We start from the raw sequence: 221,783 nt of genomic DNA on the forward strand, positions 1-221,783 counted from the left end.
TTTGTGGTCCCTTTAGTCTGGTCTCTGTCTCCAGACTTTTTGGCTTCTGTAGGTTGAGACATGAGATTTGCTCGGCCCCGCCAAGAATTTATCCATTACTGTTTACAATCATACTGGAATTCCATTAGAGAGGCCTGACTGGTTTTTCCTAGAGTAAAAATATAAAAAGAATGAAAAAACATGTCAGTCAAATGACAATGAGTGCGTCTCGTTAGGGATAATAGTCCAACCTTGCCGTCAAAGGGGCCCCATAAAATCTTCACCTCGCCTGCCTCAGTATAACTGTTAATGGTGGGGGCCAATCCAAGATCAAGACCAAAAAAAAATCAATTCAGCCTCATCAGGAGGTATGAGGCACCCGACTTAAACTGAATATATACCCCTTTGATCCTATGACGGTGGGGTTTAGTTCAAGATAAAAAGATAAAAAGGTTGTCTCAATAGGTTTAGTATGTAGAATTGACTAATGGGGTAGAGTTGCGCCTAGGTCTACAGCCGACCATAAAATGTAATTCTCCATCAACATCACCACATAACAACTCTAGTTATACTACATGTTCAAAGTTTGTGCACCCATGAGCATCATATCAAAAGCTGCTCGTCAAAAATCTCATTTCAACACCATAGCCTGAGTTGGTTCCTCCTTCCACTAGGTTGTAGAGCATGGTTGTAGGAAGTCCATTTACCCATAAAGGTAGGGGTGAGGTTGGCCAGTTATTTGATGATAAGGTTGGGATCACAGATCATTTTCCAGTTCCTCCCAATGGTCTTGGATGGGGTTGAGGTCATGGATCTGTCCAGTTCTTCAAGTTATGGACCTTGTCTTGTTCATAACTGAGACCAAAACAAACCTTCCTTGAGCTGTTCACAGTTCTCCATAGAGGTTCAAGCTAAGAAAAATAGCCCCAAGCATGGTCCCTCTTCCACCAGACTTGACTATAAATCTCCAGAGAACCTGCTTCAAGTGGTCTAGAAGTGGTAGATCTGATGGCTACAAGCCTTGGCAGCCATGCTCAAACACTACAAGGTTCTCTGTTTTGTGTATTCTCTGGCTTTGTGGCTAAGCTGTTGCTGGTCCAGAATGTCACCAAAGCTGCAACTCTTGCAGGCGACCAACCCACCTCTATTTGGGTAGACATCTGACTGCAGGCCCTGTTGGAGAGGAGGCCAATGACAGTACCATGAAGACAGTCAGTGAACTGTATGACACACTTGTCCTACTCTACCGCTAAAATCTGTTCATAGAGATCACAGGGCTGTAGACCGGATGCCAGCATTGGGTGCGGTGGAGATGACCAAACCCACTATTTAGAAGGGGGTGCACATACTTTTGTCCAGATAATGTACACAAAATTACCAGATGCCATTCAGGACATAGAACCACAGGGAGTTTATCTTTTTTTAGACTTATGTTTATTGTTTATTTATCCTATTATTATATGGACTATCCCTTAAAACTCAGTAAGGGGAGATTACCGATCCAAGCTTCCACAATTATTGGGAAGGAGAACGGTTTCAATGGTAGGTGGAAAACCTTTGTGAAAACTGAGTGACTCACGCGTTTCACAGACGAATAACCCTACAGCTTATCCAGGGAGAAGAGGCAAAATAATACAAACAGCTTATCTGCAGCATTAGAATGAAAGCCTCCTCAAGTCCATACATCTCCTATAAATACAAGACTGGACTAGTGGTTAAGTGCGCTGACCAGAGCTGTACCCTGCTTACCTTCATAACACAGGAATATCCATATGTTATCATTATTTTTTTTTTTACCTGTTATAGTTATCTTACCCACTGAGTCAAAAGTTCAAAAAGATCTATAATTTTACTCCTCAATAACTGAGCACAAGAAATCCTGGTGGAAGCTTCTTAGAGCTGCTCCTCTTTTATTTTGGGGCCCCCAGAAGCCATGGCCACATCTCTGGGCCACAAGCATGGAGAATCTATTTAAAGAGGCATGAAAAGTTGTCTCATCATAGGCAGTCTGGAAGGTATATGTGTTAGACAGTTGCACCCCATCCTGTCTAGTGTCCTAGACATCTTCCCCAGACTGAAGAACCTACATCTCCACTGTTGCCCTCTACCCACTCATTTCAGGATGTGGAGGTAGAATCCACCCAGGATGTAAATTAGCAGCTCCTCATCCTCATCTCTTCCTTTATGATAGCATTTTAGTAATTCTCCCCCTCTAAGCAGCACCGTCAGCTGTTCGTGAGGTGTTCACGTCTCATCGCCCAGCACATTTTGCTGGAAAGTTTCCCAACTTAAGAAACTACTTCCAACGAAATTGCGAAAAAAAGCCATATGTCCTCCTGCAGTAAATGTTCTGAAAACCCATAAAGAATTATGAGAAAGCCTGTACCGTCCTGATTCCTCCGTCACTGCTCAAGTGTCATCCTGTTACCTTATCAGACAGCTCTGTGAAATGCGTTGGCACATTAGAAATACAATGACAGCCTGTAACCGCAGCCAGGAGAGGGAGTGATGCGCGTTGGGCACAAGCTGTGAAGTTCTTCCTTTCTCCGAAATCTAATGAAGGGAAAAATGGGAAATAAACAAAAAAATCAATATTTATGAGCAGTTGGAGCTAACGCGGCGCGACCTGGGATGTGTACTTATACATATAGTATGCATATAAACTCAGGGGAGGGGCTAGGGTCATTAGAAGGGCTTAAAGGGATTGTGCAATTGGATCAACCCTCTACAGTATGTTCTAACAGTCTCTGTTAGTCAGGGTGGAGAGCCAATCTCGTGCTGGTGCACCCAAATAATACAAAAGACTTCAACAGGTTCCATGTTCTACTTTTCTGGGTGACCACAGATGACTGCTAGGAGTCAAAGCAGGAGGACTGCTGGACATGGGTGGTCCAGTGTAGGCAACCTCTTTAAGCTGGTCAGTTTATAGGATGTCCCTATCTGTTGCTCAGACATCTGGCTATCCTTGGGGCCCAAGTGGGATCAGAATTCCCCTTCTTCAAAGATATATATTGACAATTCCTTTAATGGACACCTTGGTAAACTAGCCAAAAGAGTCCCAAATTTATTTGTAGTCCAAGGCAAGCTAGCCTGAAATGTAGGGACTTCTTTTGGACAGCCTCCAAGGTTCAGCTCATTGCTACTTCTGTTACCCCTCCCCATGATGTCCAGGCCCTGCTTATCTTTTCTGTCAATATTAGCTTCTGGTCACCTTCCAAAACAGTCCAGGACTTAATTGTAGTTCAGAGTCAAAGTGGTCCTGAAATTATGGACTTCAGTTTGGACAGTCTCCAAGGTTCAACAATAAGCTAGGTGCTCAATGCTGCTTCTGTTGCCTCTCCCTCTGAATTCCCAGCCCACTTATCTTCTCTTCAGTCAATATCAGCTTTTGATGATCATGGTCATATATATTGCCAAAACAGTCCCAAACTTAATTGAAGAGTCAAGATGGTCCGGAATTATGGACTTATGGACAGTCCCAAACTTAAATGTTTAGAGTCAAGCTGGTCCCAAAATTTTAGACTTCTGTTTGGATGGCCTCCAAAGTTTAGCAAAATCTAGGAGCTCAGTCCTACTTCTGTTGTCCCTCATCCTGAAGTCTCCACCACCCACTTATCAGGCAACATTAGCTCTTGGTCACCATCGCTGGCAAGGCTAGAAGCTCTGTATTAGTCAACCCCAACTGTTGAGGGTCCCATCTTGGCCTATGGGGCCCCCCATTAATTTGTATTGCAAAGCCCTGGAAGGAGCATCTCCTTATGTTTCCCAGCATCACCTCAGCCTGTGATTAATGTATTTGTCCCCGGAGTAGTACTGTGTACTACGGGTGACATACTGCCGACGATCTACACGGTGACATCACCTCCCATATCTTACAGACGGGTTACATCATCACTGGGTGATATTTCATCAGCCGGGTGGCGTTTAGGGGCCGCATTCATTTCCCAGCCAACACGTCGGAGCAGCGTTGCGGACAATCAGGATGAAATATTAGCGCTCTTGATTGATAACCATGGACATGCTCAAATTAACACAAAATGAATCAACTTTATGCCAAAACACATATTTGTGGAAGTTTGATACATGGCTCGCAGACGCTGCATCCCAGCCGTGCCCATAAATATTCCCGCTGCTGCTCGCTGGGCGGAAAATGAAACCTCAGATATATTTAATACCAGGAATACAATAGGTGTAATACCCCCTCCCTCCACACGAAGCGCTGTCACAGAAATGTGTCCTGTAGAAAGGTCAGTGGGCGGGGATAAGAGTTGGCTACAACTGTATCCAGTGTGAACAGTGCTCTGTGAGAACTGTAACCCTGTCCTCACCAACAGCATCCCACAAGTGGCCAGGTCAATACCCCTCACGCTTCTGAAATACTCTGTGCTGCTGGGGGGATTCCTGCCCTTTCCACTCCTCGCCCCCTCCTCCCATTATAGCACTGCCCTTGTCACTGGCCCGGACCTCAAATGAGAGGATGGGCCATTACCTCTCAATAGCTTAGCGCACTCCTCTCCTGAAATACTCTGTGCTGCTGGAAGGCCCTGCTCGCAGTCCGTGGCCTCTTTTCTGCTTACATCCTTATATTATCAGTAAAGGTAGATTGGGGAGACACACACATAAGAGGCATAGATACATTATCACATATGATAGGATTAGATACACAGCTCAGCAGACAGTATCACACGTGACAGGCTTAGATACACAAGACCCTTGAGATCATGCTATCATCCTGGCGCACCTCTCAGATTGGTTGCCTCTTAATTTATACATTGGCTTCTCACCTAACTTTGGCCAGTGATTCAGCCGTATGGGAGCCTTGGAGGGATCGCCCTATGATTTGTCAGATTAACCATGATTTGCTGTTCAGGGGTCTGGGAAAGCGGGGTGACATCTTGACGGGCTTGAATGAGAAGATCTCAGCTCTGCAGTGCATCAGTACACCACCGCTGAGAGCATGTGGGGGTAGAAGAACAGACGGGGACAATCTGAACATCTCCATCCCGAACAGATTCCTGGGCAGCTGCTGGTGACAGACGTCAGCTGCCTCCCGCAGTTGTCAGGAGATGAACAGTCCTGCTTTGTGTGTGATGAGCTCTGGCACTGAGATAGTTAATCTATGAGATGAGGAGAGTTCACAGAGTCTGGGGGGTCTGAGCTACCTGTGCCAAATGTGCATCCCCACCCCAAACATCACTGTGACATCCAAACGTGGTGCAACAAGGGCAGGTGAGCAACCAGAACCTGGGGATGTAGTCCAAAGCTCACCATGTGGACTGAGTAGCGGGCACTGAGACCCTGGAGGGTCAGGTCATCCAGTGCCAACATTGCACCATTCCACCCCAAGCAGTTGAACCTGGATCAGATGCTTGACCTCCTCCACTGACACTCAACTAGTAAATCAGAGGAGCATCCCACTAAAGTGGTGTCATCAATAAGGGATCAGTGATGTTATAAGTTCCAGTCTGGAGATACAAGTTGTCTGGGACCTCCCATATGGTCGACACTGCACCCTTCCAACCCCAGGCATTTGAACCTGGATCCATACTAGATCAGGCTATCTCCTCTGCTGACACTCAACTGGTAAATCAGAGGAGCATCCCACCTGATCATTCAGGGATCAGTGAAGTCATAAGTTCCAGTCTCAAGCCTATAGGTGTCTGGGTCCTCCCATACGACCACCACCAGTTAGGGTCTATGGCATCGAATCCTTAAAGAACATTTCTTAGATCCTAAAGCTGTCATCTGAGGTCCACCATACTCAAGGCATAGATTGTTAAGGATCCCATATAAATTAGCAGGGTCATCCACATGTCTTATAGCAATGTGTGGGCAGCTACAGGGGGCATCACAGTGGATGAGCTTTGCAACCACCCTTAGGCCTGACCATCACACCAGACCGATGGGCTTCTGTATAGACATACCACATGGGTCTTCTGAGCTCAGATGGTTGCTCTTAGGGTCATCTCTTTTTCTTTTACCTACAATTCCTGGCCATAAGGCATAGGTACCAAAGCTACAAAGAGATAAACTGATAACATTAGGTTCCTCAGAAGTTCAGTGGTCCAGCAGATAAGGAGTTCTCGTCACATGTCCACGAAGAGGACATCAGATGCTCAGTTAGATACTAGGAATTATAAATGAGTGACACTGGAGACCACAAAGACTGGCCTTACAAATCAGAAACCTATCGGTTAAATGTCCATTTGGGTCACAGTTACCTGTTCAAACTCCTTAATACACATGCACACTTGGCTCGGCCCCTTGGCAGGAGTTTATCTCCCCTAATAAGTGATCGGTCTCCAGACCATCTTTTGTTTAACGATGGATCTACTTTTCTCTAATGTGTATGGCCACCAAGACGAGTATGATGATTCCACATGTCCTCACCTCAAAATTTTTCATGTCGAAGACTAGAGGTGGCCATAAACGTAAGACTCCGGTGAACATTCAGTCAACAGACCCCATCTCTGCTTTGATTATCCCCACTGGGCAAGATATTTCTATGAGTGCGGGGACAAGAATCTAGGTGAGACCTTGTCCAATCCCTCTTTACCCCACCAGAAGATGTTGAAGGACAGTCGAGTTGTTGACAGGTATGTCTGATTGACAATGGGTTGAACGTAGCAGAACGTACAGTACCTACACACATACTGCTATGGCCACCTTGAAGCTTTGGTGATTTTGTATGAACGATGGAGGATGTAAGTAGCCACCTCTGATGCCGCTTATCTGTTTGTGGTCCAAGGATTTTCCAAGACTATAAAACATTGATTGGGCCACTCAAAATCATTGGGATCCACCAATAAGAATGTGATGTCTATGCCAACATTGACCGTTATAGAGACTTCTATGTTCAGGTTCCCCGTGTTCTCAGTAGCAGTACCTGACCATCGAATTGGACTCAGGTGGTGAATACCAGAAGTGTTGATGTTGCTCCCTGATTTCCACCATCTTTTCTCTAAGATTGGGGATGCTCAGGTCTCAGGAGATATTTCTGTGGACTCTTCTTGTTGCTCTGGAGTGGTGGAGGAACATTCATGTAGATGATTTCTCTGGTGTCTTCATGAAGATGTGTGTTCTCCTGGAGAAGTATCCAGAAAGACTTTCCATTCCCACAAACCTGTCATTGCTGGGGTTCGGTTAGAGGCGCGGATGTCTCTTCACAGATGATTTCTCAGTGAAACATTAGAGATTGGAAACAAGAGAGAGAAGAGACGTCCGACATGAGCAGATGAACGCTCGTCACGAGAACGACAGGCCGCAAACTCAAACTGACAGAGCAGACCTAATCATATCAGGCGGCCATTACAGATATTTATCAGACCCACCGCCTGGATGAGTCTGGTGTGATACAGTCTACTGAGCAGTGTATCTAATCCTACCCTGTGTGATACAATCTACTGAGCTGTGTATCTAATCCTACCCTGTGTGATACTGACTGCTGAGCTGTGTATCTAATCCTATCATGTGTGATACTGACTGCTGAGCTGTGTATCTAATCCTACCCTGTGTGATACAGTCTACTGAGCAGTGTATCTAATCCTACCCTGTGTGATACTGACTGCTGAGCTGTGTATCTAATCCTATCCTGTGTGATACTGTCTGCTGAGCTGTGTATCTAATCCTATCCTGTGTGATACAGTCTGCTGAGCTGTGTATCTAATCCTATCCTGTGTGATACTGTCTGCTGAGCTGTGTATCTAATCCTATCCTGTGTGATACTGTCTGCTGAGCTTTGTATCTAATCCTATCATGTGTGATACTGACTGCTGAGCTGTGTATCTAATCCTATCCTGTGTGATACTGTCTGCTGAGCTGTGTATCTAATCCTATCATGTGTGATACTGACTGCTGAGCTGTGTATCTAATCCTATCCTGTGTGATACTGACTGCTGAGCTGTGTATCTAATCCTGTCATGTGTGATACTGTCTGCTGAAATGTGTATCTAATCCTATCCTGTGTGATACTGTCTGCTGAGCAGTGTATCTAATCCGATCCTGTGTGATATTGTCTGCTGAGATGTGTATCTAATCCTATCATGTGTGATACTGACTGCTGAGCTGTGTATCTAATCCTATCATGTGTGATACTGTCTGCTGAGCTGTGTATCTAATCCTATCCTGTGTGATACTGTCTGCTGAGATGTGTATCTAATCCTATCATGTGTGATACTGACTGCTGAGCTGTGTATCTAATCCTATCATGTGTGATACTGTCTGCTGAGCTGTGTATCTAATCCTATCATGTGTGATACTGTCTGCTGAGCTGTGTATCTAATCCTATCCTGTGTGATACTGACTGCTGAGCTGTGTATCTAATCCTATACTGTGTGATACAGTCTGCTGAGCTGTGTATCTAATCCTATCCTGTGTGATACTGTCTGCTGAGCTGTGTATCTAATCCTATCCTGTGTGATACTGTCTGCTGAGCTGTGTATCTAATCCTATACTGTGTGATACAGTCTGCTGAGCTGTGTATCTAATCCTATCATGTGTGATACTGTCTGCTGAGCTGTGTATCTAATCCTATCCTGTGTGATACTGACTGCTGAGCTGTGTATCTAATCCTATACTGTGTGATACAGTCTGCTGAGCTGTGTATCTAATCCTATCCTGTGTGATACTGTCTGCTGAGCTGTGTATCTAATCCTATCATGTGTGATACTGTCTGCTGAGCTGTGTATCTAATCCTATCCTGTGTGATACTGACTGCTGAGCTGTGTATCTAATCCTATACTGTGTGATACAGTCTGCTGAGCTGTGTATCTAATCCTATCCTGTGTGATACTGTCTGCTGAGCTGTGTATCTAATCCTATCCTGTGTGATACTGTCTGCTGAGCTGTGTATCTAATCCTATACTGTGTGATACTGTCTGCTGAGCTGTGTATCTAATCCTATCCTGTGTGATACTGACTGCTGAGCTGTGTATCTAATCCTATCCTGTGTGATACTGACTGCTGAGCTGTGTATCTAATCCTATCCTGTGTGATACTGACTGCTGAGCTGTGTATCTAATCCTATCCTGTGTGATACTGTCTGCTGAGCCGTGTATCTAATCCTATCCTGTGTGATACTGTCTGTTGAGCTGTGTATCTAATCCTATCCTGTGTGATACTGTCTGCTGAGCTGTGTATCTAATCCTGTCCTGTGTGATACTGTCTGCTGAGCTGTGTATCTAATCCTATCCTGTGTGATACAGTCTGCTGAGCGGTGTATCTAATCCTATCCTGTGTGATACTGTCTGCTGAGCTGTGTATCTAATCCTATCCTATGTGATACTGTCTGCTGAGCTGTGTATCTAATCCTATCCTGTGTGATAGTCTGCTGAGCTGTGTATCTAATCCTACCATGTGTGATAGTCTGCTGAGCTGTGTATCTAATCCTATCCTGTGTGATACCGTCTGCTGAGCTGTGTATCTAATCCTATCCTGTGTGATACTGTCTGCTGAGCTGTGTATCTAATCCTATCCTGTGTGATACTGCCTGCTGAGCTGTGTGTCTAATCCTGTCCTGTGTGATACTGACTGCTGAGCTGTGTATCTAATCCTATCCTGTGTGATACTGTCTGCTGAGCTGTGTATCTAATCCTATCCTGTGTGATACTGTCTGCTGAGCTGTGTATCTAATCCTATCCTGTGTGATACTGTCTGCTGAGCTGTGTATCTAATCCTGTCCTGTGTGATACTGTCTGCTGAGCTGTGTATCTAATCCTATCCTGTGTGATACAGTCTGCTGAGCTGTGTATCTAATCCTATACTGTGTGATACTGTCTGCTGAGCTGTGTATCTAATCCTATCCTGTGTGATACTGTCTGCTGAGCTGTGTATCTAATCCTATCATATGTGATACTGTCTGCTGAGCTGTGTATCTAATCCTATCCTGTGTGATACTGCCTGCTGAGCTGTGTGTCTAATCCTGTCCTGTGTGATACTGACTGCTGAGCTGTGTATCTAATCCTATCCTGTGTGATACTGTCTGCTGAGCTGTGTATCTAATCCTATCCTGTGTGATACTGACTGCTGAGCTGTGTACCTAATCCTATCCTGTCTGATACTGTCTGCTGAGCTGTGTATCTAATCCTATCCTGTGTGATACTGTCTGCTGAGCTGTGTATCTAATCCTATCCTGTGTGATACTGTCTGCTGAGCTGTGTATCTAATCCTATCATATGTGATACTGTCTGCTGAGCTGTGTATCTAATCCTATCCTGTGTGATACTGACTGCTGAGCTGTGTATCTAATCCTGTGATGTGTGATACAGACTGATGAGAGGAGGTATCTCAGCCTGTGATGTGCGATACAGACGGATGAGAGGATGTATCTCAGCCTGTGATGTGTGATACAGACTGATGAGAGGATGTATCTCAGCCTGTGATGTGTGATACAGACTGATGAGAGGAGGTATCTCAGCCTGTGATGTGTGATACAGACTGATGAGAGGAGGTATCTCAGCCTGTGATGTGTGATACAGACTGATGAGAGGATGTATCTCAGCCTGTGATGTGTGATACAGACTGATGAGAGGATGTATCTCAGCCTGTGATGTGTGATACAGACTGATGAGAGGAGGTATCTCAGCCTGTGATGTGTGATACAGACTGATGAGAGGAGGTATCTCAGCCTGTGATGTGTGATACAGACTGATGAGAGGAGGTATCTCAGCCTGTGATGTGTGATACAGACTGATGAGGAGGTATCTCAGCCTGTGATGTGTGATACAGACTGATGAGAGGAGGTATCTCAGCCTGTGATGTGTGATACAGACTGATGAGCGGAGGTATCTCAGCCTGTGATGTGTGATACAGACTGATGAGAGGAGGTATCTCAGCCTGTGATGTGTGATACAGACTGATGAGCGGAGGTATCTCAGCCTGTGATGTGTGATACAGACTGATGAGAGGAGGTATCTCAGCCTGTGATGTGTGATACAGACTGATGAGCGGAGGTATCTCAGCCTGTGATGTGTGATACAGACTGATGAGAGGAGGTATCTCAGCCTGTGATGTGTGATAGACTGATGAGAGGATGTATCTCAGCCTGTGATGTGTGATACAGACTGATGAGAGGAGGTATCTCTGCCTGTGATGTGTGATACAGACTGATGAGAGGAGGTATCTCAGCCTGTGATGTGTGATAGACTGATGAGAGGATGTATCTCAGCCTGTGATGTGTGATACAGACTGATGAGAGGAGGTATCTCAGCCTGTGATGTGTGATACAGACTGATGAGAGGATGTATCTCAGCCTGTGATGTGTGATACAGACTGATGAGAGGATGTATCTCAGCCTGTGATGTGTGATACAGACTGATGAGCGGAGGTATCTCAGCCTGTGATGTGTGATACAGACTGATGAGGAGGTATCTCAGCCTGTGATGTGTGATACAGACTGATGAGAGGATGTATCTCAGCCTGTGATGTGTGATACAGACTGATGAGAGGAGGTATCTCAGCCTGTGATGTGTGATACAGACTGATGAGAGGATGTATCTCAGCCTGTGATGTGTGATACAGACTGATGAGGAGGTATCTCAGCCTGTGATGTGTGATACAGACTGATGAGAGGAGGTATCTCAGCCTGTGATGTGTGATACAGACTGATGAGAGGAGGTATCTCAGCCTGTGATGTGCGATACAGACGGATGAGAGGATGTATCTCAGCCTGTGATGTGTGATACAGACTGATGAGAGGAGGTATCTCAGCCTGTGATACATGATCAGGATGCTGCCTTCCGTGTGTCGCCGCTGCTGCTTAACCCTTCATGGCCCTCATGAGCCACCGCTGTTCTGCAGAACCTTTTTCGTACTGGCCCTTTAAATCGGATAAATCAAGTAAATGAAGGGGAAGAATAGTTTAAAGGGACAGTAACCGGAAAAGATCTATGAAGGCTGTAAGCCTCTGTGGCCCGTGCGCTCCCCTCCCTCATGGCATCTTTTGGGGCAGCAGACGCATGGTTTTGGATGGAGGATTATTCTGCAGATTTCAGAGGTGACACGTCCGGCTCTGCTCAACCTGTTCTGGCAGCCAGAGGCACGTGCCGCCTCGCACCTCCATAGGATGACGGAGATGACTTGGACCGCCGATGACAAACCTGGAGGAAATCCAGATCTCTCTTCGCCTCTGCCCCAGGAGAGTCCACCACATCGATGAGGCGTGAGGCACCATCTACCTCAGAGGGTGATATAATGTAGTGACATCTGTGAGGTACGAGACGCGACAGCCTCATCTTATCTTCCACTTGAGACACAGCAATTTGTGAGGTAGGAGGCACCATGAACCTCGTACCTCCATCATTTCACACCTGGAACACCGTAGGGTCCTTGAGGCACAGTGCCAGGACCTGACCATTGGGTCTGTGAGGTAGGAGGCACCATGAACCTCATACCTCCAACACCGTAGGGTCCTTGAGGCACAGTGCCAGGACCTGACCATTGGGTCTGTGAGGTAGGAGGCATGAGGAGCCTCGTACCTCCATCACCGTAGGGTCCTTGAGGCACAGTGCTAGGACCTGGCCATTGGGTCTGTGAGGTAGGAGGCATGAGGAGCCTCGTACCTCCATCACCGTAGGGTCCTTGAGGCACAGTGCCAGGACCTGACCATTGGGTCTGTGAGGTAGGAGGCATGAGGAGCCTCGCGCCTCAGGTGTAGATGCAGTGACAGATGACAGCTCTGGAGGCAGTGGGCGAGGCAGTGGCCGCCATTGGTCGCCGGCAGTGGGGGCGGCTCCAGATCCTGGCATGCAGTAGTTTTGTTTTTCTCTGCCTTCAGTTTGGAGCAGACTCGATCCCAGCAGGACTTATACCCCCGGCCCAGGACTCGGGGCATGTGCCACCCCTTCGCCCCCACTGCTGACCCCCCCTAACCCCCTGACAACCTACCGTCCGCCGAAGCCCCCCTCCAGAGAGGGCAGTAAGCTGCTCCTGGTCCTCCGCCGTCTACAAGGTAAGAGCCGCCTTTGTCTCCGTCCTCTCGGGATGTTGTCACCCTGTAGATTGCCAGCTCTGCGGTCCAGCTGCCGGCTCCGGCTCTTTTTGGAAGTTTGATGGAGACGGGTGAGGTGGCGGGCGGCTGCCGGGGGCACTGCCAGGAGGAGAGTTGGGGGGTCCGAATCCTGGCTGGAGGGCAATGCTAGTCTCAGGAATCGGCTCCGTCCTGCTGTGTGCATATATAGACACACGTATGTACTCCGCATATACAGACACACGTATGTACTCCGCATATACAGACACACGTATGTACTCTGCATGTACAGACACACGTAATACTCTGCATGTACAGACACACGTAATACTCTGCGTGTAGAGACACACGTATTGCTCCACATGTACAGATACACGTATGTACTTTGCATGTGCAGATACACGTATGTCCTACACATGTAGTGACATGTATTACTCTGCATGTGCAGACACCCATATGTATTCCACATGTACAGACACACATAATACTCTTCATGTACAGACACACGTATGTTCTCCGCATGAATTCTGCTGATAGGTTAGTGCCAAAGGAATAAAAGTTATTGTGCAAACACATACAATCACACATGTACAGATATATACACACGTGGACAGATATATACACACGTGGACAGATACACACACACGTGGACAGATATATACACACACACATGTACAGATATATACACACATGGACAGATATATACACACACGTGTACAGATATATATACACACACATGTACAGATATATACACACGTGTACAGATATATACACACATGTACAGATATATACACACGTGAACAGATATATACACACACATGTACAGATATATACACACATGTACAGATATATACACACACATGTACAGATATATACACACATGTACAGATATATACACACACATGTACAGATATATACACTCACATATGTACAGATATATACACTCACACATGTACAGATATATACACACGTGGACAGATATATACGCACACATGTACAGATATATACACACACATGTACAGATATATACACTCACATATGTACAGATATATACACATATGTACAGATATATACACACATGAACAGATATATACACACATGTACAGATATATACACACGTGTACAGATATATACACACGTGGACAGATATATACGCACACATGTACAGATATATACACACATGTACAGATATATACACACGTGGACAGATATATACACACGTGGACAGATAGATACGCACACATGTACAGATATATACACACGTGAACAGATATACACACACATGTACAGATATATACACACATGTACAGATATATACACACATGTACAGATATATACACACACATGTACAGATATATACACACATGTACAGATATATACACACACACATGTACAGATATATACACACATGTACAGATATATACACACACATGTACAGATATATACACACATGTACAGATATATACACACATGTACAGATATATACACACACATGTACAGATATATACACTCACATATGTACAGATATATACACTCACACATGTACAGATATATACACACGTGGACAGATATATACGCACACATGTACAGATATATACACACATGTACAGATATATACACACGTGGACAGATATATACACACGTGGACAGATAGATACGCACACATGTACAGATATATACACACGTGAACAGATATACACACACATGTACAGATATATACACACATGTACAGATATATACACACATGTACAGATATATACACACATGTACAGATATATACACACACATGTACAGATATATACACACACATGTACAGATATATACACACATGTACAGATATATACACACACATGTACAGATATATACACTCACATATGTACAGATATATACACTCACACATGTACAGATATATACACACGTGGACAGATATATACGCACACATGAACAGATATATACACACACATGTACAGATATATACACTCACATATGTACAGATATATACACACATGTACAGATATATACACACATGTACAGATATATACACACGTGTACAGATATATACACACGTGGACAGATATATACACACGTGGACAGATAGATACGCACACATGTACAGATATATACACACGTGGACAGATATATACGCACACATGTACAGATATATACACACGTGTACAGATATATACACACGTGTACAGATATATACACACGTGTACAGATATATACACTCAGACATACAATACAGCTGCCTTCATACATACACATATATACTACCCACAGAAACACACACAACCCTCCCAGCATACATACACGCACATACAGATACACACACACATAACTCCCCCTTCCCTCCCGTGTTGGGCTTCTGACCCACTCTCCGCCCTCCCTGTGGCACATGAGGGGTTAAGCAGGCCTCACATTCAGGATCTCTACTGGAAACCAGGAATCATTAACCCTTCAGCTGCCCCAGCCATCTACAACACCGTCCTGTGTGCGGAGCATCCAGAGATCCAACTACTGCTTAGATCTGTATCTGTAGTGCAGAGCATTATGTGTATGATACAGAGCGGTATATAACACGCAGAGCATTATGTGTATGATACAGAGCGGTATATAACACGCAGAGCATTATGTGTATGATACAGAGCGGTATATAACACGCAGAGCATTATGTGTATGATACAGTGTGGTATATAACACGCAGAGCATTATGTGTATGATACAGTGTGGTATATAACATGCAGAGCATTATGTGTATGATACAGAGCGGTATATAACATGCAGAGCATCATGTGTATGATACAGAGCGGTATATAACATGCAGAGCATCATGTGTATGATATAGAGCGGTATATAACATGCAGAGCATTATGTGTATGATACAGAGCGGTATATAACATGCAGAGCATTATGTGTATGATACAGAGCGGTATATAACATGCAGAGCATCATGTGTATGATATAGAGCGGTATATAACATGCAGAGCATTATGTGTATGATACAGAGCGGTATATAACATGCAGAGCATTATGTTTATGATACAGAGCGGAATATAACATGCAGAGCATCATGTGTATGATACAGAGCGGTATATAACACGCAGAGTATCATGTGTATGATACAGAGCGGTATATAACACGCAGAGCATTATGTGTATGATACAGAGCCGTATATAACATGCAGAGCATTATGTGTATGATACAGAGCGGTATATAACACGCAGAGCATCATGTGTATGATACAGAGCGGTATATAACACGCAGAGCATCATGTGTATGATACAGAGCGGTATATAACACGCAGAGCATCATGTGTATGATACAGAGCGGTATATAACATGCAGAGCATTATGTGTATGATACAGAGCGGTATATAACACGCAGAGCATCATGTGTATGATACAGAGCGGTATATAACACGCAGAGCATTATGTGTATGATACAGAGCGGTATATAACACGCAGAGCATCATGTGTATGATACAGAGCGGTATATAACACGCAGAGCATCATGTGTATGATACAGAGCGGTATATAACATGCAGAGCATTATGTGTATGATACAGAGCGGTATATAACATGCAGAGCATCATGTGTATGATACAGAGCGGTATATAACATGCAGAGCATTATGTGTATGATACAGAGCGGAATATAACACGCAGAGCATTATGTGTATGATACAGAGCGGTATATAACATGCAGAGCATTATGTGTATGATACAGAGCGGTATATAACACGCAGAGCATTATGTGTATGATACAGAGCGGTATATAACATGCAGAGCATTATGTGTATGATACAGAGCGGTATATAACACGCAGAGCATTATGTGTATGATACAGAGCGGTATATAACACGCAGAGCATCATGTGTATGATACAGAGCGGTATATAACATGCAGAGCATTATGTGTATGATACAGAGCGGAATATAACACGCAGAGCATCATGTGTATGATACAGAGCGGTATATAACACGCAGAGTATCATGTGTATGATACAGAGCGGTATATAACACGCAGAGTATCATGTGTATGATACAGAGAGGTATATAACATGCAGAGCATTATGTGTATGATACAGAGCGGTATATAACATGCAGAGCATCATGTGTATGATACAGAGCGGTATATAACATGCAGAGCATCATGTGTATGATACAGAGCGGTATATAACACGCAGAGTATCATGTTTTTGATACAGAGCGGTATATAACATGCAGAGCATTATGTGTATGATACAGAGCGGTATATAACACGCAGAGCATCATGTGTATGATACAGAGCGGTATATAACACGCAGAGTATCATGTTTTTGATACAGAGCGGTATATAACATGCAGAGCATTATGTGTATGATACAGAGCGGTATATAACACGCAGAGTATCATGTTTATGATACAGAGCGGTATATAACATGCAGAGCATTATGTGTATGATACAGAGCGGTATATAACACGCAGAGCATTATGTGTATGATACAGAGCGGTATATAACATGAAGAGCATTATGTGTATGATACAGAGCGGTATATAACATGCAGAGCATTATGTGTATGATACAGAGCGGTATATAACATGCAGAGCATTATGTGTATGATACAGAGCGGTATATAACACGCAGAGCATTATGTGTATGATACAGAGCGGTATATAACATGCAGAGCATTATGTGTATGATACAGAGCGGAATATAACATGCAGAGCATTATGTGTATGATACAGAGCGGTATATAACACGCAGAGCATTATGTGTATGATACAGAGCGGAATATAACATGCAGAGCATTATGTGTATGATACAGAGCGGTATATAACACGCAGAGCATTATGTGTATGATACAGAGCCGTATATAACATGCAGAGCATTATGTGTATGATACAGAGCGGAATATAACATGCAGAGTATCATGTGTATGATACAGAGCGGAATATAACATGCAGAGCATTATGTGTATGATACAGAGCGGTATATAACATGCAGAGCATCATGTGTATGATACAGAGCGGTATATAACATGCAGAGCATTATGTGTATGAGAGAGTGGCCCTCTATACTCCAGGCACAGGCTTTGTTGTAGCTGTCAGTGCGGAGGGGCCCATATCGGGGGTCTCTCAGCGTAGACCAGTGGACCCCTCCTTTGGGTCTTAGAGTTGAGTTGCATGCTCTCAGGGGTTAACCCCTTCCTTGCCGTCAGACTACCAGGAGGTGTAACAAAGGCTCTGGTGCACAGTGCAGTCCCAGGGGTCTCCTTTATAGAGAGCGGGGCAGTGTTTGGACGCCCCTCCTCCCCTCTCGCAGCGCTGTCCCTTTACCTGCAGCCAGAGGGGTAGGAAGACGGGCGATACTCACATTGTAGATAGAGGGGCGCTGAGGCCGGAGGAGGAGGTCCCCTATTATACCCCCTGCCCCAAGAGCTGACGATCAGTGTAGTGAGCTGACAGGGTGAACAACAATCACTCAATGCTGGAGGATGACTCTCATCATTTCATAGTTTATGTTGGTTTAACCCCATCTGTGCTGCACTTCCTCTACCTAAACCCATTACAACAATCTAAATTTTGCCAGCGGTGTCGAGACTAGAGAGAGGGAGAGATGAATAATAAGTGACCGTACAGTGAGCCGGGGAGACAGCAAAGCCGCAATCTCCGTGCACTAAGTACAAACCGCTCCGCGGTGAGCAGCCAGAGGAAGCGGATGGGACCACTCTGCAACCTGCAGGCAGCGTACTGACACTGCTACATGAAAGACGAAGAGTAATATAATACTGTACGGGCGGTATTATAGTAGTTATACCCTTGTACATAGGAACAGTATTATAGTAGTTATATTCTTGTACATAGGAGCAGTATTATAGTAGTTATATTCTTGTACATAGGAGCAGTATTATAGTAGTTATATTCTTGTACATAGGAGCAGTATTACAGTAGTTATATTCTTGTACACAGGAGCAGTATTATAGTAGTTATATTCTTGTACATAGGAGACAGTATTATAGTAGTTATATTCTTGTACATAGGAGGCAGTATTATAGTAGTTATATTCCTGTACATAGGAGCAGTATTATAGTAGTTATATTCTTGTACATAGGAGCAGTATTATAGTAGTTATATTCTTGTACATAGGAGGTAGTATTATAGTAGTTATATTCTTGTACATAGGAGCAGTATTATAGTAGTTATATTCTTGTACATAGGAGCAGTATTATAGTAGTTATATTCTTGTACATAAGAGCAGTATTATAGTAGTTATATTCCTGTACATAGGAGCAGTATTATAGTAGTTATATTCTTGTACATAGGAGCAGTATTATAGTAGTTATATTCTTGTACATAGGAGTGGTATTATAGTAGTTATATTCTTGTACATAGGAGCAGTATTATAGTAGTTATATTCTTGTACATAGGAGGCAGTATTATAGTAGTTATATTCTTGTACATAGGAGCAGTATTATAGTAGTTATATTCTTGTACATAGGAGTGGTATTATAGTAGTTATATTCTTGTACATAGGAGCAGTATTATAGTAGTTATATTCTTGTACATAGGAGGCAGTATTATAGTAGTTATATTCTTGTACATAGGAGCAGTATTATAGTAGTTATATTCTTGTACATAGGAGGCAGTATTATAGTAGTTATATTCTTGTACATAGGAGCAGTATTATAGTAGTTATATTCTTGTACATAGGAGGCAGTATTATAGTAGTTATATTCTTGTACATAGGAGCAGTATTATAGTAGATATATTCTTGTACATAGGAGGCAGTATTATAGTAGTTATATTCTTGTACATAGGAGGCAGTATTATAGTAGTTATATTCTTGTACATAGGAGGCAGTATTATAGTAGTTATATTCTTGTACATAGGAGCAGTATTATAGTAGTTATATTCTTGTACATAGGAGGCAGTATTATAGTAGTTATATTCTTGTACATAGGAGCAGTATTATAGTAGTTATATACTTGTACATAGGAGGCAGTATTATAGTAGTTATATTCTTCTACGTAGGAGCAGTATTATAGTAGTTATATTCTTGTACATAGGAGCAGTATTATAGTAGTTATATTCTTGTACATAGGAGCAGTATTATAGTAGTTATATTCTTGTACATAGGAGCAGTATTATAGTAGTTATATTCTTGTACATAGGAGCAGTATTATAGGTTATATACTTGTACATCGGAGGCAGTATTATAGTAGTTATATTCTTGTACATAGGAGCAGTATTATAGTAGTTATATTCTTGTACATAGGAGGCAGTATTATAGTAGTTATATTCTTGTACATAGGAGGCAGTATTATAGTAGTTATATTCTTGTACATAGGAGCAGTATTATAGTAGTTATATACTTGTACATAGGAGGCAGTATTATAGTAGTTATATTCTTGTACATAGGAGGCAGTATTATAGTAGTTATATTCTTGTACATAGGAGCAGTATTATAGTAGTTATATACTTGTACATAGGAGGCAGTATTATAGTAGTTATATTCTTATACATAGGAGCAGTATTATAGTAGTTATATTCTTGTACATAGGAGCAGTATTATAGTAGTTATATTCTTGTACATAGGAGCAGTATTATAGTAGTTATATACTTGTACATAGGAGGCAGTATTATAGTAGTTATATTCTTCTACGTAGGAGCAGTATTATAGGTTATATACTTGTACATCGGAGGCAATTTTCTATTAGTAAAAACAAGCAAAAATACATTTCTGTATCAGAACGAACAAACAATTATTTAGCTGAAATCATACTTATCTTCTAAAGAATACATTTATAATAACTTTAACTTAAGAGTCCATCACAAATAAATGGGAAAAAGGATTACTAAATAAACATAATTTCAGGATACTGGAGCCAAATTTACTCCAAATTTACATTCCTCCATAGTTTTTCATTCTTGCCCTTCCTCCTAACCTCTGTAGATCTGATACACCTTAGTTCTGACAGGATGAGGTTTACGGCTTCCCTATGATTGAAGGGCTCACTGTGGAGGACACTCTCGTTCTTGTATGCCAGTGGTAGTATTTGATGGTGGTAATAATCAGATGCATGGTCCTCCGGTCAATGTCAGCTACCTGTGATGCTACACCGTCTACAATGTCTAGGTAGGTTAGAGACTGCAGCCTTGGGATTTTTAGTTTGCTGGTTATCTGCTGCCATATCTGTCACCCTCCCCAGCACTCGGTTATAAAATGTTCCATAGTCTACTCCTGCTGACAGCCCAAGGGGCACATGCGATCTGAGACACTCAGAAATTTTAAATTGCCTCTGACAAAAAGCTTCCCATGCAACGACAGCCAGGCGATGTCAAAAAGCTTAGCAGGAAGCCTCGGTCCATGGAGGAACTGTAGACTTTCCTGCAAGGTGGCCGTTGTGCAGTCTCTCAGTGCTGGCTGCAAGTTATAGAAGGTCCTACAGATCCTAATATAGAGATCCTTCCTGGTCTTAGTCTCCAGATACACCTTATCTATTCCCCATTTCTTCAGGCACCTAAGACCATATTCCAGGTACTGGGCGAGGTAGTCACTCGTCCATCTCCCCCTCTTGAGACTGCCGCCTCGCACCCAAGACTCTGCAAAAGGCAATATCCAGTCCCTGACACTATTCACCCATTGGGGATTGTTGTTTGAGTCCAGGCTACCAAAATTAACTTTTAGAAACATGGAGTCAAAGAACACCCTTGGATTTATCATATCCAGCCCACCCTCTCTCCTCTGTAGGTAGGTGATCCATCTTTTTACTGGGTTCAACCTGTTTCCCCACAAAAGTTGGAAGAACAGGCTAAAGAGCCTAGCCGAGAAAGATGCTGGCAAAGGAAAGACGACAGAGACATATAAGAAGACAGGAACAGGTGAGGCTTCAACATATTAACCCTTTCTCTATAGGTCAGCCTCCAGTTCTTCCATCGCTGAACCTTTGCATTTCCGGATTCCAACTTTTCTTCCCAATTTAGTTTGGCGTTATCTTCCCTCCCAAATTTGACCCCAAAGATTTTAATATGGATGGAGGTCTTTGAAAATGGTGGCAGATCAAAGTCAGGATCAGAACTTAAAGTCCAGAGAGCGTGACTCTTCTCAAGGTTGAATAGAGACCCTGAGGCCTCCGAGTAGCTTCTGATGGCTGCTGACAACATCTGCCCCCTCACGAGGCTCAGATATCACCACAGTCACATCATCTGCATAGGCAACTACTTTCAAAGGCAAGCAGTGGGGGACCGGCACCCCTTGAAAATCACACTCCTGCAGTGATCTCAGGAACGGGTCTAAGGCAAATACATCCAGCACAGGACTCAACGGGCAACCCTGTCTCACCCCTGCCTCTACTTCAAAAGTGTCCCCTTGACAACCATTTATCAGAGGAAAGCTCTTCGCCTCACAATATAAAGTTTTCAGCCAATCAATAAATTGCCCCGGAATACCATACTTTGACAAAATGGACCATAGATACTCATGGTCTACTCTGTCGAGGGCTTTAGCCTGGTCAAGACCTACAACAGATCTCCCACACTTCAGAGCTTTACATCTCTCAAACATCTCCCTTATCGAGATGACTGCTCCAGAGTCACTGTGCCGAACTGACAGCCTGCCAACAGTGCCCGGGGCAAACAGACTTATCTAGAGAAAAGGATTTTTGCCAGAATCTTTCTGTCAACATTGAACAGGGCAATTGGCCTCCAGTTCTTGATGTCACTAGGCTCCTTACCTTTAGACAGAAGAATTAACTAGGACACCCTCATGGATGGAGGAATCAGGTGATTTTCTAGACAGGTTTTGTACACATCCATGAGAATTGGAGCCAAGATGTCCCTAAATTTCTTATAAAATTCTGCGGTAATACCATCTGGACCTGGTGCCTTCTTCAGATGTAACTGATCAATGGCCTCTTTAACCTCCTCCACTCTTAATTCTCCTGTCAAAGGAGAAAAGTCCACATCATTACTATCAGGGCCTGGAGTTGCCTCCAAGATTTGAGCCATTTTTTCTTTATCCAAAACCTTCTTCTGAAAAAAGTCAGCATAGTAAGATCTCACCACCCCCAAGATACCCTCCCGAGAATCCTGTAAAATGCCCTGGGAGTCAGTGAGACCTGCGACTGATTTATTAGCCACACATTCCCTGCAATTCTCAAAGGGATCAGGAGCCCCCAAGGACCCATAATCCCGTTCAAGAACCAGGGTGGTGTACCTGCTGTACTGATACTGCCTTATCTCAGATTTCAGTCGGTCGATCTTTTGTTTGTCATCCCCACCCACCTAATAGAGTGACTCCAGTTCTTTCCGTAGCCTGAGATACTGGCTATACTTACTCTTCCCTCTTTTAACAGACAGTCTCCGTAAGAGGGATCTGATCTCTTCCTTGACGTCCTCCCGCCAGTCCGCCATGTTGTCATAGAAATCAACTCTCTGTAGCTGAACCTGAAAAAGGGCATGGACACAATCCTGGACATAGACGTCCTCCAATATGCTGGAATTAAGCCTCCATAGCCCCCTACCAATATCAGAGCGTCTAGTGGCTCCCAAGCAAAAAAACAAAGCCAGGTGGTCAGAGTAGGGAACGACCTTCTCACTCATTCCGCTAACAGTCTCTGTAGGATTCACAAATGCCATGTCTATTCTACTGCTCCTGTCAGCACAATAATATGAGAAGTTTGGCTTTCTACCATCTTGGCTTTCTACCATCCTGTGCAAAGACATCACTTAGGCCAGCTTGCAATATCATGTTATGTAAGACTCTGGAGTCTCTGGCCACCGCTCTGCCCGAGGACCTGTCACCTGATGACAAAGTAACATTAAAGTCCCCCGCCATCACCACAGGTATAGAGGTAAAAAGATACTGCTTCATATCATTAAATAGCTGGATTCTCTCAGCCACTGTCTGTGGGCCGTAGATGTTAATGAAGCTGAGCCGTCGAACATGGATGGTCACTTCCAGCACCAGGCACCTTCCCATAGCTACCTCTGTTAACCTGTGCACAGTGACATCATTGGTATTAAACAATATGGCCACCCCAGCATAAGGCTCCACAGACAGTGACCAGTAAGAAGGACCAGACCGCCATTCACTCTCAGCCTCATGTAGATGCCCTAAGGTGGTCAAACGCGTCTCCTATAGAAAGAGGACATCTGCATCTAGATATCTGAGGTGGTTGTATACCGCGTGTCTGGTCCTTCTTACTTTGATGCTGTTCACATTGCTTGAAGCAATTTTTGGAGAAAACCCAGCCATCATAAGACTACAGAGAAAGAGCAGATAAGTGACTCCCATCATCACAGGTCAGAATCAGAGCCTCCATGGCTACCACCAGTCTCCATATCTGACTCTATCGGAGCTTCTACAGGAGGGGGCTTCTTCTTTGGTGGGGGGTCCCCTGTGTCTGCTTCACATTCGTTATCTATTCTCTGCAGCTCTTGCTCATAATCACCATCTGACTCTGATAAAGCCTCATATCTGTTTGACAGGACCATGACTCCTGCACCATTACTGACTTTTTTCCTGATGTTTTGGCCCATGTTATGTTCCTCCTCAGACTTACGGGAAGACTTATCTTTTTTCTTCCTTTTGTTCCTCTTGGCCTCTTCATATACAGAAGGTGATACAGAGGTGGCTGCCTGAGACTGGTCCTGAGTGACCACCTCCATAATGCCCTGAGTGTTCTCTGAAGTCTGAGGTTCTGGTGTTGTCTCACCTGACCCCTGTTGCATCTCTTGCCTTGTCAGTATGGTTCCTGACATCATAGTCTCCTCCTCTATGGCGTCTGCGACCTCCACTTATTCCTCATCTGGAAGCTCCCTGCATACGTTATGCCAGGCATCTGGGCAATCCTTATGTGAGTGGCCTATCTCTCCGCAGAGATTTCATCTAACATTCTTGCATGTTGCACTTAGATGGCCAGGCTCACCGCACAGGTTGCACTTGACCACCGTGCACACATTTGCCACATGACCGACCTTGCCACATTTGAAGAACTTCCTAGGTTGCCCAGGATAGAAGCAGACACCTTTCTCTCTACCAATAAAGGAGGAGTTAGGGAGATGTAAGGTGATGTTATTGTGCTGGCGCAGCTTCACCAGCACCTTCCACCCTCCAGTCCAGACACCATCATCATCCCTGTTCTTGGTGAGGTCAGACATGAGGTCACAGTGCCTCCGGAGCCACACCACAATGTCCTGGGGAGGAACAGATTCATTCCAGAAAATGACATTGACAATAACTGTGTTTGGCTTGGTAATTAAAAATTTATTCCAGCCCTCGGTGTCCCTAAACCTGGCAAAGTTTGCCCAGAACCTATCCAGACTAGACATGAGCTTAAAGCTGACATCATAGCCCTGTCTGTCTGGTAGGTTTATCACTGCCAGGATGTCCGTTAGAGCAAACCCCATCTGGTGGCACAGGAGTTCCTTCACCACAAACCTCCTATCTGGGAGGTCTTCTTTGGTGCTTTGGTGTTAAAACCTCACCACGTTCCTCCTCTTAAACGCCTGGCCTGAGTATTGGGGTGCATGTCTGCACTAGAGGGGACCGTCTCATCCGGTGTAGATTTTGTTAAGGGGGGAAATTACAGACATCATTCTGTACACTTTCCTGCCCCCGTCCACCTCAATCTCCTCCTCAGATGGCTGCATATCCCACAGAGACTGTACGTTATCAACAGCCCCCGACCCCTCAGGTACATTATCACTGTCCCCGGTCTGTGCCCCAGTAACAGAGCTCTCCTGCGTCTCCGCATCACCCTGACCCATGGATGAATGTCCACTGTCCTGCTGTTGAACTGTCTCTGCTGGGACACGGACCCTGATTGTACTCTAGAGGAACGGGATCCAGAGTCACTGTTCTGTCTCTGCTGTGAGAAACGTTCCCGGTTTCTGTAGGACTCGGCCACGGGCCCCATCCTGTCTAGGACACAGTCCATCTCCTTCACCACCTCCACCAGCTCTATGCTCAGTGAGTGCAGCTTGGTATCGTATAAGGTGTTACTATCGGGGTGCGCAGTTTTGAGGTTGTACACACAGTCTATCAGTTGTTTGTGGTGCTTTAACTCCCCCATTCTCCTTACCAGTGCCGGGATCTCCTCCGCTATCTGCAGCTCAGGTGCTCGTATGGTGTCCTTCACCTGCTGTCCTGGTCGGGGGTTCCAGGCTGTGTGGATTCACTGGTCTCCTGCTGCATTCTCTTTCCAAGATTGATGCTTGGACCTGCAGTTGCATCTGCTGAGGCTTGTTCACACTTTGCAGACATGGGATGTTTGGGAACTCTTTAGGACATTGCTGCAGATCTTGTGCGGCCTTGGCAGGTCATGCTGGAAACCACAACTTGTTGTTTTAGGTTCTCTTGTAAGGTTTGTCTCTCCAGAGATATCTGTCTCTGTCTATGTGCAGGAGAGGGGAGCTGCTCACCTGCTGCATGGCCTGTGCTCATCATCACCTCTGCACCTTGCTGGCTGGGCCTGGAAACTGCTGCAATCTTCACTGCACTCACCTTCTTGTGTTCTTCTTTCTTCATAACAACAATGTTACTTCTATTCTATTTCTTCTGATGCTGACTGGAAACTTTGGGATTACTATCCACTTTAGAAATGGTTTGGGAGTTTTCTCCCAGTGTAGGCCTGGAAGCCTGGGCCTTGCTGAGGGACGTTCACCACCCAGGGTGTCCCCTCCCTGGGCTTTCTCCAGACATCAGGAGAGCGCTAACACAAGTCCTCACAGCTAGGAGCAGTATTATAGTAGTTATATTCTTGTACATAGGAGCAGTAATATAGTAGTTATATTCTTGTACATAGGAGCAGTATTATAGTAGTTATATTCTTGTACATAGGAGGCAGTATTATAGTAGTTATATTCTTGTACATAGGAGCAGTATTATAGTAGTTATATTCTTGTACATAGGAGCAGTATTATAGTAGTTATATTCTTGTACATAGGAGCATTATTATAGTAGTTATATTCTTGTACATAGGAGCATTATTATAGTAGTTATATTCTTGTACATAGGAGCAGTATTATAGTAGTTATATTCTTGTACATAGGGGGCAGTATTATAGTAGTTATATTCTTGTACATAGGAGCAGTATTATAGTAGTTATATTCTTGTACATAGGAGCAGTATTATAGTAGTTATATTCTTGTACAGAGGAGGCAGTATTATAGTAGTTATATTATTGTACATAGGAGCAGTATTATAGTAGTTATATTATTGTACATAGGAGCAGTATTATAGTAGTTATATTCTTGTACATAGGAGCAGTATTATAGTAGTAATATTCTTGTACATAGGAGGCAGTATTATAGTAGTTATATTCTTGTACATAGGGGGCAGTATTATAGTAGTTATATTCTTGTACATAGGAGCAGTATTATAGTACTTATATTCTTGTACATAGGAGGCAGTATTATAGTAGTTATATTCCTGTACATAGGAGCAGTATTATAGCAGTTATATTCTTGTACATAGGAGCAGTATTATAGCAGTTATATTCTTGTACATAGGAGCAGTATTATAGTAGTTATAGTCTTGTACATAGGAGCAGTATTATAGTAGTTGTATTCTTGTACATAGGAGCAGTATTATAGTAGTTATATTCCTGTACATAGGAGCAGTATTATAGTAGTTATATTCTTGTACATAGGAGCAGTATTATAGTAGTTATATTCTTGTACATAGGAGCAGTATTATAGTAGTTATATTCTTGTACATAGGAGCAGTATTATAGTAGTTATATTCTTGTACATAGGATCAGTATTATAGTAGTTATATTCTTGTTCATAGGAGGCAGTATTATAGTAGTTATATTCTTGTACATAGGAGGCAGTATTATAGTAGTTATATTCTTGTACATAGGAGCAGTATTATAGTAGTTATATTCTTGTACATAGGAGCAGTATTATAGTAGTTATATTCTTATACACAGGAGCAGTATTATAGTAGTTATATTCTTGTACATAGGAGCAGTATTATAGTAGTTATATTCTTGTGCATAGGAGGCAGTAATATAGTAGTTATATTCTTGTGCATAGGAGGCAGTATTATAGTAGTTATATTCTTGTACATAGGAGGCAGTATTATAGTAGTTATATCCTTGTACATAGGAGGCAGTATTATAGTAGTTATATCCTTGTACATAGGAGCAGTATTATAGTAGTTATATTCTTGTACATAGGAGGCAGTATTATAGTAGTTATATTCTTGTACATAGGAGGCAGTATTATAGTAGTTATATTCTTGTACATAGGAGGCAGTATTATAGTAGTTATATTCTTATACACAGGAGCAGTATTATAGTAGTTATATTCTTGTACATAGGAGCAGTATTATAGTAGTTATATTCCTGTACATAGCAGGCAGTATTATAGTAGTTATATTCTTGTACATAGGAGCAGTATTATAGTAGTTATATTCATGTACATAGGAGGCAGTAATATAGTAGTTATATTCTTGTACATAGGAGCAGTATTATAGTAGTTATATTCTTGTGCATAGGAGGCAGTAATATAGTAGTTATATTCTTGTACATAGGAGCAGTATTATAGTAGTTATATTCTTGTATATAGGAGGCAGTATTATAGTAGTTATATTCATGTACACAGGAGGCAGTATTATAGTAGTTATATTCTTGAACATAGGAGCAGTATTATAGTAGTTATATTCTTGTACATAGGAGCAGTATTATAGTAGTTATATTCCTGTACATAGGAGGCAGTATTATAGTAGTTATATTCTTGTACAGAGGAGCAGTATTATAGTAGTTATATTCTTGTACATAGGAGGCAGTATTATAGTAGTTATATTCTTGTACATAGGAGGCAGTATTATAGTAGTTATATCCTTGTACATAGGGGGCAGTATTATAGTAGTTATATTCTTGTACATAGGAGCAGTATTATAGTAGTTATATTCTTGTACATAGGGGCAGTATTATAGTAGTTATATTCTTGTACATAGGAGCAGTATTATAGTAGTTATATTCTTGTACATAGGAGCAGTATTATAGTAGTTATATTCTTGTACATAGGAGGCAGTATTATAGTAGTTATATTCTTGTACATAGGAGCAGTATTATAGTAGTATTATTCTTGTATATAGGAGCAGTATTATAGTAGTTATATTCTTGTACATAGGAGCAGTATTATAGTAGTTATATTCTTGTACATAGGAGGCAGTATTATAGTAGTTATATTCTTGTACATAGGAGCAGTATTATAGTAGTTATATTCTTGTACATAGGAGCAGTATTATAGTAGTTATATTCTTGTACATAGGAGCAGTATTATAGTAGTTATATTCTTGTACATAGGAGCAGTATTATAGTAGTTATATTCTTGTACATAGGTGCAGTATTATAGTAGTTATATTCTTGTACATAGGAGCAGTATTATAGTAGTTATATTCCTGTACATAGGAGCAGTATTATAGTAGTTATATTCTTGTACATGTAATTTAATTTGTGTCTCTTGGGCAGTGCTGTAATATAGGAATGTTTTCAGTCTTGTTGTCTATTACTGTGTCTTAGAATCTTGTTTTTGGAACATTAGCTGATGTCACTGACATGGTTGTTTTTTTACCGGGTCATTTTTTCCAGACGGGTCTTTATTTACCCTCTGGTTCCTTTACATTGACTGTAGAGGGGATGAGACTATACAGTATTATATGCTCAGATAAATCATTATGGCACGGTTATTCTACGCTCCATACTGGATATTCCAGGGTGACACATCTGCAGGAGAGGAGGGGGGGGGGGGCAGGAACTGGTTATGTGTATTGTTCTTCAGCACATTCCTGTATATGAGACTTTTTTGGTTGGTAATGCTGGTAGTTTTTTCCCTCGCCTGCCCCAGCACTGTATAATTGTCTGTTAATCTATTCCCCGTTACATAGGGAAAAGTAAACAATCGTACAATTTACCTGGGAAAGGGGCCACATGCTTCTAACTGCATAATGACAGGAAATAGGAAACCGCCATCTCCACTCAATCTTTGTACCGTCAGAGTATTCCCGTACTGAGTTCCAGAATGTGAAATTACTAATACGGCCATTGGACCAGATGGAACAAGGGAAATATTTTGTCGATGGGATATTTTGTCACTTTGGACTGGTACATGTGGTGATGTCACTACTTGCTTTTTTTTTCTAGGGAGGGGGGGAGCCAGCCCACAAAATGTCTGCCTACATCACAAGTCTTACAAATCTGCCTAGCAACCAGGATTTTGGGGCTATAGATGGATGGGGTGGCACAAGGGTCCGGAGATGTAGGAGGGCAGATATTGGGAGTGCTGCTTCCTGATTCCCTGGTGCCCTCGGAGTGGAGACGCGACTAGTCTGACACCCGAGGGAGATGAGGGAAAGGTTAGACATAGACTGCACACATGGAGACGAGACAGCCTCATGTGACACACTCATCTGACATGAAGTTCTGTATATCTTCTCCACCATCAGACAACATGGCGACCAGAATCAATACCGCCCTGTCTTGTCTGAAGAGCTTACAGTTATATGACACCTGCCATGTGCAGAGAGGCCAGGAGGAGCATGTCTTACAAATGTGTAATCTACCATCTGTCTATTATCTTTCTATCTATCTATCTATCTATCTATCTATCTATCTATCTATCTATTATCTATCTATCTATCTATCTATCTATCCATCTAGGTCCATCTCACTATGACATTAGACAGGGCTCTTGTATTTTCCGCACTTTACATTTCTTGAGCATTGGGTGTGTTTGGAGGAGAACATCTCCATGTATGATCATGAGAAGACTCCAGCTTTAGACAGACTGGAGGAGAAGACATCCTGGGGTCTGACACCTTGTCACCGGAGGTGGGGGATGACCAATGGGATGTCAGCTATGGATCTCTCACGCCCCATTGTATAATAGTGTAGTATGAAGGCGATCTGCCATCCAGGGGTCTGGGAAAGCTGGGTGACCTCCCTGTGGGAGCTCTGATGGTCACCACATTGGTAGGCAGCGAGCCACAGCCTGAGGAAACTGAATCCAGATGGGCTGTGTGGCTGGTAAGCTGCCAGGGACCCAGGTGTGGGGGCCACTCCAGACAGAACAGTTTGGGAGCAGATGTCACAGGTTTATTAGCGGGCGGCGCTCCGGCTCTCACATGTTACGGCTTTGGGTTTTTTCCAAAGCATTTTTTTTATCCGTGAGGAACATTGTTAAGAAATGAGCGTGTCCTCACTGAGAAACCAACAGAGACCCGGGGTCAGCATGGGGGCGATACACTGAACCTCTGCACTGCCAGGGGGAGCGCCACCGAGAAACCCAGTGCTCGATCTCATATCTATGTAGAACTAGAAGTAGCAGCACTTCTGCTACTTCTAGTTCTACATATATAATTGCCATGGTAGCTTGCACCTGCTATCCACCTGGAGGTGCTGGTTCAATCTTTGATTCTTCTCATATCTATCTATCTATCTATCTATCTATCTATCTATCTATCTATCTATCTATCTATCTATCTCATATCTATCTATCTGTCTATCTATCTATTTATCTCCTATCTATTTATCTATCTATCTCATATTTATCTCATATCTATCTACCTATCTATCATCTACCTCTAATCAGCCAGGGAACATAAGAACCCATGTAAACTGTGCCATGTCAGGGACACCTAGGCTCGGTTCCAGGACAGTTGCGGGATGCTGCTCTTAAATAAACTTTGCGTCCCCTGGTAGAAAGTATGTGCCCCCTCCTGGCGGCTCGGGGCTGGCGTGCTCTCCTGCTGTAGTTTGTCTTGTCATTTGGTGATTACGGAACAGTTGGGCATGTCACCCTGTCGTAGCCCCGGGTCCCACGCCATACTGTTGTGGAAATAATACAGTTACACCATCTGTTACCGGTCATTTTGCCACCACGCTAGATCTAGTAATACGCCGATGTCATTGCAAGCTCATATGTTAAAGGGACCAGTATATATGCCATACAGCTGCAACTCCCAGCATTCCGTGCCTAATAGGTGTTGTAGTTTTTACTATCAGAGCCAATATAATTTTGAATTGAGCCGGAAAAGACACTAAAGCTCTTCGTTCTTCGCCGTCAGAGGCTTCTCAAAGGAAGTGCCTTGTTTCTAAGAAAGTGGCCTCCCCGAGTGGTAGCTTTGTGGTCATTGTATAAATGTTCTTAAAGGACCCTGTACAAAAATATAATCATTACTGTATACAGAGATTGCATTCTACAGCATGTAGTCATTAGAGCAGACCCTAGAATGATTGGGGGACGTCAGACTATAGTGTAAGAAGGTGGACTGACTGAAGCATTGCATCTAGAAGCTGAGAACATCCGATAAGTATCCTCAAAATTCAGTAGTAATTACTCACCAAGAGGTCCCATTTTAAAAATTGGGCTAAATTTGTAACATCTCCCCCACTTGGTTGACTATAAGTGTGGAAACCAGAAACTGAAGAATGAGACTTGACGAGATTAGAGTCTATACAGGTAAACATGGTGGACAAATCTCCCATAAGTCTGATCAGTCATGGTATGAGAAGTTGCACATTTCCTTTCACCAAGACAATATAGAGAACAGATGGCATACCAGTCATCTCTGTGGTCATATGTCTTGTGGAGAAACAACGAACGTTGACCAGGAAAATCCAAAATGAAGACAAGACACCTGAGAATATCGAAAGTAACTGGTTCGGAATAGGTCTTGAAAGATGCCTGGAGAATTCCTTGAGCTCTCTCCATAACATCATCTCTTCCTTGGTTCTTCTTATTTGGAGGAAGAATCATTGACACTTTTAGGTCCTGTTTGTATATTTCTCAGGAAAATTATTCATTCCACATTAGTATTATTCCCAGGCCACCAGTTTACAGTATGTCATCTCTGAGATCCTTCATCTTCTACTGGTCTGATAAGGGTTGACAAAGTGGAAGATGCCATAGGAGAAGCTGAGGAGACCCTTGAATTGGGCTTAGCCATGGTTGGTCCCATCCCTGTTGATGTTTAGGATACTGGAGAATTTTCCCAAAGACCATAGAGAAAACAATGACTAGACCCTTCCTTCCTGGGTGGCAAAATTTGGTGCTATAAAGGTGGTCCCATTTGGAGCTGTTGGGTTACATCACCCAGAACAAAAACTTTTATGATGTTGAAAATTTCAAGAACTTTTCTGGGGTGTGGGTTGACTGACGTACGTTAGAGGGGTCATTCATTGACTTCTACTGACAGTGCCAAGAAGGTGGGATCCACTCTGGATTTATTGGCACCTTTTTGGGTAGAGATAGCTTGAGTGTATTACCCAGAAATAAAAACCTCCTCCGCCAGTTATGACCGGGTACATCCATGAATGCATAATCCAGATTTGTATTCACAGAGACTCCCCGCGGGCTCCGGCAGTGCCCATCACACCCTTTATCATAAGACATGACATAGACCCCGCAGGGAAACACACTCGTGAGGATGTCTCAGCTAAATGATATGTCAGCTCTCCTCCCTGTGACAATCTTGTTTTGACAGCCACTCAAATAACAGACAATTTGTGTGCGTTGTTCTGCGAGGCTGCTCGTCTTCCCTGCGCTCGGCGGTGAAGGCTCGGAAAATTCATATCCTTGCCTCCACACACGCTTAGGATGAGGAACTGGAAAGGCGAGGGGGGGGGGCTCATATTTATTAGAAATGACTATGACATTACAAAAATGATCTACAAAAAGTGATGGACTAGGATGCACAACTGTAACCTGTCCCACAAAACACCAGTCTTGAGTGGCAAATTTTGGCTCCATAATTGTGCCTTTTTTAGGTTATGGCCTTAAACCAGACCTGCATCTCTCGTAGATGTTGAAAGTGAACTTTTTTTAGGCATGAGTTGACTGGTGGCCTTAACTTGGTGAACATCAGAGGGGTTATTGACCTTCAAAAACCATTTCTGACTGATACATTTTCTGTTACAGGATGCTTTTTGTGAACAGGATCATTTGTGGCACAACATTCCTTTTCCAAACACAACATTCTCATAAATTATCTACAAAAGTAAATTGTGTGGTAAACTAGGACACCCAAATTGCAATCTGTGCTACAAAGCACCAGACCTTTCAGCTCAGGTGGCAAAATTTGGCTCCAAAATTGTTCCTTTTTGACCTACGGTCCCTCATCTTCCAGACCTCTCATGGATGACTAAAGTGAACTTTTTGTGGGCGAGGATTGACTGGTGGCCTTAACTTAGTGAACATCAGATGGGTCATTAACCCTCAAAAACCATTTCACTCATGCACTGTGAACAAAATTCTCAAAAAGAATTTGCAAAAAGAAATCCTTTGCCACAAAATGATCAAAAGGACACAAAAATCACCATCTTTACCACAAAAATTGTAATTTGAGTCTCGAAAATAAAAATTTTGCCCCACAGTTTTATCACATATCATAGTATGTGGTGAGATCGGGGTCTCAGTTTATTACTTTATTGCGTTTTGTGCTGACAAAATAGATTTTGTGCTCCAGAACCTAGAGTTTGTGCTCTACAGATGGCAGAGTGGCCACAGACGACATGAAATGTTCTTCTGTAAGTCCTCGTCTTCCTCTTGGCTGTTTACAATTTACAGAACAAAGGCAGGATACGGCTGCGAGGCTCGGAGGCACATTGTGGGTACCTCACACGACTTACAATGAGAAAATCAACAATGGGCTGGAGGGGAAGCAGATTTCAAAGACAGAGGTCACGCTCCAAATGGGGGGCGTAGCATCAATGGCAAGATTTTTAGAGTTTTTGAAAAACAAAAATCCAAAATGGCTGTTAATTACCGCTCCTTGGTCGGGCATTACTTCTGTCTCCCATGCTCCGATAATTACGCAGTTCAGACCTCAAATGCGGCCTGGTTGTGAATATTTAGCAGCCAGGTGGTCACCTAAGGATGGCCTCAATTTTTGACCCCCGACGGATACCTCTGCATCATCCATTCCCTACAGGTTAATCCATTATCCCTTTGCTCTGACATCACTGTGTGCATTATACCGCCATGTGACATCACTTTATAGGGTTATGCTGTCATGTCAGTGTGTACACTGCAACTTTTTTTGTGTTATTAATATGCTGTGATTATCATGGTTTGTATCACCCCTGTGCTGTGAAATTACCATGAGCATTACCTGTGTACTGTGACATCACTGTGTGCATTGTCCTTGTACTGTGAGATCACTGTGTTTATTATCTGTGTACTATGACATCACTGTGTACATTATCTCCGTACTGTGACATCACTATGTACATTATCCCTGTACTGTGACATCACTGTGTACATTATCTGTGTACTGTGACATCACTGTGTGCATTATCCCTGTACTGTGACATCACTGTGTGCATTATCCCTGTACTGTGACATCACTGTGTGTATTATCTCTGTACTGTGACATCACTGTGTACATTATCCCTGTACTGTGACATCACTGTGTATATTATCCCTGTACTGTGACATCACTGTGTACATTATCTGTGTACTGTGACATCACTGTGTGCATTGTCCTTGTACTGTGAGATCACTGTGTTTATTATCTCTGTACTGTGACATCACTATGTACATTATCCCTGTACTGTGACATCACTATGTACATTATCCCTGTACTGTGACATCACTGTGTACATTATCCCTGTACTGTGACATCACTGTGTACATTATCCCTGTACTGTGACATTACTGTGTACATTATCTGTGTACTGTGACATCACTGTGTGCATTATCTGTGTAGTGTGACATCACTGTGTACATTCTCCCTGTACTGTGACATCACTGTGTACATTATCCCTGTACTGTGACATCACTGTGTACATTATCCCTGTACTGTGACATCACTGTGTACATTATCTGTGTACTGTGACATCACTGTGTATATTATCTCTGTACTGTGACATCACTATGTACATTCTCCCTGTACTGTGACATCACTGTCTACATTATCTCTGTACTGTGACATCACTGTGTACATTATCCCTGTACTGTGACATCACTGTGTTTATTATCTCTGTACTGTGACATCACTGTGTACATTATCTCTGTACTGTGACATCACTGTGTACATTATCCCTGTACTGTGACATCACTGTGTTTAATATCCCTGTACTGTGACATCACTGTGTACATTATCTGTGTACTGTGACATCACTGTGTGCATTGTCCTTGTACTGTGAGATCACTGTGTTTATTATCTCTGTACTGTGACATCACTGTGTGTATTATCTCTGTACTGTGACATCACTATGTACATTATCCCTGTACTGTGACATCACTATGTACATTATCTCTGTACTGTGACATCACTGTGTACATTATCCCTGTACTGTGACATCACTGTGTACATTATCTGTGTACTGTGACATCACTGTGTGCATTATCTGTGTAGTGTGACATCACTGTGTACATTATCCCTGTACTGTGACATCACTGTGTGCATTATCTGTGTACTGTGACATCACTGTGTGCATTATCTGTGTAGTGTGACATCACTGTGTACATTATCTGTGTACTGTGACATCACTGTGTACATTATCCCTGTACTGTGACATCACTGTGTACATTCTCCCTGTACTGTGACATCACTGTGTACATTCTCCCTGTACTGTGACATCACTGTGTACATTATCCCTGTACTGTGACATCACTGTGTACATTCTCCCTATACTGTGACATCACTGTGTACATTCTCCCTGTACTGTGACATCACTGTGTACATTATCCCTGTACTGTGACATCACTGTGTACATTCTCCCTGTACTGTGACATCACTGTGTACATTATCCCTGTACTGTGACATCACTGTGTACATTATCCCTGTACTGTGACATCACTGTGTACATTATCTGTGTACTGTGACATCACTGTGTACATTCTCCCTGTACTGTGACATCACTGTGTACATTCTCCCTGTACTGTGACATCACTGTGTACATTATCCGTGTACTGTGACATCACTATGTACATTATCCCTGTACTGTGACATCACTGTGTACATTATCCCTGTACTGTGACATCACTATGTACATTCTCCCTGTACTGTGACATCACTATGTACATTCTCCCTGTACTGTGACATCACTATGTACATTATCCCTGTACTGTGACATCACTATGTACATTATCCCTGTACTGTGACATCACTATGTACATTCTCCCTGTACTGTGACATCACTATGTACATTCTCCCTGTACTGTGACATCACTATGTACATTCTCCCTGTACTGTGACATCACTATGTACATTCTCCCTGTACTGTGACATCACTATGTACATTATCCCTGTACTGTGACATCACTATGTGCATTATCTGTGTATTGTGCCTTATCCCTGTGCATCATGGAAACCTATTAATACACGATTCATGTTCTGCACTTGCCGCTGAAGGTAGTCGTGGTGAAGTGGGGCCCCGCGGCCAATGGATATGCCAGTTGAGGTTCACCGTTCCTTTAAGCTGCTGACGGCCATCTTGGACATTTCCTGAGACATTGTGATTCGTCCCCGCTCCTTTGCCGAGGTCCCAGCAGGACGGCCAAGTCCTTGATTACATTGTCTTTCTGACAAAACCATTAGTTAGTTGCAGAGAGAGGATTTGCCAATTCTTACCTCATGCTCGCTAAGTGCTCGCTGTAATGATGTGAGAGCCGCCAGCGAGCCGTTCTCCGACCTCCTGTGGCCTCGCCGAGCGCAGAGACCAAGATGAAGGCTTCACTTTTAACCATAGCAGGACCTGTCTTAAAGGGATATCACCCAGAGCATAACCCTTCTTCTTAAAGGGCATCTCCACTCAAACTATATGAGCATGCACCCACCACCCTTCTATAATGTGAGCACCGTGCCTTGTGCTCTACATGATTTCTTATGCTCCAGTCACATCCAAAGCTTTCATTCACCATACCGTTACATTTCCAGAACCAGAGCCATGTGCATTACTGGAGTTTACACATTCTGAGCTAGGCCACAACAGTGTCGTATATAGAATTGTGAATGCAGCTTTGGAGGTGACTGGAGTAGAGGACAGGAAATCACTCCAATCGGTGAGAGATGAAAGGAAAGTTTTGGGGAGCAGTGCACCTAACCGAGGAGTAGATGTTGGGAGTTGCACTTCTGTCAATATTAAGTGTATTTGGCTTCCGTGCAGAGAGCGCCCCCCGGAGTCCTGACAACCACCACCCGCTCTCCGGGCTCGGACTATCTGCCTATACTCACAGTATAAATCAGCATCTGCTGCGCCTCTCAGGATGGTGACAGCTCCTGCCCAGAGGGCACCGCATCCCATGGGAAGAACCCCCCCCACCATCATCACCACCGCCTGATGAGCATCCTTGTCACGCACGCTACCCCGAGCACAATACAGGGAAGGGGGGGGACCTGCAGTCAGCTGCATCTCCTGTATCTAAACCGGTCATGTGTGATACTGTTTGCTGAGCTGTGTATCTAATCCTATGAAGTGTGATACAGTCTGGTGCTCACCTGTCGGTTCATGGATTGATCAGCGGCATGGTCTGGTTCTCCACTGCTCCCCTGTGATGTGGCCGACGCTGTACCTTCCTCCCCGGACATATTGATTGGAGACTCTGACAAATTAGAAATTATTTCTGAACAAACCGATCAATCCAGGATTATTCACAGCCAGACGGGCGCTGGAGCGGGGAGGGGGTCGCTGGAGCGGGGAGGGAGGGGGTCGCTGGAGCAGGGAGGGGGTTGCTGGAGCAGGGAGGGGGTTTCTGGAGCAGGGAGGGGGTCGCTGGAGCAGGGAGGGGGTTGCTGGAGCAGGGAGGGGGTTGCTTGAGCAGGGAGGGGGTTGCTGGAGCAGGGAGGAGGGTGCCGGAGCAGGGAGGGTGGTGTTGAAGCAGGGAGGGGGGAATCGAAGCAGGGAGGGGGGAATCGGAGCAGGGAGGGGGTTGCTGGAGCAGGGAGGGGGTCGCTGGAGCAGGGAGGGGGTTGCTTGAGCAGGGAGGGGGTTGCTGGAGCAGGGAGGAGGGTTTTGGAACAGGGAGGGTGGTGTTGAAGCAGGGAGGGGGGAATCGAAGCAGGGAGGGGGGAATCGGAGCAGGGAGGGGAGATGCTGGAGCAGAGAGGGGGGGTGCTAGAGCAGAGAGGGGGGGTGCTGGAGTAGAGAGGGGGGGTGCTGGAGTAGAGAGGGGGGGTGCTGGAGAGCGGGGAGGGGGGATGCTGGAGCAGGGAGGGGAGATGCCGGAGCGGGGGAGTTCTGGGCGGGGGGGAGTTCTGGGCGGGGGGGTGCTGGAGGAGGGAGGGGGAGATGCTGGAGCAGGGAGGGGGGATGCTGGAGAAGGGAGAGGGATGCTGGAGCAGGGAGGGGGGATGCTGAAGGCGGGGGGTGCTTGAGCAGGGAGGGGGAGCACCGAAACAGGGAGGGGGGATGGTGGAGCAGGGAGGGGGGTGCTGCACTTCATAGAAAGATATTTAGGATTTACTCCAGACAGATCATCTATAATACCATATTACAGGACCGGCTCCCCTCCCCCACTACACATGTCTGTAGTAGTGCTCAACTGAGATAGGTAGATATATATGAGGTAGGTACCGCTGTCTCAGTGAAGACATACGTGTCTTTCTGATCTCTATGACTATTTTCATGGTGTGACTGTCCCTTTATGACGGTGTGGGTATGTCTGGGAGAGCGCCCACTAATACCGTACTATGGTTCCCTCACTTCCTTCCACAAGTAAACTAATCTGAGAGGTGTGAAGCCATAAATGATAGGTTACGTTGCGGATATATTCTCTGTGCGTGAGTCATCTCTGGCGCTACGTCTCGGATCTCAGGGGGCGGACACACCGGCCAGGGACGAGGGAGAGCTCTGCTTGTCTGTTTGTAAAAAGAAAATGTTACTAATAAAGTTATTAAAAAAAGTATATGATGAAATTGATGACTGCCTAAAAGAAAACTCCACAACAACCAATCACAGAGCAGCTTTCATGTTTCAAGGGCAGTCTATGAAATACAAGCTGCGCTGTGATTGGTTGCTACGGGCAACAAAAGGGGTGAGGCATGCCGGAGGGTAAAGGTTTGCGTAAGTGGGGTTTGTTCAAAGCCCGGCCCACAATTTTCAGTCCCACGATGCTTTGCGGTAGATGCAAACCGTCTCTCCTAAAAGGATCACCAGGTCTTAGAAGAAAGGTCCAGAGGGTGTCACCCTCATGGGGGTGTGGTCTTTTCTATTCACCAGGCTCCTCCCTCATGATTTTCTTTTTTTTAAAATCATAACTTTATTTAAAATTCCCGAACAAGCGCTCCCTCTGGGCCTGATCTCGTTCCGTTGACTCCGGGAACTGTACCACGTCGGACGCGCAGATATTACCGTTAATCCCGCTGGATAAAGCGCGCCAGACGGCAGCGCTCACTGAATTAAGAGCCAATCACAGGCTGAGTCTGAAGGTTACAGATCAGTAACTGGAAAGTGTAGCGATGTAGCTGAGCCAGCGCCGTATCCACCGCTATTCCGGTCACGTTGTGACGATCTCCATAACTGCAGATGAGGGCCGTGGAGCGGGCCTATCCTCATTACCCAGAAGCCTCTTTGCGGGGTCAAGGGTTAGGACAGCAGTTTGTGTAGGCGGAGGATGGAGCGGTGATTTATGGCGATGCTAAGTGCCTCCATCTGGTACATTAAGAGGAAGATGCATCGTCATCGAAGCCTCGCGGGCCAAGATGGCGGGGTGTGAGCGGAGGAGGCGAACGTGACGCCCTCCGCGCGTAGCTTCTATATATAATACGTATGATAGAGCAGCATGTTCATCCTGGTCTTCCTGAATACAATGCTAAAACGTCAGTTGAGACTGACACACAGAAGAGTGGGGGGGGGGGAATAAAATGAATGAATCACAAGAGGGGGGGGGGAAGGTTTTGGCCTCCCTGTTATCATTGTAAGGCATAATATAAGGTAGATCCTGAATCTTGTTACGGAATACAATGCTAAATTGTCAGTGAAGACTGACGTAGAGAAAAGTAAGATGTATTACAAATGAGGGAGGGGGTGAAGAAGGCAGGTGCTGAGAAGAGAAGAAGGCAAATCAATGCACATCCTGATCTTCCTGGTTCATGAATACAATGCAAAAATGAGATGAGAGGGAGATTTATAAGGAATGCATCAAAAGAGGGGATGAGAGTGGCAAATTTTGGCACGGTTATGGCGTCCATGTAGTCATCCTGATGCATGAGATGGAACAACGTAGAGCCTGATCTTGATGCTTCCTGAATACAATGCTAAAATGTCAGTGAAGACTGACACAGATAAAACTGGAGGATTGATAATGAATGAGAAGAGGATGGAGGATGCTAGAAAAGCGGTGTCCTCCATGTTGCCCTGAAATATAATGCAGGAAGGTAAATGAATGTACATCCTGGTCCTCCTGGTACCTGAATACGATGCTAAAATGTCATATGAACGTTCTTTGTTCATATAGAATGTACTAAACTAAGGAAATCTAGAACAGTTTTATATAATGGTTTCTGAATAGAATGCTAGAACTGCAGTGAAGACTGACACAGGGAATCTGGAAAGCTGGGTTGCAGCTGTGTCCTTCCGCTTCATGCTGATCTGGAGGAACTTTGTATGTCTTGCCAAAATGAAATTTCTACAATTCTGGATCCGGTTTGTGGAAAGCTCCCGATTTCAGGGGTTGTCTTCTCCAGGAGAGGTGGTACAATGCTCGTCTCCTCTACCACCATTATCTCTGCACCTAAATGGGGACATTACTGAGGGACATCAGCTCCCTCCTCTGCTCCCACGCTCACTTCATGAGCGGTTATTTACTCACCGTCGTTGCCGCTACATCCTATTATGTATTTGGAAGCAAATTTACCTCTCCTGAACCATCCCACGCTTCTTCCACATTCACATCTCTGAACCTCCCCAGAATCCTAACCCCTGGTCTCCTGGGATTCAGATGTGGAAGAACTACAAGTGCCAGGAGGCACTCCTAGTAAGACATGGCCTAAACCTTGCCGTCCCAACTCTAGTCAAGGATGAGATCATGGACCTATACCTCCAAAGATGGACCTGCCCTCAGTCCTCCAATAGTTCCAAACATCTCTTCCTGACTTGGTCCAAATCTTAGCTAAGTTGGACCATATGTGGCCACTGGCAGAGCCACCAATATCGCTGGCTGGACTGGAAGTTCCTCTGGGTTCTTCTATAAAGGACTCAACGTCGGACTCCTCCCAGCCTGCCATTGACCTTCTATAGTGGTTGGATGTACCAATCTAAGGTTCAACCAAGACCATCTATCCCAAAGAGTCCAATTCTTGGCCAAGTTGGGCAATATATGGCCACCGGCAGAGCCACCAATATCGCTGACTAGACTGAAAGCTAATTTGGGTTCTTCTATAAAGGACTCAATGTCGGACTCCTCCCAGACTACCATTGACCTTCTATAGTGGTTGGATGTACCAATCTAAGGTTCAAGCAAGACCATATATCTCAAAGAGTCCAACTTTTAGCCAGGTTGGACAATACATGGCCACCGGCAGAGCCACCAATATTGATGGCTAGACTGGAAACTCCTCTGCGTTCTTCTATAAAGGACTCATGGTCGGACTCCTTCCAGTCTACTATTGACCTTCTACAGTGGTTAGACGTACTAATCTAAGGTTCAACCAAGACCATCTATCCCAAAAGTGGGGCCATGCTTTTAAATATGGGTTGACTTTCTTCCATGTTTGGCTGGCTCAAAAATTCAAGCTGAATGAGTAGAATTTATTTCTAAGCCAACAGGTGCTGATGGACATGGGTATCTAAGGTGGTGAGAAGTAGTCACACCCCAAGGTTGGAATTGTCCCGGTCCACCAGTACCCTTTCATAGGGGTTTTCGGTACCAATCTAAAGCTTGTGCCATACTTGATCATGGGAAGGGGTTCAACCAAGACCAGCTATCCCAAAAAGTGGGACCCAACTTTCAATTATGGGTTCACTTTCCTCTATGTTTGGCTGCCTAAAAAATTAAAACTGAATAAATAGAATCTATGTTTCGAGCCAACAGATGGTGGTGGATATGGGCATCAAAGGGAGTGAGACGTAGCAGTCACAGCCCACAGTTGGACTCCTCCCAGTCTACCACAGAACTTCCATAGTGGTACCAATCTAAGTTCAACTAAGACTTTCTATCCCAAAAGTGGGGCCAAACTGAGAATTATCGGTTCACTTTCCTCCATGCTTGGCTGTCTCAAAAATTGAAGCTGAATGAGTAGAATCAATTTCTAAGTTAACAGATGTTGAAGAACACAGGCATCAAAGGTGGTGAGAGGTAGTAGTCACACCCCACGGTAGGACTCCTCCTGGTCTACTATTGACCTTCCATAGGGGGTTCTTGATAATAGGAATTGCTTCAACCAAGATCTTGTACCTCAAAAGTAGGGACAAACTTTGAAGTATGGGTTCACTCATGTTTGGTTCAAAAATACAAGCTGAATGAGTAGAATCCATTTTTTGAGCCAACAGGTGGTGATCGACATCAAATGGGGTAAGAGGTAGTAGTCACACCTTAATCCTGGTTCATGAGGGGCCAAATTCCAGTCTAAAAAATAGGACAACATCAATATTATTAAAGTCCCATGGTAGGTTCAGCTGGAGCCTGGTGGACGTAAAGAGGAGCTGGGGACATATGAGAATTTCCATTATGCACCATTCTCCAGTAATGGCCATCAAGGCCCCATCTACTGGGGGACCAGTATGGATTTGTTGTTCATGCAGAGGGGATTAGAGGGTCGGTTGCCATGGTATCCCGGTCAGTTATAGACGTTCCGATCAATCACGTTAGGATTTTCATGGGGAGAAGTCAGTGAGATAAGTGGCTGCGGTGGTGCCCTGGAGCTCCAACTAATAGGATTATAATGTAATTGGTGTGAGGGGCGGGGGAGCTTACATTTGGAGGACCCCCGACATGGGGAAGTGGAGCCCAAGGCAGCAAGGATAATGTGATCGACTGGCTCTGGCTGGCGGCCATCATTTATAGACCATTAATGGAGCACAGGTCCACCGCAACGTAATGGCTTTCTAATGACCCTGGAGTGCTATAATGGTGTCACAGAGCTCAGTAATAATGGCGTGATGAATATCTATATCATATCTATCTATCTATCTAATATCTATCTCATATCTATCTATCTATCTATCTATCTGCCTCGGTATAACCCGTGGTGGGAGCTGGGCTTCTTGTCCTGAGGTGTGTGAGACTGGCAGGAAGTCGGGCAGGGATATGGCGGTCTGTGAGCGGAAGCCGGGAACAATAATTCATAGTCTGTGAGGAAACATGGAGATGACATTGCTGATGAGCGGAGAAAGTTTCTGAGAAGAGGCGGAGGCGAGATCAGAACCTGCATCGTTCAGAATGACCCTCTCCCCGTTTACTACAACGCCTAAACTATTGGAGCGCGTAACCCTTCCCTGCCTTAGACCGCCAGAGATGTTACCATTTACTCCTTCACTATGTATTTAGATTGTATGGCAGTATTATAAACACATTGTATGGCAGTATTAATTAAACATTGTATGATGTATTATTAACCAATTGGATAGCGGTATCATTAATACATGGTATGGCAGTATTATAAACACATTGTACGACCGGATGTTAAACACATTGTATGGTTGTATACACTGTACGGGGGTATTATTCAAACATAGTAAGGCAGTATTATTTACATAGTGTATGAAGGTTATATTTAGACATTGACGGTATTAATAAAACATGATATGGCTGTATTATGAAGGCATCGTATGACAGTATTATTAGCATATTCTATGACTATTATTAAGACACTGTATGCTGGTATTATTTAGACATTGACGGTATTCTTAACACATGTACGGCAGTATTATTCAGACATTATATGGCAGCATTAGTTAGACATAGTATGGCAGTATCATTTACATATTATATTTTGAAGGCATTATTTAAACATTGTATGGCAGTGTAGTGTGGGGAGTGTATGGCAGTGCTTTCTCAGCACTATTACAGTAGTAATAGTTGGGTACTGTATGGTGGAATTATTTAGGAACCCACCGTCCAGATTCTGTGCAGGACCGGGCACCACATTAGAGCCACAGCCATGTTTGGTGAGAGGACTACAGATCCTAGCGTAGCCCCAGCACAGTATAGTTCCGGAGTACCCCTTTAATGTTTATTGCAGTAATTCCCTCTTTAAAGCCAGACATGATTCTTTTCCCTCCTGTCTTCACATCTCTCCTCCTCGGCTCCTCTTTCTACCACACGTTCGTCCTCATTTCTTCTTTCTGACATTATAAAGTGAGGTCCTGCTCTGCAGGCATTAAATAATACCCAGCACGTACATCTGACGCCGGGCGCGCAGTAGCCGTAACTCCGAGGAAGACGTCTCCGAACAGATTGATCTTTATTTCTCTCGTTACTGGGCGCCAGGCGCGCTCGCCCCCTAATTGTCACATTCCCAGTTGTTGATCTTAAGTAAGCAATTTTGTTGCAGCGATTATCACTTTTGGCGTGGCGGGATGAGGGAGGGGGGGGGGCTTTCGGCGGGAACGTGGCGGTGGATTCTCTGCGATGAGATGTGACCCCTTTTAAGATGTAATTTCAGTACTGTGTCGTATTTGTTGTCAGCGCTTCTCCCTATGCAGAAAATCGAACGGTCGCGCGTTACATATTGATGGCGCCATTCGGATGAAAATTAAAGGTTGACTCCAATTACGGTGGAAAAATTGAAATGTGACTGCTGTTAACCCCAAAAGTCCATTTCCAACATTTCGCAATCACACGCGTCTGAGAAGCTGAGATACGAGGAGTTGTTTGTCGGCTCGTCACGCCATTACTCACTATCATACGGAGAAAACAAGGTAGTCACCGAGGATTTTCAGGGCATTCTGGGTAAATATCAGTCCTGAGAGGTAAAGGAAAGGAATTTTGACTCCTAGGCCGCTAGGGACAGTAAATAACCGGTGCCCACCTTGTACCCCCCCCCCTAAAGACGTGGAAAAATGAAGTAGTCACTCAGTTTTCAATTAAAGGGAATGCATAAATCCTTCTATAATCTGGCAGTTAGGAGTCTGGGACAGGGAAGTGACGGCCATATTGTTTTGTAAAGTGGACCTTGATGCCTCACAGGAACAGAGCAGAACTGAGCTGCAGTGACCTTGAAGGAAGCGAGCGGACAGCAGTTTACCCCCCTCCGCCCATTTCAATATTATTTTACCTTAATTAATACTATAAATAGTGGGGATTAAAGGAGAACTCCGCACGGCCAGCAGCACACTTGTCTGGAAGCCTTTGAAGTGACTAAAGTCCCTGTAATGTTAGACGATCGGAACGGAGAGCCACTCGAAAAACAGCTGTTATAATGATATTACAAGACCCTCCGAGCTGTGAAACCGGAGAGCAGGTGAGAGGCCCCCCACAGTACCCCCAGCCTCTGACTATGTAAACTGCCAACGGCTCCGGCTGATATATCTATCATATGTCACACAGTAGGCTGGCGGAGGGAAACATACGCCTGGAGACGTGCGCCAAAGTCATGTACTTACAATGAGAGACATGCTGCTATAACCTGGGCATCTCCTGTATATAGTGATATGGAGCATGCTGCTATAACCTGGGCATCTCCTGTATATAGTGATATGGACCATGCTGGTATAACCTGGGCCTCTCCTGTATATAATTATATATGTACAGCTGGTATAAGTTATACATCTTCTTGTATATAGTGATATGGACCATGCTGGTATAACCTGGGCCTCTCCTGTATATAATTATATATGTACAGCTGGTATAAGTTATACATCTTCTTGTATATAGTGATATGGAGCATGCTGGTATAACCTGGGCATCTCCTGTATATAACTATATATGTACAGCTGGTATAAGTTATACATCTTCTTGTATATAGTATATGGAGCATGCTGGTATAACCTGGGCCTCTCCTGTATATAATTATATATGTACAGCTGGTATAAGTTATACATCTTCTTGTATATAGTGATATGGACCATGCTGGTATAACCTGGGTATCTCCTGTATATAATTATATATGTACAGCTGGTATAAGTTATACATCTTCTTGTATATAGTGATATGGAGCATGCTGGTATAACCTGGGCATCTCCTGTATATAATTATATATGTACAGCTGGTATAAGTTATACATCTTCTTGTATATAGTGATATGGAGCATGCTGGTATAACCTGGGCATCTCCTGTATATAACTATATATGTACAGCTGGTATAAGTTATACATCCTCTTGTATATAGTGATATGGACCATGCTGGTATAACCTGGGTATCTCCTGTATATAATTATATATGTACAGCTGGTATAAGGTATACATCTTCTTGTATATAGTGATATGGACCATGCTGGTATAACCTGGGTATCCCCTGTATATAATTATATATGTACAGCTGGTATAAGTTATACATCTTCTTGTATATAGTGATATGTACCATGCTGGTATAACCTGGGTATCTCCTGTATATAATTATATATGTACAGCTGGTATAAGTTATACATCTTCTTGTATATAGTGATATGGAGCATGCTGGTATAACCTGAGTATCTCCTGCATATAATTATATACGTACAGCTGGTATAAGTTATACATCTTCTTGTATATAGGGATATGGAGCATGCTGGTATAACCTGGGTATCTCCTGTATATAATTATATATGTACAGCTGGTATAAGTTATACATCCTCTTGTATATAGTGATATGGACCATGCTGGTATAACCTGGGCATCTCCTGTATATAATTATATATGTACAGCTGGTATAAGTTATACATCTTCTTGTATACAGTGATATGGAGCATGCTGGTATAACCTGGGTATCTCCTGTATATAATTACAGATGTACAGCTGGTATAAGTTATACATCTTCTTGTATATCGTGATATGGACCATGCTGGTATAACCTGGGCATCTCCTGTATATAATTATATATGTACAGCTGGTATAAGTTATACATCTTCTTGTATATAGTGATATGGAGCATGCTGGTATAACCTGGGCATCTCCTGTATATTATTATATATGTACAGCTGGTATAAGTTATACATCTTCTTGTATATAGTGATATGGAGCATGCTGGTATAACCTGGGCATCTCCTGTATATATTATATATGTACAGCTGGTATAAGTTATACATCTTCTTGTATATAGTGATATGGACCATGCTGGTATAACCTGGGTATCCCCTGTATATATTTATATATGTACAGCTGGTATAAGTTATACATCTTCTTGTATATAGTGATATGGAGCATGCTGGTATAACCTGGGTATCTCCTGTATATAATTATATATGTACAGCTGGTATTAGTTATACATCTTCTTGTATATAGTGATATGGAGCATGCTGGTATAACCTGGGCATCTCCTGTATATTATTATATATGTACAGCTGGTATAAGTTATACATCTTCTTGTATATAGTGATATGGAGCATGCTGGTATAACCTGGGCATCTCCTGTATATATTATATATGTACAGCTGGTATAAGTTATACATCTTCTTGTATATAGTGATATGGACCATGCTGGTATAACCTGGGTATCCCCTGTATATATTTATATATGTACAGCTGGTATAAGTTATACATCTTCTTGTATATAGTGATATGGAGCATGCTGGTATAACCTGGGTATCTCCTGTATATAATTATATATGTACAGCTGGTATTAGTTATACATCTTCTTGTATATAGTGATATGGAGCATGCTGGTATAACCTGGGCATCTCCTGTATATAATTATATATGTACAGCTGGTATAAGTTATACATCTTCTTGTATACAGTGATATGGAGCATGCTGGTATAACCTGGGCATCTCCTGTATATAATTATATATGTACAGCTGGTATAAGTTATACATCTTCTGTATATAGTGATATGGACCATGCTGGTATAACCTGGGTATCCCCTGTATATATTTATATATGTACAGCTGGTATAAGTTATACATCTTCTTGTATATAGTGATATGGAGCATGCTGGTATAACCTGGGCATCTCCTGTATATAATTATATAAGTACAGCTGGTATAGGTTATACATCTTCTTGTATATAGTGATATGGAGCATGCTGGTATAACCTGGGTATCTCCTGTATATAATTATACATGTACAGCTGGTATAAGTTATACATCTTCTTGTATATAGTGATATGGACCATGCTGGTATAACCTGGGCATCTCCTGTATATAATTATATATGTACAGCTGGTATAAGTTATACATCTTCTTGTATATAGTGATATGGAGCATGCTGGTATAACCTGGGCATCTCCTGTATATAATTATATATGTACAGCTGGTATAAGTTATACATCTTCTTGTATACAGTGATATGGACCTTGCTGGTATAACCTGGATATCTCCTGTATATAATTATACATGTACAGCTGGTATAAGTTATACATCTTCTTGTATATCGTGATATGGAGCATGCTGGTATAACCTGGGTATCTCCTGTATATAATTATATATGTACAGCTGGTATAAGTTATACATCTTCTTGTATATAGTGATATGGACCATGCTGGTATAACCTGGGTATCTCCTGTATATAATTATATATGTACAGCTGGTATAAGTTATACATCTTCTTGTATATAGTGATATGGAGCATGCTGGTATAACCTGGGTATCTCCTGTATATAATTATATATGTACAGCTGGTATAACCTGGGCATCTCCTGTATATAATTATATATGTACAGCTGGTCTAACCTGGGTATCTCCTGTATATAATTATATAAGTACAGCTGGTATAAGTTATACATCTTCTTGTATATAGTGATATGGACCATGCTGGTATAACCTGGGCATCTCCTGTATATAATTATATATGTACAGCTGGTATAAGTTATACATCTTCTTGTATACAGTGATATGGACCATGCTGGTATAACCTGGGTATCTCCTGTATATAATTATATATGTACAGCTGGTATAAGTTATACATCTTCTTGTATATAGTGATATGTACCATGCTGGTATAACCTGGGTATCTCCTGTATATAATTATATATGTACAGCAGGTATAAGTTATACATCTTCTTGTATATAGTGATATGGAGCATGCTGGTATAACCTGGGCATCTCCTGTATATAATTATATATGTACAGCTGGTATAAGTTATACATCTTCTTGTATATAGTATATGGAGCATGCTGGTATAACCTGGGCATCTCCTGTATATAATTATATATGTACAGCTGGTATATCCTGGGTATCTCCTGTATATAATTATATATGTACAGCTGGTACAAGTTATACATCTTCTTGTATATAGTATATGGAGCATGCTGGTATAACCTGGGCATCTCCTGTATATAATTATATATGTACAGCTGGTATATCCTGGGTATCTCCTGTATATAATTATATATGTACAGCTGGTATAAGTTATACATATTCTTGTATATAGTGATATGGAGCATGCTGGTATAACCTGGGCATCTCCTGTATATAATTATATATGTACAGCTGGTATATCCTGGGTATCTCCTGTATATAATTATATATGTACAGCTGGTATAAGTTATACATCTTCTTGTATACAGTGATATGGAGCATGCTGGTATAACCTGGGTATCCCCTGTATATATTTATATATGTACAGCTAGTATAAGTTATACATCCTCTTGTATATAGTGATATGGACCATGCTGGTATAACCTGGGCATCTCCTGTATATAATTATATATGTACAGCTGGTATAAGTTATACATCTTCTTGTATACAGTGATATGGAGCATGCTGGTATAACCTGGGTATCTCCTGTATATAATTACAGATGTACAGCTGGTATAAGTTATACATCTTCTTGTATATCGTGATATGGACCATGCTGGTATAACCTGGGCATCTCCTGTATATAATTATATATGTACAGCTGGTATAAGTTATACATCTTCTTGTATATAGTGATATGGAGCATGCTGGTATAACCTGGGCATCTCCTGTATATTATTATATATGTACAGCTGGTATAAGTTATACATCTTCTTGTATATAGTGATATGGAGCATGCTGGTATAACCTGGGCATCTCCTGTATATATTATATATGTACAGCTGGTATAAGTTATACATCTTCTTGTATATAGTGATATGGACCATGCTGGTATAACCTGGGTATCCCCTGTATATATTTATATATGTACAGCTGGTATAAGTTATACATCTTCTTGTATATAGTGATATGGAGCATGCTGGTATAACCTGGGTATCTCCTGTATATAATTATATATGTACAGCTGGTATTAGTTATACATCTTCTTGTATATAGTGATATGGAGCATGCTGGTATAACCTGGGCATCTCCTGTATATAATTATATATGTACAGCTGGTATAAGTTATACATCTTCTTGTATACAGTGATATGGAGCATGCTGGTATAACCTGGGCATCTCCTGTATATAATTATATATGTACAGCTGGTATAAGTTATACATCTTCTGTATATAGTGATATGGACCATGCTGGTATAACCTGGGTATCCCCTGTATATATTTATATATGTACAGCTGGTATAAGTTATACATCTTCTTGTATATAGTGATATGGAGCATGCTGGTATAACCTGGGCATCTCCTGTATATAATTATATAAGTACAGCTGGTATAGGTTATACATCTTCTTGTATATAGTGATATGGAGCATGCTGGTATAACCTGGGTATCTCCTGTATATAATTATACATGTACAGCTGGTATAAGTTATACATCTTCTTGTATATAGTGATATGGACCATGCTGGTATAACCTGGGCATCTCCTGTATATAATTATATATGTACAGCTGGTATAAGTTATACATCTTCTTGTATATAGTGATATGGAGCATGCTGGTATAACCTGGGCATCTCCTGTATATAATTATATATGTACAGCTGGTATAAGTTATACATCTTCTTGTATACAGTGATATGGACCTTGCTGGTATAACCTGGATATCTCCTGTATATAATTATACATGTACAGCTGGTATAAGTTATACATCTTCTTGTATATCGTGATATGGAGCATGCTGGTATAACCTGGGTATCTCCTGTATATAATTATATATGTACAGCTGGTATAAGTTATACATCTTCTTGTATATAGTGATATGGACCATGCTGGTATAACCTGGGTATCTCCTGTATATAATTATATATGTACAGCTGGTATAAGTTATACATCTTCTTGTATATAGTGATATGGAGCATGCTGGTATAACCTGGGTATCTCCTGTATATAATTATATATGTACAGCTGGTATAACCTGGGCATCTCCTGTATATAATTATATATGTACAGCTGGTCTAACCTGGGTATCTCCTGTATATAATTATATAAGTACAGCTGGTATAAGTTATACATCTTCTTGTATATAGTGATATGGAGCATGCTGGTATAACCTGGGCATCTCCTGTATATAATTATATATGTACAGCTGGTATAAGTTATACATCTTCTTGTATACAGTGATATGGACCTTGCTGGTATAACCTGGATATCTCCTGTATATAATTATACATGTACAGCTGGTATAAGTTATACATCTTCTTGTATATCGTGATATGGAGCATGCTGGTATAACCTGGGTATCTCCTGTATATAATTATATATGTACAGCTGGTATAAGTTATACATCTTCTTGTATACAGTGATATGGACCATGCTGGTATAACCTGGGTATCTCCTGTATATAATTATATATGTACAGCTGGTATAAGTTATACATCTTCTTGTATATAGTGATATGTACCATGCTGGTATAACCTGGGTATCTCCTGTATATAATTATATATGTACAGCAGGTATAAGTTATACATCTTCTTGTATATAGTGATATGGAGCATGCTGGTATAACCTGGGCATCTCCTGTATATAATTATATATGTACAGCTGGTATAAGTTATACATCTTCTTGTATACACTGCGTGCAGAATTATTAGGCAAATGAGTATTTTGACCACATCATCCTCTTTATGCATGTTGTCTTACTCCAAGCTGTATAGGCTCGAAAGCCTACTACCAATTAAGCATATTAGGTGATGTGCATCTCTGTAATGAGAAGGGGTGTTGTCTAATGACATCAACACCCTATATTAGGTGTGCATAATTATTAGGCAACTTCCTTTCCTTTGGCAAAATGGGTCAAAAGAAGGACTTGACAGTCTCAGAAAAGTCAAAAATAGTGAGATATCTTGCAGAGGGATGCAGCACTCTTAAAATTGCAAAGCTTCTGAAGCGTGATCATCGAACAATCAAGCGTTTAATTCAAAATAGTCAACAGGGTTGCAAGAAGCGTGTGGAAAAACCAAGGCGCAAAATAACTGCCCATGAACTGAGAAAAGTCAAGCGTGCAGCTGCCAAGATGCCACTTGCCACCAGTTTGGCCATATTTCAGAGCTGCAACATCACTGGAGTGCCCAAAAGCACAAGGTGTGCAATACTCAGAGACATGGCCAAGGTAAGAAAGGCTGAAAGACGACCACCACTGAACAAGACACACAAGCTGAAACGTCAAGACTGGGCCAAGAAATATCTCAAGACTGATTTTTCTAAGGTTTTATGGACTGATGAAATGAGAGTGAGTCTTGATGGGCCAGATGGATGGGCCCGTGGCTAGATTGGTAAAGGGCAGAGAGCTCCAGTCCGACTCAGATGCCAGCAAGGTGGAGGTGGAGTACTGGTTTGGGCTGGTATCATCAAAGATGAGCTTGTGGGGCCTTTTCGGGTTGAGGATGGAGTCAAGCTCAACTCCCAGTCCTACTGCCAGTTTCTGGAAGACACCTTCTTCAAGCAGTGGTACAGGAAGAAGTCTGCATCCTTCAAGAAAAACATGATTTTCATGCAGGACAATGCTCCATCACACGCGTCCAAGTACTCCACAGCGTGGCTGGCAAGAAAGGGTATAAAAGAAGAAAATCTAATGACATGGCCTCCTTGTTCACCTGATCTGAACCCCATTGAGAACCTGTGGTCCATCATCAAATGTGAGATTTACAAGGAGGGAAAACAGTACACCTCTCTGAACAGTGTCTGGGAGGCTGTGGTTGCTGCTGCACGCAATGTTGATGGTGAACAGATCAAAACACTGACAGAATCCATGGATGGCAGGCTTTTGAGTGTCCTTGCAAAGAAAGGTGGCTATATTGGTCACTGATTTGTTTTTGTTTTGTTTTTGAATGTCAGAAATGTATATTTGTGAATGTTGAGATGTTATATTGGTTTCACTGGTAAAAATAAATAATTGAAATGGGTATATATTTGTTTTTTGTTAAGTTGCCTAACAATTATGCACAGTAATAGTCACCTGCACACACAGATATCCCCCTAAAATAGCTAAAACTAAAAACAAACTAAAAACTACTTCCAAAAATATTCAGCTTTGATATTAATGAGTTTTTTGGGTTCATTGAGAACATGGTTGTTGTTCAATAATAAAATTAATCCTCAAAAATACAACTTGCCTAATAATTCTGCACTCCCTGTATAGTATATGGAGCATGCTGGTATAACCTGGGCATCTCCTGTATATAATTATATATGTACAGCTGGTATATCCTGGGTATCTCCTGTATATAATTATATATGTACAGCTGGTACAAGTTATACATCTTCTTGTATATAGTATATGGAGCATGCTGGTATAACCTGGGCATCTCCTGTATATAATTATATATGTACAGCTGGTATAAGTTATACATCTTCTTGTATATAGTGATATGGACCATGCTGGTATAACCTGGGCATCTCCTGTATATAATTATATATGTACAGCTGGTATAAGTTATACATATTCTTGTATATAGTGATATGGAGCATGCTGGTATAACCTGGGCATCTCCTGTATATAATTATATATGTACAGCTGGTATATCCTGGGTATCTCCTGTATATAATTATATATGTACAGCTGGTATAAGTTATACATCTTCTTGTATACAGTGATATGGAGCATGCTGGTATAACCTGGGTATCCCCTGTATATATTTATATATGTACAGCTAGTATAAGTTATACATCTTCTTGTATATAGTGATATGGACCATGCTGGTATAACCTGGGCATCTCCTGTATATAATTATATATGTACAGCTGGTATAAGTTATACATCTTCTTGTATACAGTGATATGGAGCATGCTGGTATAACCTGGGTATCCCCTGTATATATTTATATATGTACAGCTGGTATAAGTTATACATATTCTTGTATATAGTGATATGGAGCATGCTGGTATAACCTGGGTATCTCCTGTATATAATTATATAAGTACAGCTGGTATAACCTGGGCATCTCCTGTATATAATTATATATGTACAGCTGGTATAAGTTATACATCTTCTTGTATATAGTGATATCGAGCATGCTGGTATAACCTGGGCATCTCCTGTATATAATTATATATGTACAGCTGGTATAAGTTATACATCTTCTTGTATATAGTGATATGGAGCATGCTGGTATAACCTGGGCCTCTCCTGTATATAATTATATATGTACAGCTGGTATAAGTTATACATCTTCTTGTATATAGTGATATGTACCATGCTGGTATAACCTGGGTATCTCCTGTATATAATTATATATGTACAGCTGGTATTAGTTATACATTTTCTTGTATATAGTGATATGGACCATGCTGGTATAACCTGGGTATCTCCTGTATATAATTATATATGTACAGCTGGTATAAGTTATACATCTCCTGTATATAGTGATATGGACCATGCTGGTATAACCTGGGCATCTCCTGTATATAGTTATATATGTACAGCTGGTATAGGTTATACATCTTCTTGTATATAGTGATATGGAGCATGCTGGTATAACCTGGGTATCTCCTGTATATAATTATATATGTACAGCTGGTATAAGTTATACATCTTCTTGTATATAGTGATATGTACCATGCTGGTATAACCTGGGTATCTCCTGTATATAATTATATATGTACAGCAGGTATAAGTTATACATCTTCTTGTATATAGTATATGGAGCATGCTGGTATAACCTGGGCATCTCCTGTATATAATTATATATGTACAGCTGGTATAAGTTATACATCTTCTTGTATATAGTGATATGTACCATGCTGGTATAACCTGGGTATCTCCTGTATATAATTATATATGTACAGCTGGTATAACCTGGGTATCTCCTGTATATAATTATATATGTACAGCAGGTATAAGTTATACATCTTCTTGTATATAGTATATGGAGCATGCTGGTATAACCTGGGCATCTCCTGTATATAATTATATATGTACAGCTGGTATAAGTTATACATCTTCTTGTATATAGTGATATGGAGAATGCTGGTATAACCTGGGCCTCTCCTGTATATAATTATACATGTAGAGCTGGTATAAGTTATACATCTTCTTGTATATAGTGATATGGAGCATGCTGGTATAACCTGGGCATCTCCTGTATATAATTATATACTGGCGTTCTATCAGATTATAATTGCCGCTTTGATGGGACAGTGCTGTATTATAACGAGATAGCGGCTCAATAAATCTATGTTCTACGCAACATTTAAATTTTTTAGTTCATGTTGGGAGTTCATAAACAGCCCATTAAAGCCGTAACGCTATCAGCTGAGCTCCTATAAACCCTCGCCTCATATTAGAAGGAATCCATCACAGGGAAATAGGATTACTTTCACTAGCTAAATACCTACTACTATTAACATTAACTTCTATGGAAAGGATCCAGATATAGGAAAATCTTTGATTAAAAAGAGTTCTTGCCAATAATAAAAGTGGCTGTATTCATTCATGGGAATAAGAAGTATTTCCGGAATCTGCTAATCTGATATTAAAGCCTAAATTTCAGCATTAAATAGAAACGTGAAATTCCTTATGTATAAGACTATCATGATTATAATACTGCCTCCTATGTACAAGAATATAACTACTATAATACTGCCTCCTATGTACAAGAATATAACTACTATAATACTGCTCCTATGTACAAGAATATAACTACTATAATACTGCCTCCTATGTACAAGAATATAACTACTATAATACTGCTCCTATGTACAAGAATATAACTACTATAATACTGCTCCTATGTACAAGAATATAACTACTATAATACTGCTCCTATGTACAAGAATATAACTACTATAATACTGCTCCTATGTACAAGAATATAACTACTATAATACTGCCTCCTATGTACAGGAATATAACTACTATAATACTGCTCCTATGTACAAGAATATAACTACTATAATACTGCTCCTGTGTACAAGAATATAACTACTATAATACTGCTCCTATGTACAAGAATATAACTACTATAATACTGCTCCTATGTACAGGAATATAACTACTATAATACTGCCTCCTATGTACAAGAATATAACTACTATAATACTGCTCCTATGTACAAGAATATAACTACTATAATACTGCTCCTATGTACAGGAATATAACTACTATAATACTGCTCCTATGTACAAGAATATAACTACTATAATACTGCCTCCTATGTACAGGAATATAACTACTATAATACTGCCTCCTATGTACAAGAATATAACTACTATAATACTGCCTCCTGTGTACAAGAATATAACTACTATAATACTGCTCCTATGTACAAGAATATAACTACTATAATACTGCCTCCTATGTACAAGAATATAACTACTATAATACTGCTCCTGTGTACAGGAATATAACTACTATAATACTGCTCCTATGTACAAGAATATAACTACTATAATACTGCTCCTATGTACAAGAATATAACTACTATAATACTGCCTCCTATGTACAAGAATATAACTACTATAATACTGCCTCCTATGTACAAAAATATAACTACTATAATACTGCTCCTATGTACAAGAATATAACTACTATAATACTGCTCCTATGTACAAGAATATAACTACTATAATACTGCTCCTATGTACAGGAATATAACTACTATAATACTGCTTCTATGTACAAGAATATAACTACTATAATACTGCTTCCTATGTACAAGAATATAACTACTATAATACTGCTCCTATGTACAGGAATATGACTACTATAATACTGCTCCTATGTACAAGAATATAACTACTATAATACTGCTCCTATGTACAAGAATATAACTACTATAATACCGCTCCTATGTACAAGAATATGACTACTATAATACTGCTCCTATGTACAAGAATATAACTACTATAATACTGCTCCTATGTACAAGAATATAACTACTATAATACCGCTCCTATGTACAAGAACATAACTACTATAATACTGCTCCTATGTACAAGAATATAACTACTATAATACTGCTCCTGTGTACAAGAATATAACTACTATAATACTGCTCCTATGTACAAGAATATAACTACTATAATACTGCTTCTATGTACAAGAATATAACTACTATAATACTGCTCCTATGTACAAGAATATAACTACTATAATACTGCTCCTATGTACAGGAATATAACTACTATAATACTACCTCCTATGTACAAGAATATAACTACTATAATACTGCCTCCTATGTATAAGAATATAACTACTATAATACTGCTCCTATGTACAAGAATATAACTACTATAATACTGCTCCTATGTACAAGAATATAACTACTATAATACTGCTCCTATGTACAAGAGTATAACTACTATAATACTGCTCCTATGTACAAGAATATAACTACTATAATACTGCTCCTATGTACAGGAATATAACTACTATAATACTGCCTCATATGTACAAGAATATAACTACTATAATACTGCTCCTATGTACAAGAATATAACTACTATAATACTGCTCCTATGTACAGGAATATAACTACTATAATACTGCTCCTATGTACAAGAATATAACTACTATAATACTGCCTCCTATGTACAAGAATATAACTACTATAATACTGCCTCCTATGTACAAGAATATAACTACTATAATACTGCCTCCTGTGTACAAGAATATAACTACTATAATACTGCTCCTATGTACAAGAATATAACTACTATAATACTGCCTCCTATGTACAAGAATATAACTACTATAATACTGCTCCTGTGTACAGGAATATAACTACTATAATACTGCTCCTATGTACAAGAATATAACTACTATAATACTGCTCCTATGTACAAGAATATAACTACTATAATACTGCCTCCTATGTACAAGAATATAACTACTATAATACTGCCTCCTATGTACAAAAATATAACTACTATAATACTGCTCCTATGTACAAGAATATAACTACTATAATACTGCTCCTATGTACAAGAATATAACTACTATAATACTGCTCCTATGTACAGGAATATAACTACTATAATACTGCTTCTATGTACAAGAATATAACTACTATAATACTGCTTCCTATGTACAAGAATATAACTACTATAATACTGCTCCTATGTACAGGAATATGACTACTATAATACTGCTCCTATGTACAAGAATATAACTACTATAATACTGCTCCTATGTACAAGAATATAACTACTATAATACCGCTCCTATGTACAAGAATATGACTACTATAATACTGCTCCTATGTACAAGAATATAACTACTATAATACTGCTCCTATGTACAAGAATATAACTACTATAATACCGCTCCTATGTACAAGAACATAACTACTATAATACTGCTCCTATGTACAAGAATATAACTACTATAATACTGCTCCTGTGTACAAGAATATAACTACTATAATACTGCTCCTATGTACAAGAATATAACTACTATAATACTGCTTCTATGTACAAGAATATAACTACTATAATACTGCTCCTATGTACAAGAATATAACTACTATAATACTGCTCCTATGTACAGGAATATAACTACTATAATACTACCTCCTATGTACAAGAATATAACTACTATAATACTGCCTCCTATGTATAAGAATATAACTACTATAATACTGCTCCTATGTACAAGAATATAACTACTATAATACTGCTCCTATGTACAAGAATATAACTACTATAATACTGCTCCTATGTACAAGAGTATAACTACTATAATACTGCTCCTATGTACAAGAATATAACTACTATAATACTGCTCCTATGTACAAGAGTATAACTACTATAATACTGCTCCTATGTACAAGAATATAACTACTATAATACTGCTCCTATGTACAAGAATATAACTACTATAATACTGCTCCTATGTACAAGAATATAACTACTATAATACTGCTCCTATGTACAAGAATATAACTACTATAATACTGCTCCTATGTACAAGAATATAACTACTATAATACTGCTCCTATGTACAAGAATATAACTACTATAATACTGCTCCTATATACAAGAATATAACTACTATAATACTGCCTCCTATGTACAAGAATATAACTACTATAATACTGCCTCCAATGTACAAGAATATAACTACTATAATACTGCTCCTATGTACAAGAATATAACTACTATAATACTGCTCCTATATACAAGAATATAACTACTATAATACTGCCTCCTATGTACAAGAATATAACTACTATAATACTGCCTCCAATGTACAAGAATATAACTACTATAATACTGCTCCTATGTACAAGAATATAACTACTATAATACTGCTCCTATGTACAAGAATATAACTACTATAATACTGCCTCCTATGTACAAGAATATAACTACTATAATACTGCCTCCTATGTACAAGAATATAACTACTATAATACTGCTCCTATGTACAAGAATATAACTACTATAATACTGCTCCTATGTACAAGAATAGAACTACTATAATACTGCTCCTATGTCCAAGAATAGAACTACTATAATACTGCCTCCTATGTACAGGAATATAACTACTATAATACTGCCTCCTATGTACAAGAATATAACTACTATAATACTGCTCCTATGTACAAGAATATAACTACTATAATACTGCTCCTATGTACAAGAATATAACTACTATAATACTGCCCCTATGTACAAGAATATAACTACTATAATACTGCCTCTATTTTTGCAGGATTTGGGGTGTTCAGGGGTTATCGGGGTGTATTTCTGCGCCGCCCTTAGCTGGCAATATGTGGGATTACGGTCGTTCTTACCATCATTTCTCTTATATTGCAGATTTACGCTCTTCGTTGAAGGTGAAGGACTCTTCTGCGGTCACTGAGCAGCAGTACGGTAAGGCTCTATCTGTGTCTCGTCTCCATCGTGCGGCTTTCCTCTCAGTTGCTTAATTTATAGGGCCATCATAGTATCATCCTGTGGAGCTGTTGCGGTATGACAGCCACTTACTCGGCAGATGTCACCACCAGGGCTCTTTATAGTCAATTTATTGTGCAGTTTGAGTTTTTCAAAAAACATAAAAATAACCACCCTTAAAGGGACATATCACTAATGTAATTCGGAACTAGATGTAATACCAAGCACGGCCACAACATTGTGTATGGCGCTGTGAGCTCCGATTCATAGAAGTCTACCCCCCATCGATCAGCTATTGATGGCTGAAACATGTGGAGCCTCCAGCCCGTCCGCTGAGGGAAGTTCTCCCTGATAGAGGGAGACAAATGAGGCGGTATAATGCGGTGTGATGTGCCGGCCACAAAGGTCAGCCGCCGGCGTTTGGGTTACTCGGCTTCGCTAATAATGCACAAAACACAGCTTTTTCCAATAAAACAGGAGGCGCGCGGCCTTGATATAATTCATTCATTTATATTCATGGCGCCCACGTAAAAGAGCAAACAAATCTGAACGAGGGAAGGTGCTGCATACCAAATAATCGCTCCGATCGCTCACCGCGAACCCACGACACCTACTGAGCCTGGCGGCAGAGCGAACGGGGGACCAACATGGCCCAGAACTTTCAATAGCAACTCCAGAATCACCCTAATATTATATGGTGCCATGTGCAGTAGCCCCTGTAAAGTGTTATACCGCCATACTGTGTACCATACCGTACCGTACAACACTTCCCTGCAGTAACATCAACAAGTCAAATCTATTGGCGTGAACAGGAACATATCGCAATATAACCAGGCAGAGTCTGGGTGAAAACCAATATGGCCTCCAAATATGTAAGTCCCTCTCATTTCACCCAGGAAGGCCCCCCAAAATCACGTATAAACAATTATCCCCGCCCCACCTCCGATCCCTTCACAAGACAGTTGTAGGTAGGCCGCCATTAAGGCTTCCCCCAACTTCCTTGAACTCAATAACTGAATATACATAGTCACCGTTTTGGAACACAAGAAGCGGGGTTCATACAGACTCCGCCGAATGCGTTCGTCCTTTAAGGGCAAGACTTCAATTTACCAATTTTAACTTGGTAGGTTACGATGTTGGTAGGTGTGATCCCCCCATTGTGCCAGTGTGTGCGTCTCAACGACGACAGGCTTCTCTCCATTTCAAGCCGTGAGATAGAGTGCCGCTATATTGTTCTTACTGGTGAGAATGGAGGAGGACAAAATAAAACACATGCATTCTTGGCAGGCATTGCTAGTCAAAGCTACAACCCTGACCATTAGACCTCCTCAGCTGATTCTATAATCCTGGAGAACCCCTTTAAGGCCTCCAACATGACACCCAGGAGCCATGTCAGCTGCGACACTCCGCCAGTCTGAGGGATTCTGCGGCGGAGTACAGTTACTCCTAATGCATAATGTATGAACCTCATTGTCTCCAGGTCCCTTTTACACGAGGCGAGGAGGCCACGTCAGAGCCCTCCACACACACGTCTCTGCAGCAGCTCTACATTGACTACGAGAGATCTGAGAGTGACAGATCCCAGGCAGAATGTTTCTAAAATTACGTTGTCACAGCTCCGCCCCTTTTATTGGCATTAACCCTCCAATATCCTCCTCTCAGGGGTCCATATGAGAAGCAGTTCTGTGAGGTTCTCACCCTAGTTAGTTAAAGGGACCACTCCCTTTTTCATAGGAGGCCTGGCAATCTGCCAACGTCCATGAGTCTGGCTTTGAACACTGCCTGAAGCAGGAGCAGCAGTCGTTCATTTCTAATGACCATATAGATGGACTAGGTGCCCCAAAACGAGAGACACTCTGGTCCACAATGGTGGGGGGAGTCCTAAGAATGGTGGGGTCTCCATGATGTCCAAATGACCTTAAAGGACCTACACAAAGATTGTCCTATCAAGATAACCCTTTAACCTGCTTCTGGGCTTACCTCTGGCACGGACGGATTAGGCGGTCACCGAAGATTTCCATTCCCTGGTAGTATGGAGGCTCTACAGGGTCAAAAATAGGGAAAGAAAATCATCGGTGACCACCTCATTGCTTCCATGAGGTAAAAATGAAGGGACGCTGGACCTTTCACAACCGGTTGTTTCGCAATTTTCAGTTTATTTGTAGACAATGCGTTTCGGGGTACTACTGACCCCTTTGTCAAGTCTTCCACAGTGCAGCCGCTCTTGAGATCTGGCTTCTGGCCACGTGGTCCAGTTGGCCAGGAGCCAGATCTCAAGAACGGCTGCACTGTCCAGCCTCCTGCTGTCCATACGTTCGACTGAAAAGGTTTAGCGTCCCTTCATTTCTACTGTCTTACCCGAGTGGTTGGGTGGCTCCCGCCCAAGGTGATCGGATAAATCCAGGCTGCATCAACTGTGAACCATCTCCACTTGGCCCTCATTGTGGTTGCGCCCAAACCATTTTAAGTTTTTAGATATCCCACTTATCGGACATACTCACCCTATAAGCGCCTTTCTCTATTCTTTGGCCACTATTTGTTGTTCCATGAGGTAAAGCAGCTTTAGAGTGTGAGCACCTCACCAAACAGCTCCTTATATCTCAGCTTCCTGGATGCTGAGACCCTTATCTGTGTATATATATCGAAGGCCCACCAGTCGAGGGCGAGTAGGCCTGAACTTCAGGGAGAAGAATGGTGGGCCCACTAAACGGGTTTATGTCGCTTAGGCAACCAGACCGCTGGCTCTCCTTGGCAACGCCTTCTGTAAGAACGTTACCTGCGGCTAATTTAAGAGCTTAATCTGGGATGAGCCTTGGTGGGTCAGAACATAGGACCTTAGAACCTCTCCCTGTATCCGACCAAGACGAGAGGGGTCACGAGGGATTATTGCGGGTGGCGATGCATGTGATGTCTTAATCTGGTTAATCCTGTTTAGGTGAGGGCAATGACTGGGCAGAGGGTGATAAGCAGTTTCCCAGCACTGGGATCTGTTCTTCAGATAATCTGGAGATGTTAACTGCAAGAACATTGCCGGGATCAGGAGCGTGACCCTTCCTCATTACAGTAACTAATGTGCGCAGTGTAATTGTAACGAACAATACTGCCCCAAGTTGTATTATACATGGCAGGCATAGCTTAATATAGTGACAGCACATGCCAAAGAAAGCCTCCCCCCTATGGAGCACACAGATGAACACCATAGTGCAGTATAAATAACGAGCAAGTGACCACAAGTAATACAAAACTGTGTAATCTGTAAGATTTACTATCACTTGCTCCTCACCAGCACCACAATCACAACGCTGTGTATTCTCTGTTACTGTTATGTGCTCCTTACTTATGATAATAAGTACCAGGTGTATGCTATGCCTATTGCTGCCACTTGCTCCTTATCTGTGATAATCAGTGTATTCTGTTTGTTATTGTCACTTACTCCTTACCTATGATAAACTAAGAGTACCAGGTGTATTATATGCCTATTGCAGTCACTTGCTCCTTACCTATGATAATCTAAGAGTACCATTATTGTGTATTCGATGACCATTGTATGTATATTCTGTCCACGTTACTGTCACCTGCTCTTTACCTGTGATATTTATATATCATCAGGGTAACAATACCATGTATTCATTGTCTATTATTACTTGCTCCTTACCTATTAAAATTATCAAGCAGCGGGGCTACATTACTGTCTATCGGAGTTCGCTAGGGCTAACATATTGTGTGTTCTGTGCCATTACTGTCCCTTCCTCTGTGTCAGGGAGATAATACGGTGTTTTCTACGCACATTACTGTCACTTACCTACAATAATCAGGGGGCACCAGGTCTACAATACTGTTACTGTCACTAGCTCCTTACCTATGATTATCAAAGAGCACTAAGGCTACAATGCTTTGTATTCTGTGCAATTTACTGTCACTTGCCCCTTGCCTATGATAATCAGAGGGCACCAGGGTTACAATACTGTGCATTCTGTGTGTGTCTATTAATGTCACTTGCTCCTTACCTATGGTATTCAGAGAGCTTCATGGCAACAATACTGTGTATTCTCTGACCCATACTGCTAATTGCTCCCTAAAATTATCAGAGAGGACCAGGACTTTGCATATTCTATGTACATTACTGTCACTTGCTCATTACCTATGATAATCAGAGAGGACCAGGACTTTGTGTATACTGTGTACATTGCTGTCACTTTCTTCTTACCTATGATATTTAGAGAGGACCAGGACTTTGCGTATTATGTGTACATTAACTTCACTTGCTCATTACCTATGATATTCAGATAGGACCAGGACTTTGTGTATTCTGTGTACATTACTGTCACTTGCTCCTTACCTATGATGATCACAGAGGACCAGGACATTGATTATTCTGTACACATTACTGTCACTTGCTTACTACCTCAGATAATCAGAGAGGACCGGGACTTGGATTATTCTGTGTACATTACTGTCACTTGCTCCTTACCTATGATAATCAGAGATGACCAGGACTTTGCGTATTCTGTGTACATTACCTTCACTTGTTCATTACCTATGATATTCAGGTAGAACCAGGACTTTGTGTATTCTGTGTACATTACTGTCACTTGCTTACTACCTAAGATATTCAGATAGAACCAGGACTTGGAGTATTCTGTGTACATTACTGTCACTTGCTCCTTACCTATGATAATCAGAGATGACCAGGACTTTGCGTATTCTGTGTACATTACCTTCACTTGTTCATTACCTATGATATTCAGGTAGAACCAGGACTTTGTGTATTCTGTGTACATTACTTTCACTTGCTTACTACCTAAGATATTCAGATAGAACCAGGACTTGGAGTATTCTGTGTACATTATTGTCCCTTACTCCATACTTATGATAATCAGAGAGGACCAAGACTTGGAGTATTCTGTGTACATTACTGTCACTTGCTCCTTATCTATGATAATCAGAGAGGACCAGGACTTGTATTCTGTGAACATTACTGTCACTTGCTCCTTATCTATGATATTTAGACAACATTTCTTAACAAAAAGAATGTGTTCTCTTCTCCACCCCATGAGATAATGTGACTAAATCACTTGCGGCTGGCATTGCCTTTAAGATGGAGGACAGAGGGCACCACCTATACATTACATGATATCATTGCCAGGCTTCCGTTTTACTAGAGAGCAGAGCCTATCAGGTCAATGCATGACAGAACACACACTGTGACATCACAGAATCCCTGGTATCATCTCCTCCATGTACAAACATCCAGAGCCAAGGAGATGGGCGGGAGGTGATAAGAGGCTGGAGCAGACACTGTCTAATTCTGTCCCTGCCACAACCTCACAAGTGCCAGATGGAAAGCAAGCAAGGTATCCCTGATAAGACAGGGATGAGGGGACTGGCAATTGTTAGGTTCCCACGATCCTCTGTGCCCCCTGGTACTGCTCCCCCCCCCCCTTACATAAACAGTGTGCATGCCAACCCCCAAATCACCAGCTACAGGACCCATCATGAGTCTACACATAAGTGCCCCACCACCGCATGATGTACATTCACATACCAGTATACACACCCCCCACCCAGTTCTGGGCCCCAGATAACCCTTTAGCTGCCACAATGATGACATCATGACTTCCTGGCTTAAAAGCATTATTAACCCAATGCCGATTTATCTTCCTGTCACAAACATAAAGGATTAAAGTATCCGAGCTAGGGTACAACTTAAGATACGGCACAATCTGTACATTACTGAGTCCCTCAGAGCGGAGCCATGACTAACCGAAGGAAGACTGAAAAGATAAGGATATGATGTAATACATACCGAAATATCACATAGATTACATATAACGTCACATAACACATTTCATCAGAACAGATGGAGATATAAATATCTACATAGGAGGCAGTATTATAGTAGTTATATTCTTGTACATAGGAGCAGTATTATAGTAGTTATATTCTTGTACATAGGAGGCAGTATTATAGTAGTTATATTCTTGTACATAGGAGCAGTATTATAGTAGTTATATTCTTGTACATAGGAGCAGTATTATAGTAGTTATATTCTTGTACATAGGAGCAGTATTATAGTAGTTATATTCTTGTACATAGGAGGCAGTATTATAGTAGTTATATACTTGTACATAGGAGCAGTATTATAGTAGTTATATTCTTGTACATAGGAGCAGTATTATAGTAGTTATATTCTTGTACATAGGAGGCAGTATTATAGTAGTTATATTCTTGTACATAGGAGCAGTATTATAGTAGTTATATTCTTGTACATAGGAGCAGTATTATAGTAGTAATATTCTTGTACATAGGAGCAGTATTATAGTAGTTATATTCTTGTACATAGGAGCAGTATTATAGTAGTTATATTCTTGTACATAGGAGCAGTATTATAGTAGTTATATTCTTGTACATAGGAGCAGTATTATAGTAGTTATATTCTTGTACATAGGAGGCAGTATTATAGTAGTTATATTCTTGTACATAGGAGCAGTATTATAGTAGTTATATTCTTGTACATAGGAGCAGTATTATAGTAGTTATATTCTTGTACATAGGAGCAGTATTATAGTAGTTATATTCTTGTACATAGGAGCAGTATTATAGTAGTTATATTCTTGTACATAGGAGCAGTATTATAGTAGTTATATTCTTGTACATAGGGAGCAGTATTATAGTAGTTATATTCTTGTACATAGGAGCAGTATTATAGTAGATATATTCTTGTACATAGGGGCAGTATTATAGTAGTTATATTCTTGTACATAGGAGCAGTATTATAGTAGTTATATTCTTGTACATAAGAGCAGTATTATAGTAGTTATATTCTTGTACATAGGAGCAGTATTATAGTAGTTATATTATTGTACATAGGAGGCAGTATTATAGTAGTTATATTCATATAAATAGGAGGCAGTATTATAGTAGTTATATTCTTGTACATAGGAGCAGTATTATAGTAGATATATTCTTGTACATAGGGGCAGTATTATAGTAGTTATATTCTTGTACATAGGAGCAGTATTATAGTAGTTATATTCTTGTACATAGGAGCAGTATTATAGTAGTTATATTCTTGTACATAGGAGCAGTATTATAGTAGTTATATTCTTATACATAGGAGCAGTATTATAGTAGTTATATTCCTGTACACAGGAGCATTATTATAGTAGTTATATTCTTGTACATAGGAGCAGTATTATAGTAGTTATATTCTTGTACATAGGAGCAGTATTATAGTAGTTATATTCTTGTACATAGGAGGCAGTATTATAGTAGTTATATTCTTGTACACAGGAGCAGTATTATAGTAGTTATATTCTTGTACATAGGAGCAGTATTATAGTAGTTATATTCTTGTACATAGGAGCAGTATTATAGTAGTTATATTCTTGTACATAGGAGCAGTATTATAGTAGTTATATTCTTGTACATAGGAGCAGTAGTATAGTAGTTATATTCTTGTACATAGGAGCAGTATTATAGTAGATATATTCTTGTACATAGGGGCAGTATTATAGTAGTTATATTCTTGTACATAGGAGCAGTATTATAGTAGTTATATTCTTGTACATAAGAGCAGTATTATAGTAGTTATATTCTTGTACATAGGAGCAGTATTATAGTAGTTATATTATTGTACATAGGAGGCAGTATTATAGTAGTTATATTCATATACATAGGAGGCAGTATTATAGTAGTTATATTCTTGTACATAGGAGCAGTATTATAGTAGATATATTCTTGTACATAGGGGCAGTATTATAGTAGTTATATTCTTGTACATAGGAGCAGTATTATAGTAGTTATATTCTTGTACATAGGAGCAGTATTATAGTAGTTATATTCTTGTACATAGGAGCAGTATTATAGTAGTTATATTCTTATACATAGGAGCAGTATTATAGTAGTTATATTCCTGTACACAGGAGCATTATTATAGTAGTTATATTCTTGTACATAGGAGCAGTATTATAGTAGTAATATTCTTGTACATAGGAGCAGTATTATAGTAGTTATATTCTTGTACATAGGAGCAGTATTATAGTAGTTATATTCATATACATAGGAGCAGTATTATAGTAGTTATATTCTTGTACATAGGAGCAGTATTATAGTAGTTATATTCTTGTACATAGGAGACAGTATTATAGTAGTTATATTCTTGTACATAGGAGGCAGTATTATAGTAGTTATATTCTTGTACATAGGAGCAGTATTATAGTAGTTATATTCTTGTACATAGGAGCAGTATTATAGTAGTTATATTCTTGTACATAGGAGCAGTATTATAGTAGATATATTCTTGTACATAGGGGCAGTATTATAGTAGTTATATTCTTGTACATAGGAGCAGTATTATAGTAGTTATATTCTTGTACATAAGAGCAGTATTATAGTAGTTCTATTCTTGTACATAGGAGCAGTATTATAGTAGTTATATTCATATACATAGGAGCAGTATTATAGTAGTTATATTCTTGTACATAGGAGCAGTATTATAGTAGTTATATTCTTGTACATAGGAGCAGTATTATAGTAGTTATATTCTTGTACATAGGAGCAGTATTATAGTAGTTATATTCTTATACATAGGAGCAGTATTATAGTAGTTATATTCCTGTACACAGGAGCATTATTATAGTAGTTATATTCTTGTACATAGGAGCAGTATTATAGTAGTAATATTCTTGTACATAGGAGCAGTATTATAGTAGTTATATTCTTGTACATAGGAGCAGTATTATAGTAGTTATATTCATATACATAGGAGCAGTATTATAGTAGTTATATTCTTGTACATAGGAGCAGTATTATAGTAGTTATATTCTTGTACATAGGAGACAGTATTATAGTAGTTATATTCTTGTACATAGGAGGCAGTATTATAGTAGTTATATTCTTGTACATAGGAGCAGTATTATAGTAGTTATATTCTTGTACATAGGAGCAGTATTATAGTAGTTATATTCTTGTACATAGGAGCAGTATTATAGTAGTTATATTCTTGTACATAGGAGGCAGTATTATAGTAGTTATATTCTTGTACATAGGAGCAGTATTATAGTAGTTATATTCTTGTACATAGGAGCAGTATTATAGTAGTTATATTCTTGTACATAGGAGCAGTATTATAGTAGTTATATTCTTATACATAGGAGCAGTATTATAGTAGTTATATTCTTGTACATAGGAGGCAGTATTATAGTAGTTATATTCTTGTACATAGGAGCAGTATTATAGTAGTTATAGTCTTGTACATAGGAGCAGTATTATAGTAGTTATAGTCTTGTACATAGGAGCAGTATTATAGTAGTTATATTCTTGTACATAGGGGCAGTATTATAGTAGTTATATTCTTGTACATAGGAGCAGTATTATAGTAGTTATATTCTTGTACATAGGAGCAGTATTATAGTAGTTATATTCTTGTACATAGGAGCAGTATTATAGTAGTTATATTCTTGTACATAGGAGCAGTATTATAGTAGTTATATTCTTGCACATAGGAGCAGTATTATAGTAGTTATATACTTGTACATAGGAGCAGTATTATAGTAGTTATATTCTTGTACATAGGAGCAGTATTATAGTAGTTATATTCTTGTACATAGGAGCAGTATTATAGTAGTTATATTCTTGTACATAGGAGCAGTATTATAGTAGTTATATTCCTGTACATAGGGGCAGTATTATAGTAGTTATATACTTGTACATAGGAGCAGTATTATAGTAGTTATATTCTTGTACATAGGAGCAGTATTATAGTAGTTATATTCCTGTACATAGGAGCAGTATTATAGTAGTTATATACTTATACATAGAGGCAGTATTATAGTAGTTATATTCTTGTACATAGGAGCAGTATTATAGTAGTTATATTCTTGTACATAGGAGCAGTATTATAGTAGTTATATTCTTGTACATAGGAGCAGTATTATAGTAGTTATATTCCTGTACATAGGAGCAGTATTATAGTAGTTATATACTTGTACATAGGAGCAGTATTATAGTAGTTATATTCTTGTACATAGGAGGCAGTATTATACTAGTTATATTCCTGTACATAGGAGCAGTATTATAGTAGTTATATACTTGTACATAGGAGCAGTATTATAGTAGTTATATTCTTGTACATAGGAGCAGTATTATAGTAGTTATATTCTTGTACATAGGAGGCATTATTATAGTAGTTATATTCTTGTACATAGGAGCAGTATTATAGTAGTTATATTCTTGTACATAGGGGGCAGTATTATAGTAGTTATATTCTTGTACATAGGAGGCAGTATTATAGTAGTTATATTCCTGTACATAGGAGCAGTATTATAGTAGTTATATTCTTGTACATAGGAGGCAGTATTATAGTAGTTATATTCTTGTATATAGGAGGCAGTATTATAGTAGATATATTCTTGTACATAGGAGCAGTATTATAGTAGTTATATTCTTGTACATAGGAGCAGTATTATAGTAGTTATATTCTTGTACATAGGAGCAGTATTATAGTAGTTATATTCTTGTACATAGGAGGCAGTATTATAGTAGTTATATTATTGTACATAGGAGCAGTATTATAGTAGTTATATTCTTGTACATAGGAGGCAGTATTATAGTAGTTATATTCTTGTACATAGGAGCAGTATTATAGTAGTTATATTCTTGTACATAGGAGCAGTATTATAGTAGTTATATTCTTGTACATAGGAGTAGTATTATAGTAGTTATATTCTTGTACATAGGAGCAGTATTATAGTAGTTATATTCTTGTACATAGGAGTAGTATTATAGTAGTTATATTTTTGTACATGTCTGGGAGGCTCATTAGGCCGCCATCTTTGTGCCCCATCAGTTGTGTGCTCTATATGTGGAGGGTGCTGGACCTCTGTATGTGGCGGCGATACGGTACACAGAGATGATCGGGGAGGATGACAGGAGTGTAGGTGCTCTGCGGAGCCGTGCTGAGAAGGATAAACTGTCAGGCGGGAATTAAACAAGGATAAGAAAAGAAGTCTGAGGAGATGCAGAGAATTGGATAAAAGCACAAGTCACATTTAATGAGGGCTTTTTATGGTGTAGAGAAGGAGAAGACTGAGGCGGTGGCAGGAGGTCCTGTATTAAGTGTGTGCGGCACTCAATGTGGAGCTCCACACGGCACGTCTGCTTCATAGTAAAGCCGCCATCGTCTGTGCAAATAAAATGACAGGAGCAGGTTGATAGCTCAGGCAAAAGGGGCAATTGACCCAGGACCTCTACCATTTAGGTACAGTATAATGGTATCATGTAGGCATTGTGTTAAAGTATAATATAAACAGTGTATGGTAATATTGTGAAAGCATAGCATGAAATCGACACTATATGGCGGTATTATGTTTGGAAATATTATATAAGCATTGTATGGAACTATTATGAAGACACTGTATGGCGGTGTTGTGAGGTCATTGTATGATAATGCAGGCACTCTATGGCTGTATTATATAGTAGCAGCACTGTATGTCAGTACTAGCTGGGTACCATTTGGCAGTGCTATATGGTCTATGGATGTATTGTGATATTTAGCGAGGTGACCATTAGATGTCTCTCCGTTAGCTCCTCATACCGCAGGACGCCTCTGGACGTGGTGACCGTACAGCCGCTTTCTCCAGGCCATTCCATGTTTACATCTCGCCACAAGAAAGTGATGGGAAGTGTCAAGGCTTTGATTAAATCTACAGATAGAAATTCTCATCCTGTGAGAGGAGAGGCCGTGTCTTCCTGGGTTATTACGGCCGCCTCAATCCAGACAGCCGGACAATGAGAAACATCAGCCCTATAACAAAACAAGCTATAAAATAGGAGGGGGGGGGGTGAGGGGGGGTGAGGAAGGGGCGAGGGAGGGGGCGAGGGAGGGGGCGAGGGAGGGGGCGAGGAGGGGGCGAGGAGGGGGCGAGGAGGGGGTGAGGAGGGGGGCGAGGAGGGGGGCGAGGAGGGGGTGAGGAGGGGGCGAGGGGGGGGGATGAGGCTGGGTCACCTCCAACACAACAACAACAGCAACTACGTTACAGAAGTCCTAGCTCCCCATGTAGACGTGTAATGTTTCCTCACTCGGAGAGGCCATGCGTTTTAGTCCTAATGCTATCCCCTTAAAGAAAGGAGGAATAACCAACAGTCCTAGGCACGGCTGTGACCACCAGAGGGGCTAGTATAGCAGCAGCTGAGGAGAGGCAACTACAGGGGCCCATATTCACATAGAAGTAATGTAGTTCCATTACTGCGACATCACTGTGTGCATTATCTGTATACTGAGATATCACTGTGTGCATTATCTGTATACTGAGATATCACTGTGTGCATTCTCCCTGTACTGTGACATCACTGTGTACATTATCCATATACTGCTACATCACTGTGTGCATTATCTATATACTGTGATATCACTGTGTGCATTATCCCTGTACTGTGATATCACTGTGTGCATTATCCATATACTGCTACATCACTGTGTGCATTATCCATATACTATGACATCACTGTGTGCATTATCCCTGTACTGTGACATCACTGTGTGCATTATCCATATACTGCTACATCACTGTGTGCATTATCCATATACTATGACATCACTGTGTGCATTATCCCTGTACTGTGATATCACTGTGTGCATTATCCATATACTGCAGCTTCACTGTGTGCATTATCCCTGTACTGTGACATCACTGTGTACATTATCCATATACTGCTACATCACTGTGTGCATTATCCATATACTGCTACATCACTGTGTGCATTATCCATATACTATGACATCACTGTGTGCATTATCCCTGTACTGTGATATCACTGTGTGCATTATCCATATACTGCAGCTTCACTGTGTGCATTATCCCTGTACTGTGACATCACTGTGTACATTCTCCCTGTACTGTGACATCACTGTGTACATTCTCCCTGTACCGTGACATCACTGTGTACATTATCCCTGTACTGTGACATCACTGTGTACATTATCCCTGTACTGTGACATCACTGTGTACATTCTCCCTGTACTGTGACATCACTGTGTACATTCTCCCTGTACTGTGACATCACTGTGTACATTCTCCCTGTACTGTGACATCACTGTGTACATTCTCCCTGTACTGTGACATCACTGTGTGCATTATCCCTGTACTGTGACATCACTGTGTACATTCTCCCTGTACTGTGACATCACTGTGTACATTATCCCTGTACTGTGACATCACTGTGTACATTATCCCTGTACTGTGACATCACTGTGTACATTATCCCTGTACTGTGACATCACTGTGTGCATTATCCATATACTGCTACATCACTGTGTGTATTATCCCTGTACTGTGACATCACTGTGTACATTCTCCCTGTACTGTGACATCACTGTGTACATTCTCCCTGTACTGTGACATCACTGTGTGCATTCTCCCTGTATCTTATCACAGTAGAGCAGGGCTTTTCTCCAGGGCCCTGTGGTTCCACGTTATACTTATGGTGCCCCATGTGAGCGGTGACATATGACCCAGTAATCACCGGTAATGACCCCGCCAGTTACCGGATGATGGAGCAGTACTGGTAGCGCTGGCCCATCACTGTGCACCTCTGGCGGTACGTGCCATTAATCACCGCCTTTATTTACTACTGCGCCAGGAAAAACATATGTAGAGAAACCTCCCTTTAGCGCCGCGCCCTGCGGGACAAATCTGGGGCTCTCATGGAGGCCCCCGGGAGAGGCCGCCATCTGTGCCCTCCTCAGATGTAGCATCACATGGCCGTACGGGGGTCCGGCTGAGCCAGCTGAATCCATAGCATTATCCGCGTACTCCCGGAGTCCGTCCCCGGGGGCCACAAGTAGAGTAATTGTCTGCATCCACTTTCCGGCCATTTAGGAGCATCGCAGGGATCCAGAAGGCTAGGACCCCCCCATCCCCCCCCCCCTCCAATTATCACCCCTCCCCCGCCTGCCCATCACATTCACTACTGCTGTCATCAGGGACACTCACTAATCTGACGCTTGCCCTTTAAAAAACAATAAGCGCCAGTCATCCCCCGTCCCTGCACCGCCGGAGCTTACAGTCAGAGAATATGGGAACAGCTCATGTCAGTCTTCACTGCAGTTCTTGCATTCAGTTCAGGAGGAGGAGGCCCCAGTCACATTTCTTTCCTCCGTCCGTCTCACGGCGGCTGGAAACGTGTTTATCACAAATTAATTTTCTTGCCGTGGAAATCAGAAGTGAGGGGAAGGGGGTCATGTACGAGAGAGAGAGGAGATACTAAGATTACAGCTCCGGGGGAAAAGCACTGCCTCTTACTGAGATACACCAGGAAGTATCACACATGAGAGGCTTAGATACACCAGGAAGTATCACACATGATAAGATTAGATACTTGAGACTGTATCGCACATGATAGGATTAGATACACCAGACAGTATCACAAACAAGAGGCTTAGATACACCAGACAGTATCACACACGAGAGGATTAGATACTTGAGACTGTATTGCACATGATAAGATTAGATACTTGAGACTGTATCGCACATGATAAGATTAGATACTTTAGACTGTATCGCACATGATAAGATTAGATACTTGAGACTGTATCACACATGATAAGATTAGATACTTTAGACTGTATCGCACATGATAAGATTAGATACTTGAGACTGTATCACACATGATAAGATTAGATACTTGAGACTGTATCGCACATGATAAGATTAGATACTTGAGACTGTATCGCACATGATAAGATTAGATACTTGAGACTGTATCGCACATGATAAGATTAGATACTTGAGACTGTATCGCACATGATAAGATTAGATACTTGAGACTGTATCGCACATGATAAGATTAGATACTTTAGACTGTATCGCACATGATAAGATTAGATACTTGAGACTGTATCACACATGATAAGATTAGATACTTGAGACTGTATCGCACATGATAAGATTAGATACTTGAGACTGTATCACACATGAGAGATTAGATACTTGAGACTGTATCGCACATGATAAGATTAGATACTTGAGACTGTATCGCACATGATAAGATTAGATACTTTAGACTGTATCGCACATGATAAGATTAGATACTTGAGACTGTATCGCACATGATAAGATTAGATACTTGAGACTGTATCGCACATGATAAGATTAGATACTTGAGACTGTATCGCACATGATAAGATTAGATACTTTAGACTGTATCGCACATGATAAGATTAGATACTTGAGACTGTATCGCACATGATAAGATTAGATACTTTAGACTGTATCGCACATGATAAGATTAGATACTTGAGACTGTATCACACATGATAAGATTAGATACTTGAGACTGTATCGCACATGATAAGATTAGATACTTTAGACTGTATCGCACATGATAAGATTAGATACTTGAGACTGTATCGCACATGATAAGATTAGATACTTGAGACTGTATCACACATGATAAGATTAGATACTTTAGACTGTATCGCACATGATAAGATTAGATACTTGAGACTGTATCGCACATGATAAGATTAGATACTTGAGACTGTATCACACATGATAAGATTAGATACTTGAGACTGTATCGCACATGCTCGGATTAGATACTTGAGACTGTATCGCACATGATAAGATTAGATACTTGAGACTGTATTGCACATGCTCGGATTAGATACCCTGTAGATTCCCTTCACACTGGTGTACAGTACAAGTTACACTGGCGTGGCGTTGAGTTGGCGGTGTTATATTCGGAAGGGCGCTGCGTTCATTTTTCGCTCCGTTACCCGGCAGCCAATGAGGTGGAAGCGTCTGCTCAATGAGCCTCGTCTGAGGGACCTGCGGTGCCCACCGCTGCCCTCTACAGATCACCCACTGGGGTCCTCAGAGGAGAGGAGCAGCACCTTTCATGGTGGACCTAGGAGGAGATGTGATGGTGTATCTAAGTGGACGTATCCCACCCTGGATCCGATCCTTCAGCCTACGCAGAGATCAGCTATAATGGGAAGCTCTGGCCTCATGGCATTCACCGACACACTGTCACGCACCTTCTGTTTCTCCATCTCCTTAGTTGTAACAGTGACACCTGCAGGATGAGCTCAGGTAGTGCACCATGACATAGAGGACCACACCAGTAGTGTCTCTGGTGCTGAAGGATTGGGGAGCGCCTCCCGCTGACTGTATGGGACTTCTCCTGAGAACGCCCCCACTTTCTGTTAGTGTCAATGAATGATTCAGTAAGCCATTTTTCGGCGGTCTGCTGTCCGTGCGCTGAGGATGGCTCCGGTAATGGCCCTCCTGGGAGGCGAGGCTCATTTTACTTGCATCACATACAGCCCGAGGGTTAAAGTCGATGCTTTTTCATCATATTTGCGCTCGGCTCATCAGCGCACCCTCGCTCTTACGCCAGAAATTTCCACCAATGACACAAAGCTCAGGATTTCTCCTGCTTCAGTCTTCACAGAAGTGACCTTTTTATATTTCTTACTGGTCGCTTAGTGATTTTCATAGCAGGCATCAGCAGAGAACATACATGATGTATCTAAGCCTTTCATGTCTGCTACCACTTCTGAGAGCCCCCTCCTAACGGGCCGGCGACACAGCTTCCCAAAGTGCCAGTCAGGGGCTGGAAAGCTAATAGTTACTGTGGACCATGTCCTTTACCATTCAGCGGGGACAAGAGGTATCATCTGTCACCACAGCTCTGCAGCCCTGACACTACCATGTCTCTACAGCTCTGCAACCCTGATCCTGACATGTCTCTACAGCTCTGCAACCCTGATCCTGACATGTCTCTACAGCTCTGCAGCCCTGACACTACCATGTCTCTACAGCTCCGCAACCCTGATATGTCTCTACAACTCTGCAACCCTGACATGTCTCTACAGGTCTGCAACCCTGATCCGGACATGTCTCTACAGCTCTGCAACCCTGACATGTCTCTACAGCTCTGCAACCCTGACATGTCTCTACAGCTCTGCAGCCCTGACACTACCATGTCTCTACAGCTCTGCAACCCTGATCCTGACATGTCTCTACAGGTCTGCAACCCTGACATGTCTCTACAGCTCTGCAACCCTGACATGTCTCTACAGCTATGCAGCCCTGACACTACCATGTCTCTACAGCTCTGCAGCCCTGACACTACCATGTCTCTACAGCTCCGCAACCCTGATATGTCTCTACAACTCTGCAACCCTGACATGTCTCTACAGGTCTGCAACCCTGATCCGGACATGTCTCTACAGCTCTGCAGCCCTGATATGTCTCTACAACTCTGCAACCCTGACATGTCTCTACAGGTCTGCAACCCTGATCCGGACATGTCTCTACAGCTCTGCAACCGTGACATGTCTCTACAGCTCTGCAGCCCTGACACTACCATGTCTCTACAGCTCCGCAACCCTGATATGTCTCTACAGCTCTGCAACCCTGACATATCTCTACAGCTCTGCAGCCCTGACACTACCATGTCTCTACAGCTCTGCAGCCCTGATCCTGACATGTCTCCAGCACTGCAACCCTGACGTCTCCAGCACTGCAACCCTAACATGTCTCCACAGCTCTGCAGCCCTGACACTACCATGTCTCTACAGCTCTTCAACTCTGACATGTCTCTACAGCTCTAGAGCCCTGATCCTGACATGTCTCTATAGCTCCACAACCCTGACATGTCTCTACTCTCTACTGCTCTGCAGCCCTGACCTTAACATGTATCTATAGTTCTGCAACCCTGATCCTGACATGTCTCCAGCACTGCAATCCTGATGTCTCCAGCTCTGCAACCCTGACATGTCTCTACAGCTCTGCAGCCCTGATCCTGACATGTCTCTATAGCTCCACAACCCTGACATGTCTCTACAGCTCTGCAGCCCTGATCCTGACATGTCTCCATTACTGCAACCCTCACGTCTCCAGCACTGCAACCCTAACATGTCTCCACAGCTCTGCAGCCCTGACCCTACCATGTCTCTACAGCTCTGCAACTCTGACATGTCTCTACAGCTCTGCAGCCCTTATCCTGACATGTCTCTATAGCTCCACAACCCTGACATGTCTCTACAGCTCTGAAGCCCTGACCTTAACATGTATCTATAGCTCTGCAACCCTGATCCTGACATGTCTCCAGCACTGCAACCCTGACGTCTCCAGCTCTGCAACCCTGACATGTCTCTACAGCTCTGCAGCCCTGATCCTGACATGTCTCTATAGCTCTACAACCCTGACATGTCTCTACGGCTCTGTAGCCATGATCCTGACATGTTTCTATAGCTCCACAACCCTGACATGCCTCTAAAGCTCTTTAACCCTGACCTTAACATGTATCTATAGCTCTGCAACCCTGATCCTGACATGTCTCCAGCACTGCAACCCTGACATGTCTCCACAGCTCTGCAACCCTGACATGTCTCCACAGCTCTGCAACCCTTACATGTCTCTACAGCTCTGCAACCCTGACATGTCTCCACAGCTCTGCAACCCTGACATGTCTCCACAGCTCTGCAACCCTGACATGTCTCCACAGCTCTGCAACCCTGACATGTCTCCACAGCTCTGCAACCCTTACATGTCTCTACAGCTCTGCAACCCTGACATGTCTCCACAGCTCTGCAACCCTGACATGTCTCCACAGCTCTGCAACCCTGACATGTCTCCACAGCTCTGCAACCCTGACATGTCTCCACAGCTCTGCAACCCTTACATGTCTCTACAGCTCTGCAACCCTGACATGTCTCTACAGCTCTGCAACCCTAACATAACCAACATAGTTTAAAATGGCTATCAGTGTTTCAGGGAAGAAACTCAACATCCTGCTCTTAAATCCCAACACCTAGCACTCACGTGCTGAGAGAAATATTACTCTGCAATTAAGAAGCCATTTTGTGGTCCAGTGGCCAGTAATATTCCAGTCTAGTGCAGCTATTCATCATTCTCCCATGTGCTGGTTTTTGATGGTGTTCTGGTGATTTTATGTGAAAAATGAATGAAAGATAAATGTGGACATCTCATGTGTGACACCAGGCGTGGGGCCCCATCTATAAAACGGCTAATAAAAAATGGCCATTAAGTAGCGACGGTCCCTTAGTGGCGGTGCTGGAAGCCCCTGACCGTCCCTCTGGGGGGAAGAAGCTTTTATTACATTCCCTAGAGCTCTGTTGGATTTTTGTCTCTAAGAAGAAATAATTTGATTTCTAGAGAGCTGCCCCGAGGCGGAAGCCATTGTTTCTTATTTGATTTTCATTTAATTGAAGTCTTTCCTCTCCCTCCCCCTCTCCTTTGGGTCTTTATAGTAAGTTGCTTGACAGAAAATAAAATTTATAACGTGAAAAATTTGTGTGTGAGAAGATTAGAATCTACGGCAGGCTGACTGTTGCATATATTACGGCTTGGGTGACCTCTACCAGTGGGAGATTAGGAGGTACTACTACTCCCAAGAAGTTCTAGTAGACAGTATGGTGACATATTGAGCTAGAACTTATTGAATTGTTTTAGTCAAACTAAGCCATAAAAGACCCCATAGCCATGAAACTCCTCACACACCTTCAACAAGTATGGTAGACATCTTCGTAGCTCCATGGCCAGCTCCAAACCACCCAAAGGTAGAACCAACGGCACAACCCTTGGGTTATTTTCCCCCTTCACTGCTTAAGTTATCGTGATGCCACCATTGATTTAGAAAGATGGTAGACTCTCTCTAAGTTGAGTCAATTGATCCAATAGGACCCTTGGTCAAGACAAAGGTTTCCACCATGGTATGAAACCTAGCGGGGACATGGTGGATCTCAAAGCCTAATTTAGCTTTGTAGCTCTGATATGATTGGGTCTTAATCAAGAGACCTGCATCTACAGCATGTCCTCCATCTGTTCAAATAAAGAACATATAAAGGCGTTATGTAAAGTAGACATACCCTTTAAGTCTAGCCAATTTTAGTCATCTTGACACAAAGACAGGACAAGGTGGAAATATCAGAGATCAGAAGTGGTGGACCCTCAAAACTTTCCGACATTGAAAAATGTGATACCTTGGGAAGGGTGAAGTCCTGTAAGCACAAATGGTACATAGGGATTCAAGGATGAGCAGACATATCTCCAGCCACCCTTGATGATTAAAGTTTCATTCTATGGCCACCTAAATGAGATCTACATGTAGACAATAGTGAGGACAGACAAGGTCTCTATCTCCAGGGTGTGTTTACATCACTTCTCTCTATGTTCACTAAAAGCCTTCTCTGTATCGGTTCCTCTCCTGAGTGGCGTCTCATGTGAGGTATCACTGAATGGCCGCCTCATGTACTGTGCAAATTATGCTCAACTGCTGATACAATACCTATTATTAGAGCCGGAAACAGCAGGATGGCAGGTTATCATTTCTCGCCATGATGTGTCCATGAGCTGAGAAAAGCGCTTTCTGTTGTTGTAAATATTACATCTGTATGCTGGAGGCACAACCAGGACTGGCAGCCGCATGTCTGCAATATGGGAGACAAAAAATACGACAGAAAGAGCTGCTATACTCAGGGACAAAGAATATAACCGCTATAACTATGTACAAGAATATAAATATTATTATACCGCTGTAAATATGTCCAAGAAAATAACTACTATAATACTCCTTATGTACAAGAATATAACTACTATAATACTGCTCCTATGTACAGGAATATAACTACTATAATACTGCTCCTATGTACAAGAATATAACTAATATAATACTGCTCCTATGTACAAGAATATAACTACTATAATACTGCTCCTATGTACAGGAATATAACTACTATAATACTGCTCCTATGTACAAGAATATAACTACTATAATACTGCTCCTATGTACAAGAATATAACTACTATAATACTGCCTCCTATGTACAAGAATATAACTACTATAATACTGCTCCTATGTACAGGAATATAACTACTATAATACTGCTCCTATGTACAAGAATATAACTACTATAATACTGCTCCTATGTACAAGAATATAACTACTATAATACTGCCTCCTATGTACAATAATATAACTACTATAATACTGCTCCTATGTACAAGAATATAACTACTATAATACTGCTCCTATGTACAGGGATATAACTACTATAATACTGCTCCTATGTACAAGAATATAACTACTATAATACTGCCTTCTATGTACAAGAATATAACTACTATAATACTGCCTCCTATGTGCAAGAATATAACTACTATAATACTGCTCCTATGTACAAGAATATAACTGCTATAATACTGCCTCCTATGTACAAGAATATAACTACTATAATACTGCTCCTATGTACAAGAATATAACTACTATAATACTGCCTCCTATGTACAAGAATATATCTACTATAATACTGCTCCTATGTACAAGAATATAACTACTATAATACTGCTCCTATGTACAAGAATATAACTACTATAATACTGCCTTCTATGTACAAGAATATAACTACTATAATACTGCTCCTATGTGCAAGAATATAACTACTATAATACTGCTCCTATGTACAAGAATATAACTGCTATAATACTGCCTCCTATGTACAAGAATATAACTACTATAATACTGCTCCTATGTACAAGAATATAACTACTATAATACTGCCTCCTATGTACAAGAATATAACTACTATAATACTGCTCCTATATACAAGAATATAACTCTATAATACTGCCCCTATGTACAAGAATATAACTACTATAATACTGCCTCCTATGTACAAGAATATAACTACTATAATACTGCTCCTATATACAAGAATATAACTACTATAATACTGCCTCCTATGTACAAGAATATATCTACTATAATACTGCCTCCTATGTACAAGAATATAACTACTATAATACTGCCTCCTATGTAAAAGAATATAACTACTATAATACTGCTCCTATATACAAGAATATAACTGCTATAATACTGCCTCCTATGTACAAGAATAAAACTACTATAATACTGCCTCCTATGTACAAGAATATAACTACTATAATACTGCTCCTATGTACAAGAATATAACTACTATAATACTGCCTCCTATGTAAAAGAATATAACTACTATAATACTGCTCCTATATACAAGAATATAACTGCTATAATACTGCCTCCTATGTACAAGACTATAACTACTATAATACTGCTCCTATGTACAAGAATATAACTACTATAATACTGCTCCTATGTACAAGAATATAACTACTATAATACTGCCTCCTATGTACAAGAATATAACTACTATAATACTGCTCCTATATACAAGAGTATAACTACTATAATACTGCCTCCTATGTACAAGAATATAACTACTATAATACTGCTCCTATATACAAGAATATAACTACTATAATACTGCCCCTATGTACAAGAATATAACTACTATAATACTGCTCCTATGTACAAGAATATAACTACTATAATACTGCCTCCTATGTACAAGAATATAACTACTATAATACTGCCTCCTATGTACAAGAATATAACTACTATAATACTGCTCCTATATACAAGAATATAACTACTATAATACTGCCACCTATGTACAAGAATATAACTACTATAATACTGCTCCTATGTACAAGAATATACCTACTATAATACTCCTCCTATGTACAAGAATATAACTACTATAATACTGCTCCTATGTACAGAATATAACTACTATAATACTGCTCCTATGTACAAGAATATAACTACTATAATACTGCTCCTATGTACAAGAATATAACTACTATAATACTGCTCCTATGTACAAGAATATAACTATTATAATACTGCCCCTATGTACAAGAATATAACTACTATAATACTGTCTACTATGTACAAGAATATAAACTACTATAATACTGCCTCCTATGTACAAGAATATAACTACTATAATACTGCTCCTATGTACAAGAATATAAACTACTATAATACTGCCTCCTATGTACAAGAATATAACTACTATAATACTGCCCCTATGTACAAGAATATAACTACTATATACTGCCTATGTACAAGAATATAACTACTATAATACTGCCTCCTATGTACAAGAATATAACTACTATAATACTGCTCCTATGTACAAGAATATAACTACTATAATACTGCCTCCTATGTACAAGAATATATCTACTGTAATACTGCCTCCTATGTACAAGAATTTAACTACTATAATACTGCTCCTATGTACAAGAATATAACTACTATAATACTGCTCCTATGTACAAGAATATAATTACTATAATACTGCCTCCTATGTACCAAAGAATATAACTACTATAATACTGCCTCCTATGTACAAGAATATAACTACTATAATACTGCTCCTATGTACAAGAATATAACTACTATAATACTGCTCCTATGTACAAGAATATAACTACTATAATACTGCTCCTATGTACAAGAATATAACTACTATAATACTGATCCTATGTACAAGGAATATAACTACTATAATACTGCTCCTATATACAAGAATATAACTACTATAATACTGCCTCCTATGTACAAGAATATAACTACTATAATACTGCCTCCTATGTACAAGAATATAACTCCTATAAACATGTATAAGTAATAGATGATTCCATCATCCACAATATTCTTTAATCCCATTTATGTTTATTTTGTAGGCGTCTATAGGGCGGTGACTCCGTCGTTATGTTGCCCCTCCCCCATCCTGTAGTCACTTGACATAATTACAGAACCTTGCACATATCCGTTTTCAGTGATGAATGTCGCACCTAGACGTGATATTGTCCATTAACAGCTGACGCCTGTCTGTCTGCCTTCATCATGAGCGTTAAAGTGCACAGTGTGGCGCAAATTGCCGCGTACCGTCACAAGATCACTACTTGATATTAATTTAATATGAAGTACCTACAAACACTTCTTACAGCAACATAAGTGTCAACCAGTTGACGAAATTAAGACAAATGAAATCTGCGCCACGGCGTGTAAATGTCTATGTAGAAGAGGCTCCGATAAGAATAGCGGTCTGAGGAGCGGAGACTCTTCCAAGAAGGCGGGGGAGGGGGGATTTGAGTTGATGAATTTATTTTCATTATTTGATTTCAATTTCTCATTAAGTCAGAGATGAGAAAGGTTAATTCATCTTACCCCCCCCTCCTGTCACTTACTGGTTCCCCCCCACTAGGCTGAGAACGAATGAGTCGGTGGGAGGGGGTATGCGGAATACTGGCTGCTTATATTCATTCATTATTATGCCTGCAGGCCCTATCATGCCCTAATGGTTGTAGCCTGCAAGAAAAGAGACCTACGGAGCCTGGTTGCCATGGTAAACGTAGTGCGTACAGATGTTGGGGTGTGGTAGGCTAATGCTTCGTTGGCCGTAATGGTATAATCCGATGAGATAATTACGTTCCGCAATTCCCCTTTCCGCTGCGATTTGGACTTGACAAATGACTGTAAATCTAGTGATCTAATAAGGCGGATGCGCAGGAAGACGGAGGCTCTGGACATATTATGACAAGTGATCGTGAAGAAAGAAGGAGAAGATAAGACAATTGCCTATCTCTACGGCGCCGTCCTGCAACTTAATTTTCAAGATATTCCAATCTCGTTAACGTGAGAGGTGAATTATGGGTGGAAGGTTATCTTCTCCATGTCAGCTCCATGTCCTTGTCACCCTTGGGCTGTAACTCTACTGATCTAATAAGGTGGCCTGCCTCGTCCATGGCGCGGGAAGACGAGGGCTTAGAAGATATTATGGCAAACGAGCTTCATAAAATATCTATAGCGCCGTCCTACAACGTAATCTTTTTTCATGTGTTTTTATGGAACAATCAAGACAATCCAATCTAGCTAACGCGTCAGGCGTCTTATTAGGCCGGTGAAAGGTTATCTTCTCCATGTCCATGTCAGCTCTATGGCCATGCTCCCTGTGGGATTTTTCTTCTACCGGATAGAACCGATTGTCAAATGACTAACTCTACTGATCTAATAAGGCGGCCTTGTCCAAGGCGTGAGAAGATGAGGGCTTAGAAGACACGCAATCGTGAAGGAAGAGGATACAAAGCAAAAAACAGAAGATTCACCTACATCTATGGCACCGTCCTACAACTTTATCTTTTTTCATCTGTTTTTATGGAACAATTGAGACAAGTAACATGTCACGCGTATTATGGTGGCGGTCAAAGGTTATTTTCTCCATGTCTACGTCAGCTCCGTGTCCATGCCACCTGTGGGCTTTTACTTCTACCAGATAGAGCCGATCGTCAAATGACTAACTCTACCGATCTAATAAGTCGGCCTCGTCCAAGGTGCGGGAAGATCAGGGCTTAGAAGATATTATGACACACAATCGTGAAGGAAGAGGATACTAAGCAGAAGATAGATCACCTATATCTATGGCACCGTCCTACAACTTTATCTTTTTTAATGTGTTTTTATGGAACAATAAAGATAATCTGATCTAGCTAGCGTGTCAGGCGTATTATGGGGGCGGTGAAAGGTTATCTTCTTCATGTCCATGTCAGCTCCATGTCCAATGTCACCTGTGGGCTTTTTCTTCTACTGTGTAGACCCGATCTTCAAATGACTGTAACTTTACCGATCTAATAAGGCGGCCTCGTCCAAGGCGTGGGAAGACAGGGGCTTGGAATATATTATGACAAACGATCGTTAAGAAAGAGGCCGCAACTGAGAGAAAGATCGCCTACATCTATGGCGCCGTCCGACAAATTTTATATTTTTTCATGTGTTTTAAAGAAACATTGAAGATAATATGATCTCTTTAACGGAACGTACGAATTACGAGGAATGGTAAAAGGTTATCAGCTCCATGTCACCTGTGGGCTTTTTCTTCTCACGGATAAACACGAGCGGCCAGAGTTAATGGGTTTCGTCAGAATAATGAAGGTAAAAGTGCCCTAAAAAAGCTGCAGACAAGAGAGTCGCATGAAGAGACGGGTCTAATTCGTTGCTTCCTTAGAAATCAGACTCATATGACACTCACAGGAACAATGGCCCGGCTCTCCCATTACCGACTCCCATTGTCCTTCGGACATCCATTATGTTTTAGTACAATGTGCGGCTCCTTCACGCCTAAGTCCATCACATGATGCATGCCATCAGTCACCACCAGAGACTATGAAATAGGGTCTGGCATACAGAGAGCGGTGATATCACTGAATATATGTATAGTGATCAGTACTACACCCAGATCACCAGGACACAGAGCGGTGATATTACTGTATATACATCACTGGGGGGCATGGCGACTAGAGTATAGTGATCAGTACTACACCCGGATCACCAGGACACAGAGCGGTGATATCACTGGTGAGAGGTGACTAGAGTATAGTGATCAGTACTACACCCGGATCACCAGGTCACAGAGCGGTGAAATCACTGGTGAGAGGGGACTAGAGTATAGTGATCAGTACTATACACTGAGTGACACATACGGTTAATCTCAAGGAATTGTCATTCGTTGGGGACGTCATTCATTTAGGCACAGCACGGAGGAGACATCGTTACAGACTACTGACTAGCTTTGCCTTAATGACAACATTACTCCCGCAGCCTCCATACGCAGAGCTGAATTGCCGCTCTAATGCTAATGATATTATTATGGCTTCCGTTGAATACAATACCTGGCGTCAGCGGAACATTTATTTCCTATAGATTATCTGTTTGTTCCAGCGTTCTCTCCCCCGCTATGTATTTGTTATGCGGCCAAAGGCAAGTGCTCAGCGACGACAGCATGTGAGAGTTGAGCGCTCAGCTACTCCCCGGCATCCCTCACCTGCCGCGTTTCAGGACTAATAAGCCATTAGTCAGTTATCGCTGGATTGATTTTAGTAGCCTTTTATTTCTTTATTTACTTGTTATAGGCCGAGGGATCGTGGGTAAAAATTAAATTTTTCGAAAAGACCATTGGGAGTTCAGGGGAAAAAAGTAAAAGGGAGGGGGTGACATTGGAAATTCAGCCTGGGCGCCTCTAGCTGTCGAAATGTCTCTCCATAATGTAAATTCTGGTACAGCGATGGGCACCACAACAACGCCAAGGACCCAAAATGAGGCATTGGGATAGGAATTAGCCGAGCGTGATGTCGCATACGTCTCGACATCTCTCCCTCTCGAATTCAGAATTCTAATTCCAAGCTGATGAAGTCGTCAAGTAACACAAAGCAGTCCCAGCATATAAATGACGCTCCCTTCCTGCACCGCCGCTCCGTGCACACCAAGACTTAACCCAATCAGGAAGCCCAGTCACCTCACCGCAGTAACCCAGCTTCCCGACCTCATCGAAACAGGAAAAGAGTGCAAGCTCTTACACTTAACAAGCTGATAAACAATCAATGGCTCCTGTTTTTGTTCAATGAAGGGTCTTAATTACTGAGAGGAAGTCCTCCACCCCAGGCGTGATTTTTTATGTAACAGGACTGGAGGTCAAGACTATTAGGTTGTCCTCCACTACTAGCCTGGTAAGTCAGATAGTTCTCTATGACCACCTAACTGAAATGTCCTACTTACAAGAATTTTTTCGAAGCAACTTCTGTACATGCATTATTTCATGAGCTGTTTTATCAGTGTACCCTCCTGCACATGCCCTCTTTTATCAGCCCAAGAAGTTTAGCAACTTTGCCCAGGATCAGGGCGTAGCCAGCAGGTCAGGAAGCCGCAGGTCCAGATAAGTTTCCCATGGGACCACAGGGGATTGTAGTATCAGAGAAGAGAGGGGAAGGAAGCTGAGGAAGAGACAGTTACTGAGGGGGAAAGCGAGTCTGGTGCTGACATTTCACCTACATCCACTATCCTGATAAACGGCAAGACCCAGAGCTAGTATCACACCTCAACAGCTCAGCAGGCAGTATCACACAGGATAGGATTAGATACACATCTCAGCAGACAGTATCACACAGGATAGGATTAGATATACAGCTCAGCAGACAGTATCACACAGGAGAGGATTAGATACACAGCTCAGCAGACAGTATCACACAGGAGAGGATTAGATACACAGCTCAGCAGTCAGTATCACACATGATAGGATTAGATACACAGCTCAGCAGTCAGTATCACACAGGATAGGATTAGATACACAGCTCAGGAGACAGTATCACACAGGATAGGATTAGATACACAGCTCAGCAGACAGTATCACACAGGATAGGATTAGATACACAGCTCAGGAGACAGTATCACACAGGATAGGATTAGATACACAGCTCAGCAGGCAGTATCACACAGGATAGGATTAGATACACAGCTCAGCAGACAGTATCACACAGGATAGGATTAGATACACAGCTCAGCAGACAGTATCACACATCCTAGGATTAGATACACAGCTCTGCAGACAGTATCACACATGATAGGATTAGATACACAGCTCAGCAGGCAGTATCACACAGGATAGGATTAGATACACAGCTCAGCAGACAGTATCACACAGGATAGGATTAGATACACAGCTCAGCACACAGTATCACACAGGATAGGATTAGATACACAGCTCAGCACACAGTATCACACAGGATAGGATTAGATACACAGCTCAGCAGACAGTATCACACAGGATAGGATTAGATAAACAGCTCAGCAGACAGTATCACACATCCTAGGATTAGATACACAGCTCAGCAGACAGTATCACACAGGATAGGATTAGATACACAGCTCAGCAGACAGTATCACACAGGATAGGATTAGATACACGGCTCAGCAGACAGTATCACACAGGATAGGATTAGATACACGGCTCAGCAGCACAATTTCTTATGATTGTCAGGTCACTGTTCACACTTGACTTTGGTCGCAGTCACCCCACCCCCCCCACCTTGATTGAGAACACAGGTCGCATTAACCCCCCGGCTCCCTTCAGATCCCCCCATTAGCAGGCGGGGAGCAGATGTCAGCCAGGGGCTTGTCAACTTTAACAAGTAAATGGTGGAATTAATGTGCAGCTGAGCTTAATTACACAAATTAACCAATTAGTAACAGGTGTGTGTGGGAAGTGGCTGCCAGAAATAGACGGCAGTGTTACCGCCGACACCTGCCCTGCCTCCCGTTGCCTGGTACACCGCATCCCACATCAATGTGGATCATCGCTGCCTCCCTCCCAGTTACCATTTCCCAATCTCCCATAGGATCCAGTATAAAGCAGTTGGATATTTTGTGTTTTAAAACCGGTCAGTGGCTGCTTCTTTTTAAAGGCGGACAATTTACTGCAGGTGGCGCTGTTGTGCAGCTGCTACAAGGCTGAACTGGAGCGTATAGATAATCGATTCTGATTATCCAGGAGCCTAGGGGTTAATACAATATCCAAAAACTTTCACTGCCTTCTGGAATGGTATCAGGTGTTTAAAGGATTTTATATACAGACCTATGTTTATTGTGTAGACCGAGCAGCTCTCTCTTCCCCTCTCCCAGCGGGAAGATACAGCACCGCCAAACTACCATAAAAACTTCTGTTGACAGGTATTTAAAGCGTTTGTATTTGGAATGTCAGAGGCGGAACTATCAATAGTCTATGAAAAAAAAATGTATTTTAAGGATAAGTTATGGGAGGGGTTCTTTCAGTTTTCTTTTTGCATACTGTACTCCTGGGGTTCACCATGGAGAACGATGGGCTCCAGGAGTCTTAGACGCCTTTTGATTATACACATCTTCTGCAGCACATAATCCCCCCTCCCCAGTTTATCCCCAGTGACCGGTGTGGCTTGCATTACAAGCATCATGACCTTTAAACTTCCAGCAGATCTGATGTATGTGGATATTGGTCTCTATCTGTAAGCTGCGCACGCCGCCCTGATGGATCTACGCGCGGCTTCGCGTCTAGACCGTGAGACTATCATTTAAGCATTTTTTCATTCTGTTGTCAGGATGTGATCTGCGGCCATGATCTGCCATCTCATACCCACTATAAATCTGAATACAGAGACAACGTGGAGTTCAACGCAGATGTATGATGCAATGAGACATCCTGACCTCTAGGTGGTGCTGCTGGAATCAATCCTGACTAATTATCTTATAGCCCTGACTTATTATCTCAAAACCCTGACTTAATATATTTCAAACCCGGCGTAATATTTTAGGGACTGATCATTTTTATGCTGTGGTAAAATCCCTTTAGGTCAAGGCTCTGAAATACTTAGTCAGATCCAGAAGTATTAAACCAGGTCTATGAGATAATAAGCCAGGTCCTCCTGAGATATCAAGTAAAGAACAGGAGATAATAAGGAATTAAACAAGGATTCTGAGCTAAGTCAGACAAGATACAGTATATCAAATCGGAGCTATGAGATATTAAGTCAGATCAAGAGGAAAGAAACCAGGACTATGAGATGATAAGTCAGGGCTATGAGATAAGTCAGATCAAGAGGAAAGAAACCAGGACTATGAGATGATAAGTCAGATCTAGAGGAAGTAAACCAGGACTATGAGATGATAAGTCAGGGCTATGAGATAAGTCAGATCAAGAGGAAAGAAACCAGGACTATGAGATGATAAGTCAGATCTAGAGGAAGTAAACCAGGACTATGAGATGATAAGTCAGATCTAGAGGAAGTAAACCAGGACTATGAGATGATAAGTCAGGGCTATGAGATAAGTCAGATCAAGAGGAAAGAAACCAGGACTAGGAGATGATAAGTCAGATCTAGAGGAAGTAAACCAGGACTATGAGATGATAAGTCAGATCTAGAGGAAGTAAACCAGGACTATGAGATGATAAGTCAGGGCTATGAGATAAGTCAGATCAAGAGGAAAGAAACCAGGACTATGAGATGATAAGTCAGATCTAGAGGAAGTAAACCAGGACTATGAGATGATAAGTCAGATCTAGATTAAGTAAACCAGGACTATGAGATGATAAGTCAGATCTAGAGGAAGTAAACCAGGACTATGAGATGATAAGTCAGATCAAGAGGAAAGAAACCAAGACTATGAGATGATAAGTCAGGGCTATGAGATAAGTCAGATCTAGAGGAAGTAAACCAGGATTGTGAGATAAGTTAGGCAAAATATATGAAACCAAGGCTATGAGATAATAAGTCAGATCCTAAGATATAAAATCAGAACTAGTCTGTGAGATGTCAGACCTATTACTATTGGCCGTTGCATTATCTCATAGCCCACTCTGGCTCTGAGTTATGATCTCATAGCCTCTTGGTCTGACTTATTATCTCAGAACTTCTCTGGTCCTGTCTTACTGTGTTATAGGCTTTGAGATAATTCGTCAGAGATTTGTTCATGTCTCAGCGCTCTTAGATATTATCTCACCTTTCATGCGAACACTCTCTAGATATGGTTGGCATCGGTAAGATGCGCTGATCGATCATTAGGCCAGATGGACCAGAAACAAGGGTGTACGTGGGCCTGTAGTCCCGCCTTGGCCGATAATCCAGATCAGGATAGTTCACGCCGGGCCTGGTTTGACTAGTGTTTACTCAGCCGGGAAAACAATAACAGAATAGCATAAAACTCATATAAAATGCCACATATAAAACCAGATACTAAAATTGTAAATAACACAGGCATTAAAAGCTTAAAATATCTCTTTGCACATCTTGCCCTTAACCAAGACGATTGTGATGTGCGACACTGGCATAATTACAAGGCTTTACAGGCAGACAGCACAATCCACGAGGGTGTTGATAAGCCCGGGCACCGGTACAAATCAGCATATTCTGTAATCACCCGCCAGAATGTGACCTGATTACCTCCGTCATTTCTGTACAGAAAATTGGGGGGGAAAATGTTTTCTGCACAGAAAAATAACAACCTTCCCAGAGAGGCAGGAAAAAAACAGCGTCCTCCACAAGAATCTCCGTCAGGATGGTGGAGTTGACTTCATAATTGGTGGATGAGCGTTCCCTTGAGGGAAAGGGGGGTGTCTACAGAGAGATTGCTCAGGTGGTTATCATTTTTCCCGGTGGATGAGGGAGTATTAGTCGGTAATAGCCTTAAGCTAGACCCATTAGAAGCTGTTAGATAATATACCTGGCCCGGAGCAAGTTTTCCTGTATGTCTAAATCTCTCAGCCTGCACGTATTATTGCCAAGGACATGCTGGTATTAACGGCCCTGATGGACCGCCACCTCTAAATCCATTTAGTTGTTTGGAATTAGAGGCTTGAAAAAATTGCATTAAGCCGCTTTGTAGATGTCGATCGTCGTATCCAGGTATGACAAGGAGCAGCTCCTCCAGACTTGAAGACTTCAGTAAGAGGATCAGAATATTTCATGTATGAAGGGCTAGGGCTGGACTGAGTTGCTAGGAACCGGCATGGCCAAAGGGGCCAGCAGACCACCCCTTCTTACAATGTCAGGCACATTATATGACAGCACCATGACTAAGTGCTTATTAGGTCACTAGATTCATCTCAGGGGCCAACTGGGCCCCAACTTATCCATTGGTCTATAAGTAGATGAAAGGAATTTGAAGAATGGATAGACCGATAGATATATGATCTGCAGCTCCATCGTATTCAGAAATACTGCAAATCACTAGGACAACACCTTGGGCTGCATATCTCTACTGCTAGAAGTCTCTAGGGAACTTACCTCTATTAAAATTCACTAGGATAACTTATTGCTTACCTACCTCTACTATTAGAAGTATCTAGGATAAAACTATAGACCTCTATCTTTATGAAAAAACCCACTAGGATAAATTGTTGGTCTAGGATAAACCTATGGCCACCTTATTCTACTGCAAGCCATTAGGATAACCCAGTGGTTACCTACCTCTACTACTAGAGGTTTCTAGGATAAACCTATGGCTACCTTATTCTACTGCAAGCCATTAGGATAACCCAGTGGTTACCTACCTCTACTACTAGAGGTTTCTAGGATAAACCTATGGCCACCTTATTCTACTGCAAGCCATTAGGATAACCCAGTGGTTACCTACCTCTACTACTAGAAGTTTCTAGGATAAACCTGTGGCCACCTAACTCTACTACAAGCCATTAGCATTACCCATTTGCTACCTACCTACACTACAAGTCAACATATTTCCTATACCTCTACTACACATCACTAGGATAACCCATTGGTTATCTACCTCCTCTACAAGTCATTATGACAACCCATTGATTTACCTACCTCTACTACAAGTCAGAACATTTGTTATCTACCTCTATTACACCTCGCTAGGATACCTTGTTGGTGACCTCTCATATGAAGCATAAGCTCTACTAGAACTAGTGCACTTTCATGACAGTAACACAAAAGTCCATTCAGAAGTTCCTCGCACATTTTCTTCACCATCAGTACTGTCCTCCACTCCAACAGGCAGGCAGGACGAGCGAGACACAATGAACGTCACAAGGTGACACTCCGGTACAAAAGCCACTAATGGGATCGAGCATTCTGCCAAGAAGACAAAACCAGTGGCCGCCATGCCCTTTTGTATCTACATAGAGACACGAGACAGCTGCCCGAGACCTGATTGACAGCCGAGAGCAGTCAATAGAAGTCCTGTCCAACGCATCGCCTTTATCTGGACATATTGTCTCCTTCACAGAGAGAGAAGCTCTCTGCTTATACATCATCATCTCTGTACCATGAGTGACCCCTCCATAGGGTTGCGTCCTTCACCTCTTCTCGGCCACCTCATTTATTTCCCCCATTAGCTGTAGTAGGCCAGTGACTGATCTACGCCCCAGAATTACTCTAAAAACGGATGGTTTAATGCTTTGTGTACTTTACCGTCGGAGCCTATCTCTGCCACTTTCACCAACCATAAATAACCCTTGCTTGCCTAGAGGGGATTAATTAGAAATTCTCGTACTGTGTACGGCGGCGTTAGTTGTGTTGTGTTTGAGCCGTACATTACATCTTGTAATCTGGCGATAAATTATACGTGAACAAGAGTCTTGATGATATGGAATATCCCCTCTGTGGCAGCGGGAACCAATACGGCCTCTCTTTCTGCTCTCCATCGAACCTACAGTCCCAGCAATCTGGAATTTTGTCCTTATGGGAGAAGATACTGATTGACTTCCTGGGGGTTTAGGTTATAAGTATGGGCACTGGGTCGAGGACACAATTTGAGAGGAAATTTGTGCATTGGTCAACATTTGTGATCCTCAGGAGTGGGTCTTCTATTCTTACCTTATGGCTTTTTTGATAGTGCAAAGGACTCCATAATGTTCTGCTTGATGAGGGTCCATAGAACAACAGGTCCCTGTAGCCAAAAATAAACTAGACCTCATTTCTTGTGGTGGTTCACCACCTTGCTTGTTTACCCTTACCCACTTTCTACTAAAGAAACCCTGTACAGTAATTCAAAAGGGGATAGGCTGGGCCCTCTATCTCAAGGGGCCCTATAGCAGTCACATGGGCTGTGAAATAGGTGGTGTGACATGTGCTCACCAAACCGACCATGCTCAAATGGAAGATCGGTACATCCTTATAGGCAATAAATGATTGAAATGCGTTGTGTGCTACCTTTAATCCCTGGCTCTGGAAGAAGCGCCATTATCTGGCATCCTGTTGGCACCGTAAATACCAGATTATTGTTTTTGTAGATAGAAAACCATGGTTTAGGAAATCTCCTCAATACGATTACCTCCCCTACCCGTCATCCAGCTGACTGAAATGCGCCGACATGCAGGAAGACATTATAATATATGCCAAGCATACATCAAGATGCCTGCAGGCGAGATATGTTCGCTAAAGGCGCAGGCTGCTCTCGGAGTCTCACATGTTCTGCAGTCAGCAGAAAGAGGTGGCATATTTAGCACGTTGTTATTTTTTAAGATTGATGCTCTGCAGAGTCCCAGCACGGGGCCCCTGGACCAGTCTCTAGTCTCAATGTCACCTCGTCCAGACACCAGCGTCCAACAGGCATCGTGGGAGCGCAGTTCAGAGCTGTTCACCGGGATGCCATTAACACCGCCTGAGCTGAAAGACATTCCCATAAAGCCCTGACTACATGGTGCCTGCTGCTGTGTAATGGCCAAGAAACCCACGCATTTCAGGTCACACAAAAGAAGGTTGAAATTTGCACCAACCTACGGTGCATTAGTTGTTTCTCAATCCTTTTGCGTCACTCAGTGCAATCCTACCCTCTTCCTACTACCAGTAATGCTTGTTACCTGCCCCCTACAGGCCATATATGTTGCCTGGTTGGAGTGGCTAATCTAGCTCACTTGATGGTGTTCTACAGTCCTGTGCAAAAGTTTAGGCGCCCCTTAAAAAATCACGTGAATTTTCTGAGCGGAAAGTAGTTACTTTATTGATTCACAGACTTTTGCACTTGCTGGGTGCGCTTTAACTGGGGCATGTAAACTTCCTCAAAGCTGTCATCTCACTACGTTTTGAATGGCTGCACCAGAACATCTGGCATGAAGGTGGAAACTCGGCAGACGAAGCCTCGCAGCACCTGGGAGGCGAGATACAAGGACACGTTGAGAGAGGGGGGGGGGGGCGGGATATTTTTATCAAGGCGCTGCGTACACAGAGATGATGGGAATCTACATGTTTATGCCTTAAGGTTTTAGTCACCACCAGAAAACAATGCCGCAGCCGTGTGCCCGCATCCTCCGCCATTTTTGTATATTTTTACGTAGTTCGTCTGAGGATCAAGTAGAAATGAAATGATCTGCCGACAACCTTCCCTCCAATATCCTATTAATGAAAGAAGAATTAAGTCGGATAATGAGACTCCAGTTATTTCACTTTCGCAGGCTGTCAGCGGCGCGTTTCAGGCGCAAGGGACTGAATTATTATTTTTGCCAGCTCTGGAAGGACAGCGTGTACTATAGGTGGAAGTCTCAGCGGGATCATTAGTGATAAGTAATCAGGAGCAGCCAGGCCTCTCTTCTATCTATAATGAGGTTCCTAGACTCCGATAATAAGACAAGATGTCCACTTATAGAGATTTTCCCTTACATTTGCGGGTGATGAGGTCATTATAAAATATTTACTTCATTTTTTTTTTAAACACGATATAGCTGGGGGCGTGTAAACTTTTGCACTGCCATCATTTCCTCTCATTCTTAAGGAATTCGCGTGCGCTGCTGGAGGCAGCCATTTTGGAGGTCAAAACGGATGTCCTTGAGCGTAGGGTGGAGTTATATCATTTGTCTAGATGGAAAACTGATGGATGGCATCTGGCCTTAGGCTTAGACAATAGGGCGCATTTAGCTGCCAATGAGCTGTGGATGATTCCACCACTGGTTGCACCAGAAAGGGCTATCGATTACCTCAAAACACATAGGCCCATCTATACATCTGTAATACCTCAGAACTGTATTGGTTGCCCATAGCAACCAATCAGAGAGCAGCTTTCATTTTTCCAGATTACAGTAAGAAATGAAAGCTGAGCGGTGACTGGTTGCCATGGGCAACAAAGACGACTTGCTGTCAGTTTTAATACCCAATTCTTGCTTCTTTTTCTCACGAAATCTCTTTTGACCTAGAATTATTGATATTTTCTTCTGTCTTCGATCTGTTCTATACATAATCCGGGCTGCCATATTGATTCCTCCATTCTCTTTGGAATACATAAAGGGGATTATGTTGAACACGCTGGGCCGACAGATAATAAAGGGTTGGGGGATGGGGGGGGGGGTGAAATCTTTGTAAATTGAGCGGATAATCTTAAATCTGTTTCAACGCTATCCCTCGATGCTAGACGAGCGTCATCTTCCCTCTAGCCATTTTCCTGGCCAATTACAGGGGAAGATGTATAATCTCCGTCAATGGAAGGGCTCTGAAGATGCCGCGCCAGCCTCAGGGGCTAATTAATCGCCATCCAATTGTCTCCAGCCAGAAAACGTAATAAAAAGAAGCCTATCTAGCCACGGCTCGATAGAAAATGAGCAGGGATTTCAGGTCAGGAAAGGCAACGGGTTTCAGCCTCTTACAAGACATAAATTGGGTTGAGAAGAAGCAAACATGTATTTAAGGGGATGGCCTTTTCAGAAATAAATGCCCCCCCCCAACCCTGAGAAGTGCAAACGTCCGGTGAATAATGTAAAAAAAAATGGCTGCCTACACTTCAAGTGATGTGAAGTGAAATGTGCCTCGTCTATGTCTGACTGACTTAAAATGGCCGCCTCCATTGATGTGGCACAAAACTGATGCCACTCAACCACCATGTCTTATTATTATGTGGCAAAGAGGCCTTTGGGCCTCTCAGGTACCAGGGCCTGGACGCATCTTCTGGGCCACTGCATCTACCTGACAAAATGGCTGCTAATACTGTATATCAATGATGACCGTACAAAATGGCCACCTTCACTATCTATGAAAGATGATGTCATACAAAATGGCTGCCTGCACCGGGTATGAATGATGATATACAAAATTGCCGCTAATACTTTATCTGATGTCATAAAAATGACTAGGTATAAATGATGATGTCATACAAAATGGCTGCTAATACTCTATATAAACGATGATGTCATATGAAATGGGCAGATGATGTCACTGGGTAGGACTGATAAAGTCCTACAAAATACTCACACAAGCACATAAAGTACCGCAGCCACCATAGCTCAATATAGGAGTCTATTGATACGCAGTAAGGACCAGAGAGGCACCAGGAGCCTCATGCCTCGCAGCATCTCTGGGGGTCATTTAATAGCGCACACCTCACTGCTATCCAAAAGGCGACATTATACGGAAAAGCGGTACTCGTTTGCGTCCGCTGACTGTAATTATTCAGACGCTTCCTCCAGTTTTGAAACATTTCCTGAAAATATTTTGAGCAGTGGCGTCTGTGAGGATTCTTCAGAGCCCGGAGCCGCGTATACTGAGGCCCCACTGCTCAGACCGAAAAAGGCCACTTAGATATAAAGTGCCTCTTTACCGCCCTACTATTAGGGATGGTTCTCACTATAATCCCGCATTTGCTTTCCCATATCTGTCGTCTACATTAACAATTACCCCCCCCACGTCACTGTGCCGACACCGCCGCTCTATGACGTGCCCTCAGTTGTTTCTGAGAAAGTAATGGAAATGCGTGACCTACGCGTTTCAGGCCGTGAGAATGAATGAACTAGTTCAGTATATTAGTCGGCTGCAACGGTCGACCTGAAGCCCCCTGGGCCACAACCCCAGTGAGGAAAGCTGTGGGAACAGTCGCCTATGGGGTACGGAACATTCCCAGGGTCCTGTAAAAGAAATAATGACATAGGAATGCTCAGAGCTGGGCTGCGTCCCAATGTATCGCCCATCGTCTGAGGAAACATAGTCAGATACGTCTCACTGGGAGGAGGAGCATGCGGGGTCATGTGACCAGGTTAAATAATGGCCACAGCCGGAGGAGAATCTAATCCTGTCATGTGGGATACTGTCTGCTGTATCTAATCCTATCCTGTGTGATACTGTCTGCTGTATCTAATCCTATCCTGTGTGATACTGTCTGCTGTATCTAATCCAACCCTGTGTGATACTGTCTGCTGTATCTAATCTTATCCTGTGTGATACTGTCTGCTGTATCTAATCCCACCCTGTGTGATACTGTCTGCTGTATCTAATCCAACCCTGTGTGATACTGTCTGCTGTATCTAATCCAACGCTGTGTGATACTGTCTGCTGTATCTAATCCAACCCTGTGTGATACTGTCTGCTGTATCTAATCCTATCCTGTGTGATACTGTCTGCTGTATCTAATCCAACCCTGTGTGATACTGTCTGCTGTATCTAATCCAACCCTGTGTGATACTGTCTGCTGTATCTAATCCTATCCTGTGTGATACTGTCTGCTGTATCTAATCCAACCCTGTGTGATACTGTATGCTGTATCTAATCCTATCCTGTTCGATACTGTCTGCTGTATCTAATCCTATCCTGTGTGATACTGTTTGCTGAGCTGTGTATCTAATCCTATCCTGTGTGATACAGTCTGCTGAGCTGTGTATCTAATCCTATCCTGTGTGATACAGTCTGCTGAGCTGTGTATCTAATCCTATCCTGTGTGATACAGTCTGCTGAGCCGTGTATCTAATCCTATCCTGTGTGATACAGTCTGCTGAGCCGTGTATCTAATCCTATCCTATGTGATACTGTCTGCGGAGCTGTGTATCTAATACTATCCTGAGTGATACTGTCTGCTGAGCTGTGTATCTAATCCCATCCTGTGTGATACAGTCTGCTGAGCTGTATCTAATCCTATCCTGTGTGATACTGTCTGCTGAGCTGTGTATCTAATCCTATCCTGTGTGGTACTGTCTGCTGAGCCGTGTATCTAATCCTATCCTGTGTGATACTGTCTGCTGAGCTGTGTATCTAATCCTATCCTGTGTGATACAGTCTGCTGAGCTGTGTATCTAATCCTATCCTGTGTGATACTGTCTGCTGAGCTGTGTATCTAATCCTATCCTGTGCGATACTGTCTGCTGAGCTGGGTATCTAATCCTGTCCTGTGTGATACTGTCTGCTGACCTGTGTATCTAATCCTATCCTGTGTGATACAGTCTGCTGAGCTGTGTATCTAATCCTATCCTGTGTGATACTGTCTGCTGAGCTGTGTATCTAATCCTGTCCTGTGTGATACTGTCTGCTGAGCTGTGTATCTAATCCTGTCCTGTGTGATACTGTCTGCTGAGCTGTGTATCTAATCCTGTCCTGTGTGATACTGTCTGCTGAGCTGTGTATCTAATCCTATCCTGTGTGATACAGTCTGCTGAGCTGTGTATCTAATCATGTCCTGTGTGATACTGTCTGCTGAGCTGGGTATCTAATCCTGTCCTGTGTGATACTGTCTGCTGAGCTGTGTATCTAATCCTATCCTGTGTGATACTGTCTGCTGAGCTGTGTATCTAATCCTATCCTGTGTGATACTGTCTGCTGAGCTGTGTATCTAATCCTGTCCTGTGTGATACTGTCTGCTGAGCTGTGTATCTAATCCTATCCTGTGTGATACTGTCTGCTGAGCTGTGTATCTAATCCTATCCTGTGTGATACTGTCTGCTGAGCTGTGTATCTAATCCTATCCTGTGTGATACTGTCTGCTGAGCTGTGTATCTAATCCTATCCTGTGTGATACTGACTGCTGAGCTGTGTATCTAATCCTGTCCTGTGTGATACAGTCTGCTGAGCTGTGTATCTAATCCTATCCTGTGTGATACTGTCTGCTGAGCTGTGTATCTAATCCTATCCTGTGTGATACTGTCTGCTGAGCTGTGTATCTAATCCTATCCTGTGTGATACTGTCTGCTGAGCTGTGTATCTAATCATGTCCTGTGTGATACTGCCTGCTGAGCTGTGTATCTAATCCTATCCTGTGTGATACTGTCTGCTGAGCTGGGTATCTAATCCTGTCCTGTGTGATACTGTCTGCTGAGCTGTGTATCTAATCCTATCCTGTGTGATACCGTCTGCTGAGCTGTGTATCTAATCCTGTCCTGTGTGATACCGTCTGCTGAGCTGTGTATCTAATCCTGTCCTGTGTGATACAGTCTGCTGAGCTGTGTATCTAATCCTATCCTGTGTGATACAGTCCCACTTTGCTCATAGCCAGCAGTAATGCCTGGGTTGATTGTCTCAGTACTCATTTGCATGTCATTACCCAGCATCCCCCTCACCGGCGGTCAGACCGCAGCAGGCAGTCATTAGGCCGGTATGAGGAGCTGCCAAGAACTTCTGAGAGCGCTAATAATCACGGTTAGCGGTGGGGCTGAGGGGAGCGGCGCGGGGATCACTCCGCCTTCACTCTCCACATGTCACTTCAGCAGCAGAAAGGATGAAATGTCACCGAGTGCAGAAAGCGGAATAGTGTGTGACACGCGCCAGAGATACCGGCCGGGTAATGAAATCCTCCGAGCCAGCCAGGCAGAACATGCTACAGCTCCGCAACGTAATGGGAGGTTTATTCCAGCAAGACGACCGCCACACTTCCTTCATCAACCCTGTACACGCCAAACACTCACACATACTCCGATACACGACCCCCAGCACATACTGATTACTGACACCTCTGCCTGCAGCCTGATAGCAAACCATAGGGAGCAGTATTATAGTATATCCTTGTACATAGGAGGCAGTATTATAGTAGTTATATTCTTGTATATAGGAGGCAGTATTATAGTAGTTATATTCTTGTACATAGGAGCAGTATTATAGTAGTTATATTCTTGTACATAGGAGCAGTATTATAGTAGTTATATTCTTGTACATAGGAGCAGTATTATAGTAGTTATATTCCTGTACATAGGAGCAGTATTATAGTAGTTATATTCTTGTACATAGGAGCAGTATTATAGTAGTTATATTCCTGTACATAGGAGCAGTATTATAGTAGTTATATTCTTGTACATAGGAGGCAGTATTATAGTAGTTATATTCCTGTACATAGGAGTAGTATTATAGTAGTTATATTCTTGTACATAGGAGCAGTATTATAGTAGTTATATTCTTGTACATAGGAGCAGTATTATAGTAGTTATATTCTTGTACATAGGAGCAGTATTATAGTAGTTATATTCTTGTACATAGGAGGCAGTATTATAGTAGTTATATTCTTGTACATAGGAGCAGTATTATAGTAGTTATATTCTTGTACATAGGAGGCAGTATTATAGTAGTTATATTCTTGTACATAGGAGCAGTATTATAGTAGTTATATTTTTGTACATAGGAGCAGTATTATAGTAGTTATATTCTTGTACATAGGAGCAGTATTATAGTAGTTATATTCTTGTACATAGGAGCAGTATTATAGTAGTTATATTCCTGTACATAGGAGCAGTATTATAGTAGTTATATTCTTGTACATAGGAGCAGTATTATAGTAGTTATATTCTTGTACATAGGAGCAGTATTATAGTAGTTATATTCTTGTTCATAGGAGCAGTATTATAGTAGTTATATTCTTGTACATAGGAGCAGTATTATAGTAGTTATATTCTTGTACATAGGAGGTAGTATTATAGTAGTTATATTCTTGTACATAGGAGCAGTATTATAGTAGTTATATTCTTGTACATAGGAGGCAGTATTATAGTAGTTATATTCTTGTACATAGGAGGCAGTATTATAGTAGTTATATTCTTGTACATAGGAGCAGTATTATAGTAGTTATATTCTTGTACATAGGAGGTAGTATTATAGTAGTTATATTCTTGTACATAGGAGCAGTATTATAGTAGTTATATTCTTGTACACTGGGGGCAGTATTATAGTAGTTATATTCTTGTACATAGGAGCAGTATTATAGTAGTTATATTCTTGTACATAGGAGGCAGTATTATAGTAGTTATATTCTTGTACATAGGAGCAGTATTATAGTAGTTATATTCTTGTACATAGGAGGTAGTATTATAGTAGTTATATTCTTGTACATAGGAGCAGTATTATAGTAGTTATATTCTTGTACACTGGGGGCAGTATTATACTAGTTCTATTCTTGTACATAGTAGCAGTATTATAGTAGTTATATTCTTGTACATAGGAGCAGTATTATAGTAGTTATATTCTTGTACAGAGGAGGCACCTATTATAGTAGTTATATTCTTGTACATAGGAGCAGTATTATAGTAGTTATATTCTTGTACATAGGAGGCAGTATTATAGTAGTTATATTCTTGTACACAGGAGCGGTATTATAGTAGTTATATTCTTGTACATATGAGCCAGTATTATAGTAGTTATATTCTTGTACATAGGAGCAGTATTATAGTAGTTATATACTTGTACATAGGAGCAGTATTATAGTAATTGTATTCTTGTACATAGGAGGCAGTATTATAGTTGTTATATTCCTGTACATATGAGCAGTATTATAGTAGTTATATTCTTGTACATAGGAGCAGTATTATAGTAGTTATATTCTTGTACATAGGAGGCAGTATTATTGTAGTTATATTCTTTTACATAGGAGCAGTATTATTGTAGTTATATTCTTGTACATAGGAGTAGTATTATAGTAGTTATATTCTTGTACATATGAGCCAGTATTATAGTAGTTATATTCTTGTATATAGGAGCAGTATTATAGTAGTTATATACTTGTACATAGGAGCAGTATTATAGTAGTTATATTCTTGTACATAGGAGCAGTATTATAGTAGTTATATTCTTGTACATAGGAGCAGTATTATAGTAGTTGTATTCTTGTACATAGGAGGCAGTATTATAGTTGTTATATTTCTGTACATATGAGCAGTATTATAGTAGTTATATTCTTGTACATAGGAGCAGTATTATAGTAGTTATATTCTTGTACATAGGAGGCAGTATTATTGTAGTTATATTCTTTTACATAGGAGCAGTATTATTGTAGTTATATTCTTGTACATAGGAGTAGTATTATAGTAGTTATATTCTTGTACATAGGAGGCAGTATTATACTAGTTCTATTCTTGTACATAGGAGCAGTATTATAGTAGTTATATTCTTGTACATAGGAGCAGTATTATAGTAGTTATATTCTTGTACACTGGGGGCAGTATTATAGTAGTTATATTCTTGTACATAGGAGCAGTATTATACTAGTTCTATTCTTGTACATAGTAGCAGTATTATAGTAGTTATATTCTTGTACATAGGAGCAGTATTATAGTAGTTATATTCTTGTACATAGGAGGCAGTATTATAGTAGTTATATTCTTGTACAGAGGAGGCACCTATTATAGTAGTTATATTCTTGTACATAGGAGCAGTATTATAGTAGTTATATTCTTGTACATAGGAGGCAGTATTATACTAGTTCTATTCTTGTACATAGGAGCAGTATTATAGTAGTTATATTCTTGTACACTGGGGGCAGTATTATAGTAGTTATATTCTTGTACATAGGAGCAGTATTATACTAGTTCTATTCTTGTACATAGGAGCAGTATTATAGTAGTTATATTCTTGTACATAGGAGCAGTATTATAGTAGTTATATTCTTGTACATAGGAGGCAGTATTATAGTAGTTATATTCTTGTACAGAGGAGGCACCTATTATAGTAGTTATATTCTTGTACATAGGAGCAGTATTATAGTAGTTATATTCTTGTACATAGGAGGCAGTATTATACTAGTTCTATTCTTGTACATAGGAGCAGTATTATAGTAGTTATATTCTTGTACATAGGAGCAGTATTATAGTATTTATATTCTTGTACACAGGAGCAGTATTATAGTAGTTATATTCTTGGACATAGGAGCAGTATTATAGTAGTTATATTCTTGGACATAGGAGCAGTATTATAGTAGTTATATTCTTGTACAGAGGAGGCACCTATTATAGTAGTTATATTCTTGTACATAGGAGCAGTATTATAGTAGTTATATTCTTGTACATAGGAGCAGTATTATAGTAGTTATATTCTTGTACATAGGAGCAGTATTATAGTAGTTATATTCTTGTACACAGGAGCAGTATTATAGTAGTTATATTCTTGTACATAGGAGCAGTATTATAGTAGTTATATTCTTGTACATAGGAGCAGTATTATAGTAGTTATATTCCTGTACATAGGAGCAGTATTATAGTAGTTATACTCCTGTACATAGAAGCAGTATTATAGTAGTTATATTCTTGTACATAGGGAGCAGTATTATAGTAGTTATATTCTTGTACATAGGAGCAGTATTATAGTAGTTATATTCTTGTACATAGGAGCAGTATTATAGTAGTTATATTCTTGTACATAGGAGCAGTATTATAGTAGTTATATTCCTGTACATAGGAGCAGTATTATAGTAGTTATATTCTTGTACATAGGAGGCAGTATTATAGTAGTTATATTCTTGTACATAGGAGCAGTATTATAGTAGTTATATTCTTGTACATTGGATCAGTATTATAGTAGTTATATTCTTGTACATAGGAGCAGTATTATAGTAGTTATATTCTTGTACATAGGAGCAGTATTATAGTAGTTATATTCTTGTACATAGGAGGCAGTATTATAGTAGTTATATTCTTGTACATAGGAGAAGTATTATAGTAGTTATATTCTTGTACATAGGAGCAGTATTATAGTAGTTATATTCTTGTACATAGGAGCAGTATTATAGTAGTTATATTCCTGTACATAGGAGGCAGTATTATAGTAGTTATATTCTTGTACATAGGAGCAGTATTATAGTAGTTATATTCTTGTACATAGGAGCAGTATTATAGTAGTTATATTCTTGTACATAGGAGCAGTATTATAGTAGTTATATTCTTGTACATAGGAGCAGTATTATAGTAGTTATATTCTTGTACATAGAAGCAGTATTATAGTAGTTATATTCTTGTACATAGGAGGCAGTATTATAGTAGTTATATTCTTGTACATAGGAGCAGTATTATAGTAGTTATATTCTTGTACATAGGAGGCAGTATTATAGTAGTTATATTCTTGTACATAGGAGGCAGTATTATAGTAATTATATTCTTGTACATAGGAGCAGTATTATAGTATTTATATTCTTGTACATAGGAGGCAGTATTATAGTAGTTATATTCTTGTACATAGGAGCAGTATTATAGTAGTTATATTCCTGTACATAGGAGCAGTATTATAGTAGTTATATTCTTGTATATAGAAGGCAGTATTATAGTAGTTATATTCTTGTACATAGGAGCAGTATTATAGTAGTTATATTCTTGTACATAGGAGGCAGTATTATAGTAGTTATATTCTTGTACATAGGAGCAGTATTATAGTAGTTATATTCTTGTACATAGGAGCAGTATTATAGTAGTTATATTCTTGTACATAGGAGTAGTATTATAGTAGTTATATTCTTGTACATAGGAGGCAGTATTATAGTAGTTATATTCTTGTACATAGGAGCAGTATTATAGTAGTTATATTCTTGTACATAGGAGGCAGTATTATAGTAGTTATATTCTTGTACATAGGAGGCAGTATTATAGTAGATGTATTCTTGTACATAGGAGCAGTATTATAGTAGTTATATTCTTGTACATAGGAGCAGTATTATAGTAGTTATATTCTTGTACATAGGAGCAGTATTATAGTAGTTATATTCTTGTACATAGGAGGCAGTATTATAGTAGTTATATTCTTGTACATAGGAGCAGTATTATAGTAGTTATATTCTTGTACATAGGAGCAGTATTATAGTAGTTATATTCTTGTACACAGGAGCAGTATTATAGTAGTTATATTCTTGTACATAGGAGCAGTATTATAGTAGTTATATTCTTGTACATAGGAGCAGTATTATAGTAGTTATATTCTTGTACATAGGAGCAGTATTATAGTAGTTATATTCTTGTACATAGGAGCAGTATTATAGTAGTTATATTCTTGTACATAGGAGCAGTATTATAGTAGTTATATTCTTATACATAGGAGGCAGTATTATAGTAGTTATATTCTTGTACATAGGAGCAGTATTATAGTAGTTATATTCTTGTACATAGGAGGCAGTATTATAGTAGTTATATTCTTGTACATAGGAGCAGTATTATAGTAGTTATATTCTTATACATAGGAGGCAGTATTATAGTAGTTATATTCTTATACATAGGAGGCAGTATTATAGTAGTTATATTCTTGTACATAGGAGGCAGTATTATAGTAGTTATATTCTTGTACATAGGAGCAGTATTATAGTAGTTATATTCTTATACATAGGAGGCAGTATTATAGTAGTTATATTCTTATACATAGGAGGCAGTATTATAGTAGTTATATTCTTGTACATAGGAGCAGTATTATAGTAGTTATATTCTTGTACATAGGAGCAGTATTATAGTAGTTATATTCTTGTACATAGGAGGCAGTATTATAGTAGTTATATTCTTATACATAGGAGGCAGTATTATAGTAGTTATATTCTTGTACATAGGAGGCAGTATTATAGTAGTTATATTCTTGTACATAGGAGCAGTATTATAGTAGTTATATTCTTGTACATAGGAGGCAGTATTATAGTAGTTATATTCTTGTACATAGGAGGCAGTATTATAGTAGTTATATTCTTATACATAGGAGGCAGTATTATAGTAGTTATATTCTTGTACATAGGAGGCAGTATTATAGTAGTTATATTCTTGTACATAGGAGCAGTATTATAGTAGTTATATTCTTGTACATAGGAGCAGTATTATAGTAGTTATATTCTTGTACATAGGAGGCAGTATTATAGTAGTTATATTCTTGTACATAGGAGCAGTATTATAGTAGTTATATTCTTGTACATAGGAGCAGTATTATAGTAGTTATATTCTTGTACACAGGAGCAGTATTATAGTAGTTATATTCTTATACATAGGAGGCAGTATTATAGTAGTTATATTCTTGTACATAGGAGCAGTATTATAGTAGTTATATTCTTGTACATAGGAGCAGTATTATAGTAGTTATATTCTTGTACATAGGAGCAGTATTATAGTAGTTATATTCTTGTACACAGGAGCGGTATTATAGTAGTTATATTCTTATACATAGGAGGCAGTATTATAGTAGTTATATTCTTGTACATAGGAGCAGTATTATAGTAGTTATATTCCTGTACATAGGAGGCAGTATTATAGTAGTTATATTCTTGTACATAGGAGGCAGTATTATAGTAGTTATATTCTTGTACATAGGAGCAGTATTATAGTAGTTATATTCTTGTACATAGGAGGCAGTATTATAGTAGTTATATTCTTGTACATAGGAGCAGTATTATAGTAGTTATATTCTTGTACATAGGAGCAGTATTATAGTAGTTATATTCTTGTACATAGGAGGCAGTATTATAGTAGTTATATTCTTGTACACAGGAGCAGTATTATAGTAATTATATTCTTGTACATAGGAGGCAGTATTATAGTAGTTATATTCTTGTACACAGGAGGCAGTATTATAGTAGTTATATTCTTGTACATAGGAGGCAGTATTATAGTAGTTATATTCTTGTACACAGGAGGCAGTATTATAGTAGTTATATTCTTGTACACAGGAGCGGTATTTCAGAATAAATCTGTGACGTCATCAGCCCACCATTGGTTCTGCTCTCAGGGTGATCTAAATGTGACTCCAAAATAGACCTGTTTACATGTGAATGAAGCAGATTTGAGAATCTAATAATTGTCGGATGCAGAATTAATTTCTCAGCTGATTATGGGAGGAGATGAATGTAGCATTTGGTAATTTCATTAATTAATTAAGGGAATGGGGTAATTTCTCGGTTAATTAGAGTATTTCTATTTGCTGCTGTGATGTCTCTGATGTCACACTGTGGTCCAGTAACATGATGGAGTGTGTAACGCACTTCTGTCAATGTGACTCCCAAATACGTTTACGAGATGGTGGGGTAAAGCGGAGTCCCCACGACACATGAAACCCCGGAGTGCCTCCCAGTCCTTTTTATGGTGTAACTGGACTCTTCGCAGCAGCTGTTTATGGAGAAGGTCAGATATTCACAGCACGTGTCCCCATACTCCCATAAAGGATCCTAGAGGTGAAAATTAGCAGGGGCCCCTGTGCCAGTACACTCTGCAGGGCCCTTGCTGCCCATACAGAAACAGTGTAGTGACACCATCAGTAGATGAACCAAGAACACATCATATTACAAATTTAGCTCTGCTACACATCGTATGACATACCTCGTTCTACTATAAACCAAATTGCAAACTCACCTCTGTTCGATCTGTACAAGATCCAAGAACACATCATTAAACAGACTCAGCAGCTCTGCTACATCTATAGAGGAGCAAACAACATGAATCACTTATGGAGCACTGCTACATCTGCAGACGAACAAGCAATTCATCCTATCACAGACTCAGCTCTACTACATTGGTAGATGAGCCGAGAACATACATCATAATCTCAGCACTTGGCATCACACATCCACCACTGATGCATCTGTAGATAAAATCAAGAACACATCACATCACAGTCTCAGCTCTGCTACATCTATAAATGTCATATTGCAGACTCTGCACTGCTACATCTGTAGATACTGACAAAAACACCATGTTGTTTTATTCCAAAGCTGAGTTTGTCTTCAGGCACCTATACTCCGCAGCTGTAGTCTCAGCTCTGCTACATATATGACACGTCATATTGCAGACTCAGCACTCGTACATCGGTAGATGTTTTTTCATTGCAGAGCCGAGTTTGTCTGCAGGCTTCTATGCTCTGCAGCTGTTTTCCAGGGCTTACGCCCCCTGCAGAGACTATCCAATTAACTTTCTGCTTCTTTCCCGAACCACACGTCCCCGCTCCGCCATCGTCTGTGATTTTGGGAGACCAATTTTACTTCAATTTGGGCCTTGGAAATGGCCTGAAATTAGTGGCGGTGATGGGGGTGGGGGAGGGGCGCACGCTTTTAGGGTTAATTTCCTCTCCATTTGCTTCCATCTGCGGGGTAATAATTGGGAGCTATTTTCTACACTTCTCCGCTCCTCACCGTCTCCACGTGCCGCGCTCATTACACAGCCGCGCCATCCCCGGCGTCCCCTGCTAGCGCACTCAATGGCTGCCGGTCCGACCTGGCACCTGTAAGATCCGCTGATGTGCATCATCATTACCAAAAGGCCCAAAAATGGATGTACACTGCATTATTTAGAGAGGCGTGACGCACTGCGGCTCCAGGTGAACGCACGCCTGCAGAGCATCGCTCTTTACATGGTCTGTGCAATGATATATTCTGGAGATCTGCAGACAAGTCATGTCCTGTACTGGATGAGTGCGAGTTGTCAGGCGACTATTCCTTGTGCTTGTGCTGAATGATGAAGCAGAGGCGGCCGGTTAAAGTGGGAATAAATACATTTTACATGAAGACATGGCATCAGGTCGGATCAGCGTTCCGATTAATCAAGCCTCCCGCTTCCTAGGTCCAGGGGTTCAGGAGGTCCAGCGTATTAACCATCTATGGAGACAAAATGATGTTGTGCAAAATTAAAAGCGACACACGTAGATTAATGATGCCGCTATCTACTAGCTGTGCCGGGGCTCAGGGCATGCTGCCAATGCTATGTATAGATTCAACCCTCCCCGACAGCCACCAACAAGGGCAACCAAAGAGCAAGTGGGTGACTATCAAAAACTAGCTACCATCATAAAAAATGGGTACCGCCACCCACTTCCCCTAGCCCAAAAATTAGATTAAACCACATTGACCCATACCAAGATCTTCTGCAGTTCCCCATTACAACCCCCATGGTGCCCCCCCTGCCCCCATGTGTAGTGAACAATATGTCATCTCCACCCTAACCAAGACTTGTATTGTGTTCTCATTGCAGAGCGTCTTGGATCATAATGAATATCCCCTAATACCCGGACACCGCCCTCTCATTTCTGCTACTTTCGGAAGAGGATAAGAATGTCCCACCTGCTTCTCGGTTTGGTTCTTCTCCTTGTCAGATGTCTACCGTCCTCCTCACTCCTGTTCCCAAAAGACCTGAGTCCTCTTAGAACCATCGATAGTGGAAGTAAGTTCCATGTTCTCTGAAGTGACCATGGGTATCCTTCAGATGGTCTTCTAGGTACTTGAAAGAGATCTCCAACCTCGGATTTAATGACCATATCTGCTTCTCTATCCTAAAGGTACAAAGGCCTACCCATGGTTCCGAGGGTTGACCACCGATCATGACTCTGCCCACCTTGGCTTGGACTTTCAGAAGATGCTCAAGCTCAACCAGACATTGTTGGTTGCGGCAAGGTGAGTGTTGACCTATACTATGATCTAACTAAAGAGATCTTCTGTACAGGATTCCAGGAAAGTGTCAATTAACTGAAAATCTTCAGATCTTTGAGATCCTAGGAGTCTTAGAATTGGTTCTCCTCCATCTTCTGCTTCTGACTTTCCAGGTTATTTGGCAGTCCAGCCCCAGAACACGTGATGAATCTTTTTAATTTATTTTTATTTTAGTCAAGTTTCAGAAGAAATTAGATTACTCGTACACACACCATAATGCCATCAAACAGGACACTAGGTTGATTACCCTGGTCTACAAAATACATGAATGATGGTCAGGTGTTCAGGTCTAGGGTGATAAATGGATGACTTCCAAGAGTAACCTGGTAAGCTGCCAGGCCTGGTTGTCACACAGGATGTTGAAGCCATTTCTAACACATAATTCATACATTTCCGTAACTAGATGATTCATCAGTGTGGTGGTGTGTATAATTTTCCACCTGAGGAGATAATGATGGGTATACCTTTAAATAAATGTCAGTCTTCATATTCGGGAAATAGCTTTTTTTATAGGAAAAACTCTAGAAATAGATCAATTTGTAGGAACAATTTACATAGGAATATCACGGCCATCTCTATCCTACGAGGGGGCTGTCCCATTTATGAAACAGTAGCTGATCCTTAAACAAAATGGCTGCCATCTCTGGTACTGTGGGCTAAAGGCCTTTCTCAATACTCTGGCCTTGTTGACCACAGCAACCAATCTGAATCTGATGAAGCCCAGTAATATCTATGGTGTGATAATGTGTGACCTTCTGCCATTTTAGGGACCATGTGTACGCAATAGATCTACGGAAAGCCAAAGACTCCATAACACCAGACAAGGTAAGATCTGTGTATTGGGCTCCGCCGCCCTCCAACGGTATTGAAATGGAGATCTGTATGTGTCACCCATAGGCCCCAATCTGTGTCGCTATGCAACAGCCTGGGACAAATCTTTAGTCACTAGAGGACCTGAAGGACGTTTCATTGGAGTTCTCCTTTTATCTATCCGTGTCATAGCGACATCAGAAGATAGCATCTTTTGGGGTTCATGGGTGTTTGAGCTAAAAACCAATGGAGGGTCACCTTAAATATCACATCTCTTGTTTTTTTCAGTATATAACATGGAAGACAAAGGACATGGACAACTGCGCTATGAGGGGCAAACCGGTAAGTGACATTCATCATGTGAAGACCCACCTTGCTCATCATGATATTGTGACAAGCAGTTACTAGCCCCCACTGCCCAGACACTTCATGGTGGCTGGTCGCAATGATCTCCATTAGAGATGGACATGAGATAGGGTAGACTGCCACAGAAGCGGAAGTGGAGTGTATCAGCATGCAGCTCCTCGTCTTTATCACAGATGAATGAGGAACATTTCCATCTCCAGACGACAAAAGGGCAAATTAGAAACGTACCAAACATAATAGCTGGCGGCAAACAATTTTTTTTCTTTTTACGAGTCTCGAAAATGAGCGGAAGGACTCCCAATCACAATCCCCCCGATCTCGCTGCCGATTCAAGGCCTTTGTTACCCGTCTGCTAAATGAAAATTTCCTAAATGAGAACGCTCCGACTGCTGGCCCAGGGAAAATAACATTATCCCGGCACTAATTAGAATTCGCCTTTAATTAAGAAGAGCATGCTGCTGAGGCTGAGCAGCAGATGACCCCGCTCCCCTGTACACTCAGCGTCTCTGTTATGTTGCACAGCGGCAGATTTTCTCTTGCTGAGCTAAGCACCAACGTCTGTGAGCTTCCCTTTGTCAATGTCTGACACTCCAGCACCTCCCACGCTGGCGCAATGTTCTCTCTACGACGGACGCCTTGATTAGATTTCTGATCCCAAACAAGATGGCACACCTGCAAGTCCACCCCCACCCACACATCTCTGGAAGGCTGGTGGAGAACCTTACCAAACAAGTCAGTGAAAGACGATGAGAAGACAAGAGCTTCCAGACAGAATGGGGTAGGAGATGGAGACATCTAGAAGAGGTTTGGGATGAACACAGATCTCCGGAATTATTCGTTTCTCAACCATTTGATAAAAAGTTCTGCAACACTCTACAGAAGGAGAATTTCTCCAGTGAGCCTCACAATCTGATTTCTCAAGATAGTATGGTCAATGCCAGTCTGTTGTTACTAAAGCTTTTTTTTTTTTTTTTTATCTTCTACCCAAAGCAATATATGCATAACCTACACTCAACCTTATAGAAATTGTAACACCACCCAGGGCCCAAATTATAATAGGGAATCCCAGCTATTATAGCTGAACCCCAAGTTCTCCAGCTGTGACAATGAAGTAAACATCTGAAAAGGACCATCCACATTACAAATTGATGAACTCCTACTCAGTCCTCACCTCTTCCTCCTGAAGCTCACCCTAACCTTAAATCCTTAACAGGCCTCCAGGCTTTTGTGGAGCCTGTTGGGTTATGGGGTCTAGATCAGGCTGAGGTGGACCTATGGGAGGTTCCTCTCTTCACGGCCACACAACTATTTTGGAAAACAAAGTAGGGGGAGTTAGCTCAAGGATTACACCACCTTTCTCTTCTACAAGGTATGGTGAAAAATAAAGGCACAATTAGCCTAAACCCAAACGATTCCTGCCATAGCCTCCTCCTACTTTTCTAATAGTATTTGGTCCATCCAAATTTTCATTAAACTCAAACATTTTAAGCCCCTTGCTTCCTTCCAGGATACCTTTTAATCCCAAAACTATGATTGTAAACCAGGTTTTTACTCATTGTTTTCATTGCAATGATCTTCTAATTGTTCTGTGTCCAGACACTGGATAAAGCAGCTCTTTCTCCTTCTCTCACAGCACAATCTGTAGCACCAGTCAGCATGTTTTTCTCTTCTTGGGCAACCCACTCCTTTCATTGATGATGCCAGGGTCCAGAAGTGACAACAGTAGACTATAGTTTTAAGTTGTGAAGTAAACTTTTCTTGTTTTTAGTGCCTTTATATATAAGCTGAGTCTTTTACATTAATGCCACTAGTTTTTTCTTAAATTTTTCTACATGAAAGGGTTGCGAGGACTGGGCAGCCGGAATGCATACATAACAGCGAATAGTATACCCCCGCCGCTATGTTCCAGACCCATTTCAGGTATTTTTTTCACAACAAGAAAGCTTTATTACTCTTCACAACTCTGCAGGACAACACTTTTCACAGAACCATATATGATTACAGAGTTAAAAGTGTAGGTTCCCTGCTGAGTTGTCGGAAGACAAGCTGTGACACCTTGGATGCCAATGCGAAAAGCATAGAGAGTGGATTTTTGCCTATCGGAGAAGCCATTTTAGTCAAGGCTCAATTGCCGGTGAAGGTGTTACATTTACACAAAGGCATCAGAGCGATGGGGACGGCAGCGCGGGTTTAATGGAGTGTCTATTTGACTGCCCAGATTGCGTATGAATGGTTTTATTATAGAAAACTGGAGTCCGGAATAACAGGAGGTTGATTTGACCTGCTGGTTGTAAATTCCAGGACAAAATAAAATTGGGCGAAATCACAGAATATTCACAAATAAAAAGGAGGCTATGTTGTGAAACTGAAAAAATCATCATGACCGATTATAATAAATCTTTGTCGCACTCTGTGTTTCAGCTGTAAGTAGGGTTCCAACCCCGTTATCAATAATGAATACAACTACAGCTCGTAGGTTAAATCTTGATAGTAGAATTTTCTATTCTGCGACATACGGCAATGTTCGTGTGTGACGTTTCGGCTCGCAGGCCTTCCTCAGCCATATTGGATCCGCATTACTTACCTATGCCGCAGTTATGGAGAAGGAGCAGTAAGCAGGCATACGCGGTGTTTGGCAAGTCATGTGTAACACAGGTATGTGGGAAGAGCGTCTGCAGAGAGTGGAACGAAGGTGGATGAATATTGCTGTATGTTGCATAATAAAAAAAAATCTACTATCAAGATTAAACCTACAAGCTGTAGTTGTATTCATTATTTACAGCCAAGCAGTTTGAAAAGCCGCTCATATACACAATGATTCCAATGTACAGAGGCCTGTGCCGGCCTTTTGGAGCTCATAAATATAAAACCGTGATTGTAGCTTCCATTGTCTTTTTATGTTCCAGCCTTTCTAGATCTCATCAGGATAAGGCATGGATTGTAGCTTCCATTGTCTATTTCTGTTCCGGCCTTTCTAGATCTCATCAGGATAAGGAATGGATTGTAGCTTCCATTGTCTATTTCTGTTCCGGCCTTTCTAGATCTCATCCGTATCAGGCACGATGAATTATGACATCTAATGTTCATTTCTGTTCTGGCCTTTCTAGTTATCATCAGGATAAGGCATGGATTGTAGCTTCCATTGTCTATTTCCGTTCCGGCCTTTCTAGATCTCATCAGGATAAGGAATGGATTGTAGCTTCCATTGTCTATTTCTGTTCCTGCCTTTCTAGATCTCATCCGTATCAGGCACGATGAATTATGACATCTAATGTTCATTTCTGTTCTGCTTTTCTAGATCTTGTCAGTATAAGGCATAGATTGTGGCCTCTTATGTGTTTTTACTGTGTCAGCCTTTTTAGATCTCATCAGGATGAGGAGTGATGATTTATGACATCTAATGTTCATTTCTGTTCTGGCCTTTCTAGATATCATCAGGATAAGACATGGATTGTAGCTTCCATTGTCTATTTCCGTTCCGGCCTTTCTAGATCTCATCAGGATAAGGCATGGATTGTAGCTTCCATTGTCTATTTCTGTTCCGGCCTTTCTAGATCCCATCAGGATAAGGAATGGATTGTAGCTTCCATTGTCTATTTCTGTTCCGGCCTTTCTAGATCTCATCCGTATCAGGCACGATGAATTATGACATCTAATGTTCATTTCTGTTCTGGCCTTTCTAGATCTCATCAGGATAAGACATGGATTGTAGCTTCCATTGTCTATTTCCGTTCCGGCCTTTCTAGATCTCATCAGGATAAGGCATGGATTGTAGCTTCCATTGTCTATTTCTGTTCCGGCCTTTCTAGATCTCATCCGTATCAGGCACGATGAATTATGACATCTAATGTTCATTTCTGTTCTGGCCTTTCTAGTTATCATCAGGATAAGGAATGGATGGTAGCTTCCATTGTCTATTTCTGCTCCTGCCTTTCTAGATCTCATCAGGATAAGGAATGGATTGTAGCTTCCATTGTCTATTTCTGTTCCGGCCTTTCTAGATCTCATCCGTATCAGGCACGATGAATTATGACATCTAATGTTCATTTCTGTTCTGCTTTTCTAGATCTTGTCAGTATAAGGCATAGATTGTGGCCTCTTATGTGTTTTTACTGTGTCAGCCTTTTTAGATCTCATCAGGATGAGGAGTGATGATTTATGACATCTAATGTTCATTTCTGTTCTGGCCTTTCTAGATCTCATCAGGATAAGACATGGATTGTAGCTTCCATTGTCTATTTCCGTTCCGGCCTTTCTAGATCTCATCAGGATAAGGCATGGATTGTAGCTTCCATTGTCTATTTCTGTTCCGGCCTTTCTAGATCTCATCCGTATCAGGCACGATGAATTATGACATCTAATGTTCATTTCTGTTCTGGCCTTTCTAGATATCATCAGGTAGCTTCCATTGTCTATTTCCATTGTCTATCATCAGGTAGCTTCCATTGTCTATTTCTGCTCCTGCCTTTCTAGATCTCATCAGGATAAGGCATGGATTGTAGCTTCCATTGTCTATTTCTGCTCCGGCCTTTCTAGATATCATCAGGATAAGACATGGATTGTAGCTTCCATTGTCTATTTCTGCTCCTGCCTTTCTAGATATCATCAGGATAAGGCATGGATTGTAGCTTCCATTGTCTATTTCTGCTCCGGCCTTTCTAGATATCATCAGGATAAGACATGGATTGTAGCTTCCATTGTCTATTTCTGCTCCTGCCTTTCTAGATCTCATCAGGATAAGGAATGGATTGTAGCTTCCATTGTCTATTTCTGTTCCGGCCTTTCTAGATCTCATCCGTATCAGGCACGATGAATTATGACATCTAATGTTCATTTCTGTTCTGCTTTTCTAGATCTTGTCAGTATAAGGCATAGATTGTGGCCTCTTATGTGTTTTTACTGTGTCAGCCTTTTTAGATCTCATCAGGATGAGGAGTGATGATTTAGGACATCTAATGTTCATTTCTGTTCCGGCCTTTCTAGATTCCATCAGGATAGGGCATGGATTGTGACTTCTTATGTGTTTTTACTATGCCAGCCTTTTTAGATGTCATTAGGATAAGCACTGGAGTTGGGCTTCTTATGTGTTTTTATTATGGCAACCTTTTCTAGACCTCAAAATAAGGCATGAATTGTGGCCTCTGCTGTTTATTTAGTGTCTTTTAAGATCTCATGCATGGCTTCTGCAGTCTTCTTCTGTCCCAAGCTTTTAGATGCCATTAGTGGAGTATGCATAGAGATATATATGAAATATTGATTGTGGCACTTAATGTTTAGGCATGCTAATCTTTTAGGGGCATCAAGATTCTGGCTGCTTTTCTTTTTTGTGCCAAACTTTTAGATCTCATCAATGTAAAGCAAAAATGATGGCCTCTGTTTATTTGTAAAGCATGATTTGCTTTCTTTTTATTGCACCACACATTTTAGATCAGTTGAATATAAGGCAATGAATATTCTCTGTGCCATCCTTGTACTGTGCCACCTTTTCTAGATCTCATTAGTACAGGACAGTGATTATGACCTGCCTAGATTTTCTAGTTCTTATTAGCATAAGGCAGTGACTATGGCCAGTGCTCTCCTTGTACTATGACTTCTTATTACTAGAAGATAGCTTGTAGACTGAAGATTGTGCTGTGCCACTTTCTAGCTCTCATTAGGACAAGACAATTAAGTTGACCTTTACTTTGTAACGTGCCAGACTTGTTAAATCTCATCAGTATAGGGTGATGGTTATGACCTGCACTCTCTTTGTACTGTGACAGCCTTTCTAGATCTCTTCAGTACAAGGTGATGCTCATGGCCAGCACTCTATTTGTAGTGTGCCAGCCTTTCTAGACCTCATCAGTATAAGACAGATGGATATCATCTTGTACTATGCCATACTTTCTAAATGTCATCAGTACAAGCCAGGCAATGATCATGGTCTACACTATCTTTGTCCTGTGCTATCATTTCCATATCTCATCAGTATAAAACAGAAAGAACTCATCTTGTACTGTGCTATACTTTCTAGATCTCATCTAGTACTGTGCCAGACTTTCCAGATCTCATCAGTACAAGACAGATAGATATCATCTTGTACTATGGCAGACTTTCCAGATCTCATCAGTACAAGGCAGATAAATCTCACCTTGTTCTATGACTGACTTTCTAAATCTCATCAGTATAAGCCAGGCAATGATCATGGTCTACACTATCTTTGTCCTGTGCTATCATTTCCATATCTCATCAGTATAAAACAGAAAGAACTCATCTTGTACTGTGCTATACTTTCTAGATCTCATCTAGTACTGTGCCAGACTTTCCAGATCTCATCAGTACAAGACAGATAGATATCATCTTGTACTATGGCAGACTTTCCAGATCTCATCAGTACAAGGCAGATAAATCTCACCTTGTTCTATGACTGACTTTCTAAATCTCATCAGTATAAGCCAGGCAATGATCATGGTCTACACTATCTTTGTCCTGTGCTGTAATTTCCAGATCTCATGAGTACAAGGCAGAGAGATCTCATCTTTTACTGTGCTAGACTTTCTAGATTTCATCAGTACAAGACAGAAAGATCTCATCTAGTACTGTGCAAGACTTTCCAGATCTCATCAGTACAAGACAGATAGATCTTATCTTGTCTTCTGGCAGACTTTCTAGATCTCATCAGTATAAGACAGATAAATCTCACCTTGTTCTATGACTGACTTTCTAAATCTCATCAGTATAAGCCAGGCAATGATCATGGTCTACACTATCTTTGTCCTGTGCTGTAATTTCCAGATCTCATGAGTACAAGGCAGAGAGATCTCATCTTTTACTGTGCTAGACTTTCTAGATTTCATCAGTACAAGACAGAAAGATCTCATCTAGTACTGTGCAAGACTTTCCAGATCTCATCAGTACAAGACAGAAAGATCTCATCTAGTACTGTGCAAGACTTTCCAGATCTCATCAGTACAAGACAGATAGATCTTATCTTGTCTTCTGGCAGACTTTCTAGATCTCATCAGTATAAGACAGATAAATCTCACCTTGTACTATGTCGGACTTTCTAAATCTCATCAGTGCAAGCCAGGCAATGATCATGATCTACACTATCTTTGTCCTGTGCTCTCATTTCCATATCTCATCAGTATAAAACAGAAATAACTCATCTTGTACTGTGCTATACTTTCTAGATCTCATCAGTACAAGGCAGAGAGATCTCATGTAGTACTGTGCCAGCCTTTCTAGATCTCATCAGTACAAGACAGATGGATCTCATCTTGTACTATGCCATACTTTCTAGCTCTCATCAGTACAAGGCAGATAAATCTCACCTTGTTCTATGACTTACTTTCTAAATCTCATCAGTATAAGCCAGGCAATGATCATGGTCTACACTATCTTTGTCCTGTGCTGTAATTTCCAGATCTTATGAGTACAAGGCAGAGAGATCTCATCTTTTATTGTGCTAGACTTTCTAGATCTCATCAGTACAAGGCAGAGAGATCTCATCTAGTACTGTGCCAGACTTTCTAGATCTCATCAGTACAAGACAGATAGATCTTATCTTGTCTTCTGGCAGACTTTTTAGATCTCATCAGTATAAGACAGATAAATCTCACCTTGTACTATGATGGACTTTCTAAATCTCATCAGTATAAGCCAGGCAATGATCATGGTCTACACTATCTTTGTCCTGTGCTGTCATTTCCAGATCTCATCAGTATAAAACAGAAATAACTCCTCTTGTACTGTGCTAGACTTTCTAGATCTCATCAGTACAAGACAGAAAGATCTCATCTAGTACTGTGCCAGACTTTCTAGATTTCATCAGTACAAGGCAGAAAGATCTCATCTAGTACTGTGCCAGACTTTCTAGATTTCATCAGTACAAGGCAGAAAGATCTCATCTAGTACTGTGCCAGACTTTCTAGATTTCATTAGTACAAGGCAGAAAGATCTCATCTAGTACTGTGCCAGACTTTCTAGATCTCATTAGTACAAGGCAGAAAGATCTCATCTAGTTCTCAGCCAGATTTTATATCTGATCGGTACAAGGCAGAAAGAGCTCATCTTGTACTGTTACAGATTTTCTAGATCTTATCAGTACAATACAAATGGATCTCATTTTCTACCATGCCAAGATTTCTAAATTTCATCATTACAAGGCAGATAGAGCTCATCTTGTACTGTGACCGACTTTCTAGATCTCATCAGTACAAACCAGGCAATAATCATGGTCTACACTCTCTCTGTACTGTGCCAGACTTTCTAGATCTCATCAGGTCTTCTTCTATAGCAAATATGAATATAATTCTAGATATATATTCACGTGTCAGGCGCTGAAGTAAATTTTATTTTTGGATGGGGAGGTGTTTTAGAAACAATCAGCCCTGTCAGGATGTGATTGGCTTACATCGATTGCAGGAGCTTTACATTCATTTTCATTATCTATCGAGTTGCTCGAACTTGATAGGATTTATCGATTTTTTTTTTTTCCTCAAGGTGTTCAACAAGGATAAATCAAAATTATGGGTGGCGGGACGATGTGACATAAATACTGACAGATTAGGTGGCCGCCGTCGCTTCGAGATGCCTTTGAAAAATAAAAAAGTTTGGGCTATATCAATTGCCACCCAACTTTCCCAGGATCAGATACAACGGCCAAACCAGATAGGAGTAGACTATTGTATTTTTACATTTCGGAGATCACACCAGTCCACGAAGGACCAGGCGACAATCACGGAGAATGTATCAATTACCTAAAACGTTCCGGGGGGGAAAAGCTTTCAAGACTTCAGAAGTGATGGAAGACCCCCCGTGAGCACCGCCACCGCCTGGAGGACCGACGCCTGAAAAAGGCCCTATTATGTGGAGTGAATGGCATCTCACTTAAGTGCTGGCTCCCACATTCATCACGGCGGTCTCTATGGAAATGTCATAGGCCAGTCCGGGTGTGGCGCCACCTAGGGGAAATTGACGGTCCTGCATTTTTTTTATTATTATTATTATTTTATATATTCTGGAATATGAATATAGAAACGAGATCATCATGAAGATAATTGAGATCCGGTCTCTCGCTGAGCCGCTGTCACGTCTCTTCATTGGTATGATCGGGACACGAGTCTCGGTTGCTGAGTAACGATGGGTTTTAAGATAAAAGCAAGATTTCCCATTCTTAAGGCTCCCGGTATCTTTCCTGCATTCAGGACAAAGGAGAATAAAATGCGGACTGAGGGCGGTGAGAAGACGATGCAGGCGGTAGCCTTTACGCAGGCTGTCAAACATCCGAAAACCGCACAGTAAAAAAAACGCGTTTTATCCGTATCAGGGAAAGCTGGGCAGGCTCTCAGTTATAAATATATGGCTGCATCCCTTGCCATTCAGGATTGGGGAAAGCTGGGTGGGAGCTGACACGCAATGTGAATGATTTCTGACAACTGTTTTCCGTCACAGGATGAATGCTACAATTACATTAAAGTTCTGGTCCCCAAGAACGACCAAACCCTCATCGCCTGCGGCACCAACTCGTTCAACCCCACGTGCCGGAACTACAAGGTGAGCAAGGGGCAGACGTTGGGGTAATGCTTATACTGTTTAACTCCTCCTGGCAGTATGTAAAAGCCCCTTTTCTGCATGTTAAGGCAGTGAAAACCTTTCGCTTCTATCTTATTCCAGCGCAGAGATATCATCGATTGAATATCCGGACCGAACACTGTTCTAATGTCCCTATGTCAATACTTCCTGTCATGTCGTTTAGGAATTAGCACATTGGGTGTATTCCAGCACCAGATATATACATGTCTGCATGATATCAGTCAGTAAGAAGGCTGGTTTGGGCTCAGCACCGTTCCAGGCGGAGCTGACAGGAAGTGTTGTCATGTGGATTCAGGTGATTCACTTCAATCAATGATATCTCCGCACAGGAACGAGATAGAGAAAAATGGTTTTCACCAATTTAATGCCCAGAAAAGGGGCTTTTTTTCTAGTGCCTTCAGTTATGCAGAGCTGGGGGTCCATATATATATATAATTATAGAGGGTAAAGGTCACCCTACATATATTATACGTATGACCATATGTAATACTCCAGATCAAGACCCTGGAGCAAGAAGGCGAGGAGTTCAATGGTCAAGCGCGATGTCCATTTGATGCCAAGCAAGCCAACATTGCCCTCTTTGCAGGTAAGGACTGGACCCGATGAGCTCTCTGACCGGCAGGACATGTGATCGCCCCCTACGCTACAGGATGGGATTAGATACACAGCTCAACAGACAGTATCACACAGGGTGGGCTTATATACACAGATCAGCAGACAGTATCACACAGGATGGGCTTAGATACACAGCTCAACAGACAGTATCACACAGGACTGGATTAGATACACAGCTCAGCAGACAGTATCACACAGGATAGGATTAGATACACAGCTCAGCAGTCAGTATCACACAGGAGAGGATTAGATACACAGCTCAGCAGACAGTATCACACAGGATGGGCTTAGATACACAGCTCAGCAGACTGTATCACACAGGATGGGCTTAGATACACAGCTCAGCAGACAGTATCACACAGGATAGGATTAGATACACAGCTCAGCAGACAGTAACACAGGATGGGATTAGATACACAGCACAGTAGACAGTATCACAGGATAGGATTAGATACACAGCTCAGCAGACAGTATCACACAGGATGGGCTTAGATACACAGCTCAGCAGACTGTATCACACAGGATGGGCTTAGATACACAGCTCAGCAGACAGTATCACACAGGATAGGATTAGATACACAGCTCAGCAGACAGTAACACAGGATGGGATTAGATACACAGCACAGTAGACAGTATCACAGGATAGGATTAGATACACAGCTCAGCAGACAGTATCACACAGGATAGGATTAGATACACAGCTCAGCAGACAGTATCACACAGGATAGGATTAGATACACAGCTCAGCAGACAGTATCACACAGGATAGGATTAGATACACAGCTCAGCAGACAGTATCACACAGGATAGGATTAGATACACAGCTCAGCAGTCAGTATCACACAGGATAGGATTAGATACACAGCTCAGCAGACAGTATCACACAGGATAGGATTAGATACACAGCTCAGCAGACAGTATCACACAGGATAGGATTAGATACACAGCTCAGCAGACAGTATCACACATGATAAGATTAGATACACAGCTCAGCAGACAGTATCACACAGGATAGGATTAGATACACAGCTCAGCAGACAGTATCACACAGGATATGATTAGATACACAGCTCAGCAGTCAGTATCACACAGGATAGGATTAGATACACAGCTCAGCAGTCAGTATCACACAGGATATGATTAGATACACACCTCAGCAGTCAGTATCACACAGGATAGGATTAGATACACAGCTCAGCAGACAGTATCACACAGGATATGATTAGATACACACCTCAGCAGACAGTATCACACATGATAGGATTAGATACACAGCTCAGCAGTCAGTATCACACAGGATAGGATTAGATACACAGCTCAGCAGACAGTATCACACAGGATAGGATTAGATACACAGCTCAGCAGACAGTATCACACAGGATAGGATTAGATACACAGCTCAGCAGTCAGTATCACACAGGATAGGATTAGATACACAGCTCAGCAGACAGTATCACACAGGATAGGATTAGATACACAGCTCAGCAGGCAGTATCACACAGGATAGGATTAGATACACAGCTCAGCAGACAGTATCACACATGATAGGATTAGATACACAGCTCAGCAGTCAGTATCACACAGGATAGGATTAGATACACAGCTCAGCAGACAGTATCACACATGATAGTCTTAGATACACAGCTTAGAAGACTGTATCACACAGGATAGGATTAGATACACAGCTCAGCAGACAGTATCACACAGGATAGGATTAGATACACAGCTCAGCAGTCAGTATCACACAGGATAGGATTAGATACACAGCTCAGCAGACAGTATCACACATGATAGTCTTAGATACACAGCTTAGCAGACTGTATCACACAGGATAGGATTAGATACACAGCTCAGCAGACAGTATCACACAGGATAGGATTAGATACACAGCTCAGCAGTCAGTATCACACAGGATAGGATTAGATACACAGCTCAGCAGACAGTATCACACATGATAGTCTTAGATACACAGCTTAGCAGACTATCACACATAACAGGCTTAGATACACAGCCATTTAGTAGTCTGGAAAAGTTGGGTGACAATCGTGTTGCAGCCATATTGGCGGCCATGTTGGTTGTCGCACATCACGGTATATTGGGTGCCACGTTCCGTGTTTCCTCTCCGATTACAGTGGAATCAGATGACAATCCTCCATTAATAGAAAGCGGCGCGGTGCGTGCTAATAACACGGGACGGCTGTTAGCGGCAGCCCGCGCTCGAACAGACAGCCGCCGCGCTCAGCGAGGCTGTAACTAATTGACTTAGCGGTACAAGCGGGAGCCTCCACTGCGTAGATTACACGCCTTGCGCCCCTCCCCCACACTGTTCTCTCTTCTCTCCGTGTAGATGGAAATCTGTATTCTGCGACCATGGCCGATTTCCAAGCCAGCGACGCCGTCATCTACCGCAGCCTGGGCGAGAAGAGCCCCGTCCTCCGCACCATCAAGTACGACTCCAAATGGCTGAGAGGTGAGAATGGAAGCTTCGCCCATCACATGCCCGTCAGTATCTCTGCTTGCTGTCAGTGAACGGGAACATTCATCTGGTGAGACCTGATACTTCTCACAGATGATGGTTTGTTACAGTTGTATCCAGTACAGGCAATGCTCTGTGAGCTACAAACATTTACTGCACTGATACACTGTAACGAACGATCAGCAACGCAAGAGATTTGTGATTAGCTCACAGGGACCTGTCTAAAACCCTCAGCTGTAGGTCTGTACAGGTTTTCAGCCTCCGGAGGTAAACAAGAAGGTTCCCATTCGCTGACAGCAAGCAGAGATTTGGGGAAACCCAGGAGATGGAATCAGAAAGTGTATGTAAAAGCTGCAGAACTTTCAGATACATTGGTAACCTGGAGCCGTTCTCAATAATTTTATAGAAATGTGATCACCAGGTGGCGCTGCAGTTAATTCTGAAGAATTTAAAGACAATATGGCCACTAGAGGGCGCTGTAAGTCATCCTGAGCGATGTGATTACTAGGGGGGTCAGAATAATGGGAGAGATGTGTAACCACAAGGGGGCGCAGCTCTGAGTAATAGGGGTCGCTGTGCTGAGCCATGATAAATAATCTGATGACCACGTCACACCCTACGGAGCACTATAGACTTTCACACTGATCTGGCCACTAGGGGGCGCTGTATATATACATTTATTAATGTTCTGATAATGTGACCACTAGGGGGCGCTGTATATATACATTTATTAATGTTCTGATAATGTGGCCACTAGGGGGCGCTGTATATATACATTTATTAATGTGCTGATAATGTGACCACTAGGGGGCGCTGTATATATACATTTATTAATGTTCTGGTAATGTGACCACTAGGGGGCGCTGTATATATTCATTTATTAATGTTCTGGTAATGTGACCACTAGGGGGCGCTGTATATATACATTTATTAATGTTCTGGTAATGTGACCACTAGGGGGCGCTGTATATATTCATTTATTAATGTTCTGGTAATGTGACCACTAGGGGGCGCTGTGTATATACATTTATTAATGTTCTGGTAATGTGACCACTAGGGGGCGCTGTGTATATACATTTATTAATGTTCTGATAATGTGACCACTAGGGGGCGCTGTATATATACATTTATGAATGTTCTGGTAATGTGACCACTAGGGGGCGCTGTATATATACATTTATGAATGTTCTGGTAATGTGACCACTAGGGGGCGTTGTGCATATATACATTTATTAATGTTCTAGTAATGTGACCACTAGGGGGCGTTGTGTATATATACATTTATGAATGTTCTGGTAATGTGACCACTAGGGGGCGTTGTGCGTATATACATTTATTTATTAATGTTCTAGTCTAGACTTTCACACTGATCTGGCCACTAGGGGGCGCTGTATATATACATTTATTAATGTTCTGATAATGTGACCACTAGGGGGCGCTGTATATATACATTTATGAATGCTCTGGTAATGTGACCTCTAGGGGGTGCTGTATATATATATATATATATATATATATATATTTATTTATTTATTTATTAATGTTGGAAACAAGTTTTAATGATAATGTGACCTCTAGGGGGCAGTGTCCTGGTGAATGTATTCACTGTTTCCCGTTTCATCTTTGCAGAGCCCCATTTTATCCACGCAGTTGAATATGGCAGTTTCGTCTACTTCTTTTACCGGGAGATCTCCATGGAGTACACCACCCTCGGGAAGGTAGGTGGACGGGGCACTCTGGTGATGCTACATGATGTCCATGTAATTGGCATCTATTAAGCTCTGCGGCCATCGAGGTCCTGAGGTTAATGAATAATTATCTTGTGCAGTCATCTGGTGACTGAGCTGTCAGAGGAGGGGGACATGGGCGCTGACGTCGCTCTGCCATCCGCGGCTGGCCAGACAGGCAGCTCTTATCTCCGCCGCACTCCCTCTGCAAGCAAATTACCAATCCCCATCTGAGCCGCTGCCACCAGAAACTACTCATCCCATCATCTCCTGCGACATATGCCCTGGTCACAAACAACGCAGATTACCTGCCCTAAAGGGGGCATCAGACTGTATCACACATGGCAGGCTTAGATACAGCAGACAGTATCAAACATGACAGGCTTAGATACAGCAGACAGTATCACATATGGCAGCAAGCCATGTTCCAGTCGCTCGTCCTGTGCTCCTGCCTGGTCAGAGGTCTTCTCCAGCGGGTACAGGAGGCAGCGGTGTTGCGCCATGTGCCTCACCTGTGTAACGTCTCCATTCATCCCGGGTAATGTGGCTCATTCAGCGGCCGCCTCGCTCATCTCCTCCTGACCTGGGTTCTTTTCTTCTCCCGTTTAGATCCCATTTACTCTCTCATTCTCATCCATTTCTTCCATTTGCCGCCTGCTCACCGGCGCCGGCCTGTCTCTTTGTATTTGGCGCAGTCATTGTTCGGGCCGCGCACTTACTTACATGAGCTGTCTGACTTTCTTGCTCAGGCCGCCTCACCATTTAAAAAGCTTTTTAGTATTTGGGGAAGATTTAAAGGGGAACACTCATTTTATTTCACCTGGTATAGAATCCCTGCTGATTGTCCTGTCTGATGGATCCTCGACTCTTTTGGGTAGAGTTCTCCTTTCTTTATACTAACCCATCTATAATGTCTTTCAGGTGACTTTTTCTCGAGTGGCCAGGGTCTGCAAGAACGACATGGGAGGTTCTCCTCGGGTTCTGGAGAAGTACTGGACCTCCTTCCTGAAAGCTCGTCTGAACTGCTCAGTCCCCGGTGACTCCTTCTTCTACTTTGACGTCCTCCAGTCCATGAGTGACATCCTGACCATCAATAACCGGCCTGCCATCATCGGGGTATTCGGCACCCAAGCCAATAGGTGAGATAAGGCTAGAGATTTGTAGGATAAGAGCCCACTCAGGGTGCACTATGGGTAATCCATCCTTGGCTTTGGATGTAACTAGAGAAGAAAATGTAAAAAATCGCAAATTTGGAAGACGGCAGAGAAAAGTATCGGCAGAGTTATTAGACACGTAAGGATTTGATAATGATAGCTATTAAGAGGTCATGACGCGATCGGACCTTCTCTTCCTCCGTGCTTATTATATATTAATGGATCCTCCCCAAAGGGCTATAAAAGCCACATGAGTGCATAAAAAGCCGCCAGTAATGGCCGCCCACAATACGACCGCGTCCATGAAAAGTGAAGCACTCTACAGGCCCTATTAGTGGAATAGGCAAGCAAAACAGAGCTGTACGGCGATGCCCGGTAGAGCCGTGAAACAGAACTGAAACGGCTGTGGAAGTTCAGAGGAAGATTTAAAGCCGTCTCTGCAGCCGCTAGACAAAACGCAATAAAGACGGGGCGATAAATTACGGGATATAAAAAAGGAAACCACAGGTAATGGAGGGCAATACATCAGAGCAAGGTGCCAGAGCAGGAGGCCTCCAGGCCGCAGATTTCATCCCAGAGGCTGCTGGGAGATGCAGGGAATAAATCCATTTATATCAATGGCAGCGAATGTATCTTCTCATGAATTGAATTCATCCTCAGGGACATGTTATTATTGGACGGGAGGCCCATTAGCGTCTACGCGGCGTCACGCATATGGGCATCGAGGGAAAGCAGCCATTAAAATGAGAGATTAATACCGCCACTCTGTAATTCTGATTACAAAATATTTCTGCATAGAAGGAAGGAGGTTTTCTGTAAGATACCTCCATAAACCATGAGCGGACATGTTCTGGAGGGTCACGGTGAATCGGCGGGACTCCATTTCTTTTACGCAGAGTCATTGAAAAAATACAGAGAAAACTGTAGAGAATTGGAAGATATTGTAGGGTCAGTTTTAATTAAGGTGGGACTTTAATTGGAGAAGTATCACATATTCAATTTTTCTTCTAGCATCACCGGTTCTGGCGTGTGTGCTTTCTACATGGATGACATTGAAAAAGTTTTTAATGGGAAATTCAAAGAGCAAAAGACCACAGAATCTGCTTGGACCCCAATTCCAGAAGATAAAGTCCCGATGCCCAGGTAAACGCAGCCGGGAAGATCCATAGCTTGAGGCTTTAAGGAGAGTCATACTTTGAGCCTTTGAGAAGATCCATAGATAGAGACTTCTAGGAGATCCACAGCATGAGGGTAAGGGCTGATTCATACGAACATCTCCCGGATGGGCAAAAACGGCTAGTGTGTCGGTCGCATGTCCCGGTCCGATGGTGTGTCATGTGGCACAAACTCACTGCATCATAGTGATTTATGATGCAGCAAGTTTTAGACCGGGTATGCGACCAACATACAAGACGTTTTTCCCAGCCGGATGACATTCATGTGAATCAGCCCTAATGCTGTAAGAAGATCCATAGCTGAGGCTTTGAGGAGATCCACAGCTTGGAGTTTTAAAGAGATCCACAGCATGAGGCTTGTAAGAGGTTCATAGCCTGAAGCTTTCAGGGGATCCATAGTTTGAGTCTCGGGGAGATCCATAACTTGAGCTTTCAAAGAGATCCTTAACTTGGGGTTTTTAGCAGATCCATAACTTGAGCCTTTCATGTGATCTGTAGCTTGAAGCTTTTTGGGGATTCATGACTTGAGGTTTCAAGGAGTTCCATAGCTTGAGGCTTCAAAGAGATACACAGCTTGAAGGTTCACAAGCATCCATAGCTTGAGGGTTCAATGAAATTCACAGGTTAAGGCGTCAAAGACATTCGTAGCATGAGACTTTAAAGTTATCTAGAGCTGGGGGCTTTGAGCAAATCCATAGATTAAATCTTCTGGAGTTTTGTGGCTTAAAGCTGGACCTTTTTTTCTTCTAGGCCCGGTTGTTGTGCAGGTTATGGCAGTGCCACTGCCTACAAGGCATCCAATGAGTTTCCAGATGAGACCCTTTCCTTCATCAAATCTTTCCCCCTCTTAGATGAGGCTGTGCCTTCCATTACTGAGACGCCTTTGTTTACAAAAACAACCAGCAGGTATGGAGAAACCATAAATTAATGACTGCCTTCTTGCCATCTGGCAATAGAAAACAACTTGTCCAAGAAAATTTCTGACAGAACAGATAAAGATGAATTCCTTTTATGCCCTCGCTCAAAAAATGAAAAATTGTGCAAGAGAAGACTACTTTGAGTCTAGAACAACATTGACTTATCTTGATATAGATCCATTCCTTCCATTTTATCCTTCCCCATTCTTATTTTCCAGGTATAAACTGACGCAGATAGCTGCAGACACCACTGCTGGTCCTTACGGAAATTACACAGTCTTATTCTTGGGATCTGAAGATGGAAAAATTTTTAAGGTTCTCACTGGAACTACAGAAAACTCCACAGTGGAAACTGTCCTCCTGGAAGAGATCAATGTCTACAACCAAGACAGGTATGGGCTAGGCCTTCACTTCTCTTTTTGGTGCTGGATTACACAACCAATATATAATAAAACATTCTATAACATAGGTGTGGTGGGAAGATGGATGATGCGAGGATCCTAGGACTGCAGTTGGATCGAGGCAATCACGCCCTATATGTCGCTTTTTCAAGCTGCATCATCCGTGTTCCTCTCAGTCGATGCGAATTGTATGGGACTTGTAGGAGGTATGTAACACTTGAAATGCCTTGAGGGCATCTCCAAGAGTTGTGGTTGGCAGAGGGTCTTTTTATTTCTATATCACCTATGAATGCGCATATTTGAGCCAAAACACAGAGGCCTGGTCCCTATTACCTCAGATTCTACAATTAAAAAAATTTCCACCAGTTCTGCTGCCGGATTGGTACACGTTGCACGCAATAAGGGCTTCGTCAATCAAAGGAATGGTACATAACGGAGAGAAGAAAAGAGAACAGCGGCTTGCGCTGTATAAGTGGGCTGTATTCATTACAACAATCGCTTCACATCTATTGTTCCCACCAGTTGTGGAAGCCGTTGAAAAAAAATTCCCTTCTGTTCGAAGTAAAATTAACCAGCTCAGTAATAATCTCATTAATAAAGTCACATCACATGTGTGCATCTGAAGAACAAAGCAGCTTACAATTCACGGCTTGTCATTCATTCTCCGCATGCCCCTCAACGAGAAATCTCTTCCCCTCCCCCCACCAGCGGGCAAATATGCCAGACTGAATAACCCTACCACAAAGTCATCAGCATTAGAGCCGAGCAATAATGTTTGAAGGGGTCCCAGGGTGCCCGCTGCTGCTGCTCCGGTGGCAGAAGGGGAAAAAGCTTTCATTTGCAGGCTCCTTATTGCGATGGGAGCCAAGAGAGAATTGAAGACTAAGAAAAAGCTTGCTTGCCAAATGCATCCCACTCAAGCCTCAGATCTTTGGAAGGCTGCCAGCCTAGCGTGGTGCCTACAGGGGGCCCCGATGTAAACGTGTCTGTTGATGTCGATGGTTCTTCGATAAGAATGGTTAACGTTCAGGGCTAATCTCAAGGCTTTCTTGTACAGGCTGCATACTATTTGCTTCTACATAACATGACTGGTCTTGAGAGTGGGTGGTATAAAGTCCAAATATGTCATGGACCCAGAACTAAAAAGTAAATTTTTTTTCATGCCCACAGAAGCTGCCTGGCATCAAGAGACCCTTACTGTGTGTGGTTAAAATCGGGGAACTGCGCCAATTACCGAGGTGATATAAGGTAATATATACCATGAAATATTCGTAACATAACGGCACTTATTGTAGACAAAGACCGTCCCCTAAGATCTAATTAAATGCATCTAAAATATGAAGAATCCATTCAAATATATATAATGGGATCTACGTCTTTTGTTCCAGGCCTTTATATTACGGTTAAGATGTTCCACTGGCAGGGGGATGAAATGAGAGCAATTAAAATTAACTTGGCGTGTTGACAGTTAATTGTAGATACACCATCATTATCACAACCCAGTAGAGTTTTCTGGCTTCGTTTATGTTGGATCCACCCCCAAAATGGTTGCCATCATTGTAGAGGGAACCACTCATGTCATGATGTTTTTGTCTTTTGAGAATATGAGGAGTTTTGTTCTGACTTCTCTTTGGTCTTCATGGTCGTCTTGTCCCCATCTTGTTGCTCGTGGTCCTCTTCAATTTTCCCAGTTTATATGAAAGTCCGTCAAACCTTCTTCTTTCGGTGCAACCGGCCTACCATCTTATGCATATGAGGGTGTGTACCGGCTTTTCTTTGATGGGAGATGGTGGGGGAAGGAAGGAATCCAGGTTTGATTTCAGTAGGCTAGATTCTTTCTTCTAATGGGAGAAGGCCCAATGCCAGAAGAGTCTGTTATTGACTTGTTCTTCTCTTACCATTGAGAACACATGCTCAGCATGCATGTGTATGGGGGAAGGGATCAGGAGGAATAGCTGTTTTCTGAACTCAGCAGTCACCTGACTGAGCTCTAAGGGCCACCATTACATTGGCAGACAATCTGGCCAATTATTGGGGAAGGAACGTTCGTAGGAAAACTCGTTCTCAAAAACTTGCCCGTGTAAATGTGGTGGCAATCAGCCGACCAATGAGCAGATAGTGTATGTGAGTTTGAAAATGGCACATTTACGAAATAGAGGATGTGAAAGAATGATCGTAGTAACAATTGTTGCCCCCCCCCCCCCCATACACTTTTCATAGCCTTCTAATGGCCTTTCAAAAAAGTGCAAATCAACTAGTTTTATTATCGACTGGTGCTCGAATCAGGCCATGTAAAAAGACCCTAAGGGGGAATGTCAAGATTTATAAGGTCTTCTAAAATTTCCAAAACCATAAAAGTTCAGTCTACTCAGTTTGTGGAAGGCTGGACATGATATGGTCAAGGATCCTGCCACCCACAATCTTCTTAAAAGTCTTCACCCAAGTGTACTCCAAGATGGTTGCGATGTTCAGATTATCTTATATTGATGGGATTTTTTTTCTTCAATTACTTCTAGGGTTGCATTTGAACAAGATATTGAGCAACCAAAGCATCGAGGAAACTGTCAAGGTGAGCAGAACACGTTCTAAAAAGATTCCACTATAGGTGATCCGTGGACTATGGGACACTTAAATATTGAAACACGTTAGCCTGGTTGACCCTATCCAATGAAATTAAGTACATTTATTGAAAAGGTTGTCACATATGGTTGGAATTGGTTTCAGATATGATTTAATATGTCATTTGTAATGAGAAGAACTCATGGGGATTGTAGCAAACGTAACAGGAGATTACTTTCAGGACATTAATGTCTGAGCAGATCTGACCATGGTAAAATGTGTGTCCTACAGATAGTTCTGTCTCGGCAGGAGGCCTCTGTGCCTGGGCTTTCAGGCCGAGGCCAATGGGATGAAGCTGCCTGTATATTAACTTACGGATTTTACTCTCTCAAGTCTGATCTCCTATCTCATATTTCACGACGTTCAAAGCCTTCTGGGCGCATTACATAACTCTGTTTTAATAAAGTCAATCTATACAGCCAAACCATGCTGGAACGTAAAGATCTCATTATGGGTTCTGACATTTACAAGACAAATAGCGACTGGTAGCTATTGTTCTCTGGTCTAATGCTGCTGTTATTTATTATCCATCCAAAAGGCCGCATTAATTTTTTACTTTGAGCTACGGAGTTTTATCTGCTTTCTAGTATCAGCTATCTTTATTATGGTCTGTTCCATAGACAGGAATGGAGCCGAATGTAAGATCTGATTGTTCTTCAAGGGAAATTGCACATGAAAAAAATATCTTGGTGGATTTGTATTTTTGCCATTCCTAATGGTTGACGAGAATTTTTGTGCATTGGACATAACTGTATCTACAGAATAAGTAGGACCATCGAGCACCGGATAATGACAATGAATTAAAATGGCTGCCAGTATGATGCCAAAAATAGTGTGTATGATGTCATCTACAACGCAGCCCTCAATGTAGATGTGAACATAGCGTAAGGCATGTGGAACCTGATTGACCTGAATGTACCCAATCTTGGATTTGAAATGGGGTGTGGCCATGCCACACCATGCCTTCAGCGGACTAGGAAAAGACAAGGCCTTAAAAGGAGATGTTTTAATGGCCCCAACATATTTCAAACAAAATTTTTGTAGGAATCACAGACATTAAAGAGGTTGTTCAGGTGTTCATTATTGATGACCTATCCTTAGGATAGGATAGGTCATCAGTATTAAACACTCAGACAACCCCTTTAAGCCTTTATGTAAATTACATCACTAATGTGATGCCGATCCAGGTGCTATTTGATACATACCTGACCAAAGGCACCTCTAGATGTATATGCCTGGTTTCAGGGTAACGACAATAAGGTAGTGTCTTACGGAAACCAAGATATGACTCGAGACGTACACAGAAACTTTACACCCCTGAGGCCTTGATCCTGTTTATTGAAAGATTAGCGGGTGATGAAATGTTCTAAAAAGACTCTTTATCTCCCAAAACTCTAAAGAGCGTAAAGGACATATTGTAGTCTTGAAGACAAGATTGTGATGTGTTCTGTAACCTCACAGAGTGGATTATGAGTTCACTACAGTAGAGGATTGTTCACGACTGGCTCCTGACTCACACTGAGCTTATTGACTTAAGCAAATCTGCAAAACGCGTCGTTCTTAAGATCGGCAAACGCTGTGATACTGTTTATTACTGTGTATCGGGGTGGAGGCATGAACCACGAGGCTCTCCGTCTGAGTCCATGGGAGTCTTGTGATTTTATTTTTATATCTATAACCTTTTTACCTCAAAATTATATGAGTTCTTCATTATTTCTTCACCATGTATTTATTCATGTAGTTTGGAAATCATTGTATATGCAATACAACAATGTAAAATACTTCTTTGATTTGAAATTTGGTGTTTTTAAATTTTACGTTTTTAAAACATTTCTTAAAGGGGTCTTCCAGAAGCAAGGTATTGATGACCTTTACTAGACCATCAACATCAGATTGATAGGGTTCACCTCCTGGCACCCTCTTTAATCAGTTGTTTGAAGGAGAGTATAGGAGCAAGAGCTGTAACCTCTTCATTGTTGGGGTCCTCTACTTTCACATTAGCTTTAAAGCAAGCCGGCAGGCTGTTCAGCAAAGGATCGGAGTTCTCCAGCCATACACCGCCAGAGGCCATTGACTACAACGGACCCAGTGGGGATCCAGCTGCTCCCCAGGATAATTGCTGGGATTTGGTCAGAAAAAAGTGTTGCACGCAGCGATTTCTGTCCGTCCAAATCCCAGCAACTATGCTAGGGCTTGGCCATCTTCTCTTTGGATATAGTCTATGGGGTCCAGCAGGCATGTGGCACTATCCGGCTATGCCAGATCTGGAGAACACCGGCAGGGTGTTCCTCTGCCGGAACAGCCTTCCAGATGTGAAACTAGCCTTAGAAGCAGTGGGGCCAGGTAATTGTGCTTCGTCCTATTCAAATAAATTGGAGAGGTAGACCTCCACCAATCTGCTATTGACAGGCCATGAGTATCTTCATCCTGGAAAACCCTTTTAACATTGACTATAGCCTCTCCCATTTTTAATGGATTGTTTCTCGGTCTCTAAATTGATCTTTTCTTTTTTTGTTTCCATTCCAGATATTGTCACCGCCTCAGGAAGCACAGACATAGAAGGTGACTCTTCTTATGGTAACTTTCTTGTCCTTTTCTTTTCCTACCTTCTGTCACCCTTCCCTGCCCATATCCTGTCCTTTCCAATGCTGTTTGCTTCACATCCATCACATGGTCTTTCACAAGAATTCTTATTACCCAGAATTTCCACAGTTCCTTGGGTAAGCATGAAACCATTGAAACCAAAATGCACGTGGCCAAACTGATCATGGATCAAGGCTGAAGGCCACATGTGAACCAAAAAAAATGATTTCCAAAGGCAGTAGAAACAGAATGGTGGCAGTCAATGACAATGTGGAATTTTATGGGGTTTCCACTCAAAATCAATAGACAATAACTTTTGCCATTTTTTTTTACCAGCGAGGCACCAGTAATCCCATCAACTCTTAAAGCAGTGTAAGGTTGTTGGTTGAACGCTCAATCAGGTTGTCTTCCATGAGAACAAAGGATTGGCCATGAAATTCAACATTTCCAGTCTTCTTCCCCTCGACATCATCTGTTGGGGATACACTCCTATAGACATAAGACAGTTGGTGGGTTCAGCCGGATTTGCTCTTGGGCAGCTTTGGGCCTCCCGAGCACACCCATATTACATATTCACTATGTTGATCCACACAAGGACGTCCATAGATATATAGGTGGCCCATACTGTACCTCTGATTATGTAATCCACGAGAAAAAGTTTTTACCATGTTTCTTGGGGTGTATGCTTTCAGGGTAGATCACAGCACCATACGTAGGTCTAAGGGTCCATTCACACGTCCGTTTTTTCTTTCCTGATCTGTTCCGTTTTTTCAGGAACAGATCTGGACCCATTCATTTTCAATGGGTCCTGGAAAAAATCAGACATTGAGCTGTCCGTTTTTTTCCAGGACCCATTGAAAATGAATGGGTCCAGATCTGGTCCAGATCTGTTCCTGAAAAAACGGAACAGATCAGGAAAGAAAAAACGGACGTGTGAATAGACCCTAAAGGGCATCCTAGCCTCCATGAATAGAAGTCAGGGCTCATGAATATTGCCCAGGGCTTTATGATTATTGGACTGCATTCTCTGAATTGTAATTTTTACAAAAATTTGTCAATTATTTCACATACGACAGAAAAGTATTATTTTATGTGGTTCTTCTAAAATTTTAAAAAGGCCATTGACAAAAAACGAGAAGGAAAAATTTGTATCATTATTATTAGGATGAGAAGCCTGATTAGTTTGACGTTTTTTTATTTTTTTACATTTTCATTTTCGGAGAGCGTTCCATTTTCGTCATTCTCAGAAACTCCTAATGAGGAGCCCGTTAGCCCGCTGCTTGGGTGACATTCTCCTTGTCTTCATTACCGCCACTAACATTTTTAGCATTATCGTCCTATTACTGCCTGTCCACTTAAATTAATACTCAAGAGAAATGAACAGACAGTGCGGGGCCAAAAAAAAAAGAAGAGAAAATGAAATTTTAATTAGGTCGTTGACAAAAATGACGAAGAACGAATTTGAACCGACACACTTAACTAACACGGGGATGGTTTTGGCGGTTAGAGCAGGCGGGGTCGGAGTATTACCGCGATGAGGATTAGAGGAGACAGCATATCGTTCATTCAGCAGGGCCCATCTTGGATCTTTAAGACGTCTCGCTTTAAGCTCAGATTTGTCAAGAGAAAGGTGTTTGTCAGATGGAAAGATTTACTGAAGTGTGCGATACAATGCGAGGGAGATGAAGCCTCAGTCAGATGATTGGAAACTTACCAAACTGGAAAAGGGGGCAGGGGATTCCTTAAAGGGGCTGTCCAAGATCAGTATGAAACACCCAGAAAACCCCTTTAAATTGACTAATACTGCTGATCTCAAAAGACAATACAGATTTACATTTTTTTATATATTTTTTTATTATATTTTTATATAAAATATATGATAAAAATTTACTATTTAAAGGACAGTAATTCTAGCCATCAAAATATTCTTTTTTTTTTTTTTTTAGCTAATTATGTGATGAAAAAAATTAAACAGGAACAAAACTGACCAAGTAAATGATATTATATGATGGCCATATGTTCCCCTACTGTGGCATTCGGAAATCAAAGCATCTCTGCCACCTTGTGTTAGAGCACGGTTACTGCAGCTCAGAGGTGTTGCTTTTTTTCTCCATTACTCTTCCCGCACAGCTATATTTTGAGTTTCGATAATAAAATCCTAACATTTTTTACGAAAGTATTTAACAAAAATATAAATGAAACTATTATTTGTGGTTCTGCTCCTTTAAGAACCCACAGTAGCGCATAGGCTTGAGTTCTGCTACCAATATTTTTTGCTAGATTTTTAAAAATATATCTATATAAGATACATGTATGGATGATACAGTATATATCTGGAGGCCGTTGTATAGTGGGGTCTGCATTAATTTCAGATTCCCGCATTGTCCATATGTTTGCATGCACAAGTCGAAAGCTTTACTTCATCACCTGGTGCAAATGCCAATGTAATCGGCCTTTTAGGAAAAGGGGCGTGGCTTGTGGATGAGGTCGCATGGCTTTCTGATCCATTTCTCCGATTTACAGCGATCGCAGCCATAATGAAGTGTAATATCTGAATCCCTAGTATTAATTACAGCACATTTAGCCTTTTTGCACCATATTATGGAGTAATCCTTTAAATGTGCTCAATAACCCGGATGCCCTTTCAGTAGGGAATTGATGAAAAAGCTGTCTCCTCTTACACTGGGTTACTACGCGGTTTCCATATTGAGCTTCATTGAATGGTGTTCTGTAATTGTCACATTAACCAGACCCCACCACCCCCACACCCTTTCCCCGCTCCCCGATAATCTGCACCTTATTCACCGCTATTGATGATGTTGCCTTTTGCCTATGTTTTATTATGTTTTATTTCTTGCTGGTAATGCAGGGAAAGTCCCGCCCAGCAGTGACATCACCATTGCCAGTGTTGACTCCCTTGGGGAAATGACTCACCCAGGCGGGCCTCACTACGTCCCGCCAGGTGTGACATCAGACGGTTACTACCAACGTTCTGCCTGGCACAATCTAAAAACCCAGGGTAAGAGGGGTATTCATTCTTTACAGCCCTAGGCTCTTGGTAGTTGAATTAACTCAGACGTGTCGATGCTGCCGGTCAGCCCTGGCTTGTACCCAATGAGGTGCCGCATCCTCCCCACCTTCCGTTCATGTCCCCTCCACCCATCCTTGATGCAAGGCCTAACATCTGCTTTGTCCATCATGTGCTGGTTAGATGTCCCCTGGCTGTGAGCAGCTTATGGCAGGCAGTGCATGAACCGTGCATGAGACTCCAGCACTCTCATTAGATGTGATAATTGTATTTGCGTTATAACTTGTTTGTCTTCATCTTGTTTTTTTTCCCTGGAAGACATCACGCAGCGACATTACACAGTAATGAGTCATAAAGACGCATATGTGCAGGGGGCTCCAATAGTTTTTATGTATTTTTTTGCATAAAGAAACTGAACTCTTAACTCCATTTCATGCTTGAGAGAAATTGACTATTGTGTTCCTCATCAGAATGACAAAAAATTCCCCTCCCATGATCTCTCACCCTTCTCCAGCCTTGACCCATGCACCAGAAATTCTCTCTCCTATTGCCTCCTTCTTCTGGGTCTAGACAAAGTCTGGTGTGAGCATGTCTCAGAACCATCTGAGAATGCATTTTCAGTGACTTCTGTTGGCAAGATGCTACTTAGAGTTCTATGAGCTAGTCAATCTCCCCTTCCTAAAGAAACCCAAGACAGATGATTGTAAGGAGTAGGAAATGCCTGAAACTCCAACCAAAGCTAGGCCTTCCAATTTTAGATAAACGCCTTCTGTTTTGACCAGTAGAGAGAGGTGTGCAGGTCTAACAACCATCTGAGAACCCAGATGGTTGCCAAGAAGCTACTGAGAGCTCCAGGAGCCAGTAGACCTCCAATTCCTAAGGTACCCAAGGCGGTTAATTGTGAGAAGTAGAAGACAGCTTAATTGCCAACCAAAGTCAAGCCTTCAGGTTCTGGGTAGACTTCTTCTTTAAGTGTGGTTCTCTCCAGTATAGGGCTAATGAATAATTAGGAATGTCCTTAAACTTACATTCTTAAGCTGACCATATACATTAGTTGTATGTTGGTCAAACCCTCCAATTTCTGCCGGGTTGGAAGACCATCTAATGTGTGTCTGAGTCTCCCAAAACTGCCCCAATGGGGAGCTATCATGGGAAAGGTTGGGCATGCTGCATTTCAACACTCCTGATACAAATGGCTTTCTCCCCTCTCCCATTCACAATCTGAGCAAGCATGTGTATGGGGGTGGTGGAGTTGTAAGATGAATGAGAGTTCCTCTGACAGTTATTTCATGTGTATGGCCAGCTTTAGTTTTGGTCTCATCTGGACACTTGAAAATACATTCTCTTGCATTAGGAATGTTGACAATTTTGAAATTTTTTACAGAATTGGCAAAAAAAATTCCCATCTTCCTTGAATAAATGTCATCCACCTTCCCTGCTGACAGTAAAGTAAACATAGACCAAGTTTACATGCACCTGTTCCAGAGATAACGGCAGCCAACTCGAAAACGCATCACTCTCCGGGGAAAAAAGGGGGAAAGAATTATAAAAATGCAACTCGTATATCTTGGACTTGAGAAATAATTAACTGCCTTCTCTTCGTCCCCGAAAGGCTTGTCACCTTAGTATGAGTTGGGTTAAAATAATTGATTTGAGAATAGGATACTGAGAAAATGCAATTTCATGACCCTTTCCCGTTGAGGAAATGATTCCAAGAATGTCAAAGCTTTAAGTAAAAAAAATTAAAAAAATCCTGAGTGGGGAAAGGATTAGAAAGAGCCTGCTGCTGTCCATGGACGAGTTGGCAGGTAATTATTAGAGTGGTATATTAGTTTATGTGATTGCCCTACCTGCTGTCGTGGCTTTGAAGGAGAGAGCTCATTACTTCTCGGCAGCTGAGCGCTCTCTGGTTTGATTGGCTCCTGCATGAACAGCACTCTGCTTTCGCCGGTTTGAATGAAGCTGTCTCGGGGCCTCGGGCTCGGCTCATGCCAGGCAGTCTTTAGGGATGAAGGCTGGAAACATTAGCTAACGCAACAATGACTGAGACTCAGGCTTTTTTCATGGTTTGAATGGCGCCGTGCATAGATTTTCCAAACTTCTTGATGTCTGACGCGACTCCGCAGATTCTTCCGCTGGAACATCTCTTTGGTCTCTTTGCGACGTGAGTCAGACACGAGAGATAGCGAAAAGATTTGCAAAGGCAAGCAGTGTCACTGTGCGCTACAAATAAAATAAAAAAACACAGCTTCTTAGAGGAGATCTTCAAAGGAACCTCAGGTCACCGAGAAGAATGGGCTCAGATTATTAGCTTGCTTGACTCAATAAAAGTAGTCACTAAAGGATATTTAGTCAGACCGATCCTGGCTATACAACGGAATCAATGGAGGAGCATAGTAATTAGGGGCATCAGGACTGCAGTTGCACTCAGGCTCCTATGCCTGAAGGCCCCATGCCATATAAGAAATCAATGAAGAGTAATATGTAGAGTATTTTTGTATATTTCCCTCACCTGACACTACTTAGTGTTAAAAGGTTGGCCCATATGGGACATTGATGGCATATCGCTAGGGTACGCCTTCAGTTTCAGACTGGCGCAGGTCCCACCTCTGGGAACCACTCCAATGTCCAGAACAGGGTCCCTGAAGTGAAGGAGATCTCACTTATATGAGAGTTCCTGAAAATAGCCACACGTCGGGTCGCCTACTTCCAGCGGTCCCATAGCGATGAAAGAAAAGAGATGCACTCTCCGTTCACCGCTATGGGAGCCTTCGTTATCAGTGAAGCACCCTATCAATGTAGTATGACATTACTCTTGACATCACACCACTCGACAATATCATACAGTGAAGGCCAGTTAATATTGGTTTAGCCAACCAAATGCCTGCCTTGATACTGTTCATTTATGAGGTACTTCTATATCCATTGTCCCTTTGACTTTGCCATGAACCCACATGGGTTCCATCCTCAAGCTATCCACCCCAGTTATGCAGTGTGGTGGCTTAGACTAATCACTAGTAATCCTGAAGCTTTCAAACACACGTAAAGAAAATCTTAAAGCAAATTGTGGCCTACTTAGAGTTGAAGTAGACGTTTTGTGACCAAGCAAATATCTGATGGGGGGATTATTTGGGGCATTAGTTAAGCGTAGAACAAAATTTATAAGTCTCACATGACCAGTAGATATGAACACTTTGCCCGGTTTCCACCCCGAGACAAATCACCAAATTCCACCAAACATTTTAACATTTTTAGTTGCCCAGTCAGCCACTAATCCTGTTCATCATCTTTGGCTTCGAACGTTGCGCTGCATTGAAACCCTACGCTGAGACTCTACAGATAATTGAACTCTTGGCTGCTCCATTACTTTTTGTTGTATTTCCTTCCTGCAGAGATCTCCAGGGAGCAGACAAGGTTTTAGAGAGTTGTTTTTTTTTTTTGTTTCGCTTCCTTTCTTTACCTGAACAGAATTGTAAACTTGATTTTTGCTTCCTCGATAAACAACCTTTGGTTTTTCTGACTGGAAGCTTGGAGCAAAAAAAAAGTACCTAAACACAAAAAGTATATAAAGCAACAGCAACTTCAGACTGTAGAAGAGTTAAATAGTATTAGAAAATATGAAAGGACAATTGTTATTAGGATTCAGGTGCACAGCTGTGGCGGTGGGTGGGTCATGTGCTTGAGATGATGGCAATAAATCTCTCAGGACAGGTCTGGCCTTGTGTTGGATGATACCCTGTGCAAAACAGTCCATCTCCCTATCACATACAGAGCCCAAATAACATTGTTAAACAGTTGCCTAAATCGCAATGTGTAAGTACCGTAAATATCACTATACAGTGCTCAAATATCAACGATGTCACACACCCCTAAGACCAGCTCTGACTCAGGGTATTTACTGGGCTAGGGTAGAAGACTTGGGTGAAGCAAATGCTATTAAGGTATTTTTGGATCATACCTAAACCTAAAGGTTTATGAAATTATAAAGGTTCCGAAATAGGACTTTCTAGGGCCTAGAGTGTCACCACCTTATACATTCATAATTCACATCCACAGTTGTTGACATTCAGCTGCTCAATCAGCTGAGAACACAATAAATGATGTCACAGCTTGGCAATGAATATGTCATCAATCCCAACCGGGAACCATGTAGTCATTGATTTCTTTCTCTTGTCTCTTAAAGGAAAACATCAAGAGGTCATGGGAAAGGATTCCACCAAGACAGTCCACTTCACCTTCCTTATTGGATGCGTCTTCGTAGCCTTTGTGGTTGGAGCGATCTTCTCTGGTCTATTTGTGTCTTGCTACTGCAACCATATGTTTCAGAAAAACAAACACAATACGAAAGACCCAGAATCCAATCTTCAACGGCCTCTGTCCCTCAGGAGTCTGGCAAAGGAGGCCACTTCAATAAAACTCTATACCACTCTTCTTCAAGGTGACAAAGAGCAGCCGGCAGAGACAACCAAAGCTGGAGGCAAGGAACATCCAGAGCTCCAGGGTCTTCCCACTCCAGAATCCACACCAGAACTGCCAATGAAGAACCTAAAAGCCTTCAAGAACCAATGGGAAAGAAACCAAAACTGTAATAATGCTAAAGAAATCCAAAGCAAGAGTCCCGTGTTTCATTTCCCCATCTCAAACTCCCAGGTATTCCAGTTTCCTAGCACTGTGGTCCTGCCAAGCAGCATGCACGGATATGATCAACCACTTTCCAGCTATGCAGATGATAAGAAGATACCCAACTCTGAAAGGGCTTTAATTCGTCATTCACAGTGTTATCTTCCGAAAGGCAATGAGCTGACCACTCTTGATGAACTTCTAAAACACCTTCCAGAAGATGGTGGATCACCAAGAAAAATGTCAGGAATGATGGCTTTAAGCCCACAAGCAGTCAGTCCTCATTCACCTGTATCATTCATGAACAGAGTACAGCCCCAAATTCCTGACACTGAAAGTGCTCCATACTATAGCTCTTCAACGCTTCCAAGAGACAGTCTGCCCAGGAGACTGGACATCCCACCAGATGTTACTCCTCAGTCATGCTTGGAAAAACAGTCCAGACACCCATCTCAGAGACATTCTCTATCCTCTGGACATAAACACATGAGCATAGGTCCAGGAGGGCAATTGGTTTCAAGGCAGCATAGCCTAGGGCAAGGCAGCAGACAACATCCACCTCCTCTCCTAACAAGGATGCATTCAACAGGCACCCCGGTACCTATGGATAGCCACAGTGTTTTTCTGTCTCGGCAGCACAGTTACACAGAGCAAACCCCAATGCAGAGGAGTATGGTGAAAAGGACCGTGTCCTTGAGACCAGAGATGTCCTCAACGCCTATGTTCCTACCATCTTCCCCAGTAAAGGATGGGAACCAGTTTAAGTATTAATAATGATCACTTCTGGAAGTTATACCAAACAGATAGCACTTCTAAACTTTTGAAATGTGAAAACAGATGCTATGAAATTTGCCTTGGTGTTCCAAAACTCTAAAAGAGTGCTTCAAAAACATCTAATATCATCTCCAGCAAACAAGAATGTAGTGTGAAAGGACTGGAGAGTGGTGGGAAGAGAAGATGGACTAAGCCACCAAATCCCCCCCTCAAACGACCTTACTTAAGGTCATGGTGGGACTCTATGGGGTGGTAGACATCTGCTGTTCATTTTTAAGTATTCTACCTAGCTACGCTGTTTTCCTCTACATGGAGAGCATGATCTGTTGACCCCTGTTGATGTCCAGTGACCTTTTCTTGGTCCATGGTTAAGGAGACCATTAGTTAACAGTATTGGGAGGGCAGTAACATCACAGATCATAGCAAGCAATGGATCGATTCAATGGACTTTACCTGTGTCCCTGAGCCGTCTAATACCACTAATGAGGAACGTGGAACGATCCGTCAGAAATGTCCCGGATGCAGTTGGATACATGGAGAGGATACCTCAAGAGAAATAGATCAAATGTAAATTAATTTATATATACATCCATGTGTATATATATAAAGCTATATATATATATATATATTTCACAACCTAACTCCATATAAAAGGAGGTTTAATACCCTACCGTGTAGGGGCGAGAAACTCACTTCTATATTAATATTACTGAAAAATGCATAGATTGAATTTAAAATATTGGAGAATAGATGTTGGTGCGTGAGCCAGGTTATAATATGATCCATCCATTTATTAAGATTAAGTTACAATGGTGGCCCACCGCATTAGGATTATCTCACCGTATCGCAAGTCAAGTCTCGTCTCAGCTGTCCTTAAATCCCCATTGACTTACTGTACATGACTATAAATCTTCAGGATCAGGGTGATGTATGCCAGCCAAAATATAAGCACTATGTGCTCACATTGAAGGGGGCTCCAACCGATGCCTCTTATGACGAGCGTCCGGACAGAGTTGGCCAAGACGTCAAGTTCCTTGAGAAGAGAGATGGTTTTTTGGCCTTCCGACTCTGTCGTTGTTTGAATCCAGTTAGCTCAATGGATAGTCTGTGTACATGTGTGCCTTATTTCAATCTAGTATTATGAACAGTGCGATTGTAGCAACACGAGTCTGTATTTATTTTGTCACGGAGTGGTTATCATTTTTATTTCTAAGGGTGCTTTTTGAGGTGTCACAAATCTCCACTTGACGCTGTCGGGAAAAATCTTTCTACAGACAAGTTCAGGACTTTGGGTGCTGTGGTTTCTGATTAGATTCCAGATTCCATTAGTTCTTTATTTTCTTGGGTCTTGTCCAAGAGAAACTAATTCTCCATCAGTTGTTCCTCAATGGCCTTCAACAGTTGCCACCATAGGTCAATAGGCCATAAACATAACTTACTGGAAAGATCTCAAGGTGTTTTGGTGTACAATTGGGGCAATTATGGGGCTGAACCCAATTCCCCTACCTCAGTGATGTGAACCTATTCACGGTTTCCCTTCTCTACAAGAACTATAATGTAAGCAAAAAATTAGGGGGGGGGGGGGCACATCTACAAGGCATGGGGATACATCCAACAAGTACACTGAACTCTTGTCCATATTGATTTTACCAATCAAGCCCTATCTCCTACTTTTCAAAAATTATACACAGAAGTCACAGGATCTTATGAAGAACGCACATGAGATATCATAAATACAGAACAATTCTAATAAAATTATATCAAAACCTGCTAGTCACTTTTTGGCCGGGTGCAATATGGTTGCAATTTTCAACCTTAATAGACAGGTATTTACCACACCAAAATGGGATCTTGGGAAGTCCATCAAAAATTCTGTCAATTATTAAACCAACCCCCAATGAATTGTCTTGTACCGTCTTCCAGAAACAGAGCCCCATCTGTCCACAGGTTGTGTCTGGTAGTGCAACTCAGCACCATTAAACTTAATCAGAGACCAGCTGCCACAGCAAAAACAGCCTGTGCCCAGATGTGGGGCTGTTTTTGAAAAACAGGTACTAAGAATCCGTAATAAAAAAAAAAGACTGTGAATGAAAGTAGGGAGAAAAAATAAAAAATTGGCGTGTATCCAGACAGAGATTGGCCGCTTTTCTTGTGCTAATTGATTTTTACATAAACTCGTGAGTTCTGGATTAATTATAAAACGGGTGACAAACTCTGAAGATTGCAGACATGAGCGCTGATATTTTCCTTCATTTCCAATTAAATCACAGCATAAGTCGTAAACATATACAACACTTGTAAAATGCAATTTACTGTGCAAAAAAATACTGCCAATTTTTGTATCTACTGTTTTTTTAAGTTGTCATCATATCTTTCTTTGGTCAATATACCTCCCGGTTGTGGAAACAACTCCAGATCATACAGTCGGAGAAATGCAGTATTACGTGGAATGAACGGCCAAGCAATAATTGGACGGGCCCGGCCATACCCCTCTGGAAAGACCTTGGGATTCATGGAAAGGGGTTGTCTTCAGGAGACAACCCTTTTAAGGGGCAGCTTTGCCCATCATGATGACATTTCTACCAATAATGAATTAATCAAAAGAATTGTAAAATAACAAAAAGTAATATTACTTTAAAAACAAGTAAGTATATCTTAAGTAAAAAGTAAAATAAAAAAAATTCAAATCCATTTAAAAATGAAGAGGTAGACAGTTGTCCTCTGACGAATGTCATTAGATATTGAAAAACGCTTCCTGTGACTTCTCTTCAAAATCTAGCAGGTGCCGACACACAGTGGAAGAAGCCATTTTGTAAGGTAAACCAGCAGAGGGCGCCATTTTGTGGGTGATTGCAACTGAACACTTTATTAATGGGTAATCATCACTTTTTTTGAGCATGTGGACAAAGATGGCAACACACAAGGTGTCCACCGTCCAAAAAATAAGATTAAGGTAACGGAGGTCACGAAGGTTCATGTCAATGGCAGGTTGCTGACTTTTTCACCCTTGCACCACTTATTATAAACGTATAATAGTCCGACTGAGCTAAATTACCTGTTGTCCCTCTGTACTGACTGACGTCATCTGCATTTTTATAAAGACAGTGAATGTAAAATTTGTAAAAAAAAAAACATGAAATAAAAAAGTAAGAAAAAAGATAAATGGTGTCATCTGTTAATCGAGTGGATCTAAAGGGGCTGTACACTAACAAACTGTATAACCTAAGACATAACACTTCTAAGTTCATTGTCTTGCTCAAGCCATTTACTGCCGCCAAGTGAGTTAGCCTGGACAACCCCTTTAAGGAAGAGGTGAAGCCATAAAAGCATCATCTTTATTTTTAAAAAAGACAATAGTTGTCACCAATAAGAAAAGAGAAAATCATGATTACTGTCATGTTCAATGCAGACCTACAGGTATACTGGGCAAGTAATAAGGAAATTATGTTTTGTCCCCTATGCACAAAAGTAATGCTACTATAATACTGCTCCTATGTACAAGAATATAACTACTATAATACTACTCCTATGTACAAGAATATAACTACTATAATACTGCCTCCTATGTACAAGAATATAACTACTATAATACTGCCTACTATGTACAAGAATATAACTACTATAATACTGCCTCCTATGTACAAGAATATAACTACTATAATACTGCTCCTATGTATAAGAATATAACTACTATAATACTGCCTCCTATGTACAAGAATATAACTACTATAATACTGCTCCTATGTACAGGAATATAACTACTATAATACTGCCTCCTATGTACAAGAATATAAATACTATAATACTGCCTCCTATGTACAAGAATATAACTACTATAATACTGCCTCCTATGTACAAGAATATAACTACTATAATACTGCCTCCTATGTACAAGAATATAACTACTATAATACTGCTCCTATATACAAGAATATAACTAGTATAATACTGCTCCCTATGTACAAGAATATAACTACTATAATACTGCTCCTATGTACAAGAATATAACTACTATAATACTGCTCCTATGTGCAAGAATATAACTACTATAATAATACTGCCTCTTATGTACAATAATATAACTACTATAGTACTGCTCCTATGTACAAGAATATAACTACTATAATACTGCTCCTATGTACAGGAATATAACTACTATAATACTGCTCCTATGTACAAGAATATAACTACTATAATACTGCGCCTATGTACAAGAATATAACTACTATAATACTGCTCCTATGTACAAGAATATAACTACTATAATACTGCCTCCTATGTACAAGAATATACCTACTATAATACTGCTCCTATGTACAAGAATATAACTACTATAATACTGACTCCTATGTACAAGAATATAACTACTATAATACTGCCTCCTATGTACAAGACTATAACTGCTATAATACTGCCTCCTATGTACAGGGATATAACTACTATAATACTGCTCCTATGTACAGGAATATAACTACTATAAAACTGCTCCTATGTACAAGAATATAACTACTATAATACTGACTCCTATGTACAAGAATATAACTACTATAATACTGCTCCTATGTACAAGAATATAACTACTATAATACTGCTCCTATGTACAAGAATATAACTACTATAATACTGCCTCCTATGTACAAGAATATAACTACTATAATACTGCTCCTATGTACAAGAATATAACTACTATAATACTGCTCCTATGTACAGGAATATAACTACTATAATACTGCTCCTATGTACAAGAATATAACTACTATAATACCGCTCCTATGTACAAGAATATAACTACTATAATACTGCTCCTATGTACAAGAATATAACTACTATAATACTGCTCCTATGTACAAGAATATAACTACTATAATACTGCTCCTATGTACAAGAATATAACTACTATAATACTGCTCCTATGTACAAGAATATAACTACTATAATACAGCTCCTATGTACAAGAATATAACTAGTATAATACTGCTCCTGTGTACAAGAATATAACTACTATAATATTGCTTCTATGTACAAGAATATAACTACTATAATACTGCTCCTATGTACAAGAATATAATTACTATAATACTGCCTCCTATGTACAAGAATATAACTACTATAATACTGCTCCTATGTATAAGAATATAACTACTATAATACTGCCTCCTATGTACAAGAATATAACTAGTATAATACTGCTCCTATGTACAAGAATATAACTACTATAATATTGCTTCTATGTACAAGAATATAATTACTATAATACTGCCTCCTATGTACAAGAATATAACTACTATAATACTGCTCCTATGTATAAGAATATAACTACTATAATACTGCCTCCTATGTACAAGAATATAACTACTATAATACTGCTCCTATGTACAAAAATAGAACTACTATAATACTGCTCCTATGTACAAGAATATAACTACTATAATACTGCCTCCTATGTACAAAAATAGAACTACTATAATACTGCCTCCTATGTACAAGAATATAACTACTATAATACTGCTCCTATGTACAAGAATATAACTACTATAATACTGCTCCTATGCACAAGAATATAACTACTATAATACTGCCTCCTATGTACAAGAATGTCACTACTATAATACTGCCCCCTATGTACAAGAATATAACTACTATAATACTGCTCCTATGTACAAGAATATAACTACTATAATACTGCTCCTATGTACAAGAATATAACTACTATAATACTGCTCCTGTGTACAAGAATATAACTACTATAATACTGCCTCCTATGTACAAGAATATAACTACTATAATACTGCTCCTATGTACAAGAATATAACTACTATAATACTGCTCCTATGTACAAGAATATAACTACTATAATACTGCTCCTATGTACAAGAATATAACTACTATAATACTGCCCCCTATGTACAAGAATATAACTACTATAATACTGCTCCTATGTACAAGAATATAACTACTATAATACTGCTCCTATGTACAAGAATATAACTACTATAATACTGCTCCTATGTATAAGAATATAACTACTATAATACTGCCTCCTATGTACAAGAATATAACTACTATAATACTGCCTCCTATGTACAAGAACATAACTACTATAATACTGCCTCCTATGTACAAGAATATAACTACTATAATACTGCTCCTATGTACAAGAATATAACTAGTATAATACTGCTCCTATGTACAAGAATATAACTACTATAATACTGCTCCTATGTATAAGAATATAACTACTATAATACTGCTCCTATGTACAAGAATATAACCACTATAATACTGCTCCTATGTACAAGAATATAACTACTATAATACTGCTCCTATGTACAAGAATATAACTACTATAATACTGCCCCCTATGTACAAGAATATAACTACTATAATACTGCTCCTATGTACAAGAATATAACTACTATAATACTGCTCCTATGTACAAGAATATAACTACTATAATACTGCTCCTATGTATAAGAATATAACTACTATAATACTGCTCCTATGTACAAGAATATAACTACTATAATACTGCTCCTATGTACAAGACTATAACTACTATAATACTGCTCCTATGTACAAGAATATAACTACTATAATACTGCTCCTATGTACAAGAATATAACTACTATAATACTGCTCCTATGTACAGGAATATAACTGCTATAATACTGCTCCTATGTACAAGAATATAACTACTATAATACTGCTCCTATGTACAAGAATATAAGTACTATAATACTGTTCCTATGTACAAGAATATAACTACTATAATACTGCTCCTATGTACAAGAATATAACTACTATAATACTGCTCCTATGTACAAGAATATAACTACTATAATACTGCCTCCTATGTACAAGAACATAACTACTATAATACTGCCTCCTATGTACAAGAATATAACTACTATAATACTGTTCCTATGTACAAGAATATAACTACTATAATACTGCTCCTATGTACAAGAATATAACTACTATAATACTGCTCCTATGTACAAGAATATAACTACTATAATACTGCCTCCTATGTACAAGAACATAACTACTATAATACTGCCTCCTATGTACAAGAATATAACTACTATAATACTGCCTCCTATGTACAAGAATATAACTACTATAATACTGTTCCTATGTACAAGAATATAACTATAATACTGCTCCTATGTACAAGAATATAACTACTATAATACTGCTCCTATATACAAGAATATAACTACTATAATACTGCTCCTATGTACAAGAATATAACTACTATAATACTGCTCCTATGTTCAAGAATATAACTGCTATAATACTGCTCCTATGTACAAGAATATAACTACTATAATACTGCTCCTATGTACAAGAATATAACTACTATAATATTGCTCCTATGTACAAGAATATAACTACTATAATACTGCCTCCTATGTACAAGAATATAACTACTATAATACTGCTCCTATGTACAAGAATATAACTACTATAATACTGCTCCTATGTACAAGAATATAACTACTATAATACTGCTCCTATGTACAAGAATATAACTACTATAATACTGCTCCTATGTACAAGAATATAACTATTATAATACTGCCTCCTGTATACAAGAATATAACTACTATAATACTGCCTCCTATGTACAAGAATATAATTACTATAATACTCTGTATGGTGAAGTCTCAGTTGTGAGACGGGATGACGATAGAATAGTTTATGTTCTATTAATTTTCTCCGATAGTTTCATATTTAACAATTCCGGACTCTTGACATATCTAGATCTCATTATGTAATCATTCTTCCTCTGGTAATTACTCCACCTATAAACACTATTTCTCACGGGTATTACGCCATTAATTATGTTTTTATATGCACACACTCCTGATTACTCTGATTATGTATTCTGCATACAATTAATTGATTTTGTCACCCGATGCGATGGTTGAAGGGCCGAATTCCAATGAGGTGTCACTTTCTGCATAGTAAGCAGTATATTAACCTAGAAGGTTCTCCACCCAACAGGTTGTTGTTCAGTAAAGGTTGGTTGTTGTTCAGTAAAGTAGACCTCCTGCAGTATTCCATCTTATTACCAGCACATTCTAAAAAATGAGTGCCCCCAGCAACCTGTGACTACACTGCTCAAAAAAATAAAGGGAACACTTAAACAACACAATGTAACTCCAAGTCAATCACACTTCTGTGAAATCAAACTGTCCACTTAGGAAGCAACACTGAGTGACAATCAATTTCACATGCTGTTGTGCAAATGGGATAGACAACAGGTGGAAATTATAGGCAATTAGCAAGACACCCCCAATAAAGGAGTGGTTCTGCAGGTGGTGACTACAGACACTTCTCAGTTCCTATGCTTCCTGGCTGATGTTTTGGTCACTTTTGAATGCTGGCGGTGCTTTCACTCTAGTGGTAGCATGAGACGGAGTCTACAACCCACACAAGTGGCTCAGGTAGTGCAGCTTATCCAGGATGGCACATCAATGCGAGCTGTGGCAAGAAGGTTTGCTGTGTCTGTCAGCGTAGTGTCCAGAGCATGGAGGCGCTACCAGGAGACAGGCCAGTACATCAGGAGACATGGAGGAGGCCGTAGGAGGGCAACAACCCAGCAGCAGGACCGCTACTTCTGCCTTTGTGCAAGGAGGAACAGGAGGAGCACTGCCAGAGCCCTGCAAAATGACCTCCAGCAGGCCACAAATGTGCATGTGTCTGCTCAAACGGTCAGAAACAGACTCCATGAGGGTGATATGAGGGCCCAACGTCCACAGGTGGGGGTTGTGCTTACAGCCCAACACCGTGCCGGACGTTTGGCATTTGCCAGAGAACACCAAGATTGGCAAATTCATGACTGGCAACCTGTGCTCTTCACAGATGAAAGCAGGTTCACACTGAGCACATGTGACAGAAGTGACAGAGTCTGGAGACGCCGTGGAGAACGTTCTGCTGCCTGCAACATCCTCCAGCATGACCGGTTTGGCATTGGGTCAGTAATGGTGTGGGGTGGCATTTCTTTAGAGGGCTGCACAGCCCTCCATGTGCTCGCCAGAGGTAGCCTGACTGCCATTAGGTACCGAGATGAGATCCTCAGACCCCTTGTGAGACCATATGCTGGTGCGGTTGGCCTGGGTTCCTCCTAATGCAAGACAATGCTAGACCTCATGTGGCTGGAGTGTGTCAGCAGTACCTGGAAGACGAAGGCATTGATGCTATGGACTGGCCCGCCCGTTCACCAGACCTGAATCCAATTGAGCACATCTGGGACATCATGTCTCGCTCTATCCACCAACGTCACGTTGCACCACAGACTGTCCAGGAGTTGGCAGATGCTTTAGTCCAGGTCTGGGAGGAGATCCCTCAGGAGACCGTCCGCCACCTCATCAGGAGCATGCACATGCGTTGTAGGGAGGTCATACAGGCACGTGGAGGCCACACACACTACTGAGCCTCATTTTGACTTGTTTTAAGGACATTACATCAAAGTTGGATCAGCCTGTAGTGTGTTTTTCCACTTTAATTTTGAGTGTGACTCCAAATCCAGACCTCCATGGGTTGAAAAATTTGATTTCCATTTTTAATCTTTGTGTGATTTTGTTGTCAGCACATTCAACTATGTAAAGAACAAAGTATTTCAGAAGAATATTTAATTAACTCAGATCTAGGATGTGTTATTTTTGTGTTCCCTTTATTTTTTTGAGCAGTGTATTATCTCCATGACACCTGCCAGTGGCCAGGCTGTAGAAGATGGCAGTGTCCATGTGATCAAGTTGCTTGAGATAGTATTGTATTGAGAATAATTAGCCAATTTCACCTTAGAAGTCCAATTTTAGGTAGAACATAAGCTGATACAGAAGGTTCCTATGGTGGCCCATGGCAATCATGGAAGTGAGTCAAGAGGACTGGCAATTGTCCAACCGTCAACTGTTCATCTTGTGGTTTGCAAACGTGATAGCAGGACCAGTGGGTTACCCCTTTTTTTGGCTAGGAACTTATGTCTAGACTCTTTGAAGAACATCTGTACACACGTGTGCATGTGTAGGGCTTTCCAATGGACAGTAGGTAGTTGAGACTCATCCTCAATAATTTAAGGACCTTGTGTAATCTGAAAAGCTCGTTTCGGGGCATTTCATAGACATTAGCATCTTCTGCCTGGTTAAGTTACACAGGATTACATGGATTCACCAGACGGTTGTTGAGTGATTTTGGATGTCGCCTGGAGAAGATCGACGGTAATAGAAAAACCAATGAATGAGGAAATTGACTTATGTTGCACATATACAGTAAAATCAGCAATTATTACCAGACTTAATGCTGGAGAAACCTTAATAAATCCATGCGCACTCCTGAAGCTTGAAGGAGCTCATTTGCTAAACACCCGGCTTACCGGGGAACGGCGCCTCCACCCTCATATCACTTTGCTGTATGAATATGGAGGGAAAGGCTTTTATGATATTAAGTTTTGGATGGTTTGTCAATCCCATTAAAACATAAAAGACAAAAACTGCAGAAAACACTTAAATGTGGGCAAGGTGAACTCCATTCTGACCATTGAGATTCAAAGGAAACTTCAGTTAACCCCCAACATGCCTCTTCCGTCTGGCCAGCAGTCCAGGAAGCTAAGATATAGAGACTTATTAGTTGGGTCCTCACCCTATGGGCCTGTCTCTCTACCTCTGCCAAGAAACAATTGGTGGTCATCGGAGTTACTTTTTCAATATATCAGCACCCAAACATAGATGTTAAGTAGACATGCCTGATCGGATTGTTGGGTGAACTTATTTGGTTGTCAAGTTGTCTTGATGTTCTAGTAAGCCTGAAGAAGTAAATGATCAGTAGTACACCCCCATCCATCCCAGACCCTAAACTGTGTGGGACCAATGTAAATATGCTCAAAAGTAGACATTCCTGAGACCCTTTTTGGCCGTTTCTGTCTTTATCGGGACAGGACATAATAATGTCCCATGAATGAGAGTTCAAATGTTGATAAGTATGAAGTAGAGTTAAAGGGGTTGTCCTATTAGGGCATATGGACAACATATAGAGGGAGAGTCTTGTGCTCAGTGTCCTTCTCCATGAGCAAGAAAGGAGAGCTAATGACAAGCAGTACATCTTGCTCTGGCAGAGTCCAGCAAACCACATATTACATGGTTGGTCATACCCCAAATGTCTCTCTGGTCACCACTCAGCTGCCTGCCAGGGATGTCAGGAGCAAGATTCATGGTCCTCAGATTAAAGAAGTTTCCTGTGGTAATACAACCCCTTTAAGCTGGCCAAAGACATTAAATTCTTGTTGAAGGATCTCCTTCACTTAGTCAGAACTTAATGACCACCTCATGTCAACGTTTATTGCTCTATTGACATCCACAACATATGCTTTTGGGATAAAGGAGGATAAAATATTTAGGTTTTCTAATCTACCGAATCTAAATTTGTACCCCGGAGATAAGTGGTAGTCTGGATGTCGCTTTGCCCCCATCAGTATTGAAATGTACATGAATACATTGAAGGCATTTGCACATTATAAGCTTTGCTGTTTATGTCTCATGATCAAGGAAACAAGTCGAGGATCTCTTAATATGTAAATTAAGAAGCAAAACTAAGACTAAAGAATCAAGAGGAACAATGGGATTCTGAGAGGAACCACTTTATAGGTCAAATATCCATAGTCCATGCAAAAAATAATCAACTTTGATATCCCCCCGGCCTCAGTGTCCTGCCTCCATCTCCTACAATCTAATTCTCTTCTATTTTTCAATCATCATTCCCATCAAGCAGCATGAATACGGAACAGTTGTTTCTGTGGAGGTGTGAATATATTCATGAAAGGAAAGCAAATGAGAAAGATATTGGCAAGTTCAAGAATTGGCTTCTTCTCCAGGAGCCGTCTCTCCTCCGTTAGCTGGACATCAATGAAAGGAAACTCAAGTAGTACTTTAATGCCAGTCTGCTGCAGGCAAATCACCCGAAATGAGATTGATTTTAGAGGCAAGGTTTAAAGATTACATTATTTTCAATAAACATAAAGGCCAATGAGATGTAGAAAATAAGGGCAATAATTGTATTAAGATCGGAAAATCGTTATGAAGAAAGTAGATGGTAAATCTCTTTATGGTCATTACTAGGGTTTTGTAGTCTGTCTATAAACACGACTTTGTTTACCACGCTGATATCACTATTTACCCTTACGACCTACCACCTGTTCCTCATCTAAATAGGCATGATAGACCTGCAAAAAGTTCTATCTTAGTTACTTCTACATCTATGAGATGAACTTGAGTCCTACAAAGTATGATTATTAAAGGCAGGGAGAAAATTAGTTGACTACTTTTGGCTTGGTTCAAGAAGTTAGTGTCAGTTGCCCTTCGACGGGAAAATGATTGTCTGTTCCAACCTATTATACTTGAAAGTTGGAGTATTTGGCCAATTATACATATATCAAACCTAGGAAATTAGTTGGCCACTGGTAGATTGGTAAGAGAAGTTATTTTCCAGTTGGCCTTCAGCCTTCAAGCTGATTCAACTTACAATAGGAAAGTTGAGGAATTTGGCTACTTACATATAGCAAATACACTGCGTGCAGAATTATTAGGCAAATGAGTATTTTGACCACATCATCCTCTTTATGCATGTTGTCTTACTCCAAGCTGTATAGGCTCGAAAGCCTACTACCAATTAAGCATATTAGGTGATGTGCATCTCTGTAATGAGAAGGGGTGTGGTCTAATGACATCAACACCCTATATTAGGTGTGCATAATTATTAGGCAACTTCCTTTCCTTTGGCAAAATTGGTCAAAAGAAGGACTTGGCAGGCTCAGAAAAGTCTAAAATAGTGAGATATCTTGCAGAGGGATGCAGCACTCTTAAAATTGCAAAGCTTCTGAAGCGTGATCATCGAACAATCAAGCGTTTCATTCAAAATAGTCAACAGGGTCGCAAGAAGCGTGCGGAAAAACCAAGGGACAAAATAACTGCCCATGAACTGAGAAAAGTCAAGCGTGCAGCTGCCAAGATGCCACTTGCCACCAGTTTGGCCATATTTCAGAGCTGCAACATCACTGGAGTGCCCAAAAGCACAAGGTGTGCAATACTCAGAGACATGGCCAAGGTAAGAAAGGCTGAAAGACGACCACCACTGAACAAGACACACAAGCTGAAACGTCAAGACTGGGCCAAGAAATATCTCAAGACTGATTTTTCTAAGGTTTTATGGACTGATGAAATGAGAGTGAGTCTTGATGGGCCAGATGGATGGGCCCGTGGCTGGATTGGTAAAGGGCAGAGAGCTCCAGTCCGACTCAGATGCCAGCAAGGTGGAGGTGGAGTACTGGTTTGGACTGGTATCATCAAAGATGAGCTTGTGGGGCCTTTTCGGGTTGAGGATGGAGTCAAGCTCAACTCCCAGTCCTACTGCCAGTTTCTGGAAGACACCTTCTTCAAGCAGTGGTACAGGAAGAAGTCTGCATCCTTCAAGAAAAACATGATTTTCATGCAGGACAATGCTCCATCCAACGCGTCCAAGTACTCCACAGCGTGGCTGGCAAGAAAGGGTATAAAAGAAGAAAATCTAATGACATGGCCTCCTTGTTCACCTGATCTGAACCCCATTGAGAACCTGTGGTCCATCATCAAATGTGAGATTTACAAGGAGGGAAAACAGTACACCTCTCTGAACAGTGTCTGGGAGGCTGTGGTTGCTGCTGCACGCAATGTTGATGGTGAACAGATCAAAACACTGACAGAATCCATGGATGGCAGGCTTTTGAGTGTCCTTGCAAAGAAAGGTGGCTATATTGGTCACTGATTTGTTTTTGTTTTGTTTTTGAATGTCAGAAATGTATATTTGTGAATGTTGAGATGTTATATTGGTTTCACTGGTAAAAATAAATAATTGAAATGGGTATATATTTGTTTTTTGTTAAGTTGCCTAATAATTATGCACAGTAATAGTCACCTGCACACACAGATATCCTCCTAAAATAGCTAAAACTAAAAACAAACTAAAAACTACTTCCAAAAATATTCAGCTTTGATATTAATGAGTTTTTTGGGTTCATTGAGAACATGGTTGTTGTTCAATAATAAAATTAATCCTCAAAAATACAACTTGCCTAATAATTCTGCACTCCCTGTATGAGTAAATTAGTTGACCACTGTTGGCTTAGTCAAAAAAGTTAGTGTCCAATTGTCCTTCCTAGATGATAATGAAAATCAAAATGCCTGCCTGTTCCTCACCTATACAGACATAATCTACCTTAGTCCTTAATCTACATCTATAAGATGAACTTGAGTTCTAAAAAATGATTATCATCAGCACAGAGGAAATGAGTTGACCACTAATGGCTTGGTTGAATAAGTTATTTTCCAGTTGCTGTTTAGATGTAAGATATGAAATATGCTGGAAATTATATGAGGAAATAAGTTGACCACTGTTGAGTTGGTTAAAGAAGTTATGGAGTAATTTATTAAGACCAGCATTTTAGATGCCGATCTTAATTCCTCTTGCGTTGGCGCATAATGTGCCTAAGTTATGTAGAGGAGCCGGCCTCTACATAACTTAGACGCATCCACCGCCGGCTTTAATCTATGTCATCTCCCTTGTTGGTGTAGATTTAGATCATTTTGTATGTATAAAACAGGTGTAGAAAAAGATGAATGAGACGGGCAGCCCAGCCTCTTTATTAGACCTGCCATGAGCGGGGAAAAGATTGCGACCGAACCTGCAACAGATATATGTCAAAAATTGGCATATATCTAATTACAAATGACCTCCATAGTGTCCAATTGCCCTTCCAGAGAATAATGAAGGTCAAAATGAATGCTTCAACCTATGGAGTATTTAGCCCCTTGCACATACCAAAAATCTGATAATTGTGTTACATGACCATGACTCAAGGGTTGACCCCTGTACATTCAAGATATCACCAAGGCCATAACATCTATGGGTCTATCAAAGAGCATGAGGCATAATTGAGGTCAAAAATTGATGAACAGGACCTTAGCCCACCCCAATACTCCAAAACAAGCTACATACTCATAAGAGCCAACACAATTTAGCTCTACACACATAACAATCCTCACATCTTTAGCCATTGCAAAAAATTATTCTTTGCATACAAATGTTTTGGGACTTCAAGATTTCTTGAGAGTACTGGAATACCCTCTGAACAAGCTGCAGTAAACATATTTTGCATCTCACATAAAACTGGCAAGAATAGAAAAGTCAATGTGACATACAGTAGGTCAGGTTCTGTCTGCTTTGTAGATCGCTTACATGAGGACCTTGAGAACCATCAGTAGCTGATAGTCTGAAAGAAGCTTTTGAGTGGTTTCTCATCTGGAACTTTTAGCTGGAGAGCCAACGGCCATTTCTGTGGCTAAAATAATGTTCCTGAGAACGTGGTTGACGCATTCGGCAAAAACTTGAGACAACGCTATAGTCCAAGGGGGCTATTTCATGTGTTCACCGACAGTCATGTGATTGTGGTTGTTTTTTCCATTTTAGATACTTCAAAAAACAGTGTCACTCTTGTCCTCGAGTCTCAGTAGCAGTTCCTTACGATAAGCTTACAAAATGTCTGCCCAAGTGCTTAATAGCTGCCTCTACTTGAATAATACATACCCAACTAATCAGATATTAGATATCTTAGGTTCTGTTCATATCTGCTTCATAGTTTCCATTTATAACAGGATCCACAATGCAGAGCTGAACCTGTGTAATGAGGCACACACCGATGGTGCCCAATGGACCCTAATGACTTGTAATGGGGTTTATCATGGTTCTTCAAGGTATCTATCATTTTGTTTGAAAAATAGTGCCTTTTCTCTGACAAATATGATACAATCTCCAATGGATTCCCCTGGCGTAGCCTCCAACACAAATGTAAAATCTAATTTCTCAAGAAGCAAGGACAGGTAGACAGCAGCTGACATACAATATGGCTGCCTAGGGTCAAGGGATCCACTTTAAAGTTGTGGTGCTGTAAGGCTAACTTTATACTGTGAGCCGACACAAGCCGGTATGAGCCGGTTAATCATGCCAACGCAACAGGTGCGAGTGCCAACCATGGACGTAAACAAGCGTAATATGTAGAGTATCACATGGCAGGAGTCTAATCTCAGCAACAAGTGTCGAGCTGATGTCACCCGTCACCAATGTTGCACATCTTGATAGGACATCAGCTCAACTGGAAGCTGCCTGGTGACAAGGGGGAGGGGGTGACCATGATCTATACTAACAAAGCATAATCAATTTTTGCCAAGTTACCTACGAGACTGCCCGTCGATCTACGAGAAGTAGCCATTTTCTCATCCGATCTTATGTTTACTTTGTACCTTTGAGATGGTGCCGTGAAAACGATTACATTTTGAGGTACAAAAGTTCCATGTTGTGGTACAAAGTATTATTTTCTGACATCAGATGCCACCACATCATCGATTTTGTGTCCTTTTTAATCCGTTTTTTGTGAACACCAAATGAATGTTTTGTCCTAAACAAAGCACAACACGAGGGAGCTACTCTGAGAGAAGTCTCACATGGTACAGCTGTGTTATACCCGCGGACAAACCGCAATTATTCGCACAGAAATTGCTCTTAAGACTGACTGTAAACACAGACATCTGTATCTGAATGCCTCCTTCTGTCTCCTAATACGATATCTGACCATACTGCCAAACATGTGTCTCCCGCTATCTCCCTAGAACACCATTTGTGCTTCAAATCTCCGCACCCTGGCACCGTTATATCTTCTAATGAATGGCTCGGCCTCACCATAGGGGGAAAGTAATGAGATATTTTACCTTCTATGAATACTGATATACAGTATGCCCCTTCAAGGGAGTAATCTGCCCTGACGTGGCTTTGAGGACATGCTGGCCGAAGACTATATGGAATTCATTTCATGTGACGGCAACCGTGTAAAAAATCCAAACACTTATTTCCTCTTGGGAGTAATGGACGTTGTATATAACCAGCATGTAAATCAGTGGAGTGTGAAATTCTATTACATTGTATGAGGGAATCTGAATTCTTATTATCTCCTGGAGTCGGCAAAAAGGAAAACACAAGGGCGAAAAAAGCCAAGAATATGAATCTTAGCCAGGTCTAGGAACCAACTCCATTTTTTAGGAACCACAGAACAGACCCTCAGTCAACCCAATTCCCAGTACCCCCATAATTCCACAGTAATCACAGTGTCCCCTACTTTCCAAATGGTGACAGTATCAACAGCAACCCCCAAGTTTCCCGGTAGTCACAGCAGCCCTACCCTCTAGAGAAGTCACAGTTGTCACAGTATCCCCTAACTTCCCTACTAGTCACAGCAGTCACATACTACACAGTTAGGTACAGTTCCAGTAGTAAGACTAGTCCCCTTACTTCTCCAGTAGTCACAGAAGCCACCTACTACACAGTTAGGTACAGTTATCTCCTCTACTTTACCAGTAGTCACAGCATCCCTATCCTGAACAGTAGTACCCTACTTCGCCAGTAGTCACAGTACCACCTACCCACAGTAGTCCCACTTCCATAGTAGTCACAGTAGAACTTCAACCAGCCCACACTAACCTACCCTCAGAGCAGTTTTGTCAGTTGTGAATTAGGTGATTATCTCACATGACATCTATGGATGTTTTTAAACCACAGAGAGAGGTGATATGTACAGGGTAATGATGAATAGGGCATATTGGAAACATTTCAATACCACACAAACATTTGTCTGCCTCTGTACCAACTTGTGCCAGATTCCTGACTCTGACTCTCGCTGCCTGACCTGTGCCTGATTCCTGACTCTGACTCTCGCTGCCTGACCTGACCTGTGCCTGATTATGGTATGGATCCTTTGCTGCCTGTCCTGACTTTGGACCTGTTTCATGAATTCACACATACTCTGCCTGTTCCTGACCACGAGTTTTGCCTGATCCCTCGGTTCTCGAAAATGTTGTCTCTGTTCCCCATGGGTCAGCTGTCAACACACACCGGGACTACTCCAAGAGGTATCGGCCTGGTGGCTCCCCTGCAGTAAAGTCCAGATTCCTGTATACAGGTTAAAGGGTGAATACCAGAGGATTGCCAGGATAACGCCCTTAGAATGATCCTAAAGTCAAACCTGTTGGTTGACCCAGTGGTTCCACACCCACCGCCATAACAAGATGTATATTCAGCTGATGAGAATAAAGTGCTAACTAGGCCAAACACGGTATTATTAAATAGGTACAAAAACATCCCCATCGGAGTGAGGACTTGAATTTCTTTGCCAAATCAGGATTATTTTCTGTAATAACACTTTAGAATGGAAATCCTCTTTAGCATCCACCTAAGTCTTCTATACTTTCTATTTCCCACCTTACTTATAAACTCTCATCTTTTCTAAATGACCACACCAAGGACCGAGGGGGGGGGGGGGGGGGGGGGGGGATTTCGAAGCTGCACATTGATCAAGATGCAAATAACAGAAGGGAATTACCATTCTCAAGCTCGGCATGATTTATCCCCAGGGATTAATAAATATTAAATACCTCTTTACGAAGCTGCATGAATTACAGGCACGATGGCTGGGCAGGATCCATACATCATTTATTATTGGTAATGCTCCTGTCCAATGTCCTGCCTGCTTAGAACAGCTTGTATCATTTACGTGGAGCCTATCCATCCATAAGAGCCGTGAAACAAAAGATGAGCAATAGCCAGAGTTGGCGAGCCAGCCAGGATTCTGCAAGGCAAGGATAAAACCAAGCGTCCTGTGCGGAATGTAATCTTTCTCTCCTCACTAATAGCGTATTGTGATATAGAAGATGTACAGGATATTATCACACAGGGATACAACTAGGCGACACAACTGTCAGTGATGATTACAGAGGTCACTGATGAGCTACGAGGCGGCTTCTAATGTCTCTACTTATTTTCCATTATTTGTATGTAATGTATTCTGCAGCTCAGTCCCTGGTACCAAAGGGCTTCAAATCCACAAACACAGACGAGAATGAGCAAGGAAGGAAACAAAGGGGAAGATGCACAGTCCATGGAGATGTGGGCCCTGGGTGGAGCAGTCCCCCGGTCTGCACCGCTGCATCAATTATAATCAGCAGCTTTACCTCATGGACTTCAGACCTAAGATAATGTTTCTTTTCAGAATGAAATATCAATTTGCTGGATGAAAGGTCAAGGCAATAAATACAGTGGGAGCTGAGGTCACCGAGTACATGAGGAGATATGTGACAGGAGAGATGATGGTGGGATGAGGGAAGGCGTCACCGTGAGACAGACGAGAGACTGAGGGAAGGCGTCACCGTGAGAGAGACGAGAGAGTGAGGGAAGGCGTCACCGTGAGACAGACGAGAGAGTGAGGGAAGGCGTCACCGTGAGAGAGACGAGAGAGTGAGGGAAGGCGTCACCGTGAGACAGACGAGAGAGTGAGGGAAGGCGTCACCGTGAGACAGACGAGAGAGTGAGGGAAGGCGTCACCGTGAGAGAGACGAGAGGCTGCACGGCCTCCACATCGGTATCCTCACCCAGTGTGGGCTCCATTATTATCAGGATACAGGACACCTAGGCCCCAAACAAATTATGGGCTTAGATACACCGGCTCAGCAGACAGTATCACACAGGATAGGATGAGATACAGAGCTCAGCAGTCAGTATCACACAGGACAGGATTAGATACACAGCTCAGCAGTCAGTATCACACAGGACAGGATTAGATACACAGCTCAGCAGTCAGTATCACACAGGATAGGATTAGATACACAACTCAGCAGACAGTATCACACAGGATAGGATTAGATACACGGCTCAGCAGACAGTATCACACAGGATAGGATGAGATACAGAGCTCAGCAGTCAGTATTACACAGGATAGGATTAGATACACAGCTCAGCAGACAGTATCACACAGGATAGGATTAGATACACAACTCAGCAGACAGTATCACACAGGATAGGATTAGATACACAGCTCAGCAGACAGTATCACACATGATAGGATTAGATACACAGCTCAGCAGACAGTATCACACAGGACAGGATTAGATACACAGCTCAGCAGACTGTATCACACAGGATACATGTATATTACAACCTATTTGTGCTGATATATATTACACTGCGTGCAGAATTATTAGGCAAATGAGTATTTTGACCACATCATCCTCTTTATGCATGTTGTCTTACTCCAAGCTGTATAGGCTCGAAAGCCTACCACCAATTAAGCATATTAGGTGATGTGCATCTCTGTAATGAGAAGGGGTGTGGTCTAATGACATCAACACCCTATATCAGGTGTGCATAATTATTAGGCAACTTCCTTTCCTTTGGCAAAATGGGTCAAAAGAAGGACTTGACAGGCTCAGAAAAGTCAAAAATAGTGAGATATCTTGCAGAGGGATGCAGCACTCTTAAAATTGCAAAGCTTCTGAAGCGTGATCATCGGACAATCAAGCGTTTCATTCAAAATAGTCAACAGGGTCGCAAGAAGCATGTGGAAAAACCAAGGCGCAAAATAACTGCCCATGAACTGAGAAAAGTCAAGCGTGCAGCTGCCAAGATGCCACTTGCCACCAGTTTGGCCATATTTCAGAGCTGCAACATCACTGGAGTGCCCAAAAGCACAAGGTGTGCAATACTCAGAGACATGGCCAAGGTAAGAAAGGCTGAAAGACGACCACCACTGAACAAGACACACAAGCTGAAACGTCAAGACTGGGCCAAGAAATATCTCAAGACTGATTTTTCTAAGGTTTTATGGACTGATGAAATGAGAGTGAGTCTTGATGGGCCAGATGGATGGGTCCGTGGCTGGATTGGTAAAGTGCAGAGAGCCCCAGTCCGACTCAGACGCCAGCAAGGTGGAGGTGGAGTACTGGTTTGGGCTGGTATCATCAAAGATGAGCTTGTGGGGCCTTTTCGGGTTGAGGATGGAGTCAAGCTAAACTCCCAGTCCTACTGCCAGTTTCTGGAAGACACCTTCTTCAAGCAGTGGTACAGGAAGAAGTCTGCATCCTTCAAGAAAAACATGATTTTCATGCAGGACAATGCTCCATCACACGCGTCCAAGTACTCCACAGCGTGGCTGGCAAGAAAGGGTATAGAAGAAGAAAATCTAATGACATGGCCTCCTTGTTCACCTGATCTGAACCCCATTGAGAACCTGTGGTCCATCATCAAATGTGAGATTTACAAGGAGGGAAAACAGTACACCTCTCTGAACAGTGTCTGGGAGGCTGTGGTTGCTGCTGCACGCAATGTTGATGGTGAACAGATCAAAACACTGACAGAATCCATGGATGGCAGGCTTTTGAGTGTCCTTGCAAAGAAAGGTGGCTATATTGGTCACTGATTTGTTTTTGTTTTGTTTTTGAATGTCAGAAATGTATATTTGTGAATGTTGAGATGTTATATTGGTTTCACTGGTAAAAATAAATAATTGAAATGGGTATATATTTGTTTTTTGTTAAGTTGCCTAATAATTATGCACAGTAATAGTCACCTGCACACACAGATATCCCCCTCAAATAGCTAAAACTAAAAACAAACTAAAAACTACTTCCAAAAATATTCAGCTTTGATATTAATGAGTTTTTTGGGTTCATTGAGAACATGGTTGTTGTTCAATAATAAAATTAATCCTCAAAAATACAACTTGCCTAATAATTCTGCACTCCCTGTATATATTTATTGGGCACCCGTCAGATTTTCTGTTATCAAAAAAACATATATTCGGAAAAATATGTGACTTGGGGGCACTGGACCCTGCTCACGATTGTTCTGGGAGGATGGCAGTGCTGTGCCGCACATCGCCACCCCCAGCACATTTATTATAATCTACGCCAAGAAAGGTTTATACGTGCAATGTGCCCCAGCCGCCATGCTGGCATAGATCTACGTAAATGTAAATGTCCCCCATTGCGCAGATTCTATGTGGCGCTGACAGGCGCAGCGTTTTCTCGGGATGCTGCAGGGACTATAGTCAGAAAATATTGGGGCAGATTGAGGACTCTGGGAGGACGAGGCTGCGGCTGGAGCGCAATCTCTAAATAACCTTCTGTTCGGTGACTACACTTGAGGTATATTTAACCGAACTGAACGTTCCTGTAAGGGGAGAGCGCGCCAATCTTATTAGTGTGGATCTGCTCCAGAAACAAGACGGTAATCCTATCCCCTTGCTCTTCCACACAGCTGACCTTCTCAGGAGATCCTGGAGCCATGCCTGAACTCACACTGACATCTAGTGGCCACCGGGAAGAACTGCCTGTCAAAATACAACAGATCTGACACACTGAGGTAGTGGAGCTGAGTTTGTCATGTGGCAGTACATCATCAGTGATTCTACGGATGTCCATAACGAGAACTAGTTTAACTCCTTAGTGACCAGCCTGCGTTTGGCCTTACTGATCAAGCTCTTTTTTTCATCATCCGCTTCCAAGAGCCATAACTTTTTTATTTTTCTGTTTTTTGCAGGACAAGTTGCAGTTTTTAATGAGGCCATTTTGGGGTGCACAAAACTTTGATGAACTTTTATTAGGGAGATGGGAAAAAACAGCAATACCGCCACTGAGTTTTTACATTATAGATTTTACGGCTTTCATTTTTCAGTATAAATAACATAATATCTTTATTCTCTGGGTCACTACGATTACAGTGATACCAAATAGATATAGTTTTATTTAGGTTTTACTACTTTTGTGCAATAAAAAGAAAAAAAAAAAGAAAAATCTTTCGGCATCGCCGCTTCCCAAGACCCATAACTTTTCTATTTGACTTTCTATGGAGCTCTGTGAGGGCTTGATTTTTGCGGGATGATGGTATCATTTTGGGGTAAATAACACTTTTTTATCGCTTGTTATTAGGTTTTGTCAGTGGCAACTAAGGATAACTTGGCAATTCTGGGATTTTTTAGTTTTTACAGCGTTCACCATAGGCGATGGATATTTGTGTAGTGCAGGTCACTATGGACGCAGCGATGCCAAACATCTGGGGGAGATTTTATTTTTGCAATTATTTTCAATGGAGAAAAAGCATTTTTTTTTAATTGGTCAGGCGGCGAAGGGGAATCTGGGAAAACAGGCAGAAGTCAGTACAGGGCAAACAAATGTAAACAGAATTCCTTTGCAGGACACTAGCAGACTAGAACCTAATGCTCAGGCACCTTCCCATAAGTACCCAAAGGTGACCAGCCAGTGGCTGGTGTGAATTAGGGTGCACACTGGCCCTTCAAGAGTCAAGGGAGCACAGGCGCCCCCTACGGACAGAGGAGGAAAGGCCTTGATGGCAAGAGCAGCCGGGCCCACAGGAAGGAGAGCCCAGGGACGCACCGGAGCGGCAGTGGCCACGAGCAGCCACTGTACAGTATCCAAGGTATATAAGGTCTCTGTAGTAAAGTATACATGGGGTCATAGAGGTGAATCGTCATATGTGACTATTACTAATACAGCGCCCCCATCAGGTTACAATACTTCCAGCATACTGCAACATTGCCGCAGACAATCCAGATCGTTGGTATAAGCGATGGTTGGAACGTCCAGCAAATATCAACGTGGGCATTTCAATAGTGAAACCCCCTTAAGGACCCGAACTGTTTTCGTTTTTGCCTCTCCATGAGCCATAACTCTAAGTGTTCCATTCACATAGCCGTACGAGAGGATATTTTTTGCCGAACAAGCTGTATTTTTTATATGGCACCATTTAATTTACCATATCATGTATTGGAAAATGCTAAGAAAAGTCTTTGTGGGGTAAAAAATAATAATAATAATACCACCATAGGGTTTTTGGAGTTTTGTTTTTACAGCGTTTACTGTGTGCTAAAAACGACCCGATGACCTTATGCTGTGTGAGGGTACGAGGTACGTGATTTATATACAAAGTCCCATTATTCTGACTACTTCCTACTTTTGATGTCGACAGCTCATAAAGGAAGTCCTGTGTGCTGAGCTGACTCGGTGGGTATATAAGGGGTGGTGAGCTGGCTCGGTGGGTATATAAGGTGTGCTGAGCTGGCTCGGTGAGTATATAAGGTGTGCTGAGCTGACTCGGTGGGTATATAAGGGGTGGTGAGCTGGCTCGGTGAGTATATAAGGTGTGCTGAGCTGGCTTGGTGGGTATATAAGGTGTGCTGAGCTGGCTCTGTGGGTATATAAGGGGTGGTGAGCTGGCTCGGTGGGTATATAAGGTGTGCTGAGCTGGCTCGGTGAGTATATAAGGTGTGCTGAGCTGGCTCGGTGAGTATATAAGGTGTGCTGAGCTGGCTTGGTGGGTATATAAGGTGTGCTGAGCTGGCTCTGTGGGTATATAAGGGGTGGTGAGCTGGCTCGGTGGGTATATAAGGTGTGCTGAGCAGGCTTGGTGGGTATATAAGGTGTGCTGAGCTGGCTCGGTGGGTATATAAGGGGTGGTGAGCTGGCTCGGTGGGTATATAAGGTGTGCTGAGCTGGCTCGTTGGGTATATAAGGTGTGCTGAGCTGGCTCGTTGGGTATATAAGGTGTGCTGAGCTGGCTCGTTGGGTATATAAGGTGTGCTGAGCTGGTTTTGTGGGTATATAAGGGGTGGTGAGCTGGCTCGGTGGGTATATAGGGTGTGCTGAGCTGGCTCGTTGGGTATATAAGGTGTGCTGAGCTGGCTCGGTGGGTATATAAGGGGTGGTGAGCAGGCTTGGTGGGTATATAAGGTGTGCTGAGCTGGCTCGGTGGGTATATAAGGTCTGCTGAGCTGGCTCGGTGGGTATATAAGGTGTGCTGAGCTGGCTCGGTGGGTATATAAGGTGTGCTGAGCTGGCTCGGTGGGTATATAAGGGGTGGTGAGCTGGCTCGGTGGGTATATAAGGTGTGCTGAGCTGGCTCTGTGGGTATATAAGGGGTGGTGAGCTGGCTTGGTGGGTATATAAGGTGTGCTGAGCTGGCTCGTTGGGCTTATGAGGTGTGTGATTGGCTGTCTTCACACTTATCTCTCGTTACTGTCATGGGTAAAAGGGGCATTTTATCAGAGTTGTAGTAAGGGATGATTATTGGCTTTCAGGCCCCGGGTGGCTGTATTTCTGACACTGCACTGTGTGAACTGTTCTTGTGCTGTTGTGGTGAAAGTGTATTGTGAGTGAACACCATTGTGAGCAAGAGATGTGGAAACTAGAGCACCACGTACCACTGATGTGAGGTGAACGTCGGCTACGAAGGTTCTTGGGGGTGGACTGACCCTCTACAGTGGAGCAGCTCAGCATCAAAATGACCCAGGGACCGACCAGACGTGTGTCTAACATAACAGTTCAGAGAACCCTACTGTCTATGGGGCTCTGGAGCAGACGGATGTCACTGCTCCTCTGATAACCAAGTTGCATCAGCAGAAAAGGCTAAAATTTGGGCGGCAGTGTCGAAATTGGACCTCTGCTGATTGGTAACGGGTTGTCTTCTCAGATGAGTCACATTTTCTGCTTCATGTAACGGATGGACGTTGGTGGGTCAGGAGAGAAACATCAGAGAACTAAAACCCTGCAGCCATTTCTGGAAGAACACAAGCTGGTGGTGGCAGCATTATGGTCTGGGGGATGTTTTTGTGACATTCTCTAGGCCACTCATCCATGTGGAAGGCACTCAACCAATTCGGGTATGATTCCATCCTTGCAGATCACTATCCTTTTATCCTTTTATAAAAAATAAAAAAAACATTTTAGTATCTCCATAGTCTGAGTCATTTTTTTTTTTAGTTTTTAGCCGATTATCTTAGGTAGGGGCTCATTTTTTGAGGGATGAGAGGATGGTTTTATTGGCACTATTTTGGGGGGGCATATGACTTTTTGATCGCTTGCTATTACACTATTTGTGATGTAAGGTGACAAAAAAAATACCTTTTTTTGCACCTTTTTATTTTTTTAATAGTGTTCATCTGAGGGGTTAGGTCATGCGGTATTTTTATAGAGCAGATTCTTACGGACGTGGCGATACCTAATATGTCTACTTTTTTTATTTATTTTAGTTTCACAAAAAAAAAAATTGGAAATTTATTTTGTTGTTGTTTTAGTGTCTCAAATCTGAGAACCATTTTTTTTCCGATTGTCAGTGGCTAAATGGAATTAAAATTGGGGAAGGGGATTATAAATTTAGTACTCCATGGAAGTGTGGTACTCCCTGAAGCAACCGTCAATGCAGAGGCCCGGATGATCGGGGCACGTGTCACACTGAGTGGTAGTGTCCTTCCGTATCCCCCTCCTGTGACACACTCTGCACCTTTTTTGGGTCCGTCCCTTCTTTCAAGTATGGGGGACCACACCTGGAAAGTGTTGGCCAGGGACGATCCAGGTGCCTCCAGTTCCCGAGGTACTCCGGCCTGCTCTTTCCCGGTCCGAAAAGATCAGGGCCTTGAGGACTGCCTCATAGAACTGAAGGAATGTCCCTGTGTTGCCAGCGCTCCGGGACAGCACAAAAGAGTTGTACAAGGCAACATGGACCGCAACTTTTTTGCACCATGCCCGGGTTTTGCGCATGGCGTTATATGGCTTGAGGACTTGATCAGAGAGATCAACTCTTCCCATAAACCGATTGTAGTCGACGATACAATTGGGCTTGAGGACCGTTGCCGCGGTACCTCGCACAGGGACAGGGGTGATGTCGTTACTGTGAATTGTGGACAGTACAAGGACATCCCTCTTGTCCTTATATCTGACTAGCAACAGGTTTCCAGTGGTATGGGCACGGGTCTCACCCCTGGGGCACCCTTATTTAGCAGTGGGTGCATAAGGTCCCACACAAGTTTCCCGCTAACATCCAGAGTGGGGGACATTCTGGGGGTTTAATACGGGAATCTCGCCCCTCGTACACACAAAACTTGTAAGTGTAACCTGAGGTACTCTCACAAAGTTTGTACAGCTTCACGCCATACCTCGCCCGCTTAGAGGGAACATACTGGCGGAAAATGAGTCTCCCCTTGAAAGCAATGAGAGACTCATCAACCGCGACCTCCCTTCCAGGTACATAGGCCTCCAAAAATTTGGCCCCAAGGTGATCGATGACCGGCCTGATTTTGTACAGGCGGTCATAGGCAGGATCACCTTGGGGGGGACATGCTGCATTATCTGCATAATGCAGGCATTTCCGGATGGCCTCAAACCGGGAGCGTGTCATGGCCGTACTGTAAAGTGGGGTCTGGTAGAGGACGTCCCCACTCCAGTAATGCCTGACACTGGGTTTTTTGACTAGGCCCATGTGCAGCACGAGGCCCCAAAACGTCCTCATCTCGGCTGCACTGACCGGAGTCCAGCCACCGGCCCTAGCGAAAAATGAGCCCGGGTGTTGAGCAATGAACTGTTGGGCGTACAGGTTCGTTTGCTCCACCATCAGGTTCACAAAGTGGTCACTGAAAAAAAGACTAAAATAGTCATATTCAGTGAAGCCCACTGTGAAAATCTGGATTTCTGATTGGCCAACAAAATCAGGAATCGCAGGCTCAAAATGCTCTGTGGTACACCATGCAAGTTCACCGGTAGGGGGCTCCGGTGGACTTAACTGGTGGGCCGGAAAACTAGTACGAGCCCCAGAGCTTCTCGTACTAGTGTGGGCCATAGGGTCCCTAGCATGGCGGTCCCCTTGCTCCGCCGCCTTGGGGGCTCGTCATCATAGCTAGATGATGAGGAGGACGCGGATGACAAAAAGAAAGTGGGGTCATCCTCGTCCTCACTGGGGCTCTCAGACTCGGAGGCAAGCTGGGCGTATGCCTCCTCGGCCGAGAAAATCCGGCGGGCCATAGGGGAGTGTGTGTTTGCGTGCGTGGAAATCTTTATTTAGTGTGCGTGTGTGTGGGGGCACGGGTGTTGGCGGACTTTGCCCTAAAACTAACAGAAAAAATAAATAAAAAACTAAATGAAAAAAAGGCAAAAAAATGTGAAAAATAAAATAAAGATTCAAACTCGCTGATCAGCGGTGGGGTGTGGACCCCAGACACCCGATTAGGGTATTGCAACAGTTAAAAACTCTTTTTTTCCCCCCACTAAACTTTCCCTGATTATCCCTGCCTAACCTAACCTGTCCCTAACCTTTCCCTAAATACCTTTCAGTGCCAGATGGCACTGTGGAGGGTCAGAAGGGGGTGCTGGCTCTGGAGATCCGATGCAGAGCTCTTCTCTCCCGGACACAGAAAGGAGGAGGAGAGGAGCGCTGCAATAATCAGAGCCGATAATGAGAGGTGATGATCGAGGGATGATGATTGGTGGTGTATTATCACACCACCGATCACCATCCTGTTCCGGGTTATCGGGTCACCAGAGACCCGAATAACCTGGAAACACAGCAAACCGCAGGTCTGAATTGACCTGCGCTTTGCTGCGTTCGCCTACACGTTCACCTACACTGGGTGCCTACACAATGCACGGCGGTGATCGGAACTACACATGACGTACCGGTACGTCATGTGTCCCCAAGAGGTTAATGTGTCCATTTTCTGAGAGCTATAGTTTTTTTTTTTATGCAATTTTCTTATATAGGGGCTAATTTTTTGCGGGATGAGGTGACGGTTTTATTGGTACCATTTTGTGGGACATACGCCTTTTTGATCACTTGGTGTTGCACTTTTTGTGATGTAAGGTGACAAAAATTGCTTTTTTTGACACTAGTTATATATATTTTTTTTATGGTGTTTATCGGACTGGGTGGATCATGTAATATATTTATAGAGCTGACCGTCACGGACGCGGCAATATCAAAAATGTCTATTTTATAGATTTTTTTCTTTTTTTTTTACATTGTTTTTAAATTCCTTACTTGGGAATTATAATTTTTTTTACATGTGAAACCTTTTTTTTATTTTAACACTTTATTTTTTTATTTTTTATTTTACACTTTGCGTCCCCCAGAGGATCATACAAGACCTCTGGGGGACATTCAACTTCACTATTTTTTTCCACTATTGATTTCTCCTGTAACAGAGCTGTGTCGGGGCTCATTTTCTGTGGGGCGAGCTGTAGTTTTTATTACTTAGGACTTTTTCGTCACTTTTTGTTACATTTTTTTTTTTTTTTTTTGTGGGAGACAAAGCAGTGTACACCTCACTCAATAAATCTTTTTATATTTTATTGGTTTGGATATTTTTGGATGCAGCGATACAAAAAATTTTTTTTTTTTTACCACTTACTCTTATATGTAAAGTTGGGGCATTTTTATATTTTTCACAGTATTTTTTGAATATACAATCTTCTGATCGGTATATTGTGATGTACATCGGGGGAACCAGTCGCTTTCTGGTCCTACGGGGACCTGAAGAAGCCGGAAACCAAGCATCAGCAGGACCACAGACACAGAGTCTTCCATATTTTATGTTCAGGTCCGGACCATGGATCTGATCTCACGGCGCTGTTCACACCTTCCTGTCTACATGAGGTTGTTCCACTGCGGAGCTTTTACCATCGTCCTGATCATCACAAATGATCACACGGTGCGGATTGTAAGGCCTATCGCACACGACCGTATGGCTTTATCAGTGTTTTGCGGTCCGTTTTTCACGGATCCGTTGTTCCGTTTTTTGTTTCCGTTTTTTCCCTATGGCATATACAGTATACAGTAATTGCCTAGAAAAAATTGGGCTGGGCATAAAATTTTTAATAGATGGTTCCGCAAAAACGGAACGGATACGGAAGACATACGGATGCATTTCCGTATGTGTTGCGTTTATTTTGCGGACCCATTGACTTGAATGGAGACACGGAACGTGATTTGTGGGGAACAATAGGACATGTTCTATCTTTCGACGGAACGGAAAAACGGAAATACGGAAACGGAATGCTTACGGAGTACATTCGTTTTTTTTTTATGAATGGTTCCGTATACGGACCGAATACGGAACACAAAAAACGGCCCGTAAACGGGAAAAAAAAAACGGTCGTGTGCATGAGGGCTAAGAGTTTTTCTACGTATGGATTTTTGTGCAGAAAATCTGCTGTACACGGTGCGAAATACCTATGCGCGGAAACGGACCCGTCGCAGAGATTTTAAAACCCACAGACGCTGAGGTGATGTGGTTTGTTCAAATACACGGAAAATCTGCACCAGAATTTGCATGAAAACCACACAAAATCTGAATAAAACCCCAAAATCTCCATAACATACCACATAAAATCTGCATAAAACCATAACAAACCGCACAAAGTCTGTGGTAAATAGTGATGTGAGGTGCAGTATTTATGCTCCTGTCATTCGTATATGTTTTCTGCATACAAATCTGCCCCATGTGCCGGTAGCCTTAGGGCCAGTTCACACAGAGTTTTTCCTGATGCAGCATCGCGCGCGGTTTTCCACACGTTCATTTCTTATGTGGTTTTTCCTCCTGCCCATTTCAATGGGAACTGTACAGACCGATCCTGTCGGCATCTAGAGTCCCCAGAATACGTGACAAATTCAGTATCGAATATCGTATACACACCATGGATCAATCAGTCCACACACGGAAAGCTCACGTGGCTGTGGTAACACATAGCAACCAATCAGAGTCCACCTTTCATTTTCAAAAGGAGCTGTAAAAAATGAAAGGAGGACTCTGATTGGTTGCTATGGACGACTAATCCAGCCCACCAGTTTGATACATCTCCCCCGTGTAGTACATGCAGGGCAGCAGTCTGAATGTGCACAGTAATCCCTGCAGGACCCTGACGTGGCTTCTTGTGTCTATCAGAGACATGGCCGACACGTCCTCTCACATCAGAGGCTGAGCTCACACTGGTGTCTGTGCTTCACAGCTAGCAGAGAGCCTGATAGACCGGCCAGTATCCTGCCTCCTGATTGGCTGTCAGTCTGACTGCAAAGCCCCGCCCAGGGTCATGTGATCCTCTGTGTTCATCCTCCTCCTCCTCCCTGCCCTGTTTTCCCTCACCAGTGAATTTGAAATGTAAAATGCCAGGCGCCATTTTGCCCGATTTGTCTAAAAACTTCAGCCTTAGGCCTCATGCACACGACCGTTGTGTGCATCCGCGGCCGTTGTTCCGTTTTCCGTTTTTTTTTCGCGGACACATTGACTTTCAATGGGTCCGTGGAAAAATCGGAAAATGCACCGTTTGGCTTCCGTGTCCGTGATCCGTTTTTCCAGTCCGTGAAAAAAAGAAACGGTTCACGGACCAATTCAAGTCAATGGGTCCGTGAAAAATCACGGCTGCACACAAGATAGTCATCCGCGTCCGTGATCCGTGTCCGTTTTTCCTATCATTTTCAATGCAAACTTGACTTAGTTATTTTTTTCACTTTTCATGTCCGTGGATCCTCCAAAAATCAAGGAAGACCCACGGTAGAAAAAACGGTCACGGAACAACGGAAATCCGTTTTGCGGACCGCAAAAAATAACGGTCATGTGCATGAGGCCTTATTTGGAAGAAAAATTTGGGGGGGATTTAAAAAAGATTCTGATTTGTTTCGAATCGATTCACTTGTCTCTGCCGGTCGCTCCTCCTGGACGGGCTGACAACAGGGAGCAATAGATTGTGTTCACCTGCACAGAAAACAGGGAGAAGACGGAAAGATCTGGAAGATCTGTCCATGGAGAGAGGAGAGACTAGAAACTGTCCTCAACTGCAAACCCTGCTGAAGGGAAACTGATCATGTGAATGATCCCGGGGCACACACAGAGCTGTACCAGTAATGTGTGTCCACTAGAGGGCAGCAGTCACATGTACGCACATATCAGACCAGACTGTGCGCAGTACAGAGAGGAAGTCAATCTGACCCCCGACTCTGACTGTAATACTACACTGTACCCCAAGTGTCAGTATCATTATCCTGTACCCCGAGTGTCAGTGTCATTATCCTGTACCCCAAGTGTCAGTGTCATTATCCTGTACCCCGAGTGTCATCATCCTGTACCCCAAGTTTCATTATCCTGTACCTCAAGTGTCAGCGTCATTATCCTGTACCCCGAGTGTCAGTGTCATTATCCTGTACCCCGAGTGTCAGTGTCATTATCCTGTACCCCGAGTGTCAGTGTCATTATCCTGTACCCCCAGTGTCATTATCCTGTACCCCAAGTGTCAGTGTCATTATCCTGTACCCCAAGTGTCAGTGTCATTATCCTGTACCCCGAGTGTCAGTGTCATTATCCTGTACCCCGAGTGTCATTATCCTGTACCCCCAGTGTCATTATCCTGTACCCCAAGTGTCAGTGTCATTATCCCGTACCCCGAGTATCAGTGTCATTATCCCGCACCCCAAATGTCAGTGTCATTATCCTGTACCCCAAGTGTCAGTGTCATTATCCTTTACCCCGAGTATCAGTGTCATTATCCTGTACCCCAAATGTCTGTGTCATTATCCTGTACACCCAGTGTCATTATCCTGTACCCTAAGTGTCAGTGTCATTATCCTGTACCCCAAGTGTCAGTGTCATTATCCTGTACCCCAAATGTCAGTGTCATTATCCTGCACCCCAAGTGTCAGTGTCATTATCCTGTACCCCCAGTGTCAGTGTCATTATCCCGCACCCCAAATGTCAGTGTCATTATCCTGTACCCCAAGTGTCAGTGTCATTATCCTTTACCCCGAGTATCAGTGTCATTATCCTGTACCCCAAATGTCTGTGTCATTATCCTGTACACCCAGTGTCATTATCCTGTACCCTAAGTGTCAGTGTCATTATCCTGTACCCCAAGTGTCAGTGTCATTATCCTGTACCCCAAATGTCAGTGTCATTATCCTGCACCCCAAGTGTCAGTGTCATTATCCTGTACCCCGAGTGTCAGTGTCATTATCCTGTACCCCAAGTGTCAGTGTCATTATCCTGTACCCCGAGTGTCAGTGTCATTATCCTGTACCCCGAGTGTCAGTGTCATTATCCCGTACCACGAGTATCAGTGTCATTATCCCGTACCCCGAATATCAGTGTCATTATCCTGTACCCCAAATGTCAGTGTCATTATCCTGTACCCCGAGTGTCATTATCCTGTATACCCAGTGTCATTATCCTGCACCCCAAGTGTCAGCATCATTATCCTGTACCCCGAGTGTCAGTGTCATTATCCTGTACCCCGAGTGTCAGTGTCCATGTCCTGTACCCCAAGTGTCAGTGTCATTATCCCGTACCCCGAGTATCAGTGTCATTATCCCGTACCCTGAGTATCAGTGTCATTATCCTGCACCCCGAGTATCAGTGTCATTATCCTGTACCCCAAATGTCAGTGTCATTATCCTGTACCCCAAGTGTCATTATCCTGTACCCCAAGTGTCAGCGTCATTATCCTGTACCCCAAGTGTCAGTGTCATTATCCTTTACCCCGAGTATCAGTGTCATTATCCTGTACCCCAAATGTCTGTGTCATTATCCTGTACACCCAGTGTCATTATCCTGTACCCTAAGTGTCAGTGTCATTATCCTGTACCCCAAGTGTCAGTGTCATTATCCTGTACCCCAAATGTCAGTGTCATTATCCTGCACCCCAAGTGTCAGTGTCATTATCCTGTACCCCGAGTGTCAGTGTCATTATCCTGTACCCCAAGTGTCAGTGTCATTATCCTGTACCCCGAGTGTCAGTGTCATTATCCTGTACCCCGAGTGTCAGTGTCATTATCCCGTACCACGAGTATCAGTGTCATTATCCCGTACCCCGAATATCAGTGTCATTATCCTGTACCCCAAATGTCAGTGTCATTATCCTGTACCCCGAGTGTCATTATCCTGTATACCCAGTGTCATTATCCTGCACCCCAAGTGTCAGCATCATTATCCTGTACCCCGAGTGTCAGTGTCATTATCCTGTACCCCGAGTGTCAGTGTCCATGTCCTGTACCCCAAGTGTCAGTGTCATTATCCCGTACCCCGAGTATCAGTGTCATTATCCCGTACCCTGAGTATCAGTGTCATTATCCTGCACCCCGAGTATCAGTGTCATTATCCTGTACCCCAAATGTCAGTGTCATTATCCTGTACCCCAAGTGTCATTATCCTGTACCCCAAGTGTCAGCGTCATTATCCTGTACCCCAAATGTCAGCGTCATTATCCTGTACCCCAAGTGTCAGTGTCATTATCCTGTACCCCAAATGTCAGCATCATTATCCTGTACCCCAAGTGTCAGTGTCATTATCCTGTACCCCGAGTGTCAGCGTCATTATCCTGTACCCCAAGTGTCAGTGTCATTATCCTGTACCCCAAGTGTCAGTGTCATTATCCTGTACCCCAAGTGTCAGTGTCATTATCCCGTACCCCGAGTATCAGTGTCATTATCCCGTACCCTGAGTATCAGTGTCATTATCCTGCACCCCGAGTATCAGTGTCATTATCCTGTACCCCAAATGTCAGTGTCATTATCCTGTACCCCAAGTGTCATTATCCTGTACCCCAAGTGTCAGCGTCATTATCCTGTACCCCAAATGTCAGCGTCATTATCCTGTACCCCAAGTGTCAGTGTCATTATCCTGTACCCCGAGTGTCAGTGTCATTGTCCTGTACCCCAAGTGTCAGTGTCATTATCCTGTACCCCGAGTGTCAGTGTCATTGTCCTGTACCCCAAATGTCAGCATCATTATCCTGTACCCTAAGTGTCATTATCCTGTACCCCGAGTGTCAGTGTCATTGTCCTGTACCCCAAGTGTCAGTGTCATTATCCTGTACCCCAAGTGTCAGTGTCATTATCCTGTACCCCAAGTGTCAGTGTCATTATCCTGTACCCCGAGTGTCAGTGTCATTATCCTGTACCCCAAGTGTCAGTGTCATTATCCTGTACCCTGAGTGTCATTATCCTGTACCCCAAGTGTCATTATCCTGTACCCCGAGTATCAGCGTCATTATCCTGTACCCCAAGTGTCAGTGTCATTATCCTGTACCCCGAGTATCAGTGTCATTATCCTGTACCCCAAGTGTCATTATCCTGTACCCCAAGTGTCATTATCCTGTACCCCGAGTGTCAGTGTCATTATCCCGTACCCCGAGTGTCAGTGTCATCATCCTGTACCCTGAGTGTCAGTGTCATCATCCTGTACCCCAAGTGTCAGTGTCATTATCCTGTACCCCAAGTGTCAGCGTCATTATCCTGTACCCCCAGTGTCAGCGTCATTATCCTGTACCCCAAGTGTCAGTGTCATTATCCTGTACCCCAAGTGTCAGTGTCATTATCCTGTACCCCCAGTGTCAGTGTCATTATCCTGTACCCCAAGTGTCAGCGTCATTATCCTGTACCCCAAGTGTCATTATCCTGTACCCCGAGTGTCAGTGTCATTATCCTGTACCCCGAGTGTCAGTGTCATCATCCTGTACCCTGTAATCTGGGGTGTACACGTAGTGGTTCGCTGTGTGATATGTGACGCCCCCTCATGTATTACGTCCACCAGTTGCTCTGTAGTTTCTTTGCAGGGTCTCCTCCGGCATATGCAGGGTTAACCGCCTGCGCTCCAGACCAGAGGAGGGGGCTTATTCCGTCTCCCCTCCTCAGCAGCCAATGGCAGCTCCAGGGCTCGGACTATAGGTGGTCCGGGAGGCTGAGGCAGTGACACCTCTTCCGAGCGTCACCATTCGCTGCTTCTTGCCAGTGATTTGCAGATGCTGAGCCCGGAGGTTGCTGTAGGTACCAGTTGCTAGTAGCGACCAAAGCTCCGGCGGCATCTCCCCCCCCCCACCTCCCCCCATCCCAGAAGTGCAGGAGAACGGCACGCTGGCAGCTGAAAAGCACAAGCGGGGGGGACACGCTCAGTGCTGGATGTGAAGCCCCCGGAGATCGGACCAGAGGCAGCGCACAGGGATGGGCATACTCAAGTTCCTCATCAACAGGTAAGAAGGCGACGAGCAGCGGCGGGCAGGAGCTGGCACTGCCCAATGTCTGCAGCGGTCACATATGACAGACGGCTGGTATTATCTCCACCCAGCAGTGAAGGGGTTAACCTGCGGGCGCCCACCCCTCCACTGCCCGGGCAGGTGAATTTTACCGCACTTTAACCCTTTCCCGCAACAGGTCAGTCGAAAAAAATTCCTTATTTTTATTTAATTGGACTCATTTAAAGGGTGAGCTGGGGCTGGAAGATCCGTTTTACGTGACGTGTTCGCCAATGTATCGCGCCATTTTCCTCAAACATAGTGGCTATAGGGTGTGGCTGTGCCGTTCAATCGTACAGTGGGGGAGTTGTACGCCTCGGGACCCCCAAAATGTGGCGCAGGCTGACTACTTTACGAAGTGACGCACAAGGGCTTCGGAAACAACACGACTTAGGACTGCCGCTGTCGGACGCACAATGGCAGGTTGACAACCCGACCACAACGATACTACTGCTACACATGAGGTCCACTACAACTCCCATTATCCTACAGAAGAAAAACCCCTTCCTGATGCACAGAATGTCAATGTAGTCATCACCATGTGGCCGACACTTGAAATCTACTAATGTATTACCACATAGCTGACTTATTATCTCAGATCCTGACTTATTACCTCAGATCCTGACTTATGACCACATAGCTCTGACTTATTACCTCAGATCCTGACTTATTACCTCAGATCCTGACTTATTACCACATAGCTCTGACTTATTACCTCAGATCCTGACTTATGACCACATAGCTCTGACTTATTATCTCAGATCCTGACTTATTACCACATAGCTCTGACTTATTACCACATAAATCTGACTTATTACCTCAGATCCTGACTTATTATCTCAGATCCTGACTTATTACCACATAGCTCTGACTTATTATCTCAGATCCTGACTTATGACCACATAGCTCTGACTTATTATCTCAGATCCTGACTTATTACCACATAGCTCTGACTTATTATCTCAGATCCTGACTTATTACCACATAGCTCTGACTTATTATCTCAGATCCGGACTTATTATCTCAGATCCTGACTTATGACCACATAGCTCTGACTTATTATCTCAGATCCTGACTTATGACCACATAGCTCTGACTTATTATCTCAGATCCGGACTTATTACCACATAGCTCTGACTTATTATCTCAGATCCTGACTTATTACCACATAGCTCTGACTTATTATCTCAGATCCTGACTTATTACCACATAGCTCTGACTTATTACCTCAGATCCTGACTTATGACCACATAGCTCTGACTTATTATCTCAGATCCTGACTTATGACCACATAGCTCTGACTTATTATCTCAGATCCTGACTTATTACCACATAGCTCTGACTTATTACCTCAGATCCTGACTTATGACCACATAGCTCTGACTTATTATCTCAGATCCTGACTTATTACCACATAGCTCTGACTTATTACCTCAGATCCTGACTTATTACCACATAAATCTGACTTATTACCTCAGATCCTGACTTATGACCACATAGCTCTGACTTATTACCTCAGATCCTGACTTATGACCACATAGCTCTGACTTATTACCTCAGATCCTGACTTATAACCACATAGCTCTGACTTATTACCTCAGATCCTGACTTATGACCACATAGCTCTGACTTATTACCTCAGATCCTGACTTATGACCACATAGCTCTGACTTATTATCTCAAATCCCTTACTTATTACCACATAGCTCTGACATATTATCTCAGATCCTGACTTATTACCACATAGCTCTGACTTATTATCTCAGATCCTGACTTATGACCACATAGCTTTGACTTACTATCTCAGATCTATGACTTATCCCATAAAGCTCTGACTTATTACCACATAGCTCAGACTTATTATCTCAGATCACTGACTTATTACTAAACAGCCCTGACGTTTTATTTCAGTTCCTGGCTTATTAATACATAGCCACATAGCTCTGACTTACTATTTCAGATTCTGGCTTATTACCACATAGCTCTGACCTATTATCTCAGATCCTGACTTATTATCTCAGATCACTGGCTTATTACCACATAGCTCTGATTTACTATCTCAGATTCTGGCTTATTACCACATAGCTCTGACTTATTATCTCAGATCACTGACTTATTACTACATAGCCCTGACATATTATCTCAGATCCTGACTTATTATCTCAGATCACTGGCTTATTACCACATAGCTCTGACCTATTCTTTTAGATCACTGGCTTATTACCACATAGCTCTGATTTACTATCTCAGATTCTGGCTGATTACCACATAGCTCTTTATTATCTCAGATCCTGACTTATTACCACATAGCTCTGACTTATTATCTCAGATCCTGACTTATGACCACATAGCTCTGACTTATTATCTCAGATCCTGACTTATGACCACATAGCTCTGACTTATTATCTCAGATCCTGACTTATGACCACATAGCTCTGACTTATTACCTCAGATCCTGACTTATGACCACATAGCTCTGACTTATTACCTCAGATCCTGACTTATGACCACATAGCTCTGACTTACTATCTCAGATCTATGACTTATCCCATAAAGCTCTGACTTATTACCTCAGATCCGGACTTATTACCACATAGCTCTGACTTATTATCTCAGATCCTGACTTATTACCACATAGCTCTGACATATTATCTCAGATCCTGACTTATTATCTCAGATCACTGGCTTATTACCACATAGCTCTGACCTATTCTTTTAGATCACTGACTTATGACCACATAGCTCTGATTTACTATCTCAGATTCTGGCTTATTATCACATAGCTCTTTATTACCTCAGATCCTGACTTATGACCACATAGCTCTGACTTATTATCTCAGATCCTGACTTATTACCACATAGCTCTGACTTATTATCTCAGATCCTGACTAATTACCACATAGCTCTGACTTATTACCTCAGATCCTGACTTATTACCACATAGCTCTGACTTATTACCTATAATATTTAATATCTATAGCTGGTCATACACGTTAGATAAATGCTATCCCTCCCGATCCCCACTTGCACACACAGCTTGGCTAAGCATGCATGTGGTCGGAAAGGGGAGAGAGGAGTAAACTACTGCCAGAAGCCTTTTTGGCGGCAGCTTATCTTCCTTGAGAACCAAAGAATCGGGCATGTTGAAATCCAACAGCTTGATCCTTATCTCACCCGGCATGTTCTCATGGCAATGGATGACCTGTGCCCGTCTGATTCCAGCCCACTTTCTTGGCATCTTCTGCCTATCCCCACACCTACTAATGGAGACTAAGTCAGCGACTCGGGGATCCCCTGTAGGACAGTCCTTACCTCGAGCCCTTAGGCTCTGCTCCCCGGTTACACCGCGTCACTCTCCATATTGACTACATAATCCATAGCAGCTGAATGGACATGCCCCCCTCATGTAATCTATGTAAGGTCACCCAGGAAGCCTCAATTACTGACGCTGATTGACAATAGAGCGGCCGGACAATCGCTAAATCAAACCTTAAGACAAGTATTGACCTCGTCAGTGGCGTTCCCACAATGCATCATCAATCGAAGGTCACACTTGTGTTCTACCACAAGTGACTACTTATTGACCGCCATTAGGCATATTTTATATAGCTCAGCATCTAGTGCGCATTTATAATTTACTGGGAGTGTTAGAATTATACGGTGTCCGGCCCTGAAGAGTCCAGCGCCTCGCCATAAATTATCGGAAACAAGCCCTGGAGGCATTCATATGAAAGCCGTATTCCCATCTCAACACTATACAGAAGTACCACTAAACAGTAAGTAAATAATACCGTCAACTGAATGCATAAGCACTGCCAAACAGTGCATGAATAATACCACCATACAGCACATAAATAACACTGCAATACATTCATAATACCTCTAAACAATAAGTAATAACACCGCCATAAAATGCACACACCGTCAAACAGTGCACCACAATATAGTCCATAAATATCAGCGCCACACAGTTCAAAATACCACAGGCCGTGTCTGGACAACGCGGCGCCCCGTCTCGCAGCCGCTGGAGTGGTGGCGGCACAGGATCTATCCATTAACTTCTGTGACGGCTCCAGAAATAGTCAAGTGATCATTTCCGGAATTCCCACAGAAGTAAATGGACGGAGCTGCGCACGCGCGACCACCTCACCATTCACTGCACCCTCTGCTCTCGTGACCTGGGAAAGACACGTGGAATACCCCTTTTAGGCCCCATTTCACACGATCCGCATTTTTTGCAGGTCGGATGCCGACCCATTCATTTCAACGGGGCAGCAAAAAATGTGGACACCGCCTACTGTCCGCATCCGTACAAGAATAGGCATTGTTACAGTGGGTTCTCAAAAACAATCGGATGCAACACCGACGTCACCTGCATTTTTTGCGGATCCACGTTTTGTGGACCGCAAAATACACATGGGCGTGTGAATGTACCCTTAACTGGTGTGAAAACCGCCAAGGAGCCACTTGGCATCCATTCAGTCCTATGGGGTATCCTGATTGGGGACCACCCCCCTATTTTTATTGTATGGAGGACACCCCTTCAATCATAGGCTTCTCTCCTGAAGAGCTTACAATCTAAATGCTGGCGTTCTTTATAGGCACTCGCCGCCTCCCAGTGCATCACCCACCCAGTCTGGCACTTGGCAGCTGCCGGCAGCAGACTTGGACGCTGTTGTCTTCACATAAGCAGATAATTAATATGTATTTACTGCCGGAAAAGCCAAAGTGGTGTAATCACAGGCTGCAGCGTGCACTCCGATCTGCCGCACCCGCATTATCGGCCAAAGATCACGTTCCGGCAGACAGCTTTATATTCTCCTAAATTACACAAATGTCCGCTGCAAATCATGTCTACGCCTCGGCGATACATTCCTCACTATAAGTAAACTCCAGATGGCTTTTTATATTGGACAAATGACATTTTACAGATGAAATCCCGAAAAAAGTTTTATAGGAAGATGTGAAAAGATGGCGAAAAAATTGGCAGCGCAAATTTTGACCTGCAGGTTGGATTTTATGCTGTGGATATGCATAGTGCTAAAACCACAGCGGAACTTCTCTTATGTATCTGAAGATGGTCAGGATGAAGTCTGTGCAGACACTGAACCAGCAGGGAGATGTGAGCTTCTGCTACCCATGGATGTGACTAGAGACATGGTGTAATGTAAGGTTGTACTGCCATAACCTACAGATTATGGCCTCTTTCACACAACCGTTTTTTTCCCCCCGTTTACGGGCCGTTTTTTGCGTTCCGTATATGGAACCATTGATTTCAATGGTTCCGCAAAAAAAACGGAATGTACTCCGTATGCATTCCGTTTCCGTTTTTCCGTTCCGTTAAAAGATAGAACATGTCCTATTATTGCCCGCAAATCACGTTCTGTGGCTCCATTCAAGTCAATGGGTCCACAAAAAAAACGGAACACATACGGAAATGCATCCGTATGTCTTCCGTATCCGTTCCGTTTTTCGCTGAACCATCTATTGAAAATGTTATGCCCAGCCCAATTTTTTCTATGAAATTACTGTATACTGTATATGCCATACGGAAAAACGGAACGGAAACACAACGGAAACAAAAAACGGAACAAGGGATCTGTTTAAAACGGACCGCAAAACACTGAAAAAGCCATACGGTCGTGTGAAAGAGGCCTATGGGATATGATGCAACCTAGTCAACATGTCAGAATCCGTTCCAGCCCAGGAGCATGTCTTAATCGATTAAGGCTACTTTCACACTTGCGTTCAGAGCGGGTCCGTCTGATGTCTGCTCAGACGGATCCGCTCCTATAATGCAGACGTTTGTATCCATTCAGAACGGATCCGTCTGCATTATAGTTTGAAAAAAAAACTAAGTGTGAAAGTAGCCTGAACGGATCCGTCCAGACTTTACATTGAAAGTCAATGGGGGACGGATCTATTTGAAGATTGAGCCATATTGTGTCATCTTCAAGCGGATCCGTCCCCATTGACTTCCATTGTAAGTCTGGACGGATCCGCTCGCCTCCGCACGACCAGGCGGACACCCGAACGCTGCAAGCTGCGTTCAGGTGTCCGCTTGCTGAGCAGAGGCTGAACGCTGCCAGACTGATGCATTCTGAGCGGATCCGCCTCCACTCAGAATGCATTAGGGCTGGACGGATGTGTTCGGGGCCACTTGTGAGAGCCTTCAAACGGAACTCACAAGCGGAGCCCCGAACGCTAGTGTGAAAGTAGCCTAAGATCCAGGAGCACATCTGACTCCGTTCCGGTCCTGGAGCACGTCTGAATCCATTCTGGTCCAGGAGCATATCTGACTCCGTTCCGGTCCTGGAGCACGTCTGAATCCATTCTGGTCCAGGAGCATATCTGACTCCGTTCCGGTCCTGGAGCATGTCTGAATCTGTTCCGGTCCAGGAGAAAATCTGACTCTGTTCTGGTCCAGGAGCATGTGTGAATCTGTTCTGGTCCAGTAGCACATTTAAATCTGTTACAGTCCAGTAATACGTCTGAATCCGTTATGGTCCAGGAGGACATCTGAATCCATTCCCGTCTAGGAGCACATCTGAAGCCATTCCTGTCCAGAAGCACGTCTGAATCCGTTCCAGTCCAGGAGCACATCTTAGTCCGTTCTGGTCCAGTAGCATGTCTGAATCCATTCCGGTCCAGAAGCACATTTAAATCCGTTACAGTCCAGTAGTATGTCAAAATACATTATGGTCCAGGAGAACATCTGAATCTGTTCCCATCCAAGAGTAAGTCTGAATCCATTCCTGTCCAGGAGCACATCTGAATCCGTTCTGATCCATGAGCAAATCTGACTCTGTTCTGGTCCTGGAGCACGTCTGAATCTGTTCCGGACCAGGAGCACATCTGACTCCGTTCCAGTCCTGAAGCACATCTCACTCTGTTCCACTCCAGGACCATGTCCGAATACGTTCCAGTCCATGAGAACATCTGACTCCGTTCTGGTCCAGTAGCACATCTGACCCCGTTCCGGTCCTGGAGTACTTCTCAATCCGTTCTGTTCCTGGAGCACGTCTCAATCCGTTCTGTTCCTGGAGCACGTCTCAATCCGTTCTGGTCCAGTAGCACATCTGACTCCGTTCCGGTCCTGGACCACGTCTCAATCCATTTCCGAACCAGGAGCATGTCCGTTTTGGTCCAGCAGCACATATTTCCCAGGAGATAAGTGCTCCAACATTGCAGCTGATCACAGAATTTGTTGCAGCTGCTTTTCTTTCCTGCTGTGTAGACAAGGCCGCGCTCCCCGAGTCCAGGCAGAACATCAGCCCCATTTGTCTTTGTTTAAGTGAATGCCAATCGTGACATTAGCGAGCCGAAACTCCTGCACGCCACCTCTATACTTCTGGGAGGTGAGCTCGAAAATGATCTAAAACGGTTAAGAAAAAGACTGATCCAGCAAAAGATCTGATGACTGAACCAGTACAAAGATTAGCCTGGTAAATTCCAGCAGAAGCAAATATCTAATACCGCATGTAAGCACAACTATAACACGGTGCAGAGTAATCCACGTGGGCTTCAATAACCATCATATAGTTCTCAAATTATATCGTACAGTACTGCCACACAGTGAATACATCACCATACACCATAAAGTATATAAAACTGCTAAACAGTAAGTAAATAACTCCAACGTAGAATGGAGAAACACTGCCAAACCGCGCGCAAATACGACCACCGTACAGCACATAAATAATACCGTCATCATTTCATATTACCACTAAACAGTAAATAAATAACACCAACATGAAATGCACAAACACTGCCAAACAGTGCATAAATACTACCACCATACAGCACATAAATAATACCGTCATAATCTCATATTACCACTAAACTGACAGCGCACTTATCATACCACCACACAGAACATAAATAACACTGCAGTACATTTCATAATGCCTTTAACTCCTAGAGGACCTGCGCCATACATGTACGACGGGTTGATCATGCGGGTGCAGGAGTTGCGCCCGCCTGATCAGCGGCACGGACCCGACAGTCGGGCCCCTGCTGCATACGCAGACATCGGTGAAAACACCAATGCTGGCGTATTAACTCCTTGTATTGCCACGGTCAAAGCTAACCGCAGCATGAAAAGGGTTCGCGGAGGGTATGGGTTCCCTCCGCATCTCCATCGGGATCCCACGCTGCAGTGACGGGGACCCGATGGCAGAGGATGCAAGCCCAATGCCTTCTACGGAAGCCTGTGAGATCCAGCCCTTAGGCTGACAGCCAATGCATTACAATACAGGTTTTATTTTAATGAATTGCAGAAGGGATCAGACCCCAGAAGTTGAAGTCTCAGAACGGGAAAAAAATAAAAAGTAAAAAATAAAGTAAAAAGTGTTTTTCATAATCAAATAAAATATAATTTCAAGTAAAAAAAAAGCCCCTTTCCCAAAATAAAACACATACAATTGAAAAAAAAAAGAAAAAAGAAAAACAGACATATTGGATATTGCCGCGTCCGTAACGACCAGCTGTATAAAAGTATCACGTGATCCATCGCCTCACCTGAATGGCGTAGAAAAAAAATAAACTGTGCTAAAACAAACTTTTTTGTCACCTTACAAAAAATGAGCCCCTACGTAAAACAATCAGGCAAAACATAAAAAAAAACTATGGCTCTCAGAATATGGAGACAATAAAACATGATTTTTTTTTGTTTCAAAAATGCTTTTATCGTGAAAAACTTACCGTATTTTTCACTTTATTAGATGCACCACAGATTTTAGAGTAGGAAAATAAGAAAAATATATTTTTCATCAGACCTCATATCAGCCCACTCAGAACCTTATAAAACCTCAGATTAGCCCATCAGACCCTTATCAGGCCTCAGATTAGCACATCAGACCTCAGATTAGCCCATCAGACACCAGATTAGCCCATCAATACCCCCAATCAAACTTCAGATTAGCCCATCAGTACCCCCAGACCTCATATTAGCCCATAAGTACTCCCAGACCTCATATTAGCCCATAAGTACCCCCAGACCTCAGATTAGCCCATCAGTACCCCCAGACCTCAGATTAGCCCATCAGTACCCCCCAGACCTCAGATTAGCCCATCAGTACCCCCAGACCTCAGATTAGCCCATCAGTACCCCCAGACCTCAGATTAGCCCATCAGTACCCCCCAGACCTCAGATTAGCCCATCAGTACCCCCCAGACCTCAGATTAGCCCAGTCAGTACCCCCAGACCTCAGATTAGCCCATCAGTACCCCCAGACCTCAGAATAGCCCATCAGTACCCACAGACCTCAGATCAGACTAAAATAAAAAATCATCTTACCTGTCCTGTCCTCCTCTTCAGCTGTCGCGCTCCCATCTTCGTGCAGCGTCAGGTCATAGTGCGCGCACTACATCCTGACGCTGTACGGGGTCAGAACAGTGCAGCGCAGGTCGGGAAGATGGGAGCGCGACAGCTGAAGAGGAGCCGCGGCGCAGACCAGGGAGGGTAAGTATTACCTGTGCTTGCGGCGCTTCGCTCCCCGCTCCTAAAATATACTAGTGAGCGCTTCCTAGACGCATGGACATTTTCCCCCCACTTTTTTTGGGGGGGAGATAGTCTTATAAAGCTAAAAAATACGGTAAATAAATAAAAAAAAAATAGACATATTAGGTATTGCCATGTCCATAACAACCAGGTCTATTAAAATATCACATGACCTAACCCCTCAGGTGAACACCGTAAAAAAATAAAAACTGTGTCAAAAAAGTAATTTTTTGTTACCTTACATCACAAAAAGTGTAATGCCAAGCGATCAAAAAGTCATATGCACCCAAAATGGTACCAATCAAACCGTCATCTCATCCCTCAAAAAATGAGCCATTACATAAGACAGTCACCCAAAAAATAAAAAACTATGGCTCTCGGAATATTGAGACACTAGAAAAATCTTTTTTTTCAAAATGCTTTATGTAAAACTGAAACAAACAACCAAAAAAAAGTCATATTTGGTATTGTCGCATCCGTAACAACCTGCTCTATAAAAATACCACATGATTTAACCTGTCAGATGAACATTGTAAATAACAAAAAATAAAAACGGTGCCAAAACAGCTATTTTTAGTTACCTTGCCTCACACAAAGTGCAATTTAAAGCAACCAAAAATCATATGTACCCTAAAATAATACCAATAAAACTGTCACCTTATCCCATAGTTTCCAAAATGGGGTAACTTTTTTGGAGTTTCTACTCTAGGGGTGCATCAGGGGGTCTTAAAATGTGACATGGCAACTTAAAATTATCCCAGTGAAATCTGCCCTCCAAAAACCACATGGCGCTCCTTTCCTTCTGCGCCCTGCCGTGTGCCCATACAGCAGTTTACGACCACAAATGGGGTGTTTCTGTAAACTGCAGAATCAGGGTAATAAATATTGAGCTTTGTTTGGCTGTTAACCCTTGCTTTGTTAGCGGGGAAAAAATGGATTAAAATGGAAAATCTGCCCAAAAAGTGAAATTCTGAAATGTTATCTACATTTTCCTTTAATTCTTGTGGAACACCTAAAGGGTTAACAAAGTTTGTAAAAATCAGTTTTGAATACCTTGAGGGGTGAATACCTTGAGAGGTGTAGTTTCTACAATGTGGTCATTTATGGGTGGTTTCTACTATGTAGGCCTCACAAAGTGACTTAAGACCTGAACTGGTCCTTATAAAAGTGGGTTTTGGAAATTTTAAAAGAAAAATTAAGATTTACTTCTAAGTCTTATAACGTCCCCAAAAAATAAAATAGCATTCACAGAATGATCCAAACATAAGGTAGACATATGTGAAATGTAAAGTAATAACTCATATATGAGTTAGCACTATCTGTTTTAAAAGAAGAGAAATTGAAATTTGGAAAGTTGCAAATTTTTCTAATTTTTTGGTAAATTTGGGATTTAAAAAAAAAATAAAAATGAAAAATATTGACTGAAATTTACCACTGTCGTGAAGCACAATGTGTCACGGGAAAACAATCTCAGAATGGCTTGGAAAGGTAAAAGCGTTCCAAAGATAAATTAGCACATAAAGTGACTGGTGTCAGATTTCCAAAAAACAGCTTGGTCCTTAAGGTGAAATATGGCAGGGTCCTGAAAGGGTTAAACAGTAGGAAACCTTTAACGAACAGTACACCAATGATACCAGAATACAGCCCATAAATAGCACCGTCATACAGTTAATCATACCGCTAAACAGTAAGTAAATAATAACTTCGTAGAATGCATACACTCTACTAAACAGTGCACAAATGATACCGAAATACAGTCCATAAATACCACCGTCTAACCACCAAATAGTGAATAAATAATACAGTCATAGAATGTATAAAATACTACCATACAGTAGACAACGCTGTCATACATTTCATAATACTAATAAACAGGATGTATGAAATACTGCCATACAATACATGCATAACCTATAATACCGCAGTACATATTAAATAGTCATAGCCTCGCAAATATCATGCAGTTTATGACAAATTGGGCAAGTGATGACACAAGTGGTCGTGGTCTCCAAAGGACACAAGTTAGCGCAATTTCTATGATGTGGAAAAGGAGAATCTTAAACAAGTCTGCACAAATAGCCTCTGGTCCAACTGAGCAGCCATGGGCAGGAGGTGCTGGTACAGGACCGATGTGATGTAGTAGTGCTTGGGATGCAGATGAAGGAGAGTTGTAATAGTGTGCGACTGTGGTAGCAGAATTGGGTGCAGCAAAGCTGAGTTGCTATAGCAGGGTTGGAAGTAGCAGAGTTGACCTGGTATAGAAGAATAAGTCCTAGTAGAGCTGAATTGATGTAGCAGGGTTGGATGTAGCAGAGCAGAACTGTGGTAGTGAAGCTGAATGTTGCAGAGCTAAATGTATGTAGCAGAGCTGCACTGCTGTAGTAAAGATAAATGTAGCAGGTCTGAACTGATGTAGAAGAGTTGACTGGAGTAGCAGAGCTGGGTGGTGACCAGGTAAATGGTAGCAAAGACAGACACTGACAGCGATAGCAGGAATGCCAAGACTCCTGAATAATAAGGCGGCATCCTGCCACTAGAGCTGGAGAGGTGTCAGGGCCGTCAGAGAAGTAACTAAGTGCAATGTTGATACCACCATACATAGAACTGTTATACTGTGCAAAAATAATACCGCCACACAGAATATAAATACTATCGCATGGGGCATTACTAATATATTAAACACCCAGGTGAATAGAAAAGATAGATAGGGGTGACTACTAGAAATAACCTGGACCTCTTACCCTTACTATCACTTCTTAGGCTGTCATAGGGCAGTACAATGTTCTTACTCCGCATCCAATGGTTCATATATCTTCTGAATACAGTGGGGAAAATAAGTATTTGATACACGGCCGATTTTGCTAGTTTTCCAACTTACAAAGAATGGAGAGGCCTGTCATTTTTATCGTAGGGACACTTCAACTGTGAGAGACAGAATCTAAAAAAATCCAGAAAATCGCATTTTATGATTTTTAAATAATTAGCATTTTATTGCATGAAATAAGTATTCGATGCAATAGAGAAACATAACTTAATATTTGGTACAGAAACCTTTGTTTGCAGTTACAGAGGTCAGATGTTTCCTGCAGTTCTTGACCAGGTTTGCACACACTGCAGCAGGGATTTTGGCCCACTCCTCCATACAGATCTTCTCCAGATCTTTCCGGTTTTGGGGCTGTCGCTGAGCAACACGGAGTTTCAGCTCCCTCTAAAGATTTTAGATTGGGTTCAGGTCTGGAAACTGGCTAGGCCACTTTAGGACCTTGAAATGCTTCTTACAGAGCCACTCCTTAGTTATCCTGGCTGTGTGTCTCGGGTCATTGTCCTGCTGGAAGACCCAGCCACGACCCATCGTCGATGCTCTCACTGAGGGAAGGAGGTTGTTGGCCAAAATCTCTTGATACATGGCCCCATGCATTCTCTTCAATACGATGCAGACGTCCTGTCCCTTTTGCAGAAAAGCACCCCCAAAGTATGATATTTCCATCCCCATGCTTCTGTCATGGTCTTACCTTCTTGCTGTTCTCCTTCGTTTGACATGTGCTGGCGGCCATCTTGGTTTCTGGGTTTCTTGTAGCCTCCCACCCTGCGGCTCCTCCATCCCACTGGGAGGAGCTGGATGCCTAGCTCATATATATAGGAGGTCTGTGGCTTCAGTTCCTTGCTTGGTCCTCCTGTGTTCACATGCTTCTAGACTGCTGCTGCTTCTGGTTCCTGATCCTGGTTTCGTCCGACTACCCTGCTGGTTCCTGATCCTGGTTTCGTCCGACTACCCTGCTGGTTCCTGATCCTGGTTTCGTCCGACTACCCTGCTGGTTCCTGATCCTGGCTTCGTCTGACTACCCTGCTGGTTCCTGATCCTGGCTTCGTCTGACTACCCTTCTGGTTCCTGACCTCTGGCTTCGCAAAGACTCTGCTTCGGTTTCGCCATCCGTTTGGACTTTTGCTTTACAGCTTTATTTTCAATAAAGCCTTCTTATTTTCACTTATCCCTTGTTGTACGTCTGGTTCATGGTTCCGTGACATTAGGACCAAGCCATGAATTCTGACGGTACAGGGCCATCCTCGCTACCCACGCTGGTTGCCAGACTTGATCAGCAGGATCACCTGTTGGGTCGGTTCGCTGTGGCGTTGCAAACCCTGCTTGAACGCACGGCTCATTTCGCTCCCGTTGCCGATGGGTCGGTTGTCGCTCCTGGGCCCGCTCCTACTGCCGCTCCGGTTGTTGCGCCAGAGTCTACCCCGACACCTGTTGTTGCACCTGCGGTGTTTCGGGGTATGACCGGTTCTGCCCCTCTTCCACAGCGCTTTGGGGGAGAGCCAACTCAGTGCCGAGGTTTCCTTAACCAGGTGGGCATTTATTTCGAGTTGCTGCCACATGCCTTTCCCACTGAGAGATCAAAGGTGGGCTTCTTGATCTCGCTGCTCTCGGACAAGGCCTTGGCCTGGGCCAGCCCTTTATGGGAGAACAACAATCCGGTGGTTGCCGAGTTTTCCGGTTTTGTTGCTTCTCTTCGGAAGGTATTCGATGTGCCGGCTCGTGCTGCCTCTGCTGCGAGGCTCCTTATGTCCATCAGACAGGGTTCACGATCCGTAGCTGAATACGCCATTGAGTTTCGTACCCTGGCAGCAGAGGTGGGCTGGAATAATGAGGCTCTGGTCGCTGCTTTCTCTCATGGTCTCTCGGATGCCTTGAAGGATGAGGTTGCAGCTAAGGACCTACCAGTGGAGCTCGAGTCTCTTATTTCTTTCCTGATTTTGATTGACACCAGACTCAGGGAGAGACCTTCCTTTAAGGAGAGCCTGCGGAGGTTTTCTAACAGATTGGCGCCTACGTTTGCTGTCCCACCCGTGCCTCCCTCTCCTCCCACGCCTCCTGGGGATGACTTGTCTGGGGGTGAACCCATGCAGCTGGGGTTTGCTCGCCTGTCCGAGGGGGAGAGGGTACTCCGGAGACGCGAGGGCCGATGCATGTACTGTGGTCTCGGTGGGCATTTTCGGTTGGCATGTCCGAACCGTCCGGGAAACGCTCGCACCTGAGATCCTGTCGGGGGCAGATCTTGGGTGGAGTCTCCTCGTCCCCGGTTTCCCGTGTTGACAAACCACTGATCACTGTTGTCCTCTCCTGGGTCGGGGGCTCGGTGTCGACCCAGGCGTTGGTGGACTCTGGTGCTGGTGGTTTGTTCATTGATAATGTGTTCGCTGCCACCAATTCCATTCCTCTGCAGGCTCGAGGTTCCCCACTGGCTCTTGAGGCGATAGACGGCAGACCCCTTCTGCCGCCACACGTGACTCATGAGACCCTTCCAGTGGGGATAGCCATTGGTGCCGTTCACAGAGAGTCGGTCTGCCTCCAGGTTATTTCATCTCCACACTACTCGGTGGTCTTGGGGTACCCCTGGCTCCGGAAGCATAATCCGACTTTCGATTGGAGATCGGCCGAGATTCTCTCGTGGTCACCGCAGTGTGGGGCTAGTTGCATCCATGGGTCTGTCAAGTTGCTGTGTACTTCCTCGGACTCTCTGTTGCCTCCTGAATACGAGGAGTACCGGGATGTATTCGATAAGGTGCGCGCGGTTGCCCTACCTCCGCACCGCCCATACGATTGTGCCATAGAGTTACAATCTGGTGCCGTTCCTCCTCGTGGCAAAGTCTATCCACTGTCGGTAGCGGAGAATGAGGCCATGGAGGAGTACGTGAGGGAGGCGCTTTCACGTGGACACATTCGCAAATCCTCGTCCCCGGCAGGGGCTGGATTTTTCTTTGTGAAAAAGAAGGGCGGTGAGTTGAGGCCTTGCATCGATTACAGGGGTCTCAATCGCATCACGATCAAGAACGCTTACCCGATACCCTTGATTTCCGAGCTGTTCGATCGCCTTAAAGGGGCCACGGTCTTTACCAAACTCGACCTGAGGGCGGCATATAACCTGGTAAGCATCAAGGCGGGCGATGAGTGGAAGACCGCGTTTAACACCAGGACCGGTCATTATGAATCCTTGGTTATGCCCTTTGGGTTGTGCAATGCGCCCGCAGTCTTTCAGGAATTCATCAACGATGTTTTCCGTGACCTGTTGCAGCAGTGTGTGGTGGTCTATTTGGATGACATCTTGGTATATTCTGAATCCATGGAGGCCCACATTCTGGATGTCAGACGAGTGTTGCAACGGTTACGAGAGAACAAGCTGTTCGGTAAGCTTGAGAAATGCGAATTTCACTGATCCCAGGTAACCTTCTTAGGTTACATCATTTCCGCTGAGGGGTTCTCCATGGATCCTGAGAAGGTTTCGGCTGTCTTACAGTGGCCCCAGCCCAGTGGTCTTTGTTCCCTGCAGCGCTTTTTGGGCTTCGCCAATTATTATCGGAAGTTCATCAGGGACTTTTCCATGCTAGCCAAGCCTCTCACGGATCTGACCAGGAAGGGCAGTAATTCCCAGGTCTGGCCGCTCGAGGCCATCCGAGCTTTTGAGGCTCTAAAGTCCGCCTTTGTGTCGGTTCCGATTCTGTCGCATCCCAACCCTGGGTTGCCCTTTGTCCTCGAGGTGGACGCGTCTGAGACGGGAGTAGGCGCCCTTCTGTCTCAGCGTAGAACACCAGAGGGTCCTCTGCTTCCTTGTGGGTTTTACTCCCGGAAACTGTCTTCCGCGGAGTGCAACTATCAGATTGGTGACAGGGAGTTATTGGCCATCGTGCAAGCCCTTAAAGAATGGAGGCACTTGCTCGAGGGTTCGGTGGTTCCGGTCCTCATCCTGACGGACCACAAGAATCTGACCTACCTTTCTGAGGCCAAGAGATTGACACCACGTCAGGCCAGATGGGCTCTGTTCTTGTCACGTTTTAATTACGTGGTCTCCTACCTACCCGGTTCCAAGAACATCAGGGCGGATGCCTTATCACGGCAGTACTCCGAGCTGTCCAGGGAGGAGTCGATTCCGACTTCGGTCATACCTCCGAATCAGATCTTGGCCGCCATTCGCACCAGCCTGACCTCTCACCTGGGTGAGCAGATTTTGGCGGCTCAATCTGGTGCTCCCTCTGGGAGACCCAACGGCAGATGTTTTGTGCCTGAGGAGTTGCGCACTCGGTTGTTGCGAACCTACCATAACTCCAAGACCGCGGGGCATCCTGGAAAGAATCAGCTGTCCTGGGCTGTTTCACGTCTGTTCTGGTGGCCTTCCCTACGTTCCGACATCGCCGCATATGTAGCGGCATGCTCCGTTTGTGCCCAGAGTAAGTCCCCTCGGCACCTTCCGTTGGGCCTTCTGCAACCCATAGCCACCGGGGAGCGCCCATGGTCACACCTGGGGATGGATTTCATTGTGGACCTCCCTGCATCCCGAGGCCATACGGTCATTCTCATGGTTGTGGATCGGTTTTCCAAAATGTGCCACTGTGTTCCTCTCAAGAAGTTACCATCTGCACAAGAGTTGGCCACGATTTTTGCCAGGGAGGTCTTCCGGTTGCACGGTTTGCCCAAGGAGATTGTGTCGGATCGGGGGAGTCAGTTTGTGTCCAGGTTCTGGCGCGCCTTTTGCTCCCAGTTGGGGATTCATCTCTCCTTCTCCTCGGCCTACCACCCTCAGTCCAATGGGGCCGCAGAACAATCCAATCAGGCCTTGGAGCAATTCCTTCGTTGCTATGTCTCCGATCACCAAGACAATTGGGTTGACCTCCTGCCTTGGGCTGAGTTTGCCAGGAACACGGCGGTGAACTCTTCCTCTGGGACGTCTCCCTTCATGGCCAATTATGGGTTCCAACCTGCCGTGTTACCGGAGGTATTCTCTCCCCAGGATATTCCGGCTGTGGAGGATCACCTTTCCGTCCTACGTGCTTCTTGGGTACTGATCCAGAAGTCCCTTCAGGTCTCTGCGCAGCGCCAGAGACTCCAGGCTGATCGCAGACGAGCGCCTGCTCCTTCCTACCAGGTCGGAGACCGTGTATGGTTGTCCACTCGCAACCTCAACCTTCGAGTGCCCACTCCCAAGCTGGCGCCTCGCTTTGTTGGTCCCTTCCGAGTGCTTCGCAGGGTAAACCCGGTAGCCTATGCCCTTGCGCTTCCTCCTGGCATGCGGATCTCCAACGTGTTTCATGTCTCCCTGTTGAAGTCACTGGTGTGTAATCGTTTCACTTCCTCGGTTCCTCGGCCTCGTCCGGTCCAAGTGGGTAATCGTGAGGAGTATGAGGTGAGCAATATCCTGGACTCACGCCTGGTCCGCGGTCGGGTGCAGTTTTTGGTCCATTGGCGTGGTTATGGTCCAGAGGAGCGTTCCTGGGTTCCCTCCGCAGATGTCCATGCTCCTGCCTTGCTCCGAGCCTTCCACGCACGCTTCCCTCAGAAACCGTTCTTTACTCCGCGGAGGAGGGGCCCTTGAGGGGGAGGTACTGTCATGGTCTTACCTTCTTGCTGTTCTCCTTCGTTTGACATGTGCTGGCGGCCATCTTGGTTTCTGGGTTTCTTGTAGCCTCCCACCCTGCGGCTCCTCCTTCCCACTGGGAGGAGCTGGATGCCTAGCTCATATATATAGGAGGTCTGTGGCTTCAGTTCCTTGCTTGGTCCTCCTGTGTTCACATGCTTCTAGACTGCTGCTGCTTCTGGTTCCTGATCCTGGTTTCGTCCGACTACCCTGCTGGTTCCTGATCCTGGTTTCGTCCGACTACCCTGCTGGTTCCTGATCCTGGTTTCGTCCGACTACCCTGCTGGTTCCTGATCCTGGCTTCGTCTGACTACCCTGCTGGTTCCTGATCCTGGCTTCGTCTGACTACCCTTCTGGTTCCTGACCTCTGGCTTCGCAAAGACTCTGCTTCGGTTTCGCCATCCGTTTGGACTTTTGCTTTACAGCTTTATTTTCAATAAAGCCTTCTTATTTTCACTTATCCCTTGTTGTACGTCTGGTTCATGGTTCCGTGACAGCTTCACGGTTGGGACGATGTTCTTAGGGTTGTACTCATCCTTCTTCTTCCTTCAAACACGGCGAGTGGAGTTGATACCAAAAAGTTCTATTTTGGTCTCATCTGAACGGGCCTGGACATGTGCTGTTGTGAGCAGGAGGAACTTGCGTGCCCTGCAGAATTTTAATCCATGACGGCGTAGTGTGTTACTAACGGTAATCTTTGGGACGGTGGTCCCAGCTCTCTTCAGGTCCCCCCATGTAGTTTTGGGCTGATTCCTGATCTTTCTCAGAATCAAACTCACGAGGCGAGGCCTTGCATGGAGCCCCAGACCGAGGAAGATTGTGTTTCTTCCATTTTCAAATAATTGAGTCAACAGTTGTTGACTTCTCACCAAGTTGCTTGCCTATTGTCCTGTAGCCCATCCCAACGTTGTGCAGGTCTACAATGTTGTCCCTGGTGTCCTTAGACAGTTCTTTGGTCTTGGCCATGGTGTAGTTGGAGTGTGATTGATTGTGTGTGTAGACAGGTGTCTTTTATACAGGTAATGAAATCAAATAGGTGCAATTAATACAGGTAATGAGTGCAGAGTAGGAGGCCCTCTGTGAGAGCCAGAATTCTTGATGGTTTGGTAGGTGATCAAATACTTATTTCATGCAATAAAATGCAAATTATTTTAAAGTCATATAATGTGATTTTCTGGCTTTCTTTCTAGATTCTGTCTCCGAGAGTTGAAGTGTACCTACGATAAAAATGACAGACATCTCCATTCTCTGTAGGTGGGAAAACTTACAAAATTGCCAGTGTATCAAACACTTATTTCCCCCACTGTATATTGACTATGTGCGCAGTCCTAGTATCTGCAGTCACTGACGTCTTCTATATCGTAAAACACATGGGATGCGGAATTATAAATTAAGGATTGTGAAGAGCTTGCTAATGAATAATTAAAATACTTACATGTCCCTAATTCACAGACAGTCAAAAACATCAAAAAAGTAACGGCACCCCCCCCCCCCTCCCCCCCCTGTCATCAATAATAAATTATAGGCAGCAGGCCAACTTGAGAAGTCTCTGAAAACGTATTCGATCTCATAACTCTCAAAATGTTAAATTCTCAAGGACGAAGATTCCCAAAAGATAAAGAAGCAATTCCGTGTTTTTAGCTATTCCTGGTTACCAATACAAAATTAATGGACGGGAAACATGAAATCCAAATAGCTGCCAGCGACAGAACGGACATTACATTTGTCTCGGTTGCTGAGCTTGTGCTTCATTTAGTGATAAAAGTCACACAGTGTCAGGTACATTGTGTACAGAGAGCCTGCAGGATAACAAGTGTATATAGAGGGTTACCCTCTTCACACCATATCTAAATGTGCAACAGAATGTATCCCTCTACACAAGAACATAACTACTATAATACTGCTCCTATGTACAAGAACATAACTACTATAATACTGCCTCCTATGTACAGGAATATAACTACTATAATACTGCCTCCTATGTACAAGAATATAACTACTATAATACTGTTCCTATGTACAGGAATATAACTACTATAATACTGTTCCTATGTACAAGACTATAACTACTATAATACTGCTCCTATGTACAAGAATATAACTACTATAATACTGCTCCTATGTACAAGAACATAACTACTATAATACTGCTCCTATGTACAAGAATATAACTCCTATAATACTGCTCCTATGTACAAGAATATAACTACTATAATACTGCCTCCTATGTACAAGAATATAACTACTATAATACTGCTTCCTATGTACAAGAATATAACTACTATAATACTGCTCCTATGTACAAGACTATAACTACTATAATACTGCTCCTATGTACAAGAATATAACTACTATAATACTGCTCCTATGTACAAGAACATAACTACTATAATACTGCTCCTATGTACAAGTATATAACTACTATAATACTGCTCCTATGTACAAGAATATAACTACTATAATACTGCTCCTATGTACAAGAGTATAACTACTATAATACTGCTCCTATGTACAAGAATATAACTACTATAATACTGCTCCTATGTACAGGAATATAACTACTATAATACTGCTCCTATGTACAAGAATATAACTACTATAATACTGCTCCTATGTACAGGAATATAACTACTATAATACTGCTCCTATGTACAAGAATATAACTACTATAATACTGCTCCTATGTACAAGAATATAACTACTATAATACTGCTCCTATGTACAAGAATATAACTACTATAATACTGCTCCTATGTACAAGAATATAACTACTATAATACTGCTCCTATGTACAAGAATATAACTACTATAATACTGCCTCCTATGTACAAGAATATAACTACTATAATACTGCCTCCTATGTACAAGAATATAACTACTATAATACTGCTCCTATGTACAAGAATATAACTACTATAATACTGCCTCCTATGTACAAGAATATAACTACTATAATACTGCTCCTATGTACAAGAATATAACTACTATAATACTGCTCCTATGTACAAGAATATAACTACTATAATACTGCCTCCTATGTACAAGAATATAACTACTATAATACTGCCTCCTATGTACAAGAATATAACTACTATAATACTGCTCCTATGTACAAGAATATAACTACTATGGTCGCCCTGGAAGACATATAGAAAGTTCCCCTGACGGAGTTGGGGAAAACTCCCCTACCCCCCCCCCTCCCCTTTCCTTTCCCTCTCTTTTCCTCTTATTTGTGTTATATTTGATTTTTATTGTCTGTCACATTTGATGTATCATTTTGTACAACATGTGTTGCACTGACATGCATTTGTGGTCACTTCCATGACCGATTTGTGACTTTGCCTTACCAGTGATGCTACGATGGTTTGTGATCGATTGATATGCCTTACTTACTTTGAATAAAAATACATTTGGTTAAGAATATAACTACTATAATACTGCTCCTATGTACAAGAATATAACTACTATAATACTGCTCCTATGTACAAGAATATAACTACTATAATACTGCCTCCTATGTACAAGAATATAACTACTATAATACTGCTCCTATGTACAAGAATATAACTACTATAATACTGCTCCTATGTACAGGAATATAACTACTATAATACTGCTCCTATGTACAGGAATATAACTACTATAATACTGCTCCTATGTACAAGAATATAACTACTATAATACTGCCTCCTATGTACAAGAATATAACTACTATAATACTGCTCCTATGTACAAGAATATAACTACTATAATACTGCTCCTATGTACAAGAATATAACTACTATAATACTGCCTCCTATGTACAAGAATATAACTACTATAATACTGCCTCCTATGTACAAGAATATAACTACTATAATACTGCTCCTATGTACAAGAATATAACTACTATAATACTGCTTCTATTTAACTACCATACAAAGCTCCACTACAAGCAGTCCTGAGGAGATAAGGCTGATGAATATTTGGTAATAATCCAGAAAAATACATAAAATCTTTTATAAAAGTAATAGTTTGAAATAATGCACGTTTCAGAATTTACCCACAGTTTACACTTTATTATTTCAGGTTTGGTGACGGAGGACACTGGATGTCACAATGCTACTAACAATGGACGGTGAGATTCTGAGCACCACAATGTCAACGTCAGGAGCCGCCCTCCCGGTGTCTTCTCTGACCTTAGAACAAAAAGCTGCCTTCGTGCTCGTGTTCCTGCTGTTCATCTTCCTGGGGCTCCTCATCATACGTTGCTTTAGGATCCTCCTTGATCCTTACCGCAGCATGCCCTCGTCCACATGGACAGATTACATGGAAAAGGACACCTTTGACTACCGCTGGGCCTGAGGGGGGTCTTCTTGACCCAGTCATGGGATGGAAAGAACACCTTCAACTACTGATGGGCCTGACATGGGCCTTCTTGTACCAGTCATGGGATGGGGAAAAATTTTTGATGGTGTCACAACATTCACTGGTGGCCTTTGGGAAATCAGCTTAGGGGTGGGGTGGGACGTGGGGTTTGTGTTATTTTTTTTATTCTTCAAGCCGAATTGTGTGGGATGTTTACATCGACTGTGAAGCTTTGTGACCGATGCTAAGCTCTGACCAAGGTGCCACAAAGCTGACATAGATTTTCCAATACAAAAAAATAAAAATTTCAAGCCTCATTACCGCACACTATGTGCAAGCCTACGCCGGAACGTTTCGTGACCGTTGCGCTATCTTCTGTGTTTTTTGTGTCGATATTGTAGGTGAGCGTTGGAATGTCAAAAACAGAAAAACTTTACCCATTTTTATTTCTTGACGTAAGGCTAGAAATGTTCTGTACTTTGCTGTGACTCCTCGATTGTACGGTTTTGAAACCTCACAATACCTCAGCCAATAATGTCAGTTTTTCTAAAATTTGGGGAAAGAAGAACAAAGAAATCACCCAACAATTTCGGAAATTTTAGAGAGAAGACGTTGGACAAGAAACCTGTCAAGAAGTCCTTCTTTTTAATGTTTACAATGCTCGGAGCCTGTGAATCTGCTGCAGGATTTTTTATTTTATTTTTTTGTGAAGCCGCTTTACTACAAGGTGCGTTGTAACGCTTAACCAAAACGTCACCGCATCTCGGGACCACCCAAAAGCCTGGACACCGCATGGAGAAAGCTTTGCCAAAACATTCCAAAGGGGTCGCTTTTGGACCTTCCGTAAAACCTGGCGCCTTTTACAAAACAAAGCACACGTTTTTGAAATCCAAGTTTGCCTCATTTTGGGTAGCTGGATATTTTTTCCACATTTGTTTTTTAAATTTTTTGGTTCCTAAAAAGGGGAGAATTGTATCTTTCGATGGTTCCGTAGACAGTGTATATGTTAAGATGACCTTTCAGCTCTTCTGACAGGTCTCTTTTAGAACCTTCTCGTAATATAACAATTTTGTAGAAACTTTCCTTTGGAACATTATGCCGTGCTGTTCCTCTCTTACTCCTCCAGGAAATATATGAAGAATTGACAAAAGAGGTGCAAAAAGAGACACATTAAGCAAGCCGACACTTAGAAATCTATAAGTTGGACCAGTCACTGCCAGGAATGATCTCCTCTCTTTTCATGCCAAAGACGCAGGTTTGTTCAAGTGGAGGGGGAAAAAAAAATCTGCGGTTTCCATGGAAACTGGGCATCCCGATTCGTTAGTGTTCTACCTTGCTAAAATAGATGAAGACAAGTCCTTGGGGGGCGGCGGGCTGCAGGTTAGGATGTATTACTATAGTTGTCGAGGTATAAAAATACCTGCTCCCAAATTGTTCATGTGCTCCAGCATTTTTGGTGTGCGCAATGTGGAAACAATAAAAATGGAGATGTTTACTCAGTGTCCGGCTTGTGGAGAATTTAGTTTGCAAAAATCATGGCACTAAATGGTGCCCACTGTCTGTTTTGGGTCTTCATTTTGACACAGATGCCTAGTTTTCAATCATTACTACGTGGAAACTGTCAAAAAGCAGCTGTTCTGACACATTTACGGAGCGTTCACAGGCCGATGTCCTAGTCTTACGTTGATCCGAGGAGTTAGATGTAACAAATCATCTGCTATCCATGTGTAAAGGAAAGTGGCTGACCTAACATTCACAGTATTAAAAAACAGTCCTACCGAGATCCGTCAACAGCAGCCAAGCCTGCTTGTTGATAGTTTCCATTTATTTTTACTTAACAGTAAAAATTTGCTTAAAAAAATAAATAAAAATCGGATGAATATAGATTACATTTTCTAAATTTCACTTTTAGCAATGTGGATTTTCCCTTTACATAGATGACAGAACATCACCCGATATAGCAGGATGCTGGAGTCTCGTTCAGACAATTTATATAGTCTCCATGGCAACGGCTGCTGTAAACGCATCTCGACAAAAATGAGAAATCCGCAGCCTCTGTAGATCATTAAGACTTTGCTCACCCCAAATCCTGCATCTTATTATTAACACGGACTGGACATACATGTGTGAGGATGATGTCACGGGATGATGCCCTTTACCCTATAGGTGCTCATATACCTGTCACTCTGCCACAAGCTATCGCTTTCGACTTCACCATATGCAGACACACTAGGCTCATTGTTCCATTTATGCAAATGAGTTCCCCGGGGCACTCAGGGTGGGCGTGAGTCACTCGGTGCACCATAGCACCGCCCTTCCTCTTGATTTGAGTCCCCCACATCAGGAAGCCTGGCCTTGTCAAGAGAGGGCAGTGCTGGGAGGGGAGAAGGGCTAGGTTATGGTGCACTTAGGGCCTCAGATCCACCCTCAGTGCACTTTGAGAGCTAATTTGCCAATGGATTAAAAGACGATCTTAAAATCGATCTTAGGATCGGATCTGGCAGCTAAAGGCAGGGTTGTAATATGAGGAGGCAGCCCTAGCAGGCATTGTGCGCCCACTTTAAAAATTATTTTGGGGCTGATCCATAGAGTGAACACGACCATCGATTTGGTCCCACAGATGATCAATTGGGTTCAAGTCTGGGGAATTTGAGGTCAGGGTAGTATTTGGAAGTCTTGGTCATGTTCTTCCAACCAGTCTCAGACATTTCTAGCCATGTTACATGTCACATGGTCTTGCTGGAAGATCTCCTCCGCCCAAGGGAAGACAGTCAGCATGTATGGGTGTAAGTGATCTGCAAGGATGGAATCATACCCAAATTGGTTGAGAAAAAAAAAACATCCCCCAGACCATAATGCTGCCACCACCAGCTTGTGTTCTTCCAGCAATGGCTGCAGAGTGTTAGTTCTCTGATGTTCCTCTCCTGACCCACCAACGTCCATCCGTTACATGAAGCAGAAAATGTGACTCATCCGATAAGACAACCAGTAGAGGTCCAATTTCAAAGCCTTTTTTGCCGATGCAACTTGGTTTTCAGAGGAGCAGTGACGTCCATCTGCTCCAGAGCCCCATAGACAGTAGGGTTCTCTGAACTGTTATGTTAGGCACCAGTCTGGTCGGTCCCTGGGTCATTTTGATGGTGAGCTGCTCCACTGTAGAGGGTCAGTCCACCCTCGAGAACCTTCGTAGCCTACTTTCACCTCACATCAGTGGTACGTGGTGCTCCAGGTTTCACATCTCTTATTCACAATGGTGCCATTTGCTTTCATCACACACGTAAATTCATGACCTGTGCTCTTCTGATGTTTAGAGTAGGAAGTGACCATAATAATGCGACCATTGTGTATCTATTACTATATAATACACACTAATCAGTCATAACATAAACCACCTGCCTGATAAAAGCTTCTGTAGAACAAATTACTGAAAAAGTTCCTACTGACTATGACAGAAAGGCACCAGGACATCTTAGCTTGAAGAGTACGAGACCGTGTAGCCTCAGACCGGTCCAAATGCCCATGCAGACCCCTGCTGAAAGTGCCCACAATGGGTTCACGAGTATCATAACTGAACCATGAAGCAATGGAAGAAGGTGGCCTGGACTGAATTAAGATACATCATGTTGCCGGTGGGATGTGTGCACACCACTTACCTTGGGAAGAGGTGGCACCAGATGCATTATGGGAAACCAACAACCTGGTCTGATGAATCACAGTACATTGCGTGGCTGTAGGTCACTTACCTGGGGAAGAGATGCTGACCTATGGGAATACAAGCCAGTAGAGGAAGCATGATGATCAGGGCAATGTTCTTCTTTGGGTCGTAGCATCACATGGATGTGACACGTTCCACCTACCTATCATTGGGCAGACAAGTACCACCTTAATGGCAGTGGTCTCCCTAATAGCAATGCCAAAGCCACACTGCCAAAGAACATGCTAAAGAGATCAAGATGACTTGTGACGTCTCCAAATTCCCAAATCTCAATCTGATTGTGATATGTGCTGGAGAAACAAGTCGGATCCGTGGAGGCGGCACCTCGTAACTTACAGCGAATGTCTTGGGGACTTCAGAGGTCGCACAGGCATAAATTAACCTTCTAGTTCCTACAACGTTGCTGTTGAATCCAAGGACTTCTCCTGGTCGTTTCGGAACAATGTCCAATCTGGAGCACATCAACCCACTGAAGGACTGCATTAAGAGTCTATCACGGATATGGAATAAACAGGCTCCACCCCTCTGACTCCTTAGAAACAAAATGGGAGGAGCACATGTGGAAAACCTCTACGCGGCCATGACAATCCTTCTGTGCTAAACTTAGCGACCTCATGGTTCCTTAAAGATTCTAAATGTCAGCACTTTGAGACAGAAGAAAAATCCCGAAACGGTTTAGTTGAAAATATAAAAAAAAAAAAAAAAAAAAGTTTTTTTTATTGAAATATAAAACTCTTTACAAATTAGTAGAAAACGTATAGAATACATGATGGACACTGAACATTTTATTAACAAAAGTGGTGAACGTCGAGCATCGTCCTCCTAACAACGCTCTACATAAAGCTTCGAAACCTCCAGTATGTTTCAGGTGACAATAACACGACCTGGACCCTGGTGGACAGGAAGGGGCGGAGCCATTGACAGCAATCACATCTGATCAGTCTACGTTCCAAATCTTTTTTATTCACTGCCCAACAAAGTTTAATTTGGTATGTTTTCCCATTTTTAAAAAGGACACGCCCCAATTTTTTTTAAAAAATTCTAAGCAGAGGGAAAGGCCGTAAAGAGGACCTTTCACTAGCATAAAACATCTAAACTAACTATACAGACATCTACAGCGGCGCCCAGGGATCTCCCTGCACTTACTATTATCCCCGGGCGCCGCTCCATTCTCCCGGTATAGCCTCCGGTATCTTCATATGTTCGGCTCCACCCAGGGGAACCTGCCGGGGTCTCATTCTCCCATGCTGTAGCGCTGGCCAATTGCAGCGCTCAGCTCATAGCCTGAGAGAAAAAAAAAGCCTCTCAGGCTATGAGCTGAGCGCTGCGATTGGCCAGCGCTACAGCATGGGAGAATGAGACGGCGTCAGGATCCACTGGGTGGAGCCTAACTATGAAGATACCGGAGGCTATACCGGGAGAACGGAGCGGCGCCCGGGGATAACAGTAAGTGCAGGGAGATCCCTGGGCGCCGCTCTACATGTCTGTATAGTTAGTTTAGATGTTTTATTCTAGTGAAAGGTCCTCTTTAACAACTCTTTCTGCCCGTTTCTTAATACTATCAATTTCTAGAAAAGCGGGAAGCCAATCAATATGGCAGTACAATGCGTTTCATAGCAGCAGCTGAAAAAAACTTTTTCTCTAGCAAAATTACTGTACAGCCTCTAGGTGAAGAAGCCTTTGGCTGTGGGGAAGGGACAGAAACATTTTGGGGTAAAATGGGACTGACGCTGCTGTAGTATTAGGCAAAAAACTGTTCCGATGAGATAAGTAATAAAAAAAAAAAAAAAGAAAAAAGAGATTTAGTTTTAATCATCCAAAAAAAAAAAAATGATACCAGCACATTTTTATTAATTTTTTTGACAAAAAAAATTAAAAATAACAAACTGGAACATACAGATGTGAGTGAACTGGCGCATCCTCTTTCTTTCATGGACTGCATGTGTTGTGTTTTATGCATTTTTGGCATCGGCTACCGTGGGGTTAATGAAGAAGAATGTGGATGCGAGTGGTAAATTCGAGCGTCGCAGCTTTTAATGAATATTAAGCGAGCTTACAGTGGCTGCCATGGTAACAGCCTGCCGCCTGGAGAAGCATAGTCAGAGCCACGTAGCCTCCGCCTGTGTATACTGCCACGCTCTGCAGTAATACCGCTCAGCACTGACATGTCAATCCCTCGTCTCCAAGCCAGCAGGGCCTGGGAGTCCCAAGTGTGACCACGTACCGATCCCGCCCATGTAGGACCTGGCACCTGCCTTCACTGCCAAGCAGAACAATTTGATCAGAGGACAAAAAATAAAAAAGTAAAAAGGTATAAATAAATAAAAAAATCCAGGGAAATTATGGAAATAAAAAATTATAACATAGCCCAAGTTAAACCGCATCACTATAGTCACATTCTCTCCCCCCCTCCCCCGAGGTGGCATTCTCAGTGATGTCACCGCTGATCTCTAGTGATGGATAGGCTGCATTCTCAGTGATGTCGCCGCTGATCTCTAGTGAATAGGCAGACTGAGTGATGTCACCGCTGATCTCTAGTCAGGTATTGGGGCTGAAGCCACATCTGGTGGAGGAGCACATTATACAGGGAATGTAGAGGAGAAGCGGCGCTCCAGGGAGATATAAATATGAAGGAGTATATAGATATGTACATTTACATGTCTGCCTGTGGAGGCCAACGAATCCCTGAAGCAGAACCATGCCGACCCTCCGGCCACGTGATGCAGGGCTGGATTATAGGGTGCAGTCAGGGGACTATCCTCCTGAGGACCGCAGCAGCACAGTCACCCACCTCTCTTGAATTAAGCTGAAGGACGTCAGCGGCTGGGTCACATGACCACACTTTCCATAGGAATGTCGCAGTGATGCTCCACTGTCTCTATCTCCGTCATTTCTGTGCCCTGTAACTCCTCGGTGGAGATTATGATGGTGTCACCGTCCTCCACCACTGTGAAGCTGTCCCCATTGATGTGTTGTCGGGCCAGGTTCTCCAGCCTGACCCTGTACTCCTCCGCCTCCTGCTCCTTCTCCATGAGCTGCTGCCGGTACTCCTGGGCCCGCACGTTGGCTTCATGGAGCTGCTGCTGTAATAGTCTCCGGGTGTCCTCTTCACGATTGTCCTGAGGAGGAAATACGCACTCGTGAGCCCGACATAAAAGGAACCAACCCCACTGCTGCTCTCCGGACAGCCACATCAGGCAGACGAACCCCCCCATCATAGCTGCCCCAGACAGCCGAACCACCCCCCGGCCCAGGCAGACGACCTCTGCCACAGCTGTGCTAGACAGCCGAACCTCCACCACGACCCGGCCTAGCCACACCAGGCGTACGACCTCTGCCACAGCTGTGCGTGACAGCCGAACCTCCACCACGACCCGGCCTAGCCACACCAGGCAGACGACCTCTGCCACAGCTGTGCTAGACAGCCGAACCTCCACCACCACCCAGCCTAGCCACACCAGGCAGATGACCTCTGCCACAGCTGTGCGTGACAGCCGAACCTCCACCACGACCCGGCCTAGCCACACCAGGCGTACGACCTCTGCCACAGCTGTGCGTGACAGCCGAACCTCCACCACGACCCGGCCTAGCCACACCAGGCAGACGACCTCTGCCACAGCTGTGCGTGACAGCCGAACCTACAACCACCACCTGGCCCTGCCAAACCAGGCAGACGACCCCTGCCACAGCTGTGCTAGACAGCCGAACCTCCACCACGACCCGGCCTAGCCACACCAGGCAGACGACCTCTGCCACAGCTGTGCTAGACAGCCGAACCTCCACCACGACCCAGCCTAGCCACACCAGGCAGATGACCTCTGCCACAGCTGTGCTAGACAGCCGAACCTCCACCACGACCCGGCCTAGCCACACCAGGCAGACGACCTCTGCCACAGCTGTGCTAGACAGCCGAACCTCCACCACGACCCGGCCTAGCCACACCAGGCAGACGACCTCTGCCACAGCTGTGCGTGACAGCCGGACCTCCACCACGACCCGGCCTAGCCACACCAGGCATACGACCTCTGCCACAGCTGTGCTAGACAGCCGAACCTCCACCACCACCACCCAGCCACACCAGGCAGACGACCCCTGCCACAGCTGTGCTAGACAGCCGAACCTCCACCACGACCCGGCCTAGCCACACCAGGCAGACGACCTCTGCCACAGCTGTGCGTGACAGCCGGACCTCCACCACGACCCGGCCTAGCCACACCAGGCATACGACCTCTGCCACAGCTGTGCTAGACAGCCAAACCTCCACCACGACCCGGCCTAGCCACACCAGGCAGACGACCTCTGCCACAGCTGTGCGTGACAGCCGAACCTCCACCACGACCCGGCCTAGCCACACCAGGCAGACGACCTCTGCCACAGCTGTGCGTGACAGCCGAACCTCCACCACGACCCGGCCTAGCCACACCAGGCAGACGACCCCTGCCACAGCTGTGCTAGATAGCCGAACCTCCACCACCACCTAGCCTAGCCACACCAGGCAGATGACCTCTGCCACAGCTGTGCTAGACAGCCGGACCTCCACCACGACCCGGCCTAGCCACACCAGGCAGACGACCTCTGCCACAGTTGGGCGTGACATCCGAACCTCCACCACCACCACCACCACCACCTGGCCTAGCCCCACCAGGCAGATGACCCCTGCCACAGCTGCCTCAGACAGCAGACCCGCCGACCACTACTTCACCATATTCACACCACACTACACCACGGGGTGATGTACGCTCCACCAAAGTCTCATTACTGTATTTAAACTACACCATCAGGTGGTGTACCTTCCACTTTGATACCAGTGTACCCTCCAGCTGAAATCCTCACCGTATTATCTTTTTTAGCAGCTTCCACGGCCAGCAGACGAAGCTTTTTAGCAGGGGGGGCATCTTCCTCAGCCACTACCTCTTCTATGAAGTCCTCTTCAGGGATGGCAACAACTGTGAATAAGATGGCACCGTTACATGCCTGCCCCGTCCTCCCTTCCTCTTCCCGCTCGGTCGCCCGCCTCACCTTGCTCTCCATTCTGGATGGTCACCAGAAGAGGACGCCGCATGCGATCTGTAGTAAACCTGCCATGTAAGTTCCCCAGCTGTATGCCATCCGTCACAATGGTGATCACCCTCTGGCCTCCATTCTCCAAGATCTGCCCGACACTGTCCATGGAGACGAGTTCAGTAGAGGACCCTGGAGGAAAGAAGACACTAGTTACCTTGGCACAGGCCGGTGACACCTCCATTCAGGAGTCCTCCGAGGCGGCACTCACCAGCGGTATTGCCAGAGCCTGAAATAGGGGTGTAGGCCTCTGCCAGCGCCGCCAGTGTGGCCAGCACAGAATTGGGGTTAGTAAAGTCAATACAGCCGGCTGCAAGAGGAGAAAATATGCATCAACCTCCACACTTAAAGGGGTTGTGAACCTGGAGAACCCCTTTAACCCTTATGGCTGCAATGTTATAATTGAGATTTAGGCTAGGTTCACACCTGAGCGTTTTATAGCGCGTTCCTACGCGCTGTAAAACGCTCAACAGGCAAAAACCAATGTTTCCCTATGGGCATGGTTCTCACCTTAGTGTTTTACAGCGCGTACGAACGCACTGTAAACGCCCTACGCCCCAAGAAGTACAGGAGCTTCTTTGGGGCGTATTGTCGCAGTTTTTCATTGGATATCTCTGTGGTTAATCACACAAACGCGCGTTTCCAAAATCGCCCCAAAATATGCCTCAAAAACGCCCGATAAAAACACCTGTAAAAAGCGCTTATCGAATACGCTCAGGTGTGAACCCAGCCTTAGTCCTCTATTCTGCATACGAGCCACCACGCTGCCACCTGGTGTTCAACCTCGGTCAGTGCAGTACCATATATACTTTGTATGCACAGGACTGGCACCCTGCTGCAGGCCCCGCCCCTTACGCCTTACCTGTGGAAGTGGTCATGTTCGCCGTAGACATCATACTGGGCGTCAGGATGATCTGCGGGGATGAGACTGTGATGGCGTTAGTCCTCGCAGGCTGTATGTGGATGTGCCCCTGTCCCTGCATGGTCTCCTGCGGTAGAAGAGGAACGTTAAGTACATCTACTGTAAACGCAATGTTCTCTAGTCACATCCAAAGCAGCGTTCACCTGTAAGGCAATCAGCAGCTCGGGGTAGTTCCTGTCGAGGGCGATATCAAAGGGCGTCTTGCCGAACTTGCTCTGGATGTTGACGTCGGCCGCGTTCTTGATGAGCAGGTCCACCACGTCCCGGTGGTTGTGCTCCGTGGCCCAGTGCAGCGCCGTCATTTCCAGCATGTCCTTAGCATTGATGCTGGCTCCGTTCTGAAAAGGGGGAAAGGCGATGACGTTACACGGGGATTAACCATTTCAGGCGCAGAGTGGGCACTGTGGAGTGTGGTCAGACCTTGATCAGCAGTTCCACGATGTGGGTGTGACCCTCAGAGGCCGCCATGTGTAGCGGGGTCCTGTCCACCTTGGTCCGGGCGTCTCTGCTGATCCCTGCCTGGAGCAGAACTTTGACCGTGGAGAAGTGACCGTACTGAGCGGCGAAATGGAGAGGGGACGTCCCCAGCTGGAAGGATCGGGAGACAGAGAGACCTTCAGGAGAAATCTTTTTTTTTTTTTTTCTTTAACATTTTCTTTAGATATTTTTGAAAGAAAACTTAAAACATTAAGCGATGGCCATTTTGCAGTGATGTCGGGGCCCCTCGCCGATCCTTTCCCCCGGAGACACTGAAGGGGTCCGTGGTGTGTTGTTGACCCGCAAATTCCAGACCCGCAACACACCCGCCCGTCACCCCTATAGAAATGCCTATTCTTGTCTGCAGCTGCGGAGAAGAATAGGACATGTTCTATCTTTTGCGGAGCTGCGGACCCGAAGATCGGGGCCGCGCTCCGCAAATGCGGATAGCACACTGTGTGCTGTCCGCATCCATTCCGTCCCCATAGAAAATGAATTGGTGCGGAACGGATGCGGACCCATTTGCGGATGTGTGAATGGAGCCTAAGGACTCTTTCACACGGGCGTTGCGTGTGAGGGCCGGATAAGATGCGGTCGCGTTGCGGGAAAATGCTAAATTTTTCCACGAGAGTGCAAAGCGTTTTAATGCGTTTTGCACGCGTGTGAGAAAAATCGGCATGTTTGGTACCCAAACTTCTTCACAGAAGTTCGGGCTTGGGATCGGTGTTCTGTAGATTGTATTATTTTCCCTTATAACATGGTTATAAGGGAAAATAATAGCATTCTGAATACAGAATGCCAAATAAAATAGGGATGGAGGGGTTAAATTTTTTTTTAATTCATTTAACTCATTACTCACCTCATCCACGCAGCCCGGCTTCTCTTCTGTCTTCTTCTTTGATGACCAGGAGGAAAAGGACCTGTGGTGACGTCACTGCGCTCATCACATGATCCATCACCATGGTGATGGATCATGTGACTGACCACGTGATGAGCGCAGTGACATCAGCACAGGTCCTTTTCCTCCTGGTCATCAAAGAAGAAAGAGGAGAAGCTGGGCGAACAAGTCGATGAGGTGAGTAATGAGTTAAATAATTTTTTATATTTTTTTTTAACCCCTCCAGCGCTATTGTACTATGCATTCTATATTCAGAATGCTATTATTTTCCCTTATATCCATGTTATAAGGGAAAATAATAAGGATCGGGTCTCCATCCCGATCGTCTCCTAGCAACCGTGCGTGAAAATCGCACCACATCCGCACTTGCTTGCGATTTTCACGCAGCCCCATTCACTTCTATGAGGCCTGCGTTGCGTGAAAAACGCACAATATAGAGCATGCTGCGGTTTTCACGCAACGGACAAGTGATGCGTGAAAATCACCGCTCATGTGCACAGCCCCATAGAAATGAATGGGTCCGGATTCAGTGCGTTCACCTCACGCATTGCACCCGCGTGGAAATCTCGCCCCGTGTGAAAGAGGCCTAAGGATTGGCGGGGTCTCTGGAGGCCAGTCCATTAGAAGGGTTTTCCAGGATTATTTTTTACCGATGACCTCAGGATAGGTGGTCAATATCAGATCGGTGGGGGTCCAACACCTGACACCCACCGATCCGCTGTATGAAGGGAAGGAGCGCACAGTGCGCACGTGCCGCGAGCAGGAAGAGAGAAGGGACGGGCTCACTGCGCAGCGTCTCCTCATACCCCCCGTGGATCTGATATTGATAACCTATCCTGTAGGTAGCCCGGAGAAGCCCAGCGATACATCAATTACTCTGAAGGTAGGCCATGATCAGACCTGGGGTGCGGTGGAGATGACCCCAGACAGGAGGACCTACCCAGTCAGTGGTGAACGGCGCTCCGCTCCCCATCAGCTGCCGCACTTCATCGTCATCTCCGCCACGAGCCGCCTCCAGTAACCTCTTCCCCAGGTCCAACGCCATCTACAAGGAAGATACAGGAGACGTCATAGGCATGGAGTGGGGGAGGGGTGATAGACACAAAATGAGCAGGATGATGGGGGTTATAATAAGTGGAAGTCAGGAGGCTGTACCCAACTACCCCCATTTCTGTCTACCAGGGAGAATTGCTTCGAAGATCACGTGACAACCAATATGGCCGCCATACAGGTTGCGACAGAGACGACCCATTTCTACCAGTCAATACAATGGAGCATTTTGCTTCGGAGATCACGTGCCAACCAATATGGCCGCCACCCAGGTTCCGACAGACGCCCGCCGTTTCTACCAGTTAATAGAATGGAGCATTTTGCTTCGAAGATCACGTGCCAACCAATATGGCCGCCATACAGGTTGCGACAGAGACACCCGCCGTTTCTACCAGTTAATAGAATGGAGCATTTTGCTTCGAAGATCACGTGCCAACCAATATGGCCGCCATACAGGTTGCGACAGAGACGCCCGCCGTTTCTACCAGTCAATACAATGGAGCATTTTGCTTCGGAGATCACGTGCCAACCAATATGGCCGCCACCCAGGTTCCGACAGACGCCCCGTTTCTACCAGTTAATAGAATGGAGCATTTTGCTTCGGAGATCACGTGCCAACCAATATGGCCGCCACCCAGGATGCGACAGACGCCCGCCGTTTCTACCAGTTAATAGAATGGAGCATTTTGCTTCGAAGATCACGTGACAACCAATATGGCCGCCATCCAGGTTCTCAGACAGGTTGTCACTCGTATTTTGGAGGGTACTGCACTGCAGATCGGCCTTCGAGGGATGCATCAGTGTATAAGAAGACGGATTTACCACTCAGCGGTGCGGCAATGCTGGGTGACACCCAGAGGAACGCGAAACGACGGCCGTAAAAGTTGTCAGACATGGTCGATTAGACAATTTAGCAATATAATAGAAGGGGGAGTGGATTTAGGCGAATAGTCTGTAATGGCGGCCTGTAAATTGGCGCAGCTCGGGTTTGCTCACGGCTGAGTACCGGAGAGGAGTGGGATTGGGTCAGGAAGGGGTTAATATGGGGGAGGGGGAGCATACATGTGACCTGGTCAGGAGGGGGCTACTATCAGGGGTGAGGGGGGGTCCACTGTGAGGTGTGTGGATGAGACCAGGGTTGGGGGGGTCCCAGCAGGCTGCCCCCCTCCCTCCTGCCACTCACACGCAGGGCCACCACATGGACACCCACGGACTATATCACCGATTTCTTCCCGCACTCACCGTGCGGCCTCTCAGCTCTCACCGCCAGCTTGTCAGCCCCGCTCCTCCTTAGTCCGCCACCTCCGGTGAAACACCGTCACGTTTCTCTTATTATTTCATCGGTTCCAAAAGTTTGGGTCCCAACAAGATGGCGGCGACACAAGCGGAGGACTACAGGGAGGAAGTAAGGTGCAGCACGTCCCGCTTCAGCGGATGAATCCGGTAGTGAACGTAGGAGCGCTACGCCTCTCGATGACGGGACTAGATAAAGAGTGGCGCGGTTTGCGCCTGCGCAGGAGGGCTATAAAAAGGGCGGGAGGCCAGGTTCAGCTTTTACCTCAGAAGTCCGTATGTAAACTGATCCAGGCAGGGAGAACAGTCAAAAGACATACTGAAGAAATGACTATCAGGGAATAATTACAGGATAATAGTAGACTAGGTTAAAGCGATAGGGAAAGTTACAAAGAACACATATAGAGATACTAACTTCAATTATTGTGTTTTATTAAGAGAAATAATAAAAGTTATATTTTAAATAATCAAAAGGCCATAAACAGAATAATATAGCCTAGTGCCGATTGGCACAAATGTGAAAAATGGCACCAAATGATAATCTATGTGAAGTTAGGGCAATAGTCCATCTGTGACAGAAAAATGGTGACAATTTGGCGGTCCTACATCGTGTACGTTGACCCATTTTTTCACCCCCAGCTGTGACTAGAAGGTCCCGACGCTTAAAGTAATCCTGGTTCCGAACGTACTCTAGCGCCTCGCGATCGTATGTATTGTGTGGTCCGTGGGCCTGCAAAATAAACCGGCGGTGTGCAATTTCGGCGGGCCCCATTTTTAAATGTCTAATCTTGTCCGCAAAACGGACATGTGCTATTTTTTGGTGGAGTGGACACCGTGTGCTGTTGAGATGAACGAGTCCACGTCCGATTCGTATACTATTCGTTTCCCCTCAAGCTATACGAGAGTAACATTTCTTTAGACTGCTGATAATCTCATATTCCAGACCATCAGACAGCATTACATGAACTTTATATATGCATCTCCATATAGCGCACCACCATGTTGGCCTTGGCGCCAGCGTTTTCGTTGGGGATTTTAGCCATATTGCCTGTAGACATGACACGTCAGGGTTAAGGCTCTGTTTACATCAGCATTAGACGCTCCGTTGCAGATTCCCTGCTATTTTTCCTGTCAAAGTGACGGACGCCATTGCGTCACCCGACAGACGTCATCAGTGGGGTCCGTTGGTCACCATCAGTGACTGCCATACGCGTCGCACAACCGGCTCTGCTCATACATGACCGCCGTTATCAAATATGATCTGTATTGTTTTGGCCGTGCCTGGTTAAGCTGGAGATTACAGATGCTGCATCACCTCTTGGATTTCAGCTCTGGGAGGTGAAACGCGCCGGACGACGCAAAAGATTTTCCTGTTTTAGCAGAGGATTTAGCGTGTGTCTATGTTTCTTAGGTCAAGTGAACGTATGATGTATGTTATATGGCGGCTCTAGAAGAACAGGAATTATGGTGAATTTCCTTATAAAATAAAATAAAAATTCCAGGTAAGTATAAATCCTCTCCTCTGAGCCGAAACATTTCTTTATATCCGTAGCGAGAAAGCTGTCTGACAACCAAAATAGAAACCAGTAAAGCAGCCGTAGGAGTTGTCGTCTATCCTTACGGAGGTCGATGTCAGTAAAACTAGTTCCGACAGTAGCAAGTGGCAGTAATTTGGTGCAATAGGACGGTACGCGTACGTATCGTATCGCTGTGAGGAGGCTGTGGAGCCTAGAGGCGCTGATGTTCAGGAGCTGGACGCATGCATAGCCTTCGAAAACCAAGAGCGGAGGTCGGAGGATGCTGACTGAAGCACAGTGAGGACACGACCAAACATACTGTTATCTGCCTTCGCCCCCGAAAGATAGTTTTTGATCAATATGCAAATTAGTATAAAAGAGCCCAATGTGGGGGAGGGCCATGGAGCCTAGTAGCCAGACCCATTCGAATTGAGCCCCGCTCCTCTTCTCTGTGCCTTTACTCGCCTCTTTTCGGCTCTTAAAATGCTCCGATTATTTTCATTCATCAATGAATTTTTACCCGTTGTCTGATGTAAGTACATGGAGAAACGCAGTGTTCAGAATGAGCGCCATATTTAAGAAGCCCTTGATTGAGGCAGATATCACTATTTTTAATTACAATTTTTTAATAAAAATTTCTTCCACTTAAAAAAAAATAATAATTAATTTGTAATTAAAATGTAATTTGGGGAGCTGTGCTCTGTATCCTGTATTGCCTGGGATTGACACACACATTCTGGGAAACTGGTTGGGGAAGGCGGCCCATAGTAAGTTTTGCTGTGGGACACCAGCCTGAATCTTGGTGAAGAGCGTAAGCCTACAGTATTTGTAACCTATCTGCTTATACTGCTGATGGGTGCATCTTCGTAGACATACAGTGGCATCTGGCACCCATACCCATACTTTTATAATTTTATATTCTATATGTATATTGATTTCTCCTGAAGAAGGGGGTATGTGGTAACACCCCCGAAACGCGTTGAGCCTTGATACCAATAAAGGGAACTTTCCAGAAGTACCATCCGTGGTGAGTGCGGTTCTTTGTAAGGTTCTGCAAGCGATTCAGGCGGGGCAGTTGAGCCTATGGGTGTCTTGAGCTTATCCCATAGACTACCTCCCCAGTGAAGTGAGTTACTCATATATATACAGTCAGGTCCATAAATATTGGGACATCGACACAATTCTAACATTTTTGGCTCTATAAACCACCACAATGGATTTGAAATGAAACAAATTAGATATGCTCGAACTGCAGACTGTCAGCTTTAATTTGAGGGTATTTACATCCAAATCAGGTGAATGGTGTAGGAATTACAACAGTTTGCATATGTGCCTCCCACTTGTTAAGGGACCAAAAGTAATGGGACATAATAATAATCATAAATCAAACTTTCACTTTTTAATACTTGGTTGCAAATCCTTTGCAGTCAATTACAGCCTGAAGTCTGGAACACATAGACATCACCAGACGCTGGGTTTCATCCCTGGTGATGCTCTGCCAGTCCTCTACTGTAACTGTCTTCAGTTCTTGCTTGTTCTTGGGGCATTTTCCCTTCAGTTTTGTCTTCAGAAAGTGAAATGCATGCTCAATCGGATTCAGGTCAGGTGATTGACTCGGCCATTGCATAACATTCCACTTCTTTCCCTTAAAAAACTCTTTGGTTGCTTTTGCAGTATGCTTTGGGTCATTGTCCATCTGCACTGTGAAGCGCCATCCAATGAGTTCTGAAGCATTTGGCTCAATATGAACAGATAATATTGCCTGAAACACTTCAGAATTCATCCTGCTGCTTTTCTCAGCAGTCACATCATCAATAAATACAAGAGAACCAGTTCCATTGGCAGCCATACATGCCCACGCCATGACACTACCACCACCATGCTTCACTGATGAGGTGGTATGCTTAGGATCAGGAGCAGCTCCTTTCCTTCTCCATACTCTTCTCTTCCAATCACTCTGGTACAAGTTGATCTTGGTCTCATCCGTCCATAGGACGTTGTTCCAGAACTGTGAAGGCTTTTTTAGATGTCGTTTGGCAAACTCTAATCTGGCCTTCCTGTTTTTGAGGCTTACCAATGGTTTCCATCTTGTGGTGAACCCTCTGTTTTCACTCTGGTGAAGTCTTCTCTTGACTGTTGACTTTGACACACATACACCTACCTCCTGGAGAGTGTTCTTGATCTGGCCAACTGTTGTGAAGGGTGTTTTCTTCACCAGGGAAAGAATTCTTCGGTCATCCACCACAGTTGTTTTCCGTGATCTTCTGGGTCTTTTGGTGTTGCTGAGCTCACCGATGCGTTCCTTCTTTTTAAGAATGTTCCAAACAGTTGTTTTGGCCACGCCTAATGTTTTTGCTATCTCTCTGATGGGTTTGTTTCATTTTTTTCAGCCTAATGATGGCTTGCTTCACTGATAGTGACAGCTCTTTGGATCTCATCTTGAGAGTTGACAGCAACAGATTCCAAATGCAAATAGCACACTTGAAATGAACTCTGGACCTTTTATCTGCTCATTGTAATTGGGATAATGAGGGAATAACACACACCTGGCCATGGAACAGGTAGGAAGCCAATTGTCCCATTACTTTTGGTCCCTTAACAAGTGGGAGGCACATATGCAAACTGTTGTGATTCCTGCACCGTTCACCTGATTTGGATGTAAATACCCTCAAATTAAAGCTGACAGTCTGCAGTTAAAGCACATCTTGTTCGTTTCATTTCAAATCCATTGTGGTGGTGTATAGAACCAAAAATCTTAGAATTGTGTTTATGTCCCAATATTTATTGACCTGACTGTATATATATTTACTTTTTTATATTCTGATCTTTTTTATACTCCAAGTGTCAGTACTTTCTTGAACTACACTCTACTTATGCTATTTATTCCATTCCACATCTCCCAATTCCGACAGAGGCAAACAGGTGATCAGCGTCTTTTTTGTGGCTGGTCCATTTTTCTTTCCTATACGTATCTGGCACCTATGTCAGCACCACATGGTACACTTTTTTAATTGCATACCTGTGTAGGGTATAGTGCCATCGACTACACAGGGGCGGACTGAGCGGTCGGGCACTTCGGACGTGGTCCGAGGGCCTGGCGGCCGCCACCCAGTACAGAAAATTATTTCACCTGTCCAATGTCTCTTGAGGCTCAGAGACATCGGGCAGGTCCGGGTGAAATAATTTTCTGCGTGCATACTACGCAACATACATCAGGCAGGCTATGGGGCCCGGCGGCCGGAGCTACTTACGTCACGTAAGTTACATGGGAGGTGGGGCCCGTTGGCTGGAGCTACACGTGAGGAGGGCCCCGGCCGTGGCGCCCTGTACGGCGCGGAAGTGCGCCGCCGCCGTCGTGTACTGACGTCACGTACTGACCTCGACGTGCGACGCCTCCACCGGCCGTGCTGAGGTCGAATTCCTTTTTTTAGCTGCACCTGCACTGCAAACAGTGTGCGGAATGCGGATGGATTCTCTCCGCACACTGCCTGAACAAGTGACAACTAAATGTAAGGCAAGAAATCGGGCTCGAGCCGCTCGGCCACACATTTGAGCCAGGCCCAGAGCTAGATAAAAGAAAAAGACAAAAATAGGTAACCACAGGCGCCAGTCTATCTATAAGAAATATTATCCATATTCAGGCTATTAGGTCTGCCCGTATGGACTACTCAATGTTTTTATACGTATATCAGTATATAGACATGTAATATAGTATATAAACATGCTTCAGTGGTTAGACACAAGGACCAATATACCTATAGACCCCATGACCATAGAAGTGTGTAGAGGTCAGTGTGGTCCCCCTTACGTCTTTGGGGTGCCGGTGACCAACAGTTGGCCCACAGTAGACAAGGTAATTAAAATAAACCTATGTAACCACCATCGGCAGCCTCTCTAGACTTTCATTGCTTTATCATAGCTGTCCAACCTATCACTCTGAACAATCTCTAAAATATCCACCCTTTGGCGCCCTGCTTGTTACTCTCTGACCTTCCCTGAATCTTGTTCAGGGAAGTCTTGGATTAACCCTCTATCTTTTTTTCTTTTCACAGGCCCAGAGTCAGCTAGCCCCAGAGTCAACCAGGCCCAGAGCCAGCCAGGGCCAGCCCCAGAGCCAACCAGGCCCAGAGCCAGCCAGGCCCAGAGCCAGCCAGGGCCAGCCCCAGAGCCAGCCAGGCCCAGAGCCAGCCAGCCACCCCCAGGCCCACAGCCATCCAGCCACAGGCCTACAGCCAGCAAGCCCACAGCCTGCCAACCAGCAAGCCACAGCCAGCGAGCCCACAGCCAGCCAGCAAGCCCACAGCCTGCCAATCAGCAAACCACCGCCTGCCAGCCACCAACCGTAATTAAGGTAGGAGCAAACTTGGCCTTGGTATC

At 42.7% G+C, this 221,783-nt stretch overlaps 3 protein-coding genes across 10 annotated transcripts; 2 read left to right on the plus strand and 1 right to left on the minus strand.

Annotated features, from left to right (window-relative positions):
• The first annotated feature begins 12,782 nt into the window (after positions 1 to 12,782).
• Positions 12,783 to 147,626, plus strand: SEMA6C (semaphorin 6C). 6 transcript variants are annotated; one of them, XM_040411414.1, is made up of 20 exons: positions 12,783 to 12,925; positions 61,007 to 61,063; positions 111,174 to 111,362; positions 111,478 to 111,592; positions 112,396 to 112,453; positions 112,727 to 112,780; positions 122,240 to 122,341; positions 122,876 to 122,966; positions 125,343 to 125,465; positions 127,101 to 127,189; positions 128,120 to 128,337; positions 129,364 to 129,495; positions 130,278 to 130,433; positions 130,663 to 130,836; positions 130,914 to 131,051; positions 132,016 to 132,093; positions 133,362 to 133,414; positions 135,991 to 136,041; positions 138,917 to 139,066; positions 143,259 to 147,626. In XM_040411414.1, the coding sequence occupies exons 3-20, from the start codon at positions 111,254 to 111,256 to the stop codon at positions 144,464 to 144,466; spliced, it is 3,099 nt and encodes a 1,032-aa protein (XP_040267348.1). In that variant the 5' UTR covers positions 12,783 to 12,925; positions 61,007 to 61,063; positions 111,174 to 111,253; the 3' UTR covers positions 144,467 to 147,626. The 6 variants fall into 6 exon arrangements, with proteins under 6 accessions (XP_040267348.1, XP_040267351.1, XP_040267352.1 ...); XM_040411417.1 differs by having other exon boundaries at positions 135,991 to 136,026; XM_040411416.1 differs by lacking the exon at positions 12,783 to 12,925 and adding an exon at positions 12,981 to 13,187.
• Positions 147,627 to 180,056: 32,430 nt separating this feature from the next.
• LOC120981766 (cortexin-3-like) lies at positions 180,057 to 203,634 on the plus strand. The gene is made up of 2 exons (XM_040411476.1): positions 180,057 to 180,171; positions 202,195 to 203,634. The coding sequence occupies exon 2, from the start codon at positions 202,225 to 202,227 to the stop codon at positions 202,468 to 202,470; it is 246 nt and encodes an 81-aa protein (XP_040267410.1). The 5' UTR covers positions 180,057 to 180,171; positions 202,195 to 202,224; the 3' UTR covers positions 202,471 to 203,634.
• A 5,022-nt stretch (positions 203,635 to 208,656) lies between these two features.
• On the minus strand, positions 208,657 to 216,031 carry GABPB2 (GA binding protein transcription factor subunit beta 2). Of its 3 annotated transcripts, none has more exons than XM_040411442.1 (9): positions 215,861 to 216,031; positions 214,487 to 214,591; positions 212,592 to 212,759; positions 212,315 to 212,509; positions 212,112 to 212,238; positions 211,461 to 211,559; positions 211,208 to 211,381; positions 211,022 to 211,134; positions 208,657 to 209,307 (listed from the first exon to the last, which is right to left on the minus strand). In XM_040411442.1, exons 2-9 carry the CDS (start codon positions 214,589 to 214,591, stop codon positions 209,017 to 209,019), a joined length of 1,272 nt encoding a protein of 423 aa, XP_040267376.1. In that variant the 5' UTR covers positions 215,861 to 216,031; the 3' UTR covers positions 208,657 to 209,016. The 3 variants fall into 3 exon arrangements, with proteins under 3 accessions (XP_040267376.1, XP_040267375.1, XP_040267377.1); XM_040411441.1 differs by having other exon boundaries at positions 215,839 to 216,028; XM_040411443.1 differs by lacking the exon at positions 211,461 to 211,559 and having other exon boundaries at positions 215,839 to 216,022.
• Between the last annotated feature and the right edge of the window lie 5,752 nt (positions 216,032 to 221,783).

This window comes from Bufo bufo, chromosome 11, assembly GCF_905171765.1.
Source record: "Bufo bufo chromosome 11, aBufBuf1.1, whole genome shotgun sequence".
In the NCBI taxonomy this organism is placed as follows: domain Eukaryota; kingdom Metazoa; phylum Chordata; class Amphibia; order Anura; family Bufonidae; genus Bufo; species Bufo bufo.

Coding starts and splice junctions, on each gene's coding strand:
- SEMA6C (XM_040411414.1), top strand. CDS start 111,254: ATGTCCCACCTGCTTCTCGGTTTGGTTCTTCTCCTTGTCAGATGTCTA. Junction 112,781..122,239: donor GCGCTATGAGGGGCAAACCG/GTAAGTGACATT, acceptor TTTCCGTCACAG/GATGAATGCTACAATTACAT. Junction 122,342..122,875: donor CCACGTGCCGGAACTACAAG/GTGAGCAAGGGG, acceptor GTAATACTCCAG/ATCAAGACCCTGGAGCAAGA.
- LOC120981766 (XM_040411476.1), top strand. CDS start 202,225: ATGCTACTAACAATGGACGGTGAGATTCTGAGCACCACAATGTCAACG.
- GABPB2 (XM_040411442.1), bottom strand. CDS start 214,591: ATGGCGTTGGACCTGGGGAAGAGGTTACTGGAGGCGGCTCGTGGCGGA. Junction 212,239..212,314: donor AGCTGCTGATTGCCTTACAG/GTGAACGCTGCT, acceptor CTTCTACCGCAG/GAGACCATGCAGGGACAGGG. Junction 211,135..211,207: donor CATCCAGAATGGAGAGCAAG/GTGAGGCGGGCG, acceptor TCTTATTCACAG/TTGTTGCCATCCCTGAAGAG.